Here is a 243,793-nt window from a genome sequence, read left to right as displayed (position 1 = left end):
GCCCTCCCCAGCCAAGACTGGGCTCAGGGCGACTAACAAGCAATAATAAAAACAAGTTGATGAAAATACAATTTAAAAGATTAAGATACAACATTAAAACAATTAGGGAGCAATCTCATCATAGGAGAAAGGAAAAAGGAAAAGGGGGAGGGAATCAAATTGACTCCAAGCCAAAGGCCAGGCGGAACAACTCTCTCTTACAGGCCCTGCGGAAAGAGATCAGATCCCACAGGACCCTGGTCTCATGAGGCAGAGCGTTCCACCAGGCTGGAGCCAGTGTTGAAAAGGCCCTGGTTCTGGTTGAGGCTAATCTAACTTCCTTAGGGCCCGGGACTTCTAGGGTGTTGCTTAAGGTCCTCCGTGGGGCATACCAGGAGAGGCGGTTCCGTAGGTACGGGGGTCCTAGGCCATGAAGGGCTTTAAAGGTCAAAAGCAGCACCTTAAAGTTGACCCTGTACTCCACCGGGAGCCAATGCAGCTGGAAAAGCACTGGGTGAATATGCTCCCATGGCAGAGACCCCGTGAGGAGCCTCGCTGCAGCATTCTGCCACCCGCTGGAGTTTCTGGGACAGCTTCAAGGGCAGCCCCGCGTAGAGCGGATTACAGTAGTCAAGTATGTAAAGGGTGTTTAGGATTTCGGCCTAAATCTTAATCCTTTACATATGGCTTATCCCCATTGCTTTAGCTCTCTCTGTCTGCAGACTGAATGAAAGATTCAGAAATCAATTAAAGGCGGGGCAGTAATAATAATTCCTGCTGCCCCGGCGCTGTGCGTAAAAGCGAACCAAAAAAACCCAGAGTGCAGAAAGCATAGGAGCCAATCCTAGGGGCCAAGCCCCCCAATAAAAATTGGAGGGCGCAGGGGGCCCTCCCAAAGTTGATGGGCATTGCCATTCAAATAGTGGCATGTGATCGCTTATGTGGGGTAGGGCTTACTTGGCGCGCGCGCCCCCCCCCCCATATTTTATCCAACTTGGCGGAAAGACTCGGCCAACGCAGTTCTTTCACTTGGGGTCAAAAAGGGGCTCGTCTTCTTTGGCCTTGTCCCTCCGTAGTCTCGGCGCGCAGTTCCCGTTAGACAAAAGCTGGCAGTTACCCCGGAGTAAAAGAACCGCAGCAACAACCGTTGCCGTTTCCTTCCGGGGGCGCAAAAGGCCTGTTTTACCCGCAGGCGCAACTCCGCCTCCAGCCCGCGAAGGCCGGAGGGGAGGAGAAGGGAGGAGGCGGCGCTCGCCAGCCGCCGGGCTTGCAATCCGGGCAGAAGAGCCGCCTGCCTGCGCCGCGATGGAGGGCGAAAGCTGCGCGCTGCTGCTGTGGTCGACTGCAGTCGCCGGGCTCTTGCTCTTCTACCTGGGCTTCGTGCGGCGCGTCACCGGGGCTGCGCGCATCGCCTTTACGCGGAGGGAGGCCGGCCGGGTCGCAGGAGGAGGCGGTAGGCCGCCGGCCGATGCGGTGAGTGGGGGGCGTCGGGGCGATCCGCTCTCCGTTGGCCCCGCGGCTGGGGGGGGGGCTCGATCTCGGATGATCGCCCTGCCAGCCCAGGATACTTAAGTGCTCTGCGATAGGAACCTCAAATGATAATGATAATGAATAATAAATTATTATTAAAAGAGAAGGTTTCATAGCTGCCAACTTTCAGATTTGAAAATAGGGGATCAGCAGCCTCGAAAATAAGGGATCAGGAGCCTCACCTGTCCTGGGGACAGTCTACAGGATATCTAACAGCGGGATAGCAGCGGGAAACGGCGCTGGAATAAGGGAATTTCCTGCAAAAAAAGGGAAGGTTGACAGCTATGGAAGGTTTCCAGTCTGAATTTGGGGCTTCCTGTTACCAAAAACTGCACAGCTACCACGAAATAATGGGATAATACCGCGGGACAAATGCAAGGTTGTTCGCTTAGGCAAGATGAACTCGATGCTCCAATATCAGATGCATGGGCGTAGCCAAGAGAGGCAGCTGCCATCGAGGAAATAAAATTTGCTTAAGTAAGGGAGGTTCTGCCCGCTTGGCATATCCTGTCTGCACCTTGTGATCATAGCTGTCAGATTTGAAAATTAAGGGATCAGCAGTCTCGAAAATAAGGGATCAGCAGCCTCACCCGTCCCGGGGACAGTATACGGGATAGCTAACAATCCGGGATATCAGCGGGAAAAGGCGTTGGAATAAGGGAATTTCCCGCAAAAAAAGGGAAGGTTGACAGCTATGCTTGTGATAAGATTGGGAACACCTGGCTCACTAGCAGTACAGTGGTACCTTGGGTTACATACGCTTCAGGTTACATACGCTTCAGGTTACACACTCCGCTAACCCAGAAATAGTGCTTCAGGTTAAGAACTTTGCTTCAGGATAAGAACAGAAATCGTACTCCGGCGGCGCGGCGGCTGCAGGAGGCCCCATTAGCTAAAGTGGTGCTTCAGGTTAAGAACAGTTTCAGGTTAAGTACAGACCTCCGGAACGAATTAAGTACTTAACCCAAGGTACCACTGTACATGTGAAAAGGATCTTGGAGTCTCCCCCCTCTCTCTGCCCGAACTCTGTGCTCTCTCTTTCACACCCTGGCACAAACTCCCTGCTCTTTCCATGGGGTGTGGTGCTGCCCACTTGCCCCCACATTTTGTGGGCACCTGGTCCCTATATGGGACATATTGTGGGTGCCTTGGCACCCAGGGCCCTAGGGAGATGGCGCCTAGGTAGTGGACCACAAGCAGAACATGAGTCAACAGTGTGATGCAGCAGCAAATAAAGCTAATGCTATTCTTAGCTGCATCAACAGAAGTATAGTGTGCAGAACAGGGGAAGTAATAGTACCACTCACTTCTGCCCTGGCCAGACCACACCTGGAATACCAGTTCTGGGTGCCACAATTTAAGCAGGACATTGACAATCTGGAACGTGTGCAGAGGAGGGTGACCAAGATGATCAAGGGTTTGGAAATCAAGCCTTATGAGGAATGGTTGAAGGGGTTGGGTATGTTTAGTCTGGAGAAGAGGAGACTGAGAGGAGATAGCCATCTTCAAATACCTAAAAGGGCTGTCACATGGAAGATGGAGCAAGCTAGTTTTCTCCTGCTTTGGAGGATAGGACTCGAACCAGTGGCTTTGAGTTATAAGGAGATTCTGACAACACATCAGGAATAACTTTCTGACAGCAAGAGCTGTTCAACAGTGGAACAGTGGTTTCTCCTTCTTTGGAGGTTTTTAAGCTGAGGTTGAATGACCATCTGCCACGAATGCTTTAGTTGAGGTTCCTTCATTGCAGAGGGTTGGATTAGAGCATGGGTAGGCACACTAAGGCCGGGGACCGGATCCGGCCCAATCGCCTTCTAAATCCGGCCCGCGGACGGTCCGAGAATCAGCGTGTTTTTACCTGAGTAGAATGTGTCCCTTTATTTAAAATCATCTCTGGGTTATTTGTGGGGCATAGGAATTCATTCATCCCCCCCCCTTCAAAATATAGTCCGGCCCCCCACAAGGTCTGAGGGACAGTAGACTGGCCCCCTGCTGAAAAAGTTTGCTGACCCTTGGACTAGAGGATCCTTGCTGATGGAGCCATGCCATTTTGGAGCCATGACAAACACCACTTTTGAGTAACATAATTCAGACTTCTCTGTTTATTGAGAGGAAGGGTAATGGACAAACGTTGCCTAAGCAAGCTTCAAGTCAGACTTGATTTAACTGTTGATTAACCCTGGCGGCAGAGTGGTTTGACTGGTCGGAGCATTTTGTCGCAAACTGATTGCCGTCTCCTGCCAGAGAACATTTCCTAAGAGTTAAAACGTCAGACATAGGTTAACACATCATTTTGATGTCCCAACGAAACAAAAAGTTCTTAAGAGGTTTACATCATACCAATTAAGAACTAAAAGCAGTCATTATTTTGGGTTTACTTATAAAGCCCGTGACCCACTTACACGGGCTTTGGGATCTACCTGCCGGTTGCGATCCCCAGGCTGAAAAGACTGCTGTACAGTGGTGCCCCGCAAGACGAATGCCTCGCAAGACGGAAAACCCGCTGAACAAAAGGGTTTTCCGTTTTTCGATGCGCTTCGCAAGACGAATTTCCCTATGGGCTTGCTTCGCAAGACGAAAATGTCTTGCAAGTCTTGCGATTTTTTCTCTCCCCCCCTTTTTCTAAGCCGCTAAGCCGCTAATAGCCTTTTAGCCGCTAAGCCGCTAAGCCTTTAATAGCCGCTAAACCGCTAATCCGCTAAGCTGCTAATAGGGTTGCTTCGCAAGACGAAAAAACCGCTAGACGAAGAGACTCACGGAACGGATTATTTTCGTCTTGCAAGGCACCACTGTATATGAGAGGATTCTTCAGAACTGTGTGTTCAGTTTCTGTACCATCATGCTGCTTTTTTTTGCCTCTGGAAAGAAGGTTTATCAGGTTTTATACTTGATAAAAGGTAAAGGGACCCCTGACCATTAGGTCCAGTCGTGGCCGACTCTGGGGTTGCGGCGCTCATCTCGTTTCTTGGCCGAGGGAGCTGGCGAACAGCTTCCAGATCATGTGGCCAGCATGACTAAGCCGCTTCGGGCGAACCAGAGCAGCGCACGGAAACGCCGTTTACCTTCCCACCGGAGTGGTACCTATTTATCTACTTGCACTTTGACGTGCTTTCAAACTGCTGAGTTGGCAAGAGCTGGGACCGAGCAACGGGAGCTCACCCCGTTGCAGGGATTCGAACCGCCGACCTTCTGATCAGCAAGTCCTAGGCTCTGTGGTTTAACCCACAGTACCAACCGCGTCCCTGTAGTGGGACAAAATAAATGCACGTGACACTGTGGGAAGTGGCTTTTCTTTCAAGCTACTTTCTCTTCCCTTTAAAACCTATTCTGTCTCTAGCCAGAAAGAGCATATGATGACTGGTTTGGCTGCTGTGTATAGCAAACACTTTGAATGTCGACACCTCGAGAGCTACTTTTTCTCTGGGCAAAGGTCATTTTTTAGCCTTCCTTGCCCAACCACTACTGCTTTCCTTCAGAGCAGCAATTTAAATTGGTTTTTGAATTTATCTGCTGCTTTAAATTGTGACCTTTACCGGATACGTTTTGTATTTTTAATCCGGTTTTGTATTATGCTGATTTTTGTAAACAAAGATGGGGGTGGGGTATAAATGGATAGTAAAATAACATTACTCCTTCCCTTGGCTTCTTACCTGATACAGGAACCTATGACTGAGAGTATTAACTGTACTAACCTTATGCTAAATGTCATTCTCTGATATTAATTCTGTACTGGAATTAAAAATTTGGTACTAAAAAAGAATATTTGAACATGAGTGGACCCACGCCTATAGATTTGGAAGCAAAATGGCGCTGCCCTAAAATAAAGTCATTTTGGGGAGGGGAGGATTCCTAGTACCTCGGTTGTCGAACGCTTTGGAAGTCGAACGTTTTGGTTTTCGAATGCTGAAAACCCGGAATCTGCAAACTAGTTTCCTGCTTTATAAGGGAAATGTGCTCTGCTACTTGACTCACTAGTGTGAGGAAAGATAATATTTAATCAATATATCCTCTCCTACTATCCATAACATTCCCAGAAAAACATTTCCCACAAAAACAACCCAGTATCATTCCAAATCAATATGCATGTGCATCTACCTCCTTTCCCCTTTCCCTAAGTTTTGCAGTCCAAACCTCTGTGCAAAAGGGGAATTTATCTGTGGATCATACTGACGCAAGGTCAGTACAGTGCCCTGTGATTTCCTCCAGGTCAGATGGACTACATTGAATTGGCAGAAATGACTGGCAGAATCCGAGACCAGGGAGAAGAGTCGGTGAAAGAAGATTGGAATAAATTCAAAGACTATTTACAGAAATATTGTAAAATTAATGAATGTTAGAATGATGTTGGATAGAAATTAAGTGGTTTCCAGCTGCAATGCTTTAAGAGACATGGAAAAAAATGGTTTATAAATGGGTAAAAGCTTAATGGCAAGGATTTGCTGAACTAACAAATTGAAGTGGAATACAAAAAAGGGAGGTATGAGGAGGTCCAGGGAAATAAGTGTAAGAAAAATATGCAACGGAAAATTAAGGTGTTTTTAACTGTTTTTATTTTGTATTTTTTCTTGTATTTTTTCTGTAATATAATATCTTAAAAATTTTAATAAATAAACAAAAAAAAATCCTCCAGGTCAGCAGCAGTGTGTCTTAGAGGACTGAAATGTTCTTCTGCTGGTTTTTGAATGCTGTTGGATTTAATGCCTGGAGAGTTAGGGGGGCTATCGGTGCAACACTAACCCTAAACTCTTCTTTCTCCCCTTCCCCTCTTTTCCCTCACAGTGGAGTCCCAGGTTGTCTGGCTTCTCGCTGCGGCTTTGCGTACACCTGGCCAACACTGTGAGTATACAGCCATTCCAATCTGATTAGTCTCTGTCCTTTTTAAAAGTATCCTGTGCATATCTAGAATTCCTATCCTTGTTCTCAGTGAAGCCAGACCCTCCCAAGATGGAGCAGTGATCATGAAGGAACTTGAGCAGCCTAGAATGGCCCAACCATGCTTTGTATTTTGAGCACGGCTGCAGGAACTTGAGCTTCTTGGGTTTGGGCTCTGGTTGTTAAGCAATCATTGCACCTGTTTCCAGAATTCTGGTTTTCCATGCCTTCATGTGGGTAGCCAGGACAGCAACATATTACCTCCGGCACAAGAGGGGGAGGTAGTAGCAGGCTGGGATGAATTTGAAGATTTGCGGAAGGACAAAAAAACCACTAGCTGTTAAACCTTAAATGGGAGGGGAACCCACAAAAACCAGCCTGATAAGGACTCAGCAGCACAGAATGCTGAGTGGCAAAGTGGCGTGCGGGATGGGAAAACTGGGAGGCGACGCAGCATTTTGTTGTGGCTCCCACTTGCACTAGGAAAGTGAAAGGAGAACAGGAGTTGGCAGTCAAAAGGAGATGTACTTTCAGTTACTGCTTAGCAGTAGTTCCTTTGACTTTCATGAAAAAAACATACTACACTGAAACATTTCATGGTTTCAGGGCATGTGACTGACTTAGAGAGACCAAGCAATCTAGCTCAGTCTGGGTATGATGTGCAGAACTGTAAGGACTGCATCTTCTTCTACTAGTCTCAAGTTATTTAGACTTAACTGCAGAAAATAAGGGAAGGAGTGGTCCTGTGCTGCTTTTGCTTTTGCCATGTGATCTAAATTCAGGGTGTGGTTGTGCTCAGTGTTTCTGGTTCCCTGCAAACTGCATGCCTTTGAGACAACAACAACAATAACAATTTTTTTTATCGCATCCTCCCCAGCCTACATGGGACCCCCTTTTCCTAGCTGAAGGGGTCTCCTGAAGGAAGTCCTTCAGCTGCTGCCAGGGCTGTTCTGCAAGACACTTCAATGTTCAGGAGAAGTAATCAGAACACATTTTTTGGTGTGGGGCTAAAGCATCCAACTTGTTATGGTTCCTTGATGAAACTCCATCCCTGAAGCTAGGCAAGTTCAGGCTGGCCAGCAGCTGGATGAGAGTCTGCTTGAGAACCCGAGGGATGATGCTGAGAGCTCTTTGGAGGGAAAGTTGAATTCCGAAACAATGCCTTGCAGTTGGACTAGACTGTAGGAGAACCTTGCCGACCACTGGGATAGCCGCTTCATTTCTGTACGTTGGTGATGAAGCTCATATACTTGTTTTGATCAGATAAAGCTTACACAGTTGCCCACAGCACTGCAGAAGTTCCTGTCTGTAGGCAAAAAATGTGTGGGCTCCCTGAGTGCATATATTTTTAGGACAGGCAAGCCATCATCAGCGGGTGGCGCTGTGGGTTAAACCACAGAGCCTAGGACTTGCCGATCGGAAGGTCGGCGGTTCGAATCCCCACAACGGGGTGATCTCTAATGGTCAGGGGTCCCTTTACCTTTACCTTTAAGCCATCAAAACTGGATTGCGACTAATTGTACTGTGGAACACAATAGAGTGAGATGCATCTAAACCAGATTTGGCACACAAAATGTGTGTTCCACTTATTACTCCTGTGGGGGGAGGACTGTTTCTCTGCCTCTCCATCATTGCTCCTGCGATGAGACACACCTGGGCTCCTAGTCACATTCTTTTTTAATGGCTTTTCTACACTTCACGAACAGTGGAGGGGGCCTTATCATTGATGCAAGGCCTGACCAGTCAATATCGTGCAAATCTGGCTCCTGCTGAAAGAATGACTTTCTGCTGAATGTTACAGATAGGTAGCCGTGTTGGTCTGCCATAGTCAAAATAAAAAAATTCCTTCCAGTAGCACCTTAAAGACCAACTAAGTTAGTTCTTGGTATGAGCTTTCGTGTGCATGCACACTTCTTCAGATACACTGAAACAGAAGTTGCCAGACCCTTCTATATAGTGAGAAGGTGGGGAGGGGTATTACTCAGAAGGGTGGTGGGAATGGGAGATTGGCAGATAGCTGAGATGAGCCTGTTGACGACTCTTAACGACTGCAATAGGTCAGTGTATCTGAAGAAGTGTTTCAGTGTATCTGAAGAAGCGTGCATGCACACGAAAGCTCATACCAAGAACTAACTTAGTTGGTCTTTAAGGTGCTACTGGAAGGATTTTTTTTTTATTTTTTCTGCTGAATATAATCCCGGAGAAGAGATGAGCCATATGCCCAAAATGTGTTGAATGTGCAGCAGGTTTGCCCCCGAAATTATGTGTATATTTAAGCAGCTCAAGAGAATCGACAGCAAATCTACTAGAACTGCAATTATTTTATTTGTTTTTATACCCACTTATAGGCTTTCGGACAGCATTTTTTAGTTCCACTTCTAATGCGGTGAGTATTTTTTTATTTTAGAATTCAAATTGGGGAGCAGATCTGTGTTGCTGGAAGAAGTGGATTGCATTCAACATAGCGCCAAGGAGACTATTCTGTCAGCGCAGGGATTTCTCTTTGCGCAATGGAATGCTCTCCCCTTCTTCTCCCTATGCACCCTAATACAGTCATACCTCGGGTTAAAGTTGCTTCAGGTTGAGCGTTTAAGGGTTGTGCTCTGCGGTGACCCGAAAGTAATGGAATGTGTTACTTCCGGGTTTCGCCGCTCACGTATGCACAGACGCTCAAAATGACGTCACACGCATGTGCAGAAGCGGCAAATCACAACCCACGCACGTGCAGATGTACAGATGTGGGTTGCGTTCTCTTCAGGATGCGAACAGGGCTCTGGAACAGATCCCATTCGCATCCAGAGGTACCACTGTATCTGCATGGAAGGGGATCATCAACTCTCCAGAGCAGATCTGGGGACAGCGCAGTGCACATGTCAGGGAAAGAGAGGGTGGAAATTTGTTGTTGTTTAGTCGTGTCCGACTCTTCGTGACCCCATGGACCAGAGCATGCCAGGCACTCCTGTTTTCCACTGCCTCCCACAGTTTGGTCAAACTCAAGTTAGCAGTTTTGAGAACACTGTCCAACCATCTCGTCCTCCGTCATCCCCTTCTCCTTGTGCCCTCAATCCTTCCCAACATCAGGGTCTTTTCCAAGGAGTCTTCTCTTCTCATGATGTGGCCAAAGTCTTGGAGCCTCAGCTTCAGGATCTGTCCTTCCAGTGAGTACTCAGGGCTGATTTCCTTAAGAATGGATAGGTGTGATCTTCTTGCAGTCCATGGGACTCTCAAGAGTCTCCTCCAGCGCCAGAATTCAAAAGCATCAACCATACATCACTACTGGGAAAACCATAGCTTTAACAATACGGACCTTTGTTGGCAAGGTGACGTCTCTGCTTTTTAAGATGCTGTCTGGGTTTGTCATTGCTTTTCTCCCAAGAAGCAGGCGTCTTTTAATTTCGTGACTGCTGTCACCATCTGCAGTGATCATGGAGCCCAAGAAAGTAAAATCTCTCACTGCCTCCATTTCTTCCCCTTCTATTTGCCAGGAGGTGATGGGCCCAGTGGCCATGATCTTAGTTTTTTTGATGTTGAGCTTCAGACCATATTTTGCGCTCTCCTCTTTCACCCTTATTAAAAGGTTCTTCAATTCCTCCTCACTTAATGTAATTTGTTACATTAGTGCTAATCCTTGCACTGGTGCAAATAATTCATAGAATGCTGCCCAGTGTCTCCACTTTACAGATTTTCCATAGGCCATATATGGAGGAACTTGTGGATGGTTGTTGCTTTTCAGCATCTTCTGGGGTTCTGATTTGATTTGGCTCCTGTTTCCAGTTTTGCTGAACTCTGCAGTTATCTGGGTCAGCACCCTTCCCTCCTCTGTTGAAGAGATGAGCCTACGGGGTCTGTTTCCTAGTTTGACGCCTTGCTTGCCTTAATACATACAGTGGTACCTCAGGTTACATATGCTTCAGGTTACATACGCTTCAGGTTACAGACTCTGCTAACCCAGAAATAGTTCTTCAGGTTAAGAACTTTGCTTCAGGATGAGAACAGAAATCATGCTCCGGCGGAGCAGCAGCAGCAGGAGGCCCCATTAGCTAAAGTGGTGCTTCAGGTTAAGAACAGTTTCAGGTTAAGTATGGACCTCCGGAACGAATTAAGTACTTAACCCAAGGTACCACTGTATTCTGTATCAAGCATGGTGCGCTTGGTAATGCCTGACACAAGCTATTGGCATCTTGAAGGTGCGGGTCTGAACAGAAGCAGCCTCGTATCCCAACCAAGGCATAATGCAGAAGATGAGTGGCACCTTGGCACTTCTGGGGGGTAATACTAGCATTTTAAACAGATGGTCTAAAATTCTTAAGATGCCAACTCCTTTATCTTGCATGCATACTGAGCGCAGCCAGCTTTTTGCAACAGCATCGTGATGCATTTATACACCATAAAGTTGCATTTTGGGATATATCCATGTGGTCGGTTTGGTTAAACGGTCCAGAATTCATAGAAAACTCACATGTACCACTGCAGGGAATACATCAGACAATTTTAGCTGTGCAGACATGCAAAACTAACTGTGCATCTTGTGTTTTCCAATTAACTTTTAATCAATTTGGCATTACAGTGGTACCTCAGGTTACATATGCTTCAGGTTACATACGCTTCAGGTTACAGACTCTGCTAACCCAGAAATATTACCTCAGGTTAAGTATTTTGCTTCAGGATGAGAACAGAAATTGTGCTCTGGTGGCACGGCAGCAGCAGTAGGCCCCATTAGCTAAAGTAGTGCTTCAGGTTAAGAACAGTTTCAGGTTAAGTTCAGACCTCCGGAATGAATTAAGTACTTAACCTGAGGTACCACTGTTATGGTACTCAATGGGGGCCACTTCAACAAGATACTGGGTACAAGGGGGGAGATTCAACTATGCTTTACTCATGGCAGACCCATCAAAATTAACAGACCCAACTTAGGTATGTTCATTTATTTCACTTGGTCTGAATAGCAACTTCGGCTCGCTTCTCACATGTGATCACAACCTTATTTGGGTGGGGAGGAATAAATATACAGAGTTTGGGAAACCAGCTGTTTCCTTCTCTCCGTTACTTGGCATTATAACAACGATCTGGCACAAGGTTTGAGAGCCAGTGTGGTGTAGTGGTTAAGAGCGGTGGACTTGTAATCTGGGGAACCGGGTTCGCTTCCTGCTCCTCCACATGCAGCTGCTGGGTGACTTTGCGCTAATCACACTTCTCTGAACTCTCATCCTCACTCACCTCACAGAGTGTTTGTTGTGGGGGAGGAAGGGAAAGGAGAATGTTAGCCGCTTTGAGACTCCTTCGGGTAGTGATAAAGCAGGATATCAAATTCAAACTCTTCTTCTTCTTCATATGCTCTCTCTGTCCTCTGGGTGCAAAGGAAGGAGATATGAAACTTCCAACCACAGTTGCCTGGTTTACCCAAACATGGGAAACTGTGGTTTGTTTGAAACCATGATTGGAAGTGTCTCCTCTTGTGGATGAAGAAGTGTGTCAGGGAAGAAGGCATTGCGCCTCATGATGGTTTCTATGCTTTAGAGGATCCTCTGAAAGTAGCCTGGGTGTTGGAGATGTGGGAAAGTGATTTAACTTGTGACTTACAATCTGTGGATGCAATGAGACAGCCTTCTGAGTCTTGGTACCCTCCTGATTTTTCTTTTTTCAAAAAAAAAAAAGCTGTTTCTTGACAGTCATGGAACTACTGGTGTCAAAATTGGTCCTCTCCGATAAAATCTGTTTGCCAAGATGGTTTTTATTGGCAGGATCTGCAAGACCTTCTTTGTAGCATCTTGTTGAAGGAAAACTATCGGCGACAGAAAGAACGAGTGCAATTCTGAATTAAAATGTTTCCACAATCCCTTCCCGTTTCAAGCTCCCATTTCACACACTTATTTGCAGGGTCAACAACTTTACCGCTCTGCGCTTCCTTGATCTTGCCGAAGACCCTACATTTGTGCCGGTAGTCGCTGAGGAAGAGAAAAACAACCGTTCAGAGTCTGAAAATGTATTGGAAATTCTCCCCAAACTGATGGAAATAAGGCAAGTACAGAAATGGAAAGAGGTGGGAGATCTGGGGTGCTGGGAACGGGTGGAAACGAGCTGCATTTGGACACTAGATAGCTCAGGGGAAATCATTTGTTGGGAAAGTGGAAGAGGCATTTAGCATACTGCCCTCAAAAGTTTCCCGCCTGCGTTTCCATGCTGGTGATGGAAGGAACAAGCCGCCGAAGACCTCTTCAACACAACCAACACGGAACAGGCTGTTACAACATTTTAGCCGGCCAACAAAAATATTTGCTTCTACAAAGCGGACATGGAACGTTGATCCACCACTTCTGAAATATTCGAGAGTCGATTTCATGCTCTTTATTCAGCTCATAGTAGTGAGGAATTGGAAGTTCCCCCAAAATGTCTGCTTTATATACATTATTTACACAATGGGCCCCACGTGATTGGCTAATTCTGGGATTCTCCTGTAGGCCAATCAGGTTGCGGATTCACTCCCACCTGGAGTTGGATTGGGTGGCTCCTGCGGACCAATCAGACTCCTGCATTCTGGATCCTGTTGTTCTAGGACCAATCAGACTGCTGCATTCTGAATCCTATTGTTCTAGGACCAATCAGACTGCTGCATTCTGGATCCTATTGTTCTAGGACCAATCAGGCTGCTGCATTCTGGATCCTATTGTTTTAGGACCAATCAGACTGCTGCATTCTGAATCCTATTGTTTTAGGACCAATCAGACTGCTGCATTCTGAATCCTATTGTTCTAGGACCAACCAGACTGCTGCATTTTGGATCCTATTCAGCTTAGTAGTACATAACAACTTCCCTGCCAATCCACTCAGTCGTCTGTGTGGAATTCTTGGTCGCCTATGATTACTAGGCAAGTGGTTGAATATGCAGCTGCTTCTATTGAAAACAGATGTTTAGGTAAGAAGGGCAGGCATATTTATCATATTGGCTAATGTTCTTTATGTATAAGGAACATATAGGCGTGTATGATGCTGTTTGTGACTTACTGAATCCTTCCGGAATGGGTGAGGGAATCTTCTTCCTGTCAAGTGCCATGTTCCCTTGGAGGGCAATTTTGGTGGTGGGACCAGAGCTCAGAGTGTCACTTACCGTATTTTTCTGTGTATAACACGCCCCCGGGTATAAGACACCCCCTATTTTGGGGGACTCAAATTTAAGAAAATGGGGGGAGATTGCCCCCGTGTATAAGACTACCCCCCATTTTTAACATTTTTAAAGTAAAAAACCCTAGTCTTATACATGGAAAAGTACGGTATTTCCCCCCTTTCTCTCTCCCCCCCTTCTTCGCAAGGTCTCAGGTGTGCTAAGCAGAGTATTTTCTTTGTAATATTAATAAAAAGAAGAAGAAGAAGTGTATGCCACCCATCTGACTGGGTTTCCGCAGTCACTCTGGGCGGCTACTAGCAAAATATACAAACACAATAAAATGTCAAACATTAAAAACTTCCCTCTACATGTGAATTCTCCTGTCGTTCGGTCCCAGCGCCTGCCAACCTAGCAGTTAGAAAGCACCTCCGGGTGCAAGTAGATAAATAGGTACCGCTTACCAGCGGGAAGGTAAACGGTGTTCCGTGTGCTGCGCTGGCTCGCCAGATGCAGCTTTGTCACGCTGGCCACGTGACCTGGAAGTGTCTGTGGACAGCGCTGGCTATAGAGTGAGATGAGCACACAACCCTAGAGTCTGGCAAGACTGGCCCGTACGGGCAGGGGCACCTTTACCTTACATGTGAATTTGGGGCATCTGCCAGCAACATGCAGTTGCTTCCACAAAGTCCTAACAGGCAGCAGACAGCGAAGCATTATTGGTCATCGGCACAAGTTGTTTAGCTGTGGATGATGAGAAATGAGTGCTGGGTCCACGATGGCTTGATCATCAATCCGTCGCTCTCAGGCGACCGGCGTCGTTCTCTTTTGGTCTTTACCTTTCCTTTCCTTACAGTTCACGTTCTGCTCGCCCTATGTTCAACTTCAAAGGGATCCAGGATTATTTGAACTGCTACCGGTAAGTGACAGCAGGTACGCAGCAAAACTGTCACAGGGCTCCCTCCTCCTTTGTTTGACAGAAGCGGGACTTTGTAGCCTCCCCCAAAACAGAAATGGGCTCCCAAAGAGTGGAATCGAGGCATCCAGCTCTTTGTAGACCCAGGGATCGATACCTACATGAAGGCAGTGTGGTGTAGTGGTTAAGAGTGTTGGACTAGCACTTGGGAGACCAGGGTTCAAGCTCAGCCATGAAGCTCACTGAGTGATTTTGGGCCAGTCACATTCACTCAGCCTAACTTCCCTCTCAAGGCTGTTTGCGAGGATGAAAAGCACGTCTTGGAGGAAAGGTGGGATAGAAGCATAACGAATAATAGAGACTCTGCCATTTGGAGCTGGATTTGGGTACAGCTTCCCATGGCCCCAGCCTGACTGTGGGGAAGTGAGCAGGCTTACAAGGAGACTGTTCTCTGTTTGCTAGATCCGGTGAGGTTACACCACTTCAGGTCGCCAAGAACATTATTGCCACCTTGGAAGATGACGAGAGGTCCAGTCTCCCCCTCCAAGCAATTGTTCAGTGGGACCGCAAAGAGATCCTCAAAGTAGGTTGGCCAAAGCTGTGCTACTTTACTTAAAAGGCTCATCTAAACATTACGCAGGTGGCGCTGTGGGTTAAACCACAGAGCCTAGGACTTGCCGATCAGAAGGTCGGCGGTTCGAATCCCCGCGACGGGGAGAGCTCCCGTTGCTCGGTCCCTGCTCCTGCCAACCTAGCAGTTCGAAAGCACGTCAAAGTGCAAGTAGATAAAAAGGTACCGCTCCAGCAGGAAGATTAACAGCGTTTCCATGCGCTGCTCTGGCTCGCCAGAAGTGGCTTAGTCATGCTGGCCACATGACCTGGAAGCTGTATGCCGGCTCCCTCGGCCAGTAAAGCGAGATGAGCGCCGCAACCCCAGAGTCGGTCACGACTGGACCTAATGGTCAGGGGTCCCTTTACCTTTACCTAAACATTACACCAGTGGTTCGTTTCCCAAGGCTGTGGTTTACCACACTGGTGTGGCATAAGAGGATAGCAAGTGCGGAGGGAAGGTTCAAAGACAATCAAAGAGATATTTCAGTGTAATTTAGTATAAGATCGACATAATTTATTTATAAAAGGTTAGTTTCAGCCAAAGGCGACCCTGGGGTTGCGGCGCTCATCTAGCTTTCAGGCCGAAGGAGCCAGTGTTTCTTCACAGACAGCTTTCCGGGTCATGTGGCCAGCATGACTAAACCCCTTCTGGCACAACGGGACACAGTGGCGAGTGCCAGAGCGCACAGAAGTACCATTTACCTTCCCGCCGGAGCGGTACCCATTTATCTACTTGCACTTTGATGTGCTTTCAAACTGCTAGGTTTGCAGGAGCTGGGACAGAGCAACGGGAGCTCACCCCGTCGTGGGGATTCGAACTGCCGACCTTCCGATCGGCAAGCCCAAGAGGCTCAGTGGTTTAGACCACAGCACCACCCGCGTCTCTACACACACACACACACACACACACACACACACACACAGTATCCATATTATAGCAACAGAGGTAGGCAACTTAGGCCCGGGGGCCGGATGCAGCCCAATTGCCTTCTCAATCTGGCCCGCGGACGGTCCGGGAATCAGCGTGTTTTTACATGAGTAGAATTTTTCATTTTTAAAAAAATGCATCTCTGGGTTATTTGCGGGGCCTGCCTGGTGTTTTTGCATGAGTAGAATGTGTGCTTTTATTTAAAATGCATCTGTGGGTTATTTGTGGGGCATAGGAATTGGTTCATTCCCCCCCCCCAATATAGTCCGGCCCACCACATGGTCTGAGGGACGGTGGACCGGCCACAGCTGAAAAAGTTTGCTGACCCCAGTATAGCAGCTGGATGGAGCATGGTGTTGATAATGCCAGGGTTGCAGGTTTGATCCCCATATGGGACAGCTGCATATTCCTGCATTGCAGGGGGTTGAATTAGATGATCCTCAGGGTCCCTTCCAATTCTACGCTTCTTTGCTTCTGTGCCTCTCTTTAAGAGCCTCAGCTATTTTTCTACAGTTCTCCACAACATATTGTTGTGAGCAGGGATTTTAAACTCTTGACAAAGATGGGAGATCAGAAAAGAGAAAGGCTTCTTTGTGGGGATGAGATGAGTTTGTTTCTCTCAAGTGAGATGTCGTATAAATGAGAGGACCCAGCAAAAGCAAGCTCCACACCTCTCCTTTAATTTGTATACCTACTTAAGTTACATATGTAAGAGGCCCGTTTATCATTATATTTGGGGAAGGATTCATATTCTTCTGTAGCTGCATTGTTTCGTACTTTTATGATCATATTATAAAGTAGTTGTGTTCTGTGTTATAAATCAAGCTTCTTCCTTTCTGCTTTCCAATGTATTTTGTATCAGGGGGAAAAAAATCAGTGTGGTGCAAGCAAATTTTTGTTCTGAAAGTGTGGCCCAGAGGAAAAAAAGTTTGAGAACCACTGCATTCATTGCAGCTTTTGGCCAGGGGGAAGGAGGGTGTGATTATTAGTGTGTGACATTTTAATGTATTTTTAATCTTTGTTGGAAGCCTCCCAGAGTGGCTGGGGAAGCTCAGCCAGATGGTAGGGGTACAAATAAATTATTATTATTATTATTATTATTATTATTATTATTATTATTGCTGAAGCCTTTGAATCAGACTTCGGGTTGGGACTGCTTCGGTCTGCCACTTGTTCCTATCTCTCTTCCTGCTCAGCAATTATATTAATGAATGCTACACGACATTATAAATCTCTTCCTGCTCAGATGGCGGAGGACTCCACCGCTCGCTATCAAAGCAAGCAGACCCTCTCTCTTTTGGACGGGATCCCAGTGTGCTTGAAGGAGGAGATTAAAGTGGTAAACACAGTCCGCTTAGTTGCCTTTGCTGAATAAGGCTGGTCTTAAGAAAGGGAGGTGGTGGTCTGCCTGAATTATAGCTGCTGGGTTTGGGATTGATCTGAAGAATCCTGTTTGGACTGCCACAGGGGGAAGAAAGGGGCAGCTTGACTGCGCTCACCAGGAATCACAGCATACAGTGGTACCTCGGGTTACATACGCTTCAGGTTACATACGCTTCAGGTTACAGACTCTGCTAACCCAGAAATAGTGCTTCAGGTTAAGAATTTTGCTTCAGGATGAGAACAGAAATCGTGCTCTGGCGGCGCAGCAGCAGTGGGAGGCCCCATTAGCTAAAGTGGTGCTTCAGGTTAAGAACAGTTTCAGGTTAAGTACGGACCTCTGGAACGAATTAAGTACTTAACCCGAGGTACCACTGTATTGCAGCTTCTGTGTTTGTTTAATGAGAGTCTTGTGACACCTTAAAGACCTAAGACGTTTATTATGTAATAGGCTTCCTCGGATCACAGTCCACTTCATCAAATACAATGAAATGTAATCCTAAACTGGCGAGCACTTGAAAAGAACCAGCAGCGGAACATGAAACTCTTAATAACTTTTAATTTATTTTTTTATACTTTTCAAGTTTATACATTTCACTAATTTTACAATCATTTTGACCTTTTAAAACTTGACTTGACTCCTCCTTCTTCCTGCAGTTCCTTAAATTTATATTTAATATCTTCTGCATATCCAAATTCACATAAGTTGCTCATTTATTCACCTACTTTAAATATATACTCTTATAAAACTGCAGGTTATTACAATAAGCCTGCCAATGTTCTTATCTGTTTACAATTTATCTGTAAATATCCAATAAACCATTTCCATTCTTTTATAAAAAGTTTGTTATCTTGGTTTCTTATTCTTCTGGTAAGTTTTGCCATTTCTGCATATTCCATAAATTTTTGTATCCATTCTTCCTTTACTGGGACCTCTGCTTCTTTCCATTTTTGGACGGGTAATATTCTTGCCAGTGTAGTAACTTACATGAATAGGTTTCTATACATTTTAGGTAGTTCTGTCCCTATAATTCCCAAGAGAAAAGCTTATGGGTTGTTTTTTTTACAAAGGTTATTTTAAACATCCTTTTCATTTCATTATATATCATTGAAATGAAATGAGACTCTTAATCTCAGGGGTGTGGCTTAGAGCTTCACGTTGGGCAAAAGAGAGCCCTGTTTTTCAGGGGGTTGGACTGGATGACCCTCATGGTTCATTCCAACTCTACAATTCTGTGATTTATATATACAGTGGTACCCCGCAAGACGAACGCCTCGTGAGACGAAAAACTCGCAAAACGAAAGGTTTTTTCGTTTTCGAGTTGCCTCGCAAGACGAATTTCCCTATGGGCTTGCTTCGCAAAACGAAGCTTGCCCCGGGGGACAGCGGGTCTTCTCTTTTGAAGCAAGGGGCGGTGGGGAGATCGCTTCTCCCGGTGCTCCGAAGCGGGGCGGGGGGGCGGGAACACCTGCCCCAGCCGCCCCACTTCGGAACGCTGTTCCGAAGCGGGGCGGGGGGCGGGAACACCTGCCCCAGCCGCCCCACTTCGGAACGCTGTTCCGAAGCGGGGAGGGGGGGCGGGAACATCTGCCCCAGCCGCCCCACTTCGGAACGCTGTTCCGAAGCGGAGCGGGGGGGGGGGGCGGGAACACCTTCTGAAGGCGGGCGGGGGGCGAAAGTCTTTGTCCCCCCTGCCTGCCTTCCCAGGGGCTTTTAAATCGCCCCGGACAGCGGAGAAGTCCTCCGCTGTCCCGGGGTTTTTTAAAATGCTGGGGGTGGGAAGAAAAGCCCTTGTCCCCCCCCCCCCAGCCTTCAGAGGAGGTCCGGGGACAGACTGTCCCCAGACCTGGTCTGAAGGCGGTTTCCGTAGGAACGCATTAATTGATTTTCAATGCATTCCTATGGGAAACCGTGCATCGCAAGACGAAAAACTCGCAAGACGAAGAGACTTGCGGAACGAATTAATTTCGTCTTGCGAGGCACCACTGTGTGTGTATATATATATATATATATATATATATATATATATATATATATATATAAACATACCAATTATTGTGCATTCCACAGAACTTCACATCTTATACAATCTTTTTGGACTTCCATCAGCGCCTCTGATGATCCACCATTTTTATCATTTCTTCTGCATTTCTTAAATTCCTATTGCCTTTAATTATCTTAACTCACAATCCACCTCTTTAACCATTTTTGCAATAATTCAAATAATTTACCTCACAAAACTTCTTGCAAACCTACAAACGTAATCTGGTCATCACAATTACTTTTCAAATAGTCCGTAAATTTACACCAGTCTTCTGTGAATCTCTGGTCCCACAGGCTTCGAATTCTTCCGGTTAGTTTATCCAATTCTGCATAGTCCATCAATTTCATCCTCCATTCTTCTTTTGTCAGTAATTCTTCTTGCTTCCATTTTTGTGCCAATAATATTCTTGCTGCTGTCATTGAACTACGATTCTGTGATTCTATGGGGAAAAAACCTTTGATTCCCTGCATTTTTTTAGGTGCCCTATCATCACCGAAGTGGAACGCAATACCTGGGCATGGAGCCAGAAACCGAAGATGCCACTGCCACCCAAAAACTGCGAGAGGCTGGGGCCATTATTATCGGTGTCTCAAACATGCACGAATTGGGTATTGGAACCACTGGTTGTAACCCCAACAGGTAAAGTAGCTCACATTCATTAAACGGGGGCTTGTTGATAACATTGAATGGAGCTTTCTCTTTAAAACATGAGTGGAATAAGAAAGGTAATAAATGTGGAGCAAAGCATTATACAGTGGTACCTCGGGTTAAGTACTTAATTTGTTCCGGAGGTCCGTTCTTAACCTGAAACTGTTCTTAACCTGAAGCACCACTTTAGCTATTGGGGCCTCCTGCTGCCGCTGCGCCTCCGGAGCACGATTTCTGTTCTGATCCTGAAGCAAAGTTCTTAACCCAAGGTACTATTTCTGGGTTAGCGGAGTCTGTAACTGAGGCGTATGTAACCTGAAGCGTATGTAACCTGAGGTACCACTGTATTGGAATGCTCGAGTTAAAAGGTTGGTGAATAATTTTGGTCAAAAGGGACCAGACAAAGTCTGAATTGCGATTATGTTTAGAACCACTAGCTATCGCTGTCAGCAGTAAAACTCACTTTAAAGGAAGAGACGTGAAAAAGGAAGAGTTTAAAGTAAGTCTTTATGGTATTAACACTGAATTGTGTGGTTCCTTAAATGATAGTATGTGTGGTGTTGCTGTGATTGAAATTTGTATACCACCCTATACCTGCAGGTCTCTGGGCGGTTCACAGGGTAAAATCGCAATATAAAAACAAAATGTATAATAAAAATAAAAGCAAGAATGACCCAATAACCCCGCTGCCCACGAAAGAGAAAATAGAAGGTATTGGAATTTGAGGAGACTGCCTTTTACCATTTGCATGGTCTCTGCCCAGTGCACCCACTGCTGAGGTCTCGGTGGCTCTGTGAGGCTAGGCCAGGGGTTTCCAACATTTTTGGCCATGCCCTACTGTAATGGTTGGGAGTTACTCGTGCATAAACCTTCCCGTTTGGAAGCTTGGTTGCATAGTTTAAACCGTCTTGACTGCACAGCCCATCTCCGCGTGGCTGTCTCAGTCGCTAGCAGAATCTGTCTGTGGGCGTTTCTTAAACCTTTTCCAGCATAAAAGCTGTCTGACACCCAATCGTCTCCGCCTCTCATTGCGCGGAAGTCTCCTGCGCAGGGAGGGCGTGGGTAGAGGAGGACCAGTGCTCTCCTCACTGACTTCCAAGGAAGAATCCCGGAGCCCTTCCACCTCTTCTGCCATTTGCTCTCCTGGATCCTTGGTGTTACGCTGATATCCTTCCCCCTCTATCAAGCTACGTCTCCCCCTTGTGCTGGTACCTTCCCCTGCAGAATCGGAGAGCCTCTCCTTCTCCTGTTGCTCTGATGTCAGTTCCCTGACACCTACCTATGCAGGCTGTGCAGCTTTCGCTGAAGCTAGGAGAGCAAGAGGGATTGGTGCACACCGATCCCTCTTGCTCTCCTGGCTTCAGGGATAGCCTCCCGAAGCCTCCTGAGCAGAGCGGGAGTGCTCTGTTTCTCCTCCCGTTTCGCTGAAGGGGCGCTGAGCAGAGAGGGAGAGAACATTTTTTTTCTTGTTCTCCTCCTCTAAAACTAGGTGCGTCTTATGGTCGGGTGCGTCTTATAGAGCGAAAAATACTTATTACAGTGGTACCTCAGGTTAAGTACTTAATTCGTTCCAGAGGTCCGTACTTAACCTGAAACTGTTCTTAACCTGAAGCAGCACTTTAGCTAATGGGGCCTCCTGCTGCCGCCGCGCCTCCGGAGCCCGATTTCTGTTCTTATCCTGAAGCAAAGTTCTTAACCTGAAGCACTATTTCTGGGTTAGCGGAGTGTGTAACCTGAAGCGTATGCAATCTGAAGCGTATGTAACCTGAGGTACCACTGTACTCAAAAAATGAACTCCTATTCACGTGGAAGAAACCTAAAAGCCCATTAACTTGGTCTAACTCATTCTCGAATTGCCCCCTTTGAAAATCAAATTGCCCCGCTGTGGGGCGTGTGCCCCACATTGGGAACCACGGGGCTAGGTAGAGCATGGAGACTGGGTGCCATACCTCGTGGCCTCTGCCTTGAACCTCACCTGTGTGTCAGGATGTTGAGATCCTTCTCTTCCTCCAACGGTCTTGGCGGCACTGCCTTCAGAATCTTTCTCTGTCTCCCTCCAGATACCACGGTACGGCGAGGAACCCCTACAACCCCCAGCACTTCACTGGGGGCAGCTCTAGTGGGTCAGCAGCAGCCGTGGCTTCAGGTGAGGTTGTCCAATGAGTTGGGGAGGCGGGAAGAAGGAGAGCGGCAGTTCAACAGAGGCATCGATCGGTTCCCTTGTGCCCTTGCCAAGGAAATCTATCCCCTGTACACAGAGGCGTAGGAAGGTCAGGTGGTACCTGGTGTGGAAAATTTCTTGTCATCCCCCCCCCCACATTGATTTTTGTTTGCCTGCAAAAATGGTTTTACGTTACAGTGGTACCTCGCAAGACGAAAAACGCGCAAGACGAAAGAGTTTTCCAGTTTTTGAGTCGTTCCGCAAGACGAATTTCCCTATGGGCTTGCTTCGCAAGACGAAACGCCTTGCGAGTTCTTGCGAGTTTGTTTCCATTTTCTTAAAGCCGCTAAGCCGTTAATAGCCGCTAAGCCGTTAATAGCCGCTAAGCCGCTAATAGCCGCTAAACCGCTAATAGCCGTGCTTCGCAAGACGAAAAAACCGCAAGACGAAGAGACTCGCGGAACAGATTAATTTCGTCTTGCGAGGCACCACTGTATTTCATATTTTCTTACAAAGGAATGTGGATTCTGGGCGACTGTGGACAGATACTTAAATCTACAGGATGGGTTGTGTTTTGGCTCCACTGAATTGAAATTTTAGCCTTCACGACATATAAAAATGGCCAAGTAAACAATTATTTTTGTGGAGGCGGGTCAAGATATTAACTGATATGCATGAAATTTCAAATATGGCTGTATAATCCCTAGTGTAGTAAGATGAGACCTTTGGAGCAGGCGTTTTTTAAAAAAAGGTTTTTTATAATTATAATTATTTTTTATTTCCAAAACCGAAAAAAGAAAAATTACAAACATCAAATTCAACATCCATATTCATTTTCTAACATAAACCTATTATATAATTAACCAAATTAAAATATACCTAATTACTATAAACTTCTTTGCTGTATACAAATACAACACAGTTAGAAATTTTATATTAAAGCTTTTATATTATAAATAATATTTCAAATTCCCCTATACCCCCCCATTCCTTCACCCATGTGTAATCTCATTTTTATTTTTGTTTACTTCTTCCGTCTTGTTGTGTTGTTATAATTTAATCATTGCGCAGCTGATTTTTTTATTGTTTGCTTGCTTACCCCTCATGTTTTACACTTTATCTATTAATATTCCAGTTCCGGAACCATATTTTTTCATATATTCCTTCACTCCCTCCCACTCTTTAATTATTCTCTGATTTGAATGGCCTCTAATAGTTGCCGTCAATTTTGCCATTTCCATAAACTCACAGAGTTTACTTTGCCTTTCTAATAACGATGGTATTTTATGAACTACCCTAGTAGGGCAGTAATCATTCCTTGATAATTTGTCACCCCCTCCATGATGGAACCCGGGGCAGAACGCCCCCCCCTTCCTACACCCCTGCCCATATACATACCACCACAATGGACCAGAAACTCAACAAGTTTGCTTTTCATAACCTTTTGCACTCTATCAGTGATAGAGCTGGGCGATAGCTGGTTATTGCCAGCTAAATATCACGATATCTCAATATATCATGATATATATCGGCGGCAGCGGAGGGCATTGCTGGGCCTCCCCGCGGCGGCAGAGGGTCCTACCATACCTCCCTGCAGTGGCAGGTGTGCCACGCTTCCCTGCAGCAGCAGGGGCCTTCTCATGGAGGCAGAGGGTCCCGCCGTACCTCTCTGCAGCGGCGGGGTCCCTTCCAACTCTACAGTTCTGTGATTCTGAGGAGATTGTGTGGGGGAATGTAGAACTAGATGGTTTGCCTGAACGGAAGGCTTGTAATTCTGCTTCTTTTTGTAGGCCTTTGCCCGTTGGCTCTTGGTACAGATGGGGGCGGCTCGGTGAGGATCCCTGCGTCTTTCTGTGGCATTGTGGGACTCAAAGGTAATCTTCTTCTTCTTTGGCGATCACTCGTAGCCGAGTAAGATTGCCTTCCATAAACACGGTTTTAACAGCGAGTCCGTAAGTGACTGTGGAGACCAATTATGGATCCACACGTCCTTCCACAGTGGGGACATAGGTTTCTGGGTGGGAGTTGATCACAGTGAGGGTTTGCCAAGCATGCCTTCCTCTTAGCACGTTTCTCCCTTTCATCCTGAGTTTGAGCGTCTTCCAAGCCCATGACACCTTTGGTAAAGGCTGTTCTCCAACTGGAGGCCAGTGTTTCCCAGTTGTTGGTGTTTATACTACATTTTTAAAGATTTGCCCTGAGAGAGTCTTTAAACTTCTTTTGTTGACCACCAGCGTTACGCTTTCCATTTTTAAGTTCAGAATAGAGTAGTTGCTTTGGAAGACGATAATTGGGCATCTGCACAACATGGCCAGTCCAGAGGTACCAACGCGCCGTTAACCAATTAACTGTAGCGAGAGGTCTAACTAGAGATGGATAATTCTCTGTTTATCATGAGAGCCAGCCATGGCACCACAGCCACCGCGGGAGCTTCATGGCTGAGCAGGGATCAAATCCAGCACTCCATCCTGGGTACTAAGACCCTTGATTGGTTTGGCTCTTGAAGCAGGGGAAGGAGAATATGAAGCCCTTCCATATTTCCCCTTCTGTAGGCTGCTGCTTGGAGCCTGGCATGATCCATCGCTCAGGCCAGACTAGCCTCTGGCCTCTCCTTTTGGCCACCTGCTACTTCATCATGCCTCTAATCCACTTGCTTTGTGTCATCTGAAGGTACCTTTGGACGCACCAGTGAATTTGGCTGTCACCCTCTCTCATATTCTACCGTAAGCCTTGGTAAGAAGGAGGATTTTGGAGTTGTCTGTCTAGCTGAAGAAAGTGTGTGTGCACCTGCTGAAAACTTGTTCCGTCATGCCTTTGCAGGCAGTTAAGAAAATAATAATAATAATAATAATAATAATAATAATAATAATTTATTATTTGCACCTCGCCCATCTGTCTGGGTTTTCCCAGCCACTATGGGTGGCTTCTAACAAAGATTAAAAATACATTAAAATGTCACACATTAAAAACTTCCCTAAACAGAGCTGCCTTCAGATGTCTTCTAAATGTCAGGTAGTTGTTTTCCTCTTGGACATTTGACGGGAGGGCATTCCACAGGGCGGGCACCACTACCGAGAAGGCCCTCTGCCTGGTTCCCTGTAACTTTGCTTCTTGCAGTGAGGGAACTGCCAGAAGGCCCTCGGAGCTGGACCTCAGTGTCCAGGCAGAATGATGGAGGTGGAGACGCTCCTTCAGGTATACTGGGCCAAGGGCGCTTAGTGCTTTAAAGGTCAGCACCAACACTTTGAATTGTGCTCGGAAACGTACTGGGAGCCAATGTAGGTCTTTCAAGACCGGTGTTATGTGGTTTCGGCCGCCGCCCCCAGTCACCAGTCTAGCTGCCACATTCTGGATTAGTTGTAGTTTCCGGGCCACCTTCAAAGGTAGCCCCAAGTAGAGCGCATTGCAGTAGTCCAAGCGGGAGATAACAGAGCATGCACCACTCTGGCAAGACAGTCTGCGGGCAGGTAGGGTAGTTGGCTGGTTTCCGATTTTAATTTTGTATATCATTTTTTTAAAATTATATGACTTCCTGGTTTTTTTTAATGAATAGTGGCATGTTTATATATAGATTAAAGCTTGAAATAGATTAAAGTGAACAAGCTGTCTTCCAAAGAGGAGCTCATGCCTGGCCTTTTTAGGTCAGAGTGAGCTGGCAGCTAAATCAAGGTTTGGTTTAGCATGTTGCAACCAGGACCTGTTGCAAAAGTGGCTTCAGTATACCTGAAGGAGCATCTCCACGCCCATCATTCTGCCCGGACACTGAGGTCCAGCGCTGAGGGCCTTCTGGCAGTTCCCTCCCTGCGAGAAGCGAGGTTACAGGGAACCAGGCAGAGGGCCTTCTCGGTAGTGGCACCTGCCCTGTGGAACGCCCTCCTATCAGATGTCAAGGAAATAAACAACTATTTGACTTTTAGAAGACATCTGAAGGCAACCCTGTTTAGGGAAGTTTTTAATGTTTAATGTTTTATTCTGTTTTTAGTGTTCTGTTGGGAGCTGCCCAGAGTGACTGGGGAAACCCAGCCAGATGGGCGGGGTATAAATAATAACATAATGATGATGATAATGATGATTATGGAGAGCTTAACCACAATCCTGGATTTGGATGACATGCTAAACCAGACTTTTGGCTCAGCTGCTGTGGTGCACTGATCTGAAAAGCAAAATAGCTTCAGTCTCCGAAGCCGTGGTTTGGCTTAGTGTGATGTGTGAATTTGGTGTGTGTGTGTGTGTGTGTGTGTGTGTGTGTGTGAGAGAGAGAGAGAGAGAGAGAGAGAGAGAGAGAGAGAGAGAATCTGTGTCTACCATATTCCTGAGAACACAGGCAGCTTTCTATATGAACTGGAAACTTGCTTGTTGTTAATGTACTTTCTTATTTCACTGTATAATATAAAACAGAGAGAACAATTATAGCACAAGATGAAAATGAAGCTCCCACGTTGCCTGCCACGTCAAACCCTCACACATTCTTCCGTCCACCTGAAAGGGGTTGGGATAAGGTGGTGGAACAGACTGCGCCACATCAGATTATATACGTGCAGTCAATTGATTCCGATGCTCCACACGTATAACTCCCTGCAGATAAAATATAAAAATAAAAAATAAAAAAAATTCCTTCCAGTAGCACCTTAGAGACCAACTAAGTTTGTTATTGGTATGAGCTTTTGTGTGCATGCACACTTCTTCAGATACACTGAACCAGAAGTCACCAGACCCTTATATATGCATACAAAAGCTCATACCAATAACAAACTTGGTGTCTAAGGTGCTATTGGAAGGAATTTTTTTATTTTGTTTTGACTACAGCAGACCAACATGGCTACCTACCTGTCCCTGTAGATAGAAAGCTAGCACATGGGGCGGGGGAGAGTTCCAGCTAGAACCTTGGCCTGCTGTGATTTTTTTCTACTTGTAAGGTCTTTCTTTTATTTTATAAGGATCCAGAATGCAAGTTCTCCCCCCCCCTTTTTTTTTGGCTAGGCCCCTTGTCTACATCAGTGGCAGACGCGGCTGTTGCTTATGCGATCTTGGCTGGTCCTGACCCCCGCTATCCATATGGTGAGTCTTAACTGCCCATTCGTTCCCATCTGAGTAGCATGACATATCTTTTTTCCACTGCGTGCCTGTTGACGGTTCCTTTTTCACCTGTTTCAGGATTAGGCCAGCCCAAACCATCCCTCTCTGGAGTCCTCACACCTGATCTGAAGGACTTGAAGTTGGGGGTTGACTGGACTTTCTTTAAGGTGCCTGTTTACCTCTTCGTTTCTCTTGCATCCTTCATCTACATGCAGCTGCTAGGAGAGATCATCAGAGGGTTTGGGCTGGGTGTCCATCAATATGTGGATGATACCCAGCTCTACTTCTCTTTTAAATCAGAACCAGTGAAGGCTGTGAAGGTCCTGTGTGAGTGTCTGGAGGCGGTTGGAGGATGGATGGCAGCTAACAGATTGAGGTTGAATCCTGACAAGACAGAAGTACTGTTTTTGGGGGACAGGGGGCAGACGGGTGTGGGGGATTCCCTGGTCCTGAATGGGGTAACTGTGCCTCTGAAGGATCAGGTGCGCAGCCTGGGAGTCATTCTGGACTCACAGGTGTCCATGGAGGCGCAGGTTAATTCTGTGTCCAGGGCGGCTGTCTACCAGCTCCATCTGGTACACAGGCTGAGACCCTACCTGCCCGCGGACTGTCTCGCCAGAGTGGTGCATGCTCTTGTTATCTCCCGCTTGGACTACTGCAATGCGCTCTACGTGGGGCTACCTTTGAAGACGACCCGGAAACTACAACTGATCTAGAATGCGGCAGCTAGACAGGTGACTGGGAGTGGCCGCCGAGACCACATTGAAAGACCTACATTGGCTCCCAGTACGTTTCTGAGCACAATTCAAAGTGTTGGTGCTGACTTTTAAAGCCCTAAACGGCCTTGGTCCAGTATACCTGAAGGAGCGTCTCCACCCCCATCGTTCTGCCTGGACACTGAGGTCCAGCACCGAGGGCCTTCTGGCGGTTCCCTCACTGCGAGAAGCCAAGTTACAGGGAACCAGGCAGAGGGCCTTCTCGGTAGTGGCACCCGCCCCATGGAACGCCCTCCAACCAGATGTCAAAGAGAACAACAACTACCAGACTTTTAGAAGACATCTGAAGGCAGCCCTGTTTAGGGAAGCTTTTAATGTTTGATTACTGTATTTTAATATTTTGCTGGAAGCCACTCAGACCGGCTGGGGAAACCCAATCAGATGGGCGGGGTATAAATAATAAATTATTATTATATTGAGACGCGGCCACTTCATCTTCAGAATGTTGCTTCCTGGGTGTTACATGAGGGATTCCGGGTACTTCATGCAGCTCTTAATCTCAGGATCATGAGTCTGAGTGCCACTTGTTGGGCAAAAGATTCCAGCATTGCAGGGGGCTGAATCAGGTGACCCCGGGGTCCCCTTTCAGCTGTATAATTCCATGTCCCCTAAGGAGATGTAAGGCCACCCTATGACTCTGTCACATGACTGGGAACGTGGTGGGTGCCATAGACAAGAGGAGGAGAAAAGTTCTTTAATTGTGGTTCCGCAAAGGTAGATCCTTGGGAATAACTTTTTTTTTACTTGTCTGCCAGGCATGTGATGCTGAAATCCTAGCCACCTGCCAGAAAGGTAAATCATTCATAATGAACTGAAAAAAAAAATGTTTAAAAGTACTTCCCCCAAAAAACAAACAAACCCAGAGTCCTTTTTGTTGGGAAGAACTCAGAAGGAAATTCCCAGACGTCAGAAAATGTTATTTATGTATGGCACCACCGCGGTTTGTGTTTTGTTAGCCCCAAAGTGGAAAATGAGCGAAGTCCCAACCGGAGAAGATAGGCAACTTAAATGGATGGAATACGTGCAGTTTGCGGACCTAACATATAGAATAAGAGAACAAGATGAACATATGTTTAAAGAAGATTGGAAAATGTTTATTGAATATATGGAGGAAAATTGTGTTTTATTTGAAAACGTGGGCAGCATTAAGATAAATTCAACCGTGTAAATAAGTTTTGACAGATGTAACAATGGAATACTGAATGGTTTAGTTTATATAAAATATGCTGGGATTCATGCTGTGCAAAATGAATCATGGAAAGAGAGGAAGGAAAGTCATTGATATTTTAAGTGAATATTCTAAAATGTAAAACAGAAATTTAATTTTAAAAAAAACCTCAAGCAAGGCAAACCACATCCCAGATTTGCTGAAACAAATGGGGACACTTGTTAGGCTATTAAGTCTCGCTTATTTCCCTCCCCCACCCCCTGGCGGCGGCTGCCACTGATGATCAGCTGTGAAGTTCCTAGAAGGTTTAGGTGCCTCCGTGGTTGATGTGTCCCTGCCAGAACTGGAGGAGATCCGAGTGGCTCATGTGATCTGCATCCTTAGTGAGATGAGAGATTTCCTGCAGCCTGACTTCAACAATTCCTTTGACCAAATGGTAAGTGGAGGGCTGACTCGGAACTGTAATCCCAAAACAGCCGGAGACTCAAGTTTGGGAAACCCTGGGATAGATTGTGAAGCCGCATCTTCCTCGCCAGGGCCACCAATTAACCACAGTTTCTCCAAACACAGAAATGGTGCTTCCCCCCCCCCCCCCGCTTACCGCACTGAGTGGCACGTGAACTGGCCTAGCAGTTCCCATATTCCTTTCCGTTTTTGGCCCTGCGGAGATTGCGACACACCTTGCTCGACGAGGAGGAGGAAAACACATCTGCAGATGGCTCAACTCTGCCTTTTTGTCTCTGTTCACTGGTGGAAGGTTGTGTGTGTAGAGGGGTCTTAACTTCAGCATAGCTCTGTGCCATTACAATACCTACATGTCTGTTCTAGGTGGGCAGGTTGCCCATGACTATTTAGGATTAGGGTTTACCCCCATGTTTCTTCCTTTTCCAGAATCTGGAGACTCGTCTTAATCTTGCAATCGCTTCTAAGTTCACAGCTCTGGATTATATTAAGGTAAAAGGCAATTAATTGCAAGATTGCACCATTATTATTTGCTGTATTACAGTAGGGTATGCTTTCCTGTCTTCCCCACAGACTCAATTCCCACTTGTGTTTGCAGGCAAATCGGCAGCGGAGCCGCACCATGGCCCTTCTACGACAGATGTTTGCGAATGTGAACTGTCTTATTACCCCAGGTATCTGATGCCAGCTGAATTTAACACTATTTATATCAATTTGTAGGGGCTTTATTGGCCTGATTTGCTTCCCGTCCTGCATGTGCTCTGGTCTAAATTAAAATGTTTTCATACTGAGTGTTGTAGCGCCTGGCCAAATGACGTTGGGTGTTTTAAATGCAGCAGGGCATGAGGTCATCATGAGGTTCCTAGAGAGAGGTGGTGTATGTTTTGTGACTGGTTGGTATGACCTCTGTCTGGGTATGTTAAAAAAAGGAGGTTATATGTGTTGGCACCTACCATGTGTTGAATCTCTAAAATGGGCACGTTTCGTAAGCCATCTTCTACATGTGTAATGCCCTCGCCCTATAAGGCATATCAAGGGAGATTTGAACTGTAATTTGTGGCTTGGCTCACTTTCTTGGTGTTTTTACTCCCCTGGGCACCTTTGGGAGGAAGCAGGGGATATAAATTAAATAAGTAAAGAAAAATATGGATTTATGTCATAAAACGTATATACTAAAAAAACAACTGGCCTAATGAAGCCAGAAATATGCTAAATATTTTTTGCTGAACTAGGTGAATTAAAACGGTACTTAGATGGCAGAACATGCACTTTGGATGTGTATCATTTCAGATTCAATCCATAGCGCCTGTTTAAAGGATTTGTGTTTCGCAGGCAGATTTAATCTGCATAAAAAAGTTTTTTTTTGCTTTTGACCTCACATCCCTTTTTCATTATCTGTTTTTTTTTAATTGAAAGTTTTCAACATACAGTGCAATAAAAGTTGAACTAATCTAAATAGAGAAGAAAAGAAAAAAGCAAAAGAAGAGAGAAAGATAAAACAAAGAGAGAAAATAGGAAGGAAAAGAGAGGAAAAAATATAAAAACACAGAACCCTCTGTCAGGGTAGATTTTAACCCTTATCTCACACCAAAGGGGGAGGGCCCTCCCTGCTTTCACTTGGGAGCTTCCATTTCTTCTCCCAGTCTCCCATCCCGGGAGTTCTTCCCTTCCCTGCCTCTCACGCAGGGTCCTTCATCAGCCATCCATTACCTTCCTGTGAGTAAATTGCAGTTTTCAGTAAATTTTGGCTTTCAGAACCAGCTCAGCTAAGTCTTATGTGTGGCGTAAAGGTAAAAGGACCCCTGACCATTAGATCCAGTCGTGGCCGACTCTGGGGTTGCGGCGCTCATCTCGCTTTTCTGGCCGAGGGAGCCGGTGTACAGCTTCCGGGTCATGTGGCCAGCAGGACTAAGCTGCTTCTGGCAAACCAGAGCAGCGCACGGAAATGCCGTTTACCTTCACACTGGAGCAGTACCTATTTAACTACTTGCACTTCATGCTTTCAAACTGCTAGGTTGGCAGGAGCAGGGACTGAGCAACGGGAGCTCACCCCGTTGCGGGGATTCGAACCACCAACCTTCTGGTCCTTTTTTACTGGGAAACAATTATGGGGGTTGACTGGAAACATTCACAGTGAGGGATAAGAGGGACTGTTAAGAGCCTATATAACTCAGGATAAAAGCAAGCAACTTAAAAAAAACCCAAACCACACACACATTTTTCTCTTGTGCAAGGTACTGCATGCTGTGCCCCAAGAATGCAGGACTCTGATCTTCTGACTGGGTGTAGCGATGTTAGGACAACTCTCCGCACCATGAGGTAAAGACATGTGTTTTTCAAAGCAAAACTGTGGCAGTGAGGAAGGAGGGCAGGATTCTAGGGGGACCTGGCTCCCTCCAAAGTGAAACTGGCCGTTGGATACATGGAAACTGAGACTTGCTTTGGTTTGGTCTTTGCCATCTTAAAGAAGAAATAATGCTCTTGGGATTTTTAACACTCCATGTTGACTGGGTTTCAGTTGATAGAAACACCCCCGTTGGCTAGACTTCTTTGATGGAAGAGAAAGGGGTTCTATATGTGCAGCCCAAGTCGTTTTCCAGGTTGACCTTCATTGCTCAGCAAGTATATATCTGCTATAGCAGGGCTGGGAGCTGCAGGCCAATGGAGGATGGGGCCAAAGGGAGAAGTGGGCATGGATGTGACCTTTGGCCAGTAGGCTGCATTCAAGGCGTGCAGATGTTGGAGGGTTCTACAAGCACATCTTTCCATCCAGGCAAGAAAGTAGTGGAAGAACGTTGCCTTAGGAGCGTGAGGGAAATTCTCAGGGATGATTCACACCCTGGCTGGCACTTTCTTGATCTCCTGCCCTCAGGCAGAAGATATAGAAGCATGATTAGTCGCACCAGCAGGGTAAAGAACAGCTTCTATCCGTGGGCTGCTAGGCTGCTGAATGAAAAGATAACAATAACTGACTTTTGGGTTTGGTGGGTGTGCGTCAGTAAACGAGGGGAATTAAGACTAACAGAGCTGAGTGGGGGATACTCATGTAATCTCACTATACAGTGGTGCCTCGCAAGATGAAAAGAATCCGTTCTGTGATTCTCTTCGTCTAGCGGTTTTTTTCGTCTTGCAAAGCAAGCCCATTGAAGGATTAGCGCTATTAGCGGCTTTTAGCGGCTTATCTGCTGATCGGATCAGCTGATAAGCGGCTTAGCGGCTTAAAAAAAGGGGGGAAAGGAAGAAAAAAACCCAGCAGGAACTCGCAAGACGTTGTCATCTTGCGAAGCAAGCTCATAGGAGATTCGTTTTGCGAAGCACCTCCAAAACGGAAAACTCTTTCGTCTAGAGAGTTTTCCGTCTTGCGAGGCATTCGTCTTGCGGGGCACCACTGTTTACAAGTTATACAAGTGACAATAAAGTACCGTATTTTTCACTCCATAGGGCGCACCGGATCATAGGGCGCACCTAGTTTTTAGGGGGGGAAATAAAGAAAAAAAGATTTATTCCCCCCCCCCCAGCCCCAAAGAGTAAAGAAGCCAAGACTGCCAGCGGGATCCATCCCAACTCCAGCCCCCAGAACAGGTCCGGGAGCGGAGGCAAGGTTATGCAGCCTTGCCGCCACTCCCGGAGCTTGCGGGCTGGGGGAGCGCTCCGAAGGATAGCTGCCCGAAGCCCAGGGTGCACAGTGCTGCACTCCCTGGGCTCCGGGCTGCAGGCAGCTATCCACAAGCCTTCGGAGCCCGGCGGAAGTTCCCACCATGCTCCGAAGGCTTGCGGATAGCTTCCTGAAGCCTGGAGAGCGAGAGGGGTCGGTGCGCACCGACCCCTCTCACTCTCCAGCTTTCAGCGAAAGCCTGCATTCGCTCCGTAGGACGCACACACATTTCCCCTTCCTTTTTGGAAGGGGGAAAGTGTGTCCTATAGAGCGAAAAATACGGTATTTCAATTGTCAGAGTTCACATTCCAGTAATCAAGAAGGATGTGAAGCTGGGCTCTTGAGGGATATGGTCTTAGGGCAGACTTTCCCAAACTTGGTTCTCCAGCTGTTTTTGGACTAGAACTCCCATCATCCCTAGCTAGCAGTACCAGCGGTCAGGGGTGATGGGAACTGTAGTCCAAAAACAACTGGAGAACCAGGTTTGGTAAACAAGGGTCTAGGAAGGAGAGGGTGTGGCTTAGGGAGTCCTAAGGATCAGAGAAAGATGTCTGCTGGGCCACCTCTGATGTGTCCCTTCTCTCTTGATATTTGTAGGTACATGCAACTGGCCAACTTGACTGGCATCCCAGCGCTGGTAATACCAGTTGGATATTCTAGTTCAGGGCTTCCTATCAGCATCCAGGTAAATACGACTTTCTCTTGCTAGTAAAATGGGTAAAGGACCCCTGGATGGTTCAGTCCAGTCAAAGGTGACTATGGGGTTGTGGCGCTCATCTTGCTTTCAGGCTGAGGGAGCCGGCATTTGTTCACAGATAGCTTTCTGGGTCATGTGGTCAGCATGAGCAAACCGCTTTTGGCGCAATGAAACACTATGACGGAAGCCAGGTTGTATAGAAACGTGTTTACCTGCCCACCGCAGGCATACCTATTTATCTACTTAACACTGGTGTGCTTTTGAAGTGCTAGGTTGGCAGAAAGCCGGGACAAAGCAACGGGGGCTCACCCCGTCGTGCGGATTCAAACCGCCGACCTTCCGATCACCAAGCCCAAGAGGCTGCGTGGTTGAGACCACAGCGCCACCCGCTCCCTCTCTCGCTGGTACTGCCCAGGTGGCTGGCACCTCTCATAGCTCATCCCCATACACACAGCAGAAACAACCACATTAATTCACTCCTACCTTGGCACCTGCCTGATGCCTCTCTCCCTGGTTCCTCTCAAATGTGGCAACGAGGATGAGAGTTTGCTCCTTCCTGGCCAAGGATCACGTGTGCTGCTCTGGAAGCTGGTTTGTTTTCCTCTGAAAAGAGGGGTGCTCTCTGGTCACATTTTATATTACTGCAGGATCCTGCTGAAATGTACGCAGGCCTCTTCCTCCTTCTTTGCCAAGAAGCCCTTGGCTGGTTGTGTTTCAACAGTGACCAAATACCAGATGTGTTAGCCAGACGTAAAATGCTTATGCTACGTAACAATGGGAATGCGACTACCCCATTCTTTTTCACACACCGTCATATACAGTGGTATCTCGGGTTAAGAACTTAATTTGTTCTGGAGGTCCGTTCTTAACCTGAAAATGTTCTTAACCTGAAGCACCACTTTAGCTAATGGGGCCTTCAGCTGCTGCCGGAGCACGATTTCTGTTCTCATCCTGAAGCAAAGTTCTTAACCCGAGGTACTATTTCTGGGTTAGCGGATCTGTAACCCGAGGTACCACTGTATGATGAAAGACATCCGCTGGCAGGTGTGGTAGCTCAAAAAAGACACATTTGCCCCCCGTGGTTTGTTAGGATACATACAGAACCTGCCAAATGAGGACATTCAAAGGGCGTGATTTTGAAGAACGCAAGAGCAGCCCTGCTGCAGGAAACCCAGAAGCCATCTATTCCAGCATCCCCTTCTCACAGGGGCCAACCCAGAGCCATAGCGTGGGGGTGGGGGCTGGGTTTTTTTGTCCCCTGTGGAAGTCCCCAGAGAGGTGCCATTGAGGCTCCCAGCCTGTGTGTGTTTACACAAATGTGCATTGGGGTGTGTATGACAAACTGGGTCTTTGACCCAGGTGAAATAAAGTCTAGTTTTGCCCCATGCCAACCAGATGCCTAAGTTTCGCCATGTCCCCTCTCGCTATTCCCATCAGCTGGTATTCAAGTCATCTGGCCTCAGATGACGAGGTAAACAATAGCCCTCATGGCTCGTAGCAAGTGGGGAACTGACTTTGCAGGAAGCTCCCTCTGTGGCATTCATAATATCTAGTTGAGCCTCCTTCAAATAGATAAGGGGCAGGCTTCTAAAATGTCAAGACCATAAAACACTGAAGAAGTTGTGCCGGCTCTCTTCCCAACTTCATATCCCAGTTCTCTTACAGCTAGCAAGTCCCCTTTCCTTTAACTGAGATACCTTCAGGCCCTTTCAGTTGGTCTACTTAGAGCACAAATGACCTTGATGGAGGTGCTGCCCTCCTCTTTGCATGGTGTATTCTAGTAACTACTTTGAAGTATTCTTCCTCGGAGCGTATCCCTGCTATTGTACTCTTCTCTTTCTCACACAGATCATGGCGAAGTGGTGGGATGAAGCACTACTGTTCCGGATTGGCCTGAAGCTGGAGCAGTTTCATGGCATAACAGCAAAACCAGCCATTTATTACGACATTCTTGGGCAATAGCGTCAGCTGTCTCGAACCAATACAAAGTAAAAAAAGTAAAAAAAAAAAATTTTTTTTTAAGCATTTGGAGGTTTTGGGTGGCAGGAGAACAGGCACTTTTTCTGTGCACAAAAATCTTTTATTCATGGAATATGAAGTAATAACTTATGGTTTGGGTTGAGGTTTAAGATCTTTAGATCTACACCCACGCTACTTTGGGACTGGCCAGATTTAGGGTACCCGATCCTGAGCCAATGAATGCTCCTCAGTTTAAATTACATGCTGCAGAGGCCAGCAGAAATAGGTGCTCTGAACTAATAACCCTCCAAATCAAACAGACTAAAAGCATAGCTGAAAATATATCGGGGAGAATGACCATAGTTACAGAGTTCATTTTGCCTGTTTGTTTTTTAGAGGTAGAAAGGTTAATACAGAGTATTTGAACCACAGATATAGAGGAATGATGGGCCTCAGGCTTTTGCAAAAATACCTGCCCATCCCCACAAAATGAAACAGCATAGGCAAGGTCATAGCTCATTACCTTAATAGTGATCTGTTGCCATGATTATGGGGGCATTAAAGGGCTTGTTCCCATATAGGTTCTCTTACAAATGCAGTCAAAATGGTTATGGCTAGAGGGTTGCCAAGATCTTTGCACTGATGGAGACAGGATTGTTTTCTTAGGATTCAGACTAAGAGGGCTGTGGTGGGGCATGCACCCATTCACAAAATTTGGCAGGTGTACAAAACCATTATACAGAAGGCAAACCAGTGAGGAACCAAAGAATAAATATCTATATATATCTATATCTAGAACTATATATAAACATAGCTGTCATCTCCACCCAGGATTTGATGAACCAGGCTGGAAGAGGGGGATAATCTGTTCGGTGCTGCATGCCATGGTTTGGGCAACTCCCCACATCTTCTCTCCCCATACCTGCCCAGTAGGAGGCCATGGGAGGAATAGACTGCTCTTGCCAGAGGTCTGAACTGATGAGTTGTGGTCTGCAGGTTGTCCTGTTAGGGCGTGTTGAATTTTGCAACTTTCAAATTCCAAAAATGAGGGGTTCTAAAAAGTTGTAACATGAGCTGGGAATTCAAAAGATATTGTGGTTAAATAAATATAATTTAGTTTTCCTTGGTAAGGAAAGATGGTGTAAAATTGCGTAAGAAACATTAAAATGATTATTAAGTACTTGCAGTTATTTAATTTCTAATTACCTGACATTTGCGGAAAGTAAAATTGTTTGGTTTTCTGAAAGCAGTTTATGTGCTTGTTTCATCAAATGCAGACTTGTAAATGTGGTCCAATCACAAAAGTAATAGATTTGAATTTCTAACACCCAGAAAGGTATTTTTAAGGCCCCTCACTGAAGAAATTTGCAAAAATTGAGTTTCACCCCCCCCCAAATGGCATGCCCTATTGTTCCTAGGTTATAGTTAATCGCAGTAATCCTGAGATCAGGCCAAACTGAGGCTCTGTACTTGGCCTTGTACGCTTCCTTCTGGCTAATCCTGCAGCCAAGCTGGTGCCAAATGTATTGCTCTGCTTTCCTTTGGACCACATCAGTGAAGCTGAGAGGAGGGTCTTCTTCTCTGGCCAGCCCAGGATCTCCATACACGCAGCCCAGGCTTGCATCCCAGGCAGAGCACTTCAGTGGTTTAATTTCACCCCCAGAGGTGCACTCATTGTTTCTTGGGACAGATATGTGCCAGTAACGTTTCACTTGGTCACTGGTTCACACAGACACAAAATGGGAGAGTAGTTGTTTATCTGACTAAATCTGTGACCCTCAGTCCAAAAGAAAGACCCCCCTCAAGCCAACTCCTCCTGTACAGTACTTCCTCCCTTTTGAATAGGGTGAGCACACTTGGTACTATAGCAGTGTAAAATCAAGGTGTGTAGACATCAAATCACAAAATGAATGGGCCGAGCTGTACCCAATTCCTGAGAGCGCAGAGCAGGTAAACTAAGTTCAGCTACTTGAGCTTGGCACAGAATATGTTGGGCACGCAAACATACATTCTGCTGCACCTCTATCACCCAACAGCCACACGTTTGAGGAACTGGGTGCAGCATAGAGATGTCATTTTCTGATCCCGTCAACCCTTCCTGGTTCCGCTCTGGTAGAAGTATATTTAAAAAACAAGTTTTTACTTGCCTCTTTGGTTGTGCAGTAGTTTTGAGCTAAATACAGCAGCACCGTAATGTGATCAAGCGTCACACCCCAAAAATTCCAGGGGTGCATTCCTTGTTGGTTGGTTGCTTCCTTCCTTCTTTCTTTTCATTAATAATTTTTATTAAATTTTCAAATTTTACATTTCAAATTAAACATCTGAAATCAAACCTGGTCCTATTAGGTTCAGTGCGGTTAAAATGAAATTGGCGCAGGCTGGGACTAGCAGTACCAAGGGAAAGGGCCAAGCTTAGTACCCACGCCCATCCTGATCCTTAGTTTCTCACATGTAGATTCATTCATTCATTCCCATGGGTGAAGTAACAAACTGGACTTGTCAGTTCTGTTAGGGTGAGGCCTAGCCTGCAAGGGCCTTAGCCACCAACCTCTTTACTCCCCGGCGGTCTACAGTGGGTTGAATGTGTGTCTACACCTCAGTGCATTCTACCCTGCTGGTTATATTGGAAATATATACCTTACTGCTTGCATTTAGCTATATATAGGCAAGCTGTGGAAGCAGCAGTAAAAAGCAATTGTGTGGCAGAGGTGGGGGATGCTGCAGTTCTTGTCCCTTCTATTCACCTGGTATTGAGCCCCCTCTCTCTGCTGCTTTCCTGATCCCATGAACTGCACATGTGGTTTCAGATTAGGGCAGGTGCAGAGTACAAAGAATCCATATTGCCTTCCTCACAAGATGCGGAATACTTTTCACTCTGCTGTTTTGAGGTAGTCCACAAGTCTAGGCTTCTAGCGGTCTCATTCTCAGAGTCAGGTTTTTGGGTAGGCAAAACCGCCAGCTGCATGCTTCAGCTGAGCTGCAAGAACAGAAGTGTTAAGAGGGAAGGGGGTGGGACGGGGACTCTAAGCTTGTGCATGCAAAGTAGATGGAGTGACCACACATACAAAGCTCTTGCTTCATAGATGTATGTTGATAATACAGTATATACACAATGATTGCTTTATATAAAATAACACCTTGTTTATATAGCGACATTTAATTGCCACTTGGCCCTTCCTTAACCCACAAAAAAAACCAGCAGTATACAAAATATAAAATATTTTTTAAATATTTATAAACAGTTGCAAGGAAAAAATAGAACTGTATGAAAATATCCTTCCCTTCTTCAGGTGATTAATGGGCTTTTAATCCGTAGCTGTTCAGAGGATACGAGTATGCCCTGCCCAACACTATACGGTCCCGCAGGAGTTTAAATAAGACATAGTAATTGCAGAAGAGGATCAAAGCCATGGAAAGGGTATGGTTCCACTTCTCTGACCGCAACAGGGAGTAGAGCTGATAGCAGACCACGCTGCCTTCAATGAGAATCAGCAGGTTGAGAAGCCGTAATGGACGGTGAAAGAGGAACTGTAGGGAGGGAAAAAAACAGTGCTTGAAGGGTCAGAAAGCAGATCGTTTGATGAAAACCAAATTCTGGAGGGCAGGGGAAAAGGAATAGAGGCCCAACAACTGCATCTGGAGCCCCAGGGCTGTAGCCACTAAGAACACTGCTGTGGTTCTGTTATTTGAACCACTGGATCAGATTCAGCTACTCAGTTCTGCCAGAGGAAGCCATTCAAGAACTTGTGCTAGTGCAACAGGGCTTCCCCCCACCATGTGCCTATCCCAAACCTTCTCTAGAGGCAAGGAGATCATTCTGTCAGGCAAGCAGTAATGCTTGTGTTGATGGAAGAGTCTCCTCAGTATACCTGAAGGAGCGTCTCTACGCCCATCGTTCAGCCCAGACACTGAGGTCCAGCTCAGAGGGCCTTCTGGCCATTCTCTCACTGTGAGAAGTGAGGTTACAGGGAACCAGGCAGAAGGCCTGTAGTGGTGCCCGCCCTGTGGAACACCCTCCCATCAGATGTCAAGGAAATAAACAACTACCTGACTTTTAGAAGACATCTGAAGGCAACTCTGTTTAGGGAAGTTTTTAATGTTTGATGTTTTATCGTGTTATCAATATTCTGTTGGGAGCCGCCCAGAGTGGCAGGGGAAACCCAGCCAGATGGGCGGGGTATAAATACTAAAATATTATGATTACTCCCCCTCCTCCTCAGCTTAGCGCTACACTGAAATCCACCCCGTTATATGGCTAATACAGGGTTTCCCAGTCTTGGGTCTCCGGCTGTTTTCGGACTACAAAAACTTACTCAGGGGTTATATTCCCAGGTACTGCTGTATATGTGAAATTGTGCATAGTGGGGAACGCCATCTTAAAAAGCCAAACTCCACCAAAAACCCACAATCACCCTCCCAACTTCACCACAATCACTTCCTCCAACTCCAACAGGCCTCAAAGACTCATGGGATTGCAGCTGCAAAGGCTCCTGGGATTGTCAGCTGCTTTCCCGCTATTTGGGGGCCATTTTGCCCATTCCGCAGTTTACATCAATTTATTTATTTGCAGGCATCAGAATAGTTGTGCTGAAATGTGGTGGTGGGGCGTATGAATTCTTACGTAATAATACTTACGGTACTTACATAAAAGCGGGCATGGGACACATCTGAAGGCACTGCTACGTTATAAGGCCCGACTGCTTTGTATAGGCATCGACTATGTCGCACTAGCACTCCCTGTGGCCATATTGTGCTCTCAGACCAGCTGTGGAGTATGACAAAGGGACTCGGTGAGTATCAGAAAGCCAACCTGGAGTCATTTCACGATTCAAAATGTTATATATACACTTGGTCATATATACACCCCAAATTCGTGTTGATTGGTTTAGGCATTTATATACACATACCGTATTTTTTGCACCATAACACTCACTTTTTTCCTCCTAGAAGGTAAGGGGAAATGTCTGTGCGTGTTATGGAGGGAATGCCTACGGGTGGCATGCCTACAGATTTTCCTCCTCTAAAAACTACGTGCGTGTTATGGTCGGGTGCGTGTTATAGAGCGAAAAATACGGTATTTTCAAGCAGTAGACACTGAAATAACAGCAAAAGGTTCCAACCGAGTTGTAAATTCTGAATTAGACTGGTCAATACAAACATACATAAAATCTGAGGTTTCAACTCTGTTTTGGAAAGTAGAATCTTTCACTGGAAGAATATCTCAGGTATAAATTGAAGAACAAAAGGAAAGAAACCCCGAGGGTAAAATCATAAATAGCTTTGCATATACAAATCATAAAACCCATCCTTCACCAACCTGGTATCCTCCAAGATATTTTGGACTACAACTTTCAACCAACTGTACAATTTGATGTGAATTTGAATAAGTAAAAACCAATTTCATAGGAATCCTAATTCTCTTCTTTATTTTTGCTCTGGAGGTGTACAGATGAAATTATGAAAAATTAGACACTAAAAGCTGAAATAAGCAAGTGGACTTTTTTGGAAAGATTAGCAACAATGTAAGGCCTGCTTTAGTACCACTAATGTGAAACTGCCCTGTATTAACTGCAAGAACCCTATCCTGTCCAATTTCAACTTTGGAGCTAGGAGAGGGAAGCAAGGGATTTATCCCCAGCCACAGTGTGAGGTCAAGAATCACAGTCTAATCCTTACCTAAGCCTGTCTACTCAGAGATAAATCCAACTGAGTTCAATCCGATATACTTCCAATTAAGCATGCACATGCGTGCAGTTACCTTGCAGTAAGTCCAATTAAACACAGCAGGACTTGCTTCAGAATAGAAATGTACTGAAAGAGAGGGGTAGGGTCCTGGGCGCTCACAATTTTTGGTTTGGTTTGTGGACCCATTTTTATCCATACGTGGGCAGTGCCCCAAGTGTGTAGAATCCACTGCTTTATTTGTGGGTGACCCAGTTGGTTGCCTAAAGGGCAGGCACTAAAGGTAAAGGGACCCCTGACCATTAGGTCCAGTCGTGGACGACTCTGGGGTTGCGGCGCTCATCTCGCTTTATTGGCCGAGGGAGCTGGCGTACAGCTTCCGGGTCATGTGGCCAGCATGACTAAGTCGCTTCTGGTGAACCAGAGCAGCACATGGAAACGCCGTTTACCTTCCTGCCGGAGCGGTATCTATTTATCTACTTGCACTTTGACGTGCTTTCGAACTGCTAGGTTGGCAGGAGCAGGGACCGAGCAACGGGAGCTCACCCAGTCGTGGGGATTCAAACCGCCGACCTTCTGATCGGCAAGTCCTAGGCTCAGTGGTTTAACCCACAGCGCCACCCACGTCCAAAGGGCAGGCACTAGATCACCTAAATTCAAATGAGACGAAATGATGATTTGAAAACTTGTGATTTGTCTGTTAAGTGATTTAAGCTAGGGAGAATGATGTTACACTAGTTCTCTGTGTCCTCTTCCTACAATTCTCACTGGATGAGAAGACAAAAACAAAACAAACCCCCCACCCTGCCAGTTACCACAATAAATTCTGCGAAAAGTCTCAGGTAAGCCTATCAAAAACAGATCTCAATAACAGTAAATGAAAGTATGGTGCACAACAAAATCACTGAAGAATACTGACACAGACAATGTAGTCTTGGGTCCAGCTAAAGAAAGGTACAAAATTAGGATCCCTTCAGCTGCCCTATTTTCTTTCCCTTGACCCTTGCCAACTAATGCTTTGAGGTCACACTCACATGTGCTGGGGGGCATTGCTGTATGAACCATGTTCCAGCTTCTGCCACTTGCCCAGGTGGGCAGCTGATCTGTGCAGCAAGTCACAATACTTGGGAGGAAGCAGCTGGGTGGTGAGCATGACAAAGGCGTTGATCCACACCATGATGAGGTGTTCACAGGACCAGCGCATGTCATAGTACTGTGTGCTCTGCAAGAAACCAAAGAGGGTGTTAATGCCAACGCCCCAGAGATCTCAAGAGTGGGAAGACGGTGCCCCACAGCCATAGATTTAAGTAGCTACCTAGGAACTGCAAGGCCAGCAAAGGACTCTTTGAGATCCTCCTTTCTCCTTGGCATACATTACATGAAATTTTTGCACAGCCGATGTATATGCCATTGTGGAATATGTGCACACCCATGGTCACTGGCATGGAAGTAAAACAACAAGCCCAAGAACGCTTCTTGGGTACACAGAGAGAAACTGGATTGGGTGTGGAAGGTCCAGATCTGCACATTAGACACCAGCCTGATAAGAGAGCCAGTGATCTATCTGGACAGCTTTCTGAGGTCTCTGGTAAGCCAGCCTGGATATCACAGCTGCCCCTATTCTCTAACCATATAAATTCAAATCCTGCAATGGCTCCGAGTGGAGTACAGGATCAAGTTTAAGGTGCTGGTTTTAACCTTTAAAGCCCTATACGGCCTAGGATCCTCCTACCTACGGGATCGCCTCTCCCGGTATGTCCCATGGAGGACCTTACGGTCTTCAAACAAAAACTTCTTGGAGGTCAGGCTGGCCTCAACCAGAGCCAGGGCTTTTTCGGCCGTGGCCCCGATCTGGTGAAACGCTCTGTCACAAGAGACTAGGGCCCTGCGGGACTTGACATCTTTCCGCAGGGCCTGCAAGACAGAGCTGTTCCACCAGGCCTTTGGCCAAGGCACAGTCTGACCCCCTTCTTTGGTAATCCTCACAGAACTCTAGCCCAATGGTTGCCATTAATTTGATTTTGAATTGATTTTAGAATCCTGTGTTACTTTTATTGTTGTTGGCTGCTCTGAGCCTAGCTTCGGCTGGGGAGGGCGGAATATAAATAAAAATTTATTATTATTATTATTATTATTAGTAGTAGTAGTAGTAGTAGTAGTAGTGGTATGAACACCCAAGGCACTGCCAAATCATGATGTGAGCTGGGCATCAAATGCCTCCTAACAGTACCAAAATACCTTGGTATTCAAATGGCTTGGCTCCCAAACAAATTGGCTCCTGAATGCTGCAAACCCTGAAGTAAGTGTTCCGTTTGCGAACGTTTTTTGGAAACTGAACGTCCGACACGGCTTCTGTTTGAGTGCAGGAAGCTCCAGCAGCCATTCAGAAGCAGTACCTTGGTTTTCGAACGGTTTCGGGAGTCAAATGGACTCCCGGAGCGTATTAAGTTTGAGAACCAAGGTACCACTGTATAGTTGTTACAGTTGTCTGGGAAAGAGGACGGGGCTAGTAGATGCAGTGAAAAATGAGTGGGCGAACCACAGTGGCACTACATGTATGGCAAGACCTAGCTGCCAATCAGGAGTGATACTCCAGAATCAGCCACATTCTGCCATCCAGGCTGCCAGAGGGGAGACAGAGAAAGGGAAATTTAACCAGAAACCCACTGTGTTAACAATCCACAGACAAGATTTAGAAGGTGGTGGCAGCAGCAGCAGCAGCAATAGCAATGAAGGAGTAGGGCAACAGCTACCTTCACAAAGCACAGTGGCAGGAATGCCACATAATAGGCACTGAAGAGGGAGTTGAATAGAACCTCCTTGATTCTGCGGTTGAAGTCTGCTTTCAGGCATTCCACCTCGTTGCGAATGAGGTCTGGAGACAAGGGGCAGCTGTGTGTGGGGATGGGAACGGGGTTGTTGAACTGTTCTTTCAGGGACTCTCTCAGGAGAGAGAGGAAGTCTTTGGGCTTGACGAGGCTGCCAACCCCCGTGGCACCAGAATCTACCAGCTGATCCTGCACCAAATAGCCACAGTCTGTGGGAAGAGGCTGTGTTCTGCTGTCTTGGTGGAAGCAGCACAGTGGGACATAGACACCAAACCTGCAGGGAAGGGAAAGGCGAGGGTGAGATTACAGCCTGTGGTATATTAGACATTCCAACCATGAACATCTGAAAGGAGCTTCCTGAGCAAGAGGCTTGCATTTCCTGCACCCAGGTTATTTGCTCATGTGCTACTTTTGTGGCATGCCTCAACTCCCAGGGCTAAGCAGTGAGGCCATAGGTAAAGGAGTACAATCATTGTGTTGGCTCTATCTCTTCAATTGCTGCCATTCTTCTCCGCTTTCCTACCCACCTTTAAAATCTACTCTTCCTCATTGGCTCATATATTGCATTAAGTCGATGGACCAGATGTCTCTTGACCTTTATAATGATTCTAGCAGGGAAAAGATGTTGAGAGAGGCATCATTTTCCTCCTACCCATTTCCCCCGAAAGACCTATTCAACTGGCGGCTTTTAACCCTGTCGATTCTCTGCCAATCTTGTGTGGATCAACAGGGCTTCTCTTTGTCATGTCTTGTACTTTTAGACCCTTTCCTATTTATTACATTCAGGATGCAAGAGAATGATACTCACGGGTAGCCAAGAAAGAGGAGATTCAGAACAGAATGGCTACGGAAAAGGTTAACTAGTGTCCAGCAGAGCACCCATCCACACAAAGTGAGCAGCACCAGGCGTGCCAAAATCAGTGCCGTGTAGTGAATCACTGATGTAGTTCCCACCTGAGAGGCCTGCAAATTCAAACACCAAGAACCATCAGCCCTACAGATTCTCTTCCTATATGCCACAATATATTCCAAGAAACAGCCTGGTCTACCATCCCCACACGGTATAGCATGGCTCTCAAAGCCAAAAAGAAACCATTTTTATTTTTATTTTATTTCTTTGCTAGACTTAACAAAATAGTAATGAATGCTTAAAATATAGTTTTTTGGGGGAGAGTACTGAAAGCAAGTAATTATATCCTCCTTAATACTGCAGGTGTTTGTGAGGGTAAAACATTAGCTTAGTGTTCTCTCTGACAGTAGCGAGACAGGGAAAAAATGGCATTACAGTCGTACCTTGGAAGTCGAACAGAATCCGTTCCGGAAGTCCATTCCAAGTTCCAAAATGTTCAGAAACCAAAGTGTGGCTTCTGATTGGCTGCAGGAAGCTATTTTTGGAAGGCCCAGACGTTCGCCTTCCAAAAATAGTTCGCAAACCGGGACAGTCACTTCCAGGTTTGCGGTGTTCGGGAGCCAAAACATTCGAGAACTAAGGTGTTAGAAAACCAAGGTATGACTGTAATGTTAAGATGCAGAACCAATCAAAACAAAACCTACCACAAGGGGTGAGTGCTACCCCACTATAGTACCTTCAGTAAATAACAAAACTTGTTTTTTCATTGTTTGTTTATTCAGGAGCAGCCAATTTGGTTGATGCTGTGGACTACAGCTCCTGTTATATCTGACCATTGGCCATGCTGGGGGATGATGGGAGCTCAAAATATCTGGAGGATATTTTGAATGGGTGTGCGCATGTGTCAAACACTGGATTTCTGAGGACCATGCTTGGGGATTTATCTAAGACCAGACCCAGCCATCTCCAAAGTGTGGGGCTAACCAAAAGCAGATCAAGTGAGCCAACCACTTCCCTTTTCCAAACGTCTATGGTAACAAGGCTCTAGATCAGGGATAGCTAACGTTCTACTCTCCAGATGGACCATTGACTCCAATGGTCAGGGATGATGGGAGTTGCACAACAGCATCAAGTTGGCTATCCCTGCTCGAGTTGGTGTCATGAACACGTGCAGCGGCATTCAAGATCAGAGGAATCCTGGATAGATTAATTTCCATAGATCACAGCCTGGTACATTGGGACCCAAATTCAAGGTGTTGGTACTAACATAAGGTCCTATAAAGCTCAGGACCAGGTTACTTTAGAGACTGCCTTATCCCTTATGTACCCAGTAGATCCCTCAGGTCTGCAAGCTTTAAAGATCTCAGAAGCCTGCTCCACATAATAGGGCTTTCAGGGTGGCTGCTCCTGTTCTGTGGAAAGATACACACTACAGTGGTACCTCGGTTTTCAAACGTAATCCATTCTGGAAGACCGTTTGAGTTCTGAAATGTTCGAAAACCGAAACTCAATAGCCGACAGCTAGGTTTTAGGATCTTGCACAGTGGAAGCCGTGAGGCAATGTTTGACTTCTGAGGCGTGTTTGGAAACTGAAGCATTTACTTCCAGGTTTGCGGCGTTCGAAAACCGAAATGTTCGTCAACGGAGACGTTCGAAAACTGAGGTATCACTGTATCTGCACTTTCTCAAAACAACTGAAGACATTTTTGTTCCAACACAGGGTTTCCAAACTGGACAAATGTGTCTTTGCCCTAAGTGTCTATTTTGCATTGTTTTAGTTTTGTTGTGTTTTTGTTTCTTAACCTTTCTCATACTTTCCAGAGGCCTTAGAGGTTGCTGCACATGCAGCATCTAGAGCTATCTGAGATCCTTGTAGCAAAGTAAGTTTTGGAAACAGAAAATGCAGTATCAGAGGTCTAGGAACCACTATTTTATGCCCAATCAATAACAGTCCAAACTCTGTTCAACCCAAAAATCTTATATAAAGTCATCAGAAGCTTGGACTTGGAATGTCATGTACATTTAAAAAAGACCTATGAACAATTGACTTTCAAACTGGCACTCGAGAGATATCTCACCAATGAATCCCACCCTGTTTGCTCATCTGTTAATCTCACAATTTCTTCCTTTGTTAATACTTTTAAGATGCAACCTCTACTGACACTGTCAATCTTGCTTGAAACGAAGTGCTGTTCACTTAATCTATGCCTGATGTATTGCTATAGGTTCCTATTGGAACTTCACTGACTCTACCACTAGGGCAAATCATTCCCAACAAATCCTCCCTCAGTTCCTTTTCTTTTCACCTGACGTGGCAGCTGTTAACATCAATAAATGGCAGCACTTCACCAAGGGGAGTGAACATGTAGGCCAGGGGTCGGCAAACTTTTTCAGCAGGGGGCTGGTCCACTGTCCCTTAAACCTTGTGGGGCCAGACTATATTTTGAAAAAAAATAACGAACGAATTCCTATGCCCCACAAATAACCCAAAGATGCATTTTAAATAAAAGGACACATTCTACTCATGTAAAAACATGCTGATTCCTGGACCATCCGCAGGCCGGATTTAGAAGGCAATTGGGCCGCATCCAGCCCCTGGGCCTTAGTTTGCCTACCCATGATGTAGGTTTTCATGTGTGGCAAATAAAAAGACAAGCATCATACTGAGCTCATTCTAAACCTCCACTTTCTTTGGGAGAGTTAACTGTGACAACGTTACCTCAGAGATGAGGGCCCATACCAGCCTCCGCGCCAGCATCACTGTGATAAATGCTGCCAGATGGTAATCAATGAGGTGAAAGTTCTAAAGGAGAAAAGAACAGCGTATTCACCAGGGTGAAGGAGAGGCCAGAAAGGCAGGAGCTGCTGAGATGACATAGCAGAAGCATGGAAATTCCTATAAAGGAGAACCAGGACACACTGTGAACCATTCCAAGTCTGCCAGATAAAGAGGGAAGAGAAGGGGACAGATTAAGCACATAGAAGCAGCTTGGGAAGGCTACCGTATTTACAACTGCCACTTAGAAAGGAAAACCTAGGAGCAGACATTCTGTAGTTACCTGTGAATTTCTGGGGGGTTTTTTGAGGGAAGGAAGGCAGTAAGCATAGGGGGAAAGGCCCCACTCTTCTGGGGTTGTGAAGCCAGCCTTTGGGATCTGGAGGAAGGGACTCTCCCATCAATCTCCAGACACTACAGTGACGCGCGCACACACGCGCGCACACACACTCAAACATTAAGTGAAGAGAAAAATGACCAAACACACAAAACTGCACAGGCAACAGTCTCACTCCCTTGAAGGAAAACAGGAGGTGGGGGAAGGGGCTGTAAGTGGGAAAATGACCAGATCAGGATGAGTCACAAAGCAAGGAGGGAAGGGCAGAGTGGGAACCTTTTAAAACTCCATTAGCCCAACAGATAGTAACCCAATAAAGAGAGCACGTAGAGGGAAGACCTGACTGCCCTCGTTCCCTCGATAAAAACAGGAATTCACAGGCAAGTCCAGAAGATTCATTGCTCCCCTTAAGGGAGGAAGGCAGCTAGTTTAAGGAATGTTAAGAGACAGTACACCCCAGGGCAGGAACCCCAGGGCCAAAATCTCCAAAATGCCCTTCGTTCCCACTCCCCCAAGTGTAGAGCTGCCTTGAGAAGTCGTAACCCAAAGGCTGCCTTTGAGGGAGAAAAGGGGTGCATTTCATAATGTCTGGGAAAAAGAAAGGATGGCAGACTTGGTGATGTCAGCTGAGCTACAGAGACACCATGATTAAAATTCCCTAAGCAAACCGCAAGAAGGGCATGTGGCCAGCAACGTGGACTCACCAGTGAAGTACAGGAGGCAGGGTGGTTGTATGGGTACCACCACACGGTCTTATAGATATTAATATACTGAATAAAGAGGGCCACCAGCAGGTAGATGAAAAAGAAGAACTCAAACAGAAGGTTTCCGTCTACAGGCAGCTCAGGGATTCGGCAGTGTCGCACAGGCTCAGGGGTGATCAAGGCTGTAATTGGAGGAGCAGAGAGGCTGATAGCACTACCATTCCTGAAAAAGAGAGAAACAACACGTCACTAACTCTTGCCAGTGTTCCTGGGATATCTCACCCTATTGTGGGTTAAATGCTTAGCATTCAGAGTATTTAAATCAGTGCTGGGGGAAACCTCTGTCTGCAATTTTGGCCAAGCGACACCCACATGCTCTAGCCATGGCTCCTGTAGGGTCTACCTTTCCTTTGCAAGAACAGGCAAATCAAGCTATTGTTGCTGCCTGCAAAATGCTACCTTGGTTATTGCTGCTTGCAAATACAGTGCACTTTGCAAGTACCGTCAATCAACTGACCTTCAGTGATGCAAGTGCCACCATGATCTCCAGCGGTTCCAAAGTCCTGAAAGGTTTGCTCACTCCTGGCAAAGCTAACACTAGGGGGGATGGGGAAAGAAAGGATCTGGTGTGCTGGCCAGATCCCGTTTCCCACACCAGCTTTAAATTGTTCAATGTTAACTACCTCAAGAGATCCTTACAATTCTTTAACATAAGTCAATATGATCAGCCCCATATTGCAGATATGGAGCATATTTGTCTAAGGTCAACTAGTAAGAAAATCACAGAAGAAAGGTCCGAACTGGGCACTTCTTGATATGCAGCTTAACCACTGTACTACACTGAACAGTCCTTAACACAAAAAAGCAAAGTACTACACACAGCACTCTCAGTGATTCAGAACAAGTTATTTCTCTCTCTCTCCACACAGCCTCTGGTAGTATGGGCTGTGACATGAATGACGAGTAGCACCTGACCACAGGCAAGCGCGATGCATGCCTTTGTCAAGAATTTGACACTTTTTAGCCTAGTATGGTGGGATGGAAACACACATGTCACATATGTCCTGTGTCCTTCCACGGACACCCCTTGTTTCGCCACTTCTGCAGAAGCCAATGCCAGAAAAAATGGAGCTCAGACCACCAAGCAGAGATACCAGATTTTCCCCAGCCTAATCCTGTTCCAGCTTTGTCTGTTGTACCAAGAATAAGATAATGTAACCAAGCAACCCCCTGACATTAGATGCCTAGCAGTGCATTCCAATCCTCTGGCTTCCTTATCTTAGCTTTCTCAACCTTCAAAACTTCTATGATATGCAATGTTTATTAATGAACAATGCTCAAGTCAAGGCCACAATTTGAAGGAGCAACTGGAAATTAAAATCCAACTAGCTGGAAAAGACACCCCATGACCCAGTGAATATCCAAATCTGAGCGCCAACTCTTGGAATGCTCAGAAGAACAAAAAACAACTGGCTTTTTGTGACACTTAAAGATGCTTGGGTGAAAACACTTGTATGTGTAACCTTGATATAAGAACTATTGCTTTCTTTTCATGTACCTTATGAACTGGAACTGATGGGCCACCTGAGGGGAAGGGGTATGTAAAGGCTTTCAGGTCACACAAATGCCTGAGGTGACAACCCACCTGAATCTCCATTGCCCAACACAGTCAGGCAAACACACACTGTCAAATTTAGGGCAACAACAAGTGTAAAGAAACAAGATTCTTGTGAACCCAAGTGTGACCTGATGATGACAAGTAATAACAAAAGTTCTGTCTCCCACAATTAAGCCCACAATATTATGTTTTGACTTAACCTGTTTCTTAGACTAGTGCCGTTGCCACAGTTCCCACCAACCAACGTCTGGAGAGAAGGCAAAGCTGAACGGCTTAGCTGCTGCCGACTGGGTCCCCTCCTTCCACCGGGCATGACCAGGAACCAATCCACCTCTTCCACCTCTGGCAGCCTTTGCCCTGAGATCTAGGTAACAATTTGCAAGACTTTCCAGCTCTGCAAATGAGGGAAAAAAGCAAGAAATTAGTTCAATTGTGCCTCAAGCATCTGCTAAAATGAGCCAAGTGCCTTAGATAACTCCCATGGCCCCAAAACTAGCCTTTTACAAAGTGTCAAGAAGCATATGAATTGGAGGAATTCAGCTGGCACCGTGTACTTCAGACACTTACAATAAAATCCTGCAACAAAGAATCCTGAACCAGCTTATCAGCCATGAGATAAGACAACAGGACTTATGGAGTACTAACTTAAGTTTAAAGAACAGGAAACAGAAAGAAGAAACAACAGGCAGCTCTCCCAGTGGAAGGATGAAGTGAAATCCCCCTAGGATTGGTATTGGAAGGACGGGAGGGAAGACTACACTGGTTTTTGGTCCGATTTTGCAGGGTTCTTCTAACATTCTTATCTAAAATATTAGCAACATTCCTTAACAATCAAAGCACCCGAGAGTTTTGACTTCAGCAAAATGTCTGCAGAAAATCCTCACTTGGGTGACTAGCTGCAAAGAAGTCAATGCTACTGGAGCCCTCATATGAATAGGGCATTTTGGCAAGTGTAACTTGAAGCACGATACTTTGGATCCTACTAAAACAAATAATTATATTTCCGCTCTGATACATCGGAAAAGGCGGATTTGAATGAAGACAGTGTTGTTTCACAACAATAGCATATGTGAGACAGTACCCGGAATTTCTGGATCCTAGTCTATTAATTGCACTTTTGTTTCTACTTTCACTGTTCCCCAACTACCACCTGGGAGTAGAAATCCACACCTCACCCTCAGCCCACGCCCGGGAACATAACCATTATAGGTTAGAAGATAGGTGGGGAATCTGTGGCCTCTCCAAATGTCCTATGCCTAGTTCCCATCTACCCCAGACAGAATGGTCAATAGTGATGGACTATAGACATTGTAGACATTAGGAAGGCCACATAGCCACCAAAATTAGGAAGATAATATAGTCAGGGCACATACTGCAGATCATTTTTATAGCACCACCGATGTGCATGACATTGTTTTAATCTAGACTCACACAAAGGAGTAAGTTGCCATGACTAACAATCATTTCAAGCTTTCCTCCTTTACTTCAAAATAATTGTCAGTAATAGCTATTGGTCCTATATTAAATTAGTATTGAAAGTTGAAAACCAGCATACGACGTTTCCTATTGGGAGGGTTATATGAACAATGATGTGGCCTAGGTTGTGGTTGACACTGATTTATTTGGGATGGTGAAAACCCAGAACAGAAACAATCAACTTGGCACACAGCAAAAACGAAAGGACAATTCCATGTTAGGGATTAATAGGGGAGAAAATGAAAAAAAGACGGCCAATATGTGTTTATGGTGTACATTGCGTTTGAAATCTGTATATAGTTCTGCTTGCCTCATCTAAAGTGTAAGTTCAGAGAAGGGCAACAAAACTCAAAGGGTTGGAGTCCCTTAATTTATTTGTATTTTAGTACATAAATATGTACCCTGCTTTTCTATTAATAATGCCCAAGGCAACTAACATTATAAAAAAGAAGGTCAGAAGTAATGTAATAAGAACTTCTAAAAGCAGGCCACAGAAAATACGACTGGCAAATGTCTGACAAAGCAGATGAACCTTTAACAGGCACCAGATCACTCAGGGCAGGGAGTTCCAGAGGAGTTCCCATAGGAATTTCCCTTTGAGGAAGTGCTTGAGCAGCCTAGAGAATTGTTTCCTCCTCAAAACCAGACCTCAGGGTTGCAAAGTGAAAATGGCAGTTGATTTAGGACTAACAGAAGAGAGTACCTCCCATGAGGCATAATTAGAGTGAATTCTGAAAGTTGTGAAGATCGCCTTTGTCTTGGATGACTTCAAAAGGGGGTAATACAAGTTCATGGAGCATAGCGATCGTAGAAACTAGTCACTGATTAATCTAAAGGGGCGCCCATGTTCAGAAGCACAGCACCTCTGGATACTAGCTGCCAAGGATCAAAACAAGGGAGGTCCCTTGTCTTCATGCTCTGCTTGTGAGCATCCTGGAGACATTTGGCTGGAAATCTCATGCGGTTGGAGCCACTGCTGGAAACAGGATTCCAAAACAAATGAACTAGTAGCACTCTTTGATTATGAGTGCTGTTACTTCACTTGACCAGTTGAGATGCTACAAGGTGATATTTTGCTGCCAAGGCGTAGGCCTCTATTGAGAATTAACAGGTGAAGCAAGCATGTTGATATGGTGGGGCTGCCAAAATATGCAAATAAAAGATGAGAACATTGTGTATATCAAAATAGGTTTTGTGGCCATGCAAACTTAGATCAAAATATTACCCCTTATTCAGGGGATAAGAACTCAATGTCCTAATCACTTCCTGTTTCTTACTCTCAGTGTTGTTATCTACATTCCTGCCCATGGTAAGAGTTATCTACTGCCACATTAAAACTGCAAGACAGGATACGTATCTAGACGGGTTTCCTGGGATCATTTAGTAACTGCATCACATGACAGCATGGATTCACTTTCAACTGCCTTTTACAAAATAGGGGAATGGTCCAACCACATTAGAAGTGCTTCAGTCCTGTTGATTCAAATGAGAGAGATATCAGAATGTGCTTAGTTTTATCACTGAAAGCTTTAATTAAAATATATGCAACATTCTGTTACGATTTGGGGAGCCAAGTCTTTGCTCAGTTGCAATTATTTTGTATGTCTAAAGACCTGTATGTATTGCAGCAACACTGTTTGCCTTATGGAGTCCAGCTTCCATATTGACACACCGGACTTTCGAGTTCAAAGTTGGCAAAATCTTTTATTTACTGACCTTGGATAACACTGTCAATCAGAATAAAATACTATTAGTAGGGGGAAAAGCAGCATGTACATAAAACTGACTTTTCGTTCAGATTCCCTGATTACTGCTTTGTGACTAAAGATTTTAAAGAGAGTAGAGAAAATGATGTTATGTGAAAGAACACAAAAACATATGTGCATTTAAGGGAAGCCAGAATTACTGGTGACAAAGGCTGACAAGATCCTAAACAGTTGCCACTTTGGTAGAAAAAGTGATTATACTGGCATTGCAAGAACAACCAAATCACAAAATGTAGAATTTTAAAAACTTGCTAAAAAGGAAAAAAAAAATGTTAAGCTTTGGATAGAGATAGGTAATAGAGAAAAATTTGGCTAGATTTTGGACAATTGTGACAGCATTTGAAATTCCCATTATTCTAGGCACATGTGAAAAATGAACATAAGATTTTAGCTGCAGTTCATTCATTTTCAGTTTTGTATTCTTGTTATAAAAAAGTGTGCCTAGACATTCCATTGTTGTGCCCATAACCTAGGTTTAAGGTGCCATTTAGCTCCTAGCTTTCATATCTCAGTTTCTAACACTGAATTGTTATCATATGGAATGAGGGACTATTACTACTACTAATTTATCCGCCCTTAACCCTAAGGTTCCTGGGTGGGTTACAGCCGTGGTTTGGCCTAGCATTATGTTTGCATCCAGGCTCACAGTTTTAATTCGCTTAACGTTATGTGTGAACTGGACCAATATACTGTAAGGCAATATTTTTACTATGCAAGAAATCTTGATTTGAAATGTGTATATATACTCCACCTATTATAGTAGAAGGCCCACAAATCAAAAGAACTGGCAAACCGCTTCTGCCTCGTCTTGCTAATGGTTAGGCAATTCTATCTGCTGTATTCACTGTTTCTGCAAACACCATATTCAGTGTCATTGCATATAAACATAATACATACAGATAACTTGCCATGTCTGCTTACATGCAGTAGCCAAATTATTCATACTGTGCACCCTTCAGTTTTATTAGGAACCATTACTATTAATTATTTTTGAACTTCTAAACTGCCCTTCATCGTAAAGGCTCCCTGGATGTGTGTGTTTCTGTACAAATCAATATAAAATTAACATTATAAACACATGGATATACAACGTAATTACAGTCAATGGAACCAAATCAGTAATTCAGCAGCAGCTCCTCCACACACAAGCATAAAAAAGCGATTAAACATGCAAAGGAGCTTAACATGGTAGACAACCAATGCACCACTGACGGGGAGAAAGTTCCAGGAAAATGGGGCACCCTCACAGAGAAAGCTCTGCATTATGCTCTCTCTTAACTGCCACACTCGTTGGCAGAACCATGAGAAAGACCTCCTCAGTCAATCCTAAGGGAGGAATTCAACGCAGCACTAGGAACGCACACTCGTTGGCAGAACCATGAGAAAGACCTCCTCAGTCAATCCTAAGGGAGGAATTCAACGCAGCACTAGGAATATCATTTTTGCTTGCCTGATAGCAAGATCTCCCGCTCTCTGTCCCAGTGCGCTATTCTGGGGGCTATCGCAACCCACCCAAGCCAATCTGGTGGTTGAGGAGGAAGTGTCGCTGTGGAAGTCCTTGCGGTACTTCTACTAGCAAGATGGATTAGCTGGATTGAGCCCTCAGGCACAGGTCTGCAAATACAGTACAGTGGTGCCCCGGAAGACGGAAAACTCGCTAGACGAAAGAGTTTTCCGTTTTGGAGGTGCTTCGCAAAACGAATCTCCTATGGGCTTGCTTCGCAAGACGACAATGTCTTGCGAGTTCCTGCTGTTTTTTTCCCCTCCCCCACCCCCTTTTTCTAAGCCGCTAAACCACTTATCAGCTGATCCGATCAGCAGATAAGCCGCTAAAAGCAGCTAAAAGCCGCTAATAGCGCTAAACCGCTTATCAGCTGATCCGATCAACAGATAATCCGCTAATAGCACTAAGCCGCTTATCAGCTGATCCGATCAGCAGATAAGCCGCTAAAAGCCTCTAATAGCGCTAATCCTTCAATGGGCTTGCTTCGCAAGACGAAAAAACCACTAGACGAAGAGAATCACAGAACGTATTCTTTTCGTCTTGCGAGGCACCACTGTACCAAGGACGGCACTCCTTCAGATATTTGGCTCTTAAGTCATTAAAAGCTTTATAAACCAAAGTTAATCCCTTGAATTGGGCACAAACTGGTAGCCAGTGCACCAGCAGAACCAGTATTATGTGGTTCATTCTTGCTGTACTACTCAGAACCTATACAGCTGCTGTCTTAAAAAGGAACCTCACATCTAGGACATTAGCCAAAAAGTGGGGCACCATCAAGCACTGGAACTTTGCCCCTTTACTTCACACAAACGAAACCTGACTACTCTCAGAGAGTCGGAAACAGGGCTGGCCCAAGCGCAGCCGACCATTTAAATTCTGTAACTGAGATAAGATCATTGGTATACGCGTGGGTAGCAAATATTTCATCCATCTTTAAACTTGGAGCCAACAACCCATTAAAATCACAACACGCCACCATCAGTGGGGGCAGCCAGGAGCAGGTAAACAGTACTGGGAAGGAAAAGTATTAGACTTTCCCTGTATTAGACGGTTTTGCACAGCTCATCAGCTTTTTCCATAATGGAGATAGCTTGGAGCTGGCGAAAGCATGATAGGAAGTCTGGGAACCACCTGCTTTTCTGCCACAACCTGATTAATGCCCAACAGAAGCGGCTTTTCCCAGTCACATGCAAGGTCGCAAGTACCATGAAGTTAAGGTCCCAGAGAAGATAGGACAGCACTGCAACAAATAATTTGACAAGGGTCTTGCCTTTCTTTGGGAAGCCCTAAATGGTTTCTGCCAAGTATAAGCATGCTGCAATTCCCAGCTATTTGTGTTTTTCCAAACTTGGGGGAAACTCACAGAGTCATTCTGTTCTGAATCTAAGTCATTCTTATTTCGGTGCATTCATTCCATTATGTGTGTTATCCCAGATATTTATACAGCTACAGACCTGATCAATGCAGTCTGCATAACATATTGCGTCACCACAAGGTATGTTTACAAGTGATTAAAAATCAACAAGTTCTTACAAGCCAACACGAATGCAGCAGCCTTAGAAGAAGATACTGTGCATGGAAGCAAGGTTGAAAAACACATTAATTCAGGGGCGTAGTGTGGAGGGGGTTGGCAGGGTGATGGCCCTGGGCACATTTTTTAAGGGGGCGCGGCACATTTGGCCCCTCACGCTGCCCTGCCAGCCCTGCGCTGCTTTGCAAGGCTGGGATCTGATCTGAATGATTTGCCCAGCAGGGCGATACGAGAAGGACGCAACAGCCATGTGCCTTTCGATACCAGCCTCTCCCTTGCTTTGCGAAGCAGGGATCGAAGGAAGCATGGCTGCTGCATCCTTTGCACGCCACCCTGCCAGTCCCAATCTAATTTGTGAGGCTGGGGCGATCCAAGGGCTGCGTCGGCCAGCCCCCGGTGTGGGCAGGCAGGCAGTGCAATGTGGTTCTGCTTGGCTCTAGTGCACTGGCAAAGCATGCTACGCTGCTGTATTGCTACAAGAAATAATTTGTTCTCGGGACTTCCGGGGTTGACGCGATATGGGAATGGCGGATTCCCTCCGAGCTCCGGAGGGAATCGGCTCAGCAGGGGACGGGTCTTGCCGTGCCGGCGACACGGGGACCCTTAAAACCGCAGGCGCGGTGCCTGCGGACTGAAGACTCGGCGGGTGCCTTAAGCGCCCCCCCTGATTCGCGAAGAGCCTTTTTAAAGGCTGCGGAGGGGATACGGGGGGTGGCGCGGCACTGAGAGTCCATCGCTACCTCTGCTGAGCGAAGCCGCGAGCCATGACCGGAGAGCGCTGACTTCCTTCCTTGAAATTCGGCTGAAAAAACAACCCGTGAGTAATTTGGACTTGGCTTTTAAGAAATTTATCCACTGAATTTGAGACGATCGGGGGATGTGCTAAAAGGAAGTCCGCACCCCCTACCTTGCAGACGATCTAGAGCAATGAAAAAAGAACTAAGCTGGAGTGCCTACCCTGTAAAGGGTGAGTTTTAAAAAAGACAGTGACTTCCAAGATTTGGAAATTTTGAGCAGGAGAGAGGAGTGTTGGATGTTTTATGCTCTGTTGTAAACAACCCCCCCTCCCGGGCCCGGGAGCGTCCTGCTTTGGAGCTGGTTTAAGAAGTGCAGAGTTTGACAGCTGTCAAAGCTGTCAAACGGACTGTTAATAGTGGAAAATTGCTACCTAAGTTACCTCTGGATTAAAAAGAGTTACAATTGATCTAAAATTGTTGGAAATAAAGAAACAATAACAAGACAGAGGACTGTTGGGGAAAAGAATACTAAGTAACCAGATTCCCTCTAGAGGGAATTCTGTGGAACTACAATGGCTGTGGATGGAAAGATACTGGGAGAAATCGAAAGGATGTTTTATTTGGTTGGAATCTTACAAGAGCAGACTACGGCTATGAGTGAACAATTGATGACCTTGACTTCTGAAACAAGTAGTCCTGCTGAATGTAACGAGGACCTCAATGAGAAAGAATCCACAGCTGAACCAGAAATGATAATAAAAGAAGAGGAGAAGACAAAACAAGAAAGAGAAGAAGTGATGTGGGAAAATACTGAGCAGAAGCTGACGCCTGTGGAATACAAACAAGGAGATTATTGGAGTAAATCTACTATAAATCCACGAAAGATGCAGAAGACGAAAGTGGAGGCCCTGGGAGTCTATGAAATTAAGGAATTTAAAATAAAGAAATATAATCGGGGCCTCCACATAGACTCTGACTTTGATTACCTTCAAGATTCATGCCTTGTGGAAACTCTTCAGCAGCTGTTTGCAAATATGGGAAGAGACTTTGGATTGATGGTGAAAGAACTCTTTCGAGATGTGACGACTGGCATAAAGGATTACCAACAAGACCGGCGGAGAGGGACTGAAAGAGACTGGAGGGCCTCGGACGTGAGGAACCCGGGCTAATAACTGTTATTTTGGACATGCTTTGGGAAGGGACGCAAACCGGGGATGGGAGGGAGGGAAAAATTAAGTTCTAACAACACTCATGATTATGGGATTTGGTTAAAAAGATCATTATTCAAGACAAAATGGGAAATCGATGGAAGGGAATTGAGGTCCAACTTAGAAAAAATTAATTTTGTTTGCTTTTATAAAAGGACTAATATTAAGACAGGGAAATGCCAATTTGCTGACATAAATTTGGAAATGGGGATGCAAGAGAGGGGGTAGGGGGAAGTCAATGACCAGGGTTAGGAAATAACATTTTCGGGAAAGTATATATGTTTGTTGTTGTTTTCTTTTTTTTTTTCTTTGTTTATGTGTTTACTTGTTTTTTGTGTTTTTGTTTTTGTCTATATAAAATGTGAAAACCCAATAAAATTTTTTTTAAAAAAAAAGAAATAATTTGTTCTCCTGTAGTCCAAGAGAGTGTAGCATGCACAGAAGGACACATGCCCAAATGAATGAAGGGAGGTGGGGACCTATTCCTCCTCATGAACACCATGAAGAACTTGTCCACCAAGGAACTCCACACCATAAGAGAATCAAAACAAGTGAGATCATCTAAATAAGATGCACAAAATAGTGCAATGTTTTTTGCATAATATGGTGCAATCGTAAGTACTGACTGGATTTTGAAAACAAAATGAGTTAACAAGAGAAAGGCTTTTCACATGGTGACAATTTCACAATGAAGGCAGATTCTGAAAGCAGATTAGGGATATACATTCTTTCTGTTAACATACAAGCAGTCAACTTGGCACACATCTTTTTTGCTAATGTTGAAAACAGCTGGAAATGACATGTTGAGTGACAGGAAGAGATTTTAATGACTCTAAGAATCAGGAGATGGACAGACAGGCTAATTAAAAGTATTCAAAAAATATAGGTATTTTATATCATTTCAACATAATTTGCATGACTGGTGCCTTGTCTTGATGGGCATTTCTTTTAAAAATATACTGGAATGGATCCAGTTTAATGTAGTCACACATAAGTCCCATTGAAATCAATGGGTCTTGTTAGTAATGACTAACATGGATTGGATTCGATCTATTTTTTATTTTTGTTTCACCACAGAAACTCACTAAATCCTTTTAAGAAATTTCAGTTTACATTATTAGTATTTATTATTTATACAGCACCATTTTACCAAGAGCATGGAACCGGTCTCTCAGTTTACATTTGCTGAGCTTAGAAAAATGAACTGATTGAAAACATTAGAGCAGGGATTGCCAACCTGGTGCCCATGGATACTGGTGTGCCCACTAGTACCTCCTGTGATACCTGCAAAAGGCTCAGTAAATATCTCCTCAAAAATCCAAAATGCATGAGACTGGCAGTGGTAGGGGGATGCCCACATCTTTTTCTGTTTCTGCCTCTTTCCATTTCTTTACATGTGGCAGCCATTTTGTGTTATGTCAGACACACTACAGCTGCCATGTTCCAGCGTTCAAAATTAGCCAGGCGCCAGTTACATTTTGCGACTGAATGGAAATGTCCAGTAGCCACGCTTAGCACCTAGCATCTTCACTTTCCTAGTTACAGTCAGCTGGTCTGCCAGGTACAGCAGCAGCAAAAGCCGGGGCAGCTAAAGACGCATGTCTCTTGCTGCTGTGCTACCCCGCCAAACAACTGATTTGCCCGGCAGCGCAGCAGCAAAAGATACACTCCCCCCCCCTTTTTGCTGCCGCACCCCCAAGGTGAGTCAGGTGTTTAGCAAGGTAGACTGGTAGGAAAAGACACATTTTTTGCTGCTGCACTACTCTGCAGTCACCTGATTCACCAGGCAGCAATAATAATAATAATAATAATAATAATAATAATAATAATAATAATATTTTTTGCTGCCGGGCAAATGAGGTGTTTGGTGGGGTATAGCGGCTGTGCTACCCTGAAGACCTCCAGACTGGCCCAGCAGCATTTTGTTTGTTGTTGTTGTGGGGCTGCCTGGTCTGGTAGCGGGGTAGAAAGAAAAAAGGCGCCTAGACATTTTGTTTTGGCGCCCACAGCCTAGGTCCCAGGAGCCACATGGCTCCTAGCATTCCTATCCCAGTTTCTAACAATACATGCACCTATACTGCTTTCTCAACATTCTCAAATGTGCCCACTCAAAACGTTTGCGGCCTCTGGACTAGTGGGAGACTAGTGAAAGAGATACAGGTGCTGGAAAAAGACCAAGATTGGATCCATACTTAGTCGTGCTTAGAGAAGACCCTATTGAAATCACTGGGACTGAAGATAGAACTGTGGGTGATATCCAACTTAGGTTGATGATCTGCACCACATACCTGCAGGTAAGCCCCTTTGACCTCAACAGGACTTACTTCTAAGCAGACATGTATGGGACTGTGCTATGAATTACGTAAGACCACTGATTTTAGTGCATCTGTTCTGAGTATGACTAACACTGAATACCAGACTAAGTCTGGATCTAAACTTATAAAGCAGGAGTGAGAAACCTTTTTGGTTCCACAGGCAGTTCCTGGTTATACTTGACAGGTGAATGGGCCAAACTACCTGTCAATCATATGACATCACAACAATGCCATGTGCAAGGTGCTTTGAAATCTTGAAGTTGGGAAATCCCCCACCAAACTGTTTTAGCAGATGAACCCATACAGGTTTGCATGGAATCCTCTGCAAAAACGATGGGGGCGAGGACATCCTTTTAAGTGAGAGATTCTGATTCACCTCTATCACCCAATCTCATTATTAAACCAGGATTTATAAACTATTAATCAACTTCCGCTTATCAATAGTGATTAGTTGCATACCAAGTGTGACCAAGCAGGATTTATTACAGGAGGGGAGTTGAAGATCAGCCTAACTAAATACATAGGGGATAATTATTTACTGAAACATATGTAACATTTGTTTGCTTAGATTAAAGGCAGATAAAAGTAAACCTGTATTTATACAGCACCATCAGTAAGCGTGATATTTTATAGTGTATAAAAAAAGGTTTTCCTACATTGAGGAGCTTGCAGTGTAATCTTACAACAAAGAAAGAGGAGATGGGGTAAACATCAAGCAACATGTGGGTGCTTCTGTTCATATGTATTTAATTTAGGCTTATTTCCATGCCTAGTTACCATAGTGCGTAGGAACTAAGGGGTTATGTCAAAGGCTTTATGGAAAAAGTTGAGTTCCGAGGTGAGATTTGAAGGAAGGAAGAGAGGCATCAAGAAAGTTGCAGTATCTTTTGAGGGAGCAGAAGACCTTTGTACAGTGAAAGACAGTGAAGCCAGAGAAGGGAAGATTATGGGCAAGGTTGAATGTGCTCATACTGAAAACATGGAACAGGGTGAACTGTCAGGGCACAGAGGAGCTGGACTGTTGGTGGCGGTGGCTGCAGGGCCAGAGGCTGACCCAGGGGAAGGGAGCAGTGATTTATGGGGTTTATGCCTCCTGCGAGACAGGAGTCAGGGCTGGAGGGAGGGGAAGAGTCTTAGCAGGAACATATGGGGAAGGGATGCAGGATGCAGGATGCAGGACAGGAGCCCGAGTGAGAGGAAGGGTGCAGGATGCACCAGGAGAGGAGGAAGACAGGGTACCTGGATGGTGAACGTGGACCGTCAGATGGAGGTACCCAAGTTTGGATGGAGATGTGGTTACACCAACAGTCCAGCTCAGAGCATAAGCCTGAGGAGGGGATGCCAGCCACTTGTCGGCAGAAGTATGTGCGCATGTTCTGTGCACCTTAGGAACTACTGTAATTGTGTGCTTTGTCAATAAAGAATTATGCTACCCACCGTTTGTCTTCCTTGGGCTGGGTGTGCTCAGGACACCAATGAAATCATAGCAACCATTAGGCAGATTAAGGGGAAAATATTCTTTCCTGAATTTTAAGGGATATTTTTCCTAGAAATACTTTTCTTTTGACTACATAAATTGTAATATTTACATCAGTTTATATCCAGTGTTCGAAACTCCCATTGTTCTAGGCGCATTTTGCTACAGGGAATTTCATTAGCGCAAGCAGTTTCTGAGCTCTGGGCGCAGTACTGTGCCTAAAATTTCAGATTAAAACTGCAGAGTGGAAGGAAAGGAGGACCTTTTTCTGCCTCCCCACTTCCAGCTGCTCTGTGAAAACTGGAGAAGAAACCCTCTTAAGAATATTAGGGGGTGGGCAGGGGAAGGACCAGACCGTGTGAAAAATGAACATAAAATTTTAGCTGCAGTTCATTCATTTTTAAGCTTTGTATTCTTGTTATAAAAAAGTGTGCCTAGACATTCCATTGTTGTGCCTATGACCTAGGTTTAAGGTACCATTTAGCCCCTAGTTTTCATATCTCAGTTTCTAACACTGTTTATAGCCTTCAAGTACTTCCAAATTCAGAACGATATTTTGTAACGTTGCACCAATTTAGAAACCAAGCTTGGAGAAAATAAAAAAAAACCAAAGAAGCTATGTCACCTGCTTCTTAATTTAACTAACCAAGGGAGCAAGATATTGCATATTTAAAGAGTGGCACCTTTCCAACATAGTTTGGAAGATTATGAATGAGTCATGGACTTGCATGCTTTCCTCCCTTTCCAGCCTCTGGTACATGGCTTCTCTCTCTGTTTCCTGTTTAGCACCAACCATCATTTTGCCAAAACATCTGAACTATGAACCTGCCCTTCTCTGGGGAGTGCAATCCTATCCAAAGCAGCCTTGTCTTTCCAGTTCTTTGAAAACTCTGCATGCATAATACTGCCATCTTGTCTGACTCAAGTTTTGATTTGCTGGCCCCCATCCAGCCCGTTAATGCCTCTAGGCACTGTTCTAGAACCTCAGACACCTAGCCTGATTCAGATGGAATGGAGAGATAACGCCACTCTTAGCATTTAGCCTTGCAGATATATATCGAGAGAGAGAGAGAGAGAGAGAAACTTCAATTAAAATACTTTTATATTCACGAAAAATATAAAGGATGATGGTGTGACAAGGATTAGATTGGATATATATATAGTGCTTTAGCACATTTTGTCTTTAAAATCAGAGATGAGGATGAAATCTAATCATTTATTGCCACAAGTATCAGTACTCCGATCCTCAATATGCTTATTTTAAAGTCTCATTTCAAAATACTCTTAGGATTGCTAACTAGAAGGTGTGACCCACTAAAACTGCCATGCAGGTGCCCATGTGCATAAAGCCCATGGCAAAGCTCAGATATACCTAGGACTGAAAAACAGTATGGCCCAGTTGCTTTGCAACAGCAGCTGGCAACTGCTACAACCAGCTGGAGGAATCAAAACAGTTTCCTAGCCAGCAATATAGCACCACGGCCTTGTTGATCCTTACCAGTATTGTTGGCAATGCACACACCACTTACAACAGCTTGGCTATACCTAGGATTGCACAGCAGCACAACACTGTACATGAAAAAGATTGGATTTAAACTCAACACTCGATTCACTGAACAATGGCCACATTCGTCCATAATGCTACCCACAAATCTAATTAGTCTGCACATTAGCAAGGAGTCCCAACTTTGCTCCTCATTTTCTAAGGAGTAGAGCAGGGGTCAGCAACCTTTTTCAGCTGTGGGCCGGTCCACCATCCCTCAGACCATGTGGTGGGCTGGACTATATTGGGGGGGGGGGATGAACGAATTACTATGCCCCACAAATAACCCAGAGATGCATTTTAAATAAAAACACACATTCTACTCATGTAAAAACACCAGGCAGGCCCCACAAATAACCCAGAGATGCATTTTAAATAAAAGCACAAATTCTACTCATGTAAAAATACACTGATTCCCGGACCGTCTGTGGGCCAGATTGAGAAGGCGATTAGGCCGCATCCGACCCACAGACCTTAGGTTGCCTACCCCTGGAGTAGAGAAACAAATCACAGAGTAGCTGGCTTCTCACTCATTATTAATTTGGAGATAAACACAGAATACTAAACCAGCTGATAGCCATGGTTTGTTGGCATTGCATGTAAGCACAGCCTATGGTTCTTAGCAGAGAGTAGAGTGATGCATACATATATCTATTCCTCACCAGTAATTACAAGGAACCTAAGTAGGCACACACCCTTTGCAGATAGCAATGGAAATATTCAAATGATCAACTTCAAAATGGAAAATCTGTGAGAGACAGCTAACCTACTTGTTTTAGAGTGCTGTAAATTAAGTTGAGCATCCACACATTTTAAGGGTTGAGAAAAAGGAAAACACTGTTTGGTGACCCTTCATATCAAGAAGTTTCTGAGTGTAAGTCAGAAGTAGGCCCTTCATAAACTTTTCCATTAGCATATTTTTCAAAATGGAGCAGGCAGCTTCCCTTCATTGTGTCTGTTTCCAAAAATCCCCAGTTTTTTCCAATCTTCACCAGTGTCCAACCTCTCCTGCCTATTCTTCAGAAAAATGAATTCATACTAATGGGAATTTACCCTTTTAAGAATAAGAATTATTCATTATTTCATATCTATTATTCATGAAGACATTACTCACATGTGCACTAATGTAAAACCAAAACCAAACCTATTTTAGTTCAAAATTCATGGGCCACTTCCTGAGTTCAAGTGACCACAAGATATAGCTTCCTGACATAGTAGGAAGAGATGCTCTTTAAACTAGAAAATTAAAGCTGCAATTCACCTTCCTGAGAGTTAAGCCCTACTTAACTACATCTGAATACATGGCTGAACTAAAAATATAACAAATTTTGTCATTTCATGTTGAACCAGCAAAACCACACAAGATTATTTCAAAGTACCTTTCGCCTTAAAACAATCACCATGATCCACACAGGATTTCCTTCCAGAGGTAGTAACATTTAGGAATGTAGTGTTAATGTGCATTTTGATGACAACATAGGTAAATGGTTGCATTGTAATTAACACTTTCAAGGTGCTGATCAACATTGTCCTGTTGGGGCAATTTCTCAACTGGGGCCAGAAGCCACAGGTGGATCCTAATGCACACAAATTCTGTTGGAGGTATTTTGAAAGACAGATCCCAAATACCTGCAAATCTGGGGGATAACTGAAAAAAGCAAATCCCATTCTTACCCACACATGCAAGTTACATTCACATAGGCAAACTGCACACATAATAGTATGCTTTAATCGTGTCAGTTTCAGTGTCTGTTTCGGCTTAGATGGGCACCAAATTGTTCAGAATTCTGAACCTTTTTGGGGGGTTTGCTCTGGTATGTTAGGAATCCACCTGTTTAGTCCTTCTAGCTGAAATGTGGCAAGCCTTACTGCTTAGCAGATGTGCAACCTTATCTTGTGCCACATGTTTAATCGGACAGAAGTTCTTTGAGTTCAGTCGGGCTTATTTCCCCATAAAGTGTGCACAGGATGAAGCCTAGGCAAAATTACACAATGTTTAGAGAGGCAGTCAAATGTGCTAGTCACTTGCTCCTGCTGAATGCCTGATTCTGAGGGATACTCCTGAAGTGCTTGACACTAATATGCAGAGCCAAACCTTTCAAGTCCAGATTTCTTTTTTTGTAGACAGAAAAAGGAGAAGTTTAAATAAGCCTCAACAGCCTCCACAGAATGGAAAAACATACATATCAGCCTAGGTAAACTCGGCCCTCCAGATGTTTTGGGACTACAACTCCCATCATCCCTGACCACTGTTGCTGTTAGCTAGGGATCATGTTCAGGTGTTGTTGGACTACAAATCCAACCACCCCAGTCACTGGTTGGCCACGTGGAAGCTGGAAGTCTAGCAACATTCAGAGGGGAAAAACTAGGTAACCCTAGGTTTTCATGCACAACCATAATATCACCCAAGGAGAACGGGAGGTTGCATTTCTCTATTTTAAATGTGAGGCAACCCAATTCCTATACGAAAAAGGAGGGGGTTGAAGAATGAGGTGGGGGCATGGCTTTTTTCAGCTGGAACTCACCGGAACTCAGTTCTGCCATCTCTCAGGTGGGTGCCATTGGCATTCTAAGAGAATGAGGGAGGTGTTCGTGGTTAAGTCCAGCACCTCTTTTTCTAGAAAAATAGGACTGGGTGAGGGAAAGAGTGCCACACTGTATCAAAGGGAGTGGAAGGAGGAGGAAGAACTGCCTCTCCCCATATGAATCAACCTCGACCCTGCAATCGATGTCTGTAAGGCCACAACATAGGAACGGGCCTTTTCTGAAGTGGCTCCCTGCTTGTGAAATGCTGTCTCCAGGGAGGCTCGCCTGGCACCTTCATTACCTACCTTTAGGTGCCAAGCAAAAGTGTTCCTCTTTCCCCGGGGCCTTTGGCTAATTATACTACCTATGGCCATTTAAACCGTGGCGCGTAGGTGTACGCGGCTACAGTTTTTGCTTCTTACGAAATTTTCATGTTTCTGTGTCACAAACCGCCCTGCGATCCTTACGTGAAGGACGGCATAGAAACCTACAAATCAATCCATCAATAATGCATAAGTATGTAAATAAGAAATATTCTCAAGTGGTGTTTGAGAGTGAGAGAGAGAGAGAGAAAGAGAAAAAGAAAGAAGTGAAAGACACCTGAGGAAGAAAAGTGTATGTATTGGGGAGGAGGGGGGCGGGTTGGGATGCCAGTGAGTAACTGAGCAGCAGCAAACTGGCAATTAACCCAACGGGAAGGAGGAATGGATGAAGAGCAGCAGAAGAAGAAGGGGGAAGAAAGAGGAGAAGGAAAGGAAATTAAAAAAAAAGAAGGTCTTCCCCTTTGGCTGAGAGACAAAGAAAGGCGGGCGGGAGCTAGGCCGACGGGGGAGGCTCCCCTCTCCTCCTCCTCCCTTGGAAGGGCCTTCCTGGGACGGTGGGGCGCCCCGTCCGCGCACCCCTCGCCGTGAGGAAAACACGAGAGTGAGGGAGGGAGGGAAGGAAGGAAGGAAGGAAGGAAGGAGCGGCCTCTCGCTCTCTCGCTCGCGCCCACTCACCGCCTCTCTAGCAGCACCATGAGGGGGTCCCGCCGCCGCCGCCTGCCCGCTCTCGGGGGCCCGCCAGGCTGCGGAGGGGACCCGTCCCGGAACGTCCCGGTCCGGCTCCCCGTTTCCTCTTGTCCCTCCTTCGCTCGTTGTCGCCGCGACAGCAGCGGCGGCGGCGGCGGCGACTGCAGCTCCTGCCGCCCTGAAGAGACGTGGCAATGAGGGGCTGATGCGCTCATCAGCGTGCGACGAGGGAGGGGCGGCGGAGGCGGCGGCCAACCCGGGAAGGGAAGAGTGCGCGAAGGTGAGTGGCGGCGCCGGCTGCGGCGGCCATGTTGGGAGTGGCAAAGGACGCCCGCTGCCCGTCCGGCACTTTCCCTCGTCATTTGTCTGAGGCGGGTAGCGACTCGGCTGGTGCCGGCGATGGAAGCATCGTCAGTGCGATATATATTTACCTATATGTTGCACCATAGGCGTACGCTTGAAAGCAACGCTGTGTCCCCCCAAAGCCGCTCACTCACGGGTTCCCTGTCGCTCAAGCGGTTGCTACGCAACTACTGGAATAAAATACTCCTCTATGTGGTGTGTCTTGGGAGAAAAGCGATGGCAAACCTAGACAGCATCTTAAAAAGCAGAGACGTCACCTTGCCAACAAAGGTCCGTATAGTTCAAGCTATGGTTTTCCCAGTAGTGATGTATGGAAGCGAGAGCTGGACCATAAAGAAGGCTGATCGCCGAAGAATTGATGCTTTTGAATTATGGTGCTGGAGGAGACTCTTGAGAGTCCCATGAACTGCAAGAAGATCAAACCTATCCATTCCGAAGGAAATCAGCCCTGAGTGCTCACTGGAAGGACAGATCCTGAAGCTGAGGCTCCAATACTTTGGCCACCTCATGAGAAGAGAAGACTCCCTGGAAAAGACCCTGATGTTGGGAAAGATGGAGGGCACAAGGAGAAGGGGATGACAGAGGACGAGATGGTTGGACAGTGCTCTCGAAGGTGCCAGCATGAGTTTGACCAAACTGTGGGAGGCAGTGGAAGACAGGAGTGCCTGGTATGCTCTGGTCCATAGGGTCACAAAGAGTCGGACACGACTAAACAACAACATATGTGATGTGTGTGTAAAATTCCATGCACAAACGCGCTCGCGTTCACACACAAAAATAAGATCCTATGGAATGAGCCTATAAACACTAGACACACAAAGAAACAGAGCAATAGGTTCCTATGGGATGCTACTACACTCACACACACACACACGGTTCACACTTTTTGGATTTGTTAAGCAAAGGCGCTGGTCTCCATTCACCCTACCTTGCTCTTCTACCCACAATTTTAGCTTTAGGGCTAAAAGGTGTATTGGCTTTCTGGGACATGTCAATTTCATTTACAAAGGCAAATGTTGATATCTTGATCCCTGCATCTCAAAGTCGCTCTGTAACAGGTTTGAAAACTATGTTCACACACACACAGTCCCTGCAGTAAAGTCTTGTAGGGCCATTATGCAACTTCTTTCATGCTCCAGGTCCCCTTTATTCCTTTTGTTAAGCTTTTCTTTAATTATAGAAGGCAATTAATTATGTCATCTCATGGTGGGGCATCAACTTTGGGTTTAGACTCAAGACTTGTATGTGCACACTCAATGTTTGTGAGAGAGATAAGCATCAGGTATAAAGTCCCCCCCCCCCAAGAGAGTAAATAAGCTCTTAAAAGAGTGGCTGGGGCAATCCAGTCAGATGGTGAGGTGTAAATAATAAAATTATTATTATTAAAACTGCCTAGGTAGTCCTTTCAGGCCACAGATGCAACACTCAAGGTTCTACTGGTCGTCAGTCCCGAGGGCTGGCTCTTTTGGCGTACTAATTATGCTTTTAATTCATTTTTTCTTCTTGTGCCACATCAAGATCTAGTGCCTCAGTGGGTTTTTTCAGTATCGGTTAGGGTCCAGAACCCTTAATCTCACTTCATAGGTAGGCATTTGTGGAGCATTGTGGTTTGGGCAGCCGAGGGGTCTGTTTGGTCAGCGCTAGCTGTGGAGCGGCAGAGGGCGTGGGCAGTCCCTTTGGGCGCTGCACTTGCCGCGTCTGTATGGGCTGCCTCCCACATGGCAACTGTATGGGCTGCCGCACGTGCGCAGTCCGTACAGTCACTGTGGAAGTGGAAGCCCGTACGGCCACTGCACGTGAGTGGCAGCCCATATGGACTGCGCATATGCAGCATCCCATATGGTTGCCACACATGTGCAGTCCATACGGGATGCTGCTCGCACGGCATCTGTATGGGATGCCGCACATGCACAGTCCATACAGGCTGCGTCGCCCTGGGTGCCGGAGAGGGTTCCTCTGCCACTGGCTGTGGTGTAAACCACCGAGCCTTGGGCTCGCAGGTCGGAAGGTCAGCGGTTCGAATCCCCGCAACGGGGTGAGCTCCCGTTGCTCTTTCCCTGCTCCTGCCAACCTTGCAGTTCGAAAGCACGTCAAAGTGCAAGTAGATAAATAGGTACTACTCTGGCGGGAAGGTAAACGGCATTTCCTTGCACTGCTCTGGTTCACCAGAAGCGGCTTAGTCATGCTGGCCACATGACCTGGAAAAACTGTTTGCGGACAAACATCGGCTCACTCGGCCAGTAAAGCGAGATGAGTGCAGCAACCCCAGAGTCGTCTGCGACTGGACTTAACTGTCAGGGGTCCTTTACGTTTTTCAAAAATATGCCTAGGATTGCATAGTGATTCACTGTTAATCCAGCAGCCAGTTTTTAAGAGACTAAAATACAGTGGTACCTTGGTTTACGAACTTAATCCGTTCAGGAATTCTGTTCCTAAACTGAAACCGTTCTTAAACTGAGATGCGCTTTCCCTAATGAGGCCTCCCACCACCGGTGCCCTTCCACCGTTTGGATTCCGTTCTTAGACCAAGGTAAAGTTTGTAAACCAGGACCCTACTTCCAGTTTTGCAGAGTTCGTAAACCGAATCGTTTGTAAACAGGACTGATCTTAAACCAAGGTACCACTGTACTAACATGAGAAATTGGGATTGGGAATGTCAGTTAACCTTTTGCCTTTTGCCTTTCCATGAGGATAAGCTGGTATAGAAATACTGGTATAGAAATATGATGCTGGACAGGGGGAATTAGGCTTAAAATAAAATGTTCTATTTGTTCAAATGTATCTGTGCATTCTGGTTTGCTCTTTGCAAGCCCTCATAAGCTGTCAGACCTGTGATGGTGGTAGTGGAGACCTCAGTGATCCTCAGACACTTTGACAGCACCATTTTATCTTTAATGTTCCATAATTTAGAGATAATGCCTTGACAATTTGGTGGAATTTTAACATGATAAAAATTACTGTAGAAAACTGATGCCTGCCACAAAAACATTTTCTTGTCTTCTGAACTCCTTGGGTTTATTGGAAACCCATTCTAGCTCACAAATGTACATTTAGAGAAATACATGCTGCTGAATTCAATGAGCAAGTGAAATGTGTGCAGAACTCCCTCCAATTAATGTAAAAACGTCTACATCATCCTTGGTAATTCTAGAAATGGATGGTGTCATTCTAAAATGCCAGTGATCAGTTCAAGTACAGAAACGGACGCCCAAATTAAGTGGTTCGCTGCGGATACTGAAGGCATCTCATACACAAGGGCTTCCCCATTGAAACTGACATCTTGTACATTAATATACAAAGAACAAAGCTTTGGCTAACCGCAATGGCAGACTTTATAATAAAAATGTAGTCCATGGGATTTTTTAGCACGTATTAATTTCTGCTGTACATTTTGTGAAATAATAATTTGTGAAAATGGAAAATGCTGATACAAAAGTAAAAAGACTGACTCCCAGTTGCAAAACTTAAAAAAACCACACCCAACACTTGAAAAGGCTTATTATATAGGACATCCACATTCTTGGCAATTTTTTTAAAAAATAGGCGCAGCACAGAACAACAGTAATGAAGAATAGTCCCGGCTTTTTCCTTATTTCATACTGTAGAAATAATTCGCTGTAGTCTTTGTATCAAACAACCCATTTGGTAAGTATAAATAACCTAATTAATTTTTCTTGTTCGAAGCTGCCAGGCACCAGTCAGATATCGCAGTCGTATAAAAAGAAGGTCCCTGCCCATCTGCAACCAACTCCAGACTGGAACCAACTTAGAACCTATGGTGATTAAATACAGGAAAAAAATGTAAGCTGTTAAATAGACATATTTAAGAAGTGTTAGTCGCTTTTTATGGCCAGAAGATGTCACAGGAGACAATAAGAATATATATATATATATGTGTGTGTATATATATATATATATGCTTTCGTAGATTTTCACGGGTACAGGAATGCAGGTTTTGGTGTCTTCGGGTGTCTTCCCGTGTAAGAGTCGGGGTGTCTGTGCGACGTTTCGACGAGGTCTCACTCGTCATCTTCAGGCTGGTGCTTTCGGCTTCTTGTTACTGGAACAGAGCAGAGTCTGGTGTTTGAGTTCCTATAAATACTGTTGAGGGGTGTGGTGTATAGCCTCCAACGTTCTGGGCAGAGAGGAAGTTCCTAGATTAGTGTGCCTTTTCTTCTTTTGTTCCTTAATTACTTGAGGGATATCTTGGGTGATTTCATGAGTGATATTCTGAATATCACTGGGTGGGTCATTAAGTGTAGATTAGTTGCTAAAGCTTTCGTGTCTTGACCTCTTGAGCTTGTGAGACCTCGTCGAAACGTCGCACAGACACCCCGACTCTTACACGGGAAGACACCCGAAGACACCAAAACCTGCATTCCTGTACCCGTGAAAATCTACGAAAGCAAATATATATATATATATATATATGCGCTGACCCAAACAAAGATGACCAACTTTTATATAGGGCGGTATATAAATTCAATAAAGGATAATAAAAAATAATAATAAGCATGGATACATGGGGAAGAGTGAACGCTCTGCAGCCACTGCCCCACCCACTGTGAGGTGACTGTACGCTGTCATAGAGAAGACACTACTCAGGGATTCTGGCTGAGTCTGCAGTTTTCCACAGGTACATGGAATGTATTAACATGAAGTATAAATCCTACTAAGAGGTTAAGGGGCAGGAGAGAACATACAAAACAAGCATTGAATGGAGGCAGCGACCTTCATTTTTTGGTAACTGCCCCAGATGGGTTTTGTGGAGACCATATTTAATATTCTGACATTAATGGGGAATGTTCAGTCTCCTGGGGAATTGGCCTAACTGCTTTCTAGAATACAGTGGTACCTCGCAAGACGAATGCCTCGCAAGACAAAAAACTCGCTAGACGAAAGGTTTTTCCGTTTTCGATTTGCCTCGCAAGACGAATTTCACCTATGGGCTTGCTTCGCAAGACGAAAACGTCTCGCGACTTTGTTTCCTTTGTCTAAAAACAAAGACATGTTTTGTTTATAAAGTTAATTTATTTTCCCTTCAATTTTTGAACTGCTCTTTACAGTATGTGTGACTTTAAAGAGCAGTTCATAAACTGTTGTTGTACCAAATTTGGCTTTGTTTGGACTTTTTTTGACCATAGGAACGCATTAATTGATTTTCAATGCATTCCTATGGGATTTCGTGATTCGCAAGACGAAAAATTCGCTAGACGACAAAACTTGCGGAACGAATTAATTTCGTCTTGCGGGGCACCACTGTAATCCCTATTGACAGAAAAGTGTTGACGACTGACTGACCTTCAATTTCTGTCCAGTTGACAGCGACCTCTGCTATTGGTATTTTAAAGCACTGAGCTATATACAGAAGTTCCACATCAAATGCCCTGCAACAGAACAGAATGAATGTTCAGTACTGTGATGAAATCACAAATCTTTTATGCTTGTATTACTGACCGCCTTCTGAGCATAACAAAGAACTGGAATAAAACTGATATAGGTATACATGTTGCAACTTGCTATTTTCTCTCTGGTGAAATAAAAAAACTGAAAACGCATTTTCAGCCTTTCTTCTTCCTCTATAAAGAAGCTAGTATTTCTAGGTGTGTTAAAAGAGGGACAATTGCCAATAAAATAAAGGCAGTGCAGACCTATTCCAATTTGCAGTCGTCTGCATGGGTATCAGCCTTTTTTTGTTTTGTTTTCATTACATTCAAGGCAGCCTAGGCAAACAGTTGTACTTTTACGGTACTCTCCTTGCCTCGTCTAATACAGTGGTGCCCCGCAAGACGAATGCCTCGCAAGACAGAAAACTCGCTAGACGAAAGAGTTTTCCGTTTTGGAGGTGCTTCGCAAAACGAATTTCCTATGGGCTTGCTTCGCAAGACGACAATGTCTTGCGAGTTCCTGCTGGTTTTCCCCCCTCCCCCTTTTTCTAAGCCGCTAAGCCACTTATCAGCTGATCCTATCAGCAGATAAGCCGCTAAAAGCAGCTAATAGCACTAATAGCGCTAATCCGCTAATCCGTCAATGGGCTTGCTTCGCAAGATGAAAAAAATCGCTAGACGAAGAGAATCACAGAACGGATTCTTTTGGTCTTGCGAGGCACCACTGTATGACTAACATTGGACATCACATTATATCTCCATAAATCGTCCGTTGATGAGGAGCTTCCTTGATTACAAAAGTAAGAAATCCAACTAAATGTGCAAAAGCTGTGGCATGTGCCTGAAAAGGGGACTCAAGATCCCAGCAATAACATTGCACAGCACACACATGAACTAAGCTCTTGAAAACACATATATCACTAGCTCCAACTGCCATTTCCAATCAAATAAAACTGAGGGCGATACCTACCAGCGCTCTATGTGAAGGAATGAAAAAGTCCGGGAAGCGGCCTCACGGGTTAATAGTTTAAAACCACACTGGGTGTCTTTGATTTCCTTAACACAGAGGAACCATACTAGAAAGTGGAATCCATACATGAGAAGTGTACGGAAGTAAGACCGCTGCAGAAAAGGTAAGATAGCACAGGAACTAGCTCAGTATGTCCAGTCACTTTATAATGTCAATGTTCATAATGCCTATACATTTTTTTGTGACTTAAGTTTTAAAAGAAATGACAACACAGAATCCATTATAGTTTCAACATGTACAAGTAGAAGTGCTGACACAATATAGACCTGCGGTAACGCTTCTGAACATATTATATCCAACTTTTTAAGTGTTCTTTACTCAAAGGGTGTGTGTGAAAGTTTTGCCAACTTATCTTTCGTTGATAACTGCTGCTTACGAGTACAAGCCATCGTTCTAATAAAACACTAGAATAATTTAAAATGAAGACAAATACAACCCTGCAACTAGAAGAACCAAGCATTAGAGCTAAAGCCAATTTCAGCTAGTTTTTCCAAGTCCCCAAGTGTTCTCAGGTGCATAGTTTCAGACTGCTGTTGCTGAAGATACAAGCAATAAAAAGGAAGCAAGGCAGTGGGAAGTCAACGAGTTCTGATGGTCTGCCTAGACAGTCTTCATCTGGAGGACTAGCCTCTACCGCCAAAAAAAACCCCTTGCAGCTCCCAGGGAGGGGAAGGTCTTGTCTAATCTCATATTATTATTATTTTTAAATCATGCAAGTTACAGGGGGCTAGAAGCTGAGCGTAGAAAGGCATGTACTCCACTTCTTCTGACTACAAAGGACCACCAGCCAAAGAACTAGCAAACAGAAGCTTACCTGTGCTATGGAGTCTTGCTCCAGGTGAGCTCTAGAGCCACAGGCAATAGCCATCTGGTCCTAAAAGAAAAGGAATACACTAACAGTTAAGAAACATACACCAAACCAAGCCTCTGTGGCAAGGAATACCTATGAACACATTCAGCTGATACGTCAACTATGCCCATTGCTGGCAAGGGATAGTTGTGACACCAAGATTCATGCAATCATGGGGTTACCAGTTAACATAACATAGAACGAGACCAATAGTGGCTCCAGCAGTCAAGAAGGTGGTTTCTGCATGGATGTAGAGGAAAGTGAAGGACAGGTGGGGCTCGTCAACCTTGGAAAGGAGCCCATCTTGGTGAAGGAAAACTCTGATCCTAAAGCTCTGTTGTCTTTTGGCATACAGTGGTACCTTGGGTTAGGAACTTAATTCATTCTGGAGGTCCGTTCTTAACCTGAAACTGTTCTTAACCTGAAGCACCACTTTAGCTAATGGGGCCTCCCGCTGCCGCGCAATTTCTGTTCTCATCCTGAAGCAAAGTTCTTAACCCAAGGTACTATTTCTGGGTTAGCAGAGTCTGTAAACTGAAGCGTCTGTAACCCGAGGTACCACTGTATCTTCGGGAGAAGAAAAGGCTGAGTAAAAAAAACCCTACACAAATTCGGAGTGGGGTCCCTAAGACAGCTAGATGGTGCCTTGTACACCTCCTTCCTGGCAACTCCTGTAGCCAAGCTGCTGCCAAACGTATTGCTCTGCTTTCCTTTGGACCCCATCAGTGGGGCTGACAGAGGGGTCTTGTCATCTGCGCAGCCCAGGACCTCCATACATACTGCCCAGGCTTGCACCCCCGGGGGAGGAGACTTCAGTGCTGCTAACACAGTGGTCTGACTTCACCCCCAAAGGCACACTCCACTGTCCCTCAAGACAGACAGATGCCAACTACAAAATCTATAATGTGGGGCTACTGTAAAATGTGTATATAAACATATAGGTGTGCTTATATATTTATATAAGAGACGCAGGGGGCGCTGTGGGTTAAACCACAGAGCCTAGGACTTGCCGATCAGAAGGTTGGTGGTTCGCATCCCCGCGACTTGCCCTGCGAATTGCCCTGCCCTGCAAACCTAGCAGTTCGAAAGCACGAAGTGCAAGTAGATAAATAGGTACCACTCCGGCGGGAAGGTAAACGCCGTTTCCGTGCGCTGCTCTGGTTCGCCAGAAGTGGCTTAGTCATGTTGGCCACATGACCTGGAAGCTGTACGCCGGCTCCCTTGGCCAGTAAAGCGAGATGAGCGCCGCAACCCCAGAGTCGGCCACGACTGGACCTAATGGTCAGGGGTCCCTTTACCTTTACCTTTATATATTTATATAGCTAATAAATCATTTTCTTATTATTACAGGGGAACTCAAGCAGACTCAAATTTTATGGAATCATGAAGCCTAACACGGACGCATACCTACAAGCAGTTACGGCTCTCAGAATAAGCAGAAGTAAAACTGAGCACTTAGCTTGAGCAAGAATCTTAAATAGGAAGTTAGTGAACACATGGTTTTGGTAAGAAGAGTTTGACAAATGGCTAAATGAGGAACCTGGGGCAGGGCACAGTGTACTGGGTCAGAAGACGAAAACTGTGGATCTGTCTAACAGAACCAGATAAGAGGCAATCGCCAAGAAGTAGGGAAGTAAGTCAGGGATACCTAATTTGAATGGAGAAAGAAGAAGGGGACACAAATCTCTCCTAGAAGCTGTGTGCTCCAGTCATAATGATTTTGAGTTGGAAATAAGAGGTCAACTTTCTCTGGATTACACCTAAAATTTTAAGGGCCGAAGAACTGCAAGCAGCAAGATCTGCCTATGGTATAAGAAGTACTTTGGCATACAGACAGGTAAACAAAGCAGGATTTTAATATATTTTTTAAGGAAGCAGAAGGGGAAAGAAAAGAAATTTAATTGTGACCGAATGAAATGTGACCGAATGAAAACTCACAGGCCAGGGCTGCAGACTCTCAAGACCCCTTTCTACTTTTTCAATGTCTTCAAATTTTGTGGCTCCATCAGCATCGGCCATGAGTATTTTTTCCCCTCGTGAACTGAACACACCCTGTATATAAGAATGATCAAAAGTCTTGTATTAGGGCATATTCGGCAAATTATGCTGCGAAACCACAGGACTTCAAATCTCTTTGACAGAGCCACCCCTCCACCTGCATGCATTAGCCTAATTCGTTGCATTTTGAATGTAATATAATAATAATAATAACAATAATTTATTATGTATACCCTGCCCATCTGGCTGGGTTTCCCCATCCACCCTGGGCGGCTTCCACAGGAATATTAAAATACAAGAATATATTAAAAATTAAAAGCTTCCCTAAACAGGGCTGCCTTCAGATGTCTTCTAAAAGTCTGGTAGTTCTTTTTCTCTTTGACATCTGGTAGGAGGGCGTTCCACAGGTGCCACTACCGAGAAGGCCCTCTGCCTGATTCCCTGTAATTTGGCTTCTTGCAGGGAGGGAACTGCTAGAAGGCCCTCGGCACTGGACCTCAGTGTCCGGGCAGAACGATGGGCATGGAGATGCTCCTTCAGGTATACTGGACTGAGGCTGTTTAGGGCTTTAAAGGTCAGCACCAACACTTTGAATTGTGCTCGGAAACGTACTGGGAGCCAATGTAGGTCTTTCAAGACCGGTGTTATGTACCCTGCTGCCCTTCGGAGGCTTTGCGCAGCTAACCCCGAAGCCTTTGGAGCACAGCGAGAGTTCCCGCTGCGCTCCAAAGGCTTCAGGCGGCTATCCCTGAAGCCTAGAGAGCGAGAGGGGTTGGTGCGCACCAACCCCTCTCGCTCTCCAGACTTCAGCGAAAGCAACGCTTTGGAGGCTTCGCGTTGCTTTCGCTGAAGCCAAGGAGCCTGCACTCGCTCCATAGGATGCACAAACATTTCCCCTTAATTTTTGGAGGGGACAAAGTGCGTCCTATATAGCGAAAAATACGGTAAATAGGTGCAAGTTGGGGGCATGCTGTATTTGCCAATACTCAGGTTTTTGCAGTATTATTTCAAAATTAAGCTAAATGCTCAGTGAAGAAAATGTTTGCTTTCACCAAGAAAAGAATCTTAATTACAGAAAGGAAAACTGCATAAATTCATTACCATTCTAACAGCTCCCCCCTTTCCACGATTCTTCACCAGAGGGAGGACTCTCACTTTGTCGCTACCATATTTTTGGGTATACTTCAGCGCAACCTACAGGGCATGTGCAAATCAGAATAAGAGAACAGCAATCACAAATAGGAACTGAATGTCTCCTTCTCTCCTCATTTATATTAATGATATAACAAAGCCTACATTAAATATGAATAAATATTCCAGTGCACAAGTGTGCTTAAAAGAATGTGAGGCTAGACAGATACATGGAGTTCTCTTCCCTTTCCCATGCCAAATGTCTCACTTTCAGTTCAATTTTAGCCTCACTAGAGTTGAAAACAAAAATTATATTTCCCCGACTGGGAACATATAAAATAGGTAAGTAGATATTTGTGTAACGCCTTCTACTTTAAGTGCTCACACGTCACATATATAGGATTTGTATATTCAGTTCTTAGACCTATCAGCAGGGAAATTGTCCTTTGGCAGAACTTGAAGAGAGGAAAGTGTATGAAAAATCTATGTTACTGACGTCACAAGAATAATGTGTTTTGGTAAAGTGGGGTGGCACAGAAAGAGAAAAGAAAGAGGATGGCAGTATAGCCCAAGCACTGAGCATGTTGTCGTGTAGAAAATAATTGTATCTGTTTAGTGAAAGGGAAGAGAAGAAAAAAAAGCCCCTACTTTTAAAAAAAATGCTTTTTCATGTATAAAGACAGAGGCTGCATAAATTCACAGACCATGGGACTAGCGCAGCCTTGAAGGGGTGTAATGTTGGTATTAATCTTTAGGAAATCGTGACCCTTTATAAGCAGCAAAACAACTTGGAGAAGTCTCTAATAATAGTTATTTTAAGGAAACCAAATTCACATCTGTGGTTAGTCATATCTGCGTAAATAGGACACGTTTATCAAGGTGAAACCAGACAGCTAAAGTATTTCTTTATTAATCCATTTCAAATTTATTATTTAATTATTAATTTTCTCAGAATTTGTGCTTGAGGCACCTTAAGTACAAATTCACAGAAATCCAATAGAGAAATATATATATATATATATATATATATATATATATATATATATATATATAGCACATAAATAGCTAGTGTCATCCCCTTGAGGGGCAGCCCCAAATGTAAACTGCCTTGAGTCAGTCCCTCAAAATCGTAATTGTCAGGGTTACTTCCAGATCCTAGCTCACAGAGGATCACGCTAGCCAGCGATCGTTAAATAAAAGTCTTTATTGAGTTACAGTCTCCATTCTCGAGCTGCTGCGTGCAACCCTACGTCTTATGCTTAGATTGGCAAAGCTCCGTCTGAGTCTCCGCCCCTTGCGCACCAACTTAATATCCTAGCCCTGCTCCACCTTTTCCGCCTGACAGTTCTCCTCTGGGTCCCTCTGCCCCCCTGGGTCTCTTCCTTCCGGGATTCTTCTGACGCTGACCCCCCTGACTCTCCTGTCTCCTTGCGCCGGGCTTTAGGACCTGGCTCCCTTTCCGGGCTGCCTACTGCGCCACCTTCCTGTGCATTTGAACTTGGCGCGCGCGCCCAACCTTCCACTTTCCGTCTAACCGTCACTTCGCTCCCCGATGAAGGTGTGGCCACTCCTGACTCGTGCCCTCCCTCCTGTTGCGAGCTGCCAGCGCTTGCTCCCTGGCGCTCTTCCTCTTTCCTACTCTCTGGCGGTGACGTTGGTCCCGATCTCCAACTGCTCCCCTCTGAGTCCCCTCTGGCTCTTTCTTCCTGGGGTGTCCCCCTAGTCTCCCCCCTTGCCCTGGCCACTGGTGCTCCTTTTTGTGAATCTTCTGATTCACTGGAAAGACTCGGAGATCTCGGGTCGTCGTCATCACTCATCCTTTCTTCTGCCTCCTCCCCCTCGCTCTCTGTTTCCTCCCTTGCCCTCGCCTCTGCTCCTGAACCCCTGACATCCATCCCCCCCTCGAAGCCCCCTCTTCCCCCCTCCCCTCCTTCCGGTGCGGGAACTGGGTGCTGCAGTGTCAAGGGGACGAATGTCGGGTACAGTTCTCTTCCCGTGGCGGGCCTCCATCCGAAGTCTTCCGGTTCTTCCTCCCTGCTCTCGTCGACGACGGTCACCTCTGCTTCCATCTCTGTGCCGCCGTGCTCGAGACCCTGGTCGTCCCCGAAAACGTCCATGTCCGTCTCTCCCTCGCTTCCTTCTGGAGGCGTTGCTCATCCTGGACCCTCCAGCCACTTCCTGCGCCACTGCTCCTCTGGTCGATCATCCCACCAATACGAGGGTTCTGAAGCAGATCCCGAGGGCGACCCCTCCGGGGAACGGGCGTCTCGTGTCGGTTCCTCATCCGAGTCGAACCCCCGGAACGTGCTGGCTGAAAGCGTGGGCGTGAAAAGCCAGTCGTCGAAAAAGTCCGCTGGCATTGGCCTATGGGGGAAGAGGGCATGAAACTCTTCCTTGAGCAGAGGTTCATCTAAAGCGTAGCCCGGCACCCAGCTGTTGGCACTGGCCGGGGTGCCCTCCTTAGCGAGAAGGTATTCTACCCCCTCTTCCCCCCATCTGGAGTCCAAAATCTCCGTGACTTCGTTGAGGCGCACCTCCTGTGCCACTCCCCGTTGCCTGGTTCCCTCTCGGAGCGGACTCGGCGCCGTTCCGGGTTCCTGAAACCTGTGCGGTGCCTTGTAGGGAGTGAGCACCGATCTGTGGAACACCGGATGCATTCTGGAACCCTCCGGAAGCGCCAGCCTGAAGGCCACCGGGTTGACCTGCTCTTCGACTTGGTAGGGCCCCAGTTGCTTATGCCCTAGTTTCTTCTTGGCCAACGACCTGGCCGGCACTGCGTGGGCTGCTAACCAGACCCAGTCTCCCACATGGATCTCTTCGCCAACCCTTCTGTGTTTGTCTGCCTGCACCTTGTATGCGTGTTTGGCCAGCTCCAGGTGCCGCCGCAGCTGATCGTGGACCTCCTGCAACTCCGACGCGAACGCATCTGCTGTCTGCGGCTCCCCCTCCACCAGTCTTTCCAGTCCCGGGAAGGTTCTGGGGTGCCTCCCGTTGTTGGCGAAGAACGGCGTGACCCCCGTGGACACGTGCTTCGTGTTGTTGTAGGCGAACTCGGCGAGCGGCAGGTAATCCACCCACGTCGCAGGCTGTTGATTCGCATAGCATCTCAGGTACTGCTGCATGATGGCATTGACCCGCTCCGCTTGCCCGTTGGTCTGCGGGTGTCTCGCCGACGCCAGGTTGATCTTGACGTTTAGGAAGCCCATCAGCTTCTGCCAGAAATTCGAGATGAACTGCCGCCCGCGGTCGGACAGAATAGACCGTGGCAGACCGTGAACCTTGAACACGTGGTCTATGAACAGTTTGGCGGTTTGTTCCGCCGTGGCCACCTTCGCACACGGGATGAAATGTGCCATCTTGGAGAACAAGTCCACCACCACCAGCACGGCCGTCTTGCCCCTCGAGCTGGGCAGATCCGTGACGAAGTCCAGGGCGACTCTCTCCCATGGTTCGACCGGAGTTTGCAGCGGTTCCAACAGTCCGGCCGGCGGTCTGTGCACTGGTTTGGCCCTCTGGCAGGTGTCGCACCTCGCCACGTAGTCCGCGACCTCCCCTCTCATTCCGGGCCACCAGAAATCCCTGGCGACTAATTCCACCGTCTTCTCCTTGCCAAAGTGCCCGGCAGTGGGCGCGTCGTGCAGCTGATGCAGTACCTTGGCGCGAAGTTCGTCTCCCGGCACGTAGATGGCCCCTTTGCGGATGAGCAATCCATCTCTCAGCTGGAACCCGTCGGTCGCTGCCGTGCCCCTTTGCATCTCTGCCATCTTTGCTTGCGCGAAGGAGTCATTCTGCAACGCTCGTCGCACCGCCTCCAGGTCCACTGTCGCCGCAGCGCACGCCCACACTGTTGGTGCGAAGATGTGCATGGCGGCCGCTGGCGTGGCGTCCTCCAGATACTGTGGCTTACGGGAGAGCGCGTCCGCCATGATGTTGGTGTCCCCCGGGACATACTCTATCCGGAAGTCGAAGTTCGCAAAGAACTCAGCCCAACGTATCTGCCTCTGGTTCAGGAACTGTGCCGTGCGCCAGTGCTCCAGATTCTTGTGGTCCGTGCAGACCTGCACCGTGTGCTTGGCTCCAATCAGGAAGTGCCTCCATGCTTTGAACGCTGCATGAATAGCCAGCAACTCCCTGTCCCAGATGGTGTAGTTCTGTTCGGACTTGCTGAGCTTCCTGGAGTAAAACGCTCCGGGCCTCCAAACCCCCTGCGGGTCCTTCTGCAGCAGGACTGCTCCGACGGCCCTGTCCGAGGCGTCTGTTTCAACTCTCATCGGCCTGCTGGGGTCGACATGAAGCAGCTGTTCCTCCGACGCGAAAAGACGCTTGAGTGCCTGAAAGGACTGCTCCGCCTGCGCTGTCCAGATGAACTTCTTTTTCTTGGAACTGAGCGTGTCCGTGATGGCCGCTGTCTGCATTGCGAAGCCTTTGATGAACTTGCGATAGAAGTTCGCGAAGCCGACAAACCGTTGGACCTCCTTCCGCTTGCGTGGGCTTTTCCAATCCAACACCGCTCGAACCTTGGCGCTGTCCATGGCGAGCCCCTTGTCAGACAACTTGTAGCCCAGGAAATCCACCTCCGTCACGTCGAATTGGCACTTCTCCAGCTTGGCGTAAAGCCTATGTTGCTGGAGCCTGCTCAGCACTTCCCTGACGTGTCTGTCATGCTCCTGCTGCGATTCCGAAAAGATCAGGATGTCATCCAAGAAACAGACGCACGTCTTGTAGAGGAGCCCCGCCAACACGTGATGCATGAAAGCTTGAAAAACGTGGGAGCCATTTTGCAATCCAAAAGGCATAACTCTATATTCGTAGGTGCCCAGGGGCGTGAACATGGCTGTCTTCCACTCATCTCCTTCCCGCATGCGAATGAGGTTGTACGCCCCTCGCAGGTCCAACTTGGTGAACACGCTGCCCTTGCGTACTTTTGCGAGGAGGTCGTCGATTCGGGGCATGGGGAAGTCCGACGGCTTGGTGACACTGTTCAAAATGCGGTAGTCCACTACGAGTCTTTTTTGGGGCGTGTCTCGCTTCTTCACAAAGAATACAGGACTGCCCCCCGCTGCCTGGGACTCTCGGATGAAACCGCGCTTCAAATTATGATCTATGAACTCTTTGAGTTCCTGCAGTTCGTCTTCAGACATGGAATACAGCTTCCCTTTGGGCAGCGCCGCCCCCGGCAGCAGGTCAATTTTGCAGTCATATGGTCTGTGGGGGGGTAGCTTGTCTGCCTCCTTCTCGCAGAAAACCTCCAAAAATTCTGCGTACTTGTGGGGAATCGCTTGCAGCGTGCCTAGCAGCAGCTGTGACTCCTCTTGCTCCCCTTCCTGCTGGGGCATGATGCAGTGTTCAGCACAAAAGGAAGAGCCGAAGGTCAGCTGCCTCTGGTACCAAGCCAGCGTCGGGCTGTGCTTGTCCAGCCAACTCATGCCCAATACAATAGGCGTGTCCGAGAGTTGAGTGACGTTGAAGCTGATGATTTCCCTGTGATTTCCAAGCCGCAGCACCATAGGTGGCGTCTGCTTCACCACTTGCCCCCCTAACAGCTCCCTGCCATCCACCGTGACAACCTGCAGGGGCAGCGTGGCAGGCAGCAACTGTATAGCGTGCCGGTCGACAAAGTCCTGCCCTATGAAGTCTGCATTGCTTCCCGAGTCGACGGTGATTGGCACGTCCATGGTGATTCCATTGGGTAGCTGGAGCGATGCGGTGAGCCTCACTACTGGCTTGGGCGGGAGGGGGTCCATGGGCGGTAAAATCTCTGGGGACTGCTTCACTGACACGTCTGGCTGGGCCCCAGTGCCTCTTCCTCCAGCCAGACATCGTCGTTTCCCTGCTGTGGTTCTCCGTGCTGCGTTGCTGCAGTCACCATTGCTGAGGCTGCAGTGTGCTTGTGGAGCCTCCGGGGACACTCTTTCGCCATATGCCCTGGATCCTCGCAGATATAACACTTCCTGTTCCCTCTAGGAGGCTTCGCTTTCACTGCTGCCGGTGCTAGGGCTCTGGCTGCTGACTGAGCCCTTGCACTCCCAACCTCCATCGGTTCCACCCCTCCCCCTGTTGGAGGCGTGGATTGCGCACGCGCTGCTTCTCTGGGAAGGAAGGAGGAGCCCCTGGCTGGTTCGCGCCCGCTGCGCCCTTCGTCCCTGCTCCACGGACGTTCTTCCAGCCGCACCCCCACCGCCAGCGCCCTCTGAACGATCTCCTGCGTGGTCCGGGGTCTCTCCCCCCTCGCAATCTCATCTTTAACCGAGTTGTGCAAGCCCTCCCAAAAAAGGTCTCTGACAGGAGCCGAATCTCTGTCCCATTCCAGGGCACTGACCAAAGCGAAAAAGCGGGCATGATACTGCCTTACGCTGGCCCTCCCTTGCCTTAGTCCATGCACCTCCTTTCGGGCAAGATCCACGTCAATGCTTGATAAAAAACAGCCATCCATCGCTTTAATAAAGGCGTCCGCATTTCGGAGCGCAGGATCCTTATCTCTCCACAAATTGTGCAGCCATGCTTTTGCGTCTCCATGCAAATGGGACATGATGAACCCCACTTTCTCTTGTTCATCTCTAAAGTCTTTGTGCAGTAGTTGCAGTGCACACATTACGTCTGCTCTAAAGTTGGGGTACTGTTGCAAATTCCCATCGAAGTGCGAGACTAGACCGCCTGTGCGTCTCCCCAACCCAATCCCCTCTGATTTGGGTGTCTGTTGCCCTTGCTTCGTAAGCACGTCCAACCTGACCTGGAGATCCCTGTAGGCGGCAGCTGCTTCCTCCTCTCTCTTCCTGGACGCCAGCGCCTCGGCATTCAGTCGTGAAACTGCTTCTCTGAGTTCCGTTATTTGCTGTTCGGCCGTCATATTGTCTGCCGTTCGTGAGCTCTCTTGTAGGCACCCGCTTTCCCTCCTCTCCGCGAGGCCGTGGATGCCCACAATTTGAAGAGACGGAGCTTACTGTCAGGGTTACTTCCAGATCCTAGCTCACAGAGGATCACGCTAGCCAGCGATCGTTAAATAAAAGTCTTTATTGAGTTACAGTCTCCATTCTCGAGCTGCTGCGTGCAACCCTACGTCTTATGCTTAGATCGGCAAAGCTCCGTCTGAGTCTCCGCCCCTTGCGCACCAACTTAATATCCTAGCCCTGCTCCACCTTTTCCGCCTGACAGTTCTCCTCTGGGTCCCTCTGCCCCCCTGGGTCTCTTCCTTCCGGGATTCTTCTGACGCTGACCCCCCTGACTCTCCTGTCTCCTTGCGCCGGGCTTTAGGACCTGGCTCCCTTTCCGGGCTGCCTACTGCGCCACCTTCCTGTGCATTTGAACTTGGCGCGCGCGCCCAACCTTCCACTTTCTGTCTAACCGTCACTTCGCTCCCCGATGAAGGTGTGGCCACTCCTGACTCGTGCCCTCCCTCCTGTTGCGAGCTGCCAGCGCTTGCTCCCTGGCGCTCTTCCTCTTTCCTACTCTCTGGCGGTGACGTTGGTCCCGATCTCCAACTGCTCCCCTCTGAGTCCCCTCTGGCTCTTTCTTCCTGGGGTGTCCCCCTAGTCTCCCCCCTTGCCCTGGCCACTGGTGCTCCTTTTTGTGAATCTTCTGATTCACTGGAAAGACTCGGAGATCTCGGGTCGTCGTCATCACTCATCCTTTCTTCTGCCTCCTCCCCCTCGCTCTCTGTTTCCTCCCTTGCCCTCGCCTCTGCTCCTGAACCCCTGACAGTAATCATGAAAACAGAAAATATGAACTTCTGTTTACATTCTACTTTTTGCTGGCACTGTCAATATATTTAGGATTGGCGAGTCATAAATATGTCTCCTACCTTTGTGGTTTGATCTCTGCTGCCGTCATCAACTACTATGACCTCATATGTGAATGCAGGATCTTGCCTCTGGAAAGGAAACACAGATCTTGTGCATTTGCCTTAGCATCATATGTTCTCTTACCACGATGACTAGAACAGGAGCAAAATGATATTTTTATCTCACGGTTATTAAATATTGCAATTAAATGTGATTTAAAAAAAAATACCTGTCTCTTCTCTAGGTAGCCCAAAGCTTCATTCAGCATTGATGGTACTGAAGGAAATAAAACCACAGATCTGGTTTGAGTAACGCTGAACAGGTAAAATAAAAAAAGAAAGACAACATTCAGTGTTATACATGCACACAAAGAAAACAAAGACTTATTCTTACACCGTTCTTCCTCATTATATGAAGGCACAACTACGGAAAGATCTCGTGTCGGGGGATCATGGATGCTGGGCACAAGTTCCTTCTCATTTTCAGCATTCAAAAAGTATTTTTCATCCTCGTGTCGATTAAGGTTTGGAACTTTCGTTGCAGTTATGTGGGCAATGACAGCAATCTGGGAAGGGGGGAAAGAAGATTTCCAGTTAAGAGTTATAGAATATTTACACAATAGCATTCTGCAGAGAGAAAATAATTCCTCTTAAAATTAGAAAGGGTGAAGCTGCAATAGCCAAGTACCTATCACTATCAAAAGGAATACAATTGGCAAGCAAGGGTTTTGTGGGGGAAGAAACTGCTTTCTGCATAATATGTAAGAAGCTATTGCAACTCGGCATTTTTGAGCTCTTACAACAGTTGCATTAGTGCCTCTTGCTATTGCACAAAAGTAACTTGGTGTAGACACGACGTGTAAAATTAGATCAGACCCACCCTCACAATTTCTGAGCTCCTGCTTTGCTGTCTGCCTAGAACTTAAACATTTTGTTCTTTGTGGCCTGTTTCCTTTAAATTGCATGAAATAACGAGAAAGCCTTTATGCTACATTTTCAAATCCCAGGGCTCCAATCAGCTGACTGGCATCTACCAACAGACAGCAAGCATAGATTCTTGTCAGTCATTTGGGAAAGATTCAGTTGCCAAGAGAAAAGTTGGGAAAGAAGAAACTACAATATACTCATAGCCCAGTCAAGTTGGGTTTATTGAGGAGAGGAAGAAAGCAAACGAGGTTGGAGTTAATTTATAACAGGTTCCCATTAAAAGAACACTGGGATGAAGACTAGGTGGGCACAGATTCAGATTCCTGTGGAGACTTTTCATGGCTATTGACCTCCTCCACACAATAGTAATAAAAGCAGGAATTCTCTGGCCTGCTATCAAAATATAATAAGACCAGCATGTCAAAGCACAATATAAAATATAGGAGATTATATCGGTAAGGGGTGAGGAGCATTTCAATTACTGGTCTCCAGTGGCGCAGTAGGTCAATGTCTGGCTGCTAACCAGAAGGCTAGTGGTGAGAACCCACCCCATGGATGGCTGTGGGCAGGATTGCTGGGTTGTAGGGGGTGGACTAGATGGCCTTTGGGTTCCCTTGCATCTCTACAGTTCTGTCATCTATCATCTAGTTGAACATAGAAACATAGACTTCTACTGCAGGAGATCCTTAATCTGAGGGTTGTGGGTCTGAAAGATTCCTAAACTGCAGGGAGTTGGAGTAGATGACCCTCGTGGGTCCCTTCAGACTCTACCACTCTGATGCTAATCAAATTCTGAAGGTGGCCCTGATATTATTTATTGATTCATTTAATCCAATTTTTACATTATAAATGTTTTATACACCAAAACTGGGCAGAGCACGAGACTCTTAATCTCAGGGCTGTAGATTCGAGCCTCAAACTGAGCGAAAGATTCTTTCATCGCAGGACTAGATGATCCTTTTGGTCCCTTCCAGTTCTACAATACAGTGGTACCTCGGGTTAAGTACTTAATTCGTTCCGGAGGCCTGTACTTAACCTGAAACTGTTCTTAACCTGAAGCACCACTTTAGCTAATGGGGCCTCCCGCTGCCGCCGCACCGCCAGAGCCCGATTTCTGTTCTTATCCTGAAGCAAAGTTCTTAACCTGAAGCACTATTTCTGGCTTAGTGGAGCGTGTAACCTGAAGCGTATGTAACCCGAGGTACCACTGTACTGCGATCCAATGCTTGTGAAAAACCCCTCAAAGCGAAATGCAAACAGCCCCTCTTGGGGGGTCACTGCTGTTTTACAGGCTCCAGCTGCTTAAATCCCATATAAAGAGGAGTCGTGAGCTGCAGGGCCTGGGGACGCCAAGCGTCACAGTCATGCGAAGGGGCTACTCGGCGGCCAATGAAAGGCACTCTGCGCGAGCTCAGAGGTCCTCTTGCTTGGGAGGGGGATGATGGTGAGGGATGGAAAGAAGACCAGGCTGGGGGAAGCTCCAGGACTAGGACCCCGCGCCCCGTCCCCCCTCACCAGGACCAGCCCCGAGACCGCCAGAGCCACGGACGCTTCAGCCAGCCAAAGCAGCTCCATCGCCCTTGCGCCGCCGGCAGAGACTCGGAGCACAGGGACACGGAGGCGGAAGTCGAGAAGGACCAGGAGGCAGAGAGAGCGCGGCGCTGCCGCCAGCACTTCCGGAGGCACGTCGAGCGTTGCTATTGGTCGACACCAAGGCCATCCTAGAGCCATAGCGTGTAGATGCGTGGACAGAGGCGGACTCGCAAGTCGATTTTGGACTCATTCTCCTCGCCCCCTACGAACCAAACTCTGGACCTGTAGCATTGAAAAGTTTGGGAGAATCAGGGGATTTCAAGACTTTACAGGGAGGGCAGATATTGTTCTGTTTGGTTTCTTATTAAGATATGTATTTTGTGTTTTCCATTTTGCGATTTTGTGATTCCCTGTGATCTTCGGATGACGGGAGATATATTATAAAATAATAACAAAACGAAAACAACAATAATTAATACTTATAATTAATAATACAACAATGGCGTCCAAATTAGGGTTCCGTTTGGGATCTGAAGCACAGTTAAATTGTTGTTATTATCACTATTGTCACTATTATCAGTTAGGCGGGGCATAACTAAATAAACAAAAATTAGTCATCCGCACTTCACATGAATTTTTCATGTATGCTGCGAGCTTACTGAGCTTTGTATAGGGAATTGACAAGCGAACCCAAATCCCCACCTCTTATAAAATCATTTCAGCGCCTGGCCACGGCTTATATATTTGCTCAAGCATATTAAGGTCTTAGAAATGATGATCGTTCAGTCTGTTCCGCTTGTTTTTAAAATATTGTTTGTTTTACGATAAAGTTTCATTGTTCCGGCGTGGGGAGGCGGGAGAGAGTGGGTTGCTACGCTGTAATTAATTTTATCTCATGCATTTCTCTGCTGGTTTATAATGAGCGCCTCTCGCTTCCACGCAGAGTTGGAAGAAGAAACCTTGCAACGCAAACTCGGAATCTCCATACCCAGACGGTGAGGTGACCGACTCTTGAGTTTTTTAAAAAAATATATTTATGTTTCGTGAGAGACTGACGGCCAACGACACTTCCCTGCCGGAAAGTTGCGAAGAACCCCGCCCTCGCCCTTGGAGGGCCACTTCCGGCCTCGCCTCAGCAGCGCCCTCTGCGCCTGGGAGGCCTTGCAGCAACTGCCGAAAAAGCAGCGGCGATGATGGCGATGGCGGCGGCGGCGGCTGGCTTCAGGTGGGTCAACTCGCTTCGAGCGGCGGCTCCCCTTCTCCCCTCACGGCGCCCGAGCTCTGGGTTCTCAGCCGGAGCCCGCGGCCGGGACGCGGCGTCGTTGCTTCCCAGGCCTTCGCCGCTACCCTCCTTCCCTCCCCCTGGTCTCGTGAAAGCGCTCTGCACGTGTGAACGCAGCGAGTCGCCGGGATCCTGGGGCACGAACGCCTAACTAACCGCACGAGGGGGGAGGAGTTGGCGGCGGGAGTTTTTGCTCAGGTTTTTGGCGCCGGCCGAGGTCCTGCCGTTCCCTCATGGCGGGTTTCAGTATAGCCCAAGCATTGAGCATGTTATTCTGGGAAGGAATTGCATTAAATAGGAATAAATATTTCAGTGCACAAGTGTGCTTAAAAGAATGAGAATTTTATTTTATTTTTTTAAATTTTCCATTCCGCTTTATATTTTTAAGAAAAATCTCAAAGTGGTTTGCAGCATATTAAGTCAATAAAACAATCTGAAGAAAGTCAAATATAGAGTATACAGTTCAAGCAACATAACAGAAAACTAAAATATTATCTTGAAGATTTCAAAATAAAACATTACAAAGGAGGTCAACTGCAGAATACATTACAAAGGAGCTTCCCCCCTTTTAAAGAATGAGGCTGGACAGATATCTGGAGTTCTCTTCCCTTTCCCATGCCAAATTTCTCACGTTCAGTTCAATTTTATCCTCACTAGAGTTAAAAACAAAAATTCTATTTCCCCAATTGGGAACATATAAAATAGTTAAGTGCTCATATATCACATATATAGGATTTGTATATTCAATTCTTAGACCTAGCAGGGAAAGTGTCCTTTGGCAGAGGAAAGTGTATGAAAAATCTATGTTATTGACGTAACAAGAATAATGTGTTTTGGTAATGTAGGATGGCACATAAAGAGAAAAGAAAGAGGATGGCAGTATAGCCCAAGCATTAGCATGTTGTCGTAAAGAGCAATTTCAGAAAATAATTGTATCTATGTAGGGAAGAGAAGAAAAGCCTCTACATACGTGTGTGTGTGTGTGTGTGTGTGCGCGTGCGTGCACACACACACACACACACATACACACACACTTTTTCATGTAAAAAGATAGAGGGCTACATAAATTCATTGTCACAGACCATCATGGCACTAGCCCAGCTTTGAAGGTGTGTAATTAATGTTTAGAAAATAGTGACCCTTTACAAGCAGCAAAGTAACTTGGAGAAGCCTCTAATAATAGTTATTTTTACTGAAACCAAATTCACATTTGTGGTTAGTTGTATCTGAGTTAATAGGACACATCTGTCAAGGTGAAACCAGGCAGTTAAAATATTTCTTTATTAATTTTCATTATCCATTTCAAATTATTAATTTTCTCAGAATTTGGTTTCCATGATTCTTCTCAAATTAAGCATGTCAACTTTGCCATCTCAGCTAAATTCATTAACTTCAATAACCATTTTTCCACCAAGATAATAATTAGGCTTCATCTTAACTCTTGGAGGTAAAATTGAAAAAGCTTCACAGAGCTGCTTGTCAGTTTTAAAACCAGACAATTGCAGATGATGTAACCCTCCAGCGATTTGACTTTACCCCTAAGGGCGCACTCCTCCATTGTCCCCCGAGACACATATTTAGCAAAGTTTTACTCAGAGTAGGCCCACTGAAATCAATGGGATTTCAGTAAGTCATGACTACTTTGTACTACTTATTTCATTGGGTCTACTGTAAACATTATTCGGTCTGGGTCTCGCCCTTTGTCTTTTTGCAAGCAGTCTCTTTTGCAAAACATTTTGTCTTTACCATTCTATTTGTTTTCAGAACTGTGGAACCTTTGGAGTATTACAGAAGATTCTTGGTGAGTACAGTGAGCATTTGTGTGTGTTAAAACATTGTTGGCCCTGAATTTTTAAAAAGTGAGCTATATCTTTGAATTTCAAAATCAGGTGAGCCAAAATGGCCTTTTGATTTTCCAGCACCTTTGGTCTGGATCAGAAAATCTTCCCCCAAGGCACCGTGGGATGATATTTGCCTATTGGGCATGCTTCTTCCACTTTTCAGACTGTTAGATTTCCAGTTAGCATTGGAATGGGGTCTCTACATATCAAATTCAATGCAACAAGACCCAAATTGTTCAGACATGACATGTACCATGTTCATGTCTTTCTCAGGTAGGATTTTACATACAAAGAAAATCTGGTTGGTGGCTGTGTGAATTGGCCCTTTGTGGTAGGAAGTTTGTATCAGAAGTCTCTTAGAAGTGCAGTTGACTAGACTAGAAGCTGCTTTCACATCTGGTTTAGCCAATTTTACAGTTCCTTTTCATATACCTAGAAGGCATGGCTTTTTTTTCATCTGGAACTCACTGGAGCTGAGTTCCAGTACCTCTTTGGTGCATTCCGGCACCTCTGTAGCATTGCAGTGCCGTTTCCTGGCACGGGAGAAGCCCTGCTGGAAGGTCATGCAAAACCACAACTTCTGTATCATTTATCGGGTATATGACAATGTTGCATGTAAAATGAAGACAGTTAATGACCTTGAAGCTAATGTCATATTGGCTTATGTAATAACTGATACAGGAATGGGTGTTCCTATTTGGCACTTTCATATTATCAGTTGTGAGAGATAGATTGAAATTCCATGAATGTGCCAAACTTTGGACTGTACTCAGAGATGGGTGTTTATCTGTTATGACCTGATTTTTTTTCTACATAAATGTGCATATAATACCAATTTATATAAGAATGTATGGGCATATCGTATCTTGCATTTTTGCACATAAATATTATATATAGAGAGAGAGAGCTTTGTTTTTCTCTTCCCTCTTACTGTTCCTTCTTTTTTCCTGTATCACTTTATTTCTTTTAATTGAAATCACTTCGATAAAATAAAATCTAAATAACAAAAAATGTGCATATAATATAAACAATCAGGAAAAAAACGCTTTTGTTCTTGGATTCTGCCCACACGTCATAGCAGTCCGTCAAATGCTGGTCTTTAAGAGCCTGTTTTAGTTAAGCTCTTACATTGCTAGTGGATAAGATTAGTTGCTTGTATATGAGACTTGATGATCTTTTTAGAAAGAAAACTGCCGTCCTGATGGAAGGGACCTTGGTGAATTCAGAACCACAACTGTCAACATAGGTGAGTGTTTCTTGGTAGACTGGTTGTGCTTTGAATGTACAGTGGTAGCTCAGTTTAAGAATAGCCCTGTTTATGAACGATTTGGTTTACAAACTGCGTAAAACCGGAAGTAGTTTGCGAACTTTACCTCGGTCTAAGAATGGAACCCGAAGGGTGGAAGGGCACCAGCGGCAGGAGGCCTCATTAGGGAAAGCACGCCTCGGTTTAAGAATGGTTTCGGTTTAAGAACAAAGTTCCAGAACGGATTAAGTTCGTAAACCGAGGTACCACTGTACTAGAAAAGACATGGTCTTCTGTATATTGCAGAACTTTTCCTGTGGGGACTGATAGAAGTGTAACACAGATACAGTGGTACCTCTGGTTACGAACTTAATTCATTATGGAGGTCTGTTCTTAACCTGAAACCGTTCTTAACCTGAGGTACCACTTTAGCTAATTGGGCCTCCCACTGCCGCCGTGCCGCTGCCACGCAATTTCTGTTCTCATCCTGAGGTAAAGTTCTTAACCCGAGGTACTACTTCTGGGTTAGCGGAGTCTGTTACCTGAAGTGTTTGTAACCCGAGGTACCACTGTACAGATATCTTTTTTCTCACCCTCACGAAAGACAGGTTCTAATTTAACTAATGATGTAACAAAAAGCAGTTGTCTGACATCCAACCTTTGCACCAGCTGGGAGGCAATTCCCCCTATGTGTCGAGTTGCAGCTCGGCATCCCACACCTATGATCTGCCTGTCCATCACACCCAACTTTCTCTGTTCCTAACAAGCGAGTTACCCACTACCAGAATCTCTCTATCCTCAGCATGAGAGGATAACTGCTTGCCCCTCATGGAATGGATCCCACCTAAGGGATCTTTTCCCTTCCTCAAGGCTGTCATTCTCCATGATAGCAGGGGACCTCTCATCCTGGGACTGGGGCAGTGTTATCTCATCCCAAACCAGCCTGTCTGCATCTCTAAGTTTCTCCAGGTCAGCCAAATTGACCTCAAGGGAACAAACTTGTTCCCTGAGGGCCAGGAGCTCATTGCACCAATTACACACCCATTACCCATCTGTCCATCAGGCAGATAGTTTTACATGTGACAAACTGTACTACAGTGGTGCCTCGCAAGACGAAATTAATCCGTTCCGCGAGTCTCTTTGTCTTGCGGTTTTTTCGTCTTGTGAAACACGGCTATTAGCGGCTTAGCGGCTATTAGCGGCTTAGTGGCTTTAAGAAAAAGGAAACAAACTCGCAAGACGTTTCGTCTTGCAAAGCAAGCCCATAGGGAAATTCGTCTTGCGGAACAACTCAAAAAACGGAAAACTCTTTCGTCTTGCGCGTTTTTTGTCTTGCGAGGCATTCGTCTTGCGATGTACCACTGTATGTGCAGGAAAGCCACCATACCCCTTTTGGCTTTAAATTTATTTTATTAGTTTATTGTGTTACTTTGTTTGGAATCTTGGAGTTTGTTCAAAGTGTGGAGGGACAGAGTAGTCTGCCCTGGCCTCTTTCTGCTCAGCACTGCTTAACTCGCCTGTTTGCTTGACGCTTCATCAGCTGGGGCTCCCTCACTAGGCTGCTCTAGACGTATAAGCATCACTCTCTCCCCCCAGCTGCTAATACATTCAAAGGGATCAGAAAATATGGCTCTGATTCCAGAGACTAAGAATTCAAAACGTGGGTGGCTTCTTGCAGAATTATAGCAAGGCAGCGTCACAAGAAAACAAATCTTACATTTTTTCTTCAAAAAAAATTCAGCAAAACCCCTGAGTATGGAATGCCTCGACAACTCTGAATAGCTAATCATCTATTTGTAACCAATGTCTTATTCTGCAAGCAGTGTTAGTGCTGCCAGTGTGATTTGCAAAGTTTATTTCACAGGTAGAAAGCTTTGATTTTGTTGAATGGTCTCTTTCTAGGTTCAATTACAACTGCAGATGGCTCTGCCCTTGTGAAGCTAGGAAACACAACAGTGATATGTGGCATTAAGGCGGTAGGTTCATGAATAGTTTTCTTTTAAGTTAATGTAGTTTCAGGTTACACAATCCTTATGGATCCAATAGGGTCTCAGAACTCTGTAGCATTTTTTCTCTGCCTTACTCTGTTGACGGAATAACAGACTTGACACAGTTATCCACTTTTCCCATTAGTGGCAAGCCTTGGCCTCAATCACTAAACCAGTCCCCTTCCCTCCTTCATATGCAATGAAGGCTTTTTGTGGTTGGAAATAAACGGGCGCTCTTGTATATCCAAATATGGGAAGCTGGCTTGTTCAAACTACAAATGGTTAAAGGAGGGTCAGAAAGTAACCTGGTCATTTAACTGCCTTGATCACACTTCCCCACATTCAGACATAAAGGAAAACTGGCTTATGCCTGACCACAAAAGGAAACTTTCAACTTCATGTGTGAAAGAGGAAAGGGAATGAGGGAAGCACAGAAGTTGAGGCTTGCTATGGTGCATTCCCATAACAAGCAACCAGTTTTCCATTACTGCTAAGCCAAATCAGTGTCTTCCAAGGGCCTTCTATAACTGCTTTCCTGAAGAGCCCAGATGATGAAGTGAGAGGGTGGATAAACGCCCCTGGCTATCCACAGGTGACATGCAACTTGTGTTGATTGCCGCACAGAGCACTTTTTTTGCTGCAAGCAGTAGAAATGCTGTGTTGAAGCACCATAGTGTATATAAAGCACTATCCACCAGAACTGTTCAGGGTAGGAATCGCTGACTACACCTGAGGCTGTTTCTGCCCATTTAGCAGGCGCAATCTCTTGGCTGTTTGGATAATGGAATACTTGGATATTGCCTACAGAGGCAGGGGGCAGGTATGCAACATTTGATAGCCAGAGAGAAGCAGAGTGTGTGTGTGTGTGTGTAGGCCACATTTCCTTGAAGGACATCTCTTGAGGACTGCATGGCGGCAGTGGGTTGGGGTGGAGCCAAAAGTGCAAAGGGCCTAGACCCACTCCTCTCTGCCCTCTTTTTCTTTCTCCCCCATCTCTTTAAGTTTAATTGGTGCACTAGGGGGATTTTCAGGAAGCTTGCAGCGCAAGGGCGCAGTGGGAGCTAACCTCTGCTCATTTGCCTTCCCCACAACAATTAGGGTTAAAAATCAGCTTCCATAGATGCCAGTTAGTTTAAGCTGTTGTGTGGAAGAGAAACTACAGGCTGGATGCGGGAGCAGGCCCAGGGTGGGGGGACGGCCTGTCTGGCCCATGTATCAGAAGCACCGCCCACTCCAATTTAGAGTCATTGTGTGTTTGGGATTTTTACCTCTGCTATTTTTAAATTATCAGAGTTAAATGCTGTGTATTTTGCAATTTGCTAGAAGCTGGGTGGGATAAAACGTTAAAACATCAAGAGAATTTGGAGTTACCTGAAAACGGTTAGAACCAAAAATTAGTCCCACATTAAATCATATGGCATGAAAAAGATTAAAGTGTTATACTCGGATAGGAAAAAGCCCCCAGCCTGCTGTTTACAAGGTTTCCATTTAAATTTATTACATCGTGAATAAATGAGAATGCAATACTAGAAATGCCATTGGTAGTTTAATGGATGATGTGTACATTTTGTCATTAAAATAATAATGAACTGCTTTAAATATTTGTAAAACATGGGGAAAATAAACATTGATCTCCAAATGTGTGTTGAACTTAAGAAAAGGTCAAGAAAAACTATTTCTAAACTTCTAGTTCTAAACATCTCCTCTTAACATTTTGCATACAGGAATTTGCAGCACCCCCTATTGATTCCAGTAACAAGGGATATATTGGTAAGGTTTGGTTAATTACTATTTTCCTGAAACGACAAGTGATTTTGTTGATTCTCTGGTGATTAGAATGATACTTTGGCAATTCCATTTGAATTCATGGTACTCCTCATGTTTTACAACCTTACGCTTATTCTGAAATATAATTAGCATACAGTGGTGCCTCGCAAGACGAAAAGAATTCGTTCCACGAGTCTTTTCGTCTTGCGATGTTTTTCGTCTTGCGAAGCACGGTCCGTCGCAACTGCGCCTCTTCAAGCGGCTTTAAAAAAAAAGCGCAAGACGTTTTCGTCTTGCGAAGCAAGCCCATAGGGAAATCATAGCGAAGCAACGCAAAAATGGAAAACCCTTTCGTCTAGCGAGTTTTTCGTCTTGCGCGCCATTCGTCTTGCGGGGTACCACTGTATTAGTGAATTGCTATACAGTACTTGTATTTTACACAGTAGCGTAGTTAAGGAGGGGCGGGGGGCAGTCTGCACTGGGTGGCAGCTTCCAGAGGGCGGCCAAACCATGGGACATGGGTGGTGCACAGCCTGCAGGGCGCCCCAGCCGCTGCCTCCCGCGCAACCGTGGCCACCCTCCAGCGGGCCCAGTGCTGCTGGAAAAAACAGCATGGGGCGTGGTGCCGGGAGGGCACTCAGAACACCCCGCCCCGAGCGGCTTGCTATGCTGCTGATTTTACACGAATTATCTTGCAGTAAAAGTACTAATCCTACGCATGCCTACTGGTAAGCAATTTATTTTTAAGTAGCACTTTTCAGGCAGTTTACAAAAACACAAAAATTTACAAATGAAGTACCGTATTTTTTGCTCTATAAGACTCACTTTTCCCCTCCTAAAAAAATCAGGGGAAATGTGTGTGCGTCTTATGGAGCGAATGCAGGCTGTGCAGCTATCCCAGAAGCCAGAACAGCAAGAGGGATTGCTGCTTCCACTGCACAGCGATCCCTCTTGCTGTTCTGGCTTCTAGGATTCAGAATATTTTTTTTCTTGTTTTCCTCCTCCAAAAACTAGGTGCGTCTTGTGGTCTGGTGCATCTTATAGAGCAAAAAATACGGTAATTTCAAATAAAGCCCACAAAATTCCATAGGGAAATGTATATAATAGCAGTCCTGCCCTGCCCTCCTTGGCTACGCTCATGGGGGGTGGGGCACAGGCAGCAAACAAGGTCAAAAGGGGCCATGGTCAGAACAGAGTTGGGAAACACTGTTCTATCTAACAGCAGCTTAAACTATTTTGTAGAAAAGTCTTCTACTTTGTAGCTTCTAGTGAAGCTTCTTATTCCCCGACCACTTCAAACCTTGCACTTTAATAAAATTTAGATAGCTTTTTTGTTTAATTCTTCACTAATAAACAACCAAGTGAGAAACGTGTTTCAAACTAGATTTATTCAATTTGCTTTTTGATTCACAATTTCCCCCCCTCAGTTCCTAACGTGGACCTTCCTCCGCTCTGTTCATCAAGGTTTCGACCTGGACCTCCAGGGGAAGAGGCTCAGGCAGCTAGTCAATTCATTGCAGATGTGATTGAAAAGTAAGAAATGTGGTTTCTTTTTGAATTTTTCAATAAAAATGGGGAGATCAAATGAATTTTTGTCTTCATTGCATTACTGGTTTAGTTCACAGATGGTTCAGAAAGAAGACCTGTGCATTGTAGAGGAGAAGGTAAGTAAAAGTTCATAAAGAATATTAATTGGGGAGTGATTTGAGGACTAGTTGGGCACCCTTGAACCAGTTCAGCTCCAGCTCACATAGAAAAGTTTTAAGTGTTAAGTTAATTAATTATTGTGATATCTTCCTACTCCTATTATTATTGCAGGGAGCTTATAACCCAGGGGTAACGAATATGGTGTTCTTCAGATTCCACCGGACTACAACTTCCATAAACTCCCAAGTCCACATTTAACATAATACAGCAGGCATGTCCAACTGGTCGATCGTGATCTACTGGTCGATTGCGTGATCCTGATAGATTGAAAAATTGTCTCTCCCCCCCCAAAAAAGAACAGCTCAACAACTTTGGTTAATCCAATGGGTAGATCACTGCCAGTTTTTTAATAGTGGGAGTAGATCACAGGCTCTTGGGAGTTGGACATGCCTGTAATACAGTATAATGCAGAGATGCTTGGGGAAAGAAAAAGGTGCTGAAATCTAAGCAACTTCATATGGGAAAAGGTGGTCCTAAGCTGCACAAAGGCCTTAAAGGTCAAAACCAGCACCTTGCATTGGGCCCGGAAACAAATTGGCAGCCAGCGCTCTTGTACAAGAACCAGTGAACGTTTATAAAGTTATAGTGCATTGTTATAGTACAATATAGCTGCATTTCATTGTGTACATTTACAGATTGGGACTTTAGTTTTAATTTGTTTCAGTCTTAGTTTTTGGGAAAGGCCTGTGAAGGAACACACTGACTTACTTAAAGTGTTTTTCAAACCTTTTCACTCTTGTGATGCCCCTTAAGAGCCTTTTCAGTATTTAAATTAACAGAGCTTATTTCCTTAGATTGCTTGGGTTCTATACTGCGACATTATATGCTTAGACTATGATGGAAACCTCCTGGATGCCTGTATGTGTGCTTTACTAGCAGCCTTAAAAAATGGTAAGTTGCCCCGTTATCGTTGCAAACTTTAAACGGTTGCAGATTGTGCTATCCAGTATTTTTTAAAGTATGCAGTAAATTTCCTATGGAGGCCAGAACCTTGTAGTAGAGATGTAAGCCAACTGGGTAGCAATTGAGTGTCCACTGCTGCTGGCATCACTGCTCTGGTTCCCTTTTTCCAGTGCTCCTCTGAAGGTTAGCAGCTGCAATTTTAATTGCCTACATTACCCTAGAATTATGCTGTTATGCTAATATAAAGTTGGATCTCCAACCTTCATGAGAGTTGTGACACTACCAGGGTTGCCGTATGCACAGATTTTCCTGGACATATCTGGAATACTGCAGTTGGCAGCAATGCCTGGGTGGAAATCAGGTAAAATGTATGGGAAAATCCGGACATATGGCAGCCCATGTTGGCAGTGCCGTTTCCCCATAAAAATAGCTCAAAAATTGTCATTTTTGAAAAGTGATTTTGCCCATCTAAAAAAGCTCAACAACTTTTTTGTCCAGATTGTCACTGTTTGAAATATGGCAACCCTAGGCACTATACCTTCACCATTTGTTCTCCTCAGTAAGACCACTTACCCATCCAGCAGACATGCCTGGAGGTGGCGTCTCACATTGCAAATCCTTCTAGCCCCACAAGATGTACCTTTGCAGGGGGGATTATCTGCCCCACAGATGAGAGGTAGAGGGTGTTAGCTGGCAGGGCCTGCCAGCCTGCCTAAACAAGTCCTGACATGAAGGGGCAAAGTGAGTTTTTGGGTCTCGTAAACACATGCTATAGATGCTTTAATCCAGAGAGTTGATATCCAACTTATTCAACAGGGAGGGTCTGAGATAGTAAACCTTTGGGATATAGGAAGGGTTTGGCCTTAAGATCCCCTATCTCTGTGGAATGATGCAGAGCTGGCTATTGAAAGGGGATAAAGCTCCCATTGTTCTCTGTTATTGTAGTGATTGCAAAATGTGAAACTTGAGGCTTTTCCCTGCAAGATGATGTGCAGTTTCCAGGGTGGAACCTGGGGACAGTTAGACAGCTGAGTAATGGCTTAATCCTCAGGAACAGTTTCAGACTGGGACAGAAGACAGGACATTAGGCAACCCAGGTATTCACATTTTTGTTTTAAATAAGTTTTTTATTGAACTTTTTTCACAAAAACAAAATAGTACAAAATCACCGTAGTGGCACAAAGCATGAGAAAAATGTGGTAGACAACGATGGCTACAGTAACAAAAAGACAAACAAAACTAAAAAAGGTTAGTTGCAGGTCTGGCCAAAACTATTGCGTCAACCCCAAAGGACAGATGGGATGTTGGAGCGTATTATCTTTTGTTATTAACCTACATATTAATTAAAGCTGTATCTCACAGAACTTATCTTTACTTATTTCTCCCCTTTCTGAACTGGGTGGAATCTGCTATTTTGTTTGGGGACAGAAGGCACAGTCTTGCATTTGTCCTTTGTTTACACAAGGACTTCCCAGTGCTTTCACCTCAGACAACTTGGTTTCCTTTTAGGGAACAGAAGCCAAGTTAGATCTTGAAGCTGTATTCATGTTTCATAGCTTCAGCCGTAGGCATTAGTTGCAAAGGACCAGGCTGCAAAGTGGGGAAAGTTAAGGGTGGCATCAGTAATGAAAGCTATTGCTTAGTGAGTTTCTGATATTCTGCAAAGCCTGGCTGGATCTTTGTTTGGATTTTCTTTTGGATCATTCAGCAAAGAAGGAAAGCTTAAGCAAACATGGAACCTGAAGAGGCGCCTCTGATAAAGTAGATGCCTTGGGTTCCTGCATTTTTCTCCTGAATGTTTCAAAACTTCATTCGCATTCATAGGCAAAGTGGCATCAGAAAAGGGCTGCTGTGGGTACTTCAAGCAGTGATATTAAGGTCCTCAATGGTCTGCTCAAGGATGGAAAGCCTTTGAGCAAAGTTACTGGATTTCTTACTTAGTAAAGGGGCAACCCATTTCACCTTGAGTACATTTAATACTTTGACTTCTTGCTGGAATTTGGATTCCAGAAAAAAGGGAAGAAGATCCCGTGCTGTAGTATTGGTTGTTGGGTCAACCTGAGAACCCAGTGGTTGAGTAGGTTGATTGTTGAGTCAGTGAGAGGATAAATCTCTGGGCAGCAAAACTGAGGATCTGGGGAATAATAAGCAACTACAGTGGTACCTTGGTTTACAACCATAATCCATTCCGGAGGTCTGTTTGTAAACCAAAACAGGTTGTAACCCAAGGCGTGCTTTCGACAATAGAGCCTCCCAAAAAATTTGTTCATAATCCAAAAAAAGGTGGCAAACCAGTACACGCACTTCCGGGTTTGATGTGTTTGTAATCCAAAACGTATGCAAACCAAGACGTATGCATACCAAGGTACCACTGTACCTCGAATGGTCCTATGCACTGTAGCTTTCCCAGAATCAAGTCTATACTTTACCTTCCTGTGGGTCTTCCCCTTGACAACAGATGGTTCAGAGGACATTGAGGAGAGGGCTGCACTTTTATGAGCATTTGTCCCTTTCCTTTTACTCTGTACGGAAACTTAACAGCAATAGCATCTTTTAAATTGGAAGCCTCAGAAGTATTAGAATTCTGTAAGAGCAGGTACCTCTTGCCAATGAGTTGTTCCCTTTGTAGCATTGCCATCAGTCAGGAACATACGGGCTTACGGAATGTTCCTATGCCATTTGGTGGCCAGGAAAATACTGAGATTTGATTGGTATTGGAATGGCACTGTAGCCTAGAGGCCGAACTAGGCTAAGCGGTGCTGGGGTTCATTTCGCAGGGTGAGTCCTGACAGCCCAACGCAAGTGGGATTGTTGCAAGAGACTGTCGGACAATGAGCAATCTGCATTTTGACCTTAGCTGCAGAATGCTGCCTGGTTGGAATATAGAGTTAAAAAGGAGGTGCTATGAGATGAAGTTGAAAAGGGAATGAGCAAAGAGGCGTTGGGTTTTTGTTTGAAACGAATGGAGGACAGGAAACTGGGAAAAGCAAAGAAGGTGTTAAGAGAGCAATGTGAGTAAGAGTAGAGGCAGCTTGTGTGCTGGAGAAGACAGGATTGCTTCAGCTTGAAGCAAAGGACAGGAGACGAAACTGAAGGAGCAGCAGGAAAAGGGGTCAGCAAAGCCTTCAAGCAAGCTGAAGAAGCAATAACCCAACTGAGAAGCAAAAATACTCGACTTTGTATTGACCCAGTGTCAGAGCTGCCACCCAGTCCCAGCTCACATAGGACCAAGTCCGCCAGCGTTCACTCTATAAGAGTCTTTATTAAGTTACAGGTTTCATTTCCGAACTGCAGCGTGCAGCTCTACACCTTCTGCCCTAGGTCGGCGAAGACCCGTCTGAGTCCCCGCCTCTTGCACACCAGCTTAATACCCTAGCCTTGCTCCACCTCCTTCGCCTCTCCCTACGTCTCTGGGTCCTTCTGCCCCCCTGGGCCTCCTCCCTTCTACTCTCCTCTGACGCTGACCCCCCTGATCCTTCTGCCTCCTTGCGGCGGGCTTTAGGACCTGGCTCACTCTCCGGGCTGCTTACTGCTCCAGCTTCCGCTGCATTTGAACTTGGCGCGCGCGCCCAACTCTCTACTTTCCTCTTAACCGTTGCCTCGCTCTCTGAGGAGGGCGTGACCACCCCTGACTCGTGCCCTCCCTCCTGCTGACAGCCTCCGGAAACCGATGCCTGGCTACCTTCCTCCCTGCTGCTCTCAGTCTTGAGCGTGGGTCCCGACTTCCAGCTGCTGCCGCCCTCAGTTATGAGCGTGGGTCCCGACTTCCAGCTGCTGCTCTCTGAATCTCCTCTGTTCCCTTCCTCCTGGGGTGTCCCCCCGGATCCCCCCCTTGCTCTGCTCACTGGGGCTCCCTTTTGGGAGTCCTCTGACTCACTGCTTAGGCTTGGAGATCTCGGGTCGTCATCATCACTCATTTTCCCTTCGGATTCCTCCCCCTCGCTCTCTGCTTCCTCCCTTCTCTGCGTCTCTGCTCCTGAACCCCTGACATCCATCCCCCCCTCGAAGCCCCCCCTTCCCCCCTCCCCGCTTTCAGGTGTGGGTGCTGGGTGCTCCATCATCACGGGAGGGAATGCCGGATACAGTTCGCTCCCCGTGGTTGGCCGCCAACTGAAGACCTCCGAGTCTTCCTCCTCGCGGTCGCCGACGTTGACCTGTTCCGCTTCCATCTCTGTACCGCCGTGCTCGAACCCAAGGTCCTCCCCGAACACGTCCATGTCAGTCTCTGCGTCGGTCGCTCGACCTGGCATCTCCAGCCACTTCCGTCGCCATTGCTCCTCCGGTCGATCGTCCCACCAATACGAGGTGTCTGACGCCGAACCCGCCGGCGATCCTTCTGGGGAACGGGTGCTCAGTGCGGGTTCCCTGTCCGAGTCGAATCCATGGAACGTGCTGGAAGAAAGTGTGGGCGTGAACAGCCAGTCGTCGAAGAAACTCGCTGGCATGGGTCTGTGTGGGAAAAGGGCATGAAACTCGTCCTTGAGCAGGGGTTCCTCCAAAGCGTAGTCTGGCACCCAGCTATTGGCGCTGGCCCGGGTGCCCTCTCTGGCTAGGAGGTATTCGACTCCCTCTTCTCCCCATCTGGAGTCCAAAATCTCCGTGACCTCGTTGATGGGGTCTTGCTGCGTCACCCCTCGCGTCTCCGTCCGCTCCCGGAACGGACTCGGTGCCGTCCCTGGCTCCTGGAATCTGTGAGGTGCCTTGTAGGGAGTGAGCACCGACCTGTGGAACACCGGATGCATTCTGGAACCCTCCGGCAGCGCCAGTCGGAAGGCTACCGGGTTGATCTGTGCTTCGACTTGGTACGGACCAATTTGCTTGTGCCCCAACTTCTTCTTGGCTAGTGACCTGGTCGGCACTGCGTGGGCTGCCAACCAGACCCAGTCTCCCACTTGGATCTCTTCGCCAACCCGCCTGTGCTTGTCAGCTTGCACCTTGTAGGCGTGCTTAGCTAGCTCCAGCTGCCGTCTGAGTTGATCGTGTACCGCCTGCAACTCTGACGCGAACGCGTCCGCCGTCTGTGGTTCTCCGTCCCCCACTCTCTCCCGTCCCGGGAAGGTTCTGGGATTCCTCCCATTGTTGGCGAAGAACGGCGTCACCCCTGTGGACACGTGCTTCGTGTTGTTGTAAGCGAACTCGGCGAGCGGCAGGTAATCCACCCAGGTCGCAGGTTGTTGATTGGCATAGCATCTCAGGTACTGCTGCATGATGGCATTGACCCTCTCTGCTTGCCCGTTGGTCTGCGGGTGTCTTGCTGATGCCAGATCGACCTTGACATTTAGAAAACTCATCAGCTTCTGCCAGAAATTCGAGACGAACTGGCGCCCGCGGTCGGACAGGATAGACCGCGGCAGACCATGCACTTTGAACACGTGATCTATGAACAGTTTGGCGGTTTGTTCCGCCGTGGCCACCTTCGCACACGGAATGAAATGTGCCATCTTGGTGAACAAGTCCACCACCACTAGTACAGCTGTCTTGCCTCTCGAGCTGGGTAGATCCGTAACAAAGTCCAGGGCCACTCTCTCCCACGGTTCAAACGGCGTTTGCAGCGGTTCCAGCAGTCCCGCCGGTGGTTTGTGCACCGGTTTGGCCCTCTGGCAGGTGTCGCACCTCGCAACGTAGTCCGCGACTTCCCCTCTCAGTCTGGGCCACCAAAAGTCCCTTGCGACTAATTCCACCGTTTTTTCCGTGCCAAAGTGCCCGGCCGTGGGTGCGTCGTGCAGCTGCTGCAGTACCCTGGCGCGAAGTTCGTCTCCCGGCACGTAGATGGCCCCTTTACGTAAGAGCAAGCCGTCTCGTATCTGGAACTCGTCGCCCTTCGCCGTGCCCTTGTGCACCTCTGCCATCTTCGCCCGCGCGAAGGAGTCGTCCTGCAACGCCCGCCGCACCGCATCCAGGTCTACTGTGGCTGAAGCGCACGCCCACGCTGTTGGCGCGAAGATGTGCATGGCTGCCGCTGGCTTCGCCTCTTCGAGGTATTGCGGTTTGCGGGACAGTGCATCCGCCATGACGTTGGTGTCGCCTGGGACGTACTCTATTCGGAAATTGAAGTCAGCAAAGAACTCCGCCCAACGTATCTGCCTCTGGTTCAGGAACTGAGCCGTGCGCCAGTGCTCCAGATTCTTGTGATCCGTGCAGACCTGCACCGTGTGCTTGGCGCCGATCAGGAAGTGCCTCCACGCCTTGAAAGCTGCATGAATGGCCAGCAACTCCCTGTCCCAGATGGTGTAGTTCTGCTCCGACTTGCTGAGCTTTCTGGAGTAGAACGCTCCCGGCCTCCAGACCCCCTGTGGGTCCCTTTGCAGCAGGACAGCTCCCACTGCTCTATCGGACGCGTCTGTCTCTACCCGCATCGGTTTGCTGGGGTCGATATGCAGCAGTTGCTCTTCCGACGCGAAGAGACGCTTGAGTGCCTGAAAGGACTGCTCCGCCTGCTCCGTCCAGATGAATTTCTTTTTCTTGGAGCTTAGCGTGTCCGTAATGGCCGCCGTCTGCATCGCGAACCCCTTGATAAACTTGCGATAGAAGTTGGCGAAGCCGACAAACCGCTGGACCTCCTTCCGATTGCGCGGGCTCTTCCAATCCAACACCGCACGAACCTTGGCGCTGTCCATGGCTAGCCCCTTGTCCGACAACTTGTAACCCAAGAAATCCACCTCCGTCGTGTCGAACTGGCACTTCTCCAGTTTGGCGTACAGTCTATGCTGCTGCAGCCTCTTCAGCACCTCCCGAACATCTTGGTCATGGGCTTGCTGCGAGTCGGAGAATATCAGGATGTCATCCAGAAAGCAGACGCACTTCTTGTAAAGGAGTCCCGCCAACACATGATGCATGAAAGCTTGGAAACAGTGAGAACCGTTTTGCAATCCAAACGGCATCACTCTGTATTCGTAGGTGCCCAGAGGCGTGAACATGGCTGTCTTCCACTCATCGCCCTCCCTCATGCGGATGAGATTGTACGCACCTCGCAGGTCCAACTTGGTGAACACGCGTCCCTTGCGCACCGTCGCTAGCAGGTCGTCAATCCTGGGCATGGGGAAATCAGAAGGCTTGGTCATCTTGTTTAAGAGGCGAAAATCCACCACCAGTCTTTTCTGGGGCGTGTCCTTCTTCTTCACGAAGAAAACAGGACTGCCCCCTACTGCCCTGGACTCCCGGATGAAACCGCGCTGCAAATTGTGATCTATGAACTGTTTGAGTTCCTGTAATTCGTCCTCAGACATGGAATACAGCTTCCCTTTCGGCAGCGTCGCCCCTGGTAGGAGGTCAATCTTGCAGTCATATTGCCTGTGCGGTGGTAGCTTGTCAGCCTCTTTCTCGCAGAAGACCTCCAAAAAGTCCGCGTATTTGTGGGGGACTGCTTGCAACGTTCCCAACTGCAGTTGTGATTCCTCCTCCTCTCCCTCCTGTCTGGGCAGGATGCAGTGTTCTGCGCAATAAGAGGAGCCGAAGATCAGCTGTCTCTGGTACCAAGCCAGTGTCGGACTGTGCCTGTCCAGCCAACTCATGCCCAACACAATGGGCGTGTCCGACAGTTGGGTGACATTAAAACTGATGACTTCCCTGTGGTTGCCAAGGCGCATCACCATCGGTGGCGTTTGCTTCACCACCTGCCCCCCTAGCAACTCTCTGCCATCCACTGTGACGACTTGCAGGGGCAGAGTGGCAGGCAGTAGCTGTATAGCGTGCTGCTCCACAAAATCCTGCGCTATAAAGTCTGCGTTGCTTCCAGAATCCACAGAAAGCGGCACTTCGATAGTGACACCATCGGGTAGCTGGAGAGATGCTGTGAGCTGCACTACTGGTTTGGGTGGGAGGGGGTCCGTGGGTTGCAAGATCGCTGGGGACTGCTTCACTGATGCGTCTGGCTGGGCCCCAGTGCCTCTGTCTCCAGCCAGACATCGTCGTTTCCCTGCTGTGGTTCTCCTTGCTGCGTTGCTGCAGTCACCATTGCCGAGGCTGCAGTGTGCTTGTGGAGCCTCCGGGGACACTCTTTCGCCAAATGGCCTGGATCCTCGCAGATGTAACACTTCCTGTTCCCTCTAGGAGGCTTCGCTTTCACTGCTGTCGGTGCTTGGGCTCTGGCTGCTGACTGAGCCCTTGCACCTCCAACCTCCATCGGTTCCCCTCCCCCTCCTGGCGGAGGTGTGGATTGCGCACGCGCTGCTTCTCTTGGAACGAAAGAGAAACTTCTCGCTGCTTCGCGCCCTCCACGTCCTTCATCTCTGCACCAGGGACGTTCTTCCAGCCTCACCCCCACAGTCAGCGCCCTTTGGACCACCTCCTGCGTGCTTCGGGGCCTCTCCCCCCTTGCAATTTCATCCTTGACCGCTGAGCTTAGACCCTCCCAGAACAGGTCTCTGACAGGGGGCGAATCCCGGTCCCACTCTAAGGCACTGACCAGCGCAAAAAAGCGGGCGTGGTACTGCCGGACGCTTGCCCTCCCTTGTTTCAGTCCATGAATCTCCCGTCGGGCAAGATCCACATCAATAGTAGACAAAAAACACGCATCCATCGCTTTGATAAAGGCATCTGCATTCTGAAGCGCCGGATCTTTATCCCTCCACAAATTGCGTAGCCACGCTTTAGCATCCCCATGCAAATGGGATAGTATGAACCCCACTTTCTCTTCCTCATCTCTAAAGTCTTTTGCCAGCAGTTGCAGTGCGCACATTACGTCTGCTCGAAAATTGGGGTACTGTTGTAAATTCCCATCGAAGTGAGCCACAAGCCCTCCTGCTCTCCGTGCCAACCCAACCCCCTCCGGTCTGGGTCCTGGCTGCCCGTGTTTAACCCATGCTTCAAACCTGGCGTGGAGATCTCTGTAGGCGGCTGCCGCATCCTCCTCCCTCTTCTTGGATGCCAGTACCTCCGCGTTCAATTGGGTAACTGCCTGTTGCAGCGCTGCAACTTTCTCTGCTTCCGTCATCTCTGCTAACCGTCGTGAGCTTGCTCCCAAACACCGATCCCCTCCTCCAGCTGCCTCTCTCTCCGCTGCGAGATATCAGGTGTCCGAAGCCTTTTCAGAGACGGGTCTTACTGTCAGAGCTGCCACCCAGTCCCAGCTCACATAGGACCAAGTCCGCCAGCGTTCACTCTATAAGAGTCTTTATTAAGTTACAGGTTTCATTTCCGAACTGCAGCGTGCAGCTCTACACCTTCTGCCCTAGGTCGGCGAAGACCCGTCTGAGTCCCCGCCTCTTGCACACCAGCTTAATACCCTAGCCTTGCTCCACCTCCTTCGCCTCTCCCTACGTCTCTGGGTCCTTCTGCCCCCCTGGGCCTCCTCCCTTCTACTCTCCTCTGACGCTGACCCCCCTGATCCTTCTGCCTCCTTGCGGCGGGCTTTAGGACCTGGCTCACTCTCCGGGCTGCTTACTGCTCCAGCTTCCGCTGCATTTGAACTTGGCGCGCGCGCCCAACTCTCTACTTTCCTCTTAACCGTTGCCTCGCTCTCTGAGGAGGGCGTGACCACCCCTGACTCGTGCCCTCCCTCCTGCTGACAGCCTCCGGAAACCGATGCCTGGCTACCTTCCTCCCTGCTGCTCTCAGTCTTGAGCGTGGGTCCCGACTTCCAGCTGCTGCCGCCCTCAGTTATGAGCGTGGGTCCCGACTTCCAGCTGCTGCTCTCTGAATCTCCTCTGTTCCCTTCCTCCTGGGGTGTCCCCCCGGATCCCCCCCTTGCTCTGCTCACTGGGGCTCCCTTTTGGGAGTCCTCTGACTCACTGCTTAGGCTTGGAGATCTCGGGTCGTCATCATCACTCATTTTCCCTTCGGATTCCTCCCCCTCGCTCTCTGCTTCCTCCCTTCTCTGCGTCTCTGCTCCTGAACCCCTGACACCCAGTCTCTCAGATACTCCCCCCCATTTGTGTCCCAAGTCTTGTAAGTCTCACCTGCCAAAATAGAAATAAAAAATCACAAATAGCTTTGAAATTCCAACCTAACTCAAATCCTGCATTGTGCAGTATCCAGGCCTTTCCCCCAGTTGCTCTTTTGCAGTTTGCAAAAAGAATATGATCATTTATCTTAACAGGGGGCGGGGGAGATACAAAGACAATTTAAGACTCTGCCAGTAGGGTAAGGATGGAGGAAAACTTTGTGTTCCTACATCTATTTCCAAGTGTGGTTCTCTTTTTGGTAAAAACAAAAACAAAAAACATTTCTTTCTTTTTCAAAGGGAGAGGTTCTGTTTAAATCAGGAGGTCTTTTGATACATTGGCCCTACGGACACCAGAGCTCTACCTTTGGATAAATCCAATTTATCCTATGGCTCCTGAGACGCCTTTTCAGAGACCCAAGGCACCCTAAATATCTTACTTTACACCTCGGTTCCAGTTGCTTAATGACAAATACACAGTAATCAAGTATTTCTATGTTTTTCCATACTTCTAAGTCAGAAACATAGTGCTGCATATTACTTTCTCTTCATTGTCACATATTCCTTCCAGAATGCCCCTATTCCTCCCTTACCAAAAAAACACCCCTCTCTTTAAAGGAAGACCTCAGTTCTGCTTTCTCAATAATTGCTTTTGTTATTTCAGTCCATTTACCTGCCGTTACTGTAAATGAAGAAACGGGGTTAGCAGAAGTTAACTTCAAAGAGAAGACTCCTCTAACTATCAGAAAGCAACCAGTGGCTACATCATTTGTGCTGCTTGAGTAAGTATCCACAAAGTTTCCTAAAGCACGTTAAATGTGAAATGGGACTGTGGAGAATATTGGGGGCAGGTACCATGTTATAGCTCTTGCTTCTTCAGTGTTTCTGAGAGCATCAGCTTGGTAGAACCTTCACTGTATAAACCATTCTAAGAAATTATTATTACTTTTAATCACCCTCTTGTAAGAACCTAGTTTTATTTCAAGACTAGACTACTGTTGTAACTTTCTAATAATTATTTCAGGGAGTAAGTGAACGAGCAAAACAGCTTTGCTGTTGTTAACTCTCATGCATTAGACTATCTCAGAATAGCACTGAACTGTGTAAACCCATGCAAATTCCTGCATAACTCTTCCTGTATCTTGCAAGTAACATGTCTGTACCTCTTATATAAAATCACTCCAACTTTTGCATTTTTGTGTGTCCTCAAAAGCACAGTAATACTTGTTGACCCAACTGCAGAAGAGGAAGACCTGGCAACTGGAAATCTAACGATTGTAACTGATGAAGAAGGCAAACTGTGTTCTGTTTATAAGCCAGGTATGGGGCCAAACTGTAATGACTTTGTGGATAGGTCAACTAATCAGTCTTTCATTAAACGTATTTGGCAAACTGCAGTTCTGCAATGAACACACAGCATATTTTAACTGCACCTATAGCTGCCCCAAAGCACTATATTCATTTTCATCTCCATTTTAAGTATTGCTTTACTCCATGAAATTGTAATATGCAACACGTTTCACTCATTAGTGTGGCAGCTCTCAAATCTGCTCTTTTTTAAAGCCAATGTGATAGAAATGTTAGAATTATACTGACATTGGGTTTTTTTCTACTTCCTTTTAAGGAGGAAGTGTAATAACAGGCACAAAGCTTCAAGACTGTATCAGCCGGGCAACAGTACGGCACAAAGAAGTGAAGAAACTAATGGATAAAGTGATCAAAAGCGTACAACCAACATAAACAATGGGTCTCTTAAGTAATTTGTAAAAAGTGTATTTGCTACGTTGCACAAACTCCTTATCTCAAACAGAGACTACATTTATAAAGCTCAATTATTTCAAAATATCAGTCCACCTTGAAATATGTACAATACTGCAAACTGCTTCTTAAAATATTATGACTTTTTATAAAAAAACACAAATTTTTGTTAGGTAAATAAATTTGTTCTTCAGGATTTGTGGTTGTCAAATGCAATCCTGCATGCTTCAGTATAACCTCAACATTCAATTTCCCCAGAAAACTATATTTTTCTATTTTAAAACCCCCCTTTAAATTTAAATATACATTCTATCTCAAATGCAGAATCACTGGGGTGCTTCTCTTTGTTTTTTGACTGCCTGCCTGAATGATGGTGTCGTAGATGAGGGGCTTGTGCTGCTGCCACCGCCATAACCATTTGAAGGTGCAAGAAGCGTAACTGCTGCCAGGAAGGAGAAAAGAAAACTTTTTAGAGCTGAGATTTCACTTCAAGAAAAAATAATTACATGATACATCAGGGTTTCTTTTTTCCACATGAGATGTTTGAAATAATTAGAAAATATATGGCTTTCACCTGTCTTCATATGAAGGCAGGAACAAATTCGGATATATTAAAAAATGAACTTGGGAACTTAAAAAAAACCAAGTTACCAATTTTTAAAGGCTTGGCTTATTATCCAGGAGGAAAAGACTTCTCACTGGTAGATTGCAGGGAGCTTTTTTGTTTTGTTTTTTTGGCCCAGGTGTTTTATTTCCTCGAACCTTGTGGCCCAATTTGGATAGGTGGGTGTGACCATTCCTTCTGAATCATAGTATGCCAATTGACTGATAGGTGGGCTGCCCTGCCCACCAGTCAAAAGTGCCTGTCGGGTGAGGCAAGATAGCAACCAATCAGATTTTGAATCCACACAAATAAGCCATGTCTCCCAGTAGAGCTGAAGGAGTGTCTCCACCCCCATCGTTCTACCCGGACACTGAGGTCCAGCTCTGAGGGCCTTCTGGCGGTTCACTCCCTGCGAGAATTGAGGTTACAGGGAACCAGGCAGAGGGCCTTCTTGGTAGTGGCGCCCGCCCTGTGGAACGCCCTCCCGTCAGATGTCAAGGAAGTAAACAACTATCTGACTTTAGAAAACATCTGAAGGCAGCCCTGTTTAGGAAAAAAATTAATATTTTATTGTGTTTTAAATATTCTATTGGGAGCTGCCCAAAGTGGCTGGGAAAACCCAGCCAGATGGGCAGGGTATAAATAATAAATTATTATTTTTATATTATCCCTGTCCCACATGATGCCCAGTGGACAAGGTTTGGTGAAAACAGGTTAGATGTTGCCTGTCTCTGCACTACAGTTTGATTAGACAGGTCATGCAATCAGAGCACTCTTGCTTATGTAATTCAATGCAGTCAAAATAACCAGCCCTGTCCACTACATGTGGGAGCACTGAGGACAGCCTTGCCAATGGCTTTTGTAACCACTTGTGGTAGTTAGTTAGCAATTTCAGTATGAATGCACTCTAGATCAGTTAATTTTTTCACACAAAGGGCAGCCACAGTTGGCACATTTTATATAGAAAAAACATGCTGCAGTTCCACTCGTATGTGGAAGGTAAAATATAAGCCAGATCACCAAGCCTTCAGAAATGATGGGGATCTCTGTCAACACAGTGGTGGTCAGGTGGAGGGGGTTTGTGTTAAGCACTAGGAAATGTTTTTGGACAAGAAAGCCTAGAAAGAGGATGGGCTCTCTCTGAACCAAAACAGAGGCAAGCTGTAGGAAATGAGTATCAAAAAGTTGAAGAGCAGCTTTTAAAACTTGGCTCATACAGAAAACGGACAGAAGCTCGTCGGCATGTGGTTTGGGGATTATTATTCCATAGGAGATGAGGATGAAAATGTTCCAGGTATTCCAATGAGGACACGCTAGAACAGGGAAATGAGTGTGCAGTAAGATGCAACACTTTAAATGCATTTAAATTTAAATGCATTTAAAGATGGACACAATAGTAGCAGGTGGCCGCAAGGAGAGTGCTGGAATGCTTTTAAATGAGCCCATAGACAGAGTAGATGCATAGCTGTCAACTTTCAGATTTGAAAATGAGGGATCAGCAGCCTCACCTGTCCTGGGGACAGTCTACGGGATATCTAACAATCCGGGATAGCAGTGGGAAGCGGCGGGAAAAGGTGCTGAAATAAGGGAATTTCCCGCAAAAAAATGGAAGGTTGACAGGTATGAGTAGATGTAATGAAAACCTGGTGGAATGGAGGGAACCAGTGGGATAGGGCTATTCCTGGAGGAGGAATCTATTGATGGTGTCATGCTGTATGGCAAAGAAGGCATAGAGCATAGGTAGAAAAAACCCGACCTCCAGGGCAACAGTGGTTAAACAAATTTGCAGCAAAGCAGCCCTGTAAGGATGCTTGAGCAACATACCTGCTGCTGCCTGAGGCTGCATAAAATTCCCTACTCCGGTCACGTTAACGACAGTTGACTGCTGAGCTGATAAGGTCTGGTCTTGATTTGTGGAAGCTTGATCAGAACCCTAGCAAAGAGAGAGGAGGTTAATAGGTAAAAAAGGTAACAGACCCCGGAACGGTTTAAGTTAAGGCAGTTAATACCGGAACACTCGGCACTGGACAATGTTCTTGAGAACATAAGAAGAGCCAGATAGATCAGCCCAATGGTCTACCTAGCCCAGAACTCTGTTGCTTTATCGGTGGCCGGCCAGCTGCCTATGGGAAGCCCCAAATCAGGGCCTAAGCACAAAGCATTTAATCTTCCTCTGGAAAAACAACCATACTCCTAGCTACAGCAAGATTACAAGAGCTATCTGCCATATAACTGATGAGGACCACAAGATAATTTCCAAAGTACTTTCTAGGATGGTGCAGAACCAAGAGTGGTTTCCTGCAAGCTATAGTGTGTAAATTAGGAGCCAGTCTCAGGAATGTGGACTCCTACCCCTCCATAGTGACATCTCCCCTTTCCAGCATTCACAGTATTTCTCTCTCTATGTGGGTGCTGTTGGAAGCAATGGTTAACATAAGCACTGATTACCCATAACCACAGTTCACAGTGGGGGGTGCATAACGTGAAACTGGTAAATTCTGAGAAGCGGGGGTGGAGGAAAGTCCTCAAAACATTGATTCTCAAATTGCAAACCATGGTTTGCATGGAGCCAGGGTTCCCTCTATACCAGCTCTCTTGTTGTCTGTGCAGTCTGTTCGTGGACTATTAAGGTACTATCCAAGAAGGAACACCATACCATTTCCCTGTTCAAAGCAAGCTTCTACAAGAAAAAGATGAGTCTATGAACACTTCTAAAAGCTTATTATTCACAGGGAACTTTCTCTGAGTAGCTACCTATGGGAAGTACCAACTCTGGAAATTATTCCCTACAGTGAACAACTATCTAATTGATATTGCTGCCCAAGTAGCAATTTTAACACAAAGGTAAAGGGACCCCTGACCATTAGGTCCAGTCGTGGACGACTCTGGGGTTGCGGCGCTCATCTCGCTCTATAGGCCGAGAGAGCCAGCATACAGCTTCCGGGTCATGTGGCCAGCATGACTAAGCTGCTTCTGGCGAACCAGAGCAACGCACAGAAACGCCGTTTACCTTCCTGCCGGAGCGGTACCTATTTATCTACTTGCACTTTGACATGCTTTCGAACTGCTAGGTTGGCAGGAGCAGGGACCGAGCAACAGGAGCTCATCCCGTCGCGGGGATTCGAACCGCCAACCTTCTGATTGGGAAGTCCTAGGCTCTGTGGTTTAACCCACAGCGCCACCCGCATCCCTAATTTTAACATATCCAGATATAAAAAAATATTTCTCTCTCACTTGAATCAACCTCATTGCATGACAACAATTTCAGCAAAACTTATGTGGCTGTTTGCTTATCAGTATCATGCCAAATAATGCATGTGATTATGTTATTTTTATTGGGTTGTATCCAATGAAGTCATCCCATTTGGACAAGGACTTCTGCTTATGCAACAGGATTTCCTCTTTCCTGTTTGTATGTGATGTCAGTAAAAGGTTTGATGATTATGATGATTTCCTCTTCCTGTATGGAACCCCTCACATCTTTTCTGGGGGTTCATCCAACACCATGGAACAGATTTGGGGGGCATGGTTATGAAGGTTAGGAAAGATATTTTGCTGAGAACCACTGCCAGTCAAAATAGACATTTCCAATCTACAGCAAGCAATGGCTTGATTCAGTTTAAGGTAGCTTTAGCTGCTCAATTGTTCTTTCATGAGGTTAACTCTTGACTTTGACTGTCCTTATTCCAAGTCCTTTTCATGTGTAGCTACAAGGAACTACCGTATTTTTCGCCCCATAAGACGCACCGGCCCATAAGACGCACCTAGATTTTTTGGGGGGGGAAATAAAGGGGGAAAAAATTATTTCCCCCCCAGGTGCCCTGCGCTACACCAGGAGCTTGGGGCGTGCGGAGCTCAGCGCGCCCCAAGCTTCTGCGTGCCGGCAAGGTCTCCGCTAGCGTGGGAGAGCCGGGCGCCTCTTCCAGGGCTAGCGGACCCCTGCGCTAATCCAGGAGCTTGGGGCGAGCTGAGCTCAGCGCGCCCCAAGCTTCTAGGTGCGCGCAAGCAGTCCGCTGCCGCCCCAAGCCTCGCGCACCCGGTGGGACCTCCTGCCGGGTGCGCGAGGCTTGCAGACACTCGCCCGAAGCAGGGGGAGCCCTCCCGAGGGCTCCCCGTGCTTCGGGCGACAGGCTGCGGCCCCAAGCCTCGCGCACCCGGTGGGACCTCCTGCCGGGCGCGCGAGGCTTGCAGGCATTCGCCCCATAAGACGCACCCCGATTTCCCCTTCATTTTTGGAGGGGAAAAAGTGCGTCTTATGGGGCGAAAAATACGGTATCTCTCTACACATATTCCCAAAGGCAGCATGTATGTGCTTATAATATTAGTTTCAACAGGAATGCCTCACCTGATCTCCCTGCTGTTGAAGACTAGATGTTGTAGGCTGCTGTGATGAAAACTGGGATAGCTGCTGCTGTTGTTGCTGGAGAGGATTGAAAATCAGTGAGCCACCTGGAAGCTAATAGGTTTAAAGACAAGGGAGGGATAGGTCAGTTTGCCTCATTCTCCTATGATAAGCTACATCATAACCAAGACAGAGATGACATTTAATATTCTTTGAAAATTTCATTTATGGCTTCACAAAAAATTAGTGTTGCTGTTTTCAAGACTGGTGTCAGCAGGAAAGTACTTGCTACCATAGCACCCCTCCTAATGAAGTCCCCTCCTCCATTTCAACAAAATTTGGGGGATTCTAGTGTGGTGCATCTAGATCAAAATCACAACCAGGAAAGAAACCAAAAGCAAAGAAAACAAAGTATGTTTTGAGCCACACACACAAAAGTCTAACCTGCTCACCCAGTCCACAATTCATTCTACTCATTTGGTCAGACTTGTATGTCCAGCCTAACCCCCCCCCCGCCCCCAAGAACCTGAATCTCTGCCAATAGCTGCAAAATTTGCACTTCGAGAAATGCTGGAAAGAGCATTTAACCTAGCTTGCTGAACTTCCCCTTCAACTGCTTCCCCCTATGCATTTTTTCTTGCGGAGTAAAGAAATATGTGTCAATCTGGCAGGAAAACAGCTGGGCAGAGGTGATTGCAAGGGCAGTGTGGCAGGTCCTATGAACTCACAACCTCCTGATTTGTAAATTTTTGATAGAGAACTATTCTGAGACCCAGGTCTCCAAAGAACAGGCAGTTCTAGTTTTGATGTCCTCAACGTTTCATGGCTATAGCATTCTTATCATTTGCTTTCCTATTGCTATACACCAAGGGAGACAGATAACCATCTGCATATGTGAAACTGAAATATTTTCAACAGCCTGGATGTTCTTAATTGTCAGTCAAGGCGGATGGAGCTATCTGAATTCACATCTAATATGCCCCTCCCAAAACCAGTATCAAAGAATTGATTTCCCAATCAATATAGAAAAATAGGACAACATACATCACCATACAATCTTACCTGTAGCAAATTCAAAGGGCGAAGGCCTGGAGCATTTTTTAAGCCAAAAGGGCCACCTGCTGAGATTAAGAGGATATAGTTACATCCAAACTAGAGGTAGAATTGTATTGCTGAGTAATAGTAAAACAACAGAAGCTGATAAAAGCAAAAATATTTCGCCCCTTTCGGATTAAACTAAAGCTTTTCTCAAAACTGTCTCATTGACTCAGCTAAAATTTAGAACAACAACAAAAGAGACAAAAAATCTGGTTATTAAATATATTCAGCAATACAATCTTAAGGCTCAGAAGAATGGTTGAGAGCATCTGCACTGAACCTCTCATATATTATCTGGTTTCAATGGACAGAACAATGGCACCCAAACTCTGAATCCAGTTCCTTCTCTCTGAAGTCTGGAGGACAGCAAGCATACAAATCATATATTTAATACTAATTTGATATATTTATACCCGATAGATCAAAATGTGTGTGGCAGCTTACAAATCACGGATCAATAAAACACCAAAAAAATCAGGAAATTATGGAATTTCATTATATTTGATTTTTATTCAGTTGTATGGTTTTATATTATTGTTGATGTAAGGTACTCTGCATCCTAACTTCTAAGGGGTTGTATGTAAAACTCTTAAATAAGTGAAGAAAGAAAACAAACTGCAACAGAGCAAAACTGAAGACTGCACAGTGACAGATAAAAGTGAAAAACTCTAAAAACAGCAGCCAATACCGTACCAATGCACCAAATTTAAATGTCTAGATAAGCAAGATTGATTTTACTTGGCACTGAATGCTCTGTTTAACAACTTGCACCGGGCAAACAAATCTAGAAAGGAAATTTGAGTAACTAGGTGCCATTACTAAAGGCCCACTATTTGGCAACAGCCTATCTAATCTCAGCAGATGGAGGAACACTGAGAAAGACCTGCTGTAAGTTACGTTATCATGCAAAGAGGAACCTGTCTTCTGGAATTTATTAAGATTTGACGTGGGCAAGAAGAAATGGTGAATAAAGAAAAAAAGGTAGCCAACATATACACATGAACTTCTTACAGTACAGTCGTACCTTGGAAGTCGAACTGAATCCGTTCTGGAAGTCCATTCAACTTCCAAAACTTTCAGAAACCAAAGTGTGGCTTCTGATAGGCTACAGGAAGCTCTTGCAGCCAATCGGAAGCTGTGTTGGATGATTGGCTTCCAAAAATATTTCGCAAACCGGAACAGTCACTTCTGGGTTTGCGGCATTCGGGAGCCAAAACGTTCGATAACTAAGCTGTTCGAAAACCAAGGAACGACCGTATTTAGGAGATTCAGTCACATGGCATAAAGGGATTTTCCCAAAGTCCTGGAGATGGCTAATTCACATGCTATCAATTGTAACCAGAAGTAATTTCTAATTTTTTATCGCTGACTACATGGGTCATTAATGAGCCAATCAACTACTGCATTCAATTTTTCCATGACTTTTCCCGTTATAGTGGAAGTAGTCCCACACTGTGCCATTCCCATTCAATCAAGATGGAATTTCCTACTGACCTGGCTGGGAGGAGGGTTGCACTGCAGCAGGCAGCACACTTGGCACCAGGCCTCCGGATGGTAAAATGCCACTTAGGTTGAGGCCTGCAGGGGTTATTGCACTAGTACTACACCCCAGCATGGAGTTTGAGCCGCTCATCAATGTCTGCGCTCCACTGTGGAAATGAGCAAGCATGAGACCAGAATGTCGTAAAACAGCACAAAGTACCGTTTTTGGTATCCAATAAATTAATAATAATAATAATAATAATAATAATAATAATAATAATAATAATAAAATTATTTATACCCCACCCTCTCCAGCCAAGGCCGGGCTCAGGGCGGCTAACAACCAATAATAAAAACAAGTTGAATGAATACAACTTAAAAACAAGATTAAAATACAACATTACAACATTAAAATGCAGCCTCATCACAGGAGGAGAAAGAAAAAAGAAAGAGGGGGAGGGAATCAAATTGACTCCAAGCCAAAGGCCAGGCGGAACAACTCTGTCTTACAGGCCCTGCAGAAAGAAATCAGATCCTGCAGGGTCCTGGTCTCAGGAGACAGAGCTTTCCACCAGGCTGGAGCCAGTGTTGAAAAGGCCCTGGCTCTGGTTGAGGCTAATCTGACTTCCTTAGGGCCCGGGACCTCTAGGGTGTTGCTATATATGGACCTTAAGGTCCTCTGTGGGGCATACGCGGAGAGGCGGTCCGGTAGGTACGAGGGTCCTAAGCCATGAAGGGCTTTAAAGGTCAAAACCAGCACCTGAAATCTGACCCTGTACTCCACTGGGAGCCAGTGCAGCTGGAAAAGCACTGAGTGAATATGCTTTTGCATCATTAGGGTTGAGGTTATATAGTTCAATCCCCAGCGGATTTTATTATGTCTTATTACTCAGAAAAAAATATGTACTGAAACTTGCAAGTAAAATTTGCTGCTCTAAAATACACAAGTCGAAATGGGTCCATTTCTCCACACTGTCTAGATGCCATCGTTTAGTTAGACCAGGGTTTCCCATACTTGGGTCTCCAGCTGTTTTTGGACTACAATTCCTATCATCCCTAACCACTGGTCCTGCTAGCTAGGGATGATGGGAGTTGTAGTCCAAAAACAGATGGAGACCCCAGTTTGGGAAACCCTGGTTTAGACATTCTCACAGTGCTGCATAAACTCTTCCACATTAGGGAGCATATGAAAAAGTGCCTAAAACACAACAACGACAGTGAGAATAATGCTGAAATGAACCATTTATTCATTATTAATATAATTATTTCCAATATTTCAATACAGATTGTAAATAGCGCCCCCATCTAATACCTCTAGACTTCCCATCTCTTCCCTCCGTGACATCCTATCTACTTGTTACGCTGCATATCCTCTTTAACCACCCTATTTCATTCTAGTCTTTCTCTTGGTTGTTAATTATGCTGCTCATAGATCTTTTTTCTTTTTCTTTTTGCAAATCATCTTTATTGGTTTCTTTTAAGTTACATTCATAGAATCACATTACAACATCTCAGTTCTCCTATGACTAAACTTATATTTCTAAATAATAATAAACAAAACAAAAACAAAAATTTGTGCTTATCGACATTTGGTTCGTTTGTCTCTTTAAGTAATCTACCCTCAGCTGTGTCTCATCCTGATCTCTGACTTTTGTCATTATGCTGGCTAATTCTATGTATGCAATCAACTTATTTTGCCACTCGTCTTTAGGGGAAATTGCTTGTTCTTTCCACTTTTCACGTGTAATAGCTAACTTTAAGCTCTCAAATCTAACAAGGAATGACGTCTCCAAGCTAAGCAAAAACTGAAGCTTTTAGCAATTCTTTGCTTTTTGCTGCAAATCCACATACCGTATTTTTCGCTCTATAAGATGCACCAGACCACAAGACGCACCTAGTTTTTGGAGGAGGAAACAAGAAAAAAAATATTCTGAATCGCAGAAGCCAGAACAGCAAAATTGCTGCGCAGTGAAAGCAGCAATCCCTCTTGCTGTTCTGGCTTCTGGGATAGCTGCGCAGCCTGCATTCGCTCCATAAGACGCACACACATTTCCCCTTACTTTTTAGGAGGGAAAAAGTGAGTCTTATAGAGCAAAAAATACGGTAATTATGGTTATCTTTTAATACTTAAGAACGCAGCGCATAAAGCGTTCACTTTCACAGGCAGGGAGCCGGCGAGGGTTGGCAAGCCCTTATCGAGCCTGGCGTTGTGTCATCAGCACAGCATAATTCTGGGGCAAAATGACTGTAACAATCAAGAAGTGTGAAGCGCCGTAGACAAAAAACCAACTTACCACACAGAGCCCACTACATTGATGAAATTAAGTCCTGCAGAGTTTGCCATGACCTGGTTGGAGGAGGTTCCTGTAGTAACGGACGTTACCATGGTGGAAAGAGGAATGGTCATTACAGGCAGTGCCTGGCTCAGAGACATGTGCTGCTGAGCAAACGGGGAGAGCAAGGTGGGCTGAGGGGCGAAGCCTGAATCGTGGGGAGTAGGGGAGGCAGAATGGGTAATCAGAGTTGAGCTCTGAGCGTCAGAAGGGTGTGGGGTCGATGAAAGGGTGCTGGTTGGAGTAGGAGTAGATGGCTTAGGAGTTCCAGACCCTGCTCATTGAGAAAAATAAAAAGCACTAGTTTGTTATAAAAGGCCAGTCCTTTTGTAAAATAAGGTTCGCGGAATCTCACTTAGCTCTGATAGCTTGCTCCAGTTTAAAAAAAAATAAATAAAAATCAGCGAAACGCAAGGGTTAGTAATTGCTGTTAATTACAGGTGTGCACAAACAATATCATTAGGCTTAATCCTGCAAATGAACGCCAATGCTGCATTTCCCTATTAAATCGTTCTAACACTAACGATACACTTATGCAACTGCTATGAACGTTTTGAGAGCTACCTTTAAACAAAGCATTTTGCTTGCCAAAAATATAGGCATTCAGCACATGTAATAGAACATCTGCGTCATAAAACAAAGAAAAACAGATCTGAACAAAAAACACAGACTATGATCAAACTGGGGCGGGGGGAACAGGACAAATAGTTATCGGTAACCAGCTTGCTTAATTTAGGCCTAATTTGCAAAGGAAGGAAGGAAGCATTGCTTGTGGCAGAAAACAAACACTTGTGTGTTTTAAAGCATAAATTTGGCATGATGACATCATATCAATGGAATGAAAACAAAAAAACCAAAGCTCTTGAGGTGTTTTCGTTTTATGTTTTGTTTTTTTTAGCTTTCATGTCCTGCAGAAAGAAAGGAAAGAAATGTGAATGTCCAGAAGCTGTGAGCAAAGCCTTATTTACAGCAACAACTGTGTGCAACAGATTTATACAATTACTGCTAGCAACATAAAAAGAAGGGAGAGGGTTGTGTGAATCAAACTGTTGGAAAATTTATCAAAGCTTCCTTAAAGGTTTTCTTTGTGCAAAACAGGAAGGCAGAAAAATGACACCTTTTGAGCCACCCAGACAATTTTAGATTATGCCACACTCAAGCGACAGGACATTGTGCAGCAGACTAACGAACGGAGCAGGCACCTATGAGCTATTCTTACCAATTCCCTCTTTCTCGCCTTACGAGCTACTATCTATTGAGACATGTAACTATTTCAAAAGTAGGTAAAAATCCACAGCGATGCAGTGATTCTGTCCCAAAATTAAAACTTGGCTGCCACTCAACTGAGTAAACACTTAGCAAAATGGTGTTGTCTTGAAATGATTCTTACATTTTCATCATCAGCAATGATTTGTAAAACGATATAGGAGTGTTTTAAAAAATCAGTTTGTAGTTTATTGTATCACCACCTCAAGACTGATCATGTTATTTACATACACAGAGATACAACTGCACCGTATTTGACGACATTTAAGAAGTTTTAGCTGCTTTTAAAAAAATGCAAATTTAAGGAGGCATTAAACGAGCTACTGTTTATACACTAGCAGAAAGGGCTGCACTTTGGGAGCTTCTACAGTCACATTAATTATCAGGCTGTGTCAAAGCGAGGGACCAGTGCTTCTTGCATAAAACGGAATAGAACGTATACACAAACGGTGCATACATATATTTATACAGAGAAACGAGTACAGTTACAGCAAACGAAGTACATACAGTACATACAGCCTGCCTTAAGTGATGCAAACTTTATACACAATCTAGGGTACAATGGACATTTAGATTCTCCAATCAGCTGGTTAGGAAGTTTATAGCACGAGAAGCCTAGGAAGACTTAATGGACAATTTAGGGCGGGACTCACTTTGTGACGAGCTTGCAGGAGACATGGCGGTTGGAGAAAGCATGCTCAGTTGATTCAGATCCAGAGACTGCTTCCGAGACACGCTGGGAGGCTTGGGAGGAGGAGGAGTTGGGGATTTTAGGTGGCCACTTGACTGCTGTGAACTAAAAATGTTACCTGAAAAAGCACAAATAATCCATGTTACGTTCTGTGAACCAACACCAGAAAAGAGTTACCCTATTTTTCGCTCCATAAGGTGCACTGGATCATAAGGCGCACCTAGTTTTTAGAGGGGGAAATCAAGGCTTTTTTTTTAAAAAAAAAAAAAGTTCCCCCCACCCCCAGCCCCAAAGAGCAGCCTGTCCACTTCTCCCAGAGCTTCTCGGGGCTGCTGGGGGAAGCCCAGGTCCCCCCCCCCCAAAGAGCAAAGAAGCCAAGACAGCGAGCGGGATCTATCCAGCCTATCAGTCCAAGGTCACGTACAGCAGATGAGGTGGCTGCACAAAAAGTATGATGGTTGCGAGATCATGTTGCAAGACGCAAGTGACTAGGGGGGAAGTGGGTGGACACCTTAACTGGGAGCACCTTTTCTCTGAGATGGATTCTTTGTTCTTGAGCTGTGATCATTAAAATCTCTTTTGGATTAAGACAAATTTTAAGTAAGTCTCTAATTTTAAGTTAGAGACTTTTAAGTTAGTCTCTAATTTTAGTAAGAGACTAATTTTGCTTTGTTCTGCTTATCCATGGCCAAAGGGAGGTAGGAAGCCGTTTTCTCGAAGCCTGACTACACCTCATTTCCCAATGGAAGGGGTATCTGCCAGTCTATTCAGAGGGCAGACTCTTCCCAATCAAAACTGCTGCCAAGGAGGGCATGACGGCGGTTTAAAACAAGGGGACTTTGTTCCTCGAGCAGATTTAGCAAGGTAGGTACCTTAATAAAAGCTGATGAGGTTGGCCGTTGCTACTGTATTGCAACAGAAGGTAAAAAGATGAGCAAGGCAAATTTATAAATGTATTTGGACACTGAGAAACAAAAAAAGGGAAAGCACAGCCAGGTTTACTCTCTCAAAGATATGAAGTAATTGAAACAAAGGAGAAACAAAGGGGTAGGAAAGCTGAAGCTAATGCAAATATATTTCACATCTGGCAACCAATGCGCCTTTTTGGTTTCAGATAGTACCGTATTTTTCACCCCATAGGGCGCACTTAGTTTTTTGGGGGAAGGGAATAAAGAAAAAAAAATATATTTCCGACCCCAGCCCCCAGAACAGGCTGCTATCCGCAAGCCTAGGGAGCCCGGCAGGAAGTCATGCCGGTCTCCCCAGGCTTACGGATATATGCCCGGATATATGTCCGAAGCAGGCAGCTCTCCGGAAGCCTTGGGAGACCGATGGGAACTCCCGCAGGCTCCCAAGGCTTGCGGATAGCTTCCTGAAGCCTGGAGAGTGAGAGGGGTCGGTGCGCACCGACCCCTCTCGCTCTCCAGGCTTCAGCGAAAGCCTGCATTCGCCCCATAGGACACACACACATTTCCCCTTCATTTTTGGAGGTGAAAAAGTGTGTCCTATGGGGCGAAAAATACGGTACATGGGTAGATAAGTCTAAAAAGCCCAGGACACAAGTTTTCACAGCTCTCTAGCAGCTTTGGGGGCTCACTTACCAGAAGTAATATATTTAGAGTTAACTGTGGAAGAGTATATTCGATTCTGATCAAACTAAGTCTCCTTGAGCAAAATATACATCAGGAGGCTTAGTTTGGCCAGAATCGAGTAATACACCTCCAAACACTAAACATATTGCTTCTGGTAAATGAGTCACCATAGCCGCTAGAGAGCCGTGAAAATTTGTGTCCTGGGCTTTTTAGACTTGCTTACTATCTGAAAGCAAAGGGGAACACTGGCTGCCAGATGTGATGTTTTCTGCTCTCTTATCCTACTATTTATTTTTTTAAAAAAACCAACAATTACCTGAAGAGCTACTTCCTGAACTTGAAGGTAGTTTGATGGGAGGTGGTCGATGCTTCACACCTTTCCCCAGCACTGAAGACTGAATATAGCCTGACACACTCTCAGGCTGCTAGAAGCAAAACAAAACAACAACAACCCTTCTTACTAGATGTCAACCTTTTCTTCCAGCTTTCATCCTTTTTCGTTCTTCCCTTTCTCAATTTGACAGGAGAACGAACACCCGCATTCCTAATTTTTGATTCTGTAAAACACCGGTCCCTAATTCACTGGTACCTCTATTTTAAGACTAGTTCCCGGCATTCCACCCAACTCTCCCAACATTCTGAAAACGTTTCAGACTGCTCAGGAAACAGGACAGGGCGTTGGGTTATGCTGGCTGGGGCTGATTTGGTTCTATCACACAAATTACTGGGGTTGTACTTGAAGATGTAATTAAAAGGGGCCAAAATTTCACCAGTGAACAGATATAGCCCTATCTTCGTGGCTCTCGTGAATATCGGGAAAAGCAGAGCCTTAAGATAGAAGAAAGTGGATGGGGCAAAAGCCAAGCAGTTAAAAAGTCCGGGGGTGGTGGTGATTGTCCCTGTTGTGTAAACTTGAGATTAAATGGAATCCTATGGAATCACTGCATTTTTTAAAGAGTTACAAAGGTGTCATTTCATTCATTCATTAATAACTTACTTCCATTTCCTTCCCAGGAGAGAGCTGGCTTAGATGGACAGATCCGCAGGAGTTGTGAAGCATTTTCACTGGGCATTTAGCTTCGTTTTGAACTAGCTCCTGGTACTGATTGACTACTCTGTAACGTAACATTAAGCAGAGGTCATTCATGAGATCACATAAGTACTAGTAGGTGAAGGCGTCTCCAGAACCAAAACAATGCAGAGGCTTCTATATTCTTGCATTTTCTCTATTCATTACTTCCAATCAGCAAATTATGGAACCGAAGTAAAAGACCATACCAAAGACGCAACGATAATTAAAGTGACATGAGCAGATTTTACTCAATTTTTTCAAATTCTGTTTTACAAATACAGTCTCATTTGGCACCCTCTTCTACCAAGCTCAATATTTATTTTGAGAAGCAGATGGGGTTGGGATAGTACAAAAAGCAGCACAATGAGGAGGTGCACGCAAAACAAAGAAAGACAACCAGGGGATGGATGAGCACGGTAACATGTAGAGGATGAAACTCTTCCGTGAACACTGAAGGTTTTTTTTAAAAAATAAACCAACAGAATCACATAACCATAGAGTTGGAAGGGGCCACGGGGGTCATCTAGTCCAACCCCCTGCAATGCAGAAATCTTTTGCCCAACATGGGACTCAAACCCACCACCCTGAAGTTAAGGGTCTGATGCTCTACAAACTGAGCTATCAGAGATTCCTTTTGTTTCTAAACACCGTGCTGAAACCATTAAGGGCTAGAGAAAATAAGAGCGTTTGGATTATGTGCATGTTGTTTTTCCAAATTCTGTAAAAAAATAAAAACCCTCAGGCTGTCATGCAGAAATCAACCAGCAATAACCACGGAAGCTAGTCTATTGATAACTATTGATCTAAAACCAGGATTGGAAAATGGTGGCCCTCCAGATGTTGCAAGACTACAACTCCCATCATCCCTGACCACTGCCCATGCTGAGGCTGACACGAGTTGGAGCCCTGCAACATTTGAAGGGCTGGCCTCATGGCACTGAGTTCTTAGATCTCAGGAACAGAATTCATTCTGAAGAAGAGGACAAAGAAAATGGAGGGTTGCTATCAATCGAAGACTACGGCAGGAGCAAAAGTCTTGCCATAGAGGTGGCGGTTAGTTGCAGGCATCTTCCACGTAGCTGATCTGGGAGCAGGAGAATAGGCGCTCAAAGCACACTGCTAAAGGGTGCAGACTGTTCAGGGATAAAAGCTTGCTAGTGAGCAAGGGTATACATTCAAGTATGAAAGGAGGATGGAACAGAAAACAAACACAGCTCGGAAAGCTGCCTAATAAGATTCTGCAGGAGAACTCAGTTCTTAGCAAAACAAGAAATATCTAAAGAGAGACAATAAATGACTAATGAAGTTAGCATTGCATAATTAAAGGAACAGCAGCCAGGTTCCATTACAGGAGTACGATTAGATGACAAATTGCCTTGCCTTATTAGAGGGATGAAATTTCGCCCTCCCCAGAATTGCAGTAACAAAAGGGTTTCAGTAATATGTAAGAAATATTTCAGCTACAGGACACAAAGAAGAGTGAAAGATGCTTTGGCGACTTTCACCTAGTACCACCAGGAGTCCCTTTGAAAATAAATAAATGTACATATACTGTTAGTATAAAAGTGTGAGTAATGCCCATGGAAGTGTGAGCTGGAGGAAGCTGACTTTTCTACCTCTTCCTCCCCTTGACTGGCCAATAAAAAGCTTATTTCTTTCCTAAGGGTCTCCTTCTGATATTTAGGGATTCCCCCTTCCCCCAGACCAAGCACGTTTCATTTCCCAGGACTTCCTACTCTTGAGAGCGGCTTTTCAGTGAGCAGGTAAGCAAGAGAGGGCCCCAAAGTCAGCTTCTGCCAGTCCCTTTCCATGGGATCTCCTTCCATGGATCCAGCCCAAAGTGTTCCAACAGCAAAGTTGGGAAATAAACTCGGAAAATGCAGGTCAGATGGACCAATGTTAATTCTAGCGCTAAGTAGCATGAATGGAAAATACTGAATCACAAAGCATGAATCACAAAAATACTGATGAACCCCTTACCTTTCTGCCTCTGTCTTTGAGCCAATAAGAAAACTGTAGGGGACACAATACAGGAATTAAAGATTTGTTTAAGGCAAAAAGAAGAGTTGACATACATCTGATCAGTCGAGGTGGACACTATTATAAAGCAAGTGTGGACTAATGCTTAGAGTTTAATTAGAGCGTTGATAAGGACTGTAAATTTGGGGAACTATTTGTTGGGATTTTTGACTACGTGCAATTCTGTGCAGCTTCACACAGAGTCAATTAAGAGTTGGCCGACAGCCAAGATGACTGAGCAGAGAGGAGTTACCTGCCTGGAGATATGGAAGCCTGGAAACAGCTTCTCCATTGGTTAAGGTCTCACACAGGCATAATGATTTATGACCTTACTGACTGGAATGTTTGCTGTTGGTCAGTGTGGTGTTCTGAGAGCCGCTTGGAGTTTGTTAAGAGAGTACTAGTTAAGATCAGTGTATCTGTTCTTGTATATACAGTGGTACCTCAGGTTAAGTACTTAATTCGTTCCGGAGGTCCGTTCTTAACCTGAAACTGTTCTTAACCTAAAGCACCACTTTAGCTAATGGGGCCTCCTGCTGCTGCCGCACCGCCAGAGCACGATTTCTGTTCTTATCCTGAAGCAAAGTTCTTAACCTGAAGCACTATTTCTGGGTTAGCAGAGTCTGTAACCTGAAGCGTATGTAACCTGAAGCGTATGTAACCCGAAGTACCACTGTAGTAACTTGTAGAGTCTGCTGTAAATAATAAACACCTATAAGTAACCAAGTTACTAGTAGCAGCATTTGTTCCTGCTTCGTCCATCCTGCCTGCAACTGATTGCTTTCTGGAACTCTGCGTATGCTCTGCTAAGGTCTGGCTAAGGTCCTGCAACAGGTCAAGTTTGCAAAACACCAATACTATTCAACTAGATATTTGGGCTAGCACTAACACAATGGGGCTTTGCCCCTTGCCCCCCTGCCCCCCCATACCACCCCCAAACCTGTTCTGGAGGGTTGGGCAAACCCCAGACCAGAATTAGGGGGAGCTCAGGGAGAGGAGAGGAGCAAAACATTCCACTGCTCAGGAGAAATCCTTGCGCTGGTGGAACATTCTGCATTCTACATTCAATATAGCACATTAGTCCAAATTCCCACTCAGCCCTGAAGTTCGCACAGTGACCTTGGGGAAGTCACCATCTTTCAGCCAAACGTTTTTCATGGCGGGTGGAGAGACAGACAGAGAAGCATGTACATCGCCTTGAGAACAGACGCAATATAAATGGAATAAATAAAACGACTATTAGTCATTGCTGCAAATGGAAGCTTCTTTATATTCAGAAGCTGTGTATTTCAAAATATTAGATACTGGGAATGAGCAACAGGGGAAGGTCTGTTGCCTTGAGGCTCAGCTTGACTGTACCAGAGATTTTTGTCAGAGCACTTTTGGAAAAGAATACTGGGCTGCAAGGTCTAACTCAGTATGGCTCCTGTGCTGAAGGAGCTGGCTAGCTGTCTTCCTGCACTAATCCTCATTTCTTCACTAACTCAAACAGTAACAGGTAAAATTTATTTTTCTGAAAAACAAAGAAATGCCATTTTCTATAAATCCACATAAATGTGTCCAAAATGATAATACGTGTTTTTCTCCAAAATTTAAGATGAAGGCCACTTACTGTGATGGAATTGTTGAGCTCTCATTGTCTTCGTCATTTTTAATCATTTGTATTTTACCATAGTATAATGGATTTCCCAACGACTGAAAAATGGTCAGTTTTGTTTTCTGAAGGTGACTGCCAACTTCGCATTCGAAGACATAATCATCTTTTATTTCCTGTCAAAGAGAGAAATATTGATACAAGCAGACCATTTCAAAAGATCCCTCCAATTCACAGATTAAAAGGAGACAAACCGCTGGAGAGCCCTTGAGAGAAGAGGCAGGGTGTACATTTTTAAATTTTGCTTCCAAGTTAATTCTAGAGGAAGAATAACAGAATACAGAATTATAGAGTTGGAAGAGACAACCCAAAGGTCATCTGGTCCATCCCCCAGCGATGCAAGAATCTCAACAAGCGGTCCCCCATCCAATGTGAAACCATCCTTGTCCCTGCTTAGCTTTGCAAATATGCTAGCAGTTTTATTGCTGCACCAGAGTATCAGTGCCTTTAGGCCTGTCTCCAAATGAGTTCCAAATGGGCCACTATTTGAGCAGTTTCAGGGAGCAGAGGAAAGCAGCTATGGTAATGAGCTGCAAGAGAACTCTTGCCAGGTGACATCCTTCTGGCCATGGTACAGCAATAGGTAACCAAACAAACCCCTGTGTTGCAAAGAAAACGTCAGCAATGTCTAGGCAACATGATGACCATGTACACACGCAATAGGCAATCTTTATAGAATTCCTTCAAACCATAACAAGTACAAAATGAAATCTTTAGTCTCAAAGTCTCTGAAAATCTTTAAATGAAGCGAGGTACCAGACTTTGTAGTCACATTATTACATAAGCGCTGTTCCACAGCATTTGATATTTTCATTTACATACATTCATTCGAAATAAGATGGGTTTATGAAGCAATTCTAGATCCTCCCACCACGCTGACGAAGAATTCTACGAAACAGTAGTCAACATCCGGAATCACTGTTCAGTATTGGACATCATATTTGCTGAATACACAAAGCTTCACAGCTTGTCTTTCATCGTACAAAGTCTGGTACCTCGCTTCATTTAAAGATTTTCAGAGACTTTGAGACTATGAGACTAAAGACTTCATTTTGTACTTGTTATGGTACTTGTTATGGTTTGAAGGAATTCTATAAAGATTGTCTATTGCGTATGTACATGGTCATCGTATTGCCTAGACATTGCTGAGGTGACATTCTTTGCTGGCTGCAAAGTTGCCACCCAAGTTAACCACACAGCTAAGTGAAGCTACAAATGTCCATGCCTTTTGTAAGAGTCTACCCTACTGCTTCTGTCCCAATACTGAAGAGAAGAACTTGTTCTGCAGCTCAGATAGAGACCTGTATGCTTCTAATCTCATCAGTTTCATATTCAGCAAAGACTTAAAACTTCCTCCTCCTTGCTGGGTTTCTGAACCCAAACAGCAGAAAGGCAGTTCTGCTCCGAGAGGGTTTCATTGTGCGTACAAGGCACATTCAATATAGGCTAACAATTTGGGCAAAGGAAAAATCCTTGTCTACCCAGTTTGTCTATCAATTTCAACGAATCTGCACCAACTTTGGGTATCACCACAATAATGTACTGAGGAAAAAACAACAAAAATGGGGGGGGGAGAGATCTAACAACCTAACAACAAAAATATAGGATTCACGATACGGGCGGAAAGTCGTTATTTTCCCCACCCTGATTTTGAGAAGCTGCTGAGGACAGTCTAATGGTTTCAGTTTCTCATTCATTTCAATAGGGGCAAATCAAATCCCTGAGTTAAACTGTATTTTTAAAAAACTGAGAAGGGATGGTGGTAGAAATGAAACAACACAGAGCAACTGACCACATAATTGATGGGAAGTACATGGAGTACACAAAGTGGTTTGAATTTGCTAAAAAAAATATATATCACATTTTAAACTGCTACCAATCCCACCGATTTGGGAGGTCTAACTGATCAAACACCCAAATTCAGAGGCAGTTGCTTCTGAGGCTCAATGTGAGACATGGCTCATGAACAGAGAAGACTACAGATCCATGTTGGTTTTAGTTGCACAATCAGCAGCAGCAACAGCAGTTACCTCTCAATGACATGTAACCGCACTCCTGAAAAAGTCACAAGACCCATTTCCCCGTATTTCCTAATAACAATTTGAAATGATTCCTAGAGCCTTCCCTTACTCACCTAAACACATTCAAGTACTGATTGTTCTCTGTGTTCCTATCTTTTAGAACACAAAGTCTCTTAATTATCGAAAAGGTTAGCAAGCAATCTACTATTACTCACATGAGCGGGCCAGACACTGGGTTGTGAGTCATCAGGTTTGATAGATTTTTCCACTTTGGCGTATTTTTCCACCTTCAGAAACAGTTAAGAGATCAGTAAATTAAAATGAGAGCAGATTAAAGACGTGGATGAGGAGCATAAATGTCCTTATAATTGAAAAAAGAATTATAATCATACTGATGGGTTCAGAGAGTGAAGGCAAGAGAATCCTAATGAGGGTTTATTGAGTTGTGATGATCCTTACAAGTGGGAGAAAAAGAATTCCCAGAACAGGCATGATTATAAACCTCACGTTTTCAGTCCAGTTTGTATCTTGACAGATCCCACCCTCTTCAAATATAATACATCCTTTAAATAATGGCTCTTACAAGTTCACTTATTTTAACAGGCCTTACAAAAACGGCGTAATTAATCTGATTTAAAATCTAGAAGTTTTCATTTTTAAATGTTCTTCTTCTTAAGCTAGCCAATTTATTCTTAAGGACTGGGATGTGTCTTCTTTTCAGAAGAGAATGAAAATGAGCGACGTCCAACCAGCAGCTATGCTAAACAGAGGTAGTGTTGAACTTGTTCTGCTATGCTAAACAGAGGTAGCGTTGAACTTGTTCTGCTATGATAAACAGAGGTAGCGTTGAACTTGTTCTGCTATGCTAAACAGAGGTAGCGTTGAACTTGTTCTGCTATGCTAAACAGAGGTAGTGTTGAACTTGTTCTGCTATGCTAAACAGAGGTAGTGTTGAACTTGTTCTGCTATGCTAAACAGAGGTAGTGTTGAACTTGTTCTGCTAGTAGGCCAGCTTATATAAGCAGAACTTCTTGAACAAGATGTTTCAGAAGCAGAGAGATTACATTGGCATGTACAGATCTGTATGTACAAGCTGCTGGGCCAGAGCTCCATCGGAAGACTGACAGCTTTGGATACAATCCTATGAATGACAAATGTTACTCATCTCGGCATGTTCCAGAAATCTATGCACTTACATCCACTTCAGACGGCGCCGTCAAATAGCAAGGATTCTGTTTCCACATATCCACACACTGGGAAAAAAGGAAATCAAATATTTAAATGAACAATAGTTATCGGAGTAAGTAAGATTATCTAATTAACTAATGTGCTGTCTTTTTAAAACATGCATACATTTCCAGCTTTGGAAATTTTGAGGTCATACTGCTGGGCTCCCTTCTTTTCCTTTCTTTTCTGCAAATAATCAAACAACCTGAGCTGCGGTGGTGTTGTACAGTGAGACACCTCCTGCTGCCGATTCAGAGATGACCTGGAATATCTCTTGAAGCACCTGTAAAATATTGAAAATATTAACGGAAAGAATACAGGCAGTTTGGAAAATTTTCATACCAGCTTGCTAGAGTGGCCAGGCATCCTCTTTCATAGCAGATAATCCAACATGAAAGGCACTGTGCGGATAGGTACCTAATTTACTGTGTGTCCGATACCGGATATACAGGAAAGGCATACCAGTTCTCAAGAGACATTATGGCCAGTGAGTTGTCAATATTTCTCTTTTCACTAGTTAATCCAGTGTCAACCCAATGGCTTGACTGCACTGCCAGCCTGCTGAGCTGAAGCCTGAAATGCTTCTGAGACATTATGGTATGTGACGGAAGACTGTCATTTCTTTCAATGGACATTGTATGCGGAAAGAGGACTGCCCATGTAGGCCCTAAAACAGTAGTCACTATTTTTGTGTGTAACTTCTCTAGAAATGGAAACGGGAAGTCACTTCTCAGGGGCAATTTTCCAGTGGCAAATGAGGTTTCAATTTCTGTCATGGCAACAGGCCACCGGCTGAGATTGGGCTGAATAATTATTATTTACTAATAATCATCCATACAGATGTCTCTAGGCGAAGTACAACAGATAATGAACTAAGGAAGAAAGACCATGTCTACACTCTGGTCACATCACCTCACAGAAGAAACCTCTCAGCTGAGGGGTTGAATAAGGGGTTGAATTTATTTTAGTGGGGTGTAATAGGGACCCCTGACCATTAGGTCCAGTTGTGCTGTCTCTGGGGTTGCGCCACTCATCTCGCTTTATGGCTGAGGGAGCCGGCGTACAGCTTCTGGATTAGTGGCCAGCATGACCAAGCCGCTTCTGGCGAACCAGAGCAGCGCACGGAAACACCGATTACCTTCCCGCCAGAACGGTACCTATTTATCTACTTGCACTTTGACATGCTTTCGAACTGCTAGGTGGGCAGGAGCAGGGACCAAGCAACGGGAGCTCACCCTGTCACAGGGATTTGAACTGCCGACCTTCTGATCGGCAAGTCCTAGGCTCTGTGGTTTAACCCACAGTGCCACCCGCGTCCCTTAGGTTGCCTATTCATGCTCTAAAGCTTGCATTCACTCAAAGAGCTATCTAATGATGCAATTCCAGGGACTGGTGAGTGATTCTTTTTTTAAATGATCACTGTTCATCACAAATGTGTTCTGCTCCAAACAAAATGTTAAGGGTGTTTGTTCTGGGAGAAATTTCTACAGACATTCCAGGTCTTTGAACAGATTTTTAAGATCAACTAAAATGTTCTTCGAAACTTAACAACAAATAACTTTCCCCCGTTAAAGCAGCCTATTCCGTTCAACCAGACTTTATAAATCAAGGACCAGTAGATTATGACTTTCCGATACCTTTTCATTGGGCGAGTATTCATCTTCTGCTTGTTATAATGAAGTCTGTTCGCTGTGCAAGTTACTGCAATTGAAGGATCCAGACACAGAGGTTCTGCTGTAGCCAGTATCAGTTGGCTTTCTAGCAGGAGTTTGTCTTCCTATAATACAGAGAGTGTTCTAAAACTGCAGTAAAGACTGCAATCCTATACACATTTACTTGGGAGTAAGTCCCATTTAACTCAATAGGACTTATTTTCAAGTACAAAGCAGGCAACTTCTGTTCCAGCTTTTGAATGCTTGCTGAGCACCCTGCAACTAAAGTACGTCTTTCCACAATGGTTAATTGATGCCTGTTTTTAACCTTTTTATATGGTGTTTACGGTACAGTTTTATGTTTTATTGTGGCAAACCATTTCAACAGATAAATATTTTTTTCAATAAATAAGCATAGGACTGGCTACACGTTACAAATATTTTAAACAGTATTTGTAAATATTTGAACAGTATTTTTGGCATTAACATACATGATAGTTGAGTGTATGCACAGTGTGAAACAGCTGTTCTCGACTTGTAATCTAAGTGATTATTATACTTTCATATCACAGGGACTTAAGATTGTGTTTGAGAGAAGGGACCAGCAAACACAATTGCCCCAAAATCTGACATCGCTCTCCTCTCTTCAGAACTACCATGGTTCTTGCCAAAGTTTCAATAATCTAAACCGAAATTTCTATTAACAGAAACTTCGGAAGATTCCCAATTTGAAATTGCACATGTGAGCATCACTTAAAAATCAGAGCATGCACACAAGCCCCTTTCTGCCATCCATCATCTCAATGGGACCTTAGGGTGGAGCGTGGGTAACAATAATTACAGATGGGGTCAGGTGGAATTCTGCTTGGGCAACAAGGCTTTTCAGCCTCCTCTTTCCTGCTGCAGCCCCTTATGGGCAACCCCCAAAGCTGCCCGGAAGGTCAGCTCCTGCCCCCCTCCCATGGCACAGGATGTGTTAAGAGGATCTTGAACTCCCACAATACAAACAGATCTTGCAGAAGAAATGTTCTGGATTCTGCCTAATATTGATATTAATAAACAGAATCATGCAAAATAGTTCTAGTCCTCCGACTCACTATGACATATTCTCGCTGAAGTGGCAAACTGCAGGGTTGGGTCTTGAGCAAATTTTCCTTCATACAAAACATTTCCAGCACAAAGAATATTATTTCCAGCACAAAGAAGATGTCAGGGAAGACTCTAAACTAGCCTTTTCTCCAACATGCTTGCTTTCCAATCTTATCTGGAAGGGTTTTAAATATCTATCTATCTATCTATCTATCTATCTATCTATGGCACTGAATTAAATCACTTGAGACCTCTAGCAGAGCTCAGACATAACCTTGCCACTTCACTGAAACCTAGGCCTATTCATCTCCTAGTAGACCTTTATGCAACTGAACAAGATGGCCTTTCCTGGGGTTGGAAGACCATACTGCACCAGAAATTATCATCACAATATACCATAATACTAGGAAACTACCACACTAGTGAAACCAACTCCTTTAGCTGCCACGTTTGTTACCTGCGTCCATTTGTGGTTGTCGCTTGTAATGGAATGCACATCACAAATCAAGGTCTAGAAAAATGAGGCAAACCTTTCATTACTTGTGAAGTACAGGATTTCTAAATACGATGCATCAGGATTGTTTTTTAAAAAAAAATAAGAGCAACACCAAAGCTGAAAAACACGAGTTGTTTACCTGCATTGTTGGGCGCAGAAGTATGTACTTGCTTTGGTATGTTGGAGATTTGAGATTACCAGATTGTCTATAGTCACGTATTTCTGTTATGACGCAGCCACAATGAAAAATATTTATCTATTTAAAAGCAAACAAAAATGTACGTATCAGCATTTCCATATGTTTATACCCGGAACTAAACAGATCTTTAGATCTCTGGGAATACTTCATCTCTCTTTTTTAAAACTCTATTTATATTATTATTATTATTATTATTATTATTATTAAACTTAAGGACAATAACCAAATTATGTAAAAACTGGTGCTTGTTCTTAAGGGTTACAAATATTTTTCAAGCGTCGCTCATAAGTTTTGAAATTTGTAATTTTATACTAGTGCTCAGTTTAGACATTATGCCGAACTGTGGTTTGTTGTAACCATAGTTTTAGAACCCAAATGGTAGTTTGGTCTCCAGACAGGATAGCGAATTTGGTCAGTTAGTTGAACATATACTCCTTCTTCTAATATTATATTATTATTATTATTATTATTATTATTATTATTATTATTATTATTATTATTATTATTTGGTGATCCCTCGTAGCCGAGTAAGATTGTCTTCCATGAACACTGTCTTAACAGTAAGTCCGTACTTGACTGTGGAGGCCAATTCTGGAGCCACACGTCCTTCCACAGTGGGGACATTGGTTTCCGGGCGGGAGTTGATCACGGTGTGGATTTATCAAGCATGCCTTCCTCTTAGTACGTTTCTCCCTTGCGTCCTGAGTTTGAGTGTCTTCAAAGTCCATGACACCTTTGGGAAAGGCTGTTTTCCAATTGGAGCGCTCGCAGGCCAGTGTTTCCCAGTTGTCGGGGTTTATACTACATTTTTAAAGATTTGCTTTGAGAGAGTCTTTAAACCTCTTTTGTTGACCACCAGCGTTATGCTTTCCATTTTTAAGTTCGGAATAGAGTAGTTGCTTTGCAAGACGATAATCAGGCATCCGCACAACATGGCCGGTCCAACGAAGTTGATGTTGAAGAATCATTGCTTCAGCACTGAATTTGGTCAGTTAGTTGAACATATACTATATACAGCAGGAATGGGGAACCCTTGGTCCTCCAAAGGCTGCTGAATCACAGCTCCTAGCAGCCTTAGCAAGCATGGCAAGACAAGTTCTGGTTCAGCCACATTGATAGACACCCCCCCACACACACACATACTGTTACTGCTACTTCCACTACCCCTCAATCACTAAAGCAAAACCAGAAACACCATTTCAAAGTCTTTCAAACCTGTGATTTCTCCAGGAGATCAACTAAAATAGGAGGCAGCTCCTCTGCATCCAAATATTCAAGCAATTCTCCCTCTTCATAAGGAAGTCGAATGGTTTCTGAATCTGCATTAAAAGAATGCATTTGACTATGAATATGCGTGTGAACTATTTGCTTTCACAATTATTCCTTTCTGGCAAAAAGAAAAACAACAACACATATTTAACTTACAAAATTGTGATTCTGATACAGTGGTGCCTCGCAAGACGAAAAGAATCCGTTCTGTGATTCTCTTCGTCTAGCGGTTTTTTCGTCTTGCGAAGCAAGCCCATTGACGGATTAGCCCATTGATGGATTAATCCGCCCATTAGCGGATTAGCGCTATTAGCGGCTTATCTGCTGATCGGATCAGCTGATAAGCGGCTTAGCAGCTTAGAAAAAGGGGGGGGGAGGAAAAAAAACCAGCAGGAACTCGCAAGACATTGTCGTCTTGCGAAGCAAGCCCATAGGAGATTCGTTTTGCGAAGCCCCTCCAAAACGGAAAACTCTTTCGTCTAGCGAGTTTTCCGTCTTGCGAGGCATTCGTCTTGCGGGGCACCACTGTACGTAACAAGCTACCTCACAGAGAGGCTGGTTAAAAATGCTTTAAATGAACGGATGATCCAGAACAGGGGTGGCCAACCTTTGTTCTAGTCAAGGCCACACTGCCAACTCTCGTGGGGGGGGGGGGAGCATGTCAAGGTGGCACAGCCAAAATGTTTAAAAGTGGACGTGGCCAGAAAATGTAAAGAGCACATTTTTAACAGTCTCGGGGGCAGTGGTCACAAAAATACTTTTGGCGTCACAACAGGTGCGATCAGTACAATTTAATATCTGAATAAATGGGAGTAGTCAGTAATTTTTAAAAAGGATACGTTTCAGAAAGGCCTTGGGAGTACTGTACATTGTGGCAGTGGAGGATCCCAAGGAGCAGTCTGTCTGTCTGTCTAGCAAAAAAATCCTTTTCCCCCAATGACAACTTTGAGGGCATGGTGAGAAAAAACTTAGGGGGGTGGTGAGGAAAAAATCTGGGCATAGGGGCACACTGGTTAGCCACCCCGATCAAGAGAAAGACAGCCATGGTCTTTGTTCTACTAAGTAAAACAAAATCCAGTAGCTGGAAGAATTCAAACAGACACACAGAGTCCAGAAGATCATATCAGGCTTTAAACAGATTTATTCTCAGCTAAAGACAGTAATAGCACAAAAGAGTTTTTAATAAAACCAGCAACTTGAAGCACTGTTTATTTTAAGGCACAATCAGGAGGTTAACAGCTATTTAGTGTTAACTTTACCTGACCCATTCTTCCCCCTCAGCATCAGCGAATAGCCTTCATTTCCTGGATACAGGTTCACTACTAGGCATGACAATGTCTCTTGCAAAACCAGCTTCTCCAACAAGTTCACATTTCGCCTCAGCTTCTGTTTCAAAATGGGTGACACTCATGAAAACAACGCATCCAGGAGCTAAAACTGTTTACTTACAACATGAAATAACGAACACGGAAACGAGCAGCTATTCACTATAATTACCTTACTAAGTCTACCTCGGTTTCATAAGTAACATTTCATTCTATGTGCTGAAGAACTAATGGTTGCAGGGAAAGAAACAAAAAGGGAAGGGCTCGATCTTTTGGAACATTCTTGAGAAAAGCCTAGGGACAAATTATTCACTCTGCTCTCCTGGTGAAGGTAGAGCCAAGAATAGGAGACTTCTTTCCCCAAAGGACAATTTCACACGCTGCTACACTCGTCCTGCCTTCAACCATTCCTATCCACTCCACTTCCCAATAACAAATAATTATGTTTACTGTTTATCTATTACATGTACGGTATATCCTTTCCTCTCTTCCATGGAACTCAAGGCAGCAAATAGAGGTTCTGGCAGCGCCCCCTCAACCTACTTTTATTCAACAAAGTTGGTGCACCTTCATTTATTTGAAGGTTTTAAGAACTGCTTTGAATCTCTCAAAATAATTTAACACCGCCACTTTCCTGAGTTAATAAAACCATCCACTAAGAAAACGAGGCTTTAGCGTGCGTTTGCTGCAATGCATTTTCATAGAATGTTGCCCTGTTCAGAACTACAATCTCTTGATCGCTTCCCAAAAGAGTGTCAGACTCCTCCTGCTGGAAACTAAGGGCTGTGGGGTTTTAGATTATCCCTCACAAAGAGGGCTTTCCTCATCACCTTCTATAGATGGGATGGGAAACCTCTGGTCCTACAACTCCCAACATCTCTGACCTTATGCTATGCAGGCTGGGGCTGATGGGAGTTCAACATTTGGAGGGCCACAGTTTCCAAACTCAATTCTATACGGAAGGAGTCGTTTAGCATTGCTCAAGTTCTACCTGCCAACAAATCTGTAGGAAGACCTACATGGCAGGAGCGGTCCTAATCTCACCCAGATATTGTTATCTGCTCTACTCTCAGATCAGATCTAGGAAATAAGTGCTCTTTGCTGTACCACCAAAGCCATGATGGCCAGAACCACCATGCGCCCTTTACTCTAGTAACCTGCCAATCTAGTAACCTGCCTCTGGGAAGAACTATGTGGAGAAGCACACATTCTAACTGCACTATATTGCTTTTGGATTTTACTTTCAGGGAGGTGTTGCTTCTCCCCATCCTCAACACCAAGTCAGAACCTCAGTTGACACTGGGCATTGCGTGAAAATGCCAATTCCTTTAATAGCTTTTTTTTTAAAAAAAAAAGAAAGAAAGCAGTATATAAATATTAATTACACAAAATGAAAGCGGGGCTTATCAGAGCTCTAGTGCAGACCACCAGCAAGACAGTAATGGAGCGAGTGCTTGGCAAATAAGTCCCACATACCTTTATTTCAGGCTCTTTATCGCATTCTTCCAGATACAGTTCATATAATTTTTGAAACAGAGATTTTCTAAAATTGTGAAGAGGAAACACAATTCAGTAACCATTTTGTCTGTTGAAGTAAAAAAGAGGCACTAAATCATTCTTACCTCCCACTGGATAAATATTTTCGTTTGGGAGGCCTCTGGCGTGCACTTTCAATGATATACTGAAAAAAGAAAACCCACACAAATAAGCTTAGTGGTACAAAGATATGCAAACTGCTTTAGGGGATTTAGGAGTGTGTATGTTTGCATTAAATTAAACAAAAAATGAGTGATAGCTCTCTTTCTCTTCTATTACATTTTCAGTTTATGAAATTTATTTTCTGTACAGTGTTCTGAATAACTGGGGAAACTTTGGTACAATGCAGATGATTATTAAATGTAACATTAAATGTGTGCAATTCATACAATCTACTACTTACCTCAGCACGATCCAATGCAAGTTCTAAAGCCTGCTGCTGCAAAATGATAAAAAGACCTTTCTTAGAAAGCATATGTTAATATAGATTCTTGTACTGTATCATCCGATATAAAATAGTTCCCAGTGTTAGAAACTCTAGGCACCAAATGGATCCTTAAACCAGGGTTAGTCACCAAAGTGGAATGCCTAGTTGCCATTTTGGGGGGAAATGGCTCCAAAGCCATATTTTTCAATATAACTTTTTGGTTCCTGAAATTCATTCTGATTGTGCAGATAAAATAGAACTGACAGAATTCTACAGGATGGGGTATTAGTGTGTGAAAACAATCAATAATCAATGATCCCCAGGCATGCCCTTCCAGATAGTGGAGATGCCAGATGCCATCCTGACACCTGGGCATCTTCACTTGGTCACAAGGGGTTAATATTCAGGTGTAAAATGCACCTGGCCCCTGGCTAATTTCAAACACTGATAGTATCATATAATTCTATCATTTTTTCACCAGATAAAGTGTTCTGACCAATTATTACAAATACCTTATTTAGTAGTGTAGTTACCTAGAAGCAAATCTCATGAAAATTAATCAGACTTCTGAGTAAATATAATTAGGACTTGAGAGCAAGCAATAAGTTATCAACAATCATCCAGTCGCAGACAATTAAGACAATATTTGAGACAGGCACAAGTTTGCTTACATTGTGGTTTTTGTCAGCAGCAGCGACCTCAAAGCAGATGTATAACTGGCAATGCCTATACTATAGTCTGATGCAGACATATGCTTAAGAGACCATGAGCAGGCTGCTCTCTCCCAGCTTGACAGCAAATTCTCTGGTTTTTCTTTAAGCATGTCAGAACTGTTGTTAAATATGGCTGAAGAAGACTCTTGTTAAACTATGTTTTGAAATTATGGTTTCAAGACAGAACTAACGCTAATTTTAAATCAGGGTTAAACAGGAAGCCTGGGTATCCGAACCCACAATTAACATTGGTGTTAACATTAATGCTTAATCACAACTAAGAATTCACTTCCTAGACAGGAGAACTTGGAAGAAAGGACCATATGATTTTTTTATTATAATAAGATACATAACTGCATGTGCTCCATAAAGCTTGTTAGTACAAGAAAATAATCTTAAACTATATTCACAAAAATGGAGATAGTTGTATTAATAACCTCAGGCAATACTGGAAAAGTTGGTGATGAAATGGGCTGTTCTTGGCTTTTCATCACTTGTCACTAACTAGTAGCAGGACTTAAAAGTAGCTTTCCATCACATTTGCATCTTGCTTTTTATTTCACCCATCCAAGACTATACTCTATTAGTATAGTGACTGACAGAGGCAAACAGACATGTCTACAGCACTCACACATATCTTGTTATACAGGCAACGGCCATTTTACGCTTGTCCAAAATGTGTGCAACCCTGCATATGTGCATTGGCCTGAATCCAAGAGACCCCAAAAGTCACAAAAAGGGGAAGAACAGGGCAGTGTGGTTGAAGCACATGGAAGTCCAGAACGTAATGCAAATGGGTCACTGCCTGTATAATCTACTGCACAACAATCAGCAAATAACGCTTTCACGCCATCTTGCTTGCAAGTGTTCACTAGAAAAGAGAGGAGCCTCAAGAAAGATCTTAAGATGCTGCACATCTGGCTCCTCTGTTCACTATCCACATTTCACTATCATCTTGAACTGGTTCAGATGTAGCATTCTTGGTTCACTAAACCGTGGTTTAATCTGACCAAGGTCTGAACACGCCTTATAGAACAATGTTTTAATTTTAATTACATATAATAAAAAGAGAAGACACAGTTAATTTATTCTCCCATGTCCCAAGCACACATTGCAGAAACCAGAATCTGACAGCAGAAGAGAGAAAAATCTTACCATCATGACTGAAGCCCAATGACAACATCCAAAAATGATGTTTTGGAGTTGGGCACAGAAGAGCACTTTCAGTTTCCTGTGTCCATGTTTAAGGCACTCTAGAATTGGTGAGAGAAGAGGAAAAGCACTTATTGCAAAAATATATAAGGCATTCTATTTACATTCTATGGTCTCTTACCTTTCCCGCCCTGACCTGGCCACAGTGATCCATGCGACGGTCATCTCCAGGCTTGACTACTGTAATTCTCTCTACGCGGGGCTGCCCTTGAAGCTGACCCAGAAACTCCAGCGGGTGCAGAATGCTGCAGCGAGGCTCCTCACGGGGTCTCTGCCATGGGAGCATATTCACCCAGTGCTTTTCAAACTGCACTGGCTCCCGGTAGAGTACAGGGTCAGATTTAAGGTGCTGCTTTTGACCTTTAAAGCCCTTCATGGCCTAGGACCCTCGTACCTACGGGACCGCCTCTCCCGGTATGCCCCACGAAGAGCCTCAAGGTCCATAAATAGCAACACCCTAGTGGTCCCGGGCCCTAAGGAAGTTAGATTGGCAGGGTATAAATAAAAATTATTGTTATTATTATTATTACTTGTCAAAAATAGGAAAATAAAATCTAAATGGAGGTTGAAGGGGGGTTGACTGAGATAGGACTCTGGGGTTTCCCTGCACAAACACACTGGTCATTGAGACGGCTTACTGATGAAAAAGAAGAGCAGCTAAAGATGTAGACGCAGTTAACAGACTTCTCAAACTTGGGTCTCCAGCAACTGTTGCTGAACTACAACTCCCATCAATCCTTGAGGGGCAGTATTTCAATACGAGTAGGAAAATGAGAGTACAGTGGTACCTCGGGTTAAGAACTTAATTCGTTCTGGAGGTCCGTTCTTAACCTGAAACTGTTCTTAACCTGAGGTACCAGTTTAGCTAATGGGGCCTCCTGCTGCCACGCGATTTCTGTTCTCATCCTGAAGCAAAGTTCTTAACCCAAGGTACTATTTCTGGGTTAGCGGAGTCTGTAACCTGAAGCATATGTAACCTGAAGTGTCTGTAACCCGAGGTACCACTGTACCCCAAAATATTTTTTTAGAAAAAAGCACTGATATTAAGTATACCTGCATTTCATTTAATTAGATCAGTGTTTCCCAAACATGGGTCTCCAGCTGCTTTTGGACTACAACTCCCACCATCCCAGCTAGCAGGACCAGTGATGATGGGAGATGTAGTCCAACAAGAGCTGGAGCCCCAAGCTTGAGAAACAAATGCGCACTATGTAACGACGAAAGCAATGACAAACCTAGATAGCATCTTAAAAAGCAGAGACATCACCTAGCCAACAAAGGTCCGTATAGTTAAAACTATGGTTTTCCCAGTAGTGATGTACGGAAGTGAGAGCTGGACCATAAAGAAGGCTGATCGCCGAAGAATTGATGCTTTTGAATTCTGGTGCTGGAGGAGACTCTTGAGAGTCCCATGGACTGCAAGAAGATCAAACCTATCCATTCTTAAGGAAATCAGCCCTGAGTGCTCACTGGAAGGACAGATCCTGAAGCTGAGGCGCCAATACTTTGGCCACCTCATGAGAAGACTCCCTGGAAAAGACCCTGATGTTGGGGAAGATGGAGGGCACAAGGAGAAGGGGACGGCAGAGGTCGAGATGGTTGGACAGTGTTCTCGAAGCTACCAACATGAGTTTGACCAAACTGCAGGAGGCAGTGGAAGACAGGAGTGCCTGGCGTGCTCTGGCCCATGGGGTCACAAAGAGGCGGACACAACTAAACGACTAAACAACAACAGGAAAATGAGAGTATCCCCAAACTTTTTTTTAGGAAAAAAACAAACCCTGATATTAAGTATATCTGCATTTCATTTAATTAGATCAGTGTTTCCGAAGCATGGGTCTCCAGCTGCTTTTGGACTACAACTCCCACCATCCCAAGCTAGCAGGACCAGGGATGATGGGAGATGTAGTCCAACAACAGCTGGAGAAACCAGCTTGAGAAACAAATGCGCACTATGTAACGACGACGAGGGGAATGGCCACCTATAGCGCAGCCGCGGAGGGAGCCGCCGCAGCTTCACAATTCCGTGCAAATAACCCCTCCAGAAATGTTCGGGGGGGGGGAGAGGAGAAGAAAAAAGAAACAGAAGAGGAAGAGGCACCTTATCCCACCCCCATCCTCGATGCAGGGGACACAGGTGTGTGGGGTGGGGGATACCCATGCTTTGCCGCCCCACCCCACCCTACCCCCAGCTCGACCCCTCGCTCAGCAACCCCTTTCCTTTACACCCCCCCCCAGGCGAACGAGAGACCTACCCGCCTCCGCCTCTGTCCGAGCGGCGCTTCCATCGCCCACTTCCGCCGTAAGTGCTTCCGGGGCCCTCGAGAAAGAGAGTCCCGCGCAGGCGCGCTGGGGTGCAGCGGACGCTTGCGGTTGCCACGGAAACGCGGGAAGCGGCCGAGCGCTCTTGCTGCTTGTTGTTGTTGTCGCCGGAAGCTCGTTCAGTTCCAAAGGCCCAGCTTCCATAGACACGTAGCAATCACACGGAGAACCGCTTCCAATAAAAATCTTAACCCCACCCCCATGTCAAAGAGAACAGCACATTATCATTATTTCAGTGTTTCCCAACCTTGGGCCTCCAGCTGTTTTTGAACTACAATTCCCATCATCCCTGACCACTGGTCTTGCTAGCTAGGGATGATGGGAGTTGTAGTCCAAAAACAACTGGAGGCCCAAGGGTGGGAAACACTGCATTATTTACATTGATGTCTCCAAGGGTAATCTCATTTATAGGAGGAGATTGTCCTCAGCATCACTTGATGCTCTTGTTCTCATTTTGAAAAGATTAAAAAATAGATATATTTCGATACGATACCATGCTACGCTGCACTGAAGTGTTTAAATGTTTCCTTTATTGGCCTTGAATCTTCCCGCCACACTTCCCTTACTTTCCTGCATGGCACCATCATGGCACCTTTGAAAACCACTGCCCTAACCACTGCCTCATAAGAGAGGCTTTCCATTATCTTCCTTACTTGGCTCTTATTTTGTGCCAACAAAGAAAACAATAAGGCATTTAAAAGCTCAACACAGAGGCATTCAAGTCACTGCACCATGAGGTTTCTTCCATAATAATGTTTGCCTTCCTTTACCTTCAATCAGGTTATCCCATAAAGTCAATTTACCATTGTAGGGTTGCCATATTTCAATAAGTAAAAACCAGGACACCCCAAACAAGCCTTTTTTTTTTTTAGGAAGGCTCCAGTTTTGTTTTGTTTTATTTTATTTTTTACAAAAGCGCCCCAAAACCCACAATTTTTTGATTGACTTGCCTAAGATCCAGGACAAATTTCAGAAATCCCCCCCCCCACACACATCAATTACATCAAATCCTCATTGATGGGTGTGCTCAACCACCAGCTGACTGGTTTGACAAGTTACTGCTCTGCCCACTAGATGTCAGGATTGCATTTTGGTTTGTTCTAATTAATACAAATTTTATAGGGGATAGTTTTTCACTTGGGACAGAAGGACACCAATCATGCCTCTAGTTCAGTGTTTCCCAACCACTGTTCCGCGGCACACTAGTGTGCCGCGAGATGTTGCCTGGTGTGCCGCGGGGAAAATTAAAAAATTTGAAGGATTTTTTTTTTTTAAGTCAAATTTTTGATTGGGGCGCAGTCACTTGATGACCCCTGGGGTTCCCTCCCTCCCGCTCTGTGCCTCCCTCCTCCTCCTCCTCCTCCGGGGAGGCCCTTCCTGGCTCTCGGCCAAGGCTTGGCGGCTGCCACTCACTCGCTCGCCCACCCGTCCCTCCATCCCTGCACCTGGCCTCTCCCCCTCCGTCCCCGGCGCGGAGGCTGCCGGGATCCGTAGTCCCCTCGCCCTTGGGCTCCGCGCCCGCGCGGGGTGCGCAAACTACGTTTCCCAGCGTGGCCTGGCGGGCCGGGCGTTTTGTTTGAAGCACTCTTCTCCCGGCCATGGAATGAGCGCAGCGGCGGCGGCCGGGCGGGCAGGGGCTCTTCCGCGCAGACCCCACGCAGCCTGCCTGCGTCCCCGCAGAGATCGGGCGGCAGGATGGAGTCCGGGGATCCCCGCGGAGGCGGAGCGGCGGAGGCTGCCCCCCAGGTAGGGCTGCGTCGGGGTGTGTGTGTTATTTTTGCAATGCTGCATCCGCGCCGGAGGGGACGCATCGAACCGCGGGGAGACCCCTTGGCGGGCGTGCAAGGCAATGCATGCGTGCAGGCGTTGCATGGAGTGCAGTGCAATGCAATGGCAACGCGGCGCCCTGCATGCATGCATGCAACTTCCACCGGCGCTCCGGACTTGGCAGGTGAGGGGGGTCCGCAGTGGGCGGCAGAGAAAGCCGGGAGGGCGAAGGGGAGCCGGGGGGGAGCAGCGCTGCTCCCCGAGCCGAGACCGGGGGGAAACTTCGGCGTCGTTGTGCCGGGTGTTGGAAGCGGAGGCTGGTGGGGGCCCCTCACCTGCAAAACCTGGTCGCCTCTCATATATTTCGTGCATTGCATTCATCGCCCGCTTTCTCCTCCAAGGAGCTCCCGGGGGCGCGCGTGGTTCTCCCCGTGTTATCCTCGCAACAACAGCCCTGCGAGGTGGGTCAGGCGAGTGGCCCAAGGGAGCACCCAGGGATTGTCCTGGCCAGGTGGGGTGATTTGAACCCTGCTCTCTGCCCGGTCTTCGTCCTCATTTAGCCCCCACATGTGCATGACTGTGCATGACTGAGGTTTTCCCCCCTCGTCTTGGCTATGGTGTGAGTCTGTGCTGTTAATTAATGGGGTTCTGCCTTCGGAGAAGATGAGCCAGCCCTGAAGGAGGTGATTATGTAATTTGCTAGCAATTCATGTCCCTCCCGGCGTGACGCTGCGTGCTGACGTCACGGGGCTGTAATGGTGGTGTGCCTCGAGATTTTTTTCATGAAACAAGTGTGCCTTTCCCCAAAAAAGGTTGGGAAACACTGCTCTAGTTCATCTACTTCACTGTCTATCCCTGTGCTGAATGCCAGCAGCTCCCCAGGTGTTTTCTCCACCTTTCTGTAACACATTGTTCATGAAATCAGCTGTAAAAGATCACCACAGCTGAACAATAAAAGCCACCTGAAAGAGATTTCTTGAAAGTTTGGAGTTTTGCTGGGCTTCTAGATGTTAAGGGTTTGTTTGTTTTTTTCCAGAGACATGGGGCCACCACAGAAGCCCCCTAGCTTTTACTCTTTCCAATCTCCCTTATTTAGCAGGAGGGCAATAAAGAAAGGCCTCAGGCGTAGCTCTATGTTGCAGATTTTAGAGGGTGGACAGGACTATATGGGTATAGTCCTTTAAATAGCCCAAATCATTTAGGGCTTTGAAAGCAGCTTAAATGGGGTCCAGAAGTGCTCTAGCAACCAGTCTAGTAGATGTTACAGTAACAGTACTGTATCAGACCCTCCAAGTGTCCCTATTTTCCAGGGCCATCCCTGATTTTAGAGGAGCCGTCCCAGTTTCTGATTTGATCCTGGAATGTCCCGCTTTTCCTTAGGGTGTCCCTATTTTCTTTGGAGAAATGTTGGAGGGTATGGAGTTATCCAACCCCCGGGCCTTCTGCAGGCAGTAGGGAAGTTTTTAAAATGTTTTATTATGTTTTTATATATGTTGGGAGCTGCCCAGAGTGCTGAGGCAACCCATTAAGATGTGTGGGGTATAAATAGTAAAATTATCGTTATGGAATGGGACGTCCCTATTTTCATCAGAGAAATGTTGGAGGGTATGCCCATTCACCTTGCACTTGGCAGACCTCTTTGTACATTTCTCTTTATCCCGTCAACACCAGTGGTTATAACATAGCTGCTGCAGGTGAGAAAGTGGGATCTCCAAGCCACTTGAGCAGCCTTTTGAAATTCAGCACATAAGCACCCGTGTGGTAGGTTCCATTTTATGACCCCCATGGCATAAGCAAACATGTAATTATAGCTAAAACACATTTCTTCCTTTTTATTTTCCTTTGTGAAAGAGAAGTAAAAGCATTAGAATACCATGCTGGTATATAACACCATAGTAACAATAATGCATTATTTATGTTACAGCCAGAAGAGTGTTCTAGCGATAATTAAAAGCTCTGTAATAGGAGAATGCTTGACCTGACCTTTCATTCTGATGGAATAAGGCATAAGTCTAGCTTGTGTTGCATTATGGTATCGGCCCTCGGTGACGCTCACCCTTGTTTGTGACATAGAATGCAAAATCAGACTTCTGGTGTGAGAGATTGCAAGGAAGGAAGTATGGATAAGCCATCAATGACATTGGTGTGGACCCTTATGATAAAAGGGGAGTCCATTAGTGGGGAGAGCCTTCCTATTCCATACCATCAAAATTTGTTTTTTCTCTGAATAATTTCCGTCTTAAGAACAGCCACCATCAAGGCAACTTTGCATTCAGACCTGTACAGGTTCAGTAGTAGACTGTGAAGTGCTTTCAGACCATTTTCTGGAACAGATTATTCAATTCCTTTGAGAGCCAGAAGCCAAAGACCTGTGCACATCTTCAGATTCTGACCTGGGAGCTAGGAAGATTAAAAGAGACACAATTAAGAGCACAGATTCTCTCAAATCAAAAAATTAAATGTATGCCCTTGACTGTTTGAGTGCTATTTTAATTGACATAGTTATTATATCAACCATGTAGAAAAAGTACAGGTGATGAACATGACCCCCCCCCAATTAAGCTTGAGAGCCCTGAGGACCATGTGTATGACAAATCTGGTTCTGTCACTTATCAACAGACAACTCCTAACTTTGTTTTATAGTTCAACGATGACAAATTCATAAATTAGCCACCCACCCCTGATCTGAAATGCTGAATAGTACAGCTGTTCATGATTATAGTCTCTGATCATTTCCCCTCTTTTTCAAATTGCTGTATTTGCTTTGTGTCATGCCTTAGAAAGGGAGCTTAAACTGCACTGACAGTGTGTGTGTGTGTGTGTGTGTGTGTGTGTGTGTGTGTGTGTTAAGCCTTTGAAATCACTCACATGTGGAAGCATTCAAAACTGTTGCACTATGAACATAGCACGTAAGATTCCAGCAAGTTAGCTAGTCAGAAAATTGGCAAGGAAGTGTCCTTCAGGATATTTTATCACAATGAACATGCCAAAGAGTTAAGGTAAGGTGCCATGTGTTCCCTTGTTAGAAAAAACAGCAACAGCATTATGAAGCCAAGGAATGTGTGAACAACGGCTGCACATTGCTGTTCCCTTTGGTGTCCATACTAAGCCTGGACACACCATTCCAAAGTCTTGGGTCTCACTGAATCAGATGCTGGGCAGTGCACATGAAGAAACTGGTTCAGGTCTGTATTCTGGATTATGACAGCAGTCCTTGTCTCCTGGGTTGCTTTCACGCTAAGGCACTCCTGAGTCATTATTTTTCTGCAATCAGCTGGAGGTAGAATCTAACTGGTGTTGCAACATGCCACAATATAGCGCTGTAAAACCCAACAATGCTTGTTACCATGGGGAAGATCCTATTACATGTTTTCTGTCCAAGAATCAATGGTTGGGCACACACTCTTGTCTACTCGGCATCCAGTGCGCTCCCACTGCTGTTGGGAAACAGTGTACACACAATGTTAGCCACAATCTATCCTGTGTTTATCCCGTAGTTGCTTATGAAATAGGTAAAAGGTAAAGGTAAAGAACCCCTGGACGGTTAAGTCCAGCCAAAGGCGACTATGGGGTTGCAGGCACTCATCTTGCTTTCAGGCCAAGGGAGCCGGCGTTGGCGTGTTCAGACCCAGAAACCTCCCCCCTAAATAAATTCACACGTTTTGGTTTTTGGCAGAATTTAGGCCACAACTTTAATGATCACAGAAAGTGACTGATTGCATAGGCTCTGGTTCAACTAGCTTCCTGCCATGCAGGTAGTGCTGACCCAGGGTTCCAGCATAGGTCAGCCAAGGGTAAACACCTGGATAAGCAGAAAGCCAGGAACAGGCGATCTCTGTCACCCAAATGTCTCTCTGGACTCAGGCACGGGCACAACCCCATCACAGGGGTTGACCAAACCATCGAGTCCCTGGATTCCTATAACGGAATACCCTTCACATAGGGATGTCAAGAGCGTTCTCCCATCCCTATCACCTGAACCAGAGCCTATCCGCAACCTTACAAGTTGTGACGATTTGCTATGCGGCAGGCGAAACCAAATTGGCAACAGCCAATCGACCAAGTGGGGAAAATTCCTGCTGTGCCCCTGTCCCAATGACAGACGACACATGACGGCATAGCAAGGTCAAACGCAAAGCCCTAAAAGTAGGGAGAGGTGGGCGGGTGTTCCAAATGCACATGCTGAAAGAGGAAGCTCTGGGTCACGTGCATGGGTATAAATAGTTCACTCAAACCATTTGGACTGTGTCCCATTGGCCAGATTGCACCCAGCTACAAGGGACCTACCAATCAGGTGTTGTGGCTGACCAATCTTACCCACCCACAACACAGGGTGTCGGCTTCCAGGTCTCACCACAATACGTGCCCTCTTTAAAGGAGGACCTGATTTGTCCACAGACAGCTTTCCGGGTCAAGTGGCCAGCATGACTAAACCGCTTCTGGTGCAATGGAACACCGTGAAGGAAGCCAGAGCACACAGAAATGCTGTTTACCTTCTCGCCGCAGCAGTACCTATTTATCTACTTGCACTGGTGTGCTTTCGAACTGCTAGGTTGGCAGGTGCTGGGACAGAGCAATGGGAGCTCACTCCGTCGCACAGATTTGAACAGCCAATCATCTGATCGGCAAGCCCAAGAGGCTCTGTGGTTTGGACCACAGCCCCACCCACATATATGGCACCTTATTGTCATTATGGAAAGGCTAACTTATGATGTACAATAAGTGAGAGGTCAAGTTAAATCTTAGTTATTTGAAAGTGTGGCATATTAACTGTTGGCACTCTGAGGATCCTGAGGAAAGAACAATGGGATATTCATATTATAAATAAACAAAGCTGAGCATTGCTTATAACTCTTCTGTTCCTGCAAACATGCGTCATCCTTTCTGTCTGGTCCGCCCAAAACTGGTCCATGCTGCCCATGGAAAATAATTTGAATCAGAAGACAGTCAATGAATTAGCTTACGCTGGCATTTCACTACTGATGGAACATGGAAAAATGGAAGCCCCTGCATAGCTTATTTTCTGATCTGATTGCTTCATGCTTTCCTTCACACAGAGAGTCCTGCAGTCTGATCAGAAGTGCATGTCCCATATAAATGGGATTCCAAAGCAATAAACTTATATAATATTGTGATGTAATCCTATTACACAGACTCACTGCTCTTAAAAGACATGTTGTCATGCAAAGCAAGAAACACTAATTTGCAATAAGGGTGATTCATGCTGATTGGGGCAGGGGGAAGGAATCTGGGCACTCAGACACCCACAGTATTGCATACACATGTTTTCATTTCTATGCCCTTTGTACCAGAAAAATTTAACTGCTGATACTGCTTTTACGGACCACCCAATCTATTAACTGGCACATCTCAGATGTTCTGAAGGGTCAAGCTCCCAAAATTCCAATGGTAACTGATCACAGCATGTGAAATAGAAAGAAAAGGAATTCTTTCCTTTTCTCATGCACAGAGGTGTGCATGAAAGTTGGCTTCCAGTCTCTACACTTGAGCTTGTAGCCCAGTCCGCTGTTTTAAGCCACTAATTGTAGCCATCAAAAAAAGACACCACTGGATCTGCTATAAAAGCCAACTTGTGATGAACTTAGGACATGGTGTGCTTCAAGAGTTCCTCTCTTGTTTGTTTTCCAAGCCAGATGATAAACACTTTGGCAATTATGTACTTTCCAGGTGGCAACCAATGAGGCTATGCTGAGCAAAACAAAGCCCCTGCCAGCACCCATAACTTTGCTAGCAGGAATAAACTCCCAGCTCACATGTGGTCTTGGCAGAACCCCCAGGGAAGAGTTCCCTGACATGGATGGCTTTTATGTGATTCCCACCCCCACCCACCCTTGCCATCTGGAGTCAGCCTCATGCTCATCATATGTGGGAAGCATGTGTTTATAGAAATCCCATGGGAAGAGGGCAGAAGGTTGCAGGGGAAGGAAGTGTGTCATTCAAATCCTCCTTAGTGCAGAAGAATGCTGTTGGAACTGATCCCTGACAAGCCACTTCTCTGAAAGCTACTGTCTCAAACTGGGATGTTGACAGGAAGACTTTCTAGCCACTGGGGCCAAGGCCATATTTCTTTCAAAGGGGCACAAGCCTGGGCATTGTGTATAGAGGTCCTGGGCTGCCCAGATGACAATACCTCCCTTTCAGCCTTGATGATGTGGTCCAGAGGAAAGCAGAGCAAGACATTTGGCACCAGCTTGGCTGCAGGAGTTGCTGGAAGGAGGCGTACAAGACACGATCCAGCCATCTTAGGGACTCCACTCCAGATTTGTGAACAGTTTACTCCCCCCCCCAATTTTTTTAATTGATTTTCCAAAGAATTTTTTAAACAAACAAACAAACAAACAAACAAACAAAAATTTCAACCGTATTTAAACCAAGCTTAATAACATTGTTAAGTAACTTCCTCGTATCCCCCTGGTTGAATTTCAGTGCATATCATTTTAATGGTTTCCAAAACCGCAATTCTTATAAAATTAACTTAATCACTTAACATCATTATATTTTCCTTTCCAATTCAGTATTAAACATATTAATTTATCTCATTACCTAATTATCTCCTAAGCCTATCTGTTATTTGCAAGCTTCTCCAGTTAATTTAACTTAGCATATTTAACTAAATAGTCTTTAAATTTCATCCATTCTTCCTGATAGTCTTCCTCCTTCTGGTCATGCACTCTTCCAGTCAGGTCAGCTAGCTCCGAAAAGTCCATCATCGTCATCTGCCAATCTTCCACTGTTGGTACTTCTTGTGTTTTCCAGTTCTTAGCCAATAAAATTCGAGCAGCAGTTGTGGCATACAAAAATAATTTAACATCTTTCTTGGGCAATTCCAAACCTGTTATTCCAAGAAGAAAGGCCTCTGGTTTCTTACTAAATGTATATTTCAACATTTTTTAAAGTTCATTATAAATCTTCTCCCAGAGGTCTTTCACCTTGGGGCAGGTCCACCACATGTGATAAAAAGCACCCTCTTTATCTTTACATTTCCAGCATAAGTTATCACTGTTATGGTAAATCTTTGCTAATTTTACAGGAGTCAAATACCTTCTATACAACATTTTCATTATATTTTCCTTTAACACTGTACATGCAGTAAACTTGGCCCCTTTCTTCCACAGTCTTTCCCAGTCTTCAAACATTATGTTATGTCCCACATCTCTTGCCCAATCTATCATCACTGATTTAACCTGTTCATCCTTTGCGGGGACAGGCGGAGTCCCCAGATCCCGCGCCCCCCCCCCGTCATGTGAAATAACGACTCATGACAACGTGCTATGGGATTAAATTGGCCACAACTTTATTAAATTTCAAACGTGGGTAGACCTTGGCTCAGGCATTGGGCGTTCTCCCTCCCCAGTCCCCAGCCGGTTGACCTAGGGAGCATCAGGGTTATCCAGTGTGTGTGTGGGGGGGGGATGGGCCGGCTCTGGAGAACATATGTTCAAGCAGAGATAGCTGCCCCCGTTACGCCGCCGTCGCAGGGGAGAGCAATGACGACCTTTCGGTGTACGGTCAAAGCCTCCCTTCAGAAACCCCTTTAACAGGGAACCCTGGTATCGCCGCCGCAAAGAGGAAGATGGACTAAAGGATTCTGCCCAAGGCCTGATACTGCCAAAGTTGTGACGTTTTGCTACGGGAAAGGCGAAACCTGCCAATGCAGGGAAATTCCTTTCCGGCCCTTTAACAGCGACCTTAGCGTAGCAGCGCCCGCATACTTGTGAAGAAAAGTTAACCTGCAAAACCTGTGAAGAAAAGTTAACCTGCAAATAAGACATTAACTGAGGGTGGGTAGGGTGGGAGAAGCTCTGGAGCCAAGTGAGGATTCCCAGGTAAGATCCTCCCTCTATTGTGTGTGCAGGTAATCCCTCCCCTACCTGGCCTGATCTCCTTGGCAATGCTTCCCCCAGGTGGGATTGGACAACTGACTGAGGTAGACGGAGACCTCCAGGTATCCCACCTGAGGGAAGGCAAAGCCAAGCCTATGCTGAATGGAGCCGCTCCAGATCTAGGGGCTGCGCGCATCCACGCAAAGGGCGCCCCCCGTTTTAAGCGTGGAGCGGTCATTGTATGCCACTCCTTAGCCTTTTCTTCTCCCGAAGATACCCCACAAGGCAATGGAGGTTTAGGACCAGAATTTTCCTTCTCCTAGAGGGACCACCTTCCCAGGCTGATGAGCCCCATCTGCCCTTCAACACATAAATAAATAAATCAATAAAGTAGTAAAAGTGTTATCTTAAAGTAAAGCATAGCAGAGGGCCTTGGGGGGTAGGGAGGGAAGTATGTCCAATGTCCAATTCTCTAAGCTGATTTCAGTCAACAAGTCACTAACCAAAGTCTGCTTCAGTGTGTTCTTATGCCATTATCCACATCAATGCAATGGCATCCTGTTTCTGGCATAAAAGCTAAGGAAGAAAAAAAAATATGTCCAGCAGTTATCAATTGAAAGCAATGTTTGCAGGTTTATCACTTGAAAATTAAAGGGTGGCCTTTTTCAATTATAAGCCTTTCCTTACTGCCAAGTGCTCGGTGAATTAATACTATTGGAATGTTTTGGCATGTGCTGAGAAGTGCTAAGTCAAATCTGTTCACTTTTCATATTAAACATTACACATTTAGTCACACATGTTTTTAATTTGCTGTAAAAAAAAATCAACATATGTGTAACAACTGCGTTATAATTTATGGAGCAGATCTACAGACATACAAAACTACATTGGGCTGGAAGTCAAAAATAAAAGTTTATTTAAAATAAATGTTGTTCATTGTCTTAAAAACCTCAGTAAAACAACTCCATTGACACTATGACAAATACAGCCAAACAATGAATTTCCCACTTTCTACCGTGGAACCCCTGAACCTTTGTGTTTTTGTGAGTGAGATGCCTTCATTTCTGTCACTGGGAGCAGCTTGAGGGGTGCAGATAAGGGGCGCTGCTTTTTTGAATCAAGTCATAGGCTTGAGCAGCAAATTTAATTTGGGTGTGCACACAGGGATTATTTATTTATTTCAACAAAACAAGAAGACAAGGTGTTTGTGTTTGTGTGTGTGTGGGAGTGCTAAGGCGAACAAGTAAGGGGAAGGAAGATGCAAAAAACTAACAAAACAACTACGACAAGAGTGTTCCAGAAGTCCAAAACAGGAGATTTTCCCTGCAGAGATGACCTCTCTTCCACCTTGCTTGCGAGTCACAAAAGCAGCTCCTCATCCTCATAGATGTCTCTCCACAAAAGGTGGTCAGTGGAGCTCAGACAGAAACAGAGCCACGAGACAGAGACAGAAGCAGGCAGAAGAAAAAAACTGGAATGGACCTGCAGGTTCTGCTTGCAGAAGAGAGAGTCCCTCCTCCTCCCTTATTGGTGCTTCTGGAGCCAATCACCCCACAACTTCCAGAGAGACACAGGCAGAAATTGCAGATCCATTCTAGATCCTTCCCAGCCTTTGTATTCTGCTTACATCTCTCTCTCTTTGTTTCCCATGATCCCCGGTTTTTTAATTAAAAAAAAATAGTGTGTGAAGCCACAGGCAGCACACCCCCTATGCATGCCTATGAATCTAGCATTGCTCATCCATACATTCTTGTTTCTGCACCTCAGTAAAATCCACCTACATTGCTAACTGAACAGATTATTATGAAATGACATAGCATCTCTTGAATCTCTACTTTCAAGAAGGAAGCTGTGCTGTACAGGCTGCCCTGGACTTTACTACTACTCCTCGGTGTATTTTTCAAGGTCACTAGCACCTTTACACGGGTGGAACGAACCACTAGCAATTATGACTGAACATGAGAGGGTGCTTAAAGTAGCAACTTAAGGAATGGATAGAGCTATTTCCTGACCAGGAAGCGAAGGAAACTGGTCCACTAGGGCTACTGGGGCACAGCCCTCCCAAGAAGAACATCTAAGCCCACCCCAAATCTCAAAGTCACACACTCTTTCCTGACTCACAGACATTTTATACTTCTTCTGGAATTCAGAAACGCTCCACAAACATTTCTTTCAATCTGCTCTAGCCAATGAGGTCTCTGTTGCACTTAACCAGTCCTAATCTAAAATCATAGCTATGGCAGGTCCCTCTCACCCCATGTGTCTCTGGGCTTTTTCTATGATAGTTGGAAAAGTGAAGTGATTTGTCCGGTGCTATTTTTCTAGAAAAAGTAGTGCCAGAACTCACCATGAACACCTCCCTCATTGTCTTAGAACAATGGTGCCTCCCCTGAGAGGTGCTGGAGCTGAGTTCTGGCAAGTTCCGGTTGGAAAAACCCTGGATTTCTCGCAGTTCCTGGTTTTAACCAACTGGTTAAAAGGATAGGATAGCTAGCATTGGATTTGTTATTACAAAACTGTTTTCTGTTTCTTTTTTAGGGCACTTGGTGAACAGATGTTTAAAAGCTGTGTACAAATTTGAAGCATGAATAAGTAGGCTAGGCCAACCCCAGAGGCAAAATGAAGAGAACCAAGTCTGTTCACCCTCTTTTGTGCAGACAGCAAAGTGTGCTAAGTGACCAAATGGAATTATCATGACTCACAGCTACCCAGTACTCATTCATTTTAATGGTATGAGGTGTAAGAAACACTATGGACATCCTTCCACTGTTCTGTACTAAGAGGAGATGGCTAGCAGCCAGTCTTCCACCAGCCGGTCTTCAGTGATTATTCACAGCTGCTGTGTTTATGAGTAAATTTACCTGGAAATCTTGCTGCTCACAAGAAGGCCATGAAGAAATCCTAAGAAGGGCATCCCAGCTTGAAGCACAGCCTTTCTATCTACTGGCAGCCTGCCATGTGTGCCGCTGCCAAGTTTCACAGCTGGCACAGTTAACATGAAATGGGATCTACCCTGAACTTTTCTTATCCCCGTCCCCCAAAGCAAACCTTTCCAAACCAGAAGCCAGTGTTATTTTTGTACATTAGGTTACTTTTTCCTGTCGAGATTAGCTTTCAAATCTCTGCCTAATGGGATCTGTACATCGCAGAGAAACTTGCAGTGAACATCAGCTCCAGTCCCCAAAAGACTCAGCCTCATAAGCAGAGATCATCAGGGGGTTTGGGCTGGGTGTTCATCAGTATGTGGATGACACCCAGCTCTACCTCTCTTTTAAATCAGAACCAGTGAAGGCGGTGAATATCCTGTATGAGTGTCTGGAGGCAGTTGTAGGATGGATGGCAGCTAACAGATTGAGGTTGAATCCTGACAAAAACCGGTCCTTTTACACAGTTCAGTACACCCAACAATAAAGCATACATCTCTGATTGAAAAACAATCAATTCCTCACTGCACGTTATAATATCCTCTATAAAGACATAGAAAGATAAACATCACTATTCCTAGTTACAGGTAGGTAGCTGTGTTGGACTGCCATAGTCTACCAACTCCACCTGGAACGCAGGCTGAGACCCTACCTGCCCGCGGACTGTCTTGCCATAGTGGGGCATGCTCTAGTTATCTCCCGCTTGGACTACTGCAATGTGCTCTATGTGGGGCTACCTTTGAAGGTGACCCAGAAACTACAACTAATCCAGAATGTGGCAGCTAGACTGGTGGCTGGGAGTAGCCGCCGAGACCATATAAACCGGTCCTGAAAGCCCTACCGGTACATTGGCTCCCAGTATGTTTCCGAGCACAATTCAAAATGTTGGTGCTGACCTTTAAAGCCCTAAACGGCCTCGGTCCAGTATACCTGAAGGAGTGTTTCCATCCCCACTATTCTGCCCGGACACTGAGGTCTAGTGCCGAGGGTCTTCTGGCGGTTCACTCACTGCAAGAAGTGAGGTTAAAGGGACCACGCAAGAGGGCCTTCTTGTTAGCGGTGCCCACCCAGTGGCACACTCTCCCATCAGATGTCAAGGAAATAAACAACTATCTGACTCAGACATCTGAAGGCAGCCCTGATTAGGGAAGTTTTTAATTTGTTGTTTAGTCGTCTTATTCGTGTTCGACTCTTCGTGACCCCATGAACCAGAGCATGCCTTGGAAACTCTCACTTTCTTCTCAAAGCTTCTCCTTTTTTATGTCCATGGAGTTTTCTTGGCAAAATACTGGAGTAGTTTGCCAGTTCCTTCTCCAGGTGGATCGCATTTAGTCTAAACTCTCAGCTATGACCTGTCTGTCTTGGGTGGCCCTGCACGGCATAGCTCATAGCATCTTAGTGTTCTTCAAGCCCTTTGCCACCCATGAAGGGGAATTTTTAATGCTTAATTTTTATCGTGTTTTTAATATTCTGTTGGGAGCCACCCAGAGTGGCTGGGGAAGAAGAAGAAGAAGAAGAAGAAGTTAAACTCTTTCAGACTCAAAGTCACATTACCACATGGCCAGTCCACAAAGGACAGCGTGCCAGAGGTGGGTATGGATAAATCGAAAATCCAAATGGCCAAAGTGGACACAACCACCCAGACTCTTATGCACAAACACTTAACACACAACCTTCTCTCCTCTTGTCTCTTTACTTTATTCCTATTGCATGCCCTGCCCAACGGACCATCTTAAACCATAAATAATGAGACACAAGTTCTACTTTTGGGTCAAATCAGGCCACAAACCTGGCTACAGATGTAAGAGGTTTGGCATAGGCATTGGGTAGGCCCAACCCCTTCCAACCCACCTGCTGGAAGTACTTAAGATGGGGTCAACCAGAAGGTTCTTGACCTACATCAAAAAGTAGCTCCCCCTCTGGATTGCCCTTGGGGAGTGCTGTGGCTCCACCCCACCTGGGTGCCCAGACAAAAGCACCTCCCCCGGATCCCTTTAACAGGATACCCCATTTTCTGGAGGGGTAAGCAGAGGTCACAACCATCCCACCATCCAAGACTATGCCTAATCAACCACCAAAGTTGTGATGATTGCTATGAGGATGGTGGAAACCAGATGGCAGGAGCGGTGACAAAGTGGCTGATAAGAGCAGCCACGATGCCCCTTTTAATCCTCAGGGAGCGGACCCAAGCGAAGCCAGCAGGCCCAGCCAGTTTCGTCCCCTGGGAGTGGCCCGTCCCCCAACCTACTCACAACTGGCCAATTGTGCAAGCAGGCTGAATCCACTTCCCAGTCCTGGAGCATCCTTTGCCGCATTGGAAGTGGTCCAGAGGGGCCAAACATCTTTCTTTGTTCTGGCCTGAGTCAGTGGGCATTAAGCAGTCTTTGGAGAAAGTCAGGATGTGAAGTTGGATAAAAGTGATGCTTAAGCGTGAGTTTTTACTCTGTTATGGTTAGTACTAGCGAGGGGGCAGGACTACAACAGGGTTTTTTGGCGGGTGCAGGGTCAGGGAAAAGATTTTTAATGTTTGATCTTTTATTGTGTTTTTCATATCCTGTTGGAAGCTGCCCAGAGTGGCTGGAGAGGCCCAGCCAGATGGACAGGGTATGAGTAATAAATTATAAGATAGATTTTCAGTCAGGATTGGTTTGGGTAGGGGAGGCAGAGGCAACAAGCAGCCAATACAGTGGTACCTTGGATCTCGAATGGCTTAGTTGTCGAACAAATCGGCTCCCAAATGCCACAAACCAGGAAGTAAGTGTTCCAGTTGGCGAACATTTTTCAGAAGCCACGACCCTGCAGACGGCACACCATGCCCCCAGGGATGCGCACCATGCCCCCCATGTGCGCCAACCACGCTCCCGCCTGCTCTCTGCCCCCGGTGCTGAAGCATGAAGCTCCGCCACTATCTGGCAGACTCCTTCCTGAAGCTTAGCAAAGCCTACAGCCATGAGTTAGCCAACCCTGGCCCAAATAAAAACAGTCTAATGTGATCAGTGCTAAATTGTATAATAAAATTAGGGCTGCAGCATTTAATTGACCGGGACGCGGGTGGCGCTGTGGGTTAAACCACAGAGCTCAGGACTTGCCGATCAGAAGGTCGGTGGTTCGAATCCCCACGACGGGGTGAGCTCCCGTTGCTCGGTCCCTGCTCCTGTCAACCTAGCAGTTCAAAAGCACGTCAAAGTGCAAGTAGATAAATAGGTACCGCTTCGGCAGGAAGGTAATCAACGTTTCCGTGTGCTGCTCTGGTTCGCCAGAAGCGGCTTAGTCATGCTGGCCACATGACCCGGAAGCTGTACGCCGGCTCCCTCAGCCAATAAAGCGAGATGAGCGCCACAACCCCAGAGTCGGCCACAACTGGACTTAATGGTCAGGGGTCCCTTTACCTATTTACCGTAATTCACCACCTATATTAATCAATTAAAACTAACTAAAAAGGCACCATCAGACAGGAGAGTTTTTTATAAGCAAATTATTAAGCACTGTCCTAAGATGTATTCTGCATCTTTCTCATTCCTTGTTAATGTGTGCTATGTTTAAAAACAAAGTGAGTTTTGCATCAGAAATTCTCTTTACACATATGCAAATCTGACCAAGTTTAATCAATATATTAATTGATTAAAATATATAAGTTAACATTATTGGTTTACTGCTTTCGATTTGATTGTATATGTTGAGGTCTTGTTGTGAACTGCCCTGAGACCTCCGGGTATAGGGCGGTGTATAAGCTGAATAAATAATAATAATAATAATAATTCCTTTGACTTGCAGTCCAAAATGAAATTAAAGAACCTCAAATGGTTCTCCCCTAGTCCTTCCTTCTGGCACAAACATGACACATGAGAAAGGTTTCCACCTCTCTCAGAGGAAAATTTGAACAGAAATGGACTGCAAAATAATCATTTAGATGTGCATTGTTCTGAGACTGGCATCTATAAGCCTCTAATGACACCTCCATTGTAGGTTCTGTGGGAACCACTGTGCAAACAGAAAAACTGGTTCTATGAGTTCAGGGATGCCAGATATGTATAATTCCTGGATCCAGTAAGAATTTTATCAAGGCTTGAAGTGTTAAACTGGGTGCCAGACACTGAATCCCTGGATTTAGCAAGTGCTAAAATATAAGCTATGCTAGTTTAGTGATGAGGCAATTGCCTGGGTGATGGGCCATTAAGAGAACATAGCAAAAGTGATGGGCCATTAAGAAAGCCAAGGAGAGGGGGCTCTGTGCTAGACAGAAAATGGCTGGGGCCCTTTCTCTTGCTCTTAGATAGTTAGAAGGACAAAAGCCAGTGTTTTAGAGTTGAGGGTTGGCTGTGATGTGACCTGGGGGGTAGAGAGGTTGCAGGCTGGAAAAGGCAGGGAGAGAGCTTAATGTTTTTCTGCTTGAATCCCAGGCTGTGACTATGGGGGAAACAAGAACCCCTCAATCACAGGCTGAGGTTGTATAAATATGATCCTCTGCCTCGTTTCCAAAAGAAAGCATGAACCGTAGGTAAGCACCTGGAATCCCTGGACTCTTGGATTGCTTGGAGATTGGAGCATAGCTGTCAACTTACAGATTTGAAAATAAGGGACCAGCAGCCTCGAAAATAAGGGATTTTGCTTAGTTTATGAGTTCCATCGGCCCTTCCCCACCCGAGAGGGAGGAGAGAGACTCTCACCCATGCCACCTGCGAGCCCGGCATGAGGCGGTTGCGCTGCGGCGGCGGCCGCTGAAGCGCCACCCTTCTGCATCCCTCCCCATCCCCTCCTCTTCCTCCTCCCTCAGGCCGCTGCTGCTGGCAGCATGGCGGAAGCCTTGCAAGAGAGGGGCTGCCCGCCGCCACCCATCTTTCACAATGCGCCCCTGAGGGGGGAAAGGGAGAGACGGAGACACGGCAGCTTGTGCACACTCTCTCTCTTGCTCTCTTGAGGTGGAGGACCCCGAGCCGCTGCTTCCCTTCCGAGCCGGGCGAGCATGAAACCAGGAATATTTAAGGGACATTATCAATCCGGGACAGCAGCGAGACACGGTGCTGGGAAAGGGAGTTTCCCCCCAAATAAGGGACGGTTGACAGCTATGGATTGGGGTGGCGAGCAACAGTATTAACTAAAGCTTTCATATACAATGGTAACCTTGGTTTTTGAACTTAATCCATTCCGGGAGTCTGTTCAACTCCTGAAACCCTTAGAAAACCAAGGCACAGCTTCCAATTGGCTGCAGGAGCTTCCTGCACTCAATCGGAAGCTGAGAAAGTCACTTTGGACGTTCAGCTTCTGAAAAACGTTGACAAACCAGAATGTTTACTTCTAGGTTTGTGGTGTTCGGGAGCCGATTTGTTCAATAACCAAGCCATTCGGGAACCAAGATACCACTGTAATTAAACAAGAAGAAAATAAGGTATTGTGAAACTGCATATCCTAAAATGCCTATATTTTAATGTCTTTTAGACTGTTGTGAAAAAACATATGCAAAAAGCAATTTGCATGCTTTCTAGAAACAGCAAAGTAAATGGTAGTTTACTGCGTTCAACCCACTTCGTCTAGTGGGAGTCCACGGGAGAAATCTATACAATTTGCAGTGCCCACTAGCTCCTCTTCAAAACAGAGAAATGGAAACAGAAGGGGAATTTGACCATGTGAAAATTGCAGAAAAATGAATCCAACGGAAGGTAAATTCTCAAGTCTTTCCCCCCAATGAGACACATGCCACAATTTCCCCAGTATGACAACATGGGTTTGTGCCTCAAGTTCGTGGCAGTTTGACACTGCTTATATAATTTTGGTATAAAATCCAATAAAAACTGGTTTTTGGAGATCACAACGTCTTCAAGGATCGTGTAAATGGCAGGAAGGAAAAGTCCAATCAGTGGATTTGTAACTTACGGTATGTTTTGAATGATCACTAAGCTTCAGCTTTTATACCGTTAAGCTGTAGGATATACATAGCAGACTGATGGATTTGACATGGCTTATGTCCAACACAAGTTGCTTGCTTCTTGACACAAAGTCCTTTTTTTTTTTAAGGCCCCTGATCAATCCAGATGATGAGAATCAATAGCTACATCTTAAGTGGGAAAAGATCACATTACACTTTCTGTTTTAAAACTAATGGGTCGACCATAAGAATCTTACTTTGACCGTCTGCACCTTCCTGTATTATTTCAATATGAGCTCATTTCTGCTTCTCCCCGTTTTTCTTCTTTGCCAATGAATAATGCCATGTCAGAAGAACTAGAGCACCAGACATTTCAAGCAACTCAGAATTTAACTATGAAGCAGAAATAGCACAGCTAAAATGTAGGTTCCAAAAATGAGGGGGGGAAAAAGCTTTTACATTCTGTTTTTTCAAACATTCCTCATAGCAGACATGGGTTGAACTGGAGCGGACCTGTATGTCTCATCATGTCTACTTTGCTAGCTATGGTCTTCCAGAGGGTGGCAGCTTCTTGAACATCTGGTGTGCTCCTTACATATATTTGGCTCCGACTCTCCTCATGATATAACAGAGCCACGTGTAAGCCTAGCCTAATCTGTGCAATAGGCCTGCTAGCGACTGTTAAGATGTCGGCTGGTCTGCAAGACACACACTGGCTGAACTTTTCTGAACTTGCATCTGTTCTATGATCCTCCACTGGAATGTTTTCAGAAGCCCTGCCTGTCTTCCAAGGTCTGGCACTAGGCGTTTTATGGACTTTCCAGATGCTGTAGTTATCTGTTCAGACTGAGCAGTGATCAATCAACCAGCCAGATGATCTTGCACCAGGAAATGCTTCAGCTGTGACAGAACCACTTGCCCCTAAAGCCAGACTACTTGTGAACGGAGATTTTCTTCACCAAATGCAATGACCATGGGTGCCAATGATCCGCATTCAAGCTTGGACAGAGGCCCCTCTGCTGCCTAGGTACCTTAGGGATGTTCAGGTGACCCCCCCCCTCTCCACTTGAAAGAATGCAGAATGTGTGCAGTAGCAATGGCCTCTGCACTTTGGGCTGGTGTGTGATGGAACTCTACATGGGACCTCTATGTGAGGGTGGAACTTGGCATAAATAGGCCCCCTTCCTCATGTAGAGAAGATGTTCATGTGTACCCCTTTCCAATGCCAGTGGAATGAGCAAATAGTGTGGTCCCCAAGTGTGTCAGCTATTGTGGGGGCAAGACTAATTCACATAGCTCCTATTGAACATTTTTTCAACAGATGGGGAGGGATCTGAAGGAATCTTCATACTGTTTTTGAGAGCTCATCCATTTTTACCTTTCCTCAATCCTTTTTTTACTAAAAAATGTTTAGGGGTACAGTGGATGCTCGGGTTGCCAACGTGATCCATGCGGGAGGCACATTTGCGTCCCGCAGTGTCTGCAACCTGCAGTGTCACGTCTGTGCATGCGCGGGTTGCGATTTGGTGCTTCTGCGCATACGTAAAGCACGATATAGCGCTTCTGCGGATGTGCGAGCGCCGAAACCCAGAAGTAACCTGTTGCAGTACTTCTGGGTTCAGCACGGTGCGCAACCCGAAATCGCACAACCCAAAGCATCTGTAACCCGAGGTATGACTGTATTCTCATTTTCCTACTCATATTGAAATACTGCCCCTCAACGAGGCCAAACTTAGATTCACAAAATGTTTTGGGGTATGTGTCCCCCTGCGTCCCCCCAGAACAAAGCACTGCCTTTCCTTAATGAAAGAAAACCAGAGATTGCGTGTATCTCAGACCCTCCAAGTGTCCCTATTTTTCAGGGACAATCTCAGATTTACAGAAGCCACCCCAGTTTCTGATTTGATCCTGGAATTTCCCACTTTTCCTTAGGACGTCCCTATTTTAATCGGCGAAATGTTGGCGGGTATGGTGCCTGTCTCTCTGTGTGTGACATCGCATGTAGCCCTTGCAAATACAGCTTGTGCGGCCACTGAATTAGAGGGAAAGCAACTCAAAGCGGGATTCAAGTGCATGGATGCTTCCCTGCACAAAAAGGGATATTGAATAAGGCAATTCAGATCTCCTGGTTAAAATGCTAGCACAGTTCGACTGAAGCAAGATTTGAAAGAGGAAAGCTTTATTGTGTATTTTATTTATGCTTCTATACTTGTAATCCACTTAGAAGCCACTCTTTGCAATTAAGGCATACATAAATGGAACAGCAGCAACAACAATTTGTTATGGACTGTCCACTGGCAGAGGAAGAGGAGTGGGGGGGAGCGCACCGCCTCCGGCAGCGAGATCCCGGTGGGGTGCCATCACGGCTACCCCCCGGGGGCAGTGCTATGTCCCTGCAGGTGGCGCGCCACACCCCCGGGACGCTCGCCAGCCCCGCCCCCGCCTGCTCCCCCCCTCGGGTGCCGGAGCATAAAGCTCCACCATTGGGACTGTCCCATCTGTGGTGCAGCCTCTGCTTGAGTGTTCTTCAAAATATTTATGGATTTATATATTTGCTTTTTGTTTTTCAGACTAATTTTAGTTCAGGTCTGGCTAGACTGAAGAGGTGATGGTGACCACATTATTGTGAATCATGCCTGAAACAAGTAGATAAGGTGAAGAGATAATGCTGTGACAACACTGTCTCAAGACTTAGACAAAGCACCACCCAGCTCTGGGGGCTGGTTTTGTGAGCATCCAACAGCATTATGAAGAAGAACTGAGTGAGAAGAAAGGAATTTGCCCTTTCAGATAATTTTGTTGGCCCATGCAGATTTGGCATTCCAAAGGAAAGAGAATGTGAAACCTTGTTATCTGGCAATCAAGCAACAACTATTTCTAAAGTCTTTGAAGCCAAACCTGAGTTCTGTATGACTCATTTGTAGTTGAGTTTATAGTGATCCGTGTTTTCCTGGCTTTAAAGTGTGACATACTTAATCCCTTAATAGTCCAGAGTTCAAGTTTAGCACTCAATTTAAATAGATTCATCTATCATTGGATGTCAAAATACAGTTGTATTAGTAGCACTCCTTTTACAAACTCCAGATATTCCATTGAATCAAATTCTACCTAGTTTTGTGCAATAGTAGCGCAGGCTGCCTGAACACCATTAGCAAGGTTTCAATTTCTGTTCCTACATGTTTTCATTAAAGTGGGCTTCTTCCATTCAATTGCTGTCCTCTTGCAACGACACAAAGCTATATTTGTTTTGCTTTCTTTTTAAATGGCCTGTCTTTCCTAATTATTTACATTGTAGTCTTTTTCTTTTGCTACCCAATTTCTTGCATAACCATATGTCAAGCCACCGGGTGGCGCCTGTGGTCAACTCTCCCTTCGTTTAAAAACTTTCCCTTGAACATTCAGTACAATTACAATTGTTTGAAGAACAAACAGTGGGGTGAAAAGAAAAATGAATAAACAAATGACAAAGTATTACATAGTAATAATTACTACGTACTACTTCTTAGGTGTCCTGTGTGAAATGGTTATAGTATTGGACTTGTTGGCTGGAGTGTTGGACATAGGATTTTTTGTGGTAAGTATTAGGATAGAGACTAACGGTTTAAATTCTTGTTCTTTTCTTCTTCAGTAATGTTAAACAAGATCAGCAATGCTGTAGGATGGGAGTGGCGCTGTGGTCTAAACCACTGAGCCCCTTGGGCTTGCCGATCAGAAGGTCGGCAGTTCGAATCCCTGATGTTGCTCTGTCCCAGCTCCTGCCAGCCTAGCAGTTCAAAAGCACGCCAGTGCAAGTAGATAAATAGGTACCACTGTGTCAGGAAGGTAAATGGCATTTCCATGCGCTCTGGCTTCCGTCACGGTGTCCCGTTGCACCAGAAGTGGTTTAGTCCTGCTGGCCACATGACCCAGAAAGCTGTCTGTGGACAAACATCGGCTCCCTCGGCCTGAAGCAAGATGAGTGCCACACCCTCATAGTTGCCTTTGACTGGACTTAATCGTCCTGGGGTCCTTTACCTATTACACATCCAGTTATGTCTGAGGTGCACTGAGTTATGTTCTCCAAGCACATGTTACATATGTTTTGTTGTTGTTGTTATTTAGTCGTTTAGTCATGTCCGACTCTTTGTGACCAAATGGACCAGAGTATGTCAGGCACTCCTGCCCATTCTCGTGTTGCCACCCTCCGTACCTCTTGAGGAGAAGGCTCACGAAGAAGGGCATCAAAAGATGATATCAGGGTCTGGGTAGATTCATATGGAAAGAGGCGGTCCTTGAGGTATTGAGGTCCAGAGCCGTTTTAAGGCTTTATAGGTCAAAACCAGCATTTTGATGTTGTTTTGATGTTTTGATGCATCTACAGATAAGAAACACAGATACTGTTGAGATTTTAATTTTTTAAAATATGATAAACCAGATTTGATGCTTTCCTTCATGGGTCTGAATATGCTGAGCCTTTGTGCTAAAATATTTGTACGAAAACTGCATCCTGATTTACCAGACTTGTATATTTCTGTAAGAATCCATGTGTTCAACACCCACCACACCTGTTGCTATCTATACAGTAAACCTCTCTGTGATCCTCGGATGAAGGACAATGTATAAATTGAATAGACAAATAAATCTCAATATGCTAACTAATCTTTCTCCCCCTCAAGTCCGCCAATAACTTACATTTTTTGTATCCCATTCATAACCTTTCTCCAAGCTGTCTCCTGCAGAAGCTTCCTCCTTGGCCCCCTTAACTCCAACAGGAAACTCCTAATTTGAAAGTATTGAAACCATGGTGATTGCCATCCAGCTGTAGTCAGAGAAATGTCACAAATAAAAGCTCGTCTTCATTTAGTTTTCCAAACCATGAAATCCTATTTCTCTGCCTGCTAATAAAATCCATATCCTGATTTCTCACAGAAAACCTATGATGCAATACCACAGATGCTATATGTGAAATATCAGAGCTCAATTTTGTTTTATATTTATCCCATGTTTTTAATAATCGAGACAAAATTCGGCTTCGTTTCAAGTCCACTTCCCTTTCCAAGGATTTCCCCATTTTATAATAGTGATTTATTTACCACTTCGTATTTATAAAAAGAAAGTACCCTGGTCCCAGGTTGTTAAGGGTGACAAGAGACCCACTGATCCTCCCAAAAGCCTTGTTTCCTTGTGACTGGAAACACCTAGCCAATCAGGATATTGTTATTTGCTGCAATTTAGATAAAGCACTTTCTTCCAGATTGGCACCCACAACCAACCAGCTGAAAGCACTTCATAACTTCCCCTCCAATTTTACTCCAATCGCTGTCCTTCGACCAGTGTATTGGTCAGGTGGAATGATTCTAGGACCTTGACAGAGCACTCATGCATCCTTCTTGTAGCCAAGCAAGTACTTTCTGGGTGCTCTCTTCACTTGGTGCCCAGTGTGGGGAAACTGGTTGTGCTGCCCTAAAACCGCCTCTGCTATGAGCAGGACACGATTGTATGAGCACTATCAGCTCTTAGACTTCCTATCAACTGGTATTCAGAGTCATACTGCCTCTGATTGTGGAGAAAAAGCACAGCCAAGTCATTATCCTTCATGAACTGGTCAGATCCTCTTTTTAAAGCCTTCTAAGTTGGTGGTAGGGATGCGAGTGGCTCTGTGGGTTAAACCACAGAGCCTAGGGCTTGCCGATCAGGAGGTCGGCGGTTCGAATCCCCGCGATAGGGTGAGCTCCCGTTGCTCGGTCCCTGCTCCTGCCAACCTAGCAGTTCGAAAGCATGCAGTGCAAGTAGATAAATAGGTACCGCTCCAGCGGGAAGGTAAATGGCATTTCTGTGCGCTGCTCTGGTTCTTCAGAAGCGGCTTTGTCATGCTGGCCACATGACCTGGAAGCTGTCTGCGGACAAACGCTGGCTCCTTCGGCCTATAGAGCAAGATGAGTGCGCAACCTCAGAGTCGTCCATGACTGAACCTAATGGTCAGGGGTACCTTTACCTTTTATGTTGGTGGTCATTCACTCTCTGCCAGTGAGTTACTGGGCCCAGTTCAAGGAGTCAGTACTAGCATATAAAGCCCTAAATGGTTTAAGATCCAAGTACAGTGGTACCTTGGTTCTCAAACGTAATCTGTTCCGGAAGACCAGTCGACTTCTGAAATGTTCGAAAACAGAGGTGCAAAGGGCTTTCTGCAAATTCACTTGAGAAAATTGAAAAACACGGAGCGGAGGCTGCCCTAAGTCCCTAGAAGGATCCTAGACACTGTCTGTTTAATTGACACTGAAATGGGGAATGCCTAAATGTGTATTACTGAAGGCTTTAACATGGGGATTTTCCATGGGGCTATACAAAGTGGTCTCTGAGCATCTTGTTGGGTTGAAAAACTATTGTTGCTTTCTGTTAGCTAACATGTGAGTGTTTAACCTTAGATCAAGTGACAAAGGTATTTGGTTGCAAATTTGCTCTCAGGCTCTGTGAGAGTAAGATGTGATAATGGAGCTCACTCCGGGAGCACACAGGCAAAATGGAGGCTGTAGGAAGACAGAGACCTCTGCTTCTAGGTCTGTTTGGAATTATCTTTTATTTCTAAGAAAATGAACCTGTGTTAGACTTGCACAATATATTGTATGGAGTTATTTTGATGTATGTTTGATGTTTCTGTTCTGTTTTGAAGAAAATTCTGCAAGAAAAGCTTTGAAGCAAACTTATGGGCCTTGGCAATGTTTTTATTCCAAAAGGAGTTAGTTTTCTCCACCTTGCACAATATTAATATCTGCAATAAAGTTGGTAACTTGGAGTTCCCTATTTGAGGCTGCAGTACTATGCACCTTACCTGAGATTAAGCTTTTTTAAAGACAGTTGGAATTACTTCTGAGTAAATCTAATTAATTTAAAACATTTATATACAAACATGCTTAGGATTTCACATTCAGACTGTTATTAACACATGATTCCCCTTGCTAGGGCACGGATACTGGTATTGCTGTCTTTTTATGGTCTTCTCCCCTGAATGTTCCACTGCTGTTGCACATGGTGGTTGTATGGTTTATACCTACAAAAATATCAGCAGGAGCAGCAATAGTATTGACAGTAGTAGTGGCTTTCAGTTTACTGTGAAACCAGAAGGCTATAACAGTTTGATGCCAAAAACCCAGAAAGAAAACTGTTCCCAGTCAGCTGATCTGCCTTTACGAAGGGCTGAAGCCTGGATTCCTTCCCAGTTTGCAGCTCCAATGTTTCCATGATGCCTCTTCAGAGATTGTGCAGAACATCTGGGGGCAGTAAGTCCTTCTTTAATCTTAGGGAAATGCTCTGCATGTGACTTCATAGCCTTTTGAAACACACAAGACACAAATAGTTTGCGCAGTTGAAATGAGCTCACTGGCAACGCACAGCCAATCCCATACACTGCAGCTCTTAGTTGTGCTTCCAGGCCACATGGTGCAGTAAAGACCTCTATGGTGAGAAAGTAGCTGAGCATCCAGCACTTTGAAGCAGTTTTTGCATGTGAAGTACCCTTTCCTGGCAGAAATTTCCAGACATATCTGGCCCTCCATAGGAAATGAGTAATATTTCTTCGTGGATTGCTAATGAACAGTGGAGGAACAACTTTTCTCCCCATTACACAAAAATTCCAAATGCGAGATGGCAGCTGTTTAGTGAGTACAACTAGCATAGCTCAGCCTTTCTCAACTTTGGGTCCAACATTGGGTTGGACTAGAACCCCCATCATCCCTGATCACCTCTCTTGATAGCTACGGATGATGGGAGTTGTAGTCCAACAATATCTGGGGACCCAAGGTTGAAAAAGGTCACGCTAGGTAGTCCTTAACCTATTTCACTTCTCCATGGGATTTGGCAATAGCCCTGTGCAGATGACTGTATCAAATAGGATACCCTCAATACATGAAATAAGTGCTGTAGAGGAACGTGAGGGGAAAATGGAGCTTGTTAACCTGGGAAGGCAGCCCATCTAGAAGAATGAAAAGTCTGATCCTAAACCTCTGTTGGTTTGTGGGATATATTTGGGAGAAGGACAGTCTAAGGCATGGGTAGGCAAACTAAGGCCCAGGGGCTGCATCCGGCCCAATTGCCTTCTAAATCCAGCCTGAGGATGGTCCGGGAATCAGCATGTTTTTACATGAGTAGAATGTTTCCTTTTATTTAAAATGCATCTCTGGGTTATTTGTGGAGCCTGCCTGGTGTTTTTACATGAGTAGAATGTGTGCTTTTATTTAAAATGCATCTCTGGGTTACTTGTGGGGCATAGGAATTTGTTCATTTCCCCTTCAAAATATAGTCCGCCCCCCACAAGCTCTGAGGGACAGTGGACAGGGCCCCTGCTGAAAAAGTTTGCTGACCCCCTGGTCTAAGGAGCAAACCCTACACAAATCTAGAGCAGAGTTTCCAAGGCTATTGGATGGCATCTTGTATGTCTCCTTCTGGTAACCCCTGCATTCAAGCTGGTGCCAAACGTATTGCTCTGCTCTCCTTTGGACCACATCAGCAAGGCCAAAAGGATGGGGTGGGGGTCTAGTCATATGGGAAGCCCAGGACCTCCATACACACTGCTCAGACTTGAGCCCCAGAGAGGACATTTCAGTGATGCTAATGCAACAGTGTGACTTCATCTGCAGAGACATACTCCATTGTCTCTTGAGACAGATGAATGCCAACAACATGTAGAATATAAAGCAGGGTCTGCTGCCATCATTCAATTCCCACCTGCAAAGTAGGAGAGTCCACCACCTTCTGAGGGGGTCTGTTCCATTATCAAACAGCTCTTCTGGATCCCAACTAAACACAAGGAAGAACTTTCTGACTGTAAGAGCTGCTCAAAAGTGGAATGGACCCCCTCAGAAGGTGGTGGACTCTGCTTCATTGGGGGTTTCTAAGCAGACGTTCAATGAATGGCCATCTGTCATGTATGCTTTAGCTGAGATTCCTGCATTGATGACCCTCAGGATCCCAAACAATTCTACAGTTTGTTGTTGTTTAGTCATTTAGTCGTGTCTGACTCTTCGTGACCCCATGGACCAGAGCACGCCAGGCACTCCTGTCTTCCACTGCCTCCCCCAGCTTGGTCAAACTCATGTTGGTAGCTTCGAGAACACTGTCCAACCATCTCGTCCTCTGTCACCCCCTTCTCCTTGTGCCCTCCATCTTTCCCAACATCAGGGTCTTTTCCAGGGAGTCTTCTCTTCTCATGAGGTAGCCAAAGTATTGGAGCCTCAGCTTCAGGATCTGTCCTTCCAGTGAGCACTCAGGGCTGATTTCCTTCAGAATGGATAGGTCTGATCTTCTTGCAGTCTACGGGACTCTCAAGAGTCTCCTCCAGCACCATAATTCAAAAGCATCAATTCTTCGGCAATCAGCCTTCTTCTTTATGGTCCTTCTTTATGTTAAGCCCACCATGCACAGTTTACTTCAGTTATGGAGATGTAATCTACACAAGGGTGATAATTCTTAGATAATAATGACAATATGTTGTCCAAAAAAAGGGGAGAAATTTTTGTTTTCTCACCTCCCCCCATATATTTTGGTGGAAGTCATTAGCAAGTCTTCCTTGTGGTTAATTATGTCTTGCCCACATCTCTCACACTAAGCATATGGCTAGCGGGTTTAGTGATGGCAAACTGCTCAGCAAACATATGCTTTTGATTTCAGAAGGAGATTTAGTTTCCTTTCTTCCATGTCCTATTTGCTGAGGCTCAATGACTTAAGATAGCTTTCTAAGAATATAATTTCATTACCAGGGCAGTCTGGGTTGTGGAAACATGTCTGATCATTCCCTTACTGACGTCCCTCGGATATATTAAAATGAATATAATTCAATCACCAAGTATTTTTGTTCCATCAGGTTTTGGTTCAACCTATTAACACAGCGTTCTCCCAGCTGCTAGCAGACAGGAGCCAACTGGGTCTTCTGCTTGGACAGGTGTTTGATTTAGGTCGTACACTGGAGCCTCAAGAATAACTGAAAAACGATTCACACAGTCATCTTCGTAACTCAATTTTTTATTCCTGGATCTGTTTTCAATAGAGACTTTCATCTCATTAATACCAAATGTCAAATTTGTTGCTCCTGGTGGTAACAGATTGTAATAGATCTGTGGTGCTAAACATTTAGGTATAGTAAATATTAGGATTTAATTAGAACTTGTATGTTATAATTGGAACATGTTATAAGACAGTCCTAGAAAGGGGTTTGAGATGTTTAATTAGTGTTTATGTGTAAAGACTGTGTGCCGGACTTTGAGAATGTAATCAAGACCCATGAGTATTGGAATGTGTGTACCTACTTCTGAGCATCAGCAATTAGCATGAGTTAATTAGCATGAGTTAATTATGCCAGCAAGTTTGGAAAACTCAGCAGTGGCCAGAGGATTGGAGAAGATCAGTCTACATCCCAATCCCAAAGAAAGGCAGTGCCAAAGAATGCTCCAACTACCGCACAATTGCACTCATTTCACACGCTAGCAAGGTTATGCTTAAAATTCTACAAGGAAGGCTCAAGCAGTATGTGGACCGAGAACTCCCAGAAGTGCAAGCTGGATTTAGAAGAGGCAGAGGAACCAGAGACCAAATTGCAAACATGCGCTGGATAATGGAGAAAGCTAGAGAGTTCCAGAAAGACATCTACTTCTGCTTCATTGACTATGCAAAAGCCTTTGACTGTGTTGACCACAGCAAACTATGGCAAGTTCTTAAAGAAATGGGAGTGCCTGATCACCTCATCTGTCTCCTGAGAAATCTCTATGTGGGACAAGAAGCTACAGTTAGAACTGGATATGGAACAACTGATTGGTTCCAAATTGGGAAAGGAGTACGGCAAGGCTGTATATTGTCTCCCTGCTTATTTAACTTATATGCAGAATTCATCATGCGAAAGGCTGGGCTGGATGAATCCCAAGCCGGAATTAAGATTGCCGGAAGAAAAATCAACAACCTCAGATATGCAGATGACACAACCTTGATGGCAGAAAGTGAAGAGGAATTAAAGGACCTTTTAATAAGGGTGAAAGAGGAGAGCGCAAAATATGGTCTGAAGCTCAACATCAAAAAAACGAAGATCATGGCCACTGGGCCCATCACCTCCTGGCAAATAGAAGGGGAAGAAATGGAGGCAGTGAGAGATTTTACTTTCTTGGGCTCCATGATCAGTGCAGATGGTGACAGCAGTCACGAAATTAAAAGACGCCTGCTCCTTGGGAGAAAGGCGATGGCAAACCTAGACAACATCTTAAAAAGCAGAGACATCACCTTGCCAACAAAGGTCCGTATAGTAAAAGCCATGGTTTTCCCAGTAGTGATGTATGGAAGTGAGAGCTGGACCATAAAGAAGGCTGATCGCCGAAGAATTGATGCTTTTGAATTATGGTGCTGGAGGAGACTCTTGAGAGTCCCATGGACTGCAAGAAGATCAAACCTCTCCATTCTGAAGGAAATCAGCCCTGAGCGCTCACTGGAAGGACAGATCGTGAAGCTGAGTCTCCAATACTTTGGCCACCTCATGAGAAGAGAAGACTCCCTGGAAAAGACCCTGATGTTGGGAAAGATGGCGGGCACAAGGAGAAGGGGACGACAGAGAATGAGATGGTTGGATGGTGTTCTTGAAGCTACCAGCATGAGTTTGATCAAACTGCGGGAGGCAGTGGAGGACAGAAGTGCCTGGCGTGCTCTGGTCCATGGGGTCACGAAGAGTCGGACACAACTAAACAACTAAACAACAACAATTAGCCGATGCAAATGCCCTAAGTGTGTACCAGTCCTTAATCCTACTCAGTCTAAGTGTTGATGAACTCAGGGAAACTCCTGACTGGATAAAGGAGGCTGAGTGTTTAGGAACAGCAGGATTAGGAGTTGCCGTGAACTGGATTGCTGCACTGATGTGGGAACAAACCCCTCTTGAAATGACCATGCTGTAAGATCTGGACTCCCTCCATGCAGACTGAAGGTGTAAACAGGTGAGTAAACCATATTTCTTAAAGCCACAACAGTTTCCACCATCTCAGTTCTTCAAAGGACCACAGTATGAGTCTTTGCCACCACTCAGCAGAGAGACGGGCAGGTATCCGACTTTTGCAACAATATTCTTTTAACCAGTTGGACAGATGTGGCCTTTCTCCTTCACTAGGTAGCCCACACGGTATCTGGAATATTTATCTATAAAAGTTAATGAGTAGCAATTTCTTGGCTTGGAAGGTGTCTGAATGGGTTCGCACAGGTCAGTGTGTAGTAGGTCCAGTCACTTCCTTGAGTACATTACACTTTGGGAATGAGGGCTTGCACTTCTTCCCTTTGTGCAAATCATACACTGCCTTTGCCACTATTGCACACTTTCATTTTTACGCCTTTTGCAATATCCTTATCTCTTTCAGATCAAATGTGGTGTTCGCATTGCGATGACCGAGTCAGCTTGCCATAACTCAAGACAGTATGTACTTACACAGCACTTAATGATGTTTGCCTGTTCTCTTGCACAGTCAAATTAAAAAACACCCTGTTTTTCGAAGGTTCAAAGATTTCCATCCATGGTTATTGTGTACAAGTTATCACAAAAATCCACATCAAAGCCCTTTTTGGTTAATGTAGAAATGTTCAATACATCTCAGACTCTCCAAGTGTCCCTATTTTCCAGGAACAGTCCTGGATTTATAGAAGCCACCCCAGTTTCTGATTTGATCCCAGAATGTCCTGCTTTTCCTTAGGACGTCCCTGTTTTCATCGGAGAAATGTTGGAGGGTATGGCATCTGCATCTAATTCCGGAACATACATGACACCTCTTACTTTTGTCCCCCTACATCTATGCTCTGCATGAGCGTAGCTGCCCCCCTAGATCAAGTAAAACAATAGAAATACTTAACTAACTGACTGACCAATCACATCGATTCTTTGCCCCCAACAATGCCCTGCCCCTCTAACAAAAATCCTGGCTACTCACATGACGCTCTGTATTAGAAATCAAAATTCCTTCTCCACACCTGTTAATGACCACAGAGTTTCCATCCTCTGAGAGCATGTTTCCATTTTCATTTGTGATGAGATTTTTGGAGATATCTAATATCAGATGTCACATGGGAATTGGCCCCATTGTCTAGGATCCAAAAATTAGATCCTGAATTATTTCATCTTGCAGAGACACCTTTACAATGGAAAGGGCTTGGAAGCGTTAGAACCATTCTTACTCTGCCTTTCTTGCTTCCTTGCCCATTGGCTGAAATGTTTCTTTTAAAATGTCCTTTCTGACCACAATTAAGGTTCAGCTCCCTTTCCTAATTGGCCTTTAGGTGGCCCACATACAAATTTCCTTTCCCTTTGTCTTTCTTTGGCTGCATAATTTGATCCAGTAGAGCTTTGATCAGTACAGAGCACACGTCTATCCATTTTAAAATCTGCCAGAACTATTTTCAACTCTGGGTTTAACTTTGCACAAATGCCTGAAATAAATGGAGAATATTCTTTTGGTAAAGATACCAATTTTTATTTTTTTGTTTATTATCAGGAGATCATCCAGCAGCACTAAGTCTATCCATCAAATTTAGCAAGTATTCCATGGGCTTTTTTTGACCATCTTCTTCTCGTAATTGAGCAGAGAACATTTCTTTGTAAAGTTGAATCTTATCTTGCATTCTCATTTTCCCTTACAGGTTCTTCAAAGCTAACAACATCACTTTTGAAATGCCTTTTCTCCTGGAATGGTAGTAGCACCAGAAACCTGTATATATGGCTGGGATTTGCCTTTTTTATTTCCTCTCTCTAGAAGAGACCCTACAAGGTGGTATCCAACACTCAATTTGGGAATCTTCCAAAAGAAGTGACAAAATTATGATATGAAAACTATTGGACTGTGTTCAAACCATGGCTGGAAAATCGTCTTTTTGCATGGGATGGAAGTGTCTAGCAATTCTACTTGCCAAGCAAACTCTCCACACACAAAAAAAAACAGAGACAGACTTCATCCAGAAGAATAGCTAATGGCTTAAACATTTGATGTGTTAGCAATTTTCCTCCCCATTGCTAATAAGTACATGATCTTTAAATAAAGTTTGAAAAGCCATCTTGCTGCTTGCTGCAATAACAACTCTGAGCCACAGATGCCCCGTGCAAGGGTCAATTCTATAGTTTTATAATTCATTTACAGCAGGGGTCATGATCCTTTTTAGGAACATGGAAGGGCAGATTTGAATTTTTGAGCAGGTGCCATGGGCGTCTCCCTCTCCGGTCACTTTTCTCCCTCCCTTTGGATCCTCCCACAGGATGGACGTTCCAGCACACACACTCACTTTTCCACAGGATCTGGTTAAAAGTTGGATTCCGCAGAATGAACCTGAACCTTGACAAGCACATAGAACAGAACGATGACGTGAGAAAAGAGTGTCACTCTTTTAAGTTCCTCCTTTAGCTCTGTGTATTTTCAAGGGAGAAAAAAGGAATTGCTCTTTTCACCTCATAAACATGGGGAAAGTCAGTGTGGGATACCAGAAGATATGTGAGTGTCAAGGGAGCATCTCAAGGCTACTACTGTTCCCAAAGGCATGGGCGCTTTTGTTGTTGTTTAGTCATTTAGTCGTGTCCGACTCTTCGTGACCCCATGGACCAGAGCACGCCAGGCACTCCTGTCTTCCACTGCCTCCCGCAGTTTGGTCAGACTCATATTGGTAGCTTTGAGAACACTGTCCAACCATCTCGTCCTCTGTCCCCTTCTCCTTGTGCCCTCCATCTTTCCCAACATCAGGGTCTTTTCCAGGGAGTCTTCTCTTCTCATGAGGTGGCCAAAGTCTTGGAGCCTCAGCTTCAGGATCTGTCCTTCCAGTGAGCACTCAGGGCTGATTTCCTTCAGAATGGATAGGTTTGATCTTCTTGCAGTCCACAGGACTCTCAAGAGTCTCCTCCAGCACCATAATTCAAAAGTATCAATTCTTCAGCGATCAGCCTTCTTTATGGTCCAGCTCTCACTTCCATACATCACTACTGGGAAAACCATAGCTTTAACTATACGGACCTTTGTTGGCAAGGTGATGTCTCTGCTTTTTAAGATGCTGTCTAGGTTTGTCATTGCTTTTCTCCCAAGAAGCAGGCGTCTTTTAATTTTGTGACGGCTGTCACCATCTGCAGTGATCATGGAGCCCAAGTGAGTAAAATCTCTCACTGCCTCCATTTCTTCCCCTTCTATTTGCCAGGAGGTGATGGGCTCAGTGGCCATGATCTTCGTTTTTTTGATGTTGAACTTCAGACCATATTTTGTGCTCTCCTCTTTCACCCTCATTAAAAGGTTCTTTAATTCCTCCTCACTTTCTGCTATCAAGGTTGTGCCATCTGCATATCTGAGGTTGTTGATTTTTCTTCCAGCAATCTTAATTTCGGCTTGTCATTCATCCAGCCCAGCCTTTCGCATGATGAATTCTGCATATAAGTTAAATAAGCAGGGAGACAATATACAGCCTTGCTGTACTCCTTTCCCAATTTTGAACCAATCAGTTGTTCCATATCCAGTTCTAACTATAGCTTCTTGTCCCACATAGAGATTTCTCAGGAGACAGATGAGGTGATCAGGCACTCCCATTTCTTTAAGAACTTGCCATAGTTTGCTGTGGTCGACACAGTCAAAGGCTTTCACATGGGCACAAAAGAGGCTGATTAAAGCCATGCAGCTGGAGGAAGCAGCAAAGAGCTCCTTGCACACTGAAGTCCACATGTTACCTCTTTCCCCACAAGGTAACGGAAAGTAGCATAGACTAAGCCTGGCAGGACAGCTTTACTCTATGGCATTAACCCTTTCATGCATTAATTAGACTCAAGCATGCTAGTTATATGAGACTGTCTTAGTCTATACTATATGGTGTTGTGGTTAATAATTGCAATATTTCAGAGATACTCTGTCTGGCATTCTGAGTCTGTTTTGAGCTATACTGTTATGTACTGAGTTGAATAGGATCCAAACTGCAGCAGTCTGATTGGTCCTAGAACAATAGGATCCAAATTGCAACAGTCTGATTGGTCCTAGAACAATAGGATTCAGAATGCAGCAGTCTGATTGGTCCTAGAACAATGCAGCAGTATGATTGGTTGGCAGGAACCACCCAATCATGCTCCAGATATAAGTGAATCCACAACTTGATTGGCTCACAGTAGAATTCCAGAATTAGCCAATCATGTGCAGCCCATTGTGTAAATAATGTATATAAAGCAGATACTTTGAGGGGACTTTCATTCATTCCTCCTCACCACTATGAGCTGAATAAAGAGCATGAAATCACTTTGCGACTCTGAGTATATTTCATATACATTGCCACAAAGCTCTACAAATCAATTCAGGGCAAGCCTTCATATCCACAGATGTCCAACATATTTTCAAATTTTTTTTGTACTGTATAATTGTAGTATTATTGTATTATTTGCTGATTATTTAAAAATAGCAGTATAGAAATATTTTTATAAATAAAACAACAAACAAGGCAGTTGTTTATTTATATATGATGATATATTGTAATATTCTTCATTATATACTCTTCAGTTAATGTAAGAAAGGCAAAGTCTGGCATATTTGTAATTAATTAATATACAGGAAATTGGAAGTACCAGAATATTTTATTTTTAGTACAAACACATACACAATCTGTTCAAAGCAGATTGTCATTAAAATAAGTATATGGGGATTTTCAATACTACTGAACATATTTCTGGGAGATGCTGCCATGGGTGTTTTTTTTTAGTTTTTTCTTTTTTTTAGTTTGGAATGCTATCTCCATCTCACCCCACAAAATAACCTGGAACAGGAGTAATCACATATAGAATAAGTGTTGGGTTTGGAAGTCATGAAAAGCAACCCACTGAACACAGTATCTGAATGATGTGAAAAGGAAAGGTTGATGCTTAGTAGGGTTGATGGGAAATTCATTTGGAAAAATACCTTTAGAAGTAAGTCTCTCCTGCTCTACTAGCAGACAAGGACATATTTCAATGAAGATAGTTGTCCTGTGAAGCACAGCAGGGTCCTCTGTTACCATGTAAATTGCCATAACAGAAGTTTGAGAAAGGTGAAACCATTTATGAGCATTTCGGTCTTTATTTAATAGCGAGCAGATATACTCATACATGCTAGTAAGCAAATGAAGACCTCTGGCTTTGCTTTTAAAGAGATAGGCACCATAAATTGAATTTCAGATGTAATCAGTGTGATCTGCATCCCCTCAAACCCCTTGTAGCCAGGGAGTCCACATATATCATTTCTTCCTTCAAGCTCTATTTGCAACAGCTGGAGAATATTACCAAAGAGCTAAAACAGCTGCAGGAATAACCCTTTCAATTACTTTTCTGAGGACCAAGCAAGTCAATCACAGAATGAATGTCAGGAGTTCTTCAGTGCAGCAGAACTGAGCCAAGCTAAGAAAATGGGGTAGGTTAGACACCAATGCACTTTTTATCTGCTACAGCTAACAAAAAAAACTGTCTGACAAAAATTCCGAGTTCTTCCCCACTACTAAAACATGATTGGTCTTTCTACTGATTTGTAATTTTAGCTGTAATTTAAAATAAAATCTGCATAGCAATTTTCATATACACTTCTATATGTGTACATTGCTTCTGTTTGTGGAACTAGAGGTCCTATAATAAGGACCAGTAGCTGAAGACTTCCAAATCCATCTCACCAAGGGTCATCACTTTTACCACCTGAGACAATAGAAAGTAGAGAATAGCATTTGGTCTTGTCAGCAAACTAAAGGGTGATGGAGTTTTAGATCTTGGCCCACTGACTGACCAATGGGGCAGGAGAGAGAGACAGTAAAAAAATAATAGACTATTGTGGCAATCACACAGGGTCCCCAGACGTTTGACCGTCTATTGATCCCTGTGCCACCACTGTGATTGCCTCTTCGCTGGCACCAACCCATTTCTCTCGGGTACACACGGAGTCCAGATAGTTGTTAACATCAACAAATAATCAAGTTTATTTTTATAAGCATGAACAAGTTTAAGGTTTCATTGAGGTCCAGCGCCGAGGGCCTTCTGGCGGTTCCCTCATTGCGAGAAGCAAAGCTACAGGGAACCAGGCAGAGGGCCTTTTCGGTGGTGGCGCCCGCCCTGTGGAATGCCCTCCCATCGGATGTCAAGGTGATGGACAACTACCTGACATTCAGAAGACATCTTAAGGCGGCCCTATTCAGGGAAGCTTTTAATGTATGATATTTTAGTGTTTTTTGGTTTCTGTGGAAGCCGCCCAGAGTGGCTGGGGAAGCCCAGCCAGATGGGCGGGGTACAAATAATAAATTATTATTATTATTATTATTATTATTATTATTATTATTATTAGTTTCTTAATCTTAGTGTCTTTACTGACCTATACGTTCCTAACAAACTGATTATCCCAACTAGCTATCTGACTCCACCTAACAGTTCGTCTCACTCTCTCACAACACAACTCGACCAACCCACAGACTTATCCTCCCTCTTCCTTCTCCAACTCCCAACCTCAATTGACTTTCAAAACCTCCCACTCTAACTTTTACTCCTCCCTTGCATACCCACTGGCCAATCACATCACACTCATTTAACCCTTTCCTTATGACCCACCTAGGAGGCAAACGCCACAACTATATTATGGAACTACAGGCTTGAATATGTTTTCTGTTCTATGTCATTAAAGGAAACCGCGGCTATTGGTCTCATGTGAACCCTTGCATATGGGAATTCTGCTAGGATTCTGATAATTTAAAATTCCATTTAAAAGAAAGGATGTTAAATACATAAATATGTGGGCTTTTTATTGTCTTTTTGAAGCTTTCCTTGTTTGCATAGCTTTAATTGGCACCTGCTACAGATTTTGAAAAACCTATCTTGTTTAGAAAGGAAAGAGATGTCTGCACTCATGCTTGCAGAAAGAGGATAATGTGGCTTGAGTCAATAACAGCCCAAAAGGCTTTGTTTTAAAGGTCCATCTCAATGTTTTCCAAATCTAAAATCCAAATGTTATTGTTTTAGTCAACCAGACAATAAAGGCAGCAAAATACACTCACAAAGAATACAGTAATCCCTATAAAAACATGATTACGTGATGCCATTAAAACAAGTCTTTGACATGTGTTATTATCTGAAATTGTAAGTTACTTCTACTTCCCTAAGAACAACTGAACAAATGCAGCAGTCCTGCATGTGACATAATCGTCTGTTCTGGCCAATGCAAATAAGGTTTATTTATTTTTAATTAAAGGATATTTATTTCCTTTAAAATTATTTTATTGGCTTTTCTACAAGCCATATACAGTGGTACCTCGGGTTAAGTACTTTATTTGTTCCGGAGGTCCGTTCTTAACCTGAAGCACCGCTTTAGCTAATGGGGCCTCCTGCCACCACCACTCCTCCAGAGCATGATTTCTGTTCTCATCCTGAAGCAAAGTTCTTAACCTGAGGTACTATTTCTGGGTTAGCGGAGTCTGTAACCTGAAGAGTATGTAACCTGAAGTGTATGTAACTCGAGGTACCACTGTACAGCTACGCCCATGGTGTGTAATATAAGTAATTAATACAATACACACTCAGGATTAATAAACTAACAATTCCTATCAAATATCAGTAAACCAGAGATCAACAAATTCCCTGCTCCTTCCCTTCACCCCTCCCTAGAGGTCACCTGTAGAAACTGCCACTGAGATCTGAGTATTAACAGCATTGAAATGATATTTCTTTGTTTTTGCGCATATGTACTAATCACGGTCTCAAAGTTTGAGAAATGCAGCTGATAATCCATTGGTTTCAATATACTCTTTCCTCATTTTTCCTTAAATGCCAGTTTTTCTGCCATGACTTCCTAAGTTAATGTCTCTCCCACCTTCAAATAAGTCAGTTCCTCTGCCATCTTGAATTCTAGCAGCAGCTAGCATAAAGGGGATCCAAGGCCTTTCAAGCGTAGTAGTGATTCATTTTCTTCTCCCTACACGTTCCATAGTGCTAACACTGGGGAAGGTGTCACTGCCTGGCTAATTTGCTACCTTTGAGCAATTCCACCAAGAATAATAACTTCTATTTCCCATAATGGGAACCAGCCTTAAGGGAGCTATATGCCAGTGCTAAATCTACTTCAGTGAGCTTTCCCTCACTATTGCAAAAATAGATTTAATTGGCTGCTTGTCCCATATTTTGTTCCAATGCTCATCGCTATTTGCACCCCAAGATCACTTTAGATGTTACTGATGTATCTATTAATGTAAATATGACACTATTCTTTTCAGTGTGTTTATATTCACCTATTAAAGTGTTCAAAGTGTATCATATTCCTTGTAACATTTTCCTTATTAGCTGGATTAGTACTAAGATAAAGCATGCGGTATAAATATCCAATTAATGGGCATGTCCTATAATTTGTCTTTTATCTAGCATTAACAGTTGCCTGTACAGCAGTATCTCAGGTTGCAGATGCTTTGTATTCATCAAAATCTAAGATGAAAAAGACTCCTTTCCTTCCAAGCTTTATAATGCACCAATTTCACATTACGACAAAACTACAAATGTAGCAGTAATGGGACTAGAGGTAAGGTTTCTTTCCTAAGTTTGTATCTCCACAGTTTCCAAACCAATAATGTGGCCTGTGTAAAAGGGTTTGAAATCCTGTCAAAATTCCCTGTAAGGGAAGACCCCAGAATGAAACATTTGGTTTTGTTGTAGCTACTTCCAAAGAAAGCCAAGGTCTATTATCTGTCTCATAAAGATATGCTGTTACATTATGAAGATGAAAGGCCTTGTAATATTGAAGTAAATCAGGCTCACTCCATTCTTTTTGTTGTATTTCATTCCCCCCCCCAACAAATCCCTATTCGGTCTGAGTCTTGTTTTCAGATGGATGGATTTCATTAAAATACCCTGCCACTAAGCCCATGTCTTGGTGGGGACAACATGTAAAACATGAAAGTACTGTAAAAGCTTAACTTGGGAAGCAGAATCATTTTGATTGCATTAATCTGTTCTAATATGGCGAGTTTAGTTCCTTTTCAAGGTTTAAACTCTCTCTACTGGTTATAAATTTAGTTGCCGCCATTTTAAGTTTTGGGGCTACTCTGCCATATTCCCCAATTTCTACCATTGCTACAGGAATTGCTATGATTGGGCAATTAGATCTGGAGTCATAAGTTCTTTGCGTGGACAGGCGGAGTCCCCAGATCCTGCACGGTCCCCCCGACATGTGGAATAACGACTCAAGACAACGTGCTATGGGATTAAATTGGCCACAACTTTATTAAGTTTCAAATGTGGGTAGGCCTTGGCTCAGGCATTGGGCGTTCTCCCTCCCCAGTCCCCAGCCGGGGACCTAGGGAGCATCAGGGTTATCCAGTGTGTGTGTGGGGGGATGGGCCGGCTCTGGAGAACATATGTTCAAGCAGAGATGGCTGCCCCCGTAATGCCGCCGCCGCAGGAGAGAGCAATGATGACCTTTTGGTATACGGCCAAAGCCTCCCTTCAGAAAACCCCTTTAACGGGGAACCCTGGTATCGCCGCCACAAGAGGAAGATGGACAAAAGGATTCCGCCCAAGGCCTGATACCGCCAAAGTTGTGACGTTTTGCTATGGGAAAGGCGAAACCTGCCAATGCAGGGAAATTCCTTTCCGGCCCTTTAACAGCGACCTTAACATAGCAGCGCCCGCATACCTGTGAAGAAAAGTTAACCTGCAAAATAAGACCTTAACTGAGGGTGGGTAGGGTGGGAGAAGCTCTGGAGCCAAGTGAGGATTCCTAGGTAAGATCCTCCCTCTATTGTGTGGGCAGGTAATCCCTCCCCTACCTGGCCTGGTCTCCTTGGCAACGCTTCCCCCAGGTGGGATTGGACAACTGACTGAGGTAGGCGGAGACCTCCAGGTATCCCACCTGAGGAAAGGCAAAGCCAAGCCTATGCTGTTGGGGCCGCTCCAGATCCAGGGGCTGCATGCGTCCACGCAAAGGGCGCCCCCCATTTTAAGTGGGGAGCGGTCATTATCATCAGCAGATTGGCTGATTTTACTCTCCTGCTCATATCTTGACTCCAGTTGTTGCATCGTTTTTGTGGATAGCTTCTGCCAATGGTTCCAAGCAAAGTGCAAAAAGAAGAGGGGGCAGAGGGCACCCCTGTTTTGACCCTCTGTTCATTTTAAACTGTCTAGAGTGGACTCTGATCGCAGCTGTGGAAGGCTTGTAAAGAACTTTTATGGCTGCTAAGAATCATTGCCTAAAGTTCATGACTTCTAGAAGATGTAGCAAAAAGTGCCAATTCAGGTAACTGAAGGCCTTGTGAGCATCCAGGGAGACCACACCCAGAGGTCTCCGATTTATCTTGCTAAAATGAATAGGATTCAATATTATTCTGATGGAGTCAGTGATCTACCTCTGTGTAATGAAGCCCACCTAAATGGTAGCTAATTATTCTTTCAATATGAGAGGCAAGGCCTGGAGTAAAAATTATTGGCATCCAGGTTTAACAAGGCTGGTGGGAATCATTTTTTTTTCTTCTGGCCTCTTGCTAGGCTTTAAAACTGCTGTGATCTTTGCCTCCAACCAAATGCCTGGCCGAGCTTCTCCATCAAAAATGCTTTTAAACAGAGCGCAGAGGTGGAGACAGTAACAACTCTTTCAAAGTCCTGTAAAACTCCACCACAAGCTCATGAAGTCCTGGGGATTTGCTATATTTTAACATGACCTTTTCCTACTCAATTGGGGTATTAACAAAATGATTGTGAGGCTCTGACAATTCTTTCAGAAGCATAGCAACAGAATTTGCAGACCCTCCAAGTGTCGCTATTTCCCAGGGACAGTCCCGGATATACAGAAGCCGTCCCAGTTTCTGATTTGATCCTGGAATATCCCACTTTCCCTTAGGATGCCCCTATTTTCATCAAAGAAATGTTGGAGGGTTCGGAGTTATGTGAACCCTGAGTCAAGGAGATAAGTAACTATACAGTCATACCTTGGGATAACTGTGCTTCAAGTTAAGTATTTTCGGGTTGCGCTCTATGGCGACCTGGAAGTAACGGAGCACGTTACTTCTGGGTTTCGCCCCGCACGCATGCGCAGACGGTCAAAATGATGTCATGCGCACGCACGGAAGTGGCGAATTGCGAGACGCACAGACGCGGGTTGCGTTCGCATCCCGAGGTACCACTGTACAACCTTTAGAAGACATCTGAAGGCAGCCCTGTGTACGAAAGCTTTTAAATGTTTAATGTTTTACTGTGTTTTATATATGTCCGAAGCCACCCAGAGTGGCTGGGACAACTCTGGCGAATGGGTAGGATATTATTGTTGTTGTTGTTTGTTGTTGTTGTTATTGAATAGGTCACCCCTATTTTCACCGGAGAAATGTTGGAGGGTGTAACTTTTTATATTCTTCATGGCAGCCATGTAGACTTTTCTAATGGACATCATACATAACTGAACAAATGTGGAGGTAGCGCTATTGACCAGATAATAGCCTCATCATTATTTCTGCTAGCTAATACTTTTGAAGTGTTAGAAAGAACTGAAAATTATCATTTCCCAACATGTCCCCATGTCCACTAATTAAATATGCATTACTAAATGAAATGGTAAACTTGACTGGAGAATTGCTATGTGTGAATAGATTGAAATGGACTTTCATACTGAGTAGTGACATTCAAAAGAAACTATGCGGCATTTTTTCTGACTAGTTTGTGCCAATTGTTTTTGGATAAATATCGGAACCATGTAAATGTTTTCCAGCAAATTCTTTCAGAGCTCAGGCCCTGCTCCATTTTGCCCACAAATAGTCAAAATGCCAATGCTGGTTTCATGCTGAATGCAAAGTGACTAAGAAATATCTGGTTGGGAAAGTAATCGCGTTTAGAAACCAACTAAGGAATCTGCAGAAAAAGTAATTAAAATTAAGATGGAATATAAAAGATTGCTTAAGATGAATACGTTAAAACCCAGTGGCATGATTCAGTTCTTGTAGTAATATAACAGAAGGAAGACAAATTCTGGGAACTCTTTTAAAAGAAGTGAGATCAGTGCTGGAAGCTTCAATTCCTGCCTCTAGATTATTTCTCTAATATATTTGGTGGCTAATCTAGGCAGCTATCTAGGCATGAGTTGGGAGGGTGTAAGGATTTCTCAAATTTACCAGAAGAGCATCCAGTCTCTTGGCAATAAAATAAAAGACTCTTATCTCTTGCCTGAAATCCCGTAAGCTCCCAAGGAAGACCTGTTTCCGTCAGAGCTTTACAAAGAATATTCACCATGGTGGATGCCAATTCTGGCTGGCTTGCTTACTACAATAAACAGTGTAAGACACGCTGCCTCAGTGGAAAATGAGTATCATCCTTCTGATTTATGAGAAAGAGGATAGGAATGACCCACAAAACTACCAGCCAATTAGTCTGCTAGATATTTCTTTGAAGCTATATGCCCGGTATTCTCTTTATTAGACTGGATGCAAACTAATGACATTATTCATCAAGAACGAGCAGGATTTAGAAGAGAATATGGCACTATTGATGAACATTTTACTTTGAATCATAAGATACTATAGTAAGAACACTAAGAATAGTGCCATATTTGTAGCCTTTATTGAACTCTCCATTGCTTTTGACTATATGAATCAACATAGATTGTGGGCGAAACTACAAAGCTCCAGCATTGGCCACAGACTTTTGGTAATACAAAAATTATACAGTAATATAGAAATGAGGGTTAGAGTTGGTTTATAAGGTGGTATGGCAGAAGCCTTTGAAACAATGTGAGGAGTGAAACAAGGATGCTTATTAGCTACCACAGTTACCTTTATTAAACTCTCGTTCGTCACTAATCAGGAACAGAAATATTATCTTGATGTACGCAGATGATTTGGTACTTATATCTCTTCCCCGCTTGGGGCTTAAAAATATTTTTGATCCATTTAGTATATCTGCAAACCGGAAGGTCTATCTATAATTCCAAATCTATGATTGTGAGTTTTGTCAGACAGAGCCCGATGTATAAATGGAGTTCAGATCAGCAAATTATAGAACAAACTTGTTCATTTATGTATTTGGAGAGAGATTTCTGAAACCCTTGTTGACATATGGCAGCAGAACCGCCCTGGCAGAAATTGTTCAGCTTCTCTTGAGTGACACTAATGGTTTTGTGACACATAATGCTGGCTCTTTTGGCTGTAAAACAGCTGAAGCAGCCATAAAACAGACTAGAGAGTTGGATTATACTGCTACAAATGGTTTTGGAGATTTGGAGGTTTAATCTGAAGTTGAGTTAACTGATGGTTCTTCTGATTTTTTTCTCTTCCTTGTATCATTTGATGTTTGCTACTATTTGGGACACGGGTGGCACTCATAGCTGTCAACTTACAGATTTGAAAATAAGGGACCAGCAGCCTTGAAAATAAGGGATCAGCAGCCAAAGTAAGGGATTTTCTGGGCACAGGTATGTTCAACTTCTGAGCCCCTCCGAGCCAAAGGCAGAAAGCCCAGCCAGCAGCCAAAAACAAAGCCTCAAGCGGTGGTTCCCACAGCGCAGCAACCAGGCAAAGGGGATGCAGCAAGGAAAACCACCGTCACCTCTCCGCTGGAAAGCACTGAGCAAAGGCGAGTCCCCAGGCAACGCGGCCGATTTGATCGGCACAAGGCATGCAAGCTCCACCCCTAGTCGTTCTTAGACTCCTTACTGGGTGAGCAACGCAGCCAAGCAACACAGTTGGAGCCTCCCTCCTCCCTGGCCAGCAGGGAGGGAGGGAGAGGAGCTGCTTCCTTTGAAACCTGGGAAATTTAAGGGACATCATCAATCAGGGACAGCAGCGGGACACAGCGCTGGGATAAGGGAGTTTCCCGCCAAATAAGGGATGGTTGACAGCTATGGTGGTGCTGTGGTCTAAACCACAGAACCTAGGGCTTGCTGATCAGAAGGTCGGTGGTTTGAATCCCCGCGACGGGGTGAGCTGCCGTTGTTCGGTCCCAGCTCCTGCCAACCTAGCAGTTTGAAAGCGTGTCAAAGTTCGAGTAGATAAATAGGTACCACTCCGGCGGGAAGGTAAACAGCGTTTCCGTGCGCTGCTTTGGTTCGCCAGAAGCAGCTTAGTCATGCTGGCCACATGACTCAGAAGCTGTCTGCAGACAAACACTGGCTCCCTTGGCCTATAGAGAGAGATGAGTGTGCAACCCCAGAGTTGTCTGTGACTGGACCTAACGGTCAGGGGTACCCTTACCTTTACCTTTACTTTTACTATTAAGTTTGTATTTTGGTATATAGTAATTATCATAGCCATTGGCTAGCAGCTGGATGACAAGCTCTGGGCTAAGCCACCATATTAAACAGATGATGTCAACCCCCCTCCCCAATTTTGTTAATGCTCTATAACCCAGCTTCCTTCTGAATTCTCATTTCAGTAATATATCTTATGCTCCTTTGTAACTCTTGGGTATTTCACTTCATCTATCCATGTCAAACCACTGATAAATTGCCTACAAAAAAATTATAGTTTTGACTTTTTATTGCTGTTTCTGCTTTTTAATAACTACCTGCTGCAGGTATCTTTCCACAATGTGTCAGACACACTTTGTTTAGTAGCAGCCCATTAGATTTATGCAGAGTAATTTCTGAAGCCACTTGACAATTCATTCACTGTTTTGGGAAGGAGAGATGCTGGTAATGATAACTTTCCTGGCTGTAGGAAGATGTGTCTGATTATATTGGCAATAGACTAATCGTGGCAATTTTTGTTGCTGAAAAATCATTCTCAGCAAAAATATGGCTCTCTTCTCTTTGCAAGAAAGTGTTATGGGCATTTTATGCTGCAAATGCATAAAATTGTCAAAGTGAGGTCTGAAAATATCCCATCTGCAGAGAAAAAAAGCATGCATAACGGAGACTTTTTCCATGTAGAAAGAGCAATCATACCTGTTTTCCACATAAATAACGACAGCAGCAGTTCAAGGCTCTTGGGGCAACTAAACAGCCATAAAAGTGTCATGTGTGCAAAAGGATGCCATAAATATTTACTATGCTTACAGAGAGAAGAATCTCATAGGTAAACTGGTCCCAGGTTTTTAAGGAAGAGATGAACTTATCCCCTCTCATTTTTCTGGACAGAACTGTTTGTTTGTTTGTTTGTTTGTTTGTTTGTTTATCCAAATGGCCCCCAAAGTATTAAATGATTAAAGACCTCCCAATGTTTGAGACTACCTTTTCTGTTTCACCATAAGCCCTTTGTTAGCCTCAAATGTGCCATGAGACTATTTTTTCATGTGTTTGCTACAATAGAGTAATACAGCTACCCATCCAGACATCTGAAATAGTGGAGAGCCCAATCAGTCCTTCCCACCAAAACCATGAGTCATACCAAATTGTTCTGCTTACTTTCACAACATTGCTCACTGAGAAAATTCTTTTAATTAGCACCAAGCAATCTTTTCAAGGAAGAATTTTGTTGGCTATATAAATATAAATACTTGACTACAAAACCAAACTTAATGCACAAGAAATGGAAAATAGGGAATAAAACATTTTTTAAAATCTATTCCTATTGGTAAAATTGTATGGAACTATTAGCTTAGTTTGGGAGAGAAGATCTATATAGGCTTCTCTCCAACATGTTGTTTTTCAGTGCCAGTAAGCTATTTTTGTTTTTTCAAAGAAAATGAAAATCTTTACAACTTCAGCTGTTCTTATAAACAGACCCTCAGGATGGGGAATTCTGAGAGGGATTGTGGTTGTGGAGCTTTTTCTTTCTTTCTGCTTTTCCCGGACTCTACTTCCGACTGCAGGATTACAGATATGTCCAGGAAATTCCAGACGTATGGCAACCTTAATTGCTGTTAGTGGCACCAGTTAAGCCCTGCTCCCAAATGCCTTTTGAGGAAAAATGCTTCAAGACGGAATATTCAGAACAGGTCTGCCAACCTCATACCCTCCGACATTTCTTTGATGAAAATAGGGGCATCCTAAGGAAAAGACCATAAAGAAGGCTGATCGCCAAAGAATTGATGCTTTTGAATTATGGTGCTGAAGGAGACTCTTGAGAGTCCCATGGACTGCAAGAAGATCAAACCTCTCCATTCTTAAGGAAATCAGCCCTGAGTGCTCACTGGAAGGACAGATCGTGAAGCTGAGGCTCCAATACTTTGGCCACCTCATGAGAAGAGAAGACTCCCTGGAATAGACCCTGATGTTGGGAAAGATGGGTGGCACAAGGAGAAGGAGACGACACGGAGCAATGGATCCAAACTACAAGAAAGAAGATTCCACCTAAACATTAGGAAGAACCTCCTGACAGTAAGAGCTGTTCGACAATGGAATTTGCTGCCAAGGAGTGTGGTGGAGTCTCCTTCTTTGGAGGTCTTTAAGCAGAGGCTTGACAACCATATGTCAGGAGTGCTCTGATGGTGTTTCCTGCTTGGCAGGGGGTTGGACTCGATGGCCCTTGTGGTCACTTCCAACTCTATGATTCTATGACAGAGGACGAGATGGTTGGAAACTGTTCTTGAAGCTACCAGCATGAGTTTCACTCAACTGCGGGAGGCAGTGGAAGACAGGAGTGCCTGGCGTGCTCTGGTCCATGGGGTTACGAAGAGTCGGACACGACTAAACGACTAAACAACAACAACACAAGGAAAGGTGGGACATCAGAAACCAGGATGACCTTTGTAAATCCGGGACTGTCTCTTGGGAAGTAGGGACACTTGGAGGGTCTGCAAGCTTTGGAACTCTGCAATAGTGGGAGAAATTAACATGCCACCTTAAGGCACTAAGAAGCCCAAAGGAAGACATACTCATTCTCAACAATCTGGATTGATTTTATTTCTTTTGGTAACCAGGAAGATTGTGAGATACATAGAATAGGATTATAAATGTTGAGTGATAAATGGGGGGGGGGGGGAGGAAGATGGTGAGATACAACAGACCCAGGAATACATAGTTATGAGACTCATAAAAAGGTTCATTCAAAGTTATAACAGCAGTTTTACTGCATTTTAAAACCATTTTAATTCCATCGCCTACCCTAGGCTACAGAATGTAATCAACCGGTAGTTGTAAATGCATTATTAAATAGATGCACAGAGTGTCAGTAACTATTAAAAATGCATCTATGAAACACAAGCAAATATAAACGAACTGGCACAGAAATACTAAGCCTGCAATTGTGTGAACTGCATCCTCTTCCAGACAGAAAATAGACCCATGAATTTTTAAAGGGCTGACAGCGTTTCCATGCTCTCTAGCATTTTATTTGCTGAGGAACAGATGTGGAAATATATTACTCACATATGTCCGTCCAGGAATCATGCACAAGCTCCAGATGTATTCCATCTCCACCCTCATGTCTTTTTGATGTCCAACACTGGGTATCAACAACATTGCTAGTACTAGTCATTTGGCTTTATTTAGAAGCTGGTCAAAGGCTGAACTGGATGTTATACAAGAGATGGCGTTTCCACCACTACATGTTTCATTCTTCTCTCTTCTTGGTTTTGCATATATCTAAATTGGATGGAAATTCATTTTTTCAGTTTGGAGTTTTGGAAATGAAATTTGTCATCTGATTATTTCAAGAGACATTTGCACTCTGAACTGTGCCCTGATGTTTTTATCTATGTTTTACATTTATCTATGTTTTACATCCGTTAAATGCGTTGTAAACTTCATATAGGGAAATCCTGTTGGCGAAAAACGAGACTCCACAACGTCATCTGGTGTCACAGTGTTATAACGCATATAAAGCGTTTTATCTTTACAAATGTAGCTGAGTCCAAGGACATGACTTATGAACATGGAAAACCCTCAATACCGCATGCTAAGCAGGAATATTTTTTGTTAGTTGATTGAATTTTATTACGTTTTGAGAAGGCTATGCCTTGGAAACTGAAATTTCTTTCTTTCTTTCTTTCTTTCTTTCTTTCTTTCTTTCTTTCTTTCTTTCTTTTATAGCCACCATTCTGCCCAAAAGATATCAGGGCGGCCAACATATCAATAAAAATATAATTAAAAACATTATACAACAGGCCCACAAATGTGGCCCTAATTTGTTTATTAAGTTTGAAAAATCACATTCTCTCAGCCAATGATTTCAAGGTTGCCAGGAACAGTATCTTTCAGCCATGGTAAACTTGGTAAATGTTTTAAAATTCCTTCTTTATAGTTAAATAATAGGGGAGACAAACATACCTCAGAAGGGAGGGCATTCTACAACCAGGGAACCAGCACTGAAAGGCTCTGACAAGAGTCAATGCCAAACTGGTATCACCACCGCCTGCCAACTGTAGGGTTTGAAATTCAATGCAGAAATAAAGGGGGAGAATACTTGAAAAAGAAGAAATCATATGATTTAGAAGCACACACATTCACATTCAACTCAGAATGCCTATAAAGTGGCTAAGCAAGCCAAGTAAGGTTAAAAATAAAGGTTGCAATCCCCCCCCCCCAAGCAGGCTGATGTGTATTTCATAGGATTGCCAACTTTTATGGGTTGATCGGGAGGCATTGGCAAGGGGTTCCCATGCCCTAGTGAAGGGGCATATTACAATATTGTTCTATTATTATCCCAAAGGGGGGAAGTTTTTCTACACCAGCCAGAGGGATGGGGTTTGTTGCTTAAATGTTACAGTGCAAATGGTCCTCTCGTTGGAATGTCTAGCTTGGGCAGATAGAGATAAAGAAATATAGGGATTTTTCCTGCTGTCATTTTGACTCTTTTCAAGCGTCTCTATTGCTCCGAGGATCTTATCAGATAAGAGGTTCATAAAGAATGTCCTTCACTATAATCACCCCAGCTGATTTCTGCAGGTTGCATAATTGTTAAATGCATAGGAGCAAGCCTTTCAAGTCAGTTGGCAAGCCTAGCCTTTAATGGCCGCAATGAAAAAGAGGAAATTCAACAGGTTGAAGCACACACAGCCACCCCCAAAATTCCCCTTCCCCTCATGCTTGCTTCTGAAGGCTGCTCTGTGCCTTCTGAAGCTTCCTGTCACAAATCCACCTACTGAATAAAAAACTATTTTTATTCATCTGCTCTGGGTTTTTTTCCCTTTCTGTCTCCTTTCAGGCCTAACTTCTAATCTCTGGGTCTACCTAAATTACGAGGCTGAGGCATGGTCTATCAGATCGTTGCCTGGAAACCATTGCTTAGCAACAGCAGAATAAGCATGTCCATTGACTAACGTTCACCAGAAAAATAAATAAATCCCTTTTAAATAAAAGCTTCCGACGAGTTACACAACTGATGGGCAAAAGTAAATACTAGCTTTCCCCCTTTAACTACTACCCATTTCCCAAAATGCATGGTACGAAATGGATAACTTTCCCATAATCTTTTTCTCCCTGCACTTGTCAACATGCCCAAGTCTCTCATCAAATGTTAAACTCATTCCAAAGAAGCAATTTTGAAAATATTTTCTAACCCATGTGTGGCATATACCACCCACAAAGCTTCCTACACTGCCGAGTTTCAAGCCAATCCATTAATTGATTGCAAACTTGTCATCTTATTTGTTTATTAAATTTATATTCTGCCATTCCTCTCAGAGGAAATCCAGAAGCTTGTTCTCATTGGAATGCTGGGAAAGCAGTTCAGCCAACCCCATTAATAACAGGCCTACAAATGTGGCCCTAAGATGAGTTATTTAAATGGAATAAATACATCTCAGTACCTCTTCTCCCTCCTCCAGTTCTTTACCCAGAAAGCTGTCTAAAAACAAACGCCAGGGTGAGGCGAAGGGTTTCAGGGATGGCCAAGCACCACCCAGATTTGATCATCTGCCGCAAGCAGGCGGGCATAGCTATTGGACGACCATGTGAAAAATCGAGATGGCTGTCCCAAGATCGTCAATCTGGGCAGCTCAAAAACAGATTTCTTCCATGAGCGAAAGAAGTATGGCTTTCAGAAAAGGTGATCCCATCTCCACCATGGTACATTTGCTGGAGACTGCAAGGATTCTTTTTATAAAAAAGGACTACCATCTTACTGGAAAGCAGCTCATTTGTTCTTAGTCCATAAAATTTGTTGCAGAAACTAGTACGTAAAACTCAGTTTGGAGGTTACTGTCTTCTCTGCCGTTCCTCAGTGGTCCCTAATGTTACCAAGGGAGTTGAGCATTTTTATTGTATCTGTGTCTCAGAGGAAGGAGATTTACATTTCAGCCCCTGTGACTTCCAATCTACCCCTTAATATATAAGCAACCTAAATTTCTTTTGACTGAATCCTTTCACTTAGTGTTATGACTGTGCCTATATTTTCTCTGAAGTAAGCCAAGCCACAGAATCTTTGTGAATTATGCATCAATAAAGTTTTATAGTAGTCTTCTAAAAAAATAAAAATAAAATAAAATAAAGACAAACGCCAGCTCCCTCAGCCTGAAAGCGGAGGTGAGTGCTGCACCCCATAGTCATCTTTGACTGGATTTAACTGTCCAGGGGTCCTTTACCTTTTACTTTTTCCATGCAGTGCATGCACAAGCGACATCTTAAGGAGTCCCACTGATTTACATTGCCAGAAAAAAAAAGAATTCATTAACAAACAAACTACAAACACGTTAGTCTACTTTTTTGGACTATAGAATCTCAGTCCCTTAGGTTATGTCATCTGGCATGGAAGAGTGGAAATGTTTTAATTCTAACAGAGTGCCGTGAAGAGGAGAGGAGGATCATTTTTATTGAGGGAGATGTCCTCATTCTACTCCATAGGCTGTTAGGATGGAATGTCCTCATGGTCTGGGGTGCAAATTTTAGACCTCGAATGAATGGGTAGGATCATTTGCCAGCATAGGGTACACCATATATAATGATTTCTGCAGGAGTGCCAGCTCCAGATCTCAAGTGTATGAGTTGAAGAAAAGCAGCTGGATTGCAGCAATACATTGGAAGTGAAGTTGATTATCTCATCATGCTTGGAATTTGATTAATATACAGGCAACTGCAACAGAGTGAGGTTTGGCTTAAAACACACGGACAGTTATTAGCTGAATGCAGGTTTTTATGTAACTACAGTTAACAATAGTAATCTGCCATGCTAGAGCAAAAGCTACTTCTTTGTGTGTGTCAATGACTTCAGCTAGTCCTCCACAGAAGGCTAATAGAATCAGAGGGATTCCTGATGCTCCTATGGGAGCTGATGTCCTAGATGGCTTGTGGGCTACTTAGGTGACATGATTTCTCCCAAGCGCCTCTCACACGATGCAGATCCGGCTCAGTTAACTGGTTTCCCAGGAAATAGAGGGACAGTGATGGAAGCAGGGAGAGAGAGTTACTGTAGAAGATATGAATTCTAGGGACACATCAGTTTATCCACACTTCCCCTTGTCCCACTGTTTTACCCTGGGGAAAACCACTCTTTAGCATTCAGTTGAAGGGAACTGCAATTCAGGTTTTCCCTTGGAAAAGAGCTGGGCAAGGGAAAACCACTCGAACCCATACCTAGAAAGCGTGGGCCAAGCAGGAAAACATTCAGACGCATGCTTTCTAGGCACAGCACAAGTGTCACAAACCCAGAGAAGGGCTCATTATTGAGCCTACATGGTAGCAGAGATGATGACTGACACATCATCAGTATCATGTCATCTACAAGGTGCTGTTTAATGGAGTGGATCCTGCCAAATTACAGGATGCTGTCTTCAGAAGCTCCCTTGCACCTTCGGCGAGAAGAAGTATCAGCGCCTCTGAAGCCAGGAGAGACCATGGACCAGAAAAGTTTGCTTTTCGTCACCTTTCACACTCTGCTAGTGACTTCCTCCATAACCAGCAGGGTCAAGTCTGTTCTGCTCTGCATCCCCTCTCCCTCTACCTCCTCCATCAGTCTGTCAGTCTGTGTGCCTTAATGTCCCCCTCTCTCCACTCACTGCTTTTCCTTCTGCCTCCTTCCTTCCTTCCTTCTTTCCTTTCCCCCCTTCCTGAAACTTTCAACCACACTCTCTGTCTTTCTTTCCTCCCAGCCCTGCTGGAAGTCTGCTCACACTTCTAACAGCACTGCTGGTCAACTGGGGAAGGGGCCCCAGAGGGCTATTTCTGGAGACAGCCTTCCTGGCTTCCTTAGAGAGTGTTTTGAGCTTTGGATCAGTCCAAAGCACTCTGAATAGATTCAGATTCATGGAACCTGCTCAGGACTGATCCGGAGGTGTGATGACTTGCTTTGGACCAGATCCAAATCGTGCAGAATGAGCCCAGTTTGATTCTGGATTCAGCTGAATTGTTACGATGTTCCAAGGTTCATCCAGCTTTTGAACTCATTTCATACATGAGTCTGATCCTGTAGGTGGTGGCATTTGAATAGATGGGTTTAAAAATCCTCAGGGCTACATGCACCCCAATCTACAGAGAAATTGTTTTCACTGCTGAGCAACTGTTTTAGTCAGGCCCCACCAGCTGAACCTCCAGCTGCTTTACAGGGATTCTAAGGACACTGTCCAAATTGCATACAAGAAACTGCAGTGAAAAATGAAACCTGGAGACATGGGAGTGATGTAAGGGATTATATAATAGGCTTGGGAGAATCAGCTGGACAGTGCAACCATGTTTACAGTTTTATGGTAAAACTACCGTTCATACTCACTACAATCCAGATCTCATTTTAAGAGATAGTCCTGGAATTTACAAGATTTGAATAAGTTGCATTTTGAAGAAGATTGCGGCTCCAGGCACAGTGAAGCTATGGGCGGTAGGTCCAAGGCATGGTGAATTAGTAATAAACACAGGACAACCACAGGCCACAACTTTATTGATTACAGATGTCAGTAGGTTTTGGTACAAGCGTTGGGTATGCATCTTGAATCAACCAGCCCGTCTGCTGGCTGATTATTTGGCAGGGTTAACTAAGGTTAAGGATCACCCTTTGATGTACATCAAATTGGGGCATCCCACTGAGATCGCCATCTGGGCATTCTCCCCTGGATCCTTTTAATGGGATACTCTGATTCCTTGTGGTGGTGGGTGCTCCTGACCTCCTGTCCATCTACATTGAGGATCCAACCCAATGTCTTATCCACCATCAAGTTGTGACAATTGCTATGAGGTAGGCAAAACCCCAGAGAAGCCAAATTTTTCTGAAGGCAAATTCCTCCTTTGTCCTGAATACAGCGGCCGAAGGCTTCCATAGCAAGATTTTATGCACTTACCTTTGGGCAGACCACACCTAAAGCATGGTGTGGGGTGAGTGGGGAATCCAAAATCAACTGAGGCTGAGGCCAGACCATAATTGCCCTTTCCCCCAAGCTGGCGGTAAACGTCTAATCTTGCCAAAGAGCATCAATAATAAAAAATAGCATATCTGTGTAGATAAAAAATATTTTGCAGTTATATTGACCAATGAGCCTTCCAACTACACTTTGTAAAGACTTCCATGTATGTTGCAGCTGTAGAAAAAGAGTGACATGATTAAGGACAAAAAATTTGTTTTTCTGAACCCATGTAGTAGTGGGGAAATATGGAAAGAAAGAATGAGAAAATCTCATAAATATGCTCTATGAAGGGACCTCTGAAAGAATTACTATATTGGACAAAAATATCAGCTGAGGGAAAAGATATAACACATGACTGGAAGCCAGGCCACCTAGTCATTTTGACACTTTGGCACCCTATTTGCAAAATTTAACAATTCCAAAATACAGACACACTTTCACTTTCACAAGATTGAATATACTGCCTTTGGCTGTACTTGAGGGTCAATTTCAAAGAAATTCACTAGAAAAACGGTTATGTCCCTGTGGAAATGGCAGTATTGAGTCAGTGGCTCAGATTTGAGGAATGAGGTGATTAACCTTCCATGATTGTCCATGCTGGGTCGCTCAACCATTGCTACTGTGTCCTTTCTTTTAGCAGATCAAGATGATCAGGTGACAGCAAAAACTGCAAGGTTTTAGCAGAGGCAGTTAGAATAAGATCTATTATTTGATTATTGATGTACCCCCCCCCCAACATTTTTAGTAGACATTACAGCCTTTGCCTCTGCTACTTTTACAATGAAATTTAGTTGAAAATTGGAAATGTTGGGAGTAAGCTTTTCAGCTATATCTCACTGATACTGGAGTTGATAAGGCACCTAAGAATGGCAGGTAAACATTTCGTTGAGCTGTGTTGGGGACAATAGCTTTGTTTTTCCTGTTGTTGATGGCTGAAAAGATATCACAGAGGTCCTTGCAGGATTTAGTATAGGCTACGCTCCTTGCAATAATCTAGTGCTTGAGCAATATTTCTTTTGAAATCGTATGCAGCCTCATGCAGATGTTACTGAACAGTTTGCTACTGAACTCAGACTCAGAGCTAGTAATGGTTGATTTGGCCCTGCAGTCAATGATACACTGAGGATAAGATTATTTCAGTGTGATGGAGGAAAAGCTCCCAAGGGACCCTGATTTTTCTCTGGAACAATTGAAAAGTGCAACATAACAGAAGTAGCAAGAGTTCAACTGAACACCATGACATCTTCTTTAATATCTGGCAAAGAGCCACATCCAGTAATTAGGGGTTTCCTGCATGGACTCTGGGATCTGAGAAGTCACAACCTAAATATAGATATGACCAAACCAGAGAGGATATGTGCCCCCACTGTGATGCAGTATAAAACTAACATTCACGAAGACTTGGCATAAATGTGCCATGAAAAACCATTATACCAGGGTAAGGCAATTAAAGCCATTAGATTCTAGCAAAAACAAGAATGTCAACTCAAGATCAAGAGCTTGATTTCAACAGGAGCTTACTGGGAATTAGCTCATAATACCGCTTAGCAGCCTAAAAGCCAAGGGGAAAACCTTCCAGAGACTTCCAGTGAAATTCTGTCTGAATACAGGAGCAGAGGGGAATATTTTGCCTGTTAAACCCTTTGATAATTATCTGGTGGGAAAGAATTAACTAAGAATGCTGTAACCCTTGTGGCTTATGCTGGACCTCAGATACTGTCATTAGGAACCATTGTTCTTAAATCTGTGTTCTACAGAAAACAGCCAGGCTACTGTTTTTTATAAGACCTACCAGAGCGGAGGGGTTGTGAGTGGGAGCCGGTTCCCGCTTTGGCAGGGGGGCATATTCGGCCCCCTGCGTCAGTTATCCCAGCTGCCGCACCGTGCCCTTTAGCCAGCCAATAGGGCTGGCTTGGGGGTGGGGTTTAGCCGCATTTAAGCGGCCGTGGCAGCACCATGCCCCATTCTGCTTCCTGGATTTGTCAGATCACACGCCCACCCTCCCTTTAGGTCTTTGCTTTTGACCTTGCTATGGACTTTGGTTGGTTGCCTTGGTTGCCCAGGGGGCCTGGTAGGAATTTTCTTCCATTTGGCAAATTGGCACCAGCCTCTTGGTTTTTTGCCTATCTCGTAGCAAAATCATCACAACTTTTCGGGTACTGGCAGTTAGGCATTGGAATATGTGTGGTGTGTCGGAGGGCAAGTTGAGGCCATCACTGACCCCTCCCCTTGTTGGGTATTTCGTTAAAGGGATCCGGCAGTTGTAGATCCTGCCCAATGCCCTGCTGGTAGGTAGGGCCATGGCATGACCCCCGGTGATGTCAGGGGATGCTTCCAGTTGTATTTGCATCAACAAGCTCCTCCCACTGGTTGTTAACCCTCGAATGACTCCCTCCCCGCTGAGCGGGGTGGAGTCATGTATAGATTGTTAGATCCAGTGCCTAAGCCAATACCACTCACATGGTGTAACCAATAAAGTTGTGGCCTTATTAACCCATTACCTAAAATACATGTGTCCTTGTGTCTTATTTATCCCTAAGCAGGTGTTGGGTCCTCGACTCACAACAAGCTTTTCAACCCTTCCAATATTGGACAGGGCAGCTTGTGAGACACTGGACCTTGTTTATTGGGTTGAATCTCTGACATAGGAGCAGCTATTTGCTATATACTCTGACATTTTGTTTGTCTTTTTGAGCCTGATGGACCTTACCAGCAGTAGTTCCTGTTAGAAATGAGTGTCAAAGGTTCCTTTTGCAATACTCAATAAAGTGCACCTTGAGTCAGTTGGAAAGTGCAGGAATGATATCTAGGGTTTCAGTCCCTTGGACTGAGTGAGCAGTCTTGTAATCACAGAAAAGAAAAATGGGAAGTTACTCATATACTTGGACACCCATGATGTAAATAAAGCATCTTGGAGACATCTTCATACCACCTAAAGCAATTCTGACATATTTAGCCATCATACAGGGCAACCAAAGCAATTTCTGTGCCCAAACCAGGCCTAAACCCCAGTGGAAATTGATTTAGAAAATCAGTTTCCTCTAGCAGCACCTAGATCTAGTCCACAATCACCTGCTCAAGAACCTTGCCCAACAAGGGGAGATTGGCCTGTAATTACTTAGATTTTCCAAATCCAGGGGGGTTTCTTGAGAAGTAGTTTTACCATCTACAGGCAATGAAGAAGGATCTTTCATATCTCCAATCTCCCATATACCTGTTTAAAAATAACTTAAAGACTATTTAAATATGACAGAGTGTGCGTGTGAGACAGAAATGTGGAAATATTATGTATTTCTACAGCACATTATTCCTCCATTCCCTTCAAACCCGCTGACGTATTGGAGATTTGCCAGAGATACCATACTATAACTCCCATTTGACAGCTTCAGCAGTCTGTGTTTAACTAATATGCTGACTAGCCAGTATTTTACATCTGTCTCAGACATATGTTTAACTTTTTTTGTACAGTACTGTTTAATCTGTTTGGTTTTCCCTTTCAACTCAATATTTCATCTTAGGATCTAGCCTGCAGTGTTAACATTGCTGGGCCCTATTCAATATGGCTTGACCTGCTCAAAAGGAGACACCGAGAGAACAAAACTGACTACTGAAGATCATTTGAAAAGGAATCAACCCAGGGCGAAGAAGCAGAAAAAGAGACAGCAAAATGTCTAGGCCCAGAAGGGATATTAGGCAATTCGAATGAGGCCAGCACAACGTGTTTCTTGGAAATGATATATTTATCCCCAGTTCTACTTCCCATGGAGAGCCTCACATCTAACCATTGTGTTAATTTGCTTTGCACATGGAACAACTGACAGTCTGCAAATCTCTCTGAATGAACGTAAAGGAGCCATTTGGGGAAAGAACCAACCTAAATAAAACATTTCTGTTCCAAACCAAGCATTAAATACTTTGGAATTTAGTTGCATGCAACTTCTTCAAACAGTGGCCAAGGGTGGGAGTGGGACCTGCAGTAAAATTCTCTGCAGGGAACAACTTCTGAGAATATCAGATAATATCTCAAGGGAAATCCTGCCATTGCCTTGACAAAGAAGCCAAAGCTCTTCAATTTGTCTTCCTGGGAAATAAATACACTGAGGACGGGGAAACTGCCAAACACCTGCATCTGAACTGCACACAAATCTAGTGTGTTAAGCGTGGCAAGATATTAACTCACTTTTCTAGAGAATTCTTGAAACAGTTCCCCCAAAAGTTACGTGAGTAGGGGAATCCACAAGGCATACTCGGCAAAAGTTGAAAATTCTGAATCTACAGAATGAGTGATCAGGCTTTTTGTCCAGCACCCTGCTAGGCTCTCACCATTAAAACAAACAAACTCCTCCTTCCTTTGGATGCTATTGGTAGTTCAATTTTGGGTTAGGGGCATGTCAGGGACTGGGAAGGTGTGGTGGGTGGCAGCCTCCTCTGGCACAACTGGCCTGTTGTAATATACAGTTGCGCGGATGGGCGGAGTCCCCCAGACCCCGGGTGGGCCCCCCCGTCATGTGGAATAACGACTCAAGACAACGTGCTATGGGATTAAATTGGCCACAACTTGATTATATTTCAGATGTGGGTAGACCTTGGCTCAGGCATTGGGCGTTCTCCCTCCCCAGTCCCCAGCCAGGGACCTAGGGAGCATCAGGATTATCCAGTGTGTGTGTGTGGGGGGATGGGCCGGCTCTGGAGAACATATGTTCAAGCAGAGATAGCCGCCCCCGTTACGCCGCCGCCGCCGCAGGGGAGAGCAATGACGACCTCTCTGCGTACGGTCAAAGCCTCCCCTCAGAAACCCCTTTAACGGGGAACCCTGGTATTGCCGCTGCAAAGAGAAAGATAGACTAAAGGATTCTGCCCAAGGCCTGATACCGCCAAAGTTGTGACGTTTTGCTACGGGAAAGGCAAAACCTGCCAATGCAGGGGAATTCCTTTCCGGCCCTTCAACAGCGACCTTGACGTAGCAGTGCCCGCATACCTGTGAAGAAAAGTTAACCTGCAAAATATGACTTAACTGAGGGTGGGTAGGGTGGGAGAAGCTCTGGAGCCAAGTGAGGATTCCCAGGTAAGATCCTCCCTCTATTGTGTGGGCAGGTAGTCCCTCCCCTACCTGGCCTGGTCTCCTTGGCAACGCTTCCCTCAGGCGGGATTGGACAACTGACTGAGGTAGGCGGAGACCTCCAGGTATCCCACCTGGGGGAAGGCGAAGCCAAGCCTATGCTGATGGAGCAGTTCCAGATCCAGGGGCTACGCGCGTTCACGCAAAGGGCTCCCCCCGTTTTATGTGGGGGTTGTAATTGCATTAACAGGCTGTTGGCTGGCTCTCCTCTCCCTTTCTCAGTCTCCCTTCATTCTTTTTAGAACAATCTCTCTAAAAGAATATTTTTAAGCCTGCTTCTTTGCTAACCCAATGATAGCATGATCCTTTTTGTAAGGAAACAAAGAGCTTTTATTTTAAAAGTCATTTGGAACATTTTTTTCATCTTAATTTTATCAGCAGTAGATGAAGACTTGTTTGTGGTAGTGCCTGGAAACTGTGAGTAAAATCTTCACTTTTTTCCGCAAAGCTAAGAGTCTGTGATTTATTCTAGCCTAAGTATTTTCACGGGGAATGTTTGTTTAAAGGTGGATGAGGGCAGAGGCAAATCTAACCAATGGGAGCTTGCCCATTCCAGCATGCACTTCATTCCATGGGGACCAGACAAATAGATATTTCTTTCAATTGTGCCCCAAGAGGCAGTGTGTGGCATGGGATTAGATAACGTAACAGGTGGCTCAGGACAGGGGTGCTTCTCTGACCATCTTTCCTTCCTCCCTGCCTCTACCTCTGCTCCACCAAGCCGCTGCAAAAGATGGCGGTGGGAATCTGGCCTGAGCTAATGAAGTTCCTGTGGCTGAGGTTCACAGGGAGCAAGCTGTGCTGCTACCAGAGAAGCTAGTGATGCTCCTTCCCGTGACCCCTGCCCCTGCCATTCCAGAGCACAAGACCATCACCATGGGTCCTAGAAGTAGGTGTGGTTACTTTTGTCAATGGAGGCATTGTTGTAAACAAAAATCTGCCCTTTCCCCCTTATGGGGTATCCAAAAGCCCATATAGAGTCCTTACGTAGGTTCCTTATTGGTAGGAGAAAATAACAGAGGCCAACCAGAGAATACTGAGAAGCAAAGCAGCTAGTAAGCCTGATTTTTATTGATCTGTTGCAACAGGGTGCTCCCCTCACACGCAGGAAAGGAGGAGGAACCCAGAACAATGGTGTGCAAGGCCTTATATAGACATTTTAAATTCCCTGCCCTGGAGCTCAAGACCACCCCTCCATACATCATACATACATCACAGAAGGGGTGTAACCCAAGACCACCACCCCCCACAAACATCAAATCTACATCACAGAAAAGGTGTTGTTGTTTTTCCTGTTTGCCAGGTTATCTGTTTGCCTTTCCTGATGGTCTGTCACCCATTAAAATGGTGATTTCCCAATTCCTGAGACAATGGGAAGGCTCCCTGAGCCCCCTCCCTCCTTGCAGAGAAAACACCCAGTCAGCCTGTGCTGATCTATGTAAGTGCTTGGTTGGCACATTTATGAACATTTTATATATATCTAAGACCTCAAAATTCCTATCACAGCATCACCCATCCCTACTTTGGCGTGAGGATGCTGCTGGTGGGATACCTTCTCCAGGCACTGAATGCACGATTGGTTCATGGTTCCAAGGCTTCTACTCCTCTCCAGGCCAATGGTCTCGATGTTGTGGTGGAATGCTTTGTGCCCTCCCGTTGGAGGGCTAGGACTCCTAGCAGTCACTTGTGGGTGTTGCAGTGGTGCCACCGCCCTAGTGGCATGGATTGTGGTCTACCTGCATGGCAGACTGCCTGCCCCATGACTGATGCTGTTGGGCATGGGCCTTGGTAGAATGAAAGGTGGCTAGAATCACTTGCTAGGTTCGTGAGGGGGAGGCTTACCTGCCTTACAGTGGGGGAGGCAGGTGTCAACCCTTCCTGGGCACAGAGGATGGCAGTGATGGCACTAGTAACAGGAGACCATCAATAGTTGGGCCTGATGAAAGGCATCAGTTGAGAAGAGTGCTTGCTGGTGAGGGGGAGGACAGAGAGAGTGGTGGCGGTTGGAAATCTTTAGCTGCTGGATTGGGCATCTGCAGAGAAGCCACATGATGTGAAGTTGAAAATATGTGTCTGCTGTCCAGGAGCAAGTCAAGCAAGCTACTGGAATTTGGCTGCTTGAAGGCGGAGACAGCAGCTGCCTTTTGCTATCCCTTCACCAGAAAGCTCTCTGTCCCCAGTGGAGAGGTTCCTGTAGGATGGGGGGAGGTTGTTGTTGTTGCCGCGGCATCACATTTTCATTGGAAGTGACATTATTTTACTACTCATTTCTGAAGAATTATGGTAATTTTGAGGCCAAACTATTTCTCAGGAATATTCCCGCGTTTTTGTCCTTTTAAAAGCATTTTAAAATATTATTTTTATTTCCAACAGAACTGCAGCAACTCACTCACTTTTCCTGTTTGGACCAACAAAGTTCTCCAGAATGCACTGCTAGTTCTGACCCCATTTTTATAATTTTCAATTAAAACCATCTGCTAGCACACATAAGATGCACACTGTTTCAAAAGACCTTGGTAGGGCAATACCTTTATTGGCCCAATGAAAATATGCTTTGAGCCCTCTAAAACAAATGATTGTAGTATTAGCATTATTTTTGCTTTCATTGCAAGCAAAATCATTCCGCTTTTAGCTGGCAATTCAATACCCCATATTCGTATTTCAAAAGCACTGATTCACCTTTCAGAACTTGTGGAGAAGGCGTTAACTATCTGTTTATAGAGGCTACTAAAAAACAGGGAAGAAAGTGCTTGACCAGGGAATACTGTATACCATGTGAATGTTCAAAGGGCTAAACTCAATAGGATGTTAAATATGCTTTATGTCACTAGCACACATGGTTTAATAAGGAACATACATTTCTCAGCTGCTGCCTGCAGCCTCAGCAAAATCAGGACTGTGTAGGATTGGGGGGAGGGGATTCAACTCTTCCCTCTACTGTGATCCTGATGAAATTTCCCCTCCCAGATTTATTCTATTGGCATTGGGAGGAAAGCTACATAGGCACTTTCCAAACCAATTACAAAATGTTTGGTATAAAGTAAAAACACATGAAATAACTGGGCAACTCTTTCGCAATTTTGAGCTATAAATGCATATTTTCGTCATTTGCTCATTATCATTGTTTACATCAGAGTTCCCCAAGGATTGCAGAATGCCTTCCAAAGACTTGATGTTCCAAACTGGTTTTTTTTTGGGGGGGGGGAATGTGAAGAGTAACAGCAACAGGAATACCATATCCAGTTTCTGCACAAGTCAATTTGTATAGGAGTTAAACGCTTCATATTCCCTGCTTTTCCCCCTCAGGTGATTTGGCCTCAAACCCAAATGCAGGAGAAACCGATGATATAACTATGAAAGACACTTCAATTCTTTCCATTTGCTCAGTTACCTGATCTTCTCCCAGGATTAGTCATAGGAGTTGCTTTCCTCAAGCATTTCTGCCAGCTGCTCCTGGCCAGAAGGGACAAAATTCCCTGTATATGTTCAAGCAATCCACTCCAGGCACAGAGACTTTCCTTTACTCACTGCTGTGTATTTTACAACCTATTTTATCTCAAAAGCAAAAAACTGAAGATCTCAAGGGTTTCCCAAAAGTTTACTGTGTGCTACTATAAGGAGGCTGCAAGGCAGTGACTGCAGTGGTGTGAGGTTAAAAAAATAATAATATCAATCTTTTTGTATACGAAACTCTGGACACTATTATCGTATGTGTTATGTAGTGTAGTTTCACCCTGGGCCAACAGGGGGATACTGTATATAGTTTTCACTCAGGTCTGTAGATAGTTTTCACTCAGGTCTGCGTCCGTTATTTTAGGCGGGAACTCTGAGCTGTTATGGTTACAATGTTGACAGCCGGCTGACTATAAATACAGGCCGGCTGAGCTGTTCGCAGTCAGTTTATTTCCAGCTTACCAGAATAAAAGAGCTACTTGAAGAAATCGCTGTGCCGGCTGCTATTTCAACCCACAACTTAACACTGGCGACGAAGGTGGGATGGATGGACATCAGAGCACAGCCAGATGCGGCCAGCCTCTGAACTGAGCTGAATCACAGAGCGAAATCACTGAGCGAAATCACTGAGCGAAATCACTGGGCAGAACCAATTCAGAGCTGACTGTTCTGGCTGGAGCACTGTGTTCCATCCATCGCCCTTCACGCCGGCATCGGAATCATGGCTTCACTTGTGCCTCTACCGCCGTTTGCGCCAGCATCTGAATCATGGGACTCCTACCTCGCTCGGTTCGACTGCTACCTCCAAGCCAACGAGCTGACAGCAGTATCAACGGATCGGAAGCGGGGCCTATTCCTCAGCCTCAGTGGGCCTGAGGTGTTTGAGACGGCCCGAGCATTGGTTGCGCCTGAAGCAGTCCAGGAAACACCATGGGACACGATCCAAGAGAAGCTCCGCAGCCACTACGCACCAAAGCCGTCCAAGATTGCTGCCCGCCATGCGTTCTACCACCGGAACCAGGCAGAGGGGGAGTCAATCAACAACTACACCACCGCCCTGCGACAGGCTGCAATGCACTGTGAGTTCCGAGACTTAGACGATGCCCTGATGGATCGAATCGTCTGCAGGGTCCGGGACATCCATCTGCAACGGCGTCTCCTAGCCAAGCCAGACCTCACGCTACAGAAAGCCATTGAGGAGGCTGTGGCCTCAGAAGCTGCTGAACGCTCCGCTCAGGAGATCCGCAAGTCCAGCAGCCCGCGTCTTGCTAGGGAGCCAGTTCCGGTGCATCATGAAGAGGCCAGCAGTGATGAGGCATCCTCCAGTGAAGACGATGATGTGCACCAGACAAAGCGGGAGCGCAGGAAGTTCCAACAGAACTCCAAGGGCCAACCGGAATGTGCTGGCTGCGGAGGCAACCATTCCCGTGCCAAGTGTCGATTCAGAGACGCCATCTGTAGGAAGTGTTCCAGAAGGGGCCACATCGCTAAGGTCTGCCGATCGGCTCCGTCTGACACCCCCCCTTCATCGACTCGCAAGTCCAAGTCTTCACTCCAGTCTGCCAAGGAAAGTTGTTTCGCTCTCACCAACTGCCGCTGCCCGTCTGGAACCACGATTGGCCAAACCGACTCGTCGACGCGACGCAAGCTGAACATCACGGTGCTCATTGAAGGAGCTCCATGTGACATGGAGATCGACACCGGGTCTGCCCTGTCCATCGTGTCATGGAGCACCCTCAAAAGACTGGTACCCAGAGTGTCCAAAAGGCAACTCGACTCTCACCGCGTACACCTGAGAGACTACCAGGGAAACGACATTCCCGTGGTAGGCGTTGGCCGGTTCCGGATCGCCTTCAAGGATTTTTCGGGCCTGCTCCGGTTGGTGGTGGTCGAAGGTCAGCGGTCAAGCCTCCTAGGGCTAGACTGGTTTGATGCCCTCGGCCTGGAAATCACCGGCATCAACTGCATCTCTAACGCAGAGACTGAGGGTCTGGTCAAAGACTTTGCCGAGGTTTTTGACGGCACCTTGGGGCAATATACAGGTACGCCCATCTCCTTTAGCCTTGATCCACAAGTCGCCCCCATCAAGCTAAAGCCACGCCGGGTTCCCTTTGCTCTCAAGGCTAAGGTGGACGAACAACTGGACAAACTGATCGCCCAAGGAGTTTTGGAGCCGGTTGACCACGCAAAGTGGGAAACCCCCATCGTCACGCCTGTCAAGCCAGATGGGTCGGTGAGAATCTGCGCTGACTACAAGTGCACGATTAACAAGGCACTTCAGCAGCACGCTTATCCGGTTCCTGTTGTCCACCACCTGCTGCATTCCCTGGGTGAGGGTAAGGTCTTTGCTAAGCTGGACCTTGCCCAAGCCTATCAACAACTGCCAGTCGATGATGCCACTGCTGAGGCCCAGACGATCGTCACCCACCGGGGGGCATTCCGTTGCCGCCGGTTGCAGTTCGGGGTGAGTGTGGCTCCTGGCATCTTCCAAAGCCTTATGGAGCGTCTCCTGCAAGGGCTTCCGGGCGTGGTACCATATTTTGATGACGTCTTGGTGTCTGCAGACTCACACCAGCAGCTGTTCGAGCGCCTCCGTGCCGTGCTGACCAGGTTCCAGGAGGCCGGGCTCAAGGTAAAGAGGGAGAAGTGCCAGATTGCCGTTTCACAGGTAGAGTTCCTGGGCTATCTTATCGATGCCTCCGGCCTTCATCCAACCACATCCAAGATCCGCGCTATCCAGCAGGCCCCCACCCCAAAAAACAAAACGGAGTTGCAGGCATTCCTGGGGCTGCTGAACTTTTATAACATGTTCCTGCCCCACAAAGCCACAGTGGCTGAGCCTCTTTACCGACTCCTTAGCACTAAGACGCCTTGGGCCTGGGGTCATCGGAAGACGGCGGCCTTCAACGCGGTCAAGGCTCTCCTTTCTTCAGACAGTGTGCTGGTACAGTACAGTGAATCCAGGCCGCTGGTCCTTGCCTGCGACGCCTCACCTTTTGGCATCGGTGCTGTCCTTAGTCACCGTTTTCCAGATGGAAGAGAAGCACCGCTCGCCTACTTTTCCAGGACACTATCTCCGACGGAACGGAATTACAGCCAGCTCGACAAGGAGGCATTGGCACTTGTGGCTGGAGTGAAGAGGTTCCATGAATACCTCTATGGCAGGACTTTTGACCTCATCACTGACCACAAGCCACTCCTGGGCCTCCTCGCCGGTGATCGTCCAACTCCACCGGTCCTCTCACCACGCATGCTGCGATGGACTGTTTTCCTGGCTGCCTACCACTACCGGCTCATCCATCGCCCGGGGAAATTGATGGGCCATGCCGACGCCCTCAGCCGTTGCCCTCTTCCAGCATTTGTGGAAGACCCGGCTCCAGCTTCATCGCTCCTTCTGATTGAGGACCTTTCGACAGCGCCTGTATCAGCTGCCACTGTGGCCTCCGCGTCTGCCCAGGATCGCACCATCAGCCGGGTGCTCAACTGGGTGTGGAGGGGGTGGCCACAAGGGCCTTTTGCATCGGAGTTCCAGCCCTTCGCAACCAGACAACATGAACTCTCAGCTCATCGCGGCTGTCTGCTGTGGGGAGACCGCGTCGTGATTCCCCAGGGACTCCGTCAGCGCGTCCTGGAGGCTCTGCACGTTGGCCACCCGGGAATTGTCAAAATGAAGGCGTTGGCTCGGTGTTACGTCTGGTGGCCTAATATGGACGATGCCATCACTGCCTGGGTGTCCGCCTGCCAAGCGTGCCAAGAGTCGAGGCCTGCACCACCGGCAGCTAAGGGACACACCTGGGAGACGCCAAAGACACCCTGGTCGAGGGTGCACATCGATCTGGCTGGCCCCTTTCACGGCCGGACCTTTATGGTAGTGGTGGACGCCTATTCCAAATGGCTGGAGGTCGCCCTGATGCCCTCCACCACTACCGAAGCTGTCATCCGGGTGCTGCGAGGCCTGTTTGCAACGCATGGGTGTCCTGATGTCCTGGTCTCTGACAACGGACCGCAGTTCACGTCAGGCACGTTTGAGCGGTATCTTTTGGGACTGGGCATCAGGCCTTTGGAAACGATGCTTTATGAGGAACGGCTAAGGGAGCTGGGCATGTTTAGCCTGGAGAAGAGGAGGTTAAGGGGTGATATGATAGCCATGTTCAAATATATAAAAGGATGTCACATAGAGGAGGGAGAAAGGTTGTTTTCTACTGCTCCAGAGAAGCGGACACGGAGCAATGGATCCAAACTACAAGAAAGAAGATTCCACCTAAACATTAGGAAGAACTTCCTGACAGTAAGAGCTGTTCGACAGTGGAATTTGCTGCCAAGGAGTGTGGTGGAGTCTCCTACTTTGGAGGTCTTTAAGCAGAGGCTTGACAACCATATGTCAGGAGTGCTCTGATGGTGTTTCCTGCTTGGCAGGGGGTTGGACTCGATGGCCCTTGTGGTCTCTTCCAACTCTATGATTCTATGATTCTATGATTCTAAGCGCAGTTGGGGGCACCTCGGTAGTGTCCAAGTCCCCAACCCTGCGCCTAAGCTGGTCTATGGTCTATGTGCCGTCGCCACAAGCGTCCGTCTTCGAGTGCCACCTGGTATTGCGGCTCCAGAAGAGACACGTACAGATGGCGAGGCCCCACCTACACCTCCCTCGCAAACTGCCAGCGTGGAGCCGAACCAAGCCGTTTCAGAACAGACTCAGACCACTCCACTTGCGGAGACTCCACCCACAGCAGCGGATCCAGGGGAGTTGGTTCCAACACCACCTAGGGTCGCACCACAGCCTCAGCGAGAACTGTGTGGCCCTCCGGACTTGGCTACCAGTCCCCGGCGGTCTGGCAGAGTTTCCAAGCGCCCAACTTATTTAAAGGACTATGTTGTTGGACAGGTATCACTGTTGGTCTAAGTAGGGGAAATGTAACCGACATGCTTTTGTGCCTAATTGAACCATTACGCGTAGTGCTGTATATAAGGAAACCATTACGATTGTAACTAACGCCTTATCTCGGTGGGGAGGGGTGTTATGTAGTGTAGTTTCACCCTGGGCCAACAGGGGGATACTGTATATAGTTTTCACTCAGGTCTGTAGATAGTTTTCACTCAGGTCCGCGTCCGTTATTTTAGGCGGGAACTCTGAGCTGTTATGGTTACAATGTTGACAGGCGGCTGACTATAAATACAGGCCGGCTGAGCTGTTCGCAGTCAGTTTATTTCCAGCTTACCAGAATAAAAGAGCTACTTGAAGAAATTGCTGTGCCGGCTGCTATGTCAACCCACAACTTAACAGTATGTGAGCTATGTGATCGACTGACGTAATGGTTTATACTATTTAAAAAAGGAAAAAGAGGCTTTAACGGGATTGCACACTTGAAAATGGCTTTCACTCTCCTTTTAATCTTTTCCCAATGTTGCTTTGCTATTGGGCACTTTCAAAGAGTTCGTTTTTTACATTTCCAACACTCATTAGGGCAGCGGCAGACTTGGGTACAGTGGTACCTCGGGTTAAGAACTTAATTCGTTCTGGAGGTCCGTTCTTAACCTGAAACTGTTCTTAACCTGAGGTACCACTTTAGCTAATGGGGCCTCCCGCTGCCACATGATTTCTGTTCTCATCCTGAAGCAAAGTTCTTAACCCGAGGTACTATTTCTGGGTTAGTTGAGTCTGTAACCTGAAACGTCCGTAACCTGAAGCATCTGTAACCCAAGGTACCACTGTACCATGGAGTCCTGCAGGAGCCCAAAATTTGATGCCCCCCTGTCCTCATGCTGCCTTCCCAAAAGCAGGTAAGGAGGCACCTGGTTTTGGGAAGGAGGTGGGAGATCTCTAGGACCTTGCCAGAGCCTTACGTCTCCTTCCGCAAATCCTGGGCCTTGCAGGCTTAAAGATGGCACTCCCTCAGCTCAGCGCCCAGTGTGTGCGCTCCGCTCTCACAGCCCTAAATCCACCCTGCCAGTGGCGGTTCATCCTTTGTTGGCATGTCAGCCCAACCCTCGCTGCCCCAGGTGCAGCATTCACAAGGTGTTTGTGAGGGTTCACGGGGGTGCGCTGCACTGCCTGCCCACCTGCCCACATATAGGGGAGCCCAGCCAGCCAAGGCAGCCCATGGCGGGCACATCCCACCCCAACGCTGGCTGAGCGGCCATTCAGCAAGGGGGCCGGGGGCACGGTGGCAGAGCAGGATCCCTGGATGGGGGTGCCTGGCTTGTGCCCCCTAAAAAACATGTGCCTGGGGCTATGGCCCCCTGGCCCTCCACATGCCTGCTCCTGGCCCCTGCTTAGGGTACTTTTAATCTGTTTTGATTTTAACTACTGGCAGTGCTATTTTCCTAGAACATGGGTAGGCAAACTAAGGCCTGGGGGCCGAATACAGCCCAGTCGCCTTCTAAATCCGACCCGTGGATGGTCCGGGAATCAGTGTGTTTTTACAATGCATCTCTGGATTTAAAATGCCTCTCTTGGTTATTTGTGGGGCATAGAAATTCGTTCATTTCCCCCCAATTAGTCCGGCTCCCCCACAAGGTCTGAGGGACAGTGGACCGGCCCCCTGCTGAAAAAGTTTGCTGGCCCCTGTTCTAGAAAAAGAGGTGCTGGAATTCACCACGAACACCCTTGCTGTTATCTTATACAGTGGTACCTCGGGTTACCTTCAGGTTACATACACTTCAGGTTAGACTCCGCTAACCCAGAAATAGTGGGAAAACCCAGGAATAGTGGAAAAAATTAAAAATCTGGCTTTGTAATTTGGAATTAATGTGATTTGATTGGTTTGTTAATAAAAATTATATGGAAAAACCCCAAAACAGAAATAGTGCTTCAGGTTAAGAACTTTGCTTCAGGATGAGGACAGAAATCGTGCTCCGGCGCAGCGGTGGCAGCAGGAGGCCCCATGAGCTAAAGTGGTGTTTCAGGTTGAGAACAGTTTCATGTTAAGTACGGACCTCCAGAACGAATTAAGTACTTAACCCAAGGTACAACTGTAATGGCAACGGTGCTCACCTGAGAGGTGCCGGAACTGAGTTTGGGCTGGGAAAAAAAGCCCTGACTATTGGTATTGTGTATTACTTTGTCACAGCTTTATAACAATTTTGTTATAAACTGTTATACATGGTGAGTGTGACCCTGCTGGTTCTCCCTGATCTGTCAACTGCTTTTGAAACCATTAACCATGGTGTGCTTCTGGGACGACTCAGATGGATGTGAAATTAGATTTGTTTTTTGTAGGGAAGCTGATTTCTGTCCATACTGTTCTTGCCCAATCCATTTGCAACAGATGCAGCAATGCAAGGGTTTCAGGGATCAGTGCATCATCTCAGGCATTCGCTGGGGTAAGCCAGGGGTCCCAGAGCAACACTGAAGCATAGGACACTTGCTGTTGGCACTTGGGGATCGCAAATGCCTTTTCAAGGATTGTAACGCCCCTTGGAGTGCTGGAGGAGACTCTTGAGAGTCCCATGGACTGCAAGAAGATCCAGTGGCGTAGCATGGGTTGTCAGCACCCGGGGCAAGGCAAGTGTCAGGGGTTCAGAAGCAGAGACGCAGAGAAGGGTGGAAACAGAGAGCGAGGGGGAGGAAGCCGAAGGGAGAATGAGTGATGATGACGACCCGAGATCTCCAAGCCTAAGCAGTGAGTCAGAGGACTCCCAAAAGGGAGCCCCAGTGAGCAGAGCAAGGGGGAGATCCGGGGGGACACCCCAGGAGGAAGGGAACAGAGGAGATTCAGAGAGCAGCAGCTGGAAGTCGGGACCCACGCTCAAGACTGAGAGCAGCAGGGAGGAAGGCAGCCAGGCATCGGGTTCCGGAGGCCGTCAGCAGGAGGGAGGGCACGAGTCAGGGGTGGTCACGCCCTCCTCAGAGAGCGAGGCAACGGTCAAGAGGAAAGTAGAGAGTTGGGCGCGCGCGCCAAGTTCAAATGCAGCGGAAGCTGGAGCAGTAAGCAGCCCGGAGAGTGAGCCAGGTCCCAAAGCCCGCCGAAAGGAAGCGGAAGGATCAGGGGGGTCAGCGTCAGAGGAGAGTAGAAGGGAGGAGTCCCAGGGGGGCAGAAGGACCCAGAGACGTAGGGAGAGGCGAAGGAGGTGGAGCAAGGCTAGGGTATTAAGCTGGTGTGCAAGAGGCGGGGACTCAGATGGGTCTTCGCCGACCTAGGGCAGAAGGTGTAGAGCTGCACGCTGCAGTTCGGAAATGAAACCTGTAACTCAATAAAGACTCTTTTAAAGTGGACGCTGTGTGGCGTGGTCCTATGTGAGCTGGGACCTGGTAGCAGCTCTGACAGTAAGACCCATCTCTTCAAAGCTTCAGAAACCTGAAACCTCGCAGCGGGAGCAGAAGCCGCTAGGGGAGGAAGAGGGGTGTCTGTAAGCAAGCTCACAAAGGTTAGCAAGATGACGGAAGAACAGAGGATCTCCGCGCTGCAAGAGGCAGTGACCCAGTTGTCCTCAGAGGTATTGGCTTCCAAGAAACGGGAGGAGGAGACTACAGCCGCCTACAGAGACCTACACGCCAGGTTTGAAATGCTTGTTAAGCAAGGGCAACCGGGACCCAGACCGGAGGGCGTGGGATTGGCACGGAGAGCAGGAGGGCTTGTGGCTCACTTCGATGGGACTTTGCAACAGTACCCTAATTTTAGAGCAGACGTAATGTGCGCACTGCAACTGCTGGCAAAAGACTTTAGAGATGAGGAAGAGAAGGTGGGGTTCATATTGTCCCATTTGCATGGGGATGCCAAAGCATGGCTGCGCAATTTGTGGAGGGATAAAGATCCGGCGCTTCAGAATGCAGATGCCTTTATCAAAGCGATGGATGCGTGTTTTTTGTCTACTATTGATGTGGATCTTGCCAGACGGGAGATTCATGGACTAAAACAAGGGAGGGCGAGCGTCCGGCAGTATCACGCCCGATTTTTTGCGCTGGTCAGTGCTTTAGAATGGGATCGGGATTCGCCCCCTGTCAGAGACCTCTTCTGGGAGGGTCTAAGTTCTGCGGTTAAGGATGAAATTGCAAGGGGGGAGAGGCCCCGAAGCACGCAGGAGGTGGTCCAAAGGGCGCTGACTGTGGGGGTGAGGCTGGAAGAACGTCCATGGTGCAGAGATGAAGGACGTGGAGGGCGCGAAGCAGCGAGAAGTTTCTCTTTCGTTCCAAGAGAAGCAGCGCGTGCGCAATCCACACCTCCGCCTGGAGGGGGAGGGGAACCGATGGAGGTTGGAGGTGCAAGGGCTCAGTCAGCAGCCAGAGCCCTAGCACCGGCAGCAGTGAAAGCGAAGCCTCCTAGAGGGAACAGGAAGTGTTACATCTGCGAGGATCCAGGCCATTTGGCGAAGGAGTGTCCCCGGAGGCTCCACAAGCACACTGCAGCCTCAGCAATGGTGACTGCAGCAACGCAGCAAGGAGAACCACAGCAGGGAAACGACGATGTCTGGCTGGAGACGGAGGCACTGGGGCCCAGCCAGACGCATCTGTGAAGCAGCCCCCAGCGATATTGCAACCCACGGATCCCCTCCCACCCAAACCAGTGGTGCAGCTCACAGCGTCTCTCCAGCTACCCAACGGCGTCACTATCGAAGTGCCGCTTTCTGTGGATTCTGGAAGCAACGCAGACTTTATAGCGCAGAGCTTTGTGGAGCAGCACGCTATACAGCTATTGCCTGCCACTCTGCCCCTGCAAGTCGTCACAGTGGATGGCAGAGAGTTGCTAGGGGGGCAGGTGGTGAAGCAGACGCCACCAATGGTGATGCGCCTTGGCAACCACAGGGAAGTCATCAGTTTTAATGTCACCCAACTGTCGGACACGCCCATTGTGTTGGGCATGAGTTGGCTGGACAGGCACAGTCCGACACTGGCTTGGTACCAGAGACAACTGATCTTCGGCTCCTCTTATTGCGCAGAACACTGCATCCTGCCCCGACGGGAGGGAGAGGAGGAGGAATCACAACTGCAGTTGGGAACGTTGCAAGCGGTCCCCCACAAATACGCGAACTTTTTGGAGGTCTTCTGCGAGAAGGAGGCGGACAAGCTACCCCCTCACCGGCCATATGACTGCAGGATTGACCTCCTACCGGGGGCGACGCTGCCGAAGGGGCGGCTATACTCCATGTCTGAAGATGAAATGCAGGAACTCAAACAGTTCATCAAGCATAACCTGGAGCGTGGCTTCATCAGAGAGTCCAAGGCAGTGGGGGGCAGTCCCGTTTTCTTCGTGAAAAAGAAAGACACGCCCCAAAAAAGACTCGTTGTGGACTACCGCCTTTTGAACCAGATGACCAAACCGTCTGATTACCCCATGCCCAGGATTGACGACCTCCTCGCGACGGTGCGCAAGGGACGCGTGTTCACCAAGTTGGACCTACGAGGGGCGTACAATCTCATCCGCATGCGGGAGGGCGATGAGTGGAAGACGGCCATGTTCACACCGCTGGGCACCTACGAGTACAGGGTTATGCCCTTTGGATTACAAAATGGCTCTCACTGTTTTCAAGCTTTTATGCATCACGTGTTGGAGGGACTCCTCTACAAGACATGCGTCTGCTTCCTGGATGACATCCTGATTTTCTCGGACTCGCAGCAAGCTCACGACCGAGACGTGAGGGAGGTGCTCAGCAGGTTGCAACAACATAGACTGTACGCCAAGCTGGAGAAGTGCCAGTTCGACACGAAGGAGGTGGATTTCCTGGGATACAAGTTGTCGGACAAGGGGATAGCCATGGACAGCACCAAGGTTCGTGCGGTATTGGATTGGAAGAGCCCGCGCAACCGGAAGGAGGTCCAGCGGTTTGTCGGCTTCGCCAACTTCTATCGCAAGTTTATCAAGGGGTTCGCGATGCAGACGGCAGCAATTACGGACACGCTCAGCTCCAAAAAAAAGAAATTCATCTGGACGGAGCAGGCGGAGCAGTCCTTTCAAGCGCTCAAGCGTCTCTTCGCATCGGAGAAGCAACTGCTGCATATCGACCCCAGTAAACCGTTGAGGGTAGAGACAGACGCGTCAGACAGAGCCGTGGGAGCTGTTCTGCTGCAGCGAGACCCGCAGGGGGTGTGGCGGCCGGGAGCGTTCTACTCCAGAAAGCTCAGCAAGTCGGAGCAGAACTACACCATCTGGGACAGGGAGTTGCTAGCCATTCATGCAGCTTTCAAGGCGTGGAGGCACTTCCTAATCGGCGCCAAGCACACGGTGCAGGTCTGCACGGACCACAAGAATCTGGAGCACTGGCGCACGGCTCAGTTCCTGAACCAGAGGCAGATACGTTGGGCGGAGTTCTTTGCTGACTTCAATTTCCGAATAGAGTACGTCCCAGGCGACACCAACATCATGGCGGATGCACTGTCCCGAAAACCGCAATACCTAGAAGAGGTGACGCCAGCGGCGGCCATGCACATCTTCGCACCGACGGCGTGGGCGTGTGCCTCAGCTACAGTAGACCTGGATGCGGTGCGACGTGCATTGCGGGACGACTCATTCGCACAAGACAAGATGGCGGAACTGCTCAGAGGCACGGCTACCACGGACGAGTTCCAGGTGCGGGACGGCTTGCTCCTACGCAAAGGGGCTGTCTATGTACCAGGAGACGACCTTCGCGCCAAGGTACTGCAACAGTTGCACGACGCACCCACGGCCGGTCACTTTGGCACAGAGAAAACGATGGAATTAGTCGCGAGAGACTTCTGGTGGCCCAGGCTGAGAGGGGAGGTCGCGGACTACGTCGCGAGGTGCGACACCTGCCAGAGGGCCAAGCCGGTACACAGACCACCGGCGGGACTGTTAGAACCGCTGCAAACGCCGTTTGAACCGTGGGAGAGGGTGGCCCTGGACTTTGTGACGGATTTACCCAGCTCGAGAGGCAAGACAGCTGTGCTAGTGGTGGTGGACTTGTTCACCAAGATGGCACATTTCATTCCGTGTGCGAAGGTGGCCACGGCGGAACAAACCGCCAAACTGTTCATAGATCACGTGTTCAAAGTGCATGGCCTGCCACGGTCTATCCTGTCCGACCGCGGACGCCAGTTCATCTCGTCTTTCTGGCAGAAGCTGATGGGTTTTCTAAATGTCAAGGTCAATCTGGCATCAGCAAGACACCCGCAGACCAACGGGCAAGCAGAGAGGGTCAATGCCATCATGCAGCAGTACCTGAGATGCTATGCCAATCAACAGCCTGCGACGTGGGTGGATTACCTGCCGCTAGCCGAGTTCGCTTACAACAACACGAAGCACGTGTCCACAGGAGTGACGCCGTTCTTTGCCAACAATGGGAGGCATCCCAGAACCTTCCCGGGACTGGAGAGAGTGGGGGAAGGAGAACCACAGACGGCGGACGCGTTCGCGTCAGAGCTGCAGGCGGTCCACGATCAACTCAGACGGCAGCTGGAGCTAGCTAAGCACGCCTACAAGGTGCAAGCTGACAAGCACAGGCGGGTTGGCGAAGTGATCCAAGTGGGAGACTGGGTCTGGTTGGCAGCCCACGCAGTGCCGACCAGGTCACTTGCCAAGAAGAAGTTGGGGCACAAGCAGATCGGTCCGTACCAAGTCGAAGCGCAGATCAACCCGGTAGCCTTCCGACTGGCGCTGCCGGAGGGTTCCAGAATGCATCCGGTGTTCCACAGGTCGGTGCTCACTCCCTACAAGGCACCTCACAGGTTCCAGGAGCCAGGGACGGCGCCAAGTCCGCTCCGGGAACGGACGGAGACGCGGGGGGTGAAGCACCAGGACCACATCAACGAGGTCACGGAGATTTTGGACTCCAGATGGGGGGAGGAGGGAGTCGAATACCTCTTAGCCAGAGAGGGCACCCGGGCCAGCGCCAATAGCTGGGTACCAGACTACGCTTTGGACGAACCCCTGCTCAAGGACGAGTTTCATGCCCTCTTCCCACACAAACCCATGCCAGCGAGCTTCTTCGACGACTGGTTGTTCACACCCACACTTTCTTCCAGCACGTTCCATGGATTCGACTCAGAAGGGGAACCCGCACGGAGCACCCGTTCCCCAGAAGGTTCACCGGCAGGTTCGGCATCAGGCAACTCGTATTGGTGGGACGATCGACCAGAGGAGCAATGGCGCAGGAAGTGGCTGGAGATGCCAGGTCGAGCGACCGACGCAGAGACTGACATGGACGTGTTCGGGGAGGACCTCGGGTTCGAGCACGGCGGTACAGAGATGGAAGAGCAACAAGTCAACGTCGACGACCGCGAGGGGGAAGACTCGGAGGTTTTCAGTTGGCGGCCACCCACGGGGAGCGACCTGTATCCAGCATTCCCTCCCATGATGATGGAGCACCCAGCACCCACACCTGACAGCGGGGAGGGGGGAAGGGGGGGCTTCGAGGGGGGGATGGATGTCAGGGGTTCAGAAGCAGAGACGCAGAGAAGGGTGGAAACAGAGAGCGAGGGGGAGGAAGCCGAAGGGAGAATGAGTGATGATGACGACCCGAGATCTCCAAGCCTAAGCAGTGAGTCAGAGGACTCCCAAAAGGGAGCCCCAGTGAGCAGAGCAAGGGGGGGATCCGGGGGGACACCCCAGGAGGAAGGGAACAGAGGAGATTCAGAGAGCAGCAGCTGGAAGTCGGGACCCACGCTCAAGACTGAGAGCAGCAGGGAGGAAGGCAGCCAGGCATCGGGTTCCGGAGGCCGTCAGCAGGAGGGAGGGCACGAGTCAGGGGTGGTCACGCCCTCCTCAGAGAGCGAGGCAACGGTCAAGAGGAAAGTAGAGAGTTGGGCGCGCGCGCCAAGTTCAAATGCAGCGGAAGCTGGAGCAGTAAGCAGCCCGGAGAGTGAGCCAGGTCCCAAAGCCCGCCGAAAGGAAGCGGAAGGATCAGGGGGGTCAGCGTCAGAGGAGAGTAGAAGGGAGGAGTCCCAGGGGGGCAGAAGGACCCAGAGACGTAGGGAGAGGCGAAGGAGGTGGAGCAAGGCTAGGGTATTAAGCTGGTGTGCAAGAGGCGGGGACTCAGATGGGTCTTCGCCGACCTAGGGCAGAAGGTGTAGAGCTGCACGCTGCAGTTCGGAAATGAAACCTGTAACTCAATAAAGACTCTTTTAAAGTGGACGCTGTGTGGCGTGGTCCTATGTGAGCTGGGACCTGGTAGCAGCTCTGACAGCAAGTAATTTGCGCCCCCTAACCCGTGGATTTTAGCACTCGAGTGGGAGCGCGCCCCCCCCGATGTTGCGCCACTGGGGCTGGGGGCGAGCGAAGGAGCCAAGGACCCCCCCAAAGGCTCAGCAGGAATTTATTAAATTTATTATTTGCGGAGCCCCCGCGGGCCGAGGCAGCCAAAGCCCCCTCCCCTCGGGCGCCTCCCCGCCCCCTCCTCTCCTTGGGCTGTAGGTGGAGCTCCAGATCCGGGCTTGGCGAGCGCCTCTCCCCCTCCCGGCCGGGTCCGGGGGCTTCCAGCCGTGCTCCGTCCTCGCCCCCCCCCCGGCGGCTGAGACTTGTGCTGAGAGCCGGAGCCAGCAGCGCCCCCTTCTGCCGGGAGACCCTCGCCCGCCTGCCGGCTTCCTCTCGGAGGGTTTTGGGGAGCGCAGGGCGCGGCAAGGCCCCTCGGAGCTCTCATCCCTCCCAGTCGGCAGAAGCAGCCGCCGCCTGTGGCTGGGCCGAGGGGATGGCGTCGGCGTCGGGGTGCGGAGGCTGCCCGTGCCCGGCCAGGCGTCGGCGCTGCTGCAGCGGCTGCTCCTCCTGCGAGCAGTGAGTGGAGCGCAGCCGCAGCGGCAGCGGGGGGCGCGCGCTAGGGCGCAAGGCTGGCGGTGGTGGCGGGGAGCCCGGCGGAGGAAGGAACTTGTCCCTTGCCTCTGGACTCACGCCCCCCCAGATGTTGCGCCCGGTGCGGCTGGCACCCCCCATGCTACGCCACTGAGAAGATCAAACCTATCCATTCTGAAGGAACTCAGCCCCGAGTGCTCACTGGAAGGACAGATCCTGAAGCTGAGGCTCCAATACTTTGGCCACCTCATGAGAAGAGACTTCCTGGAAAAGACCCTGATGTTGGGAAAGATGGAGGGCACAAGGAGAAGGGGATGACAAAGGACGAGATGGTTGGACAGTGTTTTCGAAGCTACGAACATGAGTTTGACCAAACTGCTGGAGGCAGTGGAAGACAGGAGTGCCTGGCGTGCTCTGGTCCATGGGGTCACGAAGAGTCGGACACAACTAAACGACTAAACAACAATGCCCCTTGGATGCTCTTTCAGCAGGTTAGTGATCCCTTTTGTGTACATGACTATCTATTTGTTAAACTTATATCCCGCCTTTCTACTAAATCACGCTTGAGCAGCTCACGTCAGTAATATAGGGAATGGCCTGTTTTACAGCCTGAAGTGGAATAATCCATTCATTTCAATGCGAGCCTAGTTCCCCATTCATTCTGCTGCATGTATAAGCTAGGCCTGTGTTAAATTGCTGAACCGGCGTTTTCGTTTGCCAAACAGAGATGGAAGCCTTTGTTTTGCCAAATGGAAAATCCGCACGAAAAACCAGAGCTTCTATATTTAGCAAAGAAACTTGGAACTCAAGAGCTTAATAAATCTGGCAAAATCTGAGCTGCTCCTGCATCCTATCTTTCATTTTCTTAATGCTGCTGGAAGCAAACACGAGAGTTACTTCCAAATGTGCTTTTTTTAAAAAAAAACCATTGCTCGAAACTGAAATTTTCATTTAATTAGAATACGCTTACAATTAGGCTGCTTAAAAGAAAACAACAAAGCGTGTTCTCCTTCATGGAGAGCACGTGTTGTGGTGGGGGCTGACAGGACACTCCAAAGTTGTGGCGCGGGCTAATTGATCATTGGCCACTGTTGTGATTGGGCTTCCCTTGTTGTTGGGAAGATGTTAATGTTGCCATTTGATGATTGACAGCCAGAAATGCTAAAACTCCTTGCACAAGGCTAGGGCTTCCTCTTTTCACCCGTGCATCGGATTGCCCTCCCTATATTTAGGGTTGTTTGCTTTGACCTTGCTATGCCTGTCATGGGGTCGTCTGCTCTTGGGGCAGGGGCCCGGTAGGAATTTTGTCCATCTGGCTGATTGGCTGGGGCCATTTGGTTTTTGCCTACTGCGTAGCAAATCATCACAACTTGTAAGGTTGCAGTTAGGCATTGGTTTATGGTTTGGTTGGTTGAGGGGGATGGATTGGCTGTGCCTGCCCCTCTAATGCTGCTGCTGCAAGGGATTCCGTTAAAGGAATACAGGGGCTCACTATTGCTTTTGTCCGAACCATGTCCAGGGGCTAGGGCTACGCAAGAGACCCTGGTGGCATTTGGGGAAGGCTGAGGGCAGGTTCCCTGCTCCGTTGCTACCCCCAAATGTATTCCCCTTTCCTGACTTTTGCAGGCTTGTGAAATGTCAGTCTGTCCCCCACTGGGAGGCAGATAGTCGCAACCAATGCTTAAGCAACCACTCACATTTTTTTTGTATTTTAATAAAGTTGTGGCCAAAATTATGCCAAAAATCTTAAACAAAACTTCTGTGTGTTGTCTGAGTTATTTGGGGTGGCCTGGGGACCTCGACACGAAACCGTTCAGCTACAAATAGGATGTCACAAAACCCAAACATCAAAGTATTAGCAAGTTGTACATGGTTTGCATTAGAACATAAGAAAAGTCCACTGGATCAGGCCAATAGCCCATCTAGCACAGCATCCTGTTTTTGCAGTGGCCACCCAGATAACTGGAAAGAAGAAGAAGAAGAGTTTGGATTTGATATCCTGCTTTATCACTACCCTAAGGAGTCTCAAAGCGGCTAACAATCTCCTTTTCCCTTCCTCCCCCACAACAAACACTCTGTGAGGTGAGTGGGGCTGAGAGACTTCAAAGAAGTGTGACTGGCCCAAGGTCACCCAGCAGCTGCATGTGGAGGAGTGGGGAATCAAACCCAGTTCACCAGATTATGAGTCCACCGCTCTTAACCACTACACCACACTGGCTCTCAGGAAACCCTCAGGCAAGACCTGGCACAAGAGCCCTCTTCCCTCTAGTAGTTTCCAGCATTACTGCTTCAGACTGCAGAGTCAGAGCACAGCCATCATGGCGAGTAGCCACTGATCACCTTAAATTCCAGGAATCCTCCTTTAAAACTATCCAGTATCATCAAACCTTTTGTTGGCATCACATACAACATCCAAAACAAATCAATACAGAATTACCACTTCCCCAGTGGCACAAAAGATTTGCTAAAAGAAAGGAGGCAGAGCAGTCTATCATCACATCTCTTGGTCTCCAGGGAGATCAGACGTCTGCAGTGTATTTCGACGACAAAAAACCAAATAGAGATATTTAGCCACTAACTTGGTGAGCTCCCGATCATTCCCCAGCAATAGAAAATGTATAATCTCCGACTCTGGTTTCCAATTGGAGATACAGAGTTGATCTAGAAATTGCTGACGGAGATCAGCATATAACGTATTTTTTGCTCTATAAGACTCACTTTTTCCCTCCTAAAAAGTAAGGGGAAATGTGTGTGCATCTTACGGAGCGAATGCAGGCTGCGCAGCTATCCCAGAAGCCAGAAGAGCAAGAGGGATTGCTGCTTTCACTGCACAGTGATCTTGCTGTTTTGGCTTCTGAGATTCAGAATATTTTTTTCTTGTTTTCCTCCTCCAAAAACTAGGTGCGTCTTGTGGTCTGGTGCGTCTTATAGAGCAAAAAATTACAATTGAGAACCATATGTGTAAGGGTTTCCACCAGGTGGTCTTCACATGGGCAAGTTCTTTCTCCTTCTACCCTGTCTGAGAACCTTCCCCAAATTGGTGGTCATCACTGCAACCTACAGGAGCAAAGTGTCAGAAACTTTACACAGAACACAAAACCCCAACCCTAACCCTTTCCAACTCTACAATATTCTTTTCAAGGTGATGCAACCAGAACTGTTCTAAGGGTGGAGAGGGTGTTGACGACAAGTCACCTTGTTCACTTCTGCTTGTGATTGATTCACTTTCTAGGTTGCATGAGAGTCCTACTTGCTGGACCTGATGCTGCAAAATAACGTCAAGGCAGATCTATGCTGTGACAGACCCTCCAAGTGTCCCTATTTTCCTGGGACAGTCCCAGATTTACAGAAGCTGTCTCAGTTTTTGATTTGATCCTGGAATGTCCTGCTTTTCCTTAGGACAGGCATCCCCAAACTCAGCCCTCCAGATGTTTTGGCACTACAACTCCCATCATCCCTAGCTAACAGGACCAGTGGTCAGGGATGATGGGAGTTGTAGTCCCAAAACACCTGGAGGGCTGAGTTTGGGGATGCTTGCCTTAGGACATCCCTATTTTCATCGGAGAAATGTTGGAGGGTATGGAGTTATGTGACCCCTGAGCCAAGGACATACAGTAAGTAACTATACAACCTTTAGAAGATATCTGAAGGCAGCCCTACATGGGGAAGTTTTTTTTTAATGTTTAATGTTTTATTATGTTATATATATGTTGGAAGCCACCCAAAGTGGCTGTGGCAACCCAGTCGGGTAAGCATGGTATAAATAATAGCGTTGTTGTTGTTATGGAATAGGACATTTCTGTTTTCATCAGAGAAATGTTGGAGTGTATGCTGTGATGTTGTCTTGCTTGCAATATTTGTATTGTAGCAGGATCCTTAATCCTCTCCTGGTACTCAGGAGATTAGTAGGGAGAATGGATTTGGTCAGTAACACAAGTGTGTGTGTGTGTGTGTGTGTGTGTGTGTGTGTGTGTCTGTCTGTCTGTCTGTCTGTACACACGTTCTTTGTCACAAACTTGAACAATGACAGTAACTATGGACACACTCTTTGCTTTACAAAGTAAAATGTTTCAGCCTTTGAGGAGAATTAGCCACACCAGTAGATTCCCATGTGGTTCACTGGCTTTGCCCGATACTCCAAACAGCTTTGTAAGTAACTAACTAAGCAAGAAAGCAAGAAAGTAAGTAAATAAATAAATAAATAAATAAATACGCATGCTTCCACATGGCAAAGGGTGTGTGAGTCACAAAATAGGGAAGAAATGTCTGCTTCTGCTGCCTTTTAGATGCTGGTTTCTACAGTGTAATTGACATGCTTTGGTTAACCAAATCAGCTAAACCTCAAGCTCTACGGTTTGTTAAATCAGGCTATTTGCTTGCATGTTCTCCCAGTAATCACAGCATTTGAGGGCAGAAGAAATACATTTTGTGCTTCAACAAGCTTGAGTGCATATTTGCTTAGCATAAATTGCTGGTTTCAGTGATACATGGTGGTGTACATTCATAGCTTTAATGTTACTGACATGAAAACAAAGTAAGGATCTATCCATGCACAAATCCTTCCCTCTTGAAATCAAGGCTTGAGTTTCTGCACAGATACTCTAGAACTCAAAGTGGCTTCTTCCCAGAATTGCTAGGAACTTACCATTTCACACAAGGTTCCTTTGAAGGACTGGACCACCACATAGCACCCTGGGCTACTGGTACATACATGCCTCTGCAAAGGATGTGGCCTGCACTGCAAAGATTGGGCCTCTCAGCTGGCCTCACATAGTATCTAGGAGAGCGATATCAGGGCTCCAATAAGTATGAATCATTAGCCTTGTACATGATTTATGTATGGGTAGAGTTATAGTGTGTTGACGTGAGAGAGGGACCATGCTTTTAATCCTGGTCCTGATGTTGCTCTCTTTCCCCAGAATCCTGTGTGGAATTAAGCAGCATGATTCCTGCTGGTCAATAAATATCTGTGAGTTGAGAGATCATGGAATTGTAAAATTGGAAGGGACTCTGAGGGTCATCTAGTCCAACCCCCTGCAATGCAGAAATTTCAGGTACAACATCCGTGGCAGATGGCCACCCAACCTCTGCTTAAAAGCATCCAAGGAAAAGAGTCCACCACCTCCTGAGGGAGTCCGTTCCACTGCCAAACAGCTCTTGTGTGTTCAGACCCAGAAACCTCCCTCCCTAAATAAATTCACACTTGACTCAAATTTTGGTTTTTGGCAGAATTTAGGCCACAACTTTATTGATTACAGAAAGTGACTGGTTGTATAGGTTCTGGTTCAACTAGCTCCCTGCCATGCAGGTAGCGCTGACCAAGGGTTCCAGCATAGGTCAGCCAAGGGTGAACACCTGGATAAGCAGAAAGCTGGGAACAGGCTATTTCTGTCACCCAAATGTCCCCCTGGCCTCAGGCACGGGCACAACCCCCTCCCAGGGGTTGACCAAACCATTGAGTCCCTGGAGTCCTTCAACGGAATACCCTTCACATAGGGATGGCGAGAGCGTTCTCCCGCCCCTATCACCTGAACCAGAGCCTATCCGCAACCTTACAAGTTGTGACGATTTGCTACGCGGCAGGCGAAACCAAACTGGCAACAGCCAATCAGCCAAGTGGGGAAAATTCCTGCCGTGCCCCTGTCCCAACGACAGATGACACACGACAGCATAGCAAGGTCAAGCACAAAGCCCTAAAAGTAGGGAGAGGTGGGCGGGTGTTCTGAATGCATGCGACGAAAGAGGAAGCTCTGGGTCACAAGCATGGGTATAAATAGGTCCCTTGAACCGTTTGGACTGTGTCCCATTGGCCAGATTGCACCCAGCTTTGAGGGACCTACCAATCGGGTGTTGTGGCTGACCAATCTTACCCACCCACAACACAGGGTGTCGGCTTCCAGGTCTCACCGCAATACGTGCCCTCTTTAAAGGAGGACCTGATTTACTGTCAGAAAGTTCTTCCTGATAATTTGTTGAAATCTCCTTCCTTGTCACTTGAAGCCATTGGTTTAGATCCTAGCCTCTGGAGCAGAAGAAAACAAGCTTGCTCCATCTTTCACGTGACAGCCCTTTAGGTATTTGAAGATGGCCATCAGGTCTTTGATCCTGTTTGCCGGTATTGCTTGTGTGTTTACTAAGAATTACACCCTGCCCTAAAAGGCTTGTGGCCATCGCAAAGCGGCTTAGTCCTTAAATCTGCTGGCTGCACCTGCTTTCTATGGAGCAACAGACTGCAAGGCCTCATTTGGGCCCAAGAGGCTGCAGAACGAAACCTCCATCCCTCAACTCGCTGGGGGTTAGAATGAGAAAGGCAGAGTTGTGTGTGAGTGAGAAGCAAGAAGCTGGGAGGCTGCAGGCTGGGCAGCAGAGAGACAGAGCCACGCCTGATTTCTGTTGTAATCCAAGGCTGTGGCTATGGAGAAACAAGACCCTCTTGGGATGTTAAGACTGTGAGCCCCTCGATTTTAGGCTCATATGTGTGTGTAAATACACCAGATGTCTACTAGTGTGGTGTCTTTTACCCTGTTTCCCCCCAAAATAAGACATTTTTGCTCCCAAAGATGCGCTAGGTTAGGGTTAAGGTGGCTCCATCAGCATAGGCTTGGCTTTGCCTTCCCTCAGGTGTGATACCTGGAGGTCTCCGCCTACCTCAGTCAGTTGTCCAATCCCACCTGGGGGAAGCGTTGCCAAGGAGACCAGGCCAGGTAGGGGAGGGATTACCTGCACACACAATAGAGGGAGGATTTTACCTGGGAATCCTCACTTGGCTCCAGAGCTTCTCCCACCCTACCCACCCTCAGTTAATGTCTTATTTTGCAGGTTAACTTTTCTTCACAGGTATGCGGGCGCTGCTACGTTAAGGTCGCTGTCAAAGGGCCGGAAAGGAATTTCCCCGCATTGGCAGGTTTCGCCTTTCCCGTAGCAAAACGTCACAACTTTGGCGGTATCAGGCCTTGGGCAGAATCCTTTAGTCCATCTTCCTCTTTGCGGCGGCGATACCAGGGTTCCCTGTTAAAGGGGTTTCTGAAGGGAGGCTTTGACCGTACGCCGAAAGGTCATCATTGCTCTCCCCTGCGGCGGCGGTGTAACGGGGGCAGCTATCTCTGCTTGAACATATGTTCTCCAGAGCCGGCCCATCCCCCCCACAAACACTGGATAACCCTGATGCTCCCTAGGTCCCCAGCTGGGGACTAGGGAGGGAGAACGCCCAATGCCTGAGCCAAGGCCTACCCACATTTGAAATTTAATAAAGTTGTGGCCAATTTAATCCCATAGCACGTTGTCTTGAGTCGTTATTCCACATGACGGGGGGGGGGCGCTTGGGATCTGGGGACTCCGCCTGTCCACGCAAATATTATGTTTTAATTCATCTATAAACTAAGTTTCTGCAAGTAAAGTTTTTGAATGTTAAAAGTCTGGACACTGACACCCTTCTTTGGAAATTAAACCAGTCATACATATGATTTGAGCTTCTTAGTTGTGTTTTCACTACTCTGACTTCAACAGGGACAATAATTGTTTTGTCATGTTTGGGAAGAGGGGTTGTCTCTCAATCACCATGGAAAAACAACAGCAAAGAGTCTGTGAATTTTAAATAATAACAACAGATTTTACAGTAAACAAAGAAACAAACATTATTTCATTTTTTTAAAAAATAGCCTAACTGGAGACATGTGGCATCTTGAGATTGTTTTGAAGTTAAAACCCTTGTGTTCCTGAGCTTAATGACTTTAAGATCTGTAACTGAATTTCCAGGAAGTTGAGTTGGCTATATGTTCACCTTGTCTGATTCTTCACTCACACATCTGCTGGAGGAGGCAGATTGTTCATTTTTTTCTAATAAAAAAATGTCAAACTGCTTAAAAGAGTGGGTATGAGAGAGGGTTTTTGTCAGCTAATGGGACTGTGTTCAGCTGGCCAGCTTGAGCCAATATGAGCCTTAACCTGTGTGTTAAACTGGCAGGTTTTCTTTTATCAGTGAATATACTGGGGCCTAGAATGGTTGCAACAGTAATGCAGAAACCTGATACAGTCATACTTCGGGTTGCAGACGCTTCAGGTTGCGTGTTTTTGGGTTACAGATGCACCGAAACCCGGAAGTACCGGAACGGTTTTGGCGCTCGCACATGCGCAGAAGCACTGAATCATAACCCGTGCATGTGCACACACGGTGCTGTGGGTTGCGAACGCTGCGGGTTGTTAACGCGCCTCCCGCATGGATCGTGTTCGCAACCCGAGCATCCACTGTACAGTGGTGCCCCGCAAGACGAATGCCTCGCAAGACGGAAAACTCACTAGACGAAAGAATTTTCCGTTTTGGAGGTGCTTTGCAAAACGAATTTCCTATGGGCTTGCTTCGCAAGACGACAATGTCTTGCGAGTTCCTGCTGGTTCCCCCCCTTTTTTCTAAGCTGCTAAGCCGCTTATCAGCTGATCCGATCAGCTAAAAGCCGCTAATAGCGCTAATCCACTAATCCGTCAATGGGCTTGCTTCGCAAGACGAAAAAACCGCTAGACGAAGAGAATCACAGAACGGATTCTTTTCGTCTTGCGAGGCACCACTGTACTTGAATTGTGTTCAGTCCACCATTCCCACCAATTCAGATTTGTTATTAGAAAGCAGAAAACCCATTCTGTAGTTGCTTTTTCCACTGGTGAAAGTGCACCTACAGCCAGCCCAGCCCTCACTGTCAATGCCGCTGGCGTGACCCCACCCTCACTGGAGCAGATAATACAACCATTTCTTTAGACATGATGGTATAATTTCATATTGATATGTCAGCCTTCTGAATAAAGGAGAAGCAAGACTCCTGCAATCAAATGACCTGGAATAGTAACATTACCTTTCTTAATGTCAAATCTGTGTCTGTTTATTCTCTTGCATGTAGACTGTCCAGCAACGATTTGTTTTATGCACATTTGCAAATCTTAAAGTGACCCTAAAAACAAATTTCAAAGACAGGTCATAGTGGGAGACCACAGAGATACCATTATAACCCTGGCCTGTAACCACCCTTTCCTAGTTTTTGACTAACCCCCCCCCCAAAAAAATAAAAATTTGGAAAGTATGTACCAGAGGAAAACCTTTGCAGAGTCTCCTGCGGAAAGACAGACAATCTTGGTTAGCACAGACATCTGGAATTTGGGTCATTTAGTAGTTAATGACATCACTAGTGATGTATGTTTCCAGGATGATGTTTAAAAATACTGGTGCCTGTATATGCATTTATATCATAAATATATATGTCACTAGTGACATCATCACCTATTTAGGTATTATTTATTTAAGTATTTCTATTCTGCCATATCATAAAATATCTAGGCAGTTTACAACACATAAAAACAATATAAGTAATAATTCTCTGTGGGCAAGGGGGGAAAACTCTTTTAGAGATACTTGAAAGTCAAAAGCGAGGCTGCCAGTTGAATATTCCACAGCCTAGGACCGGTGATTATTTAACAAATACCCCAGTTTCCAGATGTCTACCCAAGTCCCCCCTCCCCTCCACCATACTATAATCCCTTTTCAAACTCCTGCAAAGATTTTTCTCTGGATGTACAAGTGCACATAGGAATCGAGTCACCGGACAACTGAGAATTTGTTGGGCAGAGAGGAGACAGAAACTTGATCAAGAACGGCAGAGGAGCCATAAATGAGACAACTGGGTCTGCAGGAGGAAAATTAGGGCAGGCACTGGACGTTTGCTGTTGGCAGGAAGAAGCAGACAGGCAAGGGAGCTGGGAAGGTTGAGAGCTGTGAGGCCAAAGGGTGATTCTCAAGTAGGAATGTGTCTGCTGAATTTCACATATGGACTTGAACTAAAGAGTCAAATCTTTGGCTGAACGTAGAAGCGCAGCTCTGTTGGAAAGGCACCCAAACCCTCGACAACAGCAGCCAAGTCACTTATACACTTTGCAGTCTGGAGTTTTGATCTAGGAAACATTTCTGGGTGTATCTTCGCGCACGAGTACCGTCAACAGACGCACCACATTTTCAGCTAAGAGATTGATGTAATCTGCTGTCTCTTTTTGAACAGCTCGAACTCTCAGTCGCAGATGGCACTCATTAAGGAGCAGGGGGAGAGGGATATGTTATGTTCCCACTTCTTTGTGCTGCCTTGTGGGGACTCCATCCCTAAGATGAGGGGTCCACCCTGCAGTGTTGCGCTAGCTCTAGCGTTCTATAGAGATTGCTAGAAGTCAGCTAATTGCTAACTGCCTTTTTGCTGCTCCCTGTCACTCCTCCTGCACCACAGCCCGGGAGATTGGCAGGACTTTCCGCTGCCCCAGAGTGCAGCAAACAGCTGGCTCCACTCCTGCCTCCAGTTCCATGGAACTGTCATGACATGGCTTGATCAGCTTTGGCATATGCATAGCATAGGGGAGTGAAACATTTCTCTTTCCCTGTTAACTTGGATGTGCACACTGTTTCACATGCACAACTAAATGTCTTGAGTTTGTACGTTCACATCCACACAGAGGAATGGCCAAGGGGAAGGAAGAAGGGACACCAAGAGATATAGCCCCCCAGACATGACTGTTTTCGCGAGAAGCCATTGGAGCGATCTCCCCCCAGTTACCCTTACAGGGAACAACATTTTCCATGGCAATGCACCAGCACTTGAACACTTTTTTAATATAAAAAAATTAACTTTTGGCAGTTCCATTTATAAAACACAGCACACAGCTGTTAAACCTATGCACATAAAACATTATGGAAAATCTTACAATATCCTGGTAAGTTTTTTTTTTTGAAGAAATAAGAATTAAAACTAATTGGTCTGGAAAACACAACAACACACCCTCCAAAATTCTATACTTAAATTGGCAATGCTCTTTTCTTCAGTTTAACTGAGTTTTTAAGAAGGGTTTTGCCAGGGTATGTTAGAGAGTGGTTAAATATTGAGGTAGTCACTGGAGATGGCAAGGAAAGCATCTCTGGTCTAACCATAGAGCTGCAGAAATGGCTACTGCCCACTTAAGTATAACCAGTGGCTAGCTGCAATAGAGGAGCATTGCTCAGCTCAGTTAATATCAATCTGTAGGTGGAGGTGGCTGCGTTCTGGGTCTTTGTCCTGTGTGTTATGAAAGACCATGTTTCTGTTGGGATTCAAGCCTGCCTTCAGGAGAAACTGGCCACTTTCCAGGCACCCGGCTTGAATCTCCGGTTGACCTCCCTGTCTGCATTCCCCGGCAGGATACAGGCTAGGTCGCGATCGGCGATCCTCCTCAGCGTGAGAAGGACACACACCCTCTTTCCTGCCCCCCCCCCGGGCAGGGGAAAGAGATAGACAGAAACGTATTTACATGCCTTTATTTCTGTCTTTGCAGCGTTACAGAAAACACGTCTGCTCTCTTCAAACTCCAACAGCAGAGAGACAAACTCCTCCCGTACTTCCTGTACAGCTCATATTACACTCTGAGCTAATTCCGGTGCTTCGCACTGTGAAAAGACCGTCCCTCTGTTTCCCACGGAACAGTCCCAACATTCCCATTATGTTTTGCTTCCAAGCTAGCAGCAGCTCACGGCCGCATTGCTTCTATATCGTAACAGTTTCCTGCATGCTTAATTCCTTGATTCAAAATACACTGGGGCACTAGGCATGCAATGCCATTTCTCTTTTTATAACCAGCCCCTTTGCTGCTACAGACAGGGATAGGTAAGTTGAAAAAGTCAAGGTTTATTTTATATACATACATACATACATACATACATACATACATACATACATACAGCTTATATGCCAAAGGGGCTTCTAAGTCGTTGAGAATGATAAAATCAATACAGTGGTACCTCGGGTTAAGTACTTAATTCGTTCCGGAGGTCCGTACTTAACCTGAAATTGTTCTTAACCTGAAGCACCACTTTAGCTATTGGGGCCTCCTGCTGCTGCCGCACCGCCGGAGCACGATTTCTGTTCTCATCCTGAAGCAAAGTTCTTAACCTGAAGCACTTTTTCTGGGTTAGTGGAGTCTGTAACCTGAAGCGTATGTAACCTGAAGCGTATGTAACCTGATGTACCACTGTACTTAATTAAATTACAGTGTCAAGGGTGCTCCCTGGTCAAAGGAATGCGCATGACAGATCATAGAACTGAAATGTTGGAAGGGACCCTGAGGGTCATCTAGTCCAACCCCCTGTGATGCAGGAATCTCAACCATATCATACATGACAGATGGCCCTCCAACCTCTGCTTAAAAATCTCCAAGGAGAGGGAGAGCCCACCACCTCTTGTGGGGGTCTGTTCCAACTTACTGTCAGAAAGTTCTTCCTTGTGTTTTGTCAGAATCTTATTTCTTGTAATAAAGATAGTTACGGTAACTCTTTATTGTCAAAACTAACACAGTCATTCTACAGCACGCGCATCAGTCTCTAGCATCTAGGCAGCTGTTCCCAGGTCTGTACTCAGTGGAACAGTTACAGAAATGGGTCCACTCAACCTCCACCAGTTTATGTACCTTCCCCTGATGGGCTGCACACATGCAGCCAGAGACTACGCCTGCATGGAAGCTGCTTCTGCTCATCCCTCTTCAATCCCCTTCTGGTTCTGGGGGGCAGGGGTACAGGAGAGGGTAGGGAGGTAAAAAGGTAAAGGATCCCTGGATGGTTAAGTCCAGTCAAAGGCGACTATGGGGTTGCAGCGCTCATCTTGCTTTCAGGCCAAGGGAGCCGGCGTTTGTCCACAGACAGCTTTCCGGGTCATGTGGCCAACATGACTAAACCGCTTCTGGTGCAACAGGACACCATGACAGAAGCCAGAGCACATGGAAACACCGTTTACCTTCCCGCCACAGTGGTACCTATTGATCTACTTGCACTGGTGTGCTTTTGAACTGCTAGGTTGGCAGGAGCTGGGACAGAGCAATGGGAACTCACTCTGACATGGGGATTCGAACCTCCGACCTTCCAATTGATAAGGCCAAGAGGCTCAGTGGGTTAGAGCATAGTGCTATCCATGTCCCATAGAGGGTAGAGAAGCACCTGGCCATCCATTTACCTGACCTGCCACTTCCACCTCTTCATCTGACCCATTCTATGCTCTACCCTTCAGCTCTAAGGTTTCCCCTGCCTCTGACTCTTGCCTCCTGGCTGTTACAATTCCCCACAAATCACTGCACACTCTCCTGAATCAGACTCCAGCCTTGCTTCCCTCAGTGCACACCCATCAGTGTCCTACCAGTCCCTGATGCATAGCAAGAAATCCACAGGCTAATCGAAAGCTCCTTCACAAAAATGTACTCTAAAACAAACAAAGAGCATAACAAAGCAGTTTAAAAGCAGTTGAAACAATAAAATCGGAAGTTCTGCTCAGAGGAAAGCTTGCCTAAACAGGAGCCAGAGAACATGGTCGAAGCCTCTCTTATTTTAGCAGGGAGGGCATTCCACAAACTGGTGCCACCAGTGAAACAGCTTGCCTTCATGCTTCCACAAGCTGATAATCATCAAGGTGATCGTAGTGCCCTTACCAAACAGTAAAGAAAAGATTATTATTTTTAGATCACCTGGTCCAGAGTTATTTAGGGGTTTGTATGTAAGTAGCAGAACCTTAAAACTGGCTTGGTGGGTAATAGGCAGCCAGTGCAGATCCCTCAGGATTGTATCCGATAAGGAACACCACCACCACATAAGTTAGGCATTCAGCACCAGCTGCAGCCTTTGGACCAGCACATTTCAGAAGTCCAGACATGAGGTTGCCAAGGCATGTGTCACAGTGGCAAAGTTATCCCTGCCCAGGAAAGGATGCAGTTGACACATCAGCTGAAGCTGATGATAGGAGCTCTTTGCCACAGAGGGCATGGACAAAGATGGTTCCAGGAATATCCCTAAATTGCATACTATTCTTTCAGAAGAATTGTTAACACCATCTAGGTCAAGAAGACACCACACTTCTCAGTCCTAGGAACCACTTACTCACAGTGTCTCAGCTTCAGTCAATTGACCTTCATCCATGCCACCATTCTCCTGACTCGTATTTAATGGGAATGTAGAGGTAAACATCAGTTTGCTGTTTACACTGGGTTCCAAACTTCCTGATGATTGATCACAATGGCTTCATATAGACATTAAATAGCTGTAGCCCAGATGTAGTCCCATAACCCTAGTTTCTCTTGCCACTTATGCAGGTAGGAGTGGAACCACTGTAAAATTGTGCCTCCGACTCCCAATCCACAAAGATGGTCCAGAAGGTGACCATGGTCAATGGTATCACAAGCTGCTAAGATATCCAAGAGTAGCAGATAGAGTTGGACTCCTCTTTTCTCTTCCTTGAAGGACACAAATCTGTCTGGGCAACCAGAGCTGATTCCATGCCAAACCCAGGTCTGAACCCAGATTGAAATGGGTGTATATAATATGTTTCAAGTACTTTAGTCCAAATGTGGGTATTAAGAGACTCGGCCATAGTTGTCAGACACATTAGAGTCCAGAGTAGGGGCAGATCTACCATGAAACTAATGAATCTTAAGCTGTAGGGACCCTAATCCCAGAGGGACGCCAGAAGTGACTCAGGTCCACATTGCTTAAAAAAATGGGTCCAGTAGACCCAAACTGAGTTGCATCACTCAAATTGTGGGGGTTTTTTTTTGGGGGGGTATGTATTTCAACAATCCAAAAGTTTGAGAGTCAGTAGCACAGATGTTGTAAAGGTGTGGTCTGTCATGTAAGAACTCCATTGAAGAAGATAACAGACCCAGAAGCTAACAAAAGAAGATAACAACGAGGTTACCCAGACCTCATTGCTGGTTGCAAAGGGGCCCCCATAACAGTTGAAGCTTCAGGGCTCCAGAAATGTAGGTCCACCACTGGTCCAGTGTGCACCTTTGAGAAGTGAGTGCTCAACTGCTTCTTTCAAGCAAGCTGGGACTACCCCACCTCATGCAAAAATGCATTAACATCCGGGTGGCGCTGTGGGTTAAACCACAGAGCCTAGGACTTGCCGATCAGAAGGTCGGTGGTTCGAATCCCCATGACGGTGTGAGTTCCCGTTGCTCAGTCCCAGCTCCTGCCAACCTAGCAGTTTGAAAGCATGTCAAAGTGCAAGTAGATAAATAGGTACCGCTCTGGTGGGAAGGTAAATGGCGTTTCCGTGCGCTGCTCTGGTTCGCCAGAAGCGGCTTCGTCATGCTGGCCACATGACCCGGAAGCTGTACACTGGCTCCCTCAGCCAATAAAGCGAGATGAGCGCCGCAACCCCAGAGTTGCTCACAACTGGACCTAATGGTCAGGGGTCCCTTTAACTTTACCTTTACCTTCCATACATTTATTTATTTGGTTTTTCAGATTAAAACTTTCCAGTCACATATCGAACATACATCACAGAAACAAGATTCCAAGGAATCTCTAGGACTTCCCTCCTACCCTTTGTGGGTCCTATTGTTAATCATTTCCTCCTGCATCTCTTATGATAATCCACATCCTTTACATCTCCATTGTGTCCAAAGTTCATCATTAAGCTACAAGTGATATTCCAATCCTACTAACGATGTTAAATGTTTACAATGGTTTTTAAGATAGGTTATAAATTTTCCCCATTCCTTATTAACATTTTGGTCTTCCTGATTTCTGATTTTTCCGGTCATTTTAGCCATTTTGGTATAATCCATCAACTTAATCTGCCATTCTTCTCTGGTAGGGACTTTATCTTCTTTTCATTTCTGGGTCAATAACATCTGCACGGCCGTGGTTGCGTACATGAATACAGTAGTACCTCGGGTTAAGAACTTAATTTGTTCTGGAGGTCTGTTCTTAACCTGAAACTGTTCTTAACCTGACGAACCACTTTAGCTAATGGGGCCTCCAGCTGCCGCCGCGCCGCCGCCGCACGATTTCTGTTCTCATCCTGAAGCAAAGTTCTTAACCCGAGGTACTATTTCTGGATTAGTGGAGTCTGTAACCTGAAGCGTCTGTAACCTGAAGCGTCTGTAACCTGAGGTACCACTGTAGTCTTTTCTGCTCCCTTGGGATTTCGGCACCTACCAGTGAGTCCCACTTCCACGAACAAGCTAGAATGGGCAAGAGTTGAGAGGGCAAGTTCTGGAATGGACAGCCAGAAGCAGCTTGTCCACATTCTCGGGCCTTGACAGCTTGAACTGATCCCACAGAACTGGATAAGACGGTGCCTAGTCCTCAAAGTGTCCAGTCTTTGCTCTAAAGTTCCGTGCACTGTGGCAGGTAGTTCCAACTTTTTTACCACTCCAAAGAGCCCTGCTGGGCGGCTACTTGAGAACATGATGGAGGCAGTGATGTGGGCCTTTTTATGCTGCCATCATTGCTATGTGATAGTTGTGGTTGTGCATCCTAGCAGCTATTTGGTCAGCTTCACACTGAGTCTTGTAGCTCCTGACTTTAAACGCAAAAATAACTAAATGTACTATACAGCGATAAGATGGCTGACTTGGCGAAGGGCTTTATAGCAACCTGGGCTTCTTCCAAAGCCCAAGAGGACTGACAGAGTCTTTCCATTGGCTTCAGCGGCTTCTGGATAAAGCCCCCCTGTAATTATAACAGCAATTGGCAGGACCAAGCTTGACATAGCCACATTTTTTTCTCTGTTTCCCACATTATTTAATGGCATTAAAAGGTTTCTAAAAACGCTCTTTTCAGAGAACAAAGACCTGATCTTTTCCATTGCTGAATGTAGCAAAAATCAAGATTGTGTGTTCTTTCCCAGATGTGCACCCCTTAATCAGCCCTTGGAATTGACTCTTAATAGCTGAATTCCTTTGCAATATAAAGGGCCAGACCACCCCTCATTACAGAGAGCTCTGTCTCAGTTTCCTGGCTTTTTCTAGCATCTCGCAATGACTTTCTTTCATAGAACCACATAAGGATCTTGGGAAGAACAGTTGCTCTCGCCCTCTGGCCATTGTTGTTCTCTTCTCCCAAGCAGTACCTTCTTAGTTGGACACCTGGGTCTTCGATACAAATGGGTCTAAGTAGCTAAAATTTGTTTACTCATTCCTGCTATATATATTCATCCCACCATGGGTAATCTGAAGTGGGGGAAGTGGCTCCCCTTTCCACTTCCATTGATTGATTGATTGATTGATTGGCAACCATCTGTCTTGGGAGACATTGGAGGAGTGCACTTTTGGGGAGTTGGGACATGGATGGCGCTGTGGTCTAAACCACTGAGCCTCTTGGGCTTGCTGATCAGAAGGTCGGCGGTTCTAATCCCCGCAACGAGATGAACTCCCATTGCTCTGTCCCACCTCCTGCCAACCTAGCAGTTCGAAAGCACACCAGTGCAAGTAGATCAATAGGTACCACTGCAATGGGAAGGTAAAAGGCGTTTTCGTGCGCTCCAGCTTCCGTCATGGTGTCCAATTGCACCAGGAGCGTTTTAGACATGCTGGCCACATGACCCGGAAAGCTGTCTGTGGACAAACGCCTGCTCCCTCGGCATGAAAGCAAGATGAGCATTACAACCCCATAGTCGCCTTTGACTGGACTCAACTGTCCAGGGGTCCTTTACCCTTTTTTTGGTTTTTATTTTTACCTGCACCTTTAGGGGTGAAGTCAAATTGTTGGAAGGTTACAGTGCCTACTGTTGCTGTAGAGACCAATAAAGGAGAGGCATGCTTTGTTTCAGCTGGAGCAGATGAAGATGTCCTGTTGTGCTGCTGCAGATGCCCCATGGAGTTTCTTCTCTCTGTGCTCCTTCCACTGGTCATACCTCCTCTGGTCACTGCTACGAATGCACAACCTGATTGTCTATCTCCAGGTGCTGCTTCCATACCCCCTTACAATTTTGCAAAACAAACAAAACTAATTGTATTGAAGAACTTATATGTGCATTCGTACATAGTTTAGTTGGCACCCTAATGAGCTTATGTAATAATTCAAGGGTTGCCAACCTTTTTTTGGGCTTTGGAAATATTTGCAAGTCAGAGAAACTGCCATGGACACCAAGTACACCCTACAACTAAGCACTGAAAACTATTTATTGGTAGTTGCAGGATGTGACTGCTTGGAGCAAAGGGAATAAGCTCAGACTGAACACCTGCTTGGATTATGAACAGGTCACGACTTTATCAGTTTAGTACACAACAGGCAGTAAGCATGGTTGGCATGACAGCAGGGAAAAGGATCTGGTTTGCATTTGAACAGCTCTTGCTGTTGGAATGCTCATCCTGGCCAACTGGTTGGGAAATAATAATAATAATAATAATAATAATAATAATAATAATAATAATAATAATTTCTTATTTATACCCCGCCTATCTGGCTGAGTTTCCCCAGCCACTCTGGGCGGCTCCCAATCAAGTGTTAAAAACAATACAGCATTAAATATTAAAAACTTCCCTGAACAGGGCTGCCTTCAGATGTCTTTTAAAGATAGGATAGCTGCTTATTTCCTTCACATCTGAAGGGAGGGTGTTCTACAGGGTGGGCGCCACTACCGAGAAGGCCCTCTGTCTGGTTCCCTGTAACCTCACTTCTCGCAATGAGGGAACCGCCAGAAGGCCCTCGGCGCTGGATCTCAGTGTCCGGGCTGAACGATGGGGGTGGAGACGCTCCTTCAGGTATACAGGACCAAGGCCGTTTAGGGCTTTAAAGGTCAGCACCAACACTTTGAATTGTGCTCGGAAATGTACTGGGAGCCAATGCAGATCTCTCAGAACCAGTGTTATGTGGTCCTGGCGGCCACTCCCAGTCACCAGTCTAGCTGCTGCATTCTGGGTTAATTGCAGTTTCCGGGTCACCTTCAAAGGTAGCCCCACATAGAGCGCGTTGTAGTAGTCCAAGCGGGAGATAACTAGAGCATGCACCACTCTGGCAAGACAGTCTGTGGGCAGGTAGGGTCTTAGCCTGCTTACCAGATGGAGCTGGTAGACAGCTGCCCTGGACACAGAATTGACCTGCGCCTCCATGGACTGCTGTGAGTCCAATATGCAGAAGTGAAAAAAGATTTAGAAATATGGTCAAATTTTAAGCTTTCACTGCTAGGCCGTATCGCTGTGATAAAAATGAATGTATTGCCAAGAATGTTGTTTTTGTTTCAAACACTGCAAATCCTGGATAAAATGGATTGTTTCAAGAAGTGGCAGAGAGATATCTCTAGATTTGTCTGGCAGGGCAAAAAGCCCAGAAAAAAATTCAAAATACTAACGTATGCAAAAGAAAGAGGTGGATTTGCCCTGCCAGACCTTAAACTTTATTATGAATCAGCCGCTTTTTGCTGGCTGAGAGAATGGCTGCTTCTTGAAAACACAGACATTTTGGATTTAGAAGGTTTCAACAATGTATTTGGGTGGCATGCATACTTGTGGTATGATAAGGTCAAAGCACATAAAGCATTTAAAAACCATATTGTCAGGAAAGCACTGTTTAATGTCTGCATAAGATATAAGGACCTACTTGAAAATAAAACCCCAAAGTGGTTGTCACCAATGGAAGCGAAGGCTCAGAAAAAGCTCAATATGGAGGCCAAATGGCCGAAATATTGGGAAATTTTGGAACAAGAGGGAGATAAATTGAAATTGCAGAGCTTTGAAAAACTAAAAAATAAAGTGCGAGATTGGCTTCATTATTATCAAATAATGGAGGCATACAATTTGGACAAGAAAATTGGTTTCCAGGTGGAAAAATCAAAATTGGAAATAGAACTGTTAGATCCCAAAACTAAGACTCTGTCAAAGATGTATAACTTGCTGTTGAAATGGAATACTCAGGATGAAACGGTGAAATCTGCTATGATTAAATGGGCACAAGATGTTGGACATAACATTATGATGGCTGACTGGGAACAGTTATGGAACACAGGTATGAAGTTCACGGCATGTAATGCCTTAAGAGAGAATATTATGAAAATGATATACAGGTGATACATGACACCAGTCAAGCTTGCAAAAAGCTATCATTTGCCTGATAATAAATGTTGGAAATGTAAAGAAACTGAAGGTACATTCTTTCACCTTTGGTGGACGTGCCCAAGGATTAAGGCTTTCTGGGAGATGATCTATAATGAAATGAAAAAGGTATTTAAATATACATTTTTGAAGAAACCAGAGGCCTTTCTTCTGGGCATGGTTGGCCAATTGGTGTCAAAGACGGATAGAACTTTCTTTATGTATGCTACAACAGCAGCAAGAATACTTATTGCAAAGTACTGGAAGACACAAGATCTACCCACCCTGGAAGAATGGCAGATGAAGGTGATGGACTATATGGAACTGGCGGAAATGACTGGCAGAATCCGAGACCAGGGAGAAGAGTCGGTGGAAGAAGATTGGAAGAAATTTAAAGATTATTTACAGAAATATTGTAAAATTAATGAATGTTAAAATGATGTCGGAATGAAGTTAAGTGGTTTTAGCAGCAATGTTATAAAGGTGTATGCAAAAATGGATTGTTAACAGGTGAGAATTTAAAGTAATAATATATTAAGAGAAGGGATTAAGATAAAAACAAAGAGGGAAAGGATTTGCTGAATTAATTAATTGAACTGGAATGCAAAAAAGGGAGGTGTGAAGAGGTCAGGGAAATATGTAAATGAAAGACAAGATATGGAAAGATTTATTTGTTTTTAATTTTTGTATTTTTCTGTATTTTGTATTTTTCTCTTGTTTTTTTCTTTTTATTTTTTCTTGTTTTTTTATTATTGCATTTTTTTGTGAAACTTTAATAAATATTTTTTTTTTTAAAAAAAAAAAGACAAAATGACTCCCAGGCTGCACACCTGGTCCTTCAGGGGCACAGTTACCCCATTCAGGACCAGGGAATCCCCCACACCCACCCGCCCCCTGTCCCCCCAAAACAGTACTTCTGTCTTGGGATGCTCTTGGGAGTTGGCTAGTGATAAGCCACACCGTGGTACAGGCCATGCATGGAGAACCAGGTAAGTAAAACAATCCATTATACAGCCAGGGTTACCACCGGTGTGGAAGGCCTTTTACAGAAAAAGGTGGGCGATTTGGAAAAGTGGAGATTGTATGCAGAGCCCACACACACCGAACTGCATATACACAGTGCAGAGAGGACCTCAAACTAATGGAGGTGGTAGAGTGAGTCACTGTGATCTTGACCCATAACATGCACCACTTTTACAGGTCATTTCAACCATCTGCGCAGGGCTACCATCTGCAAGTTGGGACTACCCCACTTCATGCAAAAATGCATTAACATCCAGTGAGTCCCACTTTGCCTAGTCCTCTAAGTTCCCAGTAAACGTATCATAGCAAGCCTTTGTTCTAAAGCTCCATGCACTGGGGCAGGTAGTTCCAACTTTTTCACCACTCCAAAGGGCTCTGCTGGGCAGATACTTGAGAATGTGATGGGGGCAGTGATGTGGGTCCTTTTCGCTGCCATCATTGCTATGTGATAGTTGCGGTTGTGCATTCTCGCAGCTATTTGGTCAGCTTCACACTGAGTCTTGTAGCTACTGGCTTCACTTTTTACTGACAATCCACATGGATGGTATTCTGTCACACCGTGTTGGCAAAATCCCCTACACAGTAAATATACAGCTATGGCTTCACACAGACATGCCAAGCCAATATTATAGGGAATTTCTTTCTGCTGGCAAACATCAGAAACCATGACATTAAGCTGGCTTTGTGGGATTGTAACCTACAAAGAAAGACAGGGGCCATCAGTTTAAATTCTAGGTGTTTGGGCATACCTAGGTTGGTAATCAGGGACATGGGTGGCACTGTGGTCTAAACCACAGAGCCTAGGGCTTGCCGATCAGAAGGTTGGTGGTTCAAATCCTTGTGATGGGGTGAGCTCCTGTTGTTCGGTCCCAGCTTCTGCCCTCCTAGCAGTTCGAAAGCACATCGGTGCAAGTAGAACTGCTCCAGCGGGAAGGTAAACAGTGTTTCTGTGCACTGCTCTGGTTAGCCAGAAGTGGCTAAGTCATGCTGGCCACATGACCCGGAAGCTGTACGCCGGCTCCCTCGGCCTATAGAGTAAGATAGGCGCGCAACCCCAGAGTCGTCCACGACTGGACCTAATAGTCAGGGGTACCTTGACCTTTTAGTTGGTAATGAAGGTGTAGAGAAAAACATCCCTATAATGAGTCAAAAGGGGGGGGGGGAGTTAACTTCAAATATCTTATTTATTTCTGCTTCCATAGTTACATGTAATTTACATTCTCCTCATATCCAGACAGCTCTGAAAGCAATATAGCTCTTTCCACTGGACTCAGTAGGAGTTCGAGTTTTCCTTCTCATAAGTAAAAACA

General features: G+C 45.6%; 5 protein-coding genes and 2 long non-coding RNA genes across 17 annotated transcripts; 2 read left to right on the top strand and 5 right to left on the bottom strand.

Annotated features, from left to right (window-relative positions):
* Positions 1-1,240: 1,240 nt before the first annotated feature.
* Positions 1,241-37,143, top strand: LOC309522097 (uncharacterized protein). The gene is made up of 20 exons (XM_082205316.1): positions 1,241-1,452; positions 6,289-6,345; positions 8,730-8,767; positions 12,259-12,399; positions 14,337-14,399; positions 14,859-14,979; positions 17,183-17,275; positions 19,840-20,000; positions 22,070-22,155; positions 23,961-24,044; positions 24,841-24,903; positions 27,151-27,228; positions 27,325-27,413; positions 28,778-28,814; positions 29,478-29,626; positions 30,082-30,144; positions 30,251-30,326; positions 31,887-31,971; positions 33,905-33,992; positions 35,853-37,143. The coding sequence occupies exons 1-20, from the start codon at positions 1,285-1,287 to the stop codon at positions 35,964-35,966; spliced, it is 1,854 nt and encodes a 617-aa protein (XP_082061442.1). The 5' UTR covers positions 1,241-1,284; the 3' UTR covers positions 35,967-37,143.
* Positions 37,144-39,181: 2,038 nt separating this feature from the next.
* Positions 39,182-68,048, bottom strand: TMEM39A (transmembrane protein 39A). 2 transcript variants are annotated; one of them, XM_082205000.1, is made up of 9 exons: positions 67,840-68,048; positions 50,959-51,152; positions 49,141-49,363; positions 48,043-48,126; positions 45,282-45,436; positions 44,399-44,747; positions 42,680-42,867; positions 40,599-40,728; positions 39,182-39,491 (listed from the first exon to the last, which is right to left on the bottom strand). In XM_082205000.1, exons 2-9 carry the CDS (start codon positions 51,069-51,071, stop codon positions 39,258-39,260), a joined length of 1,476 nt encoding a protein of 491 aa, XP_082061126.1. In that variant the 5' UTR covers positions 51,072-51,152; positions 67,840-68,048; the 3' UTR covers positions 39,182-39,257. The 2 variants fall into 2 exon arrangements, with proteins under 2 accessions (XP_082061126.1, XP_082061127.1); XM_082205001.1 differs by having other exon boundaries at positions 40,608-40,728; positions 67,840-68,046.
* A 3,036-nt stretch (positions 68,049-71,084) lies between these two features.
* On the bottom strand, positions 71,085-89,060 carry ALG5 (ALG5 dolichyl-phosphate beta-glucosyltransferase). The gene is made up of 10 exons (XM_082205092.1): positions 88,830-89,060; positions 86,782-86,953; positions 86,618-86,664; positions 86,409-86,477; positions 78,581-78,673; positions 77,420-77,533; positions 75,446-75,505; positions 74,572-74,723; positions 73,516-73,601; positions 71,085-71,987 (listed from the first exon to the last, which is right to left on the bottom strand). Exons 1-10 carry the CDS (start codon positions 89,043-89,045, stop codon positions 71,875-71,877), a joined length of 1,122 nt encoding a protein of 373 aa, XP_082061218.1. The 5' UTR covers positions 89,046-89,060; the 3' UTR covers positions 71,085-71,874.
* An 887-nt stretch (positions 89,061-89,947) lies between these two features.
* Positions 89,948-111,306, top strand: EXOSC8 (exosome component 8). The gene is made up of 11 exons (XM_082205198.1): positions 89,948-90,072; positions 91,894-91,930; positions 93,153-93,216; positions 95,119-95,192; positions 96,929-96,974; positions 98,399-98,504; positions 98,590-98,635; positions 99,473-99,569; positions 110,126-110,243; positions 110,675-110,781; positions 111,086-111,306. The coding sequence occupies exons 1-11, from the start codon at positions 90,038-90,040 to the stop codon at positions 111,199-111,201; spliced, it is 846 nt and encodes a 281-aa protein (XP_082061324.1). The 5' UTR covers positions 89,948-90,037; the 3' UTR covers positions 111,202-111,306.
* LOC309522106 lies at positions 100,688-102,770 on the bottom strand. Its single transcript, XR_014214836.1, has 2 exons — positions 101,951-102,770; positions 100,688-101,733 (listed from the first exon to the last, which is right to left on the bottom strand). It is a non-coding gene; the product is annotated as an uncharacterized lncRNA (long non-coding RNA).
* On the bottom strand, positions 111,219-148,670 carry SUPT20H (SPT20 homolog, SAGA complex component). Of its 8 annotated transcripts, none has more exons than XM_082204696.1 (24): positions 148,611-148,670; positions 142,482-142,579; positions 140,590-140,625; positions 140,273-140,331; positions 140,127-140,193; positions 138,585-138,711; positions 137,272-137,375; positions 135,997-136,113; positions 135,819-135,872; positions 134,258-134,397; positions 132,747-132,903; positions 132,590-132,646; positions 131,609-131,680; positions 129,331-129,488; positions 127,680-127,712; positions 125,625-125,742; positions 124,944-125,052; positions 122,998-123,153; positions 121,040-121,352; positions 118,758-118,912; positions 117,228-117,286; positions 116,169-116,279; positions 113,648-113,756; positions 111,219-111,661 (listed from the first exon to the last, which is right to left on the bottom strand). In XM_082204696.1, the coding sequence occupies exons 1-24, from the start codon at positions 148,633-148,635 to the stop codon at positions 111,546-111,548; spliced, it is 2,550 nt and encodes an 849-aa protein (XP_082060822.1). In that variant the 5' UTR covers positions 148,636-148,670; the 3' UTR covers positions 111,219-111,545. The 8 variants fall into 8 exon arrangements, with proteins under 8 accessions (XP_082060822.1, XP_082060817.1, XP_082060819.1 ...); XM_082204691.1 differs by lacking the exon at positions 148,611-148,670 and adding an exon at positions 144,794-145,019 and having other exon boundaries at positions 142,482-142,585; XM_082204693.1 differs by lacking the exon at positions 148,611-148,670 and adding an exon at positions 144,794-145,019 and having other exon boundaries at positions 111,219-111,658; positions 142,482-142,585.
* Positions 148,671-192,564: 43,894 nt separating this feature from the next.
* LOC309522157 lies at positions 192,565-195,511 on the bottom strand. 3 transcript variants are annotated; one of them, XR_014214925.1, is made up of 3 exons: positions 194,847-195,511; positions 193,366-193,457; positions 192,565-192,681 (listed from the first exon to the last, which is right to left on the bottom strand). It is a non-coding gene; the product is annotated as an uncharacterized lncRNA (long non-coding RNA). The 3 variants fall into 3 exon arrangements; XR_014214926.1 differs by lacking the exon at positions 194,847-195,511 and adding an exon at positions 194,269-194,415; XR_014214927.1 differs by lacking the exon at positions 194,847-195,511 and having other exon boundaries at positions 193,366-193,680.
* Positions 195,512-243,793: the final 48,282 nt, after the last annotated feature.

Source organism: Podarcis vaucheri (genome assembly GCF_965113315.1).
Source record: "Podarcis vaucheri genome assembly, chromosome: 17".
Taxonomy (NCBI): Eukaryota; Metazoa; Chordata; class Lepidosauria; order Squamata; family Lacertidae; genus Podarcis; species Podarcis vaucheri.
This window is presented reverse-complemented; position numbering and strand designations above follow the sequence as displayed.

What these genes read in the sequence shown, in the direction of transcription:
- LOC309522097 (XM_082205316.1), top strand. Translation starts at nt 1,285, where the DNA reads ATGGAGGGCGAAAGCTGCGCGCTGCTGCTGTGGTCGACTGCAGTCGCC. An exon ending in GATTATTTGAACTGCTACCG is followed by an intron (nt 14,400 to 14,858) that starts GTAAGTGACAGC and finishes TCTGTTTGCTAG; the next exon opens with ATCCGGTGAGGTTACACCAC. An exon ending in GGCTTCCTATCAGCATCCAG is followed by an intron (nt 33,993 to 35,852) that starts GTAAATACGACT and finishes TTTCTCACACAG; the next exon opens with ATCATGGCGAAGTGGTGGGA.
- TMEM39A (XM_082205000.1), bottom strand. Translation starts at nt 51,071, where the DNA reads ATGCCCGGTGGAAGGAGGGGACCCAGTCGGCAGCAGCTAAGCCGTTCA. An exon ending in CTGCCTCCTGTACTTCACTG is followed by an intron (nt 48,127 to 49,140) that starts GTGAGTCCACGT and finishes TTTCTCCTTTAG; the next exon opens with AACTTTCACCTCATTGATTA. An exon ending in CTCCTCTTTCTTGGCTACCC is followed by an intron (nt 44,748 to 45,281) that starts GTGAGTATCATT and finishes CCTTCCCTGCAG; the next exon opens with GTTTGGTGTCTATGTCCCAC.
- EXOSC8 (XM_082205198.1), top strand. Translation starts at nt 90,038, where the DNA reads ATGATGGCGATGGCGGCGGCGGCGGCTGGCTTCAG. An exon ending in AGTATTACAGAAGATTCTTG is followed by an intron (nt 91,931 to 93,152) that starts GTGAGTACAGTG and finishes TGATCTTTTTAG; the next exon opens with AAAGAAAACTGCCGTCCTGA. An exon ending in CAGTAACAAGGGATATATTG is followed by an intron (nt 96,975 to 98,398) that starts GTAAGGTTTGGT and finishes TCCCCCCCTCAG; the next exon opens with TTCCTAACGTGGACCTTCCT.
- ALG5 (XM_082205092.1), bottom strand. Translation starts at nt 89,045, where the DNA reads ATGGCTCTAGGATGGCCTTGGTGTCGACCAATAGCAACGCTCGACGTG. An exon ending in CGGTCTCGGGGCTGGTCCTG is followed by an intron (nt 86,954 to 88,829) that starts GTGAGGGGGGAC and finishes CCCCCTTCCCAG; the next exon opens with ATTGCTGTCATTGCCCACAT. An exon ending in GCAGAGATCAAACCACAAAG is followed by an intron (nt 78,674 to 86,408) that starts GTAGGAGACATA and finishes CATGCCCTGTAG; the next exon opens with GTTGCGCTGAAGTATACCCA.
- SUPT20H (XM_082204691.1), bottom strand. Translation starts at nt 145,004, where the DNA reads ATGGAAGCTGGGCCTTTGGAACTGAACGAGCTTCCGGCGACAACAACA. An exon ending in ATAAAGAGCCTGAAATAAAG is followed by an intron (nt 138,712 to 140,126) that starts GTATGTGGGACT and finishes ATTTTGAAACAG; the next exon opens with AAGCTGAGGCGAAATGTGAA. An exon ending in TTCTGCGCCCAACAATGCAG is followed by an intron (nt 135,873 to 135,996) that starts GTAAACAACTCG and finishes TCATTTTTCTAG; the next exon opens with ACCTTGATTTGTGATGTGCA.